The 284,669-nt window shown below is 39.7% G+C and overlaps 19 protein-coding genes and 2 non-coding genes across 38 annotated transcripts in view; 11 read left to right on the top strand and 10 right to left on the bottom strand.

Moving 5' to 3' along the window:
• Positions 1-12,351, bottom strand: part of prkg3 (protein kinase cGMP-dependent 3) — a 13,198-nt gene extending 847 nt beyond the window's left edge. The window contains exons 1-22 of one of the 2 annotated variants that reach the window (XM_086166766.1): positions 12,078-12,351; positions 9,610-9,699; positions 9,333-9,395; positions 9,131-9,257; positions 8,892-9,058; positions 8,648-8,761; positions 7,777-7,882; positions 7,639-7,702; positions 6,537-6,614; positions 6,360-6,448; positions 4,577-4,642; positions 4,346-4,393; positions 4,214-4,258; positions 3,889-4,000; positions 2,810-2,946; positions 2,627-2,716; positions 2,273-2,414; positions 1,944-2,107; positions 1,345-1,461; positions 1,011-1,073; positions 805-880; positions 1-598 (exon numbers count right to left, since the gene is read on the bottom strand). The exon at positions 1-598 is cut by the window's left edge and continues 847 nt beyond it. In XM_086166766.1, coding sequence (XP_086022892.1) covers positions 512-598; positions 805-880; positions 1,011-1,073; positions 1,345-1,461; positions 1,944-2,107; positions 2,273-2,414; positions 2,627-2,716; positions 2,810-2,946; positions 3,889-4,000; positions 4,214-4,258; positions 4,346-4,393; positions 4,577-4,642; positions 6,360-6,448; positions 6,537-6,614; positions 7,639-7,702; positions 7,777-7,882; positions 8,648-8,761; positions 8,892-9,058; positions 9,131-9,257; positions 9,333-9,395; positions 9,610-9,697 — 2,043 coding nt within the window. In that variant the 5' untranslated portion in view covers positions 9,698-9,699; positions 12,078-12,351 and the 3' untranslated portion in view covers positions 1-511. Of the gene's footprint in view, positions 599-804; positions 881-1,010; positions 1,074-1,344; positions 1,462-1,943; positions 2,108-2,272; positions 2,415-2,626; positions 2,717-2,809; positions 2,947-3,888; positions 4,001-4,213; positions 4,259-4,345; positions 4,394-4,576; positions 4,643-6,359; positions 6,449-6,536; positions 6,615-7,638; positions 7,703-7,776; positions 7,883-8,647; positions 8,762-8,891; positions 9,059-9,130; positions 9,396-9,609; positions 9,700-12,077 lie in introns of both variants that reach the window. The other variant, XM_086166765.1, reaches the window with a different exon arrangement.
• A 1,641-nt stretch (positions 12,352-13,992) lies between these two features.
• On the bottom strand, positions 13,993-22,461 carry LOC147222770 (phospholipase ABHD3-like). Of its 2 annotated transcripts, none has more exons than XM_086166769.1 (9): positions 22,315-22,461; positions 20,630-20,790; positions 20,271-20,453; positions 20,079-20,124; positions 18,163-18,275; positions 17,894-18,067; positions 17,765-17,813; positions 17,096-17,261; positions 13,993-15,981 (listed from the first exon to the last, which is right to left on the bottom strand). In XM_086166769.1, the coding sequence occupies exons 1-9, from the start codon at positions 22,327-22,329 to the stop codon at positions 15,785-15,787; spliced, it is 1,104 nt and encodes a 367-aa protein (XP_086022895.1). In that variant the 5' UTR covers positions 22,330-22,461; the 3' UTR covers positions 13,993-15,784. The 2 variants fall into 2 exon arrangements, with proteins under 2 accessions (XP_086022895.1, XP_086022894.1); XM_086166768.1 differs by having other exon boundaries at positions 22,077-22,441.
• Positions 22,462-24,098: 1,637 nt separating this feature from the next.
• Positions 24,099-28,038, bottom strand: ctsbb (cathepsin Bb). The gene is made up of 9 exons (XM_086166770.1): positions 26,792-28,038; positions 26,620-26,705; positions 26,409-26,523; positions 26,155-26,270; positions 25,521-25,606; positions 25,300-25,443; positions 25,099-25,215; positions 24,330-24,458; positions 24,099-24,236 (listed from the first exon to the last, which is right to left on the bottom strand). Exons 1-9 carry the CDS (start codon positions 26,915-26,917, stop codon positions 24,160-24,162), a joined length of 996 nt encoding a protein of 331 aa, XP_086022896.1. The 5' UTR covers positions 26,918-28,038; the 3' UTR covers positions 24,099-24,159.
• A 137-nt stretch (positions 28,039-28,175) lies between these two features.
• fdft1 (farnesyl-diphosphate farnesyltransferase 1) lies at positions 28,176-36,648 on the bottom strand. Its single transcript, XM_086166767.1, has 8 exons — positions 36,417-36,648; positions 34,965-35,062; positions 32,302-32,485; positions 31,728-31,856; positions 31,006-31,197; positions 30,239-30,415; positions 29,691-29,843; positions 28,176-29,589 (listed from the first exon to the last, which is right to left on the bottom strand). Exons 1-8 carry the CDS (start codon positions 36,591-36,593, stop codon positions 29,362-29,364), a joined length of 1,338 nt encoding a protein of 445 aa, XP_086022893.1. The 5' UTR covers positions 36,594-36,648; the 3' UTR covers positions 28,176-29,361.
• A 5,408-nt stretch (positions 36,649-42,056) lies between these two features.
• LOC147222767 (uncharacterized) lies at positions 42,057-44,527 on the top strand. The gene is made up of 3 exons (XM_086167302.1): positions 42,057-42,327; positions 42,455-42,556; positions 43,096-44,527. The coding sequence occupies exons 1-3, from the start codon at positions 42,302-42,304 to the stop codon at positions 44,228-44,230; spliced, it is 1,263 nt and encodes a 420-aa protein (XP_086023428.1). The 5' UTR covers positions 42,057-42,301; the 3' UTR covers positions 44,231-44,527.
• Positions 44,528-44,676: 149 nt separating this feature from the next.
• On the bottom strand, positions 44,677-52,048 carry gata4 (GATA binding protein 4). Its single transcript, XM_086167303.1, has 6 exons — positions 51,280-52,048; positions 47,575-47,741; positions 47,297-47,422; positions 46,784-46,865; positions 46,421-46,557; positions 44,677-45,988 (listed from the first exon to the last, which is right to left on the bottom strand). The coding sequence occupies exons 1-6, from the start codon at positions 51,806-51,808 to the stop codon at positions 45,863-45,865; spliced, it is 1,167 nt and encodes a 388-aa protein (XP_086023429.1). The 5' UTR covers positions 51,809-52,048; the 3' UTR covers positions 44,677-45,862.
• A 17,278-nt stretch (positions 52,049-69,326) lies between these two features.
• On the bottom strand, positions 69,327-69,398 carry trnae-cuc (transfer RNA glutamic acid (anticodon CUC)). The gene has a single exon. It is a non-coding gene; the product is annotated as a tRNA-Glu (tRNA).
• Positions 69,399-69,456: 58 nt separating this feature from the next.
• ncoa7b (nuclear receptor coactivator 7b) lies at positions 69,457-88,558 on the top strand. 5 transcript variants are annotated; one of them, XM_086166804.1, is made up of 17 exons: positions 69,457-69,678; positions 70,583-70,751; positions 74,060-74,211; positions 76,906-76,976; positions 77,096-77,203; positions 77,439-77,540; positions 77,991-78,116; positions 78,800-78,984; positions 79,808-79,929; positions 80,219-80,815; positions 81,578-81,749; positions 82,059-82,206; positions 85,112-85,237; positions 85,347-85,499; positions 86,226-86,321; positions 86,450-86,523; positions 86,732-88,558. In XM_086166804.1, exons 2-17 carry the CDS (start codon positions 70,714-70,716, stop codon positions 86,865-86,867), a joined length of 2,406 nt encoding a protein of 801 aa, XP_086022930.1. In that variant the 5' UTR covers positions 69,457-69,678; positions 70,583-70,713; the 3' UTR covers positions 86,868-88,558. The 5 variants fall into 5 exon arrangements, with proteins under 5 accessions (XP_086022930.1, XP_086022926.1, XP_086022929.1 ...); XM_086166800.1 differs by having other exon boundaries at positions 79,775-79,929; XM_086166803.1 differs by having other exon boundaries at positions 69,641-69,678; positions 70,586-70,751; positions 79,775-79,929.
• A 1,049-nt stretch (positions 88,559-89,607) lies between these two features.
• On the top strand, positions 89,608-94,117 carry LOC147222763 (adenosine 5'-monophosphoramidase HINT3-like). Its single transcript, XM_086166805.1, has 7 exons — positions 89,608-89,718; positions 89,872-89,989; positions 90,757-90,826; positions 92,769-92,895; positions 93,179-93,262; positions 93,351-93,441; positions 93,826-94,117. The coding sequence occupies exons 1-7, from the start codon at positions 89,635-89,637 to the stop codon at positions 93,849-93,851; spliced, it is 600 nt and encodes a 199-aa protein (XP_086022931.1). The 5' UTR covers positions 89,608-89,634; the 3' UTR covers positions 93,852-94,117.
• A 1,916-nt stretch (positions 94,118-96,033) lies between these two features.
• On the top strand, positions 96,034-99,497 carry LOC147222762 (adenosine 5'-monophosphoramidase HINT3-like). Its single transcript, XM_086166806.1, has 5 exons — positions 96,034-96,266; positions 96,331-96,448; positions 97,179-97,248; positions 97,432-97,558; positions 97,641-99,497. The coding sequence occupies exons 1-5, from the start codon at positions 96,180-96,182 to the stop codon at positions 97,686-97,688; spliced, it is 450 nt and encodes a 149-aa protein (XP_086022932.1). The 5' UTR covers positions 96,034-96,179; the 3' UTR covers positions 97,689-99,497.
• Positions 99,498-100,266: 769 nt separating this feature from the next.
• On the top strand, positions 100,267-128,516 carry ppp1r13bb (protein phosphatase 1, regulatory subunit 13Bb). Of its 4 annotated transcripts, none has more exons than XM_086167652.1 (19): positions 100,275-100,609; positions 100,878-101,041; positions 108,262-108,409; positions 109,143-109,262; positions 110,433-110,503; positions 114,548-114,649; positions 116,293-116,467; positions 116,816-117,015; positions 117,152-117,292; positions 117,551-117,743; positions 118,278-118,412; positions 121,863-121,993; positions 122,289-122,739; positions 124,107-124,906; positions 124,996-125,127; positions 125,214-125,347; positions 125,432-125,598; positions 126,099-126,298; positions 126,501-128,516. In XM_086167652.1, the coding sequence occupies exons 2-19, from the start codon at positions 101,033-101,035 to the stop codon at positions 126,540-126,542; spliced, it is 3,351 nt and encodes a 1,116-aa protein (XP_086023778.1). In that variant the 5' UTR covers positions 100,275-100,609; positions 100,878-101,032; the 3' UTR covers positions 126,543-128,516. The 4 variants fall into 4 exon arrangements, with proteins under 4 accessions (XP_086023779.1, XP_086023778.1, XP_086023777.1 ...); XM_086167651.1 differs by having other exon boundaries at positions 117,152-117,316; XM_086167653.1 differs by lacking the exon at positions 118,278-118,412 and having other exon boundaries at positions 100,267-100,609; positions 117,152-117,316.
• A 1,214-nt stretch (positions 128,517-129,730) lies between these two features.
• Positions 129,731-129,803, top strand: trnaf-gaa (transfer RNA phenylalanine (anticodon GAA)). Its single transcript has one exon. It is a non-coding gene; the product is annotated as a tRNA-Phe (tRNA).
• Positions 129,804-131,382: 1,579 nt separating this feature from the next.
• daam1b (dishevelled associated activator of morphogenesis 1b) lies at positions 131,383-177,639 on the top strand. 4 transcript variants are annotated; one of them, XM_086167656.1, is made up of 28 exons: positions 131,388-131,520; positions 145,034-145,280; positions 145,400-145,483; positions 156,876-157,165; positions 160,201-160,290; positions 165,406-165,477; positions 165,612-165,706; positions 165,903-166,236; positions 166,328-166,438; positions 166,563-166,666; positions 167,043-167,109; positions 167,201-167,318; positions 168,660-168,798; positions 169,204-169,262; positions 169,357-169,544; positions 169,632-169,949; positions 170,076-170,183; positions 171,033-171,062; positions 171,348-171,445; positions 171,520-171,604; positions 172,810-172,916; positions 173,613-173,701; positions 173,990-174,158; positions 174,344-174,451; positions 174,596-174,656; positions 174,772-174,903; positions 175,887-176,057; positions 176,949-177,639. In XM_086167656.1, the coding sequence occupies exons 4-28, from the start codon at positions 156,980-156,982 to the stop codon at positions 177,159-177,161; spliced, it is 3,252 nt and encodes a 1,083-aa protein (XP_086023782.1). In that variant the 5' UTR covers positions 131,388-131,520; positions 145,034-145,280; positions 145,400-145,483; positions 156,876-156,979; the 3' UTR covers positions 177,162-177,639. The 4 variants fall into 4 exon arrangements, with proteins under 4 accessions (XP_086023783.1, XP_086023782.1, XP_086023785.1 ...); XM_086167657.1 differs by lacking the exon at positions 145,034-145,280 and having other exon boundaries at positions 131,383-131,520; XM_086167659.1 differs by lacking the exon at positions 171,033-171,062.
• Positions 177,640-177,838: 199 nt separating this feature from the next.
• l3hypdh (trans-L-3-hydroxyproline dehydratase) lies at positions 177,839-181,874 on the bottom strand. Of its 2 annotated transcripts, XM_086167661.1 has the most exons (6): positions 181,836-181,874; positions 180,863-181,359; positions 180,617-180,786; positions 180,206-180,328; positions 179,958-180,095; positions 177,839-179,322 (listed from the first exon to the last, which is right to left on the bottom strand). In XM_086167661.1, exons 2-6 carry the CDS (start codon positions 181,338-181,340, stop codon positions 179,197-179,199), a joined length of 1,035 nt encoding a protein of 344 aa, XP_086023787.1. In that variant the 5' UTR covers positions 181,341-181,359; positions 181,836-181,874; the 3' UTR covers positions 177,839-179,196. The 2 variants fall into 2 exon arrangements, with proteins under 2 accessions (XP_086023787.1, XP_086023786.1); XM_086167660.1 differs by lacking the exon at positions 181,836-181,874 and having other exon boundaries at positions 180,863-181,473.
• A 797-nt stretch (positions 181,875-182,671) lies between these two features.
• Positions 182,672-200,516, bottom strand: LOC147222757 (voltage-gated delayed rectifier potassium channel KCNH5-like). The gene is made up of 12 exons (XM_086167112.1): positions 200,404-200,516; positions 199,380-199,503; positions 197,636-197,742; positions 197,430-197,558; positions 196,078-196,193; positions 195,451-195,843; positions 195,274-195,366; positions 194,580-195,009; positions 189,836-190,035; positions 188,117-188,369; positions 187,410-187,606; positions 182,672-185,497 (listed from the first exon to the last, which is right to left on the bottom strand). The coding sequence occupies exons 1-12, from the start codon at positions 200,474-200,476 to the stop codon at positions 184,349-184,351; spliced, it is 3,264 nt and encodes a 1,087-aa protein (XP_086023238.1). The 5' UTR covers positions 200,477-200,516; the 3' UTR covers positions 182,672-184,348.
• A 1,369-nt stretch (positions 200,517-201,885) lies between these two features.
• LOC147222756 (sphingosine-1-phosphate phosphatase 1-like) lies at positions 201,886-207,900 on the top strand. Its single transcript, XM_086166839.1, has 3 exons — positions 201,886-202,878; positions 205,919-206,008; positions 206,566-207,900. Exons 1-3 carry the CDS (start codon positions 202,204-202,206, stop codon positions 207,115-207,117), a joined length of 1,317 nt encoding a protein of 438 aa, XP_086022965.1. The 5' UTR covers positions 201,886-202,203; the 3' UTR covers positions 207,118-207,900.
• A 2,743-nt stretch (positions 207,901-210,643) lies between these two features.
• On the top strand, positions 210,644-219,461 carry abcd4 (ATP-binding cassette, sub-family D (ALD), member 4). Of its 3 annotated transcripts, none has more exons than XM_086166836.1 (19): positions 210,644-210,933; positions 211,111-211,229; positions 211,524-211,651; positions 213,059-213,198; positions 213,414-213,530; positions 214,302-214,427; positions 214,869-214,919; positions 215,647-215,741; positions 215,837-215,958; positions 216,325-216,416; positions 216,547-216,636; positions 216,827-217,032; positions 217,422-217,513; positions 217,653-217,689; positions 217,850-217,899; positions 218,035-218,087; positions 218,504-218,580; positions 218,730-218,845; positions 219,112-219,461. In XM_086166836.1, exons 1-19 carry the CDS (start codon positions 210,893-210,895, stop codon positions 219,202-219,204), a joined length of 1,845 nt encoding a protein of 614 aa, XP_086022962.1. In that variant the 5' UTR covers positions 210,644-210,892; the 3' UTR covers positions 219,205-219,461. The 3 variants fall into 3 exon arrangements, with proteins under 3 accessions (XP_086022962.1, XP_086022963.1, XP_086022964.1); XM_086166837.1 differs by having other exon boundaries at positions 210,744-210,933; positions 211,524-211,627; XM_086166838.1 differs by lacking the exons at positions 213,059-213,198; positions 213,414-213,530 and having other exon boundaries at positions 210,793-210,933; positions 215,652-215,741.
• On the bottom strand, positions 219,313-229,018 carry LOC147222754 (acetyl-coenzyme A synthetase 2-like, mitochondrial). Its single transcript, XM_086166835.1, has 14 exons — positions 228,664-229,018; positions 227,883-227,979; positions 227,604-227,803; positions 226,855-227,030; positions 226,582-226,734; positions 225,734-225,881; positions 224,894-225,031; positions 224,394-224,486; positions 222,129-222,241; positions 221,449-221,575; positions 221,239-221,366; positions 220,058-220,121; positions 219,805-219,926; positions 219,313-219,728 (listed from the first exon to the last, which is right to left on the bottom strand). Exons 1-14 carry the CDS (start codon positions 228,956-228,958, stop codon positions 219,555-219,557), a joined length of 2,028 nt encoding a protein of 675 aa, XP_086022961.1. The 5' UTR covers positions 228,959-229,018; the 3' UTR covers positions 219,313-219,554.
• A 280-nt stretch (positions 229,019-229,298) lies between these two features.
• On the bottom strand, positions 229,299-236,244 carry LOC147222753 (visual system homeobox 2-like). 2 transcript variants are annotated; one of them, XM_086167130.1, is made up of 5 exons: positions 235,402-236,244; positions 234,861-234,951; positions 234,340-234,463; positions 231,052-231,232; positions 229,299-230,157 (listed from the first exon to the last, which is right to left on the bottom strand). In XM_086167130.1, the coding sequence occupies exons 1-5, from the start codon at positions 235,862-235,864 to the stop codon at positions 229,841-229,843; spliced, it is 1,176 nt and encodes a 391-aa protein (XP_086023256.1). In that variant the 5' UTR covers positions 235,865-236,244; the 3' UTR covers positions 229,299-229,840. The 2 variants fall into 2 exon arrangements, with proteins under 2 accessions (XP_086023256.1, XP_086023258.1); XM_086167132.1 differs by having other exon boundaries at positions 230,017-230,243.
• Positions 236,245-247,679: 11,435 nt separating this feature from the next.
• LOC147222752 (basic leucine zipper transcriptional factor ATF-like) lies at positions 247,680-258,189 on the top strand. Of its 2 annotated transcripts, none has more exons than XM_086167673.1 (3): positions 247,680-247,757; positions 252,605-252,709; positions 256,833-258,189. In XM_086167673.1, the coding sequence occupies exons 1-3, from the start codon at positions 247,698-247,700 to the stop codon at positions 257,037-257,039; spliced, it is 372 nt and encodes a 123-aa protein (XP_086023799.1). In that variant the 5' UTR covers positions 247,680-247,697; the 3' UTR covers positions 257,040-258,189. The 2 variants fall into 2 exon arrangements, with proteins under 2 accessions (XP_086023799.1, XP_086023798.1); XM_086167672.1 differs by lacking the exon at positions 247,680-247,757 and adding an exon at positions 251,559-251,721.
• A 58-nt stretch (positions 258,190-258,247) lies between these two features.
• Positions 258,248-276,909, top strand: flvcr2b (FLVCR choline and putative heme transporter 2b). The gene is made up of 11 exons (XM_086167674.1): positions 258,248-259,252; positions 262,450-262,591; positions 265,419-265,559; positions 266,921-266,988; positions 267,766-267,869; positions 268,759-268,869; positions 270,461-270,566; positions 271,698-271,809; positions 273,089-273,144; positions 274,341-274,490; positions 276,395-276,909. Exons 1-10 carry the CDS (start codon positions 258,701-258,703, stop codon positions 274,419-274,421), a joined length of 1,473 nt encoding a protein of 490 aa, XP_086023800.1. The 5' UTR covers positions 258,248-258,700; the 3' UTR covers positions 274,422-274,490; positions 276,395-276,909.
• The last annotated feature ends 7,760 nt before the right edge of the window (positions 276,910-284,669 follow it).

Here is a 284,669-nt window from a genome sequence, read left to right as displayed (position 1 = left end):
TACTTTAATGGCTTTTGTAATCCATTTGCAACCTTTCTGGCACAGAAAGCAAGTTGATGAATTTGTTTTTGAAAAAAACCTAGTACTAACAATATAAAACACCATGAGGCCTTGAGATAACTTGAATTAAATTCCATATTGATGTGAAATTTGGTTGAAATGTTTGCGTTTTTCTTTGTCAACTTGAACTTGTATCATAAATCTGTGGTGCTGAACAACATGAAAAGCCAAATATAATGGGATTGCCATTAAATTTTGTTACCTTTTAGCACACAAAGCCATCTATAATTTCCAAAATGAGGACAAATGGGTCTTCTTTAGACCAATTTAACATGGATGCAGCAGTCCAAAGATTTGAACATTTTATTTCTGTCAATCTAGGGCATGTTTTTCACCATCTTGCAGTTGTAACTGTTTCAGCTTTCTTAAGGAATCCAAGCGTACTTCTATGATTTCCACTTCTGCGTGGCCCGCTAGTCTCCCGAGGCGGCCGATTCTTCAGTCTTAGAAGTCAGAAGTCACGGTCCCAGCCAGAGAACTCCTCTTCTACTTCGGTGTGGTCGAGTGGGAAACGATCAAAGTTGATGTAGCAGGGACCCTGAAGGAGAAAGAAAACCAAAAAAAAACTAAAGATCCTCTGTCAAACTTGTCATTGCGTATTTGAAAGCCTAGCGTACGTATATTAAAAATGAGAATATAAGCCGACAGTTTCCATTTAAATTGATAATCTATATAAACTATATATACACATGCATACATACTTAAATACAGGCATAAGTACATATAATGCCAGTATTGACTTGCCTTGCGTATGAGCCGGACTGTGGGGGCGTCGAGCTGCCCAACGCGCAGCTTGTGCCAGTTCATGTTGCCAAACCACCTGAAGAAGAAAAAAAAAAAGGGTGAAAAATTATCGACATGGGTCATCTGTTATGAGACTCTTTCGTCGCTGCCGGCTTTACCCTAAGGCTGTATGAGATAAATTTATTCAGTGTATATACCGTAGTTACCTGTGATGCCGGACATCTTTGATACCATGTTTTGTGTTTCCTAACCTCTGTCCCGGCCGAGGCCTGCAAATACACAAACACATTACATGCTGGTTGACATATTTCATCGGGAAAACGTGAGGTTATGATTTTGTGTTTGAAAAAAAGTGACATTGTTTGCTGATTTGTACCATAATTCATGCTGTTCGTTAAGAAATTCAATGGAACTTTAAGGTAATTAAATTTTTCATGGTCTAGTTCATTGTTATTGAATACTATTCTTTGCATTGTGAATAGGTTCTGAATGCACTATTATATTTGAATCCCTGAGAAAAACAGTGAGTATTGCTCTCACCTGCACAGCTTACTAATAATGGATTTTGCTGCTTCAGTCAAGTAAGGAGGGTACTTGAGCACCCCATCCAAAATCTTGGCGTAGATCTTCTGGGGCTCCGAGCTTGAAAAAGGGGGGCTTGCAATATGATCAGACAAACAGAGCTGGATTACCCAAATCCATAAAATGCTGACATTCAAACATTGTAACAGCAATGACAGGCTGCACAGAGTTGTCCTATTTCCATGCTGCCATCTACTGGCTGACATAAAGGACACATTTTGTGTCTCAAAAATACTTCTTTTGCCTTATACCAAAAATAGGCTCTAGTGTTGAATAGAATAGAATAGAATAGAATAGAATAGAATAGAATAGAATAGAATTTCTGAAAGGAAAAGTGCCAGATTTTACTCAGCTTTTTGACTTGCAAGTCAAGGATCCCAGAGGCTTACAAACTATTTTATTTACCACTAACTAGTTTCTAGGAATGTCACTCTTGAGGGCGGCGTCATTTATGATTACATCTCAACAAAGAGTCACAAACAGTCGAGACAGTAAAGGCAGGCGACATGCAATGAAAGTAAATGACGTTATCATCTTATCTCTCGTGTCGTCGATACCTTCCAACCAGTAGCTCATAGATCAGGATGCCAAGTGACCAAAAGTCAACTGCAAAGTCATGTCCTTGGTTTTTAATGATCTCCGGAGCCATGTACTCAGGAGTTCCAACAAATGAATATGTCTTCTCACCCCGCACCAACTCTTTGGCAAAACCAAAGTCCACCTGTCAAATTGGCAATTAAAAGATTGGCAAAAACAAACAAAAAAAAACCAACATATATTTACATGCCACATTTCATTCTCTTCAGTCAGACACTGAAACCCTGATTACCACATTACTTAGGGGAATGCATTTTTTTAAATTATTGAGTGTGTACCAAGGACTCACCAGTTTCACATAACCTCTCACATCCAACATGAGGTTCTCTGGTTTCAGGTCTCTGTACATGATGTTCTTCTTATGGAGATAAGCGTAAGCTTCCACCACACAAGCAGTGCAGAACACGGCGATGTTTTCATCGAAACGCCCCCTGACAGACACAAAGACACATGAGTTTTAGACATGGCAGCCCTCCCTTTCTTCAAACTTTCCGTCATATTTATCATTATTCTCAGCTTCTCTCAAGCACAAAAAAGCTCAGAATTGAACTAACACCCAAAAACAATCATGTATAATATAAAGCGCTGATATTGACACTTGATATACATGTAATATCACATGATTTTGTGGCATTTTCCTCACACTTCTTTGAGTTTTGTCCAGATCTCTCCTCCCCCGCAAAACTCCATGACCATGTATATGTATCGTGTGTCTTTGAAAGCTGCAAAAAGTCTAAAAAAGAAAATAAAAAAAAAGGAAAATGTTGCATGCATCAGTTCTGTGCTTTTGCTCACTCAGTTAAGATAAATGACTTATGAGGGATACCTGACGATGAAGTCACACTGGATGGACTTAAGAATCTTCTTCTCAAACAGCATGTGCTCTTCCTGTCGCTTGGCAACGATATGCCTCTTGCTGACTCGCTTCATGGCATAGTATTTCCCATGGTTCACTGTGGTCATCTTCAAGTGAGAGCAGGAGAAGATAACACTGTGGTCCTTTTATAATTCCCCAATGAAATGTCAGCTGTTTTTATGAACTAAGATTCTCTTTTGAAAAGTCAATGGGGTTTTTTGCTTACATTCAGTTTTCATGAATGAAAACTGAACTGATACATTGGGATGTGTAAATTTCCCTGAACACAGGACATTGTTAAAACATTGATTGTGTGATATCAACATCAGGATGTCAAATCCCAACCATTCAGTGGTCTTGACATTGATATTTTGTTGTTTAAAATTGCCACATCACTTTTCAGTGTCAAAACAAACTTGATTTTTTTTTAAATACAAAATCCGCCCATCAGCGTTCTCACATTAAATTAGAAATTTTAAGATATTGAATTGAAAGCTAATTGTCACTGGTTATTCAGGACAATCACATATGCTACTTTAGTTTGGCTATATTTTGATAAGGATAAGAATAAGAATAAGAACAACTTTATTTATCCCGAAGGAAATTGTTGTGCCAAAGTTTCAAGTGAAACATAACAATAATAGATAATAGTAGGAAGGAGGGAGAATAAGAAACACAACTAAAAATATATAATATTAAAATATATAAAAAGTGTCAAAGTCAAGGCTATAAAGTGTTTTCGCTTGAATATCAGGCAATATACGAATATCAGAACTGTGACTCGGTATTGTCTCTTTAAATCAAACCATGGACAGGATCGAAAACCTTATTGAAAATGCCATGTACAAATTCAAATTCGCAGGTCTTGTTAAGTAGATCAGAATCTGACCCACCAACCACTACTTATCTTGCTACGTCCCTAAATCTTTTCTTTGGTCTTCCTCTAGACCTTCTGCCTGCCAGCTGCAATTCCAAGCATCCGTCTAACAATTTATTCACTATCCCTCCTCTGTTCATGACAAAACCATTTCAGTCTGTATCTGACCCACCAGCTCAACGCGACCAAACCCTCCGACACCAAGCGTGACAGGATCTCCTTGAAAGCGTCCTTCCTGGTACATCACTGGGACCAGGTCCTTGAACCTCAGAGAAGAGCCGGGACTGCAAACAAAGAAGAATCAGCCAGTGACTGGTGTTCCTTAAAAGATCTACAAGAATAGAAGGAGCCTCTTCGATGAGAGGTGAAATGTCTTCAAGGGAATAAAATCAAGTCCAGTTGCCACAAGAAGATTTTGACAAGAATTAGCAATGACCTGGACGACTAAGAACTTCAACAATCTACAAGAACATTTTTTATCCTTCAATGTTGTTTACCTCGACTTGGTTTCTGGTACTTGCACCTCCTGCAGCATTTTTGAGCTGGTTTTAGAATAAAAAAAGAGAAAGGTTAGCCATGCAGAGGACAAAGGGGACAGCAATGAAACGAAAGTGTTTGACAGAACTTACTCATCAAAAAGCTCCAGCTGTTCGATGGGAATTGTCTCTTCAAATACTCTGAGGCAAGAAGAGGAACGTCAATTAAACTTTTTTTCAACAAAAGTTGCAAATAAACATGCGATATCTCGTAACAATATATAACAGGATGAATTTTCTCAATTGCATTCAATCCATCATCAAAACAAACTGATACCCTTGTCCTTTGTGTTAAATCCAAACTCAACATGGAAGCATACATACTCTTTATCGATGGAGAAACAGGTGACAGGGCCATCAGCAGAGCATGTCGCAGTTCTCAAGACCTCACTGCGGAAGATATAACACATTTCCCACTTCATTATAACTATATATCTTCAAACACCTCAGAGGAAAACTTATATTGTAGTTGTGAAACATCAAACCACAGCCTTGCATCTCCTAAATCAGTGATTCCCACATATTTATGTCTTGCTTTGCTGCAACTACAGACATAATGGCGGATGATTTGTTGTCATGCGTAATTCTCTAGATAAGATAAACTTTATTGATCCCCATAGGAGAGATTCTTTTGTCATAGCAGCGTAACAGTTATAGAGTCAAAAATAAATATGAATATAGATATAAATAGACAATTAGAAGATAGAAAATAGCAAAGACATCCATGAATAAATAGACAGCAGGGAGAACAGCAGCAACATCAGGGATTAGAATGGAGAACAGATCGGAACAGTAAGGGTGAAAAATAGACAACCAAAACTAAACGACAATATATATCGAATGACAATAGTTGAAAAAATAAACAAAAATAGGCAGGATGTGTGCAGGCTAGGACCAACTAAGATAAAAAAAAAAGACAGCAGAGTTAGGGCATGATATGTGAATGGGTGAGGTAGGGAATGGGGTAGTGTGTCACGATGTGCTGGGGCGGACTCGAGCAGGGAACCACACTTCGGGACAGAGATGGGTGGAAAGCGCTTTTATTTGGGTGAAGTTGCAGACTGGACTGGACGGTTTGCAGACTGGCCGAGATGCAGACAGAACGGCAGAAGCTGGGCCTTAACAGTTCGGATTGCAGACAGGACGAGTTGCAGACGGGACGAGTACAGGTTGCAGACCGGACGGGACGAGTTGCAGACTGGACGAGACGACTTGCAGACTGAACGGCAGAGGCTGGGCCTCAACAGTACGGGTTGCGGGAGGGAACAGAGGTCACGCCGGCCGTCTGGGCCCAGCCGTGACTCGGGAAGGGAACAGAGGTCACGCCGGCCGTGACTCGGGAAGGGAACAGAGGTCACGCCGGCCGTGACTCGGGAAGGGAACAGAGGTCACGCCGGCCGTGACTCGGGAAGGGAACAGAGGTCACACCGGCCGTGACTCGGGAAGGGAACAGAGGTCACGCCGGCCGTCTGGGCCCGGCCGTGACTCGGGAAGGGAACAGAGGTCACGCCGGCCGTCTGGGCCCGGCCGTGACTCGGGAAGGGAACAGAGGTCACGCCGGCCGTCTGGGCCCGGCCGTGACTCGGGAAGGGAAAGGAGGTCACACCTGGGGTCCGGTCATAGCAGGGGTGAGGTCCGGGTTGGCAAGGGTGGGGTCCGGGTCGTGGCAGGGTCCCACAGTAGTCCATGAAGACCACAATCCCCCGGCGCCAGGCAGAGAGTGCCGCTGCCCTTTATAGGGATCTCGATTAGCGGCATCTACTGCAGCTGGCGCAGATTACAACGGGGATCAGCTGTGAACCCTGACATAGTGAGGTTTTGGTGACACAGATGTACATTAGACTCGTGTGCCGCCCAGACTGGTGTATTACAGTCTATGGACATAATTTATTATACAGATCTACAAAATTCTGGTTACGATGAATAGAACTGAAATCATGTTGTGTTTCAGATTATTGACAAATTTTGATTAGTATCTTGATTATAAACCAAAATGCACTCAAATCTAAAGGTAACTGCCAAATTATACCACTGGAATAAATTACAACAGCAACATCCATGGAAAAGTTTACACGCTGTCATGCATGTGATTTGCCATAGAATTTACCGTATGAGCGCCTGTTCTCCAAAGTGTTCCCCCTTTCCCATCCTCCGAATTTGCTTCTGAAGGCCATTTACATTCTTAGACACTAGGACCTGAGAAGGGGGACAGAATATAGGATACATTAACATTTTAAGAGCCTGAATTCATTTGTTACAGCTGATGAAAATAGCACATTTTTACCTCTCCTTTAAGGATAATATAGAATGTGTTTGCCTCAGCTCCCTCGCGAACTATAATATCTTTATCCTGGTATTTGACCTGAAAAAGAAACATGAGGCACAAAATAAACCATTAATACAGAGGCATGTAAAAAGTATGAAGTTAGTTGGTGTGAGAGAGGAGGGTTTAGAGAATAGGGTTAAATGGAAAAGGTTGATTCGCTGTGGCAATCCCTGAAGGAAAAAGACAAAAGAAGATACTGGCATGTAAAAAAGAAACATTTATTGCCTTTCAGGGTTTATACATCAAAGTATAAGTAGGGGGACATATAAACAAGTACATTTATTCATTTGATAGGCAGTAGTTGTTGCTGAAGGGAGGGCTGGAATTGTGAGTCAGATGATCCAAGAGTCCGAACAAGTGAATGGAAGAAGCTGACACATGTGTGCACGGCCTTCACAGTAAAGAGCTGAAAAACGCGATACCAGCATTGTAAATTGGATGCGTAATTTAACATGAGGCTGGTAAATACTGGAGAGTTTAAGACAATTCATACATGGTAATTTTAACAGGCAAAAACAATAATCAGAATGATTTGAATCAGAATAATGTAACTGAGTTGAAATAGCCAAAATGAATATTTCAACTATGGTTCTTAATTTAGAAACATACCTCACTGGGCAATGCTTGATGGTATGAGTTACCTACCATAATTGATAAGTGACAGAGAGATCATTTTTCTCCAATATTTGTTTAAAAATGGACAACTGGATTGAAATCAGTTGGTTGAAAGAACATTGCAACTGAATATCATGGTCATTTAAATGGCAGGATATGTCATAGTAATTGCTATCAAACAATTTTAGAGGCAGAATATAAAAAGAGATAAACATGGGGTCCAGAGTAGTGCCATGTGGAATGCAAAAATTGGAGATTCCATCAGATGGAACCAAGAAACTTCTGGGTTTCTGCATCCTGATTTAAGACTAGCGCCATCATTTTGTGTCACAACAGGTTTGTCTTGAGTATAAATAGGTTTGAACCATTTTACTTGGAAAACAAAAACTACAGGTAGCTTGCCGCCTGACAGAATGACAATATAGTGGGACATGCTGATACAAACCTCCTCCATTGAGTCAATGATTTTGGACAACTGCACATCATTCAGGTCCTTGAGAGTACGAGACCTGATAAAATACAGAAATACAGCGAATTACAATTACAGACGCAACGATGAAAACAAATTGAAGAGTGAACTCACGTCTTCAAGAAGCCCATCAGCTCCTCACGTTTCTTCTTGGATTTGTTTGTTATAATGGTCCTGTAGGTCTGCCGCTCCATGCACCAAACACGTACATCTGTCTTTGCTGCAAGGTGAAGGATTCAAATATTTAAAGTGTGGTTAATATGAAGATTTCTTATATATGTTGGTTTTTTTTTTCATCAAACGCCTTTACCGTTTTGGCTGAAATGAAGGACACCACAGAACAGAACTAAAATGAAACCAACTCCTGATCGTCCAACAGTCTTAAATGGAGATTCATCAAAAACTTGTATTTCAATATGATCCCAGGTACGTTTTTCCCTATAATTTCTCTATAATTTCCAATGCAGTATCCTTCATAGAGGTGTCTGCCATGTAAACTTTAATAGCAAAGATCAAATTCCAACAATTGCACTCACTCTCACTCAACATTGATAACAGACCTCTTAATAAGTCATTTCACAATGACAGCTAGCAGAGTGTTTCAAGATAAATAGAATAAAATAAAATAAAATGAACATTTCTGATTGAAGTGATCACAATAATACTGATAAATCCCAGATAACCGGTCAAATGTTTTGAAAATAGATTTTGCTCCTCTATGTTCCAATGTTTTCACCATTTTTATTGTATGCAAGAGATTTTTTTTTAGAATGGAGTGTTTTAGAATTAAATTGTTTTTCATGATATAGAATCAACTAATCAAAATTAGACCGTTTCATGAGACTGTGCAGATTTAAACAAAAACTCTGTTTGACTTTCTCATGGTGTCTTTCCAGAAAAAAAAGACAGTAAAATGCATACACAACATACAAAAAGACACATCATTACATCTGTGTGTCGTGGCGTCCAGTGCTCGCAGGCTGACCTCTGACTGTTGCAGTTCGCTTGCAGTTGTACAGGATGGCCAATTCCCCAAAAACATCCCCGCTGGTAAGAGTTCGAAGGTTCCTTCCTGCCTGGGTGACGAAGAGCTCGCCAGCTGAAAAGCGATTTACGGAGAATTTTCCAGCAAAGCCACTTTTGTTTTGTGTTCTACAGGTCAAAATCAAAACACATTTGAACATCAGTTAAATCAAAATGTAATTATCGCACAATGGAAACTGGCTCACCTGCCACTATGTACATGCTATTTCCTTCAGAGCCCTCTTTAATGACCTCTCCTCCGGGACCGTAGTTTGTGGTCACCAAGAGGTCCACCATCATTGCTATTTGCTCATCATCGAGGCGGCTAAGGAAGTCGTTCGTCTGGATGGCCTTGACAATCAGATTCTTCTCACTGGTGATGAAAGAAAGATAGGTTATCTTGTTCTTAAAAACTGAAATTTATCATCACTTAAGCAGAACTAACCTGGCAGTTTTCTTGACTCTGGAACCGGTAATCTCCAGGTTTTCGGGGATCGGTTCAGAGGCTATGACGGCCGCGCGGCTCTTCCTGACCTCTGGGTCAATCTCACTACAGCTCTGGGGGGGAAAATCTAAAACAAAAAAAAAAAGAAGGCTAAATCCAAGCTTTTGCGTTTTATCCGAGCGTTGCCCCAACGGCCCCTTACCAAGATTGTGATATTGGCTCTGCAACTGCTGTACAAGTAGTTCTTTCTCCCGGAGACGTTTTTCTGCAAGCATGAATCCATACATATTTGACATATTTGAGAGACAGATACATATTCTCAGCATTTTGAATGACAGATATGCAATGATGTATCTCATCTACAGCCAAAATTGAATTTGCAACTTCCAATTACACCCATCTGTGCTAATTTATAGCATTATAATGCAGTAACTGCACAGAGGTCATTTCTTTTTGTAAATTATTGTTTTTGCACAAACCAAGGTCTTTGTTTTGCCTCTGCAGCTCCTGGGTGATGATACATTGCTTTTCTAGCTGCTGCCTCAGCTCCTCCAACTGCTTCTCCATGACTGCAGGGGAGGAAGGGGGGAAATGCAAGAAGATAAAGATGAATGAAAGGAAACTATAAAGTGGTTAAACAGACAAGTGCAGTCATGGGTTAAAAATAGGATGGAATAGAGATTCTGTAGAAAAAAAAATTCTCAGAAAGGGCCTGAAAATCAGTAAGTGAAGCGACTCTAATTAAGAAATTAGATTATGTCTGCACACCTTATTAAGGTCAATAACTTGCAAAGAGATTATGTGCAAAAAGTATGGCTGATATAATATCTGACTTGTATTTCGAAGAACAGAAAGTCATACTGTGTTGAGGAAATGTATAAAAATCAAATTATTATAGGCACAGGTCAGATTGAGCTGCAAGAATACTTTTTCAAATATAATATCAATGGCCCCTAAACTATTAATACTGATGATATATCCAGACAGATATAAATTTCGAATGAAATAAAAAATGGATGTTGATGGACATCAACTTTTTAAATGAAGAAATGAAAAAAGTCACAAATATAAATCTAGAGTGCTTTATACGTGTTTTAAAATTTCCAATTTCTTTATTACATCTACCTCATTTGAAATCAAAAATGAGCCTTTAAAAGACTTCCTTAACATTGGAGGCTTCGGTTTCATTATGATAACAAAAGTCAAACGTGAAGAATTTAAGTATGGATTGAGCCATATTTTCCTGTTAAAGCCTTTTCTCCAAGGCAATTAGATTGACTCTATTGCCAGCGCACTGCAGGACCTACTAAATAATACAGACCAGTGGTGAAAAGTCAACAGTGGGCCTCCTGAATGTAGTCACACCCCTGTCATCTTTTACAAAATATCTGTTGTAATTGCATAGAACCCATCAATATAATAAAATACTTGTTTAATAGTCTGGTAGGTGATTGTTTTATCTGATTTTGTATGCCCATGTGCTGCTGTATATCAACATAGCAATAATCAAATTAAAACTGAAAAACAAACACAAGCACTCTGGGCTGTTTGACAATACACAGGGGTCTTTTGAGAATCGATATACTGAGATAATTTCTGTTTTCCATTAAACTGTTTGTATGTTTTAACAGAATGTACACAATAATCAGCACAAACACAAGGGTCCTGCTTATCAGTCCGCTACACACAAATGCATTCTCTCCTGGAAAGCTGGAGCTGAACAAGCTGTTTGCAACGATTACTGCTCCGCATGTGACCCCGCCACCACTCCCTCGCCATGTACATTGAACAGCGACTCATAAAGTCACTGAGAAAGAAGAACAACTAACCACAAAAGAAGAGTATGGATTGGCCCTTTTTTTTGCTACCAGCAAAGAAACAAGGTGATTTTTACCGGGAGGAAGAGCAAATCTAACCATCACCAAAAATGTATTTAATGTTTTTTCCTCGTCCCAATGATAGACAACCAAAAAAAAGGCAGCAATATGACAGTACAGTTCAGAGTTTTAACATACAACACTACCTGTTATTGTGTCGGCAAAACTAATCTTAGCCATCATTAAAATTTTACAAGGACCTAAATTGCTGCTTAAACATTGCACCATATGAGGAAGTCAAATTTTACCCTGAGAATTGAGTTAACTTCCCTAATTAGACAAATACACACACACACACACACACACATACAGAGAGAGAGAGAGAGAGAGAGAGAGCTTTGCGCAAACCAAATTTGTACGCTTTCTAAGAACTCGCACCCATTGAGAAATACAACCAGGACAGGCAGACATGATAACATTTGATTCCTTCTGGGCAACATGTAATGACAGGGAAAATGTCCTGGTTTCACACAATGCCTTCAGCCAGCGGTGGCAGGGGGGTGAGAGTCATTAAACAGGATGCTGCTGTGTGTCTGTTGGTGTGTTTGTGTGATACAAAATGACTGCGGTTTTAGTTTTATCTAATAATAAAAGACATTCTTTTGATGTCCTTTAGAAAGACTGTTTCAATTATCTTTCTCAATATAACTATAGATACAATCAGAAGCTGGTCAGCTGAGAGGGAAAATAGCTTAGAAATAAAGACAGCCTTTGAGTTGTGTTGAAAAGCAAAGCATGAACAAGACATTGATCGTATCACCGCTAAATTGTAAGGCTAAGCGCTTCAGAACGCTCAAAAACTCATTCAAGTGTAAAAAAAAGCATGTATGTGTAAAGAGACACATATGTTTGGTCTGGTGATGTGTGCGCACTTTCCTAGAATTGTAAGTAAACATCATATCACGAGTGTTAAGCTCATAATATATTCATCACAGGGTTTTCCAGTCTCGACAATAACCTGAGAAAATGAGCTGCGTAGTCTGGTGCACAAATTCAGCAGTACAGTCACAAAGCATGGCAAACAGTTGTCAGAGATACCTGTATACAGATAAGGCAAGATTCCCACTCACCTGCAAGGCGTATGTGGATCAGGAGAGATACGACCGTCTGACCAGCCTGTCAAGGCCACATGGGTCACACGACAAGCGGTCCCTTGAAACTGATTGCAGTATCCACTTGAGGTGATGAAGATACTAAGTGCATACAGTCCGCGACCTGCTTGACCCCCCACACACCTGAGGAGACACATGCAATCTCTCCAACATAAATTCTTAATTCTCGGTTTACGTCATGAAGTCTGCTTTCCAGCTTTTGCAATTTTTTACGTGTCCCCTTCTCCCTCTCCTTGTCTCAGTCTTTACTTCTTTTTTTTTTGCGTATCTGTCAATCTCATCTCTGGTGTTTAATCATTAACAGTAAGCTTAAGCTCCTCCCGTAAGGGAGATGGGGGATAGACTAGGGAGAAAATTCAAGTAGGAATCATAAAATTTGCTGTGTTCTGAAGGCTTTTTATTTTATAAACTTTCAGTTAATTTGTGACATAAAAAAGTTCCAAAAACAACATGTAAACAAATCTTTAGAAAATACTCAATACTCAAATGACCTTCTAATAAATCAGAAATTAACCCCAAAACTACCAGAAAACAAAATATCCAAGAATGAATTACAAAAAAGAAACAAACAGACAGCAACAGAGAAATATTTTGGAAAACTTAAACATAATCATATTTAAAACAGCAATGGAACTATATTTCTAATTATGAAAATTATTTTTTAAGTCATTAACACTGCTATATGGCTTGTTTACCTGGCTCTAGCCCTTACAAAAAAATTGTATTTGTAAAAACATTTAACTTATCATAACATAATTTTGCTGATGATGAGTCTCAAAATCTTGGCCGGAGTAAGATTTAAGGAGAATCACACAAACTCCAGCCAAGTGAGCCAACTTAAGACCCTGCTTGCTGGAGCGGGAAAGAGTTCATTTGTTGTCTGTTTTTTCCACAGGGTAAATGCCCCGAGATTTTTTCCGAGCTGCAGTCGTTACCTGTATCTAAATAAGGCTAAAAGGTTAGCATTGTGACAGAGGGCGTGGGCCTTTTTATTGTTCTTAGTTAATTATTGAAGCCCTGTCTGGTTAATCAGCTACATCAATGACCCGGTGAGAGAAGCATGAGCTGGAAATGTGGTGACAGATAATGCAGTACGTATTAAATGTTTTTGTTCAGACTGAAATGCTTATATTCAGTGTATTCAGTATGCTCAGTATATTCAGTGCAGCTCTGCGCAGGGGAATCGAGCAATTGTCCTTGGAACTGAACATTCCTAGTTCCTCTTAGCCTGTCAAAGTGTTGTTTTGAGCAAGACATTGAACTCCTAACTGCTCCCCTGACGCTGTTCTTTAGCTGCCTTCTGCTTGTGGTGCATCCATGATGGGTTAAATGCAGTGGTCAAATTTCACTGATGTTGTGCTCTATGTATAACTGTATGTGACAATAAAGGCATTTCTTCTTCTAATAATTTCTTAAATCCAAGCCAAAAATAGCCAAAGTTTGACCACACCCAAAGAAACCAGACCCTTGGTTAAATGTCCAAATTATTATCTGTCACTGCGTGTTCAGAACAGACATTATTAATATATAAAAGGCTCCATGTCATTCAATAAATAATTTCTCTTAATTTCTTAATCAGTGTTTTCAACTACATTTTCAAGCAACTTCTTGCATCTCATCTCGATTATTCGTGTCAAATGTTTCAAAGTGATGATTATGTCTTGGGTCTTCCTCATGATTGTTACTGGTGGTTTGACATTAATATTGCAATCACAAAAAAAAATAAGGCAGCAATGGATGAATGCAATAAAATTTTTAAAAGTCCCCATAATTTAAAGAAGTAGTCTCATAATGATAAAATTTAGTGTTAAAAATTTAGTGTTAAAAAATGTATTATATCGTATGGAAAATAATTGTCTGTGGACACCAGTGCTGACTCAGACAAGTTTATTATTGCAGAGGACCCATTTTTTCACAAAATTAAAGATACTAAATGACGAACTGAAGTTTCATTTGTATAAACCGAAAGTGCAGTTCTGTCAAATCAAGCATACAATCCATAAACCCATTGCAAACACACGAATGGAGTCACAGGTTAAAAAAAAAATCTGCTTTTCTTCTATAAATCACTTACTGATTTCACAAAAATTAAACTCACTGAAATATGAATATTTTCATAGCCGTACTGCTCAAACAATGTTCAGACAACTCTAACTGCTACCTAAATGGACTCAACCCATGATAAAATGATAGTGATAGCACCTGACTAAATAGTGGTCTTTTTGTGTCTCTGTGCATGTGTGTATTGCACGTGAACTATTGTTAATAAAATCACAGGGTAAAAATCTCAGATACAATTCGAATAATGATAGTTGTTATATAGTGCCTCCTTATCAACATGATCTTTAACCTGTCTTTGAGCTATATATATACACACATCATGATTGAAGTGCGTAGCTGGTTTAAAAATAAGTTGCTTATTTACCTGCTAGCACATAATTTACATCATATATATATATTTACATGTGTATATATATATATGTATGTGTATTTGTGTGTGTGCGTGTATGAGAAACAAATGCAGGGATACTGAGCTTTATACTGACAGACATTTGGATCAAAGCTGATGACATTTTTCACCCAGAACATTCATTTGATGGTTTCCAATTTATGAAGAAAAACTGCAATGAATTATGTTAAAACTCTTAAAAAGAAAAACAACTGTCAAGTAAATCCATTCAGCAAGTTACCTGAAAATCAGCAGGAAAACAAATATCTAATAACAGCAGCACAGAAAAGCTTTAAATAATCAGGAATAAATTAATATTCAGTTAAATTACAATACTGGGGAAATTATGGAATAACTATATGATTTCTCTGGAATATTCTTAGGTACATATGAGTGCGTCATTCAGTTTTTACAAGCCTATAATGACCTACCTGTATTGATGCCAGTGGCACATTCATATATGTGTGGATAAGATGATTAAAACCAATAACAAATCAAGGCTTATCAATAGTAAGGTATTCCATTCGATCCAGTGTGTGATATGCTGAAACACGTGCAAAAAATACAGAATGCTCCAAGGCACCTTACACTTCAATAAAAACAAACCAATACGATAATACCTTTTTGGAAATACATTTTCAGATTAAATCTGCATAAGCTATAATCACTCGCGTCCTTTAGTGGAATGAGTTTTTTTGTTTATTTTCTTGCGCGTAAGACGTGGTTCGGACGGCACCGTTTGCAAAGTGGTATGAAAATCCAGCGCGGCTCAAAGCAGGTGACATTCAATCGACTCACATCTTCGACTTTTTAACTAAGTTACAATATTAGGCATCAGTCGGTCAAGTCCGTGCAGATGTTCATAGCCCCTCTCCAGACTTGTATTCTTTTTTATCGTATCCTAACAGTTTGAGAAGGATGCACAGGCGGTTTGACACTAGAAGACGGTTTTCATGCTCACGGATTATACTTGCTCTCAGTCTTTGGTCCGTGTGATGGGAATCTCCAAATATTGAAGCAGCTCACTTTCTGTGTTATTGAAAGAGAACCTGAGAGGAGACAAAGAGGTAGGTTGACAGTTGTGTTGAGGTGACATGATTTGAACGGCATTTTTGTAACTGTGAAGAGCTCTTTTGTCTCGATGACGCGTCTGCATATTCTTTTTCTTGTTCCACTTTTCTCCTCAATGTTCCAACAAGGTGGGTCCTTGGCTGCTCTACTCCTCTGTGACGCTGCAGGCTTCTCTGATGGCCCCGGGGTGTTCAAAGACGGCTCGGACGAACTGGCCAAACAGTTTCTCCATGTAGCTCTCACCCCGCGGAAACATCCCCTGCAGGAAGGCAATGTGTCCACCGTGGGCCGTTAACAGCAGGGCCACGTTTGGTAGCTCCTGCACTATGGTTAAGGGGAAGGCTGGAAATAAAATAAATAAAATTTAAAAACAAATTGAATCAAATTTAATCTCCAGAGTCTCTGTAGGTATCACATAATGCACTTTTTTAATGCAGCTTTAAACAAATTCAATGCCCATGTCCAGATGCAGATATTATTTATAATGATCATTTATGATTTAAAATCATTTAGACCTGGAATAGCAGTAGCCTTCTGAGGGGCAAAGATTTAATTTTGTGTATAATTATCAATGCGCATTTATATTTATTTTTTATTCATTTACTTTATTTATTATTTATTAATTTTATTGATTAATTTATTTTGTTTCCTTTTGGCTCCAACTCTGGCACTGCAACTGCATGCAACGTCAGAAATCTTGCCATAAGCATTAGCCAATTAAAGGGTACTACTTCTCAATCATCACAATTCATCACACTATTCCTATCAAAATTATTAAATGTTTATATAGCCTAATCAAAAATAAATTTAAAATAATATTTTTTTCCACATCAGGTGTATTTAAATTTCTAACGCCTCTAGACATCGAACTGAATCCTTTTAATGCTATTTAAAGCCTTAATTTTAGCTAAATCTATTTAATAACATCTAATATTTTTTAATGTCTCGTTGAAACCATGATCTAATAACTAATTCCCAGGCCAAAATATGAAATGGAAAATTTGTTTTGTGCATGGAGACTGACAAATACATACTACAGTATTCAAAAGGCCATCTTTAGATGACACACAACCAATATAACCCAGTTAGTCTCACCTATATCTCAGTATAAGCTTAAGTGGCGTTCCTAAATGTAAATGTAATTACATAGTATATATATACACAAATACAGTGGCATATCAGTAATTTCCAAGTAATATTCCATCATTTATCTTGTTTCTTAAAAATTTTTTAGTCGATTTCCGGCTACTGTTTGCTTATCTAATGTTTATCTATTGTCTTTCGCTGCTTAATTTCATTGCTAATTCCACAGTCTTCATGGTTACACGGCTTTGAAAACTATCAAGTGAGGATGCTGAGGAAAAAAAAACAACCATTGGTGAATTAGCAAAATGTCATCACATGTCCAGACTGTACTGTCATCGTAAATGTGTTTTTCTGATTTTCCACTACTGACCGTACTGCGGTGAGAAGGGGTCGTCGGCAGCGTTGAGACACAAGATGGGCACGGTCGTGTTTGGGAGTTTTTTGGCAGGGCTGGCGTCGTGGTAATACTCTGTGCAGGTTTTATAACCAAACATCAGAGATGTGAAGCGTTCGTCAAATTCCCGGATCGTCCGCGCCTTGAGAACAGAAAGGAAATGCACTCAAGTCAATAATTGGGAGTGTTTGCCAATTACATGGCTCATGTACCCTTGTCTAATCCTAATACTTAAATGATTCATTGAGAATATTACACTTTTGTATGGTTTATGTTCCAGGATTGTACTTTGTATTTGAGTATGTGCAGCTCCATATTAAAATATGTTTAAGCTCATGTTGGGCATTCTAGCATTCATACTAGCTCCTCCAGTTGTTTGCTGAATATGAAGGATTTGGGTAAAAAAACTTAGAAAACAAATCTCATTTCCTTTATCATTATCATAATTACAAACTTGAATTTGTTAAAAATATATTGTATGAAGTAAACCAGCAGCTCCGGTTTTCAAAAGGAAGCAAAAGGGAGGAAACTCTGCCTCGGATATCAACGGCTGCCCATTTCAGTCCGCAACTGAAAAAACACAGTGTGACAAACAAAAACTGGGAAGCCGGTTGTAAATGCAAAGAAAAGTAAAAACCGCAGCACCTTCATGACATGATCGACGTCCACTGCTTTCTCCAGAATTTTCCGGTGCCTATAAAAAGCACAGGGGGGGGGGGTCGGCACCTCAGATTTTTTTTTTAAAGCAAAAATACTTCCATTTCACAATCTGACCTGTTGACAGCGTGACACAGGCCTCGAGTGAGGTGTTTGTTGAAGAGCAGGCAGTTCAGCGGTTCCTCCATGGAGGCTGAGGATTTGACAGCATCCCAGGGGACAGAGATGGTAAAACCCGCCACCATGCCTGATTCGGAGCGCTTACGGGCCAAGTAGTTTAACAGTAACATGCTGGGCAGGGGAAATACAAAGAATCCAAAGCTAAGAAAACATGACAACAATTTGACAAAGGTATGTCATCAAAGAGAATGCAGCGAACAACTCACCCCCCCATTGACACACCGGCTCCGAGCACCGGGGCCTCTGGGTAAAGTCCTTTGACATGCTGCACTACACGCTCAAGGTCGGAGGTATCTGCGGCACAGAAGGTGATGGGCGTCTGAGGGAGAGAAGGGAGTGTCATGTTGTGTTGGAACACTGGAGGTTTGATCATTCATGAAAGGTTTTTTTTCTTGGTGTCATCAGATGAGGTCTTTCAATTTCTACATTGGAAGTGCTATACTAAATGAATTCATTCATTACCTATATCACTTATCCTGCACTCAAAGGTCATGGAGGAGCTGGAGCCTATCTCTGCTGCCATTAGAGAGGCAGCGTGCTATATACATCTCCGTATATACAGGACTGTCTCAGAAAATTAGAATATTGTGATAAAGTTCTTTATCTTCTGTAATGCACTTACAAAAACAAAAATGTCATACATTCTGGATTCATTACAAATTGCAACTGAGATATTGCAAGCTTTTTATTATTTTAATATTGCTGATTATGGGTTACATCTTAAAAAAACTCAAAAATCCTATCTCAAAATATTAGAATATCATGAAAAGGTGATTTTTGAGAACTTTATCACAAAATTCAAATTTTCCGAGACAGTCCTGTATAGAGACATAAAACCATTCACCCACTCATTCAAAATTCTGGACAATTTAGGGTCTCCAATGAATCTGCATGTTTTGTGATCATCGGCGGAAACCGGAGAACCTGAAAGAAGCCTACGCAGACAAGGGGAGAACATGCAAACTCCACACAGAAAGGCGGAATCCAACCAAGGGACCATACATGTTTTTTTCAAAGCTCAGTTCTCAGTCACGAGACAGGCTGAACCAGTCCGTCATTCAGTATCTAAACAGCTTGGGGCCAGAGCCTATACAAGCTGTCATCGGGCAGGTCGTGGGGTTCACTCTGGACCGGTCGCCTGTTGGTCACAGAGGTACTACGTCTTTCGGAAGTACCACTCAAACATGACGTTTAACCGAAGAAAAACTATTTTCATGGGTGAATTAATGTATTTGAGTTTTGTCAACGAGGATAACTCTAAACACTGGAATTGGGACTGTAAAGAGAACCTAATTTTCTCTATAATGATACTGACATGGCAATACTGAGAAGCCAACGGAGTAGTAACTCAGCTAAAAAGTCATTAAGGCTTCATATAAACTTGGTTTATTCATTTGATCTTGCCTTTTAATTTATACAGACATTTTTCATGTTTAATTTTATTACATTGCAGTTAAAGTCAAAGTCTGGCAGCAAGTTTTAAACGATTTCATCAGGTTGACTTTTATGTCATCAGATTAGTTTCACTCAAACCCAAATAGACTTAAGACCATATTTCTGCAAAACAAAACGACATTGGTTATTTTGTTACATTTCAAGATAAGGTTATCTTTATAATGAATGGCTATTGTTATAACAGTTTTCAATTTTATAATAAGAATAAAAAAGATGCCTGTTTGAGATAGTTTATGCTTTTTTGAAAAAAGAAAGACTTCCAGTGATGGTGAACTGATGTTGCGCGGCATTACAATATCAGGACGTAAACTGCCACTAAGGGAGAGAATTAATATTTATAAAAGTTGTTGGCTGATTGATGATTCATTGCAAAGCCTTGCTGCAAGCTTAAAAATTACTTCACCACCGAAAAGAAGCCCCTGCTTTGCTGTAAAGCCACAAGAAAAAAACAAATTCCAGGAGAATTCACCATTTTCAGACAATTTCAAAGCAGCTACATCTTTACAAGCAGTAAATATGTTTGAATAAGACTACTGATTCCATCTTGACTATTTTCCCACACCGATGACTGATGGAAATCAATTAAAAAATCATTTGGAAAATTAAAAAAACTCATCAAACTATTCTGAAAGAGCAAAAAGTGGTATAATTTTTTTGCTGGACTTACAAGCAACTCTTCCCCTCCGAACCCCCTGTTGTTGAAGACCACACATCTAGAAAAGAGCAAATCCTTAAAAACAGATTCAGCAACACAAAGACTTCAGTGATAGTGTCAAGTCATTACATAAGAAATTATGTGTAATTAATTAGTAATTAACTATGATATCCTTCTACGCACACTGGGAGAGCGTTTGCTGACCTGTAGCCGTGGCGGGTGGCCTGGCTGATAGCATGGAGAACATACGGCTGCTTGCTGTTTCCTGTGAGGCCCGGGAGGATTAACACGGTGGGCCGAGTGCAAGGGTCCGGGTAGACTGCGCTGGCCTGATTGTCAACCCAGTCCAGAGATATCTGGCCACCATCGACAGTCCGGATGCACTCACTGTGAGATAAAGACGCAGGAAGAGGAGGGAGATGTGAGAGAAAGCAAGACACAGATCGCCGCTCAATTCGACTGGATATTTTGGATCCCAAAATATTCAGAGCGCGCTTTAAAATTACGACCATCAAACTGGGATGTCACGGGGAAAGGAAACAGTATGAAGAGTGTAACTTTACTTGCGGTACGTGACTGGCGGTCTGGACTTAAGGAGGGCACAGACCACGGTTTGAAGTCTGCCCCCCCAACACCAAGGGGTGGGATTGAAGGACTCGGTCACCAGAGGGCAGTGCGTGTAGAGGAACACACGGAAGGCCTCGCTGCAAACCAGGGCGGGTGTCTGGAGGAGGAAGAGGAAGAGGATGAGGAGAGAGAAGAACTTTTCAGTGATCTCAAAAGATTCCCACCAGCGTCTGACAGTATATTTAAAAAGCCTGATGAGGGAGGTGTGAATCTCTAAATCAAGAAACAATGAATTTCAATTTCTTTTGGTTTCGAAAAATTGATGATACAAAGAGAAAACACAATGAATACAAATACAAATACATTACAAACTAAATCAACCCTGTCTTTTTAAATAGTGTCCATTGATCTGAATTTAAAAATGAAAACAATGTTTTCTCATAATTAACTTCATGGCAATGACTGTTGACAGTTAACAGGAAATAACTTTTTTTAAATCACAATGCTTATTGATCTGAAATACAAAAAAAAAAAAAACATGAGAAGAAACAAACAATGGACAATGGAAAGTTATTCTTTGTAAATGTAATATGTTGTCTTTGTCTGTCAAAATATAAATGTAATCCAGTCTTTGTATTAATTTGAATTATTTGTAGTGTATATTCTGTATATTATGACCTCTAACATGTAGTACATTTTAGTATATTAGTATAATTTAATTTGACCTATAATCCTAATCTATTGACTTTAATTGCATTACAAAGCTTTTATAAACTACTAAGTAATATCCTGTGACAACTTTCAACACATAAACAAAATTAAATAATTATTTTTCTCCTCCATTCTTTGACACTACAGCTTACACACTTCCACTGTTGTCACATAAAAAAAATGAAAGCACTTTGAAAATAAAATCAGCATTTATTAAATACACTTCAAGACACCCTTCACGTCACACACTGAGTACACCCCTGACATAAAGAACTTAATATGAGTTAAAGTAATCAAACATCAGTTTTGTAGACTGAAAGTAAAACAAGTTCAATAAAACAAAAAATGTTTGTTTTGTACTAATAATAACAATAATCAGAATCACTTTATTGATCCAAGGGCAAATTGCTTTGGTTGCAGCAGCTCCTACGCAGAAGTGCAAGATAAAATATAAGCGTCATTGTCCATTAAGATAAATAGATAACTAAAAAACTATCCAAATATAAAAGTATATAAAAAATATATTTAATTCCAGGTAATGACACTACACTAACATTAAATATGAGTTATTGAACTAAAGGAATTATTGCACATAATGAGTCCAGCCGACTAACTCATATGCGTCTGACACTCAGAATGAGGAGTCTTACGGTTAAATACCAGAAAATACTAATAATAAAAGAAGAAAAGGGTAATGTAGCAGTGGAGGATGGCCTGGACCGCGGAACTGACCTGGCTCTTGCGGCCCCACAACCAACACAGTGCGGCCGTGAGGGAGCAGATGAGCACCGTGTACGGTCTGGAAACGCATTCCCACAACGGTTCCCAAAGCTCCCGGTGCGCTAGGAGCACGGTGGAGGTCATCGGAGCGACTGCAGTGCGCCAGCCTACCGGCGGAACCGGGCTAGCGACCGCTATACCGACGCAGCGGGGGAGAGACGGCCGACGGTTACCGGCCGGTACAACCTGCCTTCATGAGTATCATCAGCGGATCCTCCGGCTTCCCAGCGATTCGCCGTCTCCGCCTACGACCTCATTTCAGCGGTTTCTTCGGAACGAACAGCCCCTTCCGAGATGACATCGAATATCGTCCGAGCGCCGCCTGCCTCCGGACTACAAATATGGCCGCTAGTGGGCGGTTCTTTGGTGTCTTTAGGAGAATTACCGCCTCCTTTTGGTGGCGGATTTAAACTATTATTCAGCGTCGGGAACCAGCGATAGAAACTTGTTGATGTATGGTGGAGTTGTGGGGTTACATGTGTTCAGCTTGTTGAGAAGAGGGAGGCAATATTTCCTACATTTCCAACCGTTTGGAATTGTGGGGTTACATGTGTTTAGCATGTTGAGTAGAGGGAGGCTACGCTTCCAGCATTTCTAACGGTTTGGAAAAGGGAAAGCTAGCGCAGAGTTTACAATTCGTCGCCCTCTTAAAATAATCGCCGAAGTCTTTTTTTTACAAATATGTTTTTTTTGCCTAAATCATCTCCTCATGATGCTAACCACTTCTGGAAAAATTGCCTACATCGTCAGTTAAACAGATTGTGCCTTTCTACCCCTTTAGTAGAAATTGCCTATGTCAACAGTATGTCAAATAGTTTAGTTTTTTGTGTTGCCTGAAAAATCTGAAAAAATGACTTAGATTATTAATTTAAGCGGGTGACGATTTATGAGGAGGAAAAAAAATGTGCAAATTGGCTGCTACTCAAGTCACTCAAGGAATTAATAAACAGTCCTCTCAAGGAAAACGAAAAGGGGGAACAAAATCCACACTACCTGAAAAGAGGAAGAGAAACATAAACATATCAGCACTCCCCCCCCACAACACAATATTTGGCCTCACAAACCACATAGTTAGGAAACAGCGTTTCCCCTTTATGTGACCACCTTGAACGGTTGTGTGCACCTTTAGTGATACAGTTTAGTGACAACCTAGAACAGCTGCATGACAATATGAGAAACGCAGAAAGGGGAAGTGGGTGCTGTTCGTAACAGGCAAGAACATACCTTTTTTCACTTAAAAAGTATTAAATAGGCCTCCCATGTCACAGCATTGGAAAATGGTCACTATTCCAACTGGGATCTTTTTGAAATTATTATATAAATGTTGTTATAAGTAACACTTTTGGCTCTTAGCAATATGAATGTTATTTGAATGGATGGACAGGTACTCTGAGAAGGTGTATGGCCACTGAAAGTTTTTTAACCTGGACATTCATGTTCCCTCTCCAAAAAGATATATAAATGAAAAGTATAACATAAAAATGAAAAAAAATGTGAAATTTGCATAATAAAATGTATATGAGAAATAATCTCAAATTAATTTTGTTTATGTAATGTTGTGATTTATTCCAATTTGTAAAAAATAAAAAAAAAGGTTGTTTTTTGTTTGTTTGTTTTTTTTAACACACCATAATTTTCATTCTTAAAATTAAATATACTATTTTGAGTGGAGTGGGGGTGCTGGTTGCAGTAAAAAAGCAGTGAACTCCAGTTTAAATGCATGTTGCTTGGCATGCTCTACATTCACATTAACCTCACATCTGCTGTGGTTAATGTTTGTAACAAGCATCTTGAATAATTCATCAGGAGTGAACAAGAGAAGTGTTAACCCCCCTTCTGGAGTGGGTGGTAGAAATGAAGAATGTGAAAGGATGCAGCGTCTACCAAGCAACTCTAAAACATTATAATGTTTATAACTGAAATAAAAAAAACATGCAGCACAGTTCAAATGTTTCAGTTTATTGAATGAAATCACGTGTTTCCAACCTTTAAGAGAGATTAGCACTTCATTCATGCAATGCAAGAATGCTCATTTCTAGTTGAGAGGGATTCCTGCAACCACCTCTGACTCAATGCCACATTCATTATTTCCACGCCTGATCTTGAAAAATCCTTCAGAAAAAAAACAACCAAATTATTTCTTATTGTTATTCATTGCTGTTTTCTATTATAATTATGAGTGAATGTGCCTGTTTTTTGCCATACCTTGATCTCCCCAGTCACTGTTCCAGGAGTTTGCAGCCAGCCAGTAAGGCATCCCCTCCTCTTTTCCCCAACCTAGGATTTTAATGGCATGACCGCCAAGAACTTCCCCTGTCACATGCTGGTACACACCTGAGGCAGCACAATGCAGAAACAAAGACGTGTTTTAAAATGTTTTGCATGGTTAAAAACAAATACTGCTTAAGTTGGAGTAAAATCAATAGACCAAAAACCCAAGTATCTCATTTTGAGTCAAAGTTAATGTTATACACGGTAATGTCAGCAATGTCTTTAACAGAGTTAGGGTTGTTGGGTGTAGTGACAGCATGTAGGACAACAGCTTCTCCAGCAGAAGTCGCAAATTGACCTTCGCAGTGCGGTACTGATTGCTGATACTGGGTACTGCAATGAATTAAATCTCTCACCAATAAACTGTCCTTTTTACCTATATGTTTAAATAGATTTTAATAAATAAAAATTATACAAAAAAAAAAACAATTAGTGGTGGTGTTAATGAGGTGCTACTTCTGTGCATGGCCATGCTTCATTATTTGCTTTCAAAGGGCAAATATTAACCCTTTAAAAATAATGCATACCAAGAAAGAGTTACTATTTTCACTATTGCATGTCACTGTACCATTAACATGTTTTAAAGTTTGCAAACGGTGACATAATGCCTTTTCAATAGGTCTCACCGACTTCTTTTTGTTGTTTTCATGATGGTGTGTATAGGAGAGTGTGTACACAGAGTGTAAATACAGTGTGTTTCCACCTGTCTTGTACAGCAGGAAATCCTCATAAACAGAGAAAGCCGCCTCCACTGGCCCATTCTTGTACAGCTCTGTCATGATCTGCTCCTGTTTAGAGGGGATGCTGTAACTCCGTCGGCCTGAAGAGGGAAACACCAATGATAAGTGGCATTCAAATAAGTCAAGTTAAGATAGTTGGGCTGTCATGAGGAAAGTTTGTGTACCAAAGTGTTTGTCCTTCTGATAAGACAGTGAGTATTCATCAATGCACTTCTCTTCACATTTTGGAGTCTCCTGTGCAGAGTGACATGGAGGAAGACTTCCATTTATATGATGTTCACAAGGAGCGATGGTGTACGGTCGACAACCTGCATGCAGAGGCGTCAATAGGTCAACAGTGTGTTTTTGCAATAACAACAATTTTGACAGCGCACAATCAATTTACCTTCTTTGGAGTCGTACAGGCTTCCAGTTACAAGTCCTCTCTTTGTCCAGAAATCCCAAGCAATTGAAGGAAAACCACCAAAACAGCTGCAGTCACATTATAAAACTCATTTATACCACAAGAAAGATGGGTTACCATGACTTTAGGAATAAGCTCTTACACTAAATGTTTCTTTCAAAACCTGAATTCTAGTATAAAATTGTGAAAGACCAGTGCTGTGTAATATAGAAAAAAAAGTTTTTCCTCAATATTATGATGCCAATTTTTCAATATCAATCAACATCACAATATCTGGGATGGGTTCGAAGATATTAAAACCCCTTATTATATACACTAGCTGTTAAACAAAGTTCGTCTACACCATAACATGCACAGTTTTAGTGAAATGGAAATAAATGTGAAATTTAATTACTCATCATTTTCCCCATGAAGCATTCTGAAAACACTTATCATCGACTGTTGCATGATTGTATAATAAGGTATGTTAAGCAATTGTTGGGTATGCATCAAATAGATTCAGCCCTTCTCATTGTAGGTATTACAGTATGTATTCGGTTAATATCCATATGCAGATTAGATCACAGCTTATTTTCTGGATTTCAAATTTGTTATCTTTAGTTACACTGATACCAACCCCAATCCACATTCATCACAACAGGACAAGAGATCTTCAGCTGAAATTTCCACAGAGACCTTCCCTCCACTGTGAATACAAAATCTGTCAGATATAGCCTCAGCTGCGCCAAAGGCCTGCGTGAAATGAAAATGGGTACAAAAGTAAAACAAGACTGTTATAAAAATGCATTCGACACCTTGAAAGACGAGGATGATTGGATAACAGCTACTTCAGCATTTTGAAGTCTAATGATTAAAACACTCATGGTTTACCCAGCAGGACCCGCAGGAGCCCTGGTCTCGAATCTGCTGGATTGTGGGACAGTCAGGCCACTGCTGACGGGGGTCAAAGCTGTCCGGAAGTGTTACACCTTCAACATTGTGAACCCTGAGAGAGAGATAGAGAGACGACAGCTATTTAGCTTTGCAGGAAAACGCCTGCTGAGTACTACCTGATAGATAACACATTTACACTTAAACTTACACCTGCGGCAGTTTGGGTCCATTTAGTATTGTGCCACATAGTCCCTTTAAATAGCTGTGGTCAACGTTTTGAAAGTTCTCCCCAGCCTGGAGCAATAGCAGAGGAGTTAAATCTTGTTTCTAGCGATGTTTCGTCTACAGAAGAATCAAAAGGACGTTCACGATTTTCTCACCGTCCAAGTGGTATTGGCCTTGTTGATAAAGTTGACCATCTCCGAGGAGAGAGGAGGGAAGCGAGGCTGAGCCCACGCAACACACACTGTCAAAGTAAGGAAGAAGAAGAAGGCCTCGGGTGCCATCCTGCCAAACACGAAATAACCATTGTTCAGCAATTATCATTTCATCACACAGGAACACGTTAGAAATGAATTCAGTTTATATTTCCTTATTTTTTTACAGGCAGTTTACAAGCAAGTATAACTCAACAGTTACATCATTCCGTTGCCTTTACTTAATGGTGACATAGGGACAGTTTTGCAATTCTGTTTAAAGATTGTATTCATGTCATTGAAGTGAAGTTGAACAATAAGAGATAAGGTACACTTATCTAAATTGCTCTGATAGTTTGCAACTTCATTAAAAAGCGCAGGGATATGTCCATTCTTTGAGGCACAAATGATAATTATGATCATAATTACTATTTCAAATCCAAGTATTTTGGCTTAGTATTACATCATACATATTTGATCTATCAAATTCACACAGAAAACAGGTAGTTAAAATAGTCTATATTTGAAATAAAATGAAAAATGCCATTTTAACCTCTATAATTTTTGAGTTAACTTCCTGCTAGATGACAGCCACACACTATTACTTGATGGAATAGAAATCATTTGAAGGTAACGATAAATAAAATACTCACAAACGTCATTAAAACAAAACAGTGACAGGGAGACACGTTGAAAATTACTGTGAGGATTAAGAGACGTAAAACAACCTATTAGATGTTTAATAATAATAATGTTAGTTTACCTGTGTATATTCCACTTCAGTTAACTTAAGACTAAACAGAACACCAGTAGTCTCAGTCAGGTAAGTCAGTCACATGTCAGTTTAATGTTTTGTCATACACACCGTATAACATGTGACATTTAGTGTCAGGCTGAAGGTTAACAGGTGCTCTTAAAAGCTGGCAAAATGAATAGTACTTATTTGACGGTTGCATCACCTTGTGGTTTCAGAGTGCTTTACACTGGATTTCATATACACCCATTTACACCCACCAGTGGTGGCAGGGCTGCTGTGCAAAGCGACAGCAAGACCATCTGGCGCGACTGGATGTCTTGCCCAAGGACACTTTCGGGTCCAACAGTCCAGTTGGATGGCCCAACTGAACCACGGCCAGTTGCTGCTAATAAATATAATTTTTAAACCAGTCATTCATTAATATGCCATTCCGTTATAGCTGAAGTCTTATATATACAAAAATAAAACATATTACATATCGTTGTGAACCTTGAGCCTTTTTCTGACGTCTATTCTAGAATATAGAAAATCACCTTCAGATGATCTAAGCAGGACCCATTAGAATTAACACATCAATAGCAGATTCATCCGTTATTTTTTCAGTTGGCTCTTTATTTGTTCAAATATGTACAAATCAATACTTCCCATTACATAGCAATGTTTGTAGTTCTCCTTTGGTTTTGCTCAAGGTTACAAGGAGCTAGTCTTTCTATTCACCAAAGCTGCATTAAGGACACTTCGCTACCAGTCGTAATATGCCATTTCAGATATCAAATATGTCAGGAATTACATTTGTACAGTCTATTTGTTCTCCCTTAACAAGTCCCTTCCACTAAATCTCCCTTAGATATCTGGTCTTTATTCCTCTAAATCAAATACCAAGAGAAAATCACACAATGACAAAAAGGTGTTAATGCAAAGTGCCACAATGAGCAAAAACTTCCCATGTCGTCTGTTAACAGTTAACACTGTTGAATTAGCTCTTTTAATTAGATGTTTAATTTATAGAGACTTAATTCATAGAAAATCAAGCCAGATTTGATCTTATGTTGGAAGAATGAGAATTAAGATGTCAGCAGAACTTAAAATAAGAAGAAAAAAAAAAAATTCGTTCAGTGACTGAGTTCACCCTCTTGTGCATTTTTCAGAGAACCTGAGAAATTATACAGCGGACCAATCACGCCAGTTGAACAGATTTGATCAACTGTTTATAGATTTATTATCTGAGAATATTTTGAATGGGATTTTGGATGTATTCAAATAAACCCTTATTACAAAAGACAATGAGCACCAGAACTTCTGGATGCAGTTGATAGACATTGCTGACTTTACCAAGGTACTTTATGTGTTACATATCAGACACATAACCTATATCAGAAATTTTTGATTCCGAAGTCTGTCAGTTTCCAGGAATCTTTATTAGTCATCTGATATATTTGACTACAATTAAGAGTTTGCTTAATCCCAAGTAAATAACTATCAGTACAAACATCAAATGATGGGACACCCTGATTCATTTCATGGTTTGTGCTGGTGAAGATAAACACACTGGTGTGTGTAAATAATTTACCAAGATGCAGGATGGATTAACAAAAAAAATCACAAACTCCACTAACAACAGCCTGCAATTGATACCCGGCAGAAAAGGTAAAATGTCTGTTGATTCCGCAACAGCCATAATAAAGTTTATAGGTGCTTCAAGATTCCTGCACAAAGTGAAGAATCAGACCGTTAGTGAAGGGATGAGATGCTCTGCCAAAAATGGTGAAGCTACAGTTTACTGTCCCTGCATGTCACCCGCGCCTTGCGCCTGAGCCACAGTGCTGCTCAGGTACTGCCAGCTGAGAGCGGCGAGGAGCATAGCGGCTGACAGGTACATAGGAGACAGGTGAGAGGTCCTCGTCTGGAGGCTGGAGTGTGACAGCGCAGACTTCTCCTGAATTAGTGCCAGGATGTGCAGAGTCTTGTCACGTGATGGATCAGTGTTTGAGACCTTATGTAAAATCTGGGGGGAGTGGGGGGGGGGGTAAAAATGTTTGATTCTATTAGTGTGTAATAGTGGGAAAACTCAGAAACACACAATAAAAAACACACACACACAAATACCTCCTGGCTGTATTGGCTGATGATTGTCTGCACAGCTCTCATGTTAGTGGCCTCCATCATGAGTGTGACAGCCTGTCCTTTCCTTATTTTTACCACCCCCTGGAAAACCATGGGGTTGTTGTAGCACGTTGATAGTGTAGCTATTGCCATAACCTAGTTATGTAAGAAATACCAACAACAAATGTTTATTAATTCCACTCGCTTCACATTGGCGGTCTGAAAACAAACTGTCATCTTAGTTAGCAGGAAACTATACATTTGCAATGAATTTTACAACATTTTGTGCACAAAAGTAAAATAATCAATCCAAAGATAAATTGTATGCTAGAGATGTAGACTGTGAGAAGTATTTACTTTATATTGCGGCATTATAGTGAGTACTAAATTAACACTGCTTTTTAATTTTTTTTTACATGTATTCTTTAGAAAACATTCAAATATATTGAAAATAAGTATTCGTATTACTGCATTAGCAGGCTAGTTCTAGTTTTTTTTAAACTTTTTGATATCGTCCAAAAGGTATTTTGAAAGCCATGTGAAGCATTTACCTGTGGTATAGCGCAAAAATTAAATACGCTCTGATTGCGCAGGCGAGACAGGTAGGCAATGACATCAGGAACGTGACGTAGAGCATCAGTAACAAGTAGGTTGAGGCAGGACAGAGCCGATTCCAACTTCTCTGGCTGAGCAAAGTCCTCAAGGCGACCTGCGAACTGGCTCCATGCCTGCAACAGGAACAGGTATGTTTTCCATTTACTTAAAAAACTTATGAACAACTCTGGATTTGCAGAGATTTCTCAGAGAAATCAAACATGGTTCTTATCGACAAGTCAAGCCACAACATCTCGAGGATTGTTTGTACTGCATTGGTGAGTGTACTGTGTCACATAGGACTGGAAGAAGCAATGTCCACCAGTTCTATACGGGGATAGCGTAATTTGCTAAATGGTTTGTAATATAACTGCTTGTTTGCTTAAAAAGGGGACCATGTCAAAATGGTCGGTAATGGTGAAATGGTAAAATATAATTGAATGTGTCTGCAAGCTATTTGAATTTTGAATAAAAAATAACTCCTGTTTACAAAATATTAACATGTTCATTCTGAAGAGGCAATATTTAGTTATCAAGCCCTAATACTTTTGCATATCTGAATAAAATACCACAGCCAATGAAATACATACATATTTGATTACATGTTTAAACATGATGTTTCATAATAACTACCTTCACCTCAGGCTATCGCTGTGCGTAACTATGAGCTCCAGCCAAGCACACATAGCAAACACAAATACTTGAACTGAAATATGTTTCCTACCTCCTGTGGCCAGAAGGCACGTCCCTCTTGCGTGTCCTCCAGATAATCTCGGATGATATTGGTCTTCTGGAGAAAGAGTCCCATTGAGTTGGCCAACTCTATGTCCCGGCCCACCTCAGGGTCCTCGAGCTGAGACGCCGAGAACAGGCGGGACAGGCCAATACCAACGAGCCCTGCCACATAGTGGCAATACTGGATAAGCAATACAAACAAGAACAAAATGAGAAATTCCCAATTAACTTATATCATCATCTGAGCCTCTTCTTCTTCTTTTGGCTTTTCCCTTCAGGGGTTGCCACAGTGAATCAACTTTCTGCATCTAACCCTATTCTCTCTCACACCAACTACCTTCATATCCTCTCTCACTACATTCATAAATCTTCTATATCATCATCTATGGTACATTGCATTTATCAATAGCTAATGAATATTCCACATTTACAATAAACTGTTAGCAAACTCTCCCTGTAGGTTCAATCTAGGCTCTAAAATGCTTGTAGGCCAATAATCTGATTAACGCTGATTTAAGCTCCAACTGCAAAATACAAATTGATTTGTGTTTACTTTTTCACTCACAATCACAGTATACTAATGTGTGGTGAAATACTTCTTGTTGCCTTGCTTTATAAACCCATAGGGCTGTCAGACATCAAAATCAGTGCAATTGTCATACAAATCATTGGATTATCATGTGTTTTTAATAACACACGGCAATCACTCACCTGGTCCCACTCCTTCATGGATCCCACTTTTTTCTCCAGGAATTCAGCCATACCCACTCCCATGCGGTGGCAGATGTCCGAGATAACATCTCTGTACTCCTGAGCGAGGTTTCTGAATTCAACAGATATCTGCTTTGCCAAATACATGTTGTTGTCAGTAACTGATTTAGGGTAGGTTTTTTTTTTAATCTAAAAGACTTGTATCAGTCATGCACTCAATATTGTATATGAACATTATCTATCTTTGTGTAATATTGGCCATTTTTATATCCAAACAAACCTTTGAGTTACTGCTGTCAATAAATGAGTTAAACAGCAGCTCAATACATTCCTGAAAACATTTTACGTTTTTGTTTTTTTGTTTTTTTGGTTTAAACAAAATCCAAGAACTAAAATAGTTGATTTAATTCGGAGTTTAATAGGTCAAAAAAATGAATTAATTTTTCTAATGGGGTTTCATTACGTACCCATAAAGTCCAAGACAGTATTGAATAAAGATCTGCAGTGAAAACCTGCAGCCTCCGAATATTGGCACTACCCTTCTTTGAGGATCCTAAACACGGAATCGACTGACCGTGGGAAAATCCTCCAGAACCTTTCGGTCTTTCTCCTGGCTCTCGCTGAAACTCCAGTCATCTTGGTACAGGTAGGTGTGAAAATCGTTCAGCATTGGAACCTTCTTGTCCAGGGAGATACTCATGTCATCCTCCACTGTGTCCAGTGCTCGCAGAACCAGGTAGAAAATGCACACGGCATGCCTGGGTTGTCCGGGGCAGGAAAAAGACACGGATGAGATGTGTTTCAAAATGCTGCACAAAAAACTTTTTATTGGTGAGTATAAAAGATGACTGAAATCTCAATTTATACAAAATGGTTAAAAAAAAACATCCGTGGCTACTAGGTCTTGGAAGATTGTGTTGGCCTAGAGCAGGGGTATCAATTGTATGGCCCGCAGGCCAGTGACGGCTCGCCAGGGGGGCCGATGGAGCCTGTGGAATAAATCTACAATTTGAAAAAAAAATACATAAAAATCATAAACAATTTTTAAAATAAAAATGCAGCTCCTATATTGTCTGCTAGGGGCGCACTATTTTAGTCACTGTTAGCAACATGGCACAACACCATGTGACTCAGAACTTACAGCAGAAGGCCGCAATGCAGCTTCCGGGTCTGTAAATAGCATTTTTACTTATTGTTAATTGTACTGGCATTTCTGTTGGCCCCAACACCTTCATCAGCAAGATGTCATTATCAAAAAAGAGAAAAGTGGATATGGAGTGTAAGGTTTTCCGAGAAAAATGGAGCACTTCTTAATTGTTTATTGAAGTTAATGGGAAATCTGTATGCTTGGTGTGGATGCAGCAAGTTTCAGCTCCGCTATAAGGCTCGCCATGGCTAAAAATACTGAGACGACAGAACTGAGGCATCGTGTTGTTAAAACTGCACTTACTTTTCTTAAATGAATCACATGTTATTCATCATTTATTTTTAAAGGAACAGTTCATTATATTAAAAGATTTCTATAATTTACCTGTTCTCCTTTACACTAAAACAAAATAAAAATTCGGACTCGGGGTGACTTCTAGGTAATTACACTATGATTTTGCTGGCCCAGCCCCCTTGACATCAAATTAGGCCAAATGTGGCCCCTGGACCAAAATGAATATGACACCTGTGGCCTGGAGCATTCCCTTTGAGCAGAGCTGTGTAAAGTGTTTGAAAACAGCTGTCACCTTCTCAGGGTCAGTGTTGACCTAAACAATGGCTTAAATTAGACCGACAGATGGAGTCAGTTTCCTCTCAATTAAAGCTTAAAATAGACATTTTACGCACCTGAATACTAAGGTTAGTAGTGAGGCTACTGACTTTTTTTTTCATTTTAAATCTAGTAATGGAAAACTGATAAGCCTAACAACTGATGTGCTTTCCAATTGGACTTACAAGGTGAGAGGCTACAAAAAATGCAAACGTGAGATTATAATATCATTTTAGATACTGACTATGTTGTTAAGGAAAAAAAATACATGTGAAAAAATGGAATAAATGGCTAGTTCAGCCTTTGTTTTCAAAGGCCTTACACAGGAAGTGCAAAACCTTTCTGTCACAAGACTGGACTGAGAATAATGAAAAATAATTATCATTTTGCAGTGTTTTAGGAGTCCAGTGCAGGCCATACTGTCAATAGACCAACTCTTGCAAGGCTTACACATTAAAAAAATAATAGGGTGTGAGGCCAGTGATGTCGCACACTTAAAAACTGTCACTCGCACAGAAATCATAGGGAAAAATCTAAAGAGTTGAGGGGCAGTCTTGGTAGAGATGCAGCTTGCTTCAGTCATCTCAGCGATTAAGTGTTAGCTGGAAACCTCAAGTTTTACTGCAGTCACAGCTCTGCCTTTTCTTAGTCTTAGGGTTTCCAACAATATCAACATCTTTGACATTATCGCAAGTCTTAGCGCAACATCACTGTAAAGACTGAATCAACAACCAATAGACCTCTACTTCCAACAAAACAGAAAAAGGAAACCTGGTAGATGGTAGAAAAACAATTGCCAGAGCGCTACTGGTGGCAGAGACGCTATTTGTTTGCGATTTGGTGGAGCTGCGGGCAGAACAGCCCAGCTTGTACAATGCTAACTGTCCAACTTACCACAAGTGGAGAAGTAAAAGCGATGATAATAATAGTACATTTTATCTAAGGCATCTTATTAATGTTGCCGTTACTTGACTTTATTTTAATAGAACCTTTGTATTTATTTTATATATTTGTCGGTGTTCATCTACTGTAGTTTGCTATGTTATGCCTCATGCCCTTTGGGAACAACAGTTTCACTGATTCTGATTATTGGACTGAAATTGCAGAGGGTCTGCAAATACCTGGTGAGAAGATAGCATGATGGCAAAAAAATGCTGAAAAAAATCTAGTTCCAGTTTTCTATGAGTCTTTTCAAAATCTTTGCAAAGTCTTCAGATGTGAGACCCACGGTATTTGGTCTGTGTAAAACGACTCTATGACCTAAGATTTTAAAACCTAGTTTTAAGATGTTAGGTGGTGTGAGTATAATTAACACAAGTCTTTTCAAAACCTGTAGTCTTATGACTTCAGTCTTTCGATGTAAACACACAGCATATGGGATAAAGCTGTGTTTTCAAAAGTTTGTGTGTGTCCAAAGAAGGGAGTTAACAGCTCAGGAAAACAGCATGGCTGCAGAGGAGACACACCCCTGCCGTGCTCACCTCAGCTCCCCGTCCAGCGCCTGGATGACCGCTGCGAAGCTGCGGCTGGTCTGGTTCAGATACAGGTAGCACGTCCGCAGGCTATCGCTCATGGACCCCTGGCAGGAGAGACACAGGAAGGTCGTTTGTCGGTAGGAACCCGCTGGTCTGAAGGCGCTGGAAGGCCGGACCGCCTCCTGCAGGCCGCGCTCCCGCAACCTCCGCCCGCCCGGGAGGAGGGAGCTCTGGGTGCGCACGGAGCTCCGCGGCGCCACAGACAGAGAGCGCTTAAACACGGCGAAGGAGATCGGACACTTGCAGCAGGTTCCGGCCATGCGAGGAGGCGCACGACGCGACCGCGGACTACGACGCGGACCTGCGTGCGTCCTCGCCGGCGCAGAGGATTCGGTGCGCGGACATTTCCAAAACGGCGTGTAGAGGACGAGTGGGGTCGGGAGAGGTGATACCGCTTTTGGAAGGGGAAGGAGGAGGAGAGGAAGCGCAACAGGAGGCGTCGCTGATCTCCGAGCAGCTGCCTCGCTGCGAGCGCACGGACGAAGCGCGTACACGGTGTTTGTAGATCTACGGTTACTCCGCCCACCCCTGCAACAGCTGGGTTGCTCCTGCCTTTCCAGCTCTGTTTACGAAACCCACAATCCGAAAACTACACAGCTTCTTCCGGTGTTTCCTTGATCCAACCACATGCATACGCTTTATTTTGTAATTTTTTGTGCATTTATTATAATGACAAAAAAATTGAGCTCGGGCGAACACCGCAAGAAACTGAAAAAATGGGGGGCTTATAAGATCTATATTTATAAAACAGCAAAACAAAATTACCACTATTTACACTTCCAGTTCGTATCAATTCCTTTTCTCGTGATATGAACTCCCATCATGACTTCACCATAAATAGACCAGGGCGGTAATTTGTGCGCTCTGCTGCCCCCTGGTGGTAGACAGGCGGAAGGACAGCAGAATGTAAACAGTCCGATTGGAAAAATCTCCAGCTCCTCATCCTGTGGCACCTGTGGCCAGACCATAATGCCATCTCATGATAGCACACTCTCCAGCTGAACTAATTAAACATCTCTTTATTTAGCGAGGGCCCAAAGGATCTCACAATTGGATGCGATTGATGACCTTGGAAATGACAACATAGTATTATCCACCAAGACTGCCAGGACAAAATATAGTAATAAAGCAATGGAAAATAGATAATTGTATTAAGAAATTCAATATCACGACATTGATAGTTGAAAAAAAATACTGAGAATAAAATTTATTTTCCAAGATGCGTCTCTCCAACGTTGAAATTGTTGGATTATATGTCCGACCTGCGCACAGCATCTCTCCCTGGGGGATGCAGAACTCTCCACAAGCTTCTTACGCAACACAAATCCCGGGTCGAGGCGCCGTCAATCTCCGTTGAAACCGGCGTAGAACCCGGCCGTCTGACGTCGTTTTACTCACATAATCCAATTTCGGCATGACGGCTCTGCAGCATCCCATCTTGAATTTGAGCAGATTGAGAATCTCTTCCGGGTGGCCCAAGGACTTGAGGATGTCCATGGCGCTGCTTCGGGTTTTCTGGAGCTGCTCCCTCGGGCGAACGGGTGTCTCTCGGGCGGGAGAGATGTGTCCCACCATCTCGGTGAGACGCCGAGAAGCAGCGGCGTCATGAGAGAACACGGCTTTGGACCACAAACCCTCGTCAGATCGACTGACGCCTCTGATTGGCCGGTGAGCCATGGGATTAGTGACAGATGTCCAATAACAGGCCGCAGCGTCTGGCGTGATGTCCCGCCCCACCGCACAAACGAGCCTCTGATTGGCTGTTCATCAATTCAACGGCGAAACTGCCCATTTAAATTGTGTAATCCTCCTAGGGTTAGTGATACCTGAGAGCCTCTCACCGGGTCATGTTATTATTGTAGGCTGCAAAAGCTTTTGAAACGCACGGATGAAGTTTTTCTGTTTATTTTGGTTCCCTTTCTCTGATATCTGTATTCATCTTTCAGTACTCTTTAACCTGGACAATCATGCATATATAGAGAAAGGCACTGAGCCCAAAGGAGAAAGCAAAATATACAGAATATGAAAATAGATACAAAAAAACACTTGATGCTGATCACACATTTCAACTAGGAAATTAATTTTATAACCCTCAATAATATATTTATATGTCTCAACCCTAGAACACGAACGTTAAAATAAGTAACACAATCCCTAACGTTGGGTACGTTTTACCCAATACAATAAACTGGATAAAATACAGTTTTCATCAATATTAAGATGGGCCGATGGGTGGAGGGAAACAACCATATAATTAACATCAGTGAGCAGCCTGAAGCTACCCAAGGACCCATAAAACTCAGACAATGAAAAAACAATGAAAATCACATGACAAGAATTGTGTGTGTGAAAATCACCTGACGCTAGTGTTCTAGGGTTAAAAGTAGACTTAAGAAGACCACCTCGCTCAACAAATAAGGCAAACATTATTGTATTTGGGCATATGTTTATTGGATCGATTATCCAAAAACGTATTTGCTACATGAGGTAAATATAAGTGAACCATGGTTTCAGTATATGGTGTTACTCCACTTGTGCCGCAATAACTGCAATTGAACTTTTGATCAGTCCTGTACTATACATTGATCCAGAAGAATTCCTCCTTAAAGAACTGCTTCAAGTCCTAGATGTTTGCAGGTTTCCTCACATGGACTGCTTGCTTTAGGTATTTCCACCACATATCAATAGAAATGAGGTCAGGAACTTGACATGGCCACTCAAGAATATTTATTTTATTCTTCTTTTCGGTACGACTGGAAGTCTGGAACAACTTGCATGCATAGGATTGTTGTCTTACCCAATGACCCGCAGCAATTGAGTGTCAGCTTACATGCAAATATCTTGACATTTAACTTTACAATGCTCAAATATAGTTCAAAAGTCACTCTACCAATGATGGCAAGTTGCCGTGGCCCAAATGCAGCAAAAAAAGCCCAATCCAGAACACTCCCACCACCATGTTTCACAGATGGGATAAGGTTCTTATGTAGAAATGCTGTGTTTGCTTTTCTCAGAATTTAAAGCTTTGCATTGAAGCCAATTTTTTTTTATTTTGGTTTCATCCGTCCACAAAGCATTCTTCCAGTATCCTTTTGGTTTGTCCACATGATCATTATCAAACAAAATAAATAAATTTATAAAATAGAATAAAAACATTTAAAAATGTTTATGGGGGAGAGCACAGCAATCCACATTCTCCACATTCATTATTCTCCAGAGGGTTGACTTATGAAGGTCAATATTTGCCAGTGTGAGAAAGGCCTTCAGTTGCTGAGAAGTTACCCTGGGTTCCTTTGTGCTTTCAGACTATTACCCGCCTTGCTCTTGGGAAATATCTTTGTTGGCTGACCACTTCGGGGTAGGTTAACAGGGATCTTGAATTTCCTCCATTAGTACACATCCTGTCTGACTGTGGACTGGTGGAGCCCAAACTCATAAGAGATGGACAGTTTCCGGCTTTATGAGCATAAACAACTTTTCTGAGATACTTTCCCCTTTTTCCAGCCATGATAGACATTAAATCGGGTCTAACCAACTACAATGCAGACTCAGGGTGGCACGGGCCAGTGTCTCCCTGAGCCAGTCCCAATCCCAGATTAAATGCAGTGGGTTGCATCAGGAAGGGCATAAAACTTTTGCCAAAACCAAATATCTGTAGGGTTCCAGTGGAAATTGGGCTACTGTAGGTCAAAGAGGGAGAAGAGGAAAGGCAAGAGTCTGGGACTGAAAGTAGGGACTTTGAATATCGGGACTATGACAAGAAAATGTAGAGAGTTGGTCGACACAATGTAGAGAAGGAAGGTGAATATACTGTGTGTCCAGGAGACCAGGTGGAAAGATGCTCCGCGGCATTCAATTCAGGACTGCCAGCTTCTAGAACAGCTTTGTCCCTGTAGAATATTGACTGCAGACTCAGTAATATTGAACAATTAACCATATATGTTTACTTGCAATCTGCACATGCGCAGACACTCTTTAGGCAGGCTCATGTCTATTGGTACAAATTGCTATCATCACCTGTGCCCCGCTCTTCAGTAAAAATAACTAAGTGCTACTCTGATATCTCAGGTCGTCTTTTACGCAACACACAACAGTCCCCCTGGCCAGCAAACTGTAAAATGCTTCATTAAGGACAATACTCACTGATTCTGGACATTACTGTAATATTGAGGCATAAATCATTCATATCTATATATTTATTTACCTGTAAATGCATATTTCACTGCTGTTGACATTTTTCTCTTTCTTCATACAACCCACTGCCTTTATCTGACTTGCACTGCAATAAATACAAACTATAAATATATCACTTGCACCTGGCCTACCTGCACTTTATTGTAATTTATATTTGGTAAGCTGATGCCTGTGCACATGAAAACATTCTATACACACCTGCTGCATACAGAATGATAAGAAATTCTGTGTGAGTCAAAGTCTAAGTGTCTAACTCTCACCTTACTATTATTCATTGATCAAAAACAGCAGACTATGATTCTACCATTAAATTATTGGATAATCCCAAGGACTTACTTTTGCTTCAGACAAATGTGTTATCAGATCATTTTTTGTAATAAATACATGGCCAAATCCAATTTTTATTTCACCATTAGCAGAATGTTCTTTATCTAATCTTTGGACTTAGATATCTGATGATGGTACATTCATAGAAAAATTCAATAGTGTTAACTAAGCACCTCTGTGTGTCCAGAAAGATAGATAGATAGATAGATAGATAGATAGATAGATAGATAGATAGATAGATAGATAGATAGATAGATAGATAGATAGATAGATAGATAGATAGATAGATAGATAGATAGATAGATAGATAGATAGATAGATAGATAGATAGATAGATAGATAGATAGATAGCAGCTGTGTGTTAGCGTTGCAGTCTCAGTCTCTGGGGAATTCAAAACACTGTACAAGACCAGAATAGAATCTTTGTCCTCTCACTTCATATTTTTCCCATACTTGTGCTCAAGAGACAAATGGCGAACCATGTATGATATCATGCATTTGTCCTTTAACTGCCTGTAAAATCAATTGGCTGCATTTAATCGTAAGTCATGCTAATATCCATTGTGAAGCTTAAGATCTACATCCAAAGACTTATTTATAATCTGATCAATGGTCTTAATTGAAAGGAAACACAAAAATGTAAGATATAAATGTATTTATTAGTATTCATTAGTTTTTTTCATGCCTGTAAAGAGAAAATGTGTCTGGCTACTCCGTCTTCAAGCAACACTACAGGACAGTGGGCACACACACACACACAAATACACACACACACACACACACACACACACACACACACACACACACACACACACACACACACACACTCAACAAAGTAACAACTCTAATGTAACCCACATAAAGGCCACTAGGGGTACTACACAGGTTGAGTTATTCCAATAGAATGAATGAAGAACGGAAGGAAGCCTACGTGCAGAAATAAGTCTGTTTTATTAAATTATAATTCAGGTAAAATTTGTGTTCGTATGTTAATTTTTGATTAAAAAACATTGGCGATGACAAGGATGGAGAACTCAACAAGAAAGCAAAATAACTGTGACCAGTCAGCTGTGGCTGCAGCACCCCAGAGGAAATAGTAAGTATTACACCCCAACCATAAACAAGCAACCTTTTTGGGAATGCCCTCCACACAAAACAGAGCCAGATAACAATGGCAAGTGTTATTCACTACGCAGCAACAGGAACCAACTCACAAGGGCTGTTTACTATACACCAACAGGAGCCTAGTCACAGGTTATTTACTGCACAGCAAGCAGGAGCCACAGCACAGACCAAACTTAATGTAGAAATAAGAAGCCAGAGAAATAATACCACCTGAGGTGTTTCACAGTGTAGCTGGAGCTACAAGACAGAATAGTGAACACCTGATGACCTACAGATTAACACATAATAAGCATTACTAGGTTGAGGGTTTTCCTGTGCAATAAACTACCGGTGTGACGTCATGCCACATGACTATAAGGCTACCTAAAAATGAAAGGGCCAGCGTTTACTGTAATATTTATAACGTCTAACAATGTTTTTAAGCTTACTTTTAAAGCTTACATTATTCAGTATGGAAATTCTCCAGCATGCACGTTACTGGAATTATCAAACTGAGAGTAAGAAACGTGTACTGGTAATATCAAATCTGCAGAATTTAGAAAAACTTGTATTTTATGGCCTCTGAGATTTCCCCTGAGATAATGCTTGCTACTAAGTCATTTACTCTAAAATGATTCCTGGATCCTGTCTAACATGTTACTCTGCATAACTGTTTTTACAGTCACAGGCTCTCCTTCGCCTCCGCTTGAGTTGAACCCAATTTATCTACAGATGCACTGAATTCTCAAGAAGCATTTGAAAACAGGAATGGTTAGCCTTTGCCAGGTCTTTTCCAAACAAGTTTATCAAAATGCAAATGCACAGTGAGGCAGACACATTGGTAATTTCAACAAAATATGACAAACCTTCAGGTTAAGGGTTTGTATTATCTTGCTTCAGTTGAGCACAGCTTCTGTGTGTTGTTTGCTTTTCATTCAGGCAAGTTGAGTCAGACTGAAATATCAACATTCAGATCAGGTGAGGTCACTCAGCCTTGAAGTCAACTTACACACAGATTGAAGTTGATTTGGCACTCATGAAGTGTTGAAAGTTGTTGATTAGTAATTGAAAATGTCCAGAGAAAAAACTCATCATATGTTGCATTCAATCACCATTATAAGAAACCATATGGACCTTAGTGGTGACTTCAGGGCCATTTGTGCATCAAATTGTAATAATTTTGCTAGAGGACGCAAATCAGGGAATTATACAAAATGTCGACATCAATAGCAATAATGTGTGTGAATTAATAGCTCCATTGATGTGTCAAATAAACTGAATGACTTCACGCATTCACATTGTCATTCTCTCATGCTTTAGTTGCAAGAAGCAGACATGTCAAAACTCCCGACAGACTATGCAGTGCGCTGATCTTCCTCTTTTACCACACTTTTGAGAATTTGCCAAACTGCAAAACAAAGGCTTGGTAAGTTACGCAAGACAGTTGATGATACAAACCATGCGATGAGATACGCATCTCTGGTTACAGAGAGGAGGAGCTGAGCACTAACAGCCATAAAGTCTGAGTTACTTTAGAGGACAACTTGCAAGTTCAGTGGTTAATCCGCCTCTTACAGTTGTGCACCATCACTGTGCCGTCAGGACATGGATTGAGAGAAAGCAGGAGTCACTTTTTGAGTAAATTAATTATTTGAGGGATGAGAAGTCCGGATGAAACTCCCATGTAAGTGAGCTTAGGTGTTACCATGCTGTCTGAATATGCTTTTTCTTTTAAATCAGTGTGACCTCAGAGCCATCGATCAACAACTGAACTCCATTTCTCTCTTTTTTTTTTTTTTTTGTTTGTTTAGGTTGAGCCGCAAACGTCCCCTTGATGAAGGAAATGAAGAAGAGGCTCCGTTGAAATTGAAGAGAGGTTTGTCGACTCTGCTGAACCAGTGTCGGACCGACAGGTCAGGCAATCAGACTGAACTCAGACTGCATGTCAGCAGGAAGGTTATATATTGTCACCTTCTTAAAATAACTGTAATATTTTGATAACAAAGTTTTTTTTGCCTCTGTAAGCTCCTTATTCAACATATGGCTCAGTTTCTGTGTATTCAAAAAAAAAAATGACTTGGCCAATTATTTTTAAGAAGGCAACGATATTTACTCAAAAATAATTAAAAAAATGTCTTTTTAACTATTAATCCTTAATTGTACTGTAACTTTTTTTACCTAAAAATATCCTGTTTAATATATACACTGATAAATACGTGTAACATGTCATTACATTACCCAATATGAATCTAACAGTTTTGTCATACATCAGGATTTGAGTCACACAAAGCAAATCGCCAATTTAGATGAATTTAATCAACCCATAAATGCATACATTCATTGACTGACAACTTCATTTGAACAAGTATTCCTATAATGTTTACCTAAACGGATTAATTCTTGTGTAACTGTCTTTATTTTAGACGTTGTCTGATGTGTTTTATGTGTATAGGGTGCGATGCTTCTGCCCACATGATGGAGAGACCAAATACCTGACTGTCATCAAAAGCCAGGATAAACTACTGTCATCCTGGCCTGACACACACATCTCTGTGAGGAGAGTGTTACAGCACATCACGTTCGGAGCACCCCCCGGGGACACTTTCCTCGAAGAATCGATCAATAAGAGATTTTTGGATTTCCATCGAGACATCTCTGAAGTATACGGTCCTAAAGATAAGCAACACTCGTGGGCGGTATTTGAGAAGCCCGAGGAGATTGTTATGTACGGACCTTATTATCCCAACTACACCACGGGAAAACACAGCGAAGACTTTGTTATTAAACAAACCCAGGAGCTTCTTGATTCAGAGGTTGTCCACAAAGGCTGGAAGGTTTATGTTTTCTCTAGCAATAGCCCCTGCTTGACTAGAAACATTGGGGCATGTATGCTGAACTTGCTTCAAAAGGCTTTGGAATGGTGGAGGCAGTATGGAGTGAAGACTCATATTGGCTATTTGAGATGCTGGGGTTTTAAAGGATCTAAGGAAACTCTTTTCCGGGATATCAACTACACACAAGTGAATAGTATCGAGCAAAGTGAGAACTATTGGAGCTATGCTAAAGGGGCTGAAAAGAGGACTGACATTGCTCCATTATGTGAAAGTCTGTATTTGGCTGTTAAAAACCTCCTGACATGCAGGGACTTGACTTATCATTTGGTGTCCTCAATGCAGGAGCAGGACTGGAAGAATTACTTCAAAAGTATGAGCAGTATCTTCGAAAGCAAACCAACTGATGAGCAAAAAGTCCTGGAGCCTGAGGTGAACAGCATGATCACTGCTGCTAAAGTCCATCTGTCAAAAAAAGCAGAACTTTTTGGGGAACATTTGGAAAAGGGACAGGTATTTGCGCTTCGCCACACTTTCAGCACAGAATCAGACACCGTTCGGGATCAAATTAGACTTGCATTTCAACAGTGTTGGACAGGGATGGTACAGGACAGGTATGCAGATTTCATCAAGGAAAAGCTGACAGAAGATTTTAACCAGTGCAGCGTCCAGATGTTTATTAATGATGTTGTTATGGTCACAAAAGAACATTTACAAATTGGAAGAGTTCGGTTTCCAGAGGATAAGATGCCGTAACAGCCACTGTGCAGAGCGCACTGCTGATGGTGCACGTTATGGCTGAGATCATTTTAGATTAAATTGTTGGGGGCCTCCTGCTCAAGAAAACCATTGGAAAATTATTTTTTGTGATGCCTAGATCTGCTAGGTACTTTCATTTTGAGTTTTTTTTAGAATGTGAAACCAAATCCCATCTAATGTAGGTCTTGAAATGGTAATCTGTGCTTTTATTTGTGCACTCATTGGAATCTATGTAATGGGGAGTCATTCAAAAGAACTCCAGATTGTCAAAATCAGCACTTTCACTAAAAAAAAACATGCTTTACTTTGTATGTTTAAATAAAGTGTTAATTTAAAAAACTGGTCTCCTTTTGCTGATCAAACTGTTTTTGAGGGCTGTCTTTAGGTTTTTTTTCTAACGAAGGGTGCATGTTGCAGGGTTCTGGATCAGTAAGACACACTGATGGCAACTGCTGTTTTTCAGGGGATCTTACAGGAATTAAAAAACTGCAAATATAAGATCAGTTTCAGGAAATCAGAACAACTGTCAAACGAATAACCTACCTTGACAAACAGGGATGAACAATAATTAAAATATTGCATGGCGTCGTCTTTTCTTCTCATCTTTTCTTGACCAGATGCATTCAGAGTTGATTAAGACATCAGGCTATAACCATTATGTCACTTTGCATTACGTCACAGTGGTTCTTCTGAAAAGGTTCCCTTACCAGAGCTGCAGTTGCTTCAGGGGAAATGCATCAGTCGGCTCACTGAAAAGTCAACATACACACGGTGGACCCTCTCTTTATTTTCTGTGTTTTCTCATGATATATTGCTAATGTCTTTTACACTATTATAATGGAATGGAGATGTTACATATATGATCATATATTTGTTATTTTGGTAATTACATGTGGCAACATGCCACATTTTCACGTTGCAACTGTGTTTGCCATAAGTACATTTAAGCAAATACTGTGCCGTTATCAGACAAATACCACCGCGGTCGAGCAAAGTTAATTAATATACGAAATCCGGCTCGGGCGGTATTCGGGGGGTTGCCTTTAATAATAAATAATATCTGCAAAAGTATGTGGAAAAGGTTTGGTTGCAATTCTGCACTTACATCCATAGAGGGAACCGTATGCCAGTTCATTACAAGAACCCCCTCTGTCTTTGCTCTAGTCAAGAGTACAGTGACGCACAATGAAAACACTCTTAAAATGTCTCACTGATGAGGGCTCACTTTTACTATAATCTTCACCACAACCTGCATTTTTACGTGTTTTGGTTTTGCAATATGAAAAAAATCCAAATGAAGAAAGACACATCAATGTTGACTCATGACACTTTGACTAAGTCGGTTAATTACAGTAAATCCCAAGCACTTGGAACTGATGCATGAGCACGGCAGAGCAGGTGAGTGACAAACAGTTCCCCTTTTTGCATATTTTATATATTGACAGTTCCCAGATGGATATATCTCATCACATGGACCACACATCCATCCCAGAGAACTGTAATGAAGCCATCATCTGCACCGCCAGAGGCAGGCTGCCAACAGGAGAACAGAATCCAGACTGAGACCAAACAGTTTCTATGAAACCTTTCAAATCGGCAGTTTTTTTCTGATGCTGAGTGGTTGGTTTTCTAAGCAAGGATTAAATTATTCCATGGCTCTGCTTTTGAACCAGAGGAGCCGCTGTGGCTCCCGGGTGTCATCTTAAGAGGATTGGCACCTGCTTGAGATGTCATATAGGCTGGTAGGGCTGAAATCTGGGGGAAAAAAAAGAAAAATTTAAATTATTGGAAAAATACTTGTTGATAATTGGATGTTGGTAAATCATTCTGGTGATGCTATTTGTACATCAATTGGTTAAAATGTATGTGTTATTCTTCAGTTTAAACTATTAGGTTATGGACTTACTCTGATGTAATTATGTCTCCATCCATTGGGGAATGAAATCAATCACTTCAGATTCATGATATGATTAGTGAATTTGTACCAAATTTCTAATAACATTTTAAAATCTACCCAAGTATTTCTTGTTTTATTCACTGATGTCAAATCATATTCATTCTTTTAGATTTTACTTCAGGACCATATATATATATATATATATATATATATATACATATATATATATATATATATATATATATATAAATTTTTTTTTTTTAATCATTTTTTTTTGTATATATACACACCTGTGTGTGCGTAGTGTGGTGTGTGTACAAGCTTTGGGTCTCTGGTTCTGTCTTTATCTGGCGAGGCTCCTCTGTGCTGACGGGAGCGCGGGGAGTGCTACTTGGTGTCACCGGAGTCCCTTCACTGCCTGGAGTTCCTGAGGTGAACAATACCAATGCTCTTATGCAATGTTTGACAGGCACTTTGTCAAACATACCGTTTCCTGCTGATTGGCTGGGTATGACAGGGAAGGAGCTTGGATTCAATCATTCGGAAGAATTTGGACTTTTGAAATAGGGTTTATTTCTGAGAAATTTCATCTGACAGTACAACAGTGATAATTTATTTGCAAAGGCTCCTAATAATTGGTTTGTAAAACTTACCAGTTTGAGTCTTGTTGAGGTTCTTGGGTTTGCGTTTACGGGTCTGGATCCCCTCTTTCTTCATGGCCAGCGGCCGTGGGACCTGTCAACGCAAAGTAGTTACTCTCATTCAAACAACCGATCTGAGCAGGATGTGTCGAACACAAAGGACACTGAATGTGACCAGAAAACGAATAGGTTTTCATTATCTGTTTTTAACTCATAAGTCCCAAATATCTATAAATGATACAAATTAAACTTTTTTTTTTTTTTACAATTTTCACCATTAAACCTTAAATCTGTGAAATGACTTGGACTTTGTAATGCAATAACCACCAAGTCAGCTTTACTTTAACCATTTCACGTTTAAGGTGTAATTAATTTAAATGGTGGATCTTTTTTTAATGTTGGCACGATGTGAGGCTAAATAAAATTTGTGCAGTCTAAAAACAGATTAGCTTGATATAAAAGAAAAAAAACATAAGCAATACAATGAAGAAAAAGTTGTCCATCTCCCTGGTTTGTCTGTCTTACCCCGTGGAGTTTCATGTAAAGGCCACAGGCGTTGCAAACGGGCTCTCCCTCTGCGTTTCGTCTCCACAGAGTCGTGGTGGTGGTGTGACAGTTGGTGCAGGACAGACCAACCCTCCTGGAGGCAGACTGGATCAGGGAAAAACATGATTCATTCACAAAAACTGAGTTAAATAATGAAAACATGCTCTTCTGAAAGTTAAAAAAAAAAAAAAATTGCAGGTGCCGAACGGTACATTTCCCCCCTGCATTTCATTTGCGCGAAATGTGCTTTCACCCACCAGTCGTCTCTGTGGTTTGATTAGAGGCCTGTTGATGCCGTTCATCTTGTGGTAGAGTCCGCAGGCATTGCACAGATAGTGGCCTGTACCATCCCGCCTCCACAGCGGGGTCGACATCGCCCCGCAGTTCACGCATTCTCTGCCCTCAGCGAAGTCATCGAATATATCTACCGAAGAGAGGAGTCGTCACGATACTGATAGTTGGCATTCCTTAAATATCATACAGAAAAACATTATTCTTAAAGATTGAGTGGGAAGTTTTATGTCAGAGGTCAGGAAATCATCCAAAACATTGGAGCAGAATCTGTTCTAAGCATGTCTGAATACAACTGTCACAATGATATGAAAATTCAAACCTCCCATGTTATTTAAGCCATCTATCGGGTCTATTTTTCCAGCTCTGATCAGATATGAAAATATACTGTAATCTCTTTTCTGTACATTGCAGAGATTAAGCATGCCTGCTGCTAAAAGAAACACGCTCGTGATTTAGAAAGAGACAATTTTCCCACTGGGGTGTCTTATGTTGTTTTCTTCCCTTTGTCGAAGCAAGACTGTGTTTATCAGATGCAGTGGATTTCCACACCGACGGGAGGCGTAGGCCGCTCGGGCCGCCTGTTTGCAAGCCAGGAGGCCCAAACACCAGCAGTTTGGAATCTGTCCTTATCACAGAGCTCTGCGTGAGATAAAGCGCTGGCTGGAAATAGAGGCGTAATAGAGCTCCATCATATTTAAACAGAGAATGTGTGTCTATCACTCACTTTCTGTATCTCTTTATCCCCAAGATAATGCAACATCTAATCTATCTTCGCTCTCGAAGTGACCATTACAGGGAATCTCCCAGGAAAAAAAATAGTGGATGAAACCATCAATCCATGATGTAAACAAGTTTTCTATTTTTTTCATTTACCATGAGGGTGGCTCAAAATATAGCATAAAAACTTAGGTGTCACCTGAGTTTGTGTCCAATGTATTTGTGAGTTATTAGTGATGACAGTAATGTGTTTGCAGGCCACATTCAAGGCTGAGAGCCAAACAGAGACAGTGGGGGAAAGCTATCCTTGAGCCAGGAGAGTGGTTGTAGTCAACACAATGCATCGTTGCAAGACAATACACACACACACACACACACACACACACACACACACACACGCGTGCGCACACACACAAATACTGCCATCTCCTTGTTTACCAAAGTGAACATTAATGCTTTTGCGCTGTATAAATGTCAGTGTGTCTCTTTATCAGGGTTCAGATTAAAAACACACACTTTAACACTTAAGCAGGGTGAAGGTGGAGGCAAAATATCAGCTGTGGGGAAGCATATCTATCTTGCCGCTGTTTAATGGTGTTTTTACCATGTCTAATGAGGCAAAATGCAATTCTATTTAATTCACATGGGATGTATTACATGTAAAAGTTCCACACGAAGACGTTCTTTCAATTTGAAATACTTCAATATGTATTTTAATTATCAGTGTTAATCATATTTTACTCGTTGACAAAAAGGATAGTAAGATCCAATGATAGTAAGATCTTACTCAGGAGGGAACTATTCCATTAAGTTAATGGACGTCAAGCTTACTAAAAACTTTTAAAACATCTTTCATAAAGAGTCTATGAAAACTCTAGGTTATCTTTAATAAACTATTTATCACAAGCAATAAAAAAGATTATGATAAAAAAGATTTATGTGTTATTTACTTATAACACAAGATACCATATGATGGCCAATCTTTTTGTTTATATACTTGATCCACGCTGAAAAGGTTTAATCAATTGTAAATGTAATAGTGCGTGGGGTGTAAATGTTAATTATTAAAAACTTAATATTTCGTACATTTAAAGTTGGGTCTTTGGTTTTAGTTCAGCTAATCATCAATACTTAATCAACGCCAGTATTTTGGGTAACATTTATGTCAGTTGATCCTCGCTTTTCACGTTTTCAGCACGGTATTACAGTGTTTAATCCCTGGAATAATATAGTAATTAAACTATTAAATGATCATTCGCAAATACACATTGCTCATCGATGAAAGTTTGTTTTTGTCTAACAGAAAATAAGTGGTTTGTTCAGAAACTCTCTTGACCTTGATGGGATTTGAAAACAATTAGAGGAGGCCTGTTGAATAGCCATGTTTCTTCAGTTTGTAAAAAGTGTGTGTGTGTGTGTGTGAATGTGTGTGTGTGTGTGTGTGTGTGTGTGTGAGGGAGAGAAAGAGAGAGAGAAAGGCCACTTGTGTGAGCTGAGTGTGATGGAAATCGGAGGAGAGGTCAGATTAGATCAATTCTCTTATCTACATCGTGCTGCTGATCTTTCTCCTTCTTCATCATCTGTTTAGATAATCCTCACATGGTGGGATAAGTCACATGATTATTAATTGGGACTGATTGATTGATTTTAAAATAGGAAAAAAAGGTGATTAAAAAAAACTTGGGTCACATGTCAGAGGGATCAGGACCATGGGGATATGTGAAATGATTAAAACTGATTTTTTTTTTTGATAGATAGATAGATAGATAGATAGATAGATAGATAGATAGATAGATAGATAGATAGATAGATAGATAGATAGATAGATAGATAGATAGATAGATGGATAAAACTTTCCCGTGAATTAATCCATCTATTGTAAAAAAAAATGCTCCCAATTAACTTTAACTTTCGCACTTATGACGGAAAATTAGATTTCAAAACTAAATTTCAACGGTTTTCTTTCTTTTATTCCGGGAATTGAAGAACTGCTCACTAGATTTAATCCGATATCACGTGCAGTCAAACACAGCGCTTAATCCAACAACATCGTAATCTGATCGAATCAATCTAATCGGCGGCAGGAACGAATTCAGTATAATTTATGAAAGGGTGAACTTAATTAGGTCTTCTTAAAGAAATGCATTAAAAGAAATGTCACATTTTTTACTCTAGATTATAACTTCAATGTGGGTTTGGACAACGGAAAGCGCGATAGATTTGAATTCGTGGGATGCATTGAGTTTACGTTTCCAGTGTATGAATGTCGGCGAAGTATTATTGGTCGTTGTGACAAATTGACTTTTAAAACAATGATCTCAATATTTTTGTGTCGTTAACTGTTTTTTGAACTAATTCATCCTCCATCGGAATAACCGTATATCCCCCTGGATTATTTAACGATATTAAATAACATTCGATTCTGTTTGTGGGACTCCTTCAGTTTGTGATTTGATTTAAAGGAAATTGTTCCTCTAATTTTTTACCATAGTTTTAGTAGTAGTAGTTGTAGCAATTTAGATAATAAATGATGATAATAATAACAACAGTAATAAGCAATAGCAGTAGTAGTAATTGTATATGTAAATGATTAATGTGTTTTAATTATTCCATGTATATTTGTATCTTTTTTAAATTCTAATAGTATTTTCAGAGTGCGTCTCTGCGCAATCAAACTAAAATAAAGACACTAAATTAAATAAAATCACTTGCGAGCATGCCGTTTAAAGAATCGGGATTGAAAAAAAGAATGAATAAAAGTAGGACAAACATAACCCTTTTGAGCTGCACATTTCCAAAGAAATTAAGTTTGATTGAACAAAATGAATTTTTTAGATATTTTTCAATATTCAATTCGATTTTATATATTTTTTTCATTTTACAACTCGCCGGTAATGCCAGTGCGGAGACTCGGCCTCCTCGGACGCTCTCTCTCTTTCCCTCTCACCCACCGATGTTGGGGTGCCGGGCGGCGGCTCCCGGCGGGGCCCCGGTCTGGAGACTGTGCAGAACCGGGCTGTCGAAGGGAGACGCCGGCCACGTCCCCCCGACGTTCGGGCTCATGTAGGCCGGGTAGGGGCTGTGGTACGAGCCGCCGAGCACCCGGGCGCCGTAGTGATCCCTCCCGTTGGCCGAGATGTTGAGCGGGCTGGAGTACGAAGTCCCCGTGTCCCTGGACGAGGCCACGCCGGAGGACAGCGGCGGGCTGGCGGAGAAGCTGAAGCGCGGGGACACCGGGGAGTGGGTGTAAGACGGCACCGACTCGGCGCCCGGCTGCGGCGCCCACGCCGAGTGGCTCGACGCGGGCGCGCTCTGCTGGGACGCGCCGGGCGTCTGGAGGTAAGGCAGCGCGGGGATCATCGACGTGACCACCCGGGTCGTCGGCACGTACACCGGAGAAGTCCCCGCCGAGGCGTTGTGCAGAAATCCGGCCTCGTAGGCTGGGGGTCCGTGGTTGGTGGTCATCACGCCTTGGTACATATCCTCTGCGTGGGGCTGCACATCCACGATGGCCGGGCGGAGGCGGTGGGTGAATTTGGATCTGCCGTGGAATAACGCGGGGTTCAGGACATCCGTGGATCCGCCCGGTCACCAGATGGATCGGAGCCGCCGCTCGGTGCGCCGACGACCCGCAACATTTATCAGATTAGAAGTAAAGACCAAGAGAGAAGACAGGAGAGGAGGAGAGGAGGAGTGAAACACAACCCCTGTCACACTCTCTCTCTTTCTCTCTCTCTTTTTCTCTTTCTCTCTCTTTCTTTCTCTCTGATTTGACATTTTGATTCGATCTCTCTCTCTCTCTTACTCTTTCTAATGTGATTTTATTTATTTTCTAAGGATACTGAATTAATCGATTTAGTCTCCACAATCAATCGCAAATGATCAATTATTCGAATGACAGGCTGTTCATTACGTTTCAATCACGTAGTTACTACAATGTTTTGTTTTTTCTTTATTTCATGGAATTAAGTAATTTCAGCAGTCGATAAACATTGTTTTAAGTTGTCGATGAGGTGCAATTGACACAAAGTTCTCCCTGTCTTTTGTTCAAGTAGAGGTTAATAGACAATTCTTTGCGTGAGAAAAATCATTGCCTGTGATTTATTTTGATATAGATTTCATATTCAGCACTGTTTCTTATTTAAATTTCAACATATTGCGTCTTGTCTCATTGAAGAAATCAATAGTTCAATTCAACTCATTCAAGCAATGGTTTTTCTTTTTTATTTTTTTTTTATTTTTTATTTTGATTAGTCACAAAACACAATCTTAAATAATTTTAATCACCCTTTCGCTGATGCGTTGGAGACTCATCCCCAAAAAACTGAACAAATACATCCAAACATCTGCTGTAATGCGTGGCCTTGTCAGCTGCCAGGCTAGAGGTGGGAGAGATAGCTGTCTTGATATAGACAATTTCATGACTGAGACAATAATAATAAGGATAAAAATGATAATTAAGTAACCGTTTTAGTTACGGTTCCCTGCTTGAATAAGGGATCAATTTGATTTTCACCAATTATATTACTGATGTACAATATAATCATCACTTAAGTAAAACAACAAGCCTAGAGAAACATTTGATAAATGTTTGCATATTAAGTGAGTTTACAAAGAGGCATTGATTCAGTATTGATTAGGTCATGGGATGCTTATTCACCACACTACTTTTCCAAAGTGTCACTTCAGGATATATATTTCAAACTCTGTCAGTCTTGCACTGAAGCCATATTTGTTTATCTATCTATATGATGGTACCTCCAATCTCTGTCACCATTAGTAAGATGAAGTGAACAGTTAATAACTTTAGATAAGGACTAAAACATTTTGTCTTAATAAAATGGCTTAGCAGTGATGTACACGATATGCAACCTAATTGGGATTTTTTTAAAATCATAATTTTAGCAGGTTAGTTTATTACCTGTCTCCATCTAAAACTAAATATTGATACCTTGTTGGTCTATTGACAGAGGGAGCATCATACTTTTTGAAATTGTTTGATGAAAATGTATTTATTTTTAATGAGAACACAGTTAGTGAACGATTACTGAAACTAACTTTGATAGCAAAGCTTATTTCTACATCATCTGAAGTTGTTTTATAATTAATAGTACTTTATGATTTACTTGGACTTTTTATGGACTTTCTGGAGAAGGGCTAAGAGTAGCTCTAATGGTGATGGATTGCATGAGACGCAATTCCCCACACATCCGTCCTGAATAAATAAACATTAATGGAAAGGGATAGCGAGTCTTTTTCCTTCCTTTGGGTGGCTGATGCGTCACTGGTCGGAAGTCCCTGGTAGTTGTTGTCTTTACAAGGACAGATTTATACTTGTCATTAGCACTACTCAACATAAACACACGAGGCTGTTTCATTGTGCATCCACTTCCCACTGACAATCACTTGTTGAATAATGTGACTGTGGCGTCCAATAAAGCCCTGTGTGTGTGTGTGTGTGTGTGTTTGTTTGTCTGCATTTATGCATGCGCACGTGTGCGTGCATGCATGTGTTGATAAGTTTTTAAGAAATAAAATAATTAAATGTCTTTTCTCTTGTTTTCACTTTTTCGTTATCGGGTTGAGTTTGACATTAGAAGGTTGTTTTAGAAAGTTTCTTTCTGAAAATTATGAGATTTAGAACTTTTTCCGGAAAGAAATCTAAAATTAAAATACGCATGCATATATTCATGCATCTATCTATCTATCTATCTATCTATCTATCTATCTATCTATCTATCTATCTATCTATCTATCTATCTATCTATCTATCTATCTATCTATCTATCTATCTATCTATCTATCTATCTATCTATCTATCTATCTATCTATCTATCTATCTATCTATCTATCTATCTATCTATCCACCTGGACACACAGAGGTGCTTTGTGAACACTTGAATTATTCTATGAATATGCCATCATCAGATATCTATTATTTTTGAGACAATTTTTGTCCCAGTTATACACTTAGATAGACATGCAGACACACAGACACAGACACACAGAGTGACGCACACACAAACACACACATGTACAAGTCAGAGCAAATAGAGCAATATTGCCTCATTGGAAATGGGGAACTGTCATCAATGTGTAACTGCAGGCTGATAACAAGCACCAGTTACTGGCTAATGATATTAAGGTGTGGGTCTGTTCACCTCAAACCGCACAATGAGGTACCAAAGTCAGAGATGATTTATTCTTTTATGGGTGCCTTTCAACGTGATTGAAGAACATTTGCAGCACCTAATAGTTTATCGGGGGCAAAGAAAATGTCATATTTTTATCCCCGGGAGGATCTTAAGCCTTACGTGTCTAGTACCACAGTATAGGGTGAAGAGTTTATAAAAATATTCGAAAATCTAAAAAAAGTTCATCCTCTTTCTGTTATTGTACTCCACAGTGTGTTTTGATTCGTGTCTTTCCACATGCCGAGCTGTATCACTGACAGTGACAGAGCCCAGACCCACGAAAACTCTCAATTTGTGTATATGTGTGTGTGTACAAATGTAAAAAAAAAAAAAAAGGAAAGAAAACACACACATTTTTTGTAACTGTGTGTGTTCCTTGGGTGTGTTTTCTGTCAGGGTGCATGAATGAGAAGGTGTTGGGTGAGGGATAGAGATAGGGATGCTGGTGGTGTAAGTGGTGGACAGCGCAAGCGTGTGTGTTGCCACGTACACATCAAGTTAGGGTGGAATGTGAAGACCCCATGCTCGGTTTGGAGCAAATAATATATGGATATGAGTTGAAGATGAGGCTGTGGAAGGTGATCCATTGCTATAACTGTTGTATACGTCTGTGTTTTTGTGTCGCCACAACAGGCACCAGGAAAACCGTCCCCGTCTCGGCTGGGTCAACGACTCAATCATTTGGGGTCGGTGACTTACTTTGTCCCCTCTTCCTTCTACACACACACACACATACGCACACACACGTATACACACTCACACACTGATACCCTGTGCTAGACTCCTGGCTCCAGGAAGAAGACTTCAAATGGTGATGCAGGAAAATCCAAGAGGCTAAAAATCACTTCCATGAGGGCCAGCAGACGTCAGGAAAAACATATGCGTCGCTCTGTGGTTTCTCTCTGGCGATTCTTCTTGTATTTTCTTTTTTTTCACAAACTAAGCACAACAGATTGGTTGAAAACAGACCTTTAATCTTCCTCACATCTGCCGAGCTCACCTGTTTGTCTCATCTTATCTCATGAGATTGATCATTGAAGATCTACTCAGGCGATTAGAGTAATGATGAAACAGATCCAATCAATATCACCACTGTTACCGTGAACATTGCCTTTTTTTTCAATTTGCAACTTAATGTTTGATACCTTCACGCAGTTCGAGGTAAACAGAAAACATGTATGCGCCTTTTTTTTTTTATTCATACCTGCCTCCAAATCCTCGGTTAAAAGGAGGAAACTGAGGGCCTTTAGGTGCCATTTGAATATTCTGAAAACCATCTTAAACAGCTAATTTAGATGTGATTGATATTTCTCAAGTTTTTTTTTTATTTTACAATGTTTTTGGTAATCTCCACCAGATTGGTCATTACCCCGAGGAGCCTCTTTTTTTATTTGAGATGGTTGTACCTTGTACAGATTCTAAGGGAAAAGTTCTGTAAAGTTCTGAAAAAGTTCTAAGGGATTTTTTTTTTTTTTTGGGGGGGGGGGGGGGGGGGGGGATTTTGGCCATTTAAAATGTAATTAAAATTTGAGATGTATTTTTCTTTGAAACACTCTCTGTTTTATCCTCAATACAATTTTGATGAATTTTCCTGTACCGGTATGTGTCAATCAGTACAAAATTTAATGTAGCCAAACATACCATCTGATGTCAATAATAATAATAATAATAATAATAATATTTGTTGTTATTGGGAAAAATAAGAATAAGTTGACACAGAACACTAACAGCACCTTTGATATGTCCTTCAAAATATTGTAGTCTTTGGAGTCTCATACTTTTAACTTGGATTTTGCTTTTGAGATGAATTTGCAGCTCTACAATGTTTGACCTATGTCTTAAATTGACATATTGTTGTTCCACTTTTTCTTCTTTTCTTTTCATTTATTCTGACTTGAGCAGGATGATGTCATATGAAATCACATGTGTTAAATAATGAAAATAATCATAAAAGTGCAGCATAAATATTTAATTTAGAATTAGCTGTGACAAATTAGAAGGGATGTCTTTTCTGATTTAGATTTGAAGCGCTAGAGAAGATAAAGAGAAACAACTCACCGTTGCCAATCTCAATACAGGGTATATTTTTTTATCTTGATTCATAAAATTGGACCACATTGTTTTTATTTTTTATTATTCTTTACAGTATACAAAAATATTCTGCACAAACTCTGAGTGTGTGCGCAGTGTGTATGTGTGTGTGTGTGTGCGTGTTTGTGTTATTCTTGTGGATTAGGTGTGTTTGAACAGGTAGGTAAGGGGTAGAAACTCATTCAAAGGAGAGTTGATTTCTGTCTCTCCCTCTCTCTTATAAACTCTCTCCATTTCTCTCTCTCCCTTTCTGTTTCTCTCAAACACACACACATGCACGCACGCACACGCCATTAGCCATGAGTGTGTTTTTGAATAAATTATTAACTCCTCAGTTGCAGGTTTTCCTATGTGACAGACTGAAGTGTTGAACTGGACTCTTGGTTTGTGCTGTTTGAAGAGCAGCGCAAACACGTCGCACAACACTCAATTACAGATGATAAGAATTAAATGATCAAATGTCTTTTGTTCCGGTGGTCTGTTATTTGTAAAACTACTTGACCAACTCATTCACACAAACGTTTGGACATTTCTTTGACACTTGTATGCTAATATTTGAAATTCCACTACTGGGTGTTGCTTCTTCCACCGAAAGAACTGAGAACCCGCCCCCCCCCCCATACAGTTCTTTGAGTGATTTGCAATTATAGCGTCAAGTGTTACTCATGCAAATGTGCACAATTAACCACTGATCTGCCACTGAGCAGCGATACACTGCCTGGTACTCATAGTGAGATTTACCATGGTACTAAAAGTGTGTTCACGCATGCGTGTGCAGCCACAAGTTATAGTGAGTGTATTTTTAGCAGTGTAGACTCAGGGATCCCAGGACCTCTCCCTGCGATAAGCAGTGGCCAAAGTCCGCTCGACAGCAAAGGCCTGAAGAACAAATAAGGAACACACACACTAATGCAAAGCCTGTGTTTAATAGACTAACACATGAAGTTTAGCTGCAGTGTGATGTGGCAGTCTGAGGGAAGGACCTTTGTTTGCATGTGGAGAACCAATTTAGGGGTAAGATGCAGGTTAGGTAAAGGTGAAATGACATCATCAAAACAATGGATTTTGGTGCCTATGAAGAGGTCGTATAGAGTTTAAGTAGAAAGGGTCACAGAAGTGTCACAGTGGCCTAAATGGATCAGGAAGATGCTGTATGGAATGGGGAGGGAGGAGAGAAAGTACGAGAACAATCGGCTAAAGGTTTTTTTTTTCAGAATAATTTGAGTCAGGTGTTTTACAAAGACCGCTGTTGGCTTTTTCTATAGAATGTGGATTCCCAAACAGTCCGAACATTGGAGACACCATTTTTTGCTGGTTCCTAGAAATAAAAGTGTGTTTTATTTTCATAAACTGGGAAAAAGTCTGATATATTCAATACATTAACTGGTACTTGATTCCTTGGATCGTTCTTTAGTTTCTTATACAACAGATAATTCAGAATACAAAAAGGACAACGAGAATAGTACCAAAAAATGTGTAATTTTCCTTTTTATTCATGAAACTGAATACACTCTGGTTATTCTTAATGTTTGTGTCTTTCTGCTCAAGTCAAAAATCGGACATAAAGAAATTGCTGCCGACCAAATTTTACTGTAATATTTATTGTTTTCATAGTTGTGACCTGGAATCTGATTTCTTAATGTGTTGCTATCAGGAAAATATGAATATGAAGCATATTTGATGAAATGATAATTATCAGAAGATCCAGCTAATTATTGTTTTTAGTTACCGCTGCATAGTCATATGGGATAAGATGAGAATCATTGATGGCCACGATAAACATGACAACAACACATTTTGAACCCATTTCCCCACTTTTCATTTGCGCATAGGGATTTTGTAATTTTCAGATCCAAAAAAAAAAGATTTAAAAAGTGCATGTGCACATGAGATATTTATATATTCCACCACCTGTGTGGATATCACGGGTCAAGGTCTAGCGCTAATTTATCTGGAGGTCAGGGGCTGAAATGTTCTACAATAGAAAACAAAAACAATCATGATATAAAAGGACAAAAGATGCCTCAATCCAGTGGCACATGTCCAAAAACAGAAACATTTCAGATCGCCAAAATGATTGGCTAAATTCAAACACATTGATCGAACTGGAAAATGATCAGAGAAGGGGAGGGATAATGTGAAAGCAGGAGAGGGGAGATGCCACCAGACAGGAGGAGCAGTGGAAAACAAAAGAGGCTCCACACTCTGCTTCCCCTTATCTGTCTCAGCGTCTTATCCACCGCCAGCTCTGTTAGTGTAACCCCATTCCCTCCCTCCCTGCTGACCGCTCTCCTTCCACCTCATCCCTCCATCTCCAGTCCCCCTCCCGCTTTCTCTCCCCTGCAGCTTGCAGTGGAGGCTGTTATCAGGACAGGCCTGACGTCAGGGGGCCCGCTGTTGCTGGAGCCGGAGACGGAGGCTGATAGCGTGGCAGAGGCTGCCTCCACACAGGCTGTGGGAACCGTGGACCCAGCCCACCTTAGCACTGCTACCCTGCACGTCTACCAGCGCGCACACACACACACACACACACACACTCTCTCTCTCTCTCTCACACAAACAGTCAGAGGTGAAGATGTGCAATCTATTTGTGAATGTCCGCCGATCTATGTCTTCCTCCTATCTTTCATAAACTTTTTGGATTTTTTTTTCATTCACGAGTTCAGATTTCCATGCATGCACTTTGGAAAACTTTCCCTTTTGAGAAACACTGCAGCCTAAAATAAACACAGGGATCTTTTCCACAGCAGATATAAATTGTGCAGTTAATGAGTTGTTTCTTATCAAAATTCCCAATGAGTGAGCATCTACAGAGATGGTTCTTCTCATTCCCTTCTTTAGAGTAAAAATAGCGCAACTTTGTTTGCCTCTTTTGTCCCAAAGTAGCAGCGTTACTGTCACTGTTTGTTATCACTATTGTCACAGTATTTCAACAGTGAAAGGCTTCCACTCAAACATAAAGTGCAAAGTTCAGAGGAGACCTTCATGCCTCATGAATTACGCTGCTTCTCTCTCATCCAATTTCCAAAGAATGTCGATAATGCCGCATATTAGATATCATTCAGAGACGGTACCTGTCACTTTGGGTGATAATGTAGCTCAGGTTACTTTTTGTGGCACTTGTCAGCCAATGTATCTCCATAAAAAAACAAAAAAAAGTCGACAGCGCATGATGTCAGTGTTGGTTTTAGTCCAAAGAGAGACATATCTCTGCAAAGGAAAAATATTGGAAGTAATTGCTCGAGACTAGGTTAAGGAGACACTTGGCCCCAAGGGAGCAATTGTGAAAATTGTGTATGTGTGTGTGTTGGGTCACCGGGTGCAAGTGTGATGTGTGAGGAGTAAAAAGGCCCACAGCAGATGAAGTTGGCAAGTTTCACATCATTAGTTGCAGGTGCAGCACTCCCCAAACTTGCAAACACACACTCACTGACACTCATGGCCCATGTCATCTAAACCTTGTTAATTATCAGCCCAAAACATCTGCATGTACACTGAAACCTCCTGTCCAGCCATTTACCTCAGCTTTGACGCATATGCAGTAATGGGAGTGTATCAAACCATCAATCTGCCCGTCGCACACATGCATATATTTCCGCGTCTTCCTCTCAGATGTTTTTTGCTGAGGGATCTGTCGGATGGGGAGTGGAGACAGTTATCAGTGTGTTGTCCTCGATAACGGGAAAAAGATTTGTAACGGTTGTGGTCAGTCATGGATGCTTGTGTGTGTGTCTGTGTGCGTGTGTGTGTGCGTGCGTGTGTGTTTGACTAATGCTCTTTCTCCGTCTGACCACTTCCCAGTCAAACGGGTGGGAGGAACAAAAGAGTGGCCTTGACAGAGGGAGAGGAGGGGTGAGACGTAGAGTAAGAATCTATGAAAGAAGGCGACTGTTGTTTTCGGGCGCTCCTCCACGTTTTGCTTGTTATTTTCTCTCAATCTCTTTGTCAGTTTCAGACTCCCTAAACTTCACCAGTGGCCAGAGCATCCTTGGGTGTGACTAACTAACTGAAAAATTAATAAGAGATTAGAAGCAAGGGTGAGCAGGTGAAGAAGGAGAGAAAGAAATACATGAACTTGTGGTCTAACCTTGAAATATTCAAGCCGTATTATAGTATTCTGACCTCCTGCAACTTGAGCATTCAATTTGTCCAAGCTTTTTGGGAGTACTAGGGCCTGATAAGCTTTGTATTTCAATAGGAAGTAAAAAAAATCATATAGGGATAACTGTTTTTTTTTTGTTCATTGTAGAAGAGAAAATCTGAATGATTCATGTAACTAAACTAAATTGATAATTGAAATATGAAATAAGGTAGTGATAAAATCAAATATGATGGTGTAATACCATGATATGAAAAAGAGTCTCACCCTCAAGTGAAACACAAAAACATCTCCTTTAAGCACTTTGCAATTCTAAATTACCATATATTTAATGCTAACATACAATGTCCCCATACATAAGCAAATTTGCAAATTATGAACGGTTGTTTCTAGCTTTCGTCACTATATCAATCTTTAACTCATATATACAATATATGAGTACATTGTTGTGTTTTGCAAACAAGGTAATCAGGTTATTCCTCATCACCTTTGTTATCAACACCAGATCATTGCTATCGCATTTCGACTAATCCACCGCATAGATCTTCCATTGTTTGCAGTCAGCAATCTTTAAGCTCTTGACAGATTTATGTCACATAAATGGAAATTAAATAGTGAAAGAATAAATCAGTAAACACAATAATGAAGCAAAATGACATCCTCTTGTTCTCAAATAGGTGCTTTTCAAATAAAATAGCGGGAGCTAATAATTTAAGTGTATTAATAGTGTAACACTTAAAGTAATAAAAAATCCTTAAAAAGATAGATATTAATCATGTTATTATTTTGACAATTATGATTCCCATGCTCAAGGAGCCATTACCTTCAGATAATTTGCGCTGTCGTTTTTGTGTATTCCCTGGTCATCCAGAGTCCAGGCTGTGCGCACCACTTCATTTGTTAAGAACCCCCTGACCAGTCAGCAGCTCTGCCAGTAGTTCGCCATGCTGAATGTCTTTTTGCGCCCCCCGTGCCCTCTGAGTGACATGATAGTAGCGGGCCTCATTAGTCTTTCTAATTGGTTCCAAGCAACGGTGGTGGTCCGGTCGGTGGTCTGGTGAAAACTGAAGCCCCAGTGAAAACACTGTGCAGACCATCCTACAGATCAGGGCGGTAAATCAGGCCCAAAAAAAGACAACTGTTGATCTAGACTAAACCACCTTATGTCCCTTTTTGCTCAATGTCAATATTTTTCACGCTCATGTCACCATCTATTGCAAGCTTTTATGATTTCTAGACTGGAAAATTTGAGCTTTCATTGTTAAATGTTTCTAGGGGACCTGCTTTCTGTACGAAGCCTTTTTAATCACACAAGGAATTTATTACTATATAAATCGACTCCCTTTTTTAAGTGTTTTGGCTTCCTGTTATGTCAAGTAAACTTTGAGGAGAGAGAAACTTTTCACTTCACAGGGAGGTCTCCTACTCGTAGCCTTTTTGTTTGTATGTTCACCGTTAAACATTAATATTGGCGTAGATTTTTAAATTGTCCATTTTGCTGATATTTGGGGATTTGCATTTGGCGCCTGTGCTCTGCATTGCCAAACAAAGTGTTTCCCGACCACTTTGCGTCTCTTGTAATTGTATGTGTGTCACTGCGTGCACAAGCGTGCATATGTGAATTAGCAAGTGTGTGTGTTTGTGTCTGTGAGCTGTGGTGTCTTTAGCTTACGGGGAATCCATCAAAGCTTATCATTATAAGTAAACATGACAGAGTGGACAAAATGTCTTGTGCGCCGCCAGACCTGCTATCTTACCCCAAGCCATATCTGTGATGATGGACTGATGTGGCGCTGGCTTGGACGAACCAGAGACTGAGTGTGAGAGTAGGAGTGAGTGTTTGTGAGCGTGCATGGACACATGCGCGCAAGAACACACACTTCAAACGGAACACACATCAAGACACTCCAGACACAGTAAGCACACTTAACATGGCCATTAAATCTTTTGACTCTCAATGCAATATTAACTTTACAGTATAAGAGGTTGATTTATCTACATTTTGGTACCTGCAGTAAATCATGGAGATATTAAGATTTGTCTTCAATTTTCTTTCTTTTTTTTTGCCCGGCATATGGTTCTACATGCATGCACAATACTGGCCAGTGTTTTTTTTTTTTTTTCGCTGAAAGCTGTTAGTGTACAGGACAAGCCTATTTTTATGGTACCAGATCATAGGAGAGATTTATAACTTGTGTAAGCAAATTGATAAAGAGCTAAAGAGCTGTAGCCGCTATCAAGCCTTTGGTAAGAGTTTGAATTTAGACTTTTGCTACCTTGACCTGCAAGTTGTCATGTAAGTGGTGATTTGGAACTCAATGTAACTCCTTCTATGGATTTTTAGACTTCTTGTTTTGTTACCCATGTATGCGGTAAGGTTTTTAAGCATTGTGTGTGTCTGTTGAGTTCAGTTTCTCTACTTGTTACAACACCACTGATAAGTAGGGTAAACAACACTATTTGCTCCCCAACCATGGTCATGTGATCAAAAAACACAGATGAAAACATGTGTATATATTGAAGACAGTGATATTCTGTAGAAATCCATCTTTCCCATGGCTATCCAATCAATTTCTGCCTCAATTTGTGGCTGCTGCACGGTTGTGGACATTTTAGGTCGGAGGCCTAAACCCAGACACTGATAACCTTTTGCTTGTGGCTCAGTTCCTGGGTCAAAACTCACGTGCTTCGTTGCCTCTACAGGGCAGACTGACAGTCGGTGTCGTGGCATTGAATGGTACTCATTTCAGAGCTGTTTCCTTCCCCCAGTTATTGTGATACTGTAAAACTAGCTAGGTGTGTGTCTGTGTGTGTGTGTGTGTGTGTATGTGTTTATCTGTGTGTGTGTGTGTGTGTGTGTGTGTGTGTGTGTGTGTGTGTGTGCGCACGCACGCATGAGCACACGCATGTACTCGATTGCAGGGGAGTCATTAACCTCGGTAATCTAGAAGGTGGTCTTTCATTCAGTCTGGACTCCACTTGACCACCAAAGGAGCGACATGGATTTCTGACATGCAACCATTGCAACATCATTATGTTTATGGATGATTACAGCTATAAATATAATACATTACAAATTATAATATAATTGGCAAGGATTACCATAATTTTCAAGCTGTTCCTTTTAAATTTTTGGTGCTCAACAATTTCCTTCAGGATAAATAAAGTTGTTCTCATCTCATCTCATCTAAGTCAAGGGAGAAGGAAGCATCTGAAAGCACTGAAATATAGAATATATTATGAAATATTTTTTGGGCTAGCAATTTACTTAGCTGGACTATACTAAGTCTATTTGAGGAATGTTTTAGAGCGGGGGTCCCCAAACTTTTTCCTGCTAGGGCCAAATAACTTTTCTGTTCTCTGACGGGGGACCAGGCCAGTTTGTCACAAAAAGTGTGACGATCGCAAGGGGTGTCCAAACGTAAACATTGTTTTCCAGAAAGCCACACCTAACCAAAAATTAACCCTTTCTGGGATCTTGACAGGGAAAAAAAAATCAGAAAATAAATAAGAACATTGTTAATGAATAATGTCTTTGTCTCATCTTTTGACAGATAAAACAAACAGCCTTTTCTTTGAAATTAACAAAAAAATAATCGTTTGTCCACTGCAGGTTAAATACTCTGCATTCTGTATCTGTTTTTTGCCATTATTCCGTGTTATTTGAAAGGGGTGTGTCCGGGATTTTTTTTTTTTTGAGGGAGGGGTTTCTGATAAGGCACAGACTGCAAAAGGGTGGAATAGAACGTTACGTTCTATGTATGTACAAGTCACGATTACGTGACTTGTACATGCATTGGAATTGTTCAGGGGCTGAGCAAAATATGGAGACGGGCCGTATCCGGCCCCCGGGCCGTAGTTTGGGGACCAATGTTTTAGACTAAATTGATCAGTAAACGTTTACACAAAGATTTAATGCTACTAATCATGTAGTTCTTCAAGCTATTTCTTTAAAAATGCAAGGTTTAAATTCACTAGCTTTGTCTTGAAAATATATATCACTTTCCTTTATAAAGAGCACTATCTGTTGTAGACATAGCAGTAATAATTGATTTCATGTGTGGCAGTATGGGATTTGTTTGGGCAAACTTTCGATTCTTTAATTTTTTTTTTGTTATGTAAGTTTTAAGTTGTTAATCAATCCTATAAAATGAATGGATGGCTATAAGCATCAAATGGCAGAAATGGCTTACATAACAAGTTTATTTTAATTTTCTGTACTTCTATAAAGACCAGGAGTTATGAAATTGTCGTTGTTAGCAAAGAACAATAATAATAATAAGTGGACCAAATATGTGAAAAAAGAGATCAGCCATCTTCAGTTAACCAAAATGTTAACCATCAGAGGATATTCTATATTTGGAAACTCCCCGTAACTCAGATTGGCAAGCACAGAGGTACAGTGAGAAAGTCTGTTTCAAGTCCAGGGTTTGACAGAGGCTTTTTTGTGTGGAGTTTTAACGTTCTTCCCGTATCTCATGGGTCCTCTCTGGGTCCTGCAGTGTCCTCCCATGGTGCAAAAGCATGCAGAAGGTTAATTAAACACTCTAAATTTTCTGTGGGTCTAGAAACTATCCTAACAAGGACTCAGGAATTCAAATTGTACGGAATTCTGTGTTTGTATGATGAGATACAACAGTTTTTTTGAGCGTTCGCATGTAAAATAGTAAGCTGTTTTAAATTGGGCCATTGATTTCCTGTAACGAGTGATCATTAATTATAAAACTTGAGCAAGTTATATGTATGTGTTTAAACATTTTTTATTATTAATTTGAGCTTACTTTCATTTCAAAGTCTTTAAACTGAAACCATGCTTTTTAAAATGAAACCACTTTTCCAGTGTACACAATGGCTGCTACCAGGCCTGTCTTTCTGTGGCTGCTATGTTTTCCCTGTATTTTCCCAGTAAGTTCTCTGGTTTTCTCTGCAGTCTAAAACAGTGGTGAAGAATGATGACGTGGACCGGCTGCAGCAATTGTCCACCCACTGATAAAATAAAGATTTTTACAAATTCAGAAACACCACCTGGAACCTTGGCTGTGTCTGGTATTAATTTGTTGTTGATGAAGAGAAAAGACAAATATTCATGTAAAAAGTGTACATTGTAAAAAAGAAAGATTAAATTATCATCATTACAAACGTCGACTGCTATTCAAAGATCATACAGATGAATTTCTCACGTTTTCTCTCACCTATTGAACGGCAATAACACCTTATGTCTACATGAGGACTTCCTTCGTGACCCATAAACAACCCTGGGGCAGGTGTTACAATTATTGCAATTTGCACCCATACCACTAGATGCCCTCAAATCCCACAAGCTGATCCTTTCATGCTAACATGCAGTATCAGCAAAAGCAAATACTGTGTGTTTGTTTTGATAGCTACATAAACTACACCTGTTGACGAGATGGGGTAAAAATATGGTCTCAATAAGTCACCAAAAGAACATAATACACAGTGATTTATGCTAAGGTGACAAAATAAAGAATAATCATCCACAGCCCTTTTTCCCATTTGCTCTTTCAGGCATCTGCAAAGCTTTACTTTAATCATTTTAAATCAGGCTTAACTGGTATTGCATGCCCGCATCATCATTAGCTTTGATATTGTCATATTTTGGATCCCATTTAACTTCAAAATGTCTCCAAAAACCAATGATGAAAGGAATTCAGTGTTTACAACTCATGGCAGAGTACAAAAACATCCCACAAGATGAAGTGAATATTGAGGACAGATTCATAATCATTGGTTTCAGTCACTTTAAAAAAAAAAAAAATTCAATTAAAAATCATTCTTAATCTGTGAGAACTGATAGCTACTGAATCCAGTGTTTCATTTAAATAATTGTTGACCTTTAGCCCCATTAATTATGTTTCTTTTCCCTTGAATGAGTTCTTCCGCAACCTTCTGGTAGCATCTTCACAACATCGTGTAAAACAAGAGATAGAAAACTGTCTAAAAAGAAGTATTGTTGCCTTTAGTCCACAAGTTTGCATCATTCCAATGAAGTATGAGTCCTACTGCACTATCAATCATCATTTGTGTGACATATTTGTTTTCACTGTTTAGGTTCTGTGGCTTCCCAGTGCCAGAGTGTTCTTGAAATTATCAGTGCTTGTAGTCTAAGCTAGTAGTCCATGACGTCCGAGCAAAATGATTTTAGATCTCTTCAAGGTCTGAGCACAGTCTACCTACTACAGAAAAGATAGGAGCACGATAGTATCTATATTTACTTTGATCTAACAAAACAACTCAAAATGCAACATACAGACTTGAGATGGTGCTTTCGATTTGGATTTTTTCCATGCTTAAATGTCTCCCTCACATGTCATGGTATCAAGGTAATAAATCTTTTTGTAATTATTTCAAGTCATGAATTAAAGTGGCACAGCTGAAGTGGTTTTCCAATTGGTATATATTTTTTGCAATCAATGAAAAGTACCGATATATTCAAGAACAGGCATCTCCATGGGTAATCTGATGAACGTGTGTGTGTGTGTGTGTGTGTGTGTGTGTGTGAGCGTGTGCGCACATCTGCGTGCATGCGTGTATCTGTGTTTGTTTGTTTTGATTTTAACATGACAAGTGGCATGTGATGTCGCAAGGCACCGAAGTGAGGTCATGATGTCACAAAGTTATTGCACCGGCTACTCCAAAATGCAGCAACGGACAGAAAAAAACTCAAGGTAGGACACTTACATGAGAACAACTTCTGTGACAACAAGAAACAAGAAGCGGGAACAGAGCTCACAGGATACAGACTACTAATGTAATGCAAGTTTTGAACACCAACTAACATACAGCCTCATGAAAGAAGCGGAGGAAATTATCTCAGGGGATAAATCTTGACAGGCAAGAGGAAAAACGTGTTTGTATGTCATTATGAAAGGCCCAACGCAGCAGTGCTGTACAACTGACATGTGATTTCAGTGTCAAGTAGCACAGCCCGAAAAATTTTTGCTCCTGATATCTTCCTGCTGTGCTCCTATTCATTATAAATACCTGAGATTTGACCTTGATTTAAATTTCACAAGGCCGTTATTTACATTGTAATCTTACAAGGCAACATGTGGCCCCCCAAAAAACTTTGGATGTGTAAAAGCAGAGGCGGATAAAACACAAAATACTAACATGTAACTTTGAATAAAAATTTGAGAATTTGGACAGATTCTGCTTTCAAGTGCAGTGAAAACTAAGAGTTTCAGCTGAAAAAAAGTTATGATGGGCAATTAGCTGAACGATTAATTTGATTTCTGGTGACGAAGGACTGTGGAGTTCATTATGCAAATCTTTGACTGCAGTCTCGGTAGAAAAATTTAAACGAACATTGGGATCAAAGGGTGTTAACGTCTTTCCTTTGCCTGACTCACATAGAGATTTTAATGGACATGGAGTGGGAGATGATACCCAGAGCCACGGGTTCCTTGCCAACACAAACCCAGCTTATAACCGAACATAAACCCACAATCCTTTGCTCCAAAAGGGGTAGGGTGAGGAGGGGGTGGAGCGGTTGATGAGAGTCTGAGCAGGCCAGAGGAGGGACATGCCGGCGCCATGGCGATCTCTAAGACATCTTATCTCCTCTCTCACAATGATAGCGCCTGTCAAAATAAATGCCTTGATACATAGGAAGCCAACAACTGGTTAAGTCTCGTCCTGTCCAATCAGAGGGCCTTCCCACCTCGGAGGCCCCTCAAACATAATTGCTCTTTCCCTTTGACAGCTTTGAGTTCAAGCGAGTTTAATTGGCCTACATGTTAGATCGAAAATAAATTGACGTCTATGCAATAATATGGAGTGTAAGGTAAGCGCTGGGTCTCTAAAGTTAAGAAATTATCCAAAATGAATATAAGTTAGTCACTGATCTTAACACATCACACACATGCACACACACATCATTCAGTCTTGAAAGGGGGTCATGTAAGTTTCAGAAAAACCCAAAGCCTATATGATCTCAACTTTCCTGTACGCTGTGTGTTGTAATCTTCTCTTGGATTTCCTTTCAGTTGCTCCCTTCAGTGGTCGCCACAGCGAACCATTAGCCTTCTAACAATATCCTCTGCATCCTTTTCTCTCTAAACCAATTCCATGTCCATTTTCATTACATCCACAAATCTCCTCTTTGTTCTTCTTCTAGGACTCCTACCCAGCAGCTCCAACCCAAGTATCCTTCCAATACATTTCCAATCTCTTCTTGGGTCATGTCAAAACTTCTCAGTCTGGCCTCTCTGACTTTATGCCAAACCATCTAACATGTGCTGTCTCTCTGATGGACTCATTCTTTATCTTTTCAATCCTCCCCATTCCAAAGAGATCCATAACATCTAGGGCTCTGCTACCTTCAGCTTTGCTTCATCTCTTTTCCTCAATGCCACTGTCTCTAAATTATACATTAACTTTGGCTGATGTTGTATATGTAAATATGTTGTAAAATGTCGCCTTCTAGTGACCGCAAGTTGATAATGAGGATCGAGGATAGACACGCCCATACAGCATAAAAGCGATCTGAGTTTAACTTAAGTGTCCGACTCAGATCTCAACCAAAGTAAATATTAAATAAATCGAATTTAAATGATGAAGGTTTAATAATATTTACGTATAGCAAAAGACGTTCCCTGACCGGGAATCGAACCCGGGCCGCGGCGGTGAGAGCGCCGAATCCTAACCACTAGACCACCAGGGACTATGTTTGTAGCATATCACATAGCAAAATATAGCTGTACACTCGTCAGTGTCATATCTTTATTTGTGTTTTGAAATGATTAGACTGTATCTTCCATCAGTTCGAAAATAAACAGCTGTCGTCTAAAATCAGATAAAGAGACGGATAGATAAGATGAACTATCAGACGAACTGATAGCGTCTTCTGAGCTCATGTTTTTACAACACGCAGAGACACAAGAGGGCGTAGATGTTGGGATTCAAGCTTGACGCTTTATTTTCGGGATGAGGATGCTGGCTAGGTATGTGGGGCGATTTTAGCAGAAAAAAACATTTTCATCGATGAATAAGTTCGCCTGAAAATTATTTTTCACTTTAGCGACTTGTGCCGAACTGTAAGCGACAGGAATAGTTCATAAGATAGAGGGCCTGTCTCGGCATGGGTTTATATTGTTGTCTCTACCGGGTTATTGTCTTGTAAACAAAGTGAGCAGCTAGTAGCGTTAGCATCAGCTGGGAGACTGGACCTTGCTCACACCGCCTCCTGCAAGCTGACGGGAGCACGGATTGTTTAACGGGAAGCTGAAGTCGATCTCTATCCGGTCATCGCCGACGGCTTTCTGAAAGCCGTCTTGTACTCCGCTCGGAAATACCGGGCACGCCGGTGCAGACTGAAGAATGTAGCTAGGAGGTGGTAACATCTAGTTTTGTTTTAAAATGTGAATTTTCCACATGTTTTCCCCGTGTGCACATTACGTAAGACTTTAAGTTCACCGGACCAAGCGAGGCTGCCCAAATTTGGGCTTGTATTATCCGAGAAATCGTTTCCTTTCCGTTAATCCCCCGTGTCAGCACAGCTAGCATACATCGTAAGGTTAGCCGTGTCGTCTGGCGTTTACATCACATTTTTCTCAAACTTATCTCTATTAGGGGAGTCTGAACTCTTTTGTAGCATTATGTAACGCAACTAATGTAACGGAAGAAGCACTGACTGTGAGCAGATGCGCTTCCCCTGTTGCAGGATGGTGCATTTTATTATGCTGTTGGTTAGCCTTTGGCAGCTGACATGCTTATTAGAATAGGATGCTTTCAACGCCCTCCACTTAGGCTGATGAGGCTTCAGCATGGGGTTATTGTGCCATTGCAGTGCAGAAATTGTTGTCGACTGAGATAATCCTTTCCTAACCCCCTCGCCTCTTTTCACAGCAGGTCAAGGAAGAAGTGTGACAGCACTGCCTGATCTCCATCGAAATTGTCTGCTGGCTTGGACACATCGTTGTGGGTGGATGTGTGTATGGGTGTGCGAGTTCTTCCTACAGAATTAGGACCCAGGCCTGATGGAAAAGAGAGACAGAAAGCCGGGCTATTTTGCGAGGTATGAATTTGTGTCATTTTCATCTGTATTTAAGGTAATTTAAAGCACAAACTGGATGTTTATCTCCGAATTTGTACGCTTACTCATTTTCTTCCATGCATGTATTTTTTGTCGGTAAATCCCCAAATCACAATTTACAGGTGTCCTCTAGTCGTATGTTCTTTTGTTTCGACAGATTATTTTTTTCAGCTTCATTTCAGTCATGTTAATTGTTTTTGTAATATCTGACACAGTATTATATAAATTTTGGAAAGGAAATGAAAAAAATCTAAATAGTGTGAGTACCAGCGTTCCCATGACATTAGCCACTTTATTTAAACAGCCAGTATTATCACGGTAAAATACTAAATTGTTTGAAAATATCATTTTCCATAAATTAAATAAATTGTCCTGTCCCGAATGATGACATGCAGCAGTGTAAAGTCCAAAGCCTTTGGGATCCAATATTCTTTTATCGAATTACTCTTTAAAATCACAATTTGACTTCAGTTTGGGTTCATGGTTAATTTTGGGCCCCTGCATTCTGCCGTCGAGGTGCAATAACCACTAATGTAATTTACCCTTCTATCAATCTTTGGGCTAATTTTGTTTAGTCACCTTTTTTTATATCGCTGCCGCCCCTGAAATGGTGTCATAAACAAAGGTGAATCGTTTTTAAATCATATCACTGCACCCTCGGTAGAATTGAAAAAGCCCGAGTGAATTGAAAAACGACGATTGACCATTGACCATGCACTTTCATAGATAAGACAAGGGTGATTTGTCACATCAGATGAAAATTGACGGGCTGGGGATGATGCTGACTTTCAAATTTGATTTGTTCAGCATTTTGAAATTTGATACTGGGCTTTGTTTGAGGGAAAAGGGCTTGTCACAGTTACAGTGCGTATAGCTACAAGAGATATCCACGGCATGAGGAAAGAGAAGCCCTCCATCTGAGGTGCTTTCACATCTGCATGATAGATGCAGTAATGACTGCACATGAGTGTTAATGGCAGTGAATATTGACAGAAAAGAAATGTAGTTGTGTAATATTGGCAGGAGTTGTAGAATTTGTCTTCTCTGTTTTCCTTGGTATTCATTTGATTTTGCAATATGCATTTACATTTGACATGATGCAATTAAAATAATGTTTTAAAAAGGGCAGAGAACATATTAATATTTGTGATGAATTATATAATTGTCTTTTTAATACCACTTTGGGCCACACTTTTAGGTAAGATTGTAACACTGGTCAAGCTATAATATTTGTCTTCATGAAGATGCCAGGGCTCCCATAGCTCCACTCAGTCCACTAAAATCACACCTGCTGCCTACATACTGTATGTATGTAGCCCACACATTCCCATCACTGGCTGGAATAAACAACTTTTGTATAATTTTTCATTTCTAGCTCTTTTTTTTCATCATTGGGGTGAGTTTGATGTTCACAAAATAAGAGTTGTTTTAACAGCATGCAAAATTTGTACTAAAAACAGTTAATGGCCTGTCTTGTTGATGTTCTGCTTTGGAGGTACGGGGCTTTCCAGTGGGTGTTATTGAAAAAGGAATTTATTGAGGATTATTCAGTATTTTAGTTTTTGTGACAGGTCTATAATTCATATGCAGTACAGAGCCCTAGAAGCAAATCTCAGTCCAGTGAATCATCAGCTAAAGGTTTCAGTGTGGGGTCGCATTGTGTGGAAACTTGTGATGTTTGGGAAAAATTTGTAACAATTTGCTAGATGATAGAGATTGATTACATGATAATTATGAAAAACTCAGTCAGAGAAGTATGTCAGCTCTTTTATCTTCAGGAGATTTATGGGTGAACACTTCTACTTCTAACAGACAGGAACTAACTGAGAGGTCAGAGGTGTTGCTGTGCACCCAATTTAGTCAATATTGGGATCATCAGCTCTCTGTTTTTGAGTTTTTTTAATAAGCGCTGATATTCTTTATTGTAGTTTTTAAATCCATTGCTGTTTTAAACATTGGTAGTTCATGAAATCATCCTGAGCCTGTATCCATTTACTTATGAGGTTTATATTGCTAGTCTAGTGCCAACTGGCCATTTGTCTTTTTTTCATATAGCCTTGATTGGATTATGTTGGAAACAGTATATAACTGAGATAACCTAATGTGGACTAGCATCATATTTCAGTCACTGTCATCAGAAGGTAGACAATACATTAGGTTTTATGGTGAGCAGAATTGGGGTTTATATCCTGCCACTTGCAAACCTATGCTGCTATGGAAAATGTGTGACAATATCCTGGAAGGAAAGATGTCCTTATCTACCAGCGCAGCTTCAACTTGTCCTAACAAATAGACCAAAGGTCACTGTTGTGTATAAATAGAGCGCACCAATAAGTTACATTTTCATGAGCTCTGTTGTGCTTTACCGCTGTACAAGTATTGGAACGTTATTTTCAAATGTTATTTTGCTCAGGAAGCCTTCCAGTCATTTCTAAGTTAAAGCAAACATCAAGCATCTGCTTTGAATCAAGACCCAAGTTAGAGAAAATGGCTGAGGAGTGGGAAGGGAAGAGTTAAGATGCAGTAGAAAAGGTGGGTTGAAGTATGTGAATCAACCCAGCCTGAAACAGATGGTGGGGTTGAGAATTAGCCTGCAGATTCCTGAGTTCACTAACAAATGTGCACTGCATCAGTGAAGGCAGGACAGTGACCTGAGGCTGCGGGAGAAGCCCGGGCTCTGTCTGTCTGTGCCATATCGACCCTCTTCTGCTTTTTCCATTACAGCACTTGAAAACATAAGATGCTTCTCTCTGGGTTTTTCTTTATCCCTGCTTTGCTTAGGACTGTTCAGGGCAAGGAAATTGCTATCACTTACAACAATTTACAAATCAATATGGCTTTATAGTGGCTTAGTATAGTCATATTTATCGTTAAGTTTTCCTATCAGCATGCATTTTCCATAAATGGAGTGTTAACCTACAGGTCTGCCATGTCATGCCACCTCAGCAGTTTGCTGTTCTGAGCCCCTCAGAGAACCCCAACTTATAAGGTGACCTCATTCTCTGAAGCATAAATGATTAAGCAGCAAAACAAGAGGGGAGGAGAGCCTACCACTGACCCAATAAATTAAGTAGTTAAAAGTCACTTTGGTAACTTAAAGCACACAATTGCTGCAGTTGTGTGGCAGTATTTGCATCAATTGGTATTTTAGCAAGTTTGAGCTACATTCACCCCCTGCTGCTTGCATCCAGTCCATTGATATATTGTTAGTATATAGTTAGATTTGTGACTTGAAAGAACAGTACCACATGTATGTTTGACGAAGTGTACCCGATCTGGCATCCCATCAGGCTGAAGAGGCGGAGACAGCTCAAGCAGAGTCAATCAGAGAAGAATGCAAATGAGCCGGTCCCTACGGTCATCTCCTGTCCAGACATCCCCAACGATAGTGAAGCCAACAAGAAGACAGATCTGCAGAGAATAAAGACCTCGACAGGCTCAGGTAAGGCCTGCATCAAAACCCCATCAACGACTTGGATTACATTCATAAATATGTTGTATTGAAATCATTTGACTTCTAAAAAGGTGAAACAGACAATTAGTCTCCTTAATCAAACTAGTTTCATTTATCAATGAGTTATTCGGTAGGTAAGACCTTAGGATTATTAAAACTATACGTTTCCCTTCAGTCTTTTTAACCCCCCCTCCCCCCCACTTAGTCAAAGAATGTCAAAATCTTTACATTTGAGAACCCGGACAGCAGCCAAATGTAAGATAAGTGTCTGTTTAGTCCAAAGCATTTTTCATTTGTGTGGTATGACTGAAAACCTTTGTCCCCTGGTCGCTTTCTTTCTCTTTTTGATTAATTGATTATCTACCCTCTGGTTAGCAGCACAAATAATCCCTTGTTTTTGAATACATTTGCGGTGAGGGACATTCTTCGTTTTGAACCAAGAAGATGCATAAACGTCACCCCCCTTTTTTAAAATAATCATCAGTTGATCATTTCCTTTTAGCAGCCGGTTGCACAAGGCTTGTGTGTATAAACAGCTGTTAAACAGTAACAACAGAAGTACAGTAATACATTTGAAATTCCAGTTTCTGCATTGACGATTTAAACAAGATCTTCTGTGACCTTCGTCTAGAAAGGTTGCTAGGTGTCATTTGCTGTATTCTGAAAATAACCTGCCTTACTTTGGAACTGATCAATACTTATCGGGTGTTATTTTATGTAGTACAATCATGACTGTAATATTTAGACATGCACACATCTCCAGTTTCCTGTCCCAACAAGACACAAGTGTTTACTTACTTTCAACCAAAAGACAAGGGTTCACAGTGTATTAGCGGTCACAATCCCGTTCAAGTCCACTGAAACGTTCCCAGTGTGCCTTGGGTTGGACACAGAGCAGACACAGCTGGAGCCTGGTAGTCTATTGCTCAGTCATGCTGCTCTGTTTCCATGGAGGAGACTGAAGTGTAATGAGAGGGTCAGGGAGTGGTGCGCTAATAGCTTCTGTGCTCTTGGCAAGAAGAAAAGGCTGACTACTGCAAGGGTCAAACTGTGTGTGTAGTCAAGATAACTGTTTCATTGTGTGTGCAAGACTATTGAGTGTTTAGATAATGATTCAAAAACTTGAATAGAAAAACAAACATAACAATAGAAGTTACTGTTTTGTTGCTTTTCAAAATTGTGATGTATAATTACAAAGACAGTTATTTCACAATGATTGCTGATATCTAGCATTTGGAGATATTTAGCTGATACCGTGATATATTGAAACCTGAATAACTCTCGCTCTCGAAGTCTTCCAAGACTTAACACAACAAGGCAGGTTCTCTTGACTCTCCACCCTATTCAGCCCCCCCGCATCCTCACAGCCTGTCTCAGAAAACAATCTCATAAAAATCCCAGTTAAATCCTACTTGTGTGCGATTTCTCTGTAAGCTGTGTTCCTAGTCTCTTGCTGTCAGGCTCTTGGAAAAATGGCAAAACTATTTTCAATTAAGTTTCTCTTTGAGTTCCATACCATCTGTGGCTGAGGCATGTGTTTGTTGGTTCTCGATGTCTCCAGTCGGGAGTCCGGGAGCCCGGAAACCGTTTTGAACTTTTCACAAGTTACCAATTCTTTTTAAACCGTCTTTCAGACATCATTCAAAGTTATGAACCTGAGGATTGGAATGTTAATAAAAAGTTCTGTCTTTCATTTTATTCAAGGTTAAGGGCGTTTTCCTTTGAATGCTGGGAAAACACCTCAACTTGGTGCGATAAATCCTAATTGTTTGGATCGAAATTTTCTGAACTTGTCACCTCTGAGACAAGTGGTACTCTTCCCTTAAAGCAGGGGTGTCAAACTCATTTTGGTCCGGGGTCCACATACGGGCTAATTTGATGTCAAGGGGGCCGGACCAGTGCAATCATTAATTTTTTTCCTTTGTTTTAGTGTAAAGGAGGCAAACAGGTAAATTATATGAATCTTTATATTTAATTAACGGTTCCTCTAAAAAAAATACATGAACCATTAATATTGAAAATTCATATTATACAAGAATTGATGAAATTAGACCCTAATAATATTGAGTTAGAAAAGAAAATCTTGTCGCTGTGGGAAAATTTGCAACTAGAATTTATTAGAAAACGGATTGGTAGCATGTAATAGGAGGTATAATGTTTACAAGGCTAATGGTGGCTATTCTGGTTATTAAATCAATCCTTTTAATTTTGCCCGTTTTTTTTCATCATTTCATCATTTTTGTGTTTTTTACAGAAATAAGAAAAGAAAAGATCATTTTAACAATGTCACAAGACATTTTTTTCCATCAAAGAAACATGTTCTTTTCAAATTTTGAAGCAAAAAAACAGTGCAAAGTTACATTAATTTTTTCCTTGCCTGTTTTTTTTTCTTTTTTTGAAAGCGCCAGGTGCATATGAGAAAAACGCATGGGCCGCACTAAACACAAAGATTTGATTTCAGGCAGGGGGCCACAAAATATTGTTCCGAGGGCCGCAATTGGCCCGAAGGCTGTGAGTCTGAGACCCCTGCCTTAAAGGCATTTGTCCCTGATGATACTTTTCACAGATGGAGAGACATGCTGTTATTTTCCTAATGTTGTTCACAAATGAAATATTGCTCGTGTTTCTGTTTAGGTTCCTGTTACTTTCTGACTGTGGATTATTTTTTTTACATTTTTCCAGATGATGGCTGTAAAACAAAACATCAGGCAAAAAAGGAGAAGAGGAGGCCTCCAGGGACTGTGGATTACATTGTCAGTAATGAGTATTTAACACTTGTTACATATCTCAATGCTGAGTTTGCACGTCACATGGTATTTCAGCTGTGGATGTGAATTCTGTCCTCAGGGACATAATTGACGTGTTGTTATAGGTGGGACCGAATGACTCCCTCAACAGCATCGCTCTCAAGTTCAACATCACCCCCAACAAACTGGTTCAGCTGAACAAGCTGTTCTCTCAAAGTGTCTACCCTGGTCAGGTGAGAATGATTTCACATCGTGGTTCTTTTTGTGATTTTTGGGGAAGTTGCTCTCTAATAAATTAATGAAAAATAAGATGGAAAAAAAACAAATAATTGTTAAATCAAAATATAAAAAAATTACCAGATTAAATTGAGCATCACAGTTAAAAGTTGCTCAATGTATTGATTTATTGCGCAGCTGTGAGTGTGATTGGAAGACAAGCTGATCTGTGGTCACCCATCCCTTTTACAGAAGCTGTTTGTCCCTGATGTGAGCCTGTCAGAGACAGATTTAAAGTCTGCTGGTTCCTCTGATCCGTGCCTCACAAATGGTTTATCTGAGGAGGCATCGCATGTAAGTAGAAAAAATGGTTCTTCACATCTGATATAAAAATATTGTGAAGGATGAGATTTATTTGTGATTGTAATGTATTTAGGATATTGACTGAATATTTTATCTTGTTCAATAATTGGTCCAATAATTTGAAAAATGTATTTTTATATAATAGAATGTAGATTAATTATGTTTTCTTTCTTGTACAGCATGAACTAGAATAGATTATGCAACTTAATGTCATAATTTGAGGGTAAGAAAGTTAATATTTAAATACAGTTTCAGTTAATGCAACAACAATGTACAGTGTACATTGTTATTTGAAAAGATGAGACACCAGAAGGGTCTCAGGGTGCCGGCCAAAAGAGTAGCATTTAAAAGAAAGTACCAAGAGTCCTACTTATACTTGTTCGTTTAAAAGACGAAAGCAAAAAATATTATGTTTGCAATCTGATTGCATTTATTCCTCAGGATGGCATCCCAAACTGCAGGTCAGCGGGGTCAATCCGGCGTGAACTTTCCCCCAATTCAGAGGATGACAGCCCCGCAACGGTTAAATTCATCAAGATGAGCTGCAAGTACTTCACTGATGGAATGGTGAGAGAAGGCTCTAACAATATTACATTCCCCTACCAATCAAAGTGTCTGAGTTTATTCAGTAGGATTTTTGAATAAACTCTAAGTGACCATAGAAGACTATCGGCCAGAATAAAAGGATAGAAGACTATCGGCCAGAATGAAAGGAAAGGTGTACAAGACAGTGGTGAGACCAGCGATGATGTATGGACTAGAAACTGTTCCAATGACCAAAAGACAGCAGACAGAACTAGAGGTTGCAGAGATGAAGATGTTGAGGTTCTCTTTGGGAGTGACCAGGATGGATAGGATCAGGAATGAGTCTATCAGAGGGACGGCACATGTTCGATGTTTTGGAGAGAAGGTCAGAGAAGCCAGACTGAGATGGTTCGGTCATGTACAGAGAAGAGATAGTGAATATATTGGTAGACGGATGCTGGAAATGGAGCTGCCAGGCAAGAGGTCTCGAGGAAGACCAAAGAGAAGATTTATGGACGTAGTGAGAGAGGATATGAAGGTAGCTGGTGTGAGAGAGGAAGATACAGAGAATAGGGTTAGATGGAGAAGGTTGACTCGCTGTGGCGACCCCTGACGGGAAAAGCCGAAAGAACAAGAAGAAGAAGGAGTTTATTCAGTAGGATTTTTCTCCCATGCATTTTCACTGTGCATCAACTGTTCACTCTGTGACCTTTTTAATCTCCCAGGGTGTGGTGGGAGGCGTGTTGATTGTCACCCCCAACAACATCATGTTTGACCCTCACAAGTCAGACCCCCTGGTCATTGAGCATGGCTGTGAGGAGTACGGTCTTATCTGCCCCATGGAGGAGGTTGTGTCCGTTGCACTGTATGATGACGTGTCACGGATGAAACTCAAAGATGCCCTGCCATCGTAAGACTTTGTCCCACTTTCGTCATTTCCCCTGTTTCGTAATATTCTCTTCCTCCTTCCAGCAGCTTTTAGTCATTGTGCTTTTCAGTTTGTGTTTGCTGTTTTCAATAACACCTTTATAAAAATTTAGATTTTCTTTTTTTGATATCATTAAGATTTAGAAATTTGTGACAATGAACCCGATTTGAAAAGTATTTGATAAGCAAACCATAATAATAGAACGAATGGTGCCAAAAATTCTCTCAAACTAATTCAGATGATGCCTTGTTTAACAGTGAACATGAATTCAAATAGTAATTGATTAAGGAAGTGTTCTTTCTTGACAATTACCTGTGATATGATGCACTTTGGCACAATGTTATAATAAATGAGAAATGCTAAAAGCTTGTGATTTATTTCTTTGCAAAAATAATGCTATATTTCTGTTGGGAAGAACAAACAGCTGACAACTTTAATATGGTGTTTGCTTTTATTCTTTCTCTTGTCAGTTACTTTATATTGCTGGTATGTCAAACTTAGTACTTTGTATTCTTAATCAAATGTTGTAGTACCCCTCGAATATTTTCTTTCTTTTAAAGGTTTTTGGTTTTCACTTCAGTATTGTCTATGTTCAGATTATTTGCTGACATCATATTTGTTTTTAAGTTTGTCGTCATCATGGGCATCCATCATTTATGTTGGACCTTCTTTTTTTTTGTTTTGTTTTCTTTGTCTTTCATTTTCATCCTCATCCATGGCGCTGTGTGTGTGTGTGACAACTTCCCACTCCCCCACCCCCCCGACGCCACAGAGACCTACCCCAGGATCTGTGTCCTGTGTACAGGCCCGGCGAGTGGGAACAGCTGCCGTCAGAACAGGACCTCAACCCCTTCAGCCGCTATGAAACTCTTGAACAAAAACAACCCATTATCTTGGATGACATTGAATCTACTCTCTCCGAAACTGGTAATGTGAGCCTTCTTTGAGACTTTAAGTCACAGCTTCGCCATTAAGTGCAAGAGATTATTTATCTTTTCTATATTGAAGCTATTCTTGTATTGGTTATTTTTCTGAATTGATGAAGTAGCCCAATGCATATATGAGTTTTCTACTGTTATTTCCATTTTCTTTTCCATTTTTTATTTTATTTGTGCTTTCTCACAAGCAAAGCAGTTAGACAATATCATCTGGGACCGTTTTAGATTTCGATTTTAAACAAATCTCTCTTTATACATTCCTCCTCCCAATCGTGCAGAGGGGGAGCAGGCGGAGAAGTCTCCATCAGATGAAGGATTCACGGAGTTGGAACCCACGGTCAATGGGAGCACGGAAGAGGCGGAGGGGACTCCTTTCAAAACACCCAAACCTTTCAGCAGGGATCAACAGGACCTCCGGGGACCGAGCTGCCCCGGCAGGGGAGACTTCCAGAGCAACTCGATGCTGTGTCAAAATAAAGGGAAGCAGGATGATGAAGAGGATGAAGGTTTAGCTCAGAACAGCTCTATTGAAGATGGAGAGTCAATACAATCATCCTCAGAGACTGATAAGCAGGGTAACTTGCCCGTTAATGCCCCGATCCACGGCGTAACTGTAACCAAAGATGTCAAGTCTGAAGGGAAAGAAGAGCTGCTAAATGGTGCTGATGAGGAAACAATCAGCGCACCAGTAGACCAAAACAAGAAGCTAAGTCTGAAGAAGGATCCAGATATATGTGAGGACTCTATTCCTGAGAAGCAAAAGTCGAATCAGCCAGTCGAGGACGGTGAACTAAGCGAGGAGGAGAAACGTAAGAAGAGCTATGAGGCAGAGGTGAAGTCATGGCTGCTGGAGCGGATGCAGGCTCCAATCGAAGGTAGGAAGGCTCATTTTATTTTGCCAGATTTTTTTTATGTCCACTAAATGTTTTATGGATGATCACAGAGGCCTTCATCAGGCTTTCAAAAACTCTTCTTCTTCTTCAAAAAATATCAACTAAATAATTTAGTTAATCAGAACAGAAATATGTTCATTTATTTGGGGAGGATTTTTCAACTGCTGAAATTAGAAAAGCTGACATCTGTGTTACCTGATCCAAGATTTTCTATTCTGCATTATTTAAAAAGTCTCCCAAAACGCTGCAGTTATGAAATCATTGCTGTTGTTTACAGCATCACCATGGTCAGTGACTGACATTTAAGCTGTTTAAGTGTAATTAGTTTGACTGGGATATTACTTTAATAAAGTGAGGAAATGGAAATAAACAATCCTTACAAAATTAATCTGATTTTATAGTTAATATTTATTATATTTATACATAATAGTTATATATTTAGCTTGTATAATAAATGCTTGGCACAGGCCCTCAAGAAAATGATTATTTTGCCATAGGGTTCATCGGTCAAACTTCCAAATCAGATTTACAGCGGTACCACAGGCCAGCATTTCACAGCATAACAGTATTCAACAAATGAAAACTGATAAACGATTAGATCATTTGATTAGCATGTGTGTCTATGTGCATGTGTTTGTTGTGTTTGCCAAATGAAGATACTCACTGATTTTAAATCACTCTTGAGAGTTACCAGTGGGGAGCACCATACTTACTCTTGCTTCTTATTCTTCCCTTCGCGTGTAGACATGCTTTTCTCATCAGAGGAGAAGAGTAAAAACCCACCCATGTTCCTCTGCTTCAAAGTGGGAAAGCCAATGAGGAAGTCCTTTGCCACCGGGATGATGTCGAGTCCCGCGCACTCCTTTGGAGGGCGGGGAAAGCAGCTAGAGTACTGGTTTGCTGTCCCACAAGAAAGGTGAGACGATGACCTGCTGGTAGTATACGGTACATCATTACACACCGTTGCTGTAAACCAAGATTTTATTTGGATCATATTTAAAGTTTTGTGATACACAAATGGTGTTATGCTGAAAACCAACTATCAACCAATAAATGGAGACTTATAAAAACAAACACAATACTATGATAACTTCGGTTCCTCTAATCTTTAGGTGTTTGAAATACACAGGTCACTCGGCAGTTTTGCCTCCAAAGTGTAATCTATGTGAGTCAAATACCTATTGAACAATCTACTATTAGCACATGTGTGTGTGTGTTTTTTTAGGGTGGACCATTTGTACGCGTTTTTCGTCCAGTGGTCTCCCGACGTCTACGGCAAGGACGCACGAGAGCAAGGCTTTGTGGTCGTAGAGAAGGATGAGCTAGACATGATCGACAACTTCTTCAGTGACCCCGCGTCATGCAGTTGGGAGGTGAGTGATCAATACAAATGTAGGTTATTGGGATTGGGACGGTTCAGTTTATGTCACACAAGACTGAGCTGCTCTGACAGCTTAATGTGCCAACGTCAAACTGTCACCTTTTTAAGGTAACGATTATACATGACATGTTAGAGAGGCCACTTAAAGCCTTGTTAATCACTTTAAAAATAAATGTTAATCCCATTGTCATAAACCTTGTTACTAATGCAATACACTTTGGTTTTAGTTCTTCTTTGTCATTTTGTCATGAAAAGATGTATGACTGCGTGGAAAGGGGGTGATCATATTACTTTTCAGAAGAAGGTTTTTTTTATTTCTCAATACCTATTTGGTATACAGTAGTCCCTTGTTTATTTCAGGTATTACATTCTAGAACCAGCCACGAGGACCGAAAATCCACGTAATGACCATATTTTTATTTTATCATTTATATATATATTTTATACCTTTATGACCCTCCCCGCACTCTTACTAACTTTTCCCATGTTCTTTTAAACTTCCTATATAATTCACACAAACACAACACGGCAGATTAACCTTACAAGTAGCAATCGCATGTTGATGTGAAATGGACAAGGCAAGATGTTGAACGCATGCTATGCACAGGAGATAAAGAGAATGATGCTATGGTTGCTGGGCGAACAGAGCCTAGAAAATGCTTATTTTACCATTAAAGTAATTGAAATGAATGTACATTTATACCGCGAAAAAACTGGTATAGCGAAAAATGTGCTTTATAAATTATGTAAGATATGTAAAGATATGTAAAAGTTAAAAATCCACGATACAATGACACTACGATATGGTAAGGGACTACTTTTCTGCAAGATAGGTATCAGAATAACAACAGTAACACTTGGATCAGTCTTAAATACAAGCAGACACTCTGCCAATAGGGTTTGATTTTGCATATAGAATTTGTTTTGTAAGATTCATTTATTTTTAGAAGCACAATGTTAACATTCTTCAATAATCTGCATGACAAATATGATGCAAGGTGATGGCTTAGCCCTTTGCTCTGATTTGCTACTTTGAATTTACCATCTGGACAAAAGTGTGTCGTGCAAATCGAGCTTCTTTGCCTTCATGCTAGCTCACATTATACATCCTCTGGGTAAGCGTGGATGGAGTAAAGCATCCTTAGAGCAGAGAACAACAAAGGTGGGGCGGCATCTGAGTAAAACGCTTACTGTAAGAGCATAGCGGATTGTCTGGTCGGATACGTTTACATTACAAGTCATGATACCTTGATCTGACTCGTTGCCTATGACTGATTTATGTTATTCTTGTTTTCTCTTGTCAGTTAAAGAGACTCTTGTTGCAACATCTGCAATTTGTACTTATTTTCATTTGTAACCCAAGCAAAAAAAAAAACAATTTAAAGGCTGCGTAACAGAGCCAGAAAAAGAATGGAAGGAGCTGAAGCATCTGTGAATTAGCAGATGGCAGCATTTGCAGGGGGAGGTTGATCTGAGCGAAATATGAAAATGTTTTGTTGCTTTTGGAAGCATCTCTTGACCTGTACATAATCCGAGCACCGATCCTCAGCTAGACTTTTGCCATTTTCCCCAGTGTCAACTTTGTAGAGATTTGTTGGTGTGCATCAGTGTAATTAAAATACTTGATTTTGCAGTTTTAATGAAAACAGTAAAGAGAATTTGCTAATTATCCTTGGATGAGATCCATTAGCAAATATATAAGGTAAATTTACATGATTCCTATGTAATTTTAGGCATCTATGTGGGGGAAAAAAAATCTAATTTGGATCACCTGAGCCATGTAGTGCCTTCTGGCAAACACCATGAGGCTTCGATATCACCATTTGTATTTCTTGCGCCATTTGCGTGGACAACATCATGCTGGATGGGGGAATCACAGCTTAAAGATGACCGTGAAGAAGATTTAAGAAGATTTGAGAAGATCCTGGATGCAATGCAAACCACACAGTAACCTCACAGAGGAAGAGGAGGAGCTCATAGTTACTAAAAGGATCATTGCAGGCAGTGGCTGTTATCACATGGCAACCAAGCCCTTAAATGGGGATGCATTGTGATAAAGGATAAAACACTCAGCATCAAGTGCACTGGAATGGTGAAGATGTAACGCTATAAAAATATCAAGAATGAGTGAATATAAGGCCTTCAAGGCCAAGCTCCTTAATAATTTAATAGAGGAGAGGAGGAAAGAAAGAGACCACACAAAGTCTGAACATTCTCAAGAACCAGCGAGTAAATAAAAGGCATGGGAAAAGGCAGGAAAGACTGCAGATGACTAAATGAAATATATCGTATTACCAAGGGTCCAATCGAAGGAAGGCGGGAGGAGTTGTTACTGGTTTATAACAATGTATGGGGAAGATTAGAAAATGCCAGGGTGCTGAAAGGTGGAAATTACTGTTATCATGAAGCAAGCCATGCAGATATAGCCCAGTTGCCTTGATGTCAGACATTTACGAATTAGAAATTGTTTGCAAAGGGGCACCATGCAAAGGTTGATTCAGGAAGGGAAAGAGCACTTTAGACCACTTTAAATCAGAAAAGTTTCAGTAAATAAAGCTGTTGTCATTTCATATAGGGGAGGTATAAAACAATTTAAAGAAAGAAAACATTTCAGATTCAAATTAGGGTCAGAGATGTGAAAACCACGTGTAGTTCATTTGACTCAATTTTTGCAAATTGTGATCAGGAAATGCTCAATGGATGTAAGGGAGGTTGGAACTTTGTAGAATGGGGTGGAAAATGTAGAATAAAAATAAAATGAAGAATAAAAATGTGGCATCATCACTTCTCCTTCAACAAGCATATCAGGACTTGAGAGGTCATGTCCCCTTTCCAATCATGCTCAGTTGATGAAGTCTTTGTTTATCATTATGCTTTTATGCCTGTTTTGCACCCAGATAATTACAATTGACGAAGCAAAGCGGCGGCAGAGTTTTGGTAGCTGTGATGGAGACTTGTCTATGGATGCGTTGCCCATGCTGAGTGATGCCAGTAACCTCTTGCAGGACACACATATTGAAAAGGTATTTCCAAAAACACTGCCCGGCACTATTTTTCACATTTTCACAAGTCAACCCACAACAAACAAAATGTCACCAATTCACCTAATTTAATGAGCCGTCTGCCATCCAGCTCACCTGTCGCCTGCCAGCCCGTGTGCAGGGATACCCCTGGAGGCTGGCCTATAGCACTGTGATGCACGGCACCAGCCTCAAGACGCTTTACAGGAACTTGGCAGATGTGGACTGTCCAGTGCTGCTGGTCATCAAAGATATGGATAACCAGGTAGACTGCAATGATGACGTCCACATTAATGAATTCATGGTGGGCAAAGGGCTGTGGAAATAAACTCAGAAATGTAATTTCCAAAGAAGTAGTGATCTGCTTTCTTAAGATATTTTGATATTAGTAGGTTTGAATATCAGATATTACCTACTCACTGCACTTGCAGTTTATTAAGAGTCATTCTATTGCTCTTCTTTCAAGAGAAAGGTATGGCACCAACATTTGATAGCTTTATGTAAATAATGTGCAAAAAAATTAATATATTACGTCTACTGGTTTTCCAAATGTAACTTAGAAGCAGTTTTCACTCTAAATGTAATTAAGTATAAAATGAATTCTTTACACTATTCTTCAATGTTATATGCTTGGAACAGTATCTTTACAGTGCCATTTTGCAGATTGATCAATTTTAACATAATATTTTTGAGTGCACTATCGATAAAATAATTTTCAAAGTCTGGCTTTTTTTTTCAGTCTCCATCTCCTGTTCAGTGTGACATTTAGGTGATGTTGTTAGATGTCCAAAGTCTCAGTTCCAGAGGGTCTCAATACGAAAAAGAATAGCCCTGCTTTGGGAGATTATAGGAAATAAGAAATAGAACACCTTTAATCCCAAAGGCATTTTCATTATCCTTTTATTCCTAGTGTTCGTAAAAAGGCCAAAAGTGGCCCATTTTCTGAAACAAGAGTACATGCTCTTAGAATTGATTCTGACTTGTATCACAGATATTCGGAGCATTTGCTACTCATCCTTTCCGAGTCAGCGAACACTGCTACGGCACAGGGGAGACGTTCCTCTTCAGCTTCTGTCCTGAAATAAAGGTTTGTGCTGAGATGCGTTTACTGCTCAAACCTAGATGTTTAGAATGACTCCATGGTTGTGAAGAATTAAGCTATAAAGGGTATATGGATATTGTTTTGTTTATTTGTTGTCTTTTTGTCTTCCCAAGGTGTATCGCTGGACAGGGGAGAATTCTTACTTTGTGAAAGGCAATACTGACTCTCTGCAGATGGGAGGAGGAGGGTAAGTTGGAAATACCCATTTTTGTTTCTTGAACACAGCATCAGGGCTCAAGTAAAGGGGGGTTTACGTTACATTTTCAGAGATTTTCAGACCAATGTTATCACATTAACGGGAAAGTGTGGTTTAATTTTGAGAGGGAACAGGCATTCCCGTCAGGCATGTTTTGATCTGGTCTCTCACCCCACCCTGCGGCTTCCCCTTACTGCAGCGGACATCTGGGTTTGTGGCTGGATTCCGAGCTTTACCGAGGCACCACCACCAAATGTGCCACGTTCAACAACCAGCCCCTGTCCACACAGCAGGATTTCACCATCCACAGCTTGGAGGTCTGGACCTTTGAGTAGCTCCGCTGGCTTCAGCTGCTTCTCTGTATTCACTTCCTGCTCCACAACCCCTCAACCCTCAACACCACCAAGTCTTTTATGCACAACTTGGAGGTAAACCTCGCTGCCTAAATTGACACTAGATGTTCTGTGAAAGAAAGTCAAAAGCAGCATTTGTAATTTTTATTTTCAACGGGGGGAAAAAAGGCTTCTCCGGGTCCTCTGTTACTCGTGTAAATGTGTGTTCTGTAACCGCTGGAATCACCATATTGGTTTGTCTGGTTCCTCCTCCCTGTCAAAGGTGGTAATATCCACCACTGCACCATGTTCATTGTCTGCCTTCGATATTCAACAATGTCTCCAGCTTACCCAGCATGCAGACTGCCTTACTGCCATCAGCGCATGACAACAGGGAGAAAGAGGATGTTTTTCTTTTTTGGACTCAGAGGGAGATAGAAGCCAATCTGCTGATTTTTATATTGTCAAGTTTATCCGAACAGAGCTGGTTTTAAGTCTTTCTGAAATATTAAGGATTCCCACAGTGCTGTAGGTTAACAGGTGATGTGATATCTGTATGTTTGAGAATTAACAGGTTAATTATCTGATAACTAGACAGAACAACTTTGAATGTTTGGTGGTTGTTGGTTTGTTTTTTTTTTTTTTTTAATAACGCTCTGAACTTGAAGGAGGAGACATTTTCAGGGAGGATTAAGAGTTAATTATTGTGATCTGTCATCATAGCAACTTCCTATGAAGGCAGGAAACATAATTGTTTACGCACTTCCTCCTAAGTGCTGTCTGGCTCTCTTTATTTGAATTTTAGACTGAATGAATGAGAATCAGAAGAATTTTATGGTTTTGTTTCATCCCTTGTCCCCGTCCAATTCCAAATAACTGTTAAAACCAACATGAGCATTTGTTTTATGACCAAATATGTTTTTTTTTTTTTATCATTTCATATTTGTTGTAATCTTGTCAAATCATTAATATTGTTTTATATTTTTTTATTTTTACATTTTATTTTTTCATTCTGGTTTTATGAACGATGTTTTTTTTATATAGTTGAACTTTTATAGAAATGTTGTGCTTAATGTTGTGTTTGCAAGATCAGAAAGTGAGGCAGAATTTGCTACATTCCTATGTTTTCAAGTTTTAATCCTTACTGTTTAGTGTTACAGACAGATATAATTTTGCACCACAGGATTAATTGGCAGGCCACACTTTTTTCTGGACCTATGTAATTTAGCCTTTCTTACGTATAAAATTGTTACTTGTTGTTGGTTCACCACTGTGAGAGGGAAACTGCCTGTCTGACTACAGGTCAGCCTCTGCATCACTAAAAATGGGTGGAAAAAGGGATAATGTGTAGGTTTGTTGCACTCTGATATACCACTAACTCCAAATTCAAACCCACTAACACGGAAAATAACTTCATATCCTGCGTATCTGGCACAGCCTTGTAGTGCATGAATATGCAGCTCTGCAAATGTTTGACACCATTGTAATACCTGCCGTATTATCATCAGTGCCAGTTAGTGCTTCATGTGAAAATGAGCTTTGCTGTCTTAGCTACTCAGTGTCGTACTGTGAATGCATCTCGAGTATTATTTCTTGTGAATCTGCTGTGTTCTGTGATATCACTATGGATCTATTTATTGTGTTGTTCTTGCAACCACATTTAAACCTAAATAAATGTTAAACAAATACATATATTCAACAGGAATGGCATTCCTTCCGTCCGGTGTTCAATGAATTCAGTTCATTCTGCTGTTTTTCATTCAAAAGTGGGACCAGAATACATCATGTATTTATTTCCAGTTTTGATTTACTTTGCTCAATATTGAAAAAAATCTTTCTGAATATTGCAATCAATAACCTGCCCCTCATCGAGAAAGAGGGATGATACACAATTTACAGTGATGGGAAGTCTGGCAGCCAATCCCCTATCAATCACAACAAATAAAATGGTCAGATCGAGTCGGACCGTCCCTGCCGGCATGTTTAGCAGAGATTATTGCAGACTTAGAAATTCGGCTCTTCTCCTTTGTCATGAAGAGTCGTCATGAAGAGTCGTCTCTTAGTACCTGCTCGTTTGCGAAAACAAATCCCTGACAATCTAGAACCAGAATCAAAATAAAATGTATGTATCCCCGAGAGGCAATTGGAGGAAAACCTAGGTTATACTTGTGTATTATATAGGAACCTAGCATTGGTAAAACATACAAACAACTGATCAGCGTAGCAATATTTTTTGACCAATTCTTCTATTAAACTGGATATAACTGGCCAAGTGAAAACATTCAGTTAAGACATTGTTTTGGATTTAGCAGTGTTGTCTGGAATTGCATGGTCATGGTAAATCACCATCGCCACAACAGAGGAGTAATCTGTAGAATATTGACTGTGGACACAGTAATATTGAATATGTATTCTATGTGTTTACTGGAAATCTGCACATGCGCAGACGTGCTACAGACGGACTCCTGCTTTATGGATACGACTTGCTACTCTCCCCTGTGCCCTACTCTTCAGTAAAATAACTAAGTGCTTCTGGGATCTCCGGTTGTCTTTTACACAACACACAACATAATCGAAACTTTCAAAATAATTTTTGGCAAAGGAATAATACTGAACAAAGTTGTAAAATTTATTTTTTTACTAGTCAACTCTGAAGCCGCCCTCCCTCTGACAAATACACCTGTTTAGGGGAATTGGGGCAAACCCGGAAATGTAAACTGTAACTCGTCTTTCAAGTTTCTGTCTGAACACAAGCGAAAACCGTCTGGCTATGGAGCCTAAGGACAGCGAGGAGTACTGTGTTTTTTGCGCCATTGCGAATGGCTGGGGCGAAGAGGCGCAAGTACTTTCGAGGGTAAGATCAACCGATCGTTCCGTGTGAGGCGGTGGCCGAATCCCGACACCCAAACACGGACATTCTCACAATCGGCTCAAGGGCCTTCTCTTTCGCCTTCTCTCGGTGATGCGTTCAAGTATCTTTTGATGCACAAGTTTCTGTCTCCCCTAGAACGACGAGCTGGTGTGTTTCAGTGACATTTATCCCGCCGCCCCCTGTCACTACCTAGTTGTTCCCCACCAGCACATACACAGCTGCCAGTCCCTGCACACAGGACACATCAGCCTCGGTAGGGCCGCTCCCTCCCCCCCCTTCTTCTCTATCTTTATTCCAACTTGACTTGACTGCAATTCACATTTATCAGATTTCGTGTACATTTGTTTTCCATCAACAGTATTCATTCTCAATTTACTAAGATCCAGCTGCTGTTTTCCCCTTATCCTTATATCAAATCTCATCACAATGAATTGTTAACAACAGGTGTCATCTCGATATATTGAGATATGATTAATAGATTTAGACAACCCTGCAAATGACACAAGATGATAAGTGCGCATTACATACTATAGATGTTTTTTTTTTACAAAATATGGATAATATAACTAGCTTTGATTTAGAAAAACACATTCATCGATGCTCCTACTATTATACCATCACTGCTTGTTATCATACGACTATTACTGCTAATATCATTTTATGTATATTTTCATTGGGCTCATACTATATTATTGCTTGTGTTAATATAATCTTCATAGTTTGGCCCATATTGCTGTTAATAGAATAAGAATAAGAATAAGAAAAACTTTATTTATCCCGAAGGAAATTGTTGTGCCAGAGTTTCAAGTAAAACATAACAATAACAAATAATAGTAGGAAATTGTATAAACAGTAGAAAAAAAAAATAGACCATGTTTCAATGAGTCACTTCAGTCAGTTATACTTTTCTGTTATTCTTTAGGGCACCTATAGACAGATATACTTACAACCTTGTGAGAGCAAGTGTTGTTTTCTTTATTCAAACATGCATGGATTCTAATGGGGTCGAGTCTTTGACAGTTCACAGGATGGCTGAAATGGGGAAGGCGGTGCTGCGAGACCAGGGGATCACAGACATGGAAGACATAAGGTGAAGCAAAAGAAACACTGACTTTCAGCTTGTCATTGTGTCACATTTAAAAAGACGACTGATGTAAGGATCACATTTATGAGCGTTACTCATCTTAAATTTTCACACCAGCATGTGGCAGCAGCATATCTAAGGGAAAGGGAAACGCTGTCTTGCTGTTACTCTTTTAAAGTGGAATATGTTTGATTTTCAGTGACATAGAGAGAAGCTGCACAAATACTAGTGGAGTAAACAAATTAAGACCGTGCAGAAATTTGGGTATTTATCAAACTCAGCTCTAACAATCTCTTCCGCTGAAATCAAAATGTATATCATTTAATGGAACTTGGATTTTTGAGGGAAAAATAATGACTTGAATCTTTTCCACTATAGAAAAAAAAATCCTTTATTGTCTGGTGTTATTTTTTTAGACATCAAGTTTAACCACTTAGCCCCTTTTCGGCTTTTCCCTTCAGGGGTCGCCACCGCGAATCAACCTCTTCTACCCAACCCTATTCTCTGTATCTTCCTGTCTCACACCAACTAACGTCATATCTCTCTCACTATGTCCATAAATCTTCTTTTAGGTCTCCCTCGAGATCTCCTGCCTGGCAGCTCCAATTCCAGCATCTGTCTACCAATATGTTCACTATCCCTCCTCTGGACATGACCCAACCATCTCAGTCTGGCTTCTCTGACCTTCTCTCCATAACATCTAACATGCTGTTCCTCTGATAGATTCATTCCTGATCCTATCCATCCTGGTCACTCCCAAAGAGAACCTTAGCATCTTCATCTCTGCGACCTCCGGCTCTGCCTCCTGTCTTTTCGGCATTGTCACCGTTTCTAGTCCATACAGCATCACTGGTCTCACCACTGCCTTGCACACCTTTCCTTTCATTCTGGCTTATAGCACAGCATAGCACCAGAGTCCTCCTACAAACCACCACCCTATGCTGTCTGGCTACACTCTCCCCTACAACTACTTTGCAGTTACATATCATTTTCAGGTGACCTTGTCTATACAAGATGTAGTCTACCTGTGCGCTCCTACCTCTGCTCTTATAAGTTACCCTATGTTCCTGTCTTTTCTGGAAAAAAGTGTTCACTACAACCATCTCCATCCTTTTTGCAAAGTTTACCACCATCTGTCCCTCTGCGTTCCTATCATGGATACCAAATCTGCCCACAACTTCTTCATAACCTCTATTGCCTGCACCAACATGTCCATTGAAGTCTGCACCAATGACCACTCTCTCATTTCTGGGAATATTCTGCATCACTTCATCTAACTCATTCCAGAACTTCTCCTTCTCTTCAGATTCACATCCCACCTGTGGGGCATAGCCGCTAACAACATTGAGCATCACACCTTCAATTTCCAGTTTCAGACTCACAAGTCTATCTGACATTCTTTTCACCTCGAGGACGTTCCTAACAAACTCCTCCTTCAAGATAACTCCTACTCCATTTCTCTTCTTGTCAGTACCATAATAGTACAACTTAAAGCCTGCTCCTAAGCTTTTAGCCTTACTACCTTTCCACCTGGTCTCCTGGACACACAGTATATCCACCTTCCTTCTCTGCATCATGTCGACCAACTCTCTACCTTTTCAGTCTTAGTCCCAGACTCTTGGCTTTCCTCTTCTCTCTCTGCTTCCAAACAAGCTTTCCTCCTCTCCTTCTTTGACCCACAGTTGCCCAATTTCCACTGGTAACCTGTAGGTCATCGGTACCAATGGCGGTCTTGTTAACCCTGACCTCGACTGATCCAGTATGAGATTATTAGGTTTGATTCGCATGTTTGGTTTAGAAAAAGTTTTACGCCGGATGCTTTTCCTGACGCAACCCTCTGCTATCCGGGCTTGGGACCGGCTCAGGACCGCCCTGAAGCTGCTTTAACAAGTTTAACCATTGACGGGACTTAAATGTTTAAATTTCCTTTGTGTGTTTCCTTCCACAGGATGGGGTTCCACCGACCTCCTTATATTTCTGTGAATCACCTCCACCTTCATGTTCTTGCCCCTGCCAGCAACATATCACCATGCTTCGAATATAAATTCATGCCAGGAAGCATAAGATTTGTTGATGTGAGTATCAAGGCTTTGAAACTGTAAGCTGTTACTTCACTCAGGGGGATACACAAAGCTGTGACTTTTATTTTTTTTTCAAATGAAGTGTTGAAATTCAAACGTTTTCCAATTTTGTTCTGGTTTGTTGATTAATGATATCATGAATATGACATACTATAATATAACCTCAATAATCTCTAAGATTTCTTTGTCTTGTCCGTCACTCCAGCTCGCAGATACAGTAATATGATGAATTTTTTGTTATTATTTATTACTGGATTTATTTATTTTTCTTTTGCAGGAACTATGTCTACGGAGGCAACTTAAAAAAAAAAGTTTCCCCCAACCAGCTGCTTTAGAGGAGGCTGGTTGTGTCAACAATGAGGTCATCCAATTGTTTTCGTATATTTGTCTATAAGTGTGTGCTTATTTTGGTGTGTGAATGGACTGAAGATTTTTATTTGCTGAAACAGGAAAATAATTTATCTATCCATCCATCCATCCCAACCTGGCTACCTCTTACTCCAACTGTTGCCATCAAGGAGGCAGTTAAGGACAATCTAGGTAAAAAAAATAAAGAAACAAAGTTTTTACTTCCGATCGGTCATCACACTGAATTTGCCACAACTCTGAACCCTTGAACCTCACACACAGTACAGTGCAATAAACCCCTATTTTTTTCCACTTTTCACTTTTTTACTTCTTTACTTTTTAATTTTTTTCTTTCCACATATTTATCTATGTCTTCTTCTAGTTGTTATTTATATTTTTTATGTGTATCTTTTTCTAAATATTTTTATCTATTTAATCTGGTCTTATATCTCTCACCCAGCAATGCTGCTATTGTTGTATTGTTGTGCGGTGTCCTGCTTTTCACGGTTGTTTTTGGCTGTTTTAGATTCCACTGAGAGCTTCTATCTCTAAATCCGTCTTCTATCACTTATTCAGGGCCAGATTGCTGGAGCAGCAGCTGAAGCAGTATTTCAACTGTTTTTTTTTTTCAGGAATTGTTGCCCTACTTCACACAAGAGTGTCACATATAAGTTGTGAAAATGGCAGATCTATTCTAACAGACTGTGGGCTTGTGGATTTGCTATTTTTATCAATTGTTACAATAATAAAGGGATGGTATCAGCCATGCAGGGTTTCCACCCTATGGCCTAACCTTACTGATCTTGGGATTATCTATTGCACAAAGATAAAAGTGGTAACAGTGGTATCAATGTTCATTACTCTTAAAAACCCCAAAATAAAAACATTCTTAGTTTGGCGATTGTTGCTTTATTTCTGTGAATTTGCGAAAGTGGAATGAACATACACATGCCCAAAATGTGAGCAATTGATGTATACATTGTGGAAAGTAGATTTAAAAAAAACTTTTTTTAAGCAAAATCTAATTTTATCCACATCACCTTTTCAAAGATGTGATCTGTTTCAGCAGAACAGTGCTGTGTATTTGTTTGTGTATATAGATCAAGAAAGAAAATGTGAAATGAATAACGTTTTTTATTGCAAAGTTTTTCGTATGATATGTTATGGCACATTGATTCACTGGAGAATCTCGGAAAACAAAAAAATGAATATTCATACCTGTGGTTTTGAGTATTTGAACACACAATTTAAACAGATTTGAAGTTCTGAACACAAGTCAGCTAAAAATGCAGAAATATACACTATATGGCCAAAAGTATTAGCTCACCCGTCCAAATAATCATAATCAGGTGTTCCAATCACTTCCATGGCCACAGGTGTATAAAATCAAGCACTTAGGCATGCAGACTGTTCTTACAAACATTTGTGAAAGACTGGGTCGCTCTCACGAGCTCAGTGAATCCCAGTGTGGAACTGTGATAGGATGCCACCAGTGCAACAAATCCAGTCGTGAGATTTCCTCACTCCTAAATATTCCACTGTCAGCTGGATTATAAGAACATGGAAGTGTTTGGGAACGACAGCAACTCAGTCACGAAGTGATCGGCCACGTAAACTGACGGAGCGGGGTCAGCAGATGCTGAGGCGTGTAGTGCGAAGAGGTCACCAACTTTCTGCAGAGTCGATCACTACAGACTTCCAAACTTCATGTGGCCTTCAGATTAGCTCAAGAACAGAACGCAGGAAGCTTCATAGAATGGGTTTCCATGGGCAAGTAGCTGCATCCAAGCCACACATCACCGAGTGCAATGCAAAGCCTCACATGCAGTGGTGTAAAGCACGCCGCAACTGGACTCTAGAGCAGTGGAGTTGCGTCCTCTGGAGTGCCAAATCGTGTTTCTCCATCTGGCAATCTGATGAGCGGTTCTGGGTTTGGTGGTTGGCTGAAAATGGTGCTTGTCTGACTGTGTTGGGCCAAGTGTGAAGTTTGGTGGCGGTGCTTGGGGGGGGATTATGGTGTAGGGTTGTTTTTCAGAACCTGGGCTTGGCCCCTTCGCTCCAGTGAAAGGAACTCTGAAAGCTTCAACATACCATCAATCCATGCTCCCAACTTTGTGGGAACAGTTTGGAGCTGACCTCTTCCTTTTCCAACATGATTGTGCACAAATGTGAGAATGGAAATCATTATGGATTTTTTATTGATGGAAAACATGAAAACTTATGTTGATTCCAAATTGGAAAGGTTTGCTTCTTCAATGGAAAGTGGATTAATGGTGTACTTTCCCATTGGGCTGATTTAAATTAACAAATGAATATCTGTGCTGTCAAGATCCCATGTAGCATTTTCTTTAAGCTAAAATATCAGGGTTTTTTTTGTATCTATGAATACACAATCATTTATGTAGCTGTTATGAAATGAAATATTGCAGTTATGAACATATATACAGATAGATTATTACAATTTACAGTAAGTGGGTGAGATTTTTTTTTTTTTAAGGTTTAAGATTTAAAGCCAACCATTCAGCTCAGAAAAATTCTCAAGAGCTCTCAAGTAGCTCCAAAAATAAAATAATGTCCTGTTTGACCTCCCACATTCATTGATTCAATCACTGACATCAAGTATGAATTCTGTACCAATCTTTGGTGATTAAAAAGGCAAACGGGCCGGAGTTTGCCCAATCCTGCGAGGATCAAGTTTCGGTGCGCATCACAATCCCCGAAGGAATTTTTATTTTTTTGCCCGGAGCTGAAATGGCGTCGCTCGAAGTTCCGAGAACGCCAGAAACGGCAGGACCTCCTCTTATTCCGCTCGATGAGCGACTGAGCGTCCTGTCCGGTCCCGCCCAGCAGGCATTACTTCGGCATCTCCGACGTATTTTCGACACAAACCAAACACTTTTCTGACAGCAACTCAACTTCAGAACTATACGATGGGAACCCCGGACGCCTCGACGGACGAAGACTGTCCTTTCTGTCAAATTGCAAACGGTTCGAGTGACACAGAAATCCTGCGGAGTGTAAGTAAAATATCTTTGTTTACCATTTGGGTAGTTCCGACGTGTTGAAGCTTGTCCCGGATAGGACGAGGAGCTGCTCTGCTTCCGGGATGTGACGCCCGGCGCTGCTCATCACTACCTCGTCATCCCCAAAGCGCACATAAACAACTGCAAAGCTCTTCAAGGGGGCCACATCCCTCTAGGTGAGGGGTTTTGCACGTTTTGAAATGGTTAAAGTTTACATTTACTTCATGCTCAGTCCATGCTCAGATGAGCCGACATTGATTGATTGATTATTGGGAGGGGCCCCGAGGTGTCTCAAGGTTTCGATCGCCCTAAATACCCCCCTCGAAATGAATGAACAGATCAGCAGTTTAAGTGAACTTATTTGTCTTGTTCAGAATGATCAGTCCAACTCGATCTTCTTCTTATTTTGGACCATGCTGTCAAACCATTCGTGACTATTTACCCGGTGATCATTTTAGAATATGTCCAGAAGTCTGTCCAGGGACTAATATGCCCTTTGCCTCAGTTTACATGAAAGCAAATCAATAATTGATTTCAGTCTATACAGATATTTTTTTTTTTTTACAATTGTCTAGTGCTTTCTTGACACAGTGCCGCTGATTTGAACTCTACATATATTATTTAAGATATTTGCACTCACCAAGAAGACATAAATGCGTAATTTAAATTAAAAAAATAACAAATTCTGAACAACTAGTCTGGACAGAGGTAAATGAGGGAATGAAATGTATTACACGCTTACAAGTAAATTCTTTCAAAGAATTTAGTTTCTGCTATGATGGAAGTTAAAAAAATACGGCAGCCGATGCAAACATTCCTGACACATGGTTTCCCACCATCTAAGTAATCTGCATTTATATGAACATGTATTGATATGTATATAATCACTGATTTGTTTCCTCACAGTGGAACGGATGGAAGACATGGGAAGAAGTGTTTTGCAGAAAAACAATGTGAGCGACCTCACCGATGTCAGGTAAATCACCCTACTGTCACCTACCTGAAGACAGTAGGAATGCACATGTTCCTGTTTTTTTGAAGCTATTTTTCTTCTTGTTAACCTAAGCCTGCTCTTGTAATATCAGATGACTTCCAGATATTCTAGGTTTTGAATTGTCAGCAAATTGATCTCTAAAATGTCCATACTCAATTTCTGTAGGATGGGGTTTCACATACCTCCATTTACATCTGTTTCCCATCTTCATCTTCACGCCTTGGCTCCAGCCAGCAAAATGAACATTAGGTCTCAGCTTCGCTACGGGCCACAGTCACACTGGTTTATCACAGTAAGTGTAAGACTGTCAAATACATTAAATCCATTTCTAAGCTCTCGCAGTGAGCACTCTCTCTATGCTCATCCCGTTTCAGGTAGACAAAGTATTGTCTCAGCTGAAGACGAAAGGAAAGGTCAAATGAGGACGAACCATGTCTGAAGGAACCACAGTCAAAGTTCTGCCTCAGATTTAAATCCTACTTGATGCCTTTTTAACTAAATAAGTCAATGCTTTATGAGCTGCTCAATAATTCTGAAATGCAGGAAAGTGTCAAAAAAAAGTATGTATATTTTATTTCAATAGATTGAAGGAGGTATCGCATCTATTCAGGATTATATTTCTTTTTCTTTTAATAAAATGGGGACAATTGCTTTGATCATAATGATGAGGAAAAAAGTGACAGTTGGTGAGGTGAAGTTAAGTTGAATTAAATTATTTCCTTCATGTCACTTTGCAGAAGAATCCAGTCTGAAATATTTGGTGTAAGTTTGATATGGTTTTCTGAAGATGGTGTTTTTCTTTTTGTTCTGTCACTTGAAACCTTGGCTTATTGTGTAATATTTAATTAAACAATGACAAAATACATTGGGGTCATCCCTTAAACAGCTCAATAATATTTATTTCATATTTCCAAGACAATTAATTTTATTGCCAGATCATCACTAGCTGGTTTTTGTTGCCGTTCAAGACATAAAGTGGTAGAAAGTATAGCTACAATGAGGCTAACATGGTTGGTATGCAGTAACAAGCACAACTTAAAAGTTAACATGTTTGTAATAATACTAATAATTAGTTTGTCCCTAAAAACTTAATGATTGTTGTGATATTGGATTTTGCAGTTTGTAAACCTGTTTGTAACAGGTAAGGGCTCACTTTCTTTTCATGTGACAAATGTTATTATCCAAATTTTTATATAGTTCACTGGGACATTAATGAACCTATAAATCACAAGAGTTCACAATGGTATAACATAATCAAGTAACTGGATTTATATATGTATAACTATGATTTTCCATGTGCCCATCCTCCAACTTGTAAATACAGTAATTTCATGCTAGCACTTTACATACTATACAGGAAAACAATTCAAATGATCTTTTTTTTTTTTGTTACTCAAACCTTCAACAATATTTAATTCCACTCGGAGTTGTTCTGCTTTTATTAACTACACTTGAAAACCACTAGATGTCAGTAGTATAACTTAACTGACTGGAGATTCCATTGAAGAAATAAGAAGTAAGCGTTTACAAATTTACAAATATTTTTAATATGAGAAATAGCACACATAGTTGGTAAGTATTTGTATAAGGGTGAAAAAACTGCATGTCTCCATGTGTGGCCCTGTGATAGATATGCTAAACCTTGGCTCTTGCCCAATTTGGACAATGAATAAATGTGATTTACTCTCTTGTGAATGGCAGAAGTCATTCATACATAACATAAGCATCATTTACAGCTACAGATGAAGAGGAAATAATACTTAATACCTTTGGACCTCTAATCTATCCTTGCCATCCTCTTTGGACCACTTTTTGGCCTTGGACAGTCGGAATTACCTCAATTGCAATAAACATTGAAATAAAACAGAAGGGGTTGAAGTGGCTTCTGACCTTTCTGAGATTAATTTGCATTTGTCAGCAAACATTCTGGTAGATACAAGGAAGAAAATACAGAGCCGATGAGAATAAGAAGAGGTTAACACCGGTTACAAAATTGTAAAATCAGTTCAAAGTTGCCTACCACTTGTCAAAGAGAGAAAGCGGGGATATTTGAAAAAAACAAATTCCAATTTTTATGACAGAGACTTAATGCTCCACTTCATGACAACCACAGCACACAGGGGTAGGACACAGTTTAGCACACATCCAGCATCAATGCTCCACTTTTTTTTTAAGTAAACAGAAAATGAATGCATAAGACTGCAGCTCACTGTGTTCAGAAAAATAAACCTGTTGATCACTTTATAAGTATACCCTTTTCAAATGTTTTTCATTCCTTCTCTTGTTATCAGTGAGGACCACTTCATTTGAACCTCACAGCATTTGAAATACTGTGAATTCAAAATGAATATTATTTACTTGTGGACTAATCATCATTCAGTTTGTACTATAGAGCAAAGAGTCAAGTGCATATTTAGCAACTTGTGATGAAAACTAGGTACTGTGATTTTACAGGTTTTATTTTATGCCAAGAATTGTGAACGAATCATTGCAATTACCATGCCTGATAATCCTTACATCGACCTTATTACCTATTGGTGGTTGTTGCAAGGACAATAGACAGTAAAAATTGTTTATTGGGAGGTTATAATAATAAAGGCTGTAGACAAGGTCTGTAAGCACGGTCATTGTTAACAGGGGGATTCTTCAAAACCACATTTGTTCGTCGTTCTTGTATCTTTTATTCCTCTACTGCAGAAGATTGTATGCAGCAAGTACAGCAACTAACTAGGAGCGATAGGACTGCATGGTTGTCCGGTAATGGATCTACGGGTGATCTGCATAAGCGTGAGCCTATCGCGGTTACAAATCACAACGAGTAATCTTCAAAATCGATTTAAGGTGTGAGGCTCTGAGCCGTTTGTGTGAGTTTGAGGGGGAATATTTCCGCCAGGGGTTGATAAACGACCATCCATAACCTCAGCCGGTGACGTTAGATTTTTGACATTCCACGTTGACGTGACACTGAGATGTAGCCCCGCCCCTCCCACCGTCAACAACTATTTGTATTTTCCTCAACTAGCTTTGCTAGCTGGCTAACGGTGGGCCGATACGTTGACTACAAAAATAACACGCACGGCTGTCTGAATTGACATTTATTTATTTTCCCGTCTTTAAATCGTAATTTTTCGATAGCGGTTGTCGATGAGTGACTATATCGAACCGAAGAACCGAAGAGAGCGGAGAATTCGCCACCTTTAGCCGCCTCAGAAAAGAGCTAACAGAAGGACTTGGCGAAAGAACGCGAGCTGGCTGGCTGACAGCTGGTTCCGTAAGCTGCATGCCTTTACAATTAACGTAGCTAAGAATTAGCAAATGGAGCAATGATTCGCCTCTGACATTGGTAAGTATAACTGGAGCGAAATAACTCACCGACTCAAGGCTTTTATAATCTTTAGTTATTTTTTACATGCACGAACGCTGGCTGGCTAACCATCGGGTTGTTTGTAGCAGCAGCTGCACGGAGCCACGCCTGGGCCATTTAAATACCCGTTTTTCGTTTATAGTAACACCGACATTCCGGCGATGACTTTTCTCCCCCATGTCCAAATATGAAGTCGTTAGGGTGTTTTTTTCAGAATCTCACAGTGCTCATCTATTTTATCTTGCAGAGAGGACCGAGGCCCTGTTGGTTGTCACGTTAGTGTAACCGGAGCCCATCATCAACAAGGTGGGTCTGGACTGACTCCACGGCGGTGCCATCGTGGGCGAGCCGGGAGCCTGTTTGCCGATGCACTCCGGAATTTAATCTGCCAAAGCTACCAATATGATGCCGGTAAGTTTACGCTAACGAAGTTTTCCATTCCGGCCATATTTCATATAATGATACGTTTTGATATTAAGTAAGATGTCAACGTGTTAAATTGCCTTATTCCTCTCATTGTGCAGTAACCGGTGTGATATCAATGTGATGAAAGTGGTCAGATGTCATGTAGCAGCACTTGCTCACTATTTATAAAATTCACTTACAAAGTTTTATAACCCATCACTTGTAGTCTACAGTGGATGGGGGCTCCGGTTCACATGTCCTATACCTGGCCATATTATTATATTGGTAAATCTGTTCTGGGTTAGTATCACAACAGATCTGGTGCTCGTGTTAAATACAACACTCACGTTTACCGCTGTCTGTTTGTTCATTGCTGTAGAAGTTTTTCATGATAATTGTTGAACAAAGAGGGGAAGTAATAGATATTGCCTGGCAACATGATGATCATGGCCCGTTGCGTGTGGGGAGGGGTCTTTTTGCTTTTGACTCAAAACATGAAATTTCCCTAAAGGATGAAGATGAAATAAGAGTCTGTAAATTAGCAGTGGTGAACCGATATCATAAGCTGTACTTTGTGGAAATAAAATAGAGCAACTTTACACCCTGCCCTCCCTAGCTACACATTTTGTCTTGAAAATAGGGATTTTCTTTGGGTTTGATAATGTTAAAAGAAGGGTGTAAAATATTTTAACGCTCATCCTTATAGCAGTAGTTGCTGCAGGTTATGATACATTGTAGAAGAAGTAGTACTTAATGCTGTTGTCCCTGTTTATTATTGAAGATGAACATCATTGAAACTGATAGAATGGCAGCCTTAGGCCTCTAATGCTTTGTTCAGGATGGATTGTGGGAAGATGCTTCGAAATCTTTGTGCCTTCAGGGATGAGGACATGTAACTCAGACAAAGGATAAGCTTACTACTGTTTCATTCAAAAGTTATTGTAAATGGATGCCATTTACTTTCAGCCAGTTATCTCCAAGTTATTGTGCATCCGTTAAATACAGTGTCAAGATCATCAGGTGTACAAACTGGCAGAGAAGTTACTGCATATTTCCTGCCACTGTCACAGGATTGACTGTGACGGCAGCTCTGGTGGACGTTTGTACCCTGCGGCACCAACAAGCTATCAGAGTCAAAGAGTCATTCGAGCATGGAGCAGCCCTGCATTTGGTTCTCGCGTGATTCCAACAGCCAATGAGACTTTGGCAGATCTAGGTCTATGTGGCTGCGTCGAGTAATGCTCTGTTGTTAAGGGGAACTTTTGAGCTGAGTAGATTGTCGAGTAGCATTAATCTCACACAGTGGTGCTGGGCAGAGCATGACTTAGAGGAAAAGTAAACAGTGCATCCTATTGTCGTTTTTTCATTTTTGGAAATATGCTTATTTATTATGGCACTGTCTCAGGGGATTTCTGTTCTGGCAATATCATTGAACAAAGTTTTTTAAAAATTCGACTAAGACTACTGTGCTTTTATTCCAAGTCACATGTTGAGTGATAAAAGAGTCAGTTGTTCATTTATTTAACATCTACAACCTGTAAGACGCCGCCCGATTCCTGTTTTTGTGACATTAGAAGAATATATTATTAAACAGGCTTTCTTCATGCTTTCCTGTTACGTAGACTCCTGTCAGTTGGTATTTCTGTTTCTATTTCTTTCATAAAGAAAATACCAAAGGAAATATGAAATGTCTTTTTTCCCCAGTGCTGAAGTAGCTTTGTTTAAAATTCAGGTTGTAACATCTAGCACTTAATATCCACTGATGTTGAAGAACCATGGGAAAAATACAGCTCATTCTTGTTTTTCTCTTTCTGGAAGGTGATACCATTTTACAAAATGTGGAAGGTTTTTTCCCTCATCTTTATGGATGCCACAATGCAATTTTTTCCCTAAATGTGTAATTTATTGCTTGTTTTTGCTGTATTATAGAAAATTATGTATCTACTTGTCAAAATATCAAAAACAACCTTGCCAAGTCAGAATCAGAACATCCGAGTGGATGTTAGTCTTAACAGAGGTATTGCTGTCCTCTTTGTGACTGATCAGCCAAATTATTGAAAGGAAAAACAAAATCATGTCTAAAGATATCAGAACAAGATCATTAATTTAAAAGATGTGCATCTTAAGGCTTTGTACCATTAGTTTGCTTTCTTTGCGGTATAAAAATTGAGGTTTTTGGAATTTGATTAAGCCTTATCCAAGACGTTATCTAAGAGCTACAAGACTAATCAAAATTTCAATTATTGTAATTTGAACTTCCACATACTAAATTCTCATGATGCCTATCAACATGATTATGTGCAAGCAAACATCAGTAGGTATCTTGTTGAAATCTTGTCGTGGCAACTGGAATTGAATTTCTTCACTTGAAGATGTATCACCCCTCATCCGAGAGGCTTTTTCAGTTCAGATAGTAGGTATCGCCTTGGATCTAATACTCAGTGTAGTGCGGTTTACTCAAGCCTCCTTGAGGGTTTGGCAGTCATTGCATAATTTTGACACAAGTGAATTAAGAAATGCATAATGATTATCAAGTCGAAATCATATATTTTCCCTTCGAGTATTATTGACCTTACACCAGAGCTGCCTTGGTTGCTTGGCGTGTAACGTTGTTGTCTTCCCCACTGCAGTGTAATGTGTGAAATTGTGGTGTCCTAGTGTCTTGAATCAGTGCTGGGAAATATTGTGCATTTTGCCTCCAGTTTGTTGTATGCCAAGATTCGAGATCTGTTGGAAAATTTGATATTTTTGTCTTGCATTGGATAGTTTATCATGACGTTTTCTGTTTCTCTCTCATTTAAGTTGTTTTAAGTGACAGTCTATAGGCTTGCGCAGATTTCTCAAGTTTTGCATAATAGGTGGAAGGAGTTGCGAGGGCTATTACTCCAGTTTGTGCCACTTGAATCTCCAGGATTTGACGATTAAGGGCATGAAAAATACACACAAGCAGTATCCTAGATATTTTTCTCAGTAAATTTTTACAATTTTGTGGGTGAATGAGTGATAGGTAAGATTTGTTTAGAAGAAGGGTCTCTTTATCTGACTCTTGCAGTGTTGAGGTCAGTCAAGCATTTCTCTCCCCTGGCACAGTTTAAAGATCAATGCCCCATTTCCACATGTGACCGCTGTAGCATTATGATGAATCAGGCAAGAGAGATGTTATATGTCTCAAGCCATATGCAGAATTATATTCCTGCTCACTTGTCCACATCCTGTTTCTTGATTGTAACCCACCAGCTGGACACAGATGAGGCTGACAGACTCATTAGTAGAGAGTCAGCGGTATTGCGGCCACCAGCACAACACAGGGACACTTTTCCAAAAGAGAGACTTGCCAGCACCCCCCCTCCACTGGTATTCACATCCCTCAGACTCATGCTGTCTCTCTCCCTCGCTCTGTCTGTTTGTTTCTCTCCAACTCTCTCTCCCCCCTCCCTCCTTGAATTACCCATACAGCAAGTGTTCTTTCCTCCCAAGTCTCCTCTGCAGTACTTTCCCAATGCATGCACCGCTGTCAGTTTCAGAGCTCAGCTCAGGATGGCATAACAATTGAGTCCGATGCCTGCAATAGCAGCATAGCAATGATGAAAAGATTTGTGACTATAGTGCTACGTGGCCTTGTCAGTCTCTCCAAGGAGAGCCCCATTTGGGCAAAGGAACATCATCGACCACCAAAGAAGGAAATCAGGAGGAAAAGGAAGGCAGTCAAGAGAGCTAAGAACATGGGCAGACGCAACTTAGTGAGGGCGGTTCGTATCCCTCCAGTGGTTATTCATCTGGATCACTGGAGGCTCTCTTTTTGTCTTTGCTATCATTCTCATGATTTATTTGTTTATGTTGTGGTTAACTTTTGTCCATTTGCATTTTTAAGGTTTCAGACAGTAATCTTCCTAGAGTTGTTTACTGGGTGGTAATGAGTCAAATGTTGAGAAGGTTCTATTTTTAAACTTTGAACTCCTTTGAATCGTATTGATTTAATATTTTTGCCAGCAAACTGACTGAACAGAATGCTGCTTATATTGGGCCTCACCTGTTCATCCTCTCATTAGGCACTCATAAAAAAGGGCTAAGTTATATCATCTACTTATACTTGCAAGTCGTCCTGACGATAATCATTTTCATATCAACAGTTTACTTTCCCTTGAAGCTATACCTTTTTACTTTTCTGCATTAGCTGCAGTTTTTCAGGACAAAAGTACATATTTCCATGTATTTATCCACCTGGTAAATTGTAAATGCTGCAAAACTGGCATTTGCTGCTACACTGCAATATTAATTGGCCAAACTGATTTCCATCCAAAATTTAAGTCAGTTTTAATTGGTCTTGTTTCGTCAAGATTATGTGCTACTTCTGCATGGTGTTTGCAAAGGGCAATACTTTTTGCTTGTATTTGCCAAAATTAGCATTTTACGGTATTTTTTTCAAGATAGAACAATCAGTACAAGAAAGACAATAAAATAATGATATGTCAAAATATGCAGTGCTCACCTTGTCTGCATGGCAATCCTTGGATTAGAATGACAAGGGCATCCTTTCTTCTCTTAGAAACCCGAGTAGTTGCGCTGATGTTTTTGCTGTTGTTATTTTTTGTCATAAGTAGGCAGTCAGGTGTTGACTATCTTTTGACTCTACACTGAATCTTCATCAGCTTGTTAAAGCACTCTAGGAACCCTTCGGGATTAGAAAATTATTATTCATCAATAAGTGTACAAATCATTCTGATAACCACAAGGTACATTCCCTTTTCTTTATTTTAACAGGAATAATTGTTACTTGTGCTAGATTAAATTTGCTCCTAGCGCATCTCTGCATCAGGTCTAAATAATAGCAGCATGAGTGCATTGAATGTGGAATTGTAAAAGGAATACTAATGGATTTGTGAGAGAAAGCTAAAAAGAACAAATGTGTTTGACTTCATTGCAGTTTCATTCTACTCTTGCTATCAAAGGTGAGAGAATATGGACATATTTGCTATATTCAGCTGACAAAAATCAGTAGCTCCAAAGTCAAATATTCATATTGTTGCAGTAAGTCTGCTGCAGAAAATGTCAATGAATCACACAGTCGCATCACTAAAGCACTGAGTCACTTAGAGAGACTCTTTGAGCCATGGTCTATAGCTAGATCAATGACTAAACCTTAATTTTATATGACATTGGCATACTGAAGCACTCTGCATGGCCCCCTTGGGGCAACAGGGTCACCGATGCACTGATGGAAAGTGGAGGTCTCACATTTTACTAAAGTTACTTCAAAAGTGAATGCCTTCGATACAGGTTTGTCATAAGTTTAGATTAGCTGTGAATCCATGGGTGAATTTCTAGAAGGCAGGAGTGAGTAACACAGGTCAAATGATAGTGTAGCTTATGTGTAATTTGTCCGGAGTTATGATGTAATTGTTTGTAATTTGCGATGAGTGTTTTTGTTTTTTGTTCTGTTTCTTTTGTTTTTCAGCTAACTTTTGGCTTTGGGTGGCAACTTAACTCAATCAGGGAGCTTGTGGAGAAAAGGTGTTGAGCAGGTTAAAAAGCTGGATGCCAAAATGGAATGTATTGAGATTTGTGCAATCAATTTGAATATTTATATGTAAGTTCACTGTGGTTTTCAGGTTTTAACCACTTTCCTCAGTGGCCTCTTCGTAGCCTAATTTTCTCTGGTGAGTCAGCAGAATCAGTGCCAGGAAGTCAGCCCCTAATTCCCTACATGTCAGCCCACAGAATAATGTAAAATTCTGTTTGCCACTTAAGAAGAAAAACTTTTGTTGGTTTGTTTGTGTCTTTGGCATAAGAAAAAGAGCACTTGGTGAGGATGTTATCCGCCACTCCTCTCATCCTGCATGTTGGCTGTATTCAACAAAGCAGTTGATTAATCTAATCTTTTTTCACATTTTACAACCTTCAAGTTCAAATGGATTATTACAACATGTGGTATGTCTGTACATGTATGTATTTATCCCCAGTCAGTGCGTACTAAGCAAAGACAGAATCTTCTTAGATATGTTGTATCTACAAGGAACATCCGGATTGTTTTTGTTGTTTTTCTTCATCAGCTTTCTCTTGATTAGACTGATTTCAACCCACTGTGCCTCAGTGTTGTGAGTCAATAAAAAAATAAGTCGGGGGGTCAGTAAGCGGTGTTCTTATTTCAAAAAATGCCATCGCAGTTCAAGATAATGGCTGAATTGAAATGTACAAAAAAACAGCTGTGCCAGTGGACCCACATACAATATATTACCCTGTCTGTGCTTATCTAATGTATTCAGTCTTAACCTTTTTAACACCTATACTACGCAGTAATTATTACTACCTATACATCTTTTCATATTGCTATAGAATATTAAGCCCCTGTATAAAGATAGTGGAGCAAAGTTATTGTTTTAAATTTGCTTATTAATCTTTTCACAACACAGCAGTTCACACCCTGACATAAACTCTTGTAATCTATCACATTTTGTAAATCCTTTCATCGAATGCAAACAAGTGAAGCTATTCTGACTGCTTGCTCATTAATCACTTACTCTGGAGGCATTGTAGCTGTAGACAAACATAGGAAATATGCAACTAGTCCCATATGGAAAAGTCCAAAGAGCACAACGCAAACATGTTGGCTTATCATCATTGTGCTATACAGTCTATTTAGGTTATTATCTCAGTTTTATGCTTTGCCCTTTTACAATCCTCTCTTTGGATTATTGTGCATGCTTTTATACCATCACACATTTGTAAATGTTGATACTTTGAATCACTGCCTCCTCACACTCCTATAGATAAAACATGTCTCCTAAGAACCTAGATAGGGTTGTGTGATATCTATAGTTAACTGCTTTTACTAACGTGAATATGTGGCAGCCTGTGTGGCTATGTCTTACCCTGCAGTTCAAATGGTACACTGTATTTTCAGTGGTGTTATAGGTTCTAACCATAGTAAGCAGCAATATGACAGGCACAGACATGACTGTACCAGTAGTTCATAGCTGCTATAGCCAGCATAATGCAGTGCTATGATTATGTGTGGTATTTTTAAAGACACACAGCTAGAAATTACTTTGAATGCTCATCCACTCTTGTGCATGTCGTGATTTGTTCTGGGAGCTGTGAAAGAATTGGTTCATAAAGACATTTTCCGATGTCGCCTTTGACTTTGTCTTTGACGCTCTGTTATATTTATTGTCCCTTTTCAGTCTCCGTAGTGTCCTGCTAATGATTATAATTGTCTCTCTTTTCAGATGATCTTGACGGTGTACCTCAGTGATGGGGAACAGGCCATGACTGAGGTGCCAATCACTCCTGAGACTACATGCCGCGATGTTGTTGAGTTCTGCAAAGAGCCTGGTGAGAGTGGCTGCCACCTTGCTGAGGTCTGGAGAGGCAACGGTAGGACCTTGTTAATATTCTGCTGTCTATCTGCAAGAAAAAAACAAAACAAAGAACAAACTCATAACTGGAGATGACTGTGAGAGCAGGAAGAAATCTGTGTTATAGTCAAGTAGAATTAACTTGAAAAGGATCTAAATCTCAGGAAGGAATTAAAGGAAGAATCGCCATTCCCATCAACATTTTTCACATGAGAATTGTACAAATTTGTATGTTGGAAGTGGTATGAGAGCTGATACAGTTCACAGCACTGTCACAAAGGATTCCACATGGTCGAAAACGATTTGCTTCCATCACCATCATCCTACAGACACACCCGGTGTTATCAGCATTTTTGCTGAGGGGCCACTCCTGTTGAAAAGAACATCCCAGCCAAGAGCTTTATTAACCCAGGTTATGCAATCGTGTTCGGCTAGTGCCTGACAAAGCAGCTGTCCAACAACACAAACCTCCTAAAACCACTCTGTCTCTATGTTCAGTCTCTGTTTGTCACAAAAAGACAACACTCTTAAAATGCAAAGGGAAAGTTTTACACATCATTTTATGGCCATTCATTCGATTGGGGGAAAAAAATTACCATTAAAGAAAGAACAGCTTTGCATAGGAGCAGAATAGCTCAAACATCGTTCCTTATTTTAAAGATAAATTAGTCCTTTGGTGTAGTTTGAATCAGTTGGAACATAAACTTTAGCATTACACATATGGTCACCTTTTCTCATTGCTGCTCCCGCAGAGCGTGCAATCCCCTTCGAGCACATGATGTATGAGCATCTGCAGAAATGGGGACCTCGGAAACAAGAAGTCAAGTTCTTTCTGCGGCATGAAGATTCACCAACTGAGAACAGCGATCAGGGTAAGTATTTTTGCAGTTTGCTATGGCAAATACCCTCCTTTGTGTGTCATCTTACTGGGTGGAAGGCATGGGCAGGCAATGTTTGGCAATTTGCGACACCTTTTTCTGCTGGCTCCTCTGCAATGAACACAGGTGTTTCTCTTGCTTTCCCTTTTACCCAGTCAATGCTTTGTAATGATTTGGTTTTCTCCTATTTTTTAGCCCTTATGCAGCTTACTCCATTTGATGGTCATACTTACACACTATTTTCTAAAATCCTTGAAACCATAAGCTGCGTGTGGTGTATGAAATACAATTTTTTTTGTCTCTAAATGAAGATAGATTGAAGCTTAATGAAGTCCTGATGGAGCTTGTCCATGGAAGAAATCCTCTTTCCATTTTCTCAAACTCAAAAGTTCAAAGTCAAAATACATTCCTACAACCTCTAAATTTGAAATAGGTTTGTTCAGTCCCCACACATTTATAAGTAGAAAGGGCAGAGAAAATCAAAATGGCAGAAATCTGCTTTGGTTGATTGAATTCAGGTGATATTCATTTGAAACTTGACTTGAAAAGTGTTTACATGCATCAGTTAGTGTTTTACTAAGAGTAAGCGGCTAATATTCTTTCTATCCCTCTGACATCCATCCATCCAGCGTCTGCCGCTTATCTTGCGCTCAGGGTCAGGGGGATGCACCAGCCTATTCCAACTGTCAACGCGGGGTACACCCTGGACTGGTTGCCACATATATATAATTCAGGGCAATTTCCCAAAAATGTTTCCAATTAACCTGCTGCATGTCTTTGGACTGTGGGAGAAAACCATATAATGCAGACCCAGAAAGATTTCCTTTTCAGAATTGAACCAGGGTCCTTCATGCAGTGAGGCTGAAGCACCAACCACTGCGCCACCATGCCAGCCTGCCCCTGACATTTGAATTGTTTAATCTAGTCTCTGTTTTTATGATGGAAAAGTTAGTTATGTGGTTTTAGTCAGCAGTGACTGTTCCAATGCTCAAATCCCACTGTCATGTGCAATCAAATCAGTGATTTTCAAAGTTTTCCTGACAATGATCTTTGTCATCTGCAATCGTGTATGCATCTGTGCAGTTGTGTATGTATCAGTGTGTGTTACCACCTTGCATCTCATTTCTATGCTTGTGACATGAAGGGGCCTGTCTCTTTTTGCAGGGAGTCAGCAGTCTCAGGATCAGACAACTCGCAGAAGTGGAAACACCGGAGAGAAACACAATGAGAATGGGGTGAGATTTCTAAATGTTCATTATGCTGTCTGAATACACACTCAGTAGATTATTGAAATGTCAGTGAACTTTGATGAATATTGATAGCAAAGATATCTTGACAGTCTGTCAGAAAGTCTCAGCATCAGAGAGATGATTTGCAAAGTCCATAATTTAAATTGTTGGTAGAAAGCTTGAGAGGATATTAAGGTAGTTGGGGTGAGAGAGGAGGATACAGAGAATAGGTTTAGATGGAGGAAGTTGATTCGCTGTGGCGACCCCTGAAGGGATAAGCAGAAAGGAGAAGAAAAAGTTGGTAGAAAGCTTGAGGAATATATCTGAAAATGATTTTTTTTTTTTTCAATATCCCTGTGGCGAATAATAATCTGGTGTTTTTATCATACAACTACTCAAATTTCAATCAGTATGATATTTTAAATTATGTTTTGTCTTCAGAATTTTTAGTTCAAGTTTGTTACCAAGCATTAAATAAATGTGTTTGTAGCTAATTGACAAAGTAAGCTGATCTTTCTCGAAATCAAACACTGTTTTTTTTTTTAGTAAATCCCTTTTATAGAAAAAAAACAATATTTTATTTCCATTGCTTTATCATAGTAAATCATTCAATGAGCTGATTTCACATTATTATGTTGACACTTAAAAAAAAAAAAGTTCCGTCTAGACTTATTATCAATGACTCCTGGAGCAAGCCAGTGTTTAATGGTAGCCTCAGTGACACTAGTGTTCCAAGACTTTTGTCCTAAGACACTGCCAGTATGTCCCTGTCAGGTGAACCCATTGTCATGCATTTTGAGGTCCAACTTCTGGATATGTGTGTTTTGTAGATGTGAATATGTTTGATAAAAGCAGCCTCTGGCATGGCATCCACTCGCTTTCTCTCTTTCCTCTCTCTGACCATCTGCCCCAGATTTTACAATAGGAAAGTGTTGCGCTCAAGGAATCGAAACTAATTAAACCTTTAGGGTGAGTGGAAGAGACCAGCACAGCAGGAGATGGAAGGATTGTGGTTTTTGTTTTCAAAAAAAGATGATAGCTGTGCTTCACCAGCGCACTCAGGGGCTGTTCCATTTACAGTATGCCACCAAATATCCAAAACGTGCAATTCAGTTTGTTTTAAAAAAAAACATTATTGAATTTCTTATGTCAATCATCGATTGAAATATGGTGTTTAATCACAGCATGCTATGACAAACGGAAATTAAGGTACTATTTTGTCTGCACTTTTTGTTAATTTAAGAAAACATTATCAGCTGTATGCCTGGATCTGCTTATCCTCCTAAGTATTGACGCTCATTTGTCCAAGTTTCTTCCTAATATCTGATTTGAAGGATTATATCAGTCAGCCTGCTGGATGATATAACAGGCCCTAAGAGGATCATTGCTTCGGCTTTACTACGGGCTGCTGCCCAAACCCCAGGGGCTTTCACTCCACCAAGCAGAGCTGATCATCCTCATAAAGAGCAGCAGTGCCTCTGTCAGTTTTATTTTATTTTCATAGAGCAATTTAAGCATGTACAAGTACCGATTACTTATTAACAGTTTATCAACATGTTTCATCATCGTGCTTTACTTGTCTATTGCATTTTCCTTCATCGTTTCATTTGTTCGCCTGTCATTCATTTAAATGTAGAGAAATATCAGTGCACCTCAGTTTAATTCTCTGCTTTCTTTGTTGCCTCTTTTTATCAGTTAATTTCATGTGTTGAGATAAATCTCAACTCTTCTTTTATTTTGAAAAGGCTTGAAAATATGTGACTGCAACCTGCAGTATTTAAAAGATGCATCCCTTCATCACAAGTGTCTGTGTGACCCACCAGTATGTAAACATTACTAAAGCACACATAGCCTTTTGAAACATCTCGTGCTTCATTAGCATTTGAAAAACTGAAATTGAAAATCAAGATATTGTAGTGCTTTGTTTCTGGGGTTTTCTTGGTAGTGAGATACATGTTCTCCTTAGCTTGTTGTGGTGTTTATTCCTACTTGTGAAAGGCACCTTGCATGGTTGGAAAACTATTTAACAAAAATGTGAAGAGCAAGTCTCATTCAAAAAGCATTTTATATTGTATATGATGAGATACATTCAAAATGACCGACACTTTGCAGCTCCCCTGCCTGCATCAGGGTCATTGCCTGCAGTAGCTGATGGTTATGGTTTTCTACACTCACTATGTGCTACAAAGAAAGGTGACCTAGTATGAATGTATTTTTTTTTTTTTTATGTTCAGCTATGGATTGAAATGGATTTAATTTTTAAATCATTTCTGCCTTCTGCTTTTACCACTCCTCCTCCCTCTCCCTTCCATTAATGCAGCAGTTCTTTGTTTTTGACCAAAAGGTTTATGCATTAGATGAGAGCCATACTTGTCCTTAACTTATCAGTGTTAAGCAACACTGAAAGCAATGAGTCTGAGAGATGTGCTGTTTTGCTCATTTGAAAGTCATATTTCACTTTGGTAAAGTTTTTGTCTTTGCACAAATCCGCCAGCGTGCCTCAATTGTTAATGAAGGAGGCTAGTGTGTGTGTGCGTGCGTGCGTGTGTGCGTGCGTGCGTGCGTGCGTGCGTGCGTGCGTGCGTGCGTGCGTGCGTGCGTGCGTGCGTAGGGGGGTTATCCTACCCTGTCTACCCTGTCTGTGCGACCTTCATATGTCTAAGAAATTGGTAATCATTGTTCTCATATTGGATTTTAAGTCATGCTAATTCATATTATGGCATATCGTTGGGACAATTAATTTGACATTTTCTGTTTTTTTCAGGCCTAATTAAATATATAGCCTTGTTAATATACGTATCTTTAAACATGATCTCATTTTAGCCCCAGTCAGGTATCCACTGAGACGATGATGCATTGCACTAACCCTCATCACTTAGTCTGTTCTTTATCTCCCTTATGGTCAGCTCAGTTAGTAGGGTGTTTCACCATCTCCCTCTTCATCACTGTCTGAGGGTGTGTGTCTCACTCCCTCGGGTGCATTCTCACAGATGCATCTTTCCCTCTGTATATTTGAGTGTGTCTATGTGAACCAGTGGCCTCCCCCACTCTACTCCTCTCTGCCTTGGTTGAGTGACCCTGTCACTCCCCCATCAGTCTTTGGAGTTCCCTAGACTGTATTTAACCAAAAGGCCTGAACAATGCCAGGTAACAAAAAAACAAAAGGAGTCATGCTGGAATTGCAATATCCTTGAGAATGATGAGATGATGGTTGAAATGTGCGTTTTTGTGGCTTCACTTCATAAAAAATTGAAATTTCTCAGTCATTCCCTAAAATATTTATTTCAGAAAAAAAGATAAAATCACAAAAATAGTTCTTTGGTATGTCACATTTAATTAGCCTGAGTTCCTTGCTCAGGATCATATGAAATACCATGTGAAGTAAATAAAATATATTTTAAGCGACAGACATATCTGTGCTGATTCAGTGCTAGACGCCTGGCAGTGTAACACTTAGACATTATTTGGTGTGGACTGCTGCAACCACTAAGCAACTAACCACAATACTTTTGCTGCCTAATTGATTTTCCTGACTTATTTTCTTGAATTATTTCTGCAAATGAGGTTCAGTGCAAGATTTTTCCTCCTTGTCTAAGCTTGTGTTTTTGTCAAGCAACATAGTTTTCATATTGTTTTTTACTTCTTCTAAAGCTGCGGTGAAAACATTTGCATTTATGTACTGTATATTGGTACTTGAATGCCCAGAGACAAAAAGTCAAATGTTATAATGACTATAGCCTTTATTGAACATTTTGCCCTTCAAAACCAAATAATTTTGCTTTATCTCAGGGTGATTTGGGTATTCTCTAGAGGCACCACAGTACATAACTCAGCCCCCTAGAGGTAGACTGTAAGGAACATAAGGACTCAAATTGTAGACCTATTGCTCAAAATTTAGATAGTTTTTTCTTTTCATTAATTAAAATTTAGACTGGGTTTTAAAAGCATCCCACTGGAACATTCATACCCCGTTTTGATTTACATCAGTCATGCATTTAAGAACAGCTATCAGTAGCCAGGCCACAGTGTTTAAATATGTTATGTGTGTAGGTGGGAAATCAACGTGTGGAGCTCACGCTTTCGGAGCTGCAGGAGATGGCCACACGGCAGCAGCAGCAGATCGAGGCTCAGCAGCAGATGCTTGTTGCAAAGGTAGAATATTTTTTGTTTCTAACAGTCTTTTTTTTTCTTCTTAATTGTTTTTCTTCATTTTCTCATTCTGTCTCTCCAAATGTCCCTGGTGTGGTGATATAATTATCTAATAGCAGTAGCATTTAAAAAACATGGCTATTGATTGTGTCATTTTGGTAGCATTTACAAGTTTGTGACATTTTGGAAGGTGCACACCAAGGTCCATCACTGGCGTCAGTGTTATTTTCTAGTTTTTATTTTTGAAATTTAAAAAAACTAAACCACATCCATATTTTTACTGCCTTATAACTAATCAAAATTTTTTTCTCAGGCTGGAGTATAAAACAGACTGTATGCGACAGTGAGGATAATTTTGAATTTTAAGGCTCTTTGAATATATCACCATCACTCATACCAGAATTCAATTTAAGGCTCCAACAGACATAAATTTCACCATTGTTGCGATGGGACTGAGTATACTTTGTTAGATATCTTCCACTTTATGTACCTTTCAATGTAATATCAGTCAAAAAGAAATGTATTTTCAAAAGCCGTGTAAAGTAACAGGTTCTGCATGGTGTGCATTGTGTGCTTAAAATGAAGTTTGCATTGCCAGTAGTCCTGTTTGAAAGTTCTTCTGTTTATGAGAGAAAGGGCTACTGTTGAACCAAAGAGTCCCACCATGACCCAAAACACAGACAAGTGTTATATAACAAGTGAAATGGGACACAGTATGAGTCATGATTCTGGGATTGTCCAGTCTGTGGCTGATACTTCATTCACAGTACAGGAATACACACAAAGACACAGCAGAGTTCTGAAAGCCTATTTGATAACTGAAGTTACTACTTTTCCTAACCAGTAAAAGGTTGATATTGTTATATTATTTGTTGGTGAGTAAGAAGACTTCATTAATCAGCCAACATTTATTTTTATTTTATTCTAAGTACTATGATTCTTGTTTGTCTATTCATTTCTGTATTTCCTCTTGTAATTATGGATGGACTATGAGAACTTTCCAAGCAAAACTCTTCATAGTCCATCTACTTGGTCACTTTGTGTGTTTTTGATAAATTACCACAGTCTTACCAAAACATTTATGGTTTACTGATCTGTCTGGCAAAATGATGCATACTGTATAATCTCAGATAGAGAGACTGCCTATTTGCTTAGTTGTGATATATCAAAAGTAGGCCCTCTTGAAGCCCTGCAGTCATTTTGGAACTTGCACCTGTCACTTCCTATTTTAGCACCGTAAGTGGAGCAGTTCTCCGTTGGATCAAGAGATGTAGTCATCTGACCCTTTCTTAAGCCTTCAGACTGTCTTGATACAGCATAGCAATCTTTTTGTGCTAACAGTCAGATTTATCCACTTTCAGGGATTTTCTACCACATGGATCTATAGCTGTGTGAGCAGCACTGTGATGCCTTGGCGGTTTTGCATCCATGCTGTGAATTGACCACCACTTCAGACCAAAATAGACAACAGCAGAAAAAATGTTTCTCCCTTTTGTAGAGAATGCATGGACTTTAATACATTTTTCATCAACTTGTTAGTCACCTTCTGTTCAAGTATATTTATTTTCAGACTTGGATAAGCAGGTCTTGAATGACTCCGGTAAAAATATTTTACAAAATTTAAATGTCTGTCAAAATCTTTGAAGGAGCAACGTTTGCGCTACTTAAAGCAACAAGAGCGGCGTCAGCAGCAGACCATTTCCGAGAGTGAGAAACTACAGAGGCTGAAGGAACGAGTTGAGAGCCAGGAGGCAAAGCTCAAGAAAATTCGCGCAATGAGAGGCCAGGTGGACTACAGCAAGGTCATCAATGGCAACCTGTGTAGGTTTAATAATATATTCTGCATTTTTTTCCTACTGCTTCCCCCCCTACTTTTGAAACACTTCTGCTGTTATGAGAATGTGTGAATTATACGGAAAATAGTTTCATACATACTATATTTTATCTTTTAATATCTCAACAAAAGTTATGTTACATCTCAGAAATCTTGAAGTTGACTTTCCGAGATTAATGCATCTTTTATCTAAACTTTGTCTTGGAAAATTTAGAATCCAGCATAAAATGTAATTAGGGTTGCGTTCCCAGCATTATTCAACCATGGAACACTTTCATTTTAGTTGAGTGCGATTCTGAATGAGGTGATGTGCTATTTTCATTCTTTGTACTCAGCGGCAGAGATTGAACAAGTTAGCGGCCTGTTCCAAGAGAAGCAGGCTGAGCTGCAGGCAGCAGTCCTGAGAGTGGAGCAGCTCAGCTTGCAGCTTGAGGACCTGCGGAGGGGAAAGCTCAATGGCATACAGACAGCCCTGGGTGGCCAAGTGACTGGTACTGCAGCTTTAGAACTCCGCAAACTCTACCAGGAGCTTCAGGTATCGCAAAGTAGATCAAAACCAGTGCGAGTGTGTTTTCACCATTTTCAACTGTGAGCACAATAAGGAAAGTCAATTAAATTTATCACTGATCCAGTAAATTATACCTGCATGCCTTCACCTTTGTCATCCTTAGATCCGGAACAAATTAAACCAGGAGCAAAACAGCAAGTTACAGCAACAGAAGGAGCTTCTGAACAAGCGTAACATGGAAGTGACGTTAATGGACAAGCGGATCAGTGAGCTGCGGGAGCGCCTCTACAAGAAAAAAGCTGAGGCACGTCAAAAAGAGAACCTCCCTGTAAGACTAGAAGCGCTTAACTTACCTCTTTATTACAGCTCTTTCATTGTAATGCTTTATTGAATAAGTAACTCACAAAATTCAAGATCAAGGAAAAGACAAAACCTATAATACTTACTGCTTTTCAAATACTGTCAGAATGTGTAAGTACTTTAATGTATATCCCCGGGAATGTTTTGTTTTTGTTGTTTTATTTTCATCGATTTAACATGGTTAACATTTATACTCTTATAGCTCAACAGAGCCAATGGGCCTCCTTCACCACAACCAGCCCCCGGGACTCTAGGCCGTGTGGCTGCTGTCGGGCCTTATATCCAAGTTCCTGTGCCAGGCCGACAAGAAGGGGGCTACACTATACCCCCTGAACCTCTCAAGCCACAAACTCTGGGTGTCAATAACCAGACGAACCAAGGTCGCACAAAGTCAGGTGAGTAAATGTCATAAAATGTTGTGTGTCTTTTATCTCTGGAAATGCAACGAAAGAGAAATGTCTGAAAGATTTAAGGTTTAAGTCTATCAAAATGGTAATCAGTGAAGTGTTTTGATCCTCTATTTTCAGGTCCAAGGATTTTTCTTTCTCTTGGTACATTTAATCAAGAAGGCAGTTACCAAAATGGACATAAAGTAGAAAAAGAGCATAAGTAGATGCAACTCAGAGTTGTTTTGATATGTTCACCCAGAGGCAAGAGTCTTACACCATTACACATTTAACTCATCTTGCATGAACAGCTTGAGACAGAAATTCTCTCATGGGTCCTTACCGTTATGCTGTTTCCTTCCAATCTGACTTCTCCGTTAATTTTCCACTTGGACCTGATGTCTGTAATTTCTTTTCCCTTCCTCTCTAACCTCACTTTCTTCCTTGTATGTGTTCACTGTGATTCCCTCCCTCTTCTCTCATTTGTCTATGCTGTCGTATCTCTGTAATGTTTCTGTTTTACTGGGTGTGGGCTGGGGTCAGTGTTTCCCGGGGCAGATGTGCGAAAGCCTCCCGGCCCTTGGAAGGTGTCTGATTTAGACATCGTTGTGGACCCGGTACCCCCGTCCCTTCCAGAATCACACCCCGGAGCCTCCACTTGCGCTGATGGCACGTCTCGTGAGTGCACAGTGCTGCATAAGCAGTGGAGTGGCACCTTCTGAACCTTCTCTCACAATTACAGCACAGGATTTTGGCCATGCACTGAAACAGTAACTTCCACATGAGATCCACATTTTACCCAATTCAGTCATATTATCTTAATTACTCAAACTCTTCACTCACAACTATGATTGGATGGTGACTTAAGATTTCCAGTTTTGGGTACTGATAGAACTGTCTATCTATGTTTCTGTATGTCAGAGTCTCATTTGTTTTAAAGGCAGACAGTTTTCGAATCAGCAAAAATTAATGGCAGATAAGTTGTTATAAGTTGATAAGTTGAGCCAGCTTTCTGCAAACCCAATAGTTCCCACAAGAAGCCAAAGTTCATGCACAAGTGGATGAGGTGGACAGAGGTTATAGAAAATGGACTGGTTGTGCTTTGGCAACAACCAATTTGTCCATATATTGGCTTTGAAACACAACTAATGATCACAGGAGAAAGTTTCTCAAGATGCTTTTGTCATTCTCCTGCTTTGTCTGGTACTGGCTATGATTTTTATTTCACTATGATATAACTGCTATTCAGTTTATATCAACACAGGATCAATATTAATTTGGGACATAAATATAAACCGTCTTCATAAGAGCTGGAAGTTTGGTTTGGTAGATACTTTTGTAAGGGAGTTGTGTGTGTATACACTATACCCAAACATTGGTCTGGTTCTAATTAAGTTTGGCACTTAATTTGTGTACTCCGGGAATAAGCTTTGTGTATCTACTAATGATAAACATTCCCTTAATGGAACTTTAAGCAATAGCACCCATGCAATGAGTCTTTATGCGTTAGGGATTGTGATCATTTGTACCCAGTGCACATTAAGGATATTTTGATTTCAATTATAAATTTGCAGGCTGTAATTTTGTAATGCTGTTGAATTGAACTATGGTATTGTTTGGTGTGAGTAGTCTTTCAATCCTATTCTAGTGGTTAGCATAGTAATTTGAATTATTTGTACAGAATTTCCGATTTTAAAATGTGGAAGTGGTAAGAATTCAATTCACATAATTGAAAGAAATAAAAGTCAGTCTCTTGTCAGACCACAGCCTCAACCTCACCTCGCATTAGAATGTCAGGGGCCATTAGCCAATTGTTTAGTAAAACAATTGATGACTGACTGAGGATTTCCTTCTATGTATCTTTGCCACTAGCAAGAAGATATCTGAAAGATTTTTAAACTACCAGTATGTCCTCTGTAGGTGTATTAATGACATCAGAGTAGTTTGCTGTCCTCCTCAAACACTTTGCTGCCATCTGCAGAAGTTGGACACTCTTACACTAAGTTGACATCATGCCACAGATGAAGCAGTGCTGATCCTGTATGCTCTTGTAGACTTCTGAGAAGGTTCAGTGCACTGCGTGCCTCATAGACTCACTCATGCAAAGCATTCCAAAGTGGGCTTTGTTCTAATTTTGTCACATCCCCAGCTTGCCTGACTAGAAAAATTCACACCATTTTCTCCAAGCCATGAGACACGCTTTAAGTCACTTTTCTTGACAGGACATTGTACTTGTGCATGATAAAGTATGATTAGATTCAGTTAGAGAGTGTCTATTTACGACCCAGGTTATTAATGAACTGTCCATTTAAACTACTCTTGTGTCTATGTGGAGATGAAATATGTTTAGGCAATAAAAGGATCTTCTAGACATCTAAAACTAAAACTTTTTTTCATTTCAAGAAAAGCCAAGTATTTTTAAAGCAGACTTATTTATATGCTATCTGTGTTCGTAATGAATTTAACGAACTGTAGATAATTAGAAAATAATTTGAGATTCAAAGTACTTATCGTCATATGTGTAGTTTGGGAACCTGTTTCTCTGTATAGTGAAATACTTATTTACTGTCCACAGTGAAGGCTGATAGTAAGTTAAAAAAAAAGGAACCAACAATTAATAATATGCATATTATTGCAATGAGATTTGAAATATTGAATGAGGCATATGTTGTCTTATCAGAAGCCAGTCCACTTATTTTATCATGCCTATTATATTGAAAGACATAAGAAAAGTCATTTACAAAATTTTACATTGTGTCTGTTTTTCACCATTGTTATTTCCTTCCTATGTTTGCTCTATTGCATTATTTTATCAATCACATTATTTTGACTTTGTTTTCATTTTTATGGGGAATTCACTTTCATCACATTAGTTACCTGCTGTCTATTCCTACCTTACAGTAGCTGAAAGTTTAGTTACTAGAAGTAACTAAATAAAAACACTAAAAGACTAAAAGCAAGCACAATAGAAACATACTAATAAAGATTCATTTATTGTCATCAGTGCTGTGAAATAAAGGCTCAGGATTTTTGTCCTATTGATCAGTGGTTGCACTGTAAATTACATTTGTGTTTGTCTACTTCAAGGAGTGACAACCAGCAGAATCCAGTCTTTGTACTAGATCATAAATGCACGTGTTTCACATCTCATGAGTTAACGTTGAAGATCGTAGAAATTGGAGGCAGAATAATTTGAATGAAATCTAACCACCAACTGACCACAAAGATTTCTTGTGGTTCACTGAAAAGTCAGTAGCTGACTTGTATAAATTGTAAGACGCGTGTATGGAAATGCTCTTACCTGAAGGTTTCTATTGCTCGTGTCTGACCTCCTTCTACCTCCTTTCACTGTGACTGGAGGCTGTAGGAAGTTGTTTCTTCTGATTTTCAGAAAATAAATGAAAGTCTTCAGTTTTCGAAATTGAAATGAGAGCTAGGCCTCTGGTTGATAGGATAGGCTTCTTAAAATCCTGAACTAAATCCTCCATCTAATAACGGTTCTGGTCAAAATGGTACTTTGTATGTATATTGTCATTAATGCTCCCATTTTTGAAAATTTTAATGCCTCAGTATTGACTGTATAAAATATCTGAATGTAGTTACCATATCTGCATGTTTTTTACTCCGTATGAGCAGCAGAAAGTGACTCAATTTGATGCTTAAAATTGTATTCAGATCAATGACAGAAACAAAATTGTCATCTGTCATTTTTACCTCCATTAATGTTTTCTGTCACGAGTTTCTTTCTTTTTGTTTTGTTTTTCAACTCAGCGTAATTTGCAAATAAAAAATTAAAATACAGAGAATGTTCTAGCTCCTGACTACCCTTGAAATTGTCAGCTCACTATTACAGCACCTCTGGATCAAAATCCTAGATACAACTGCAATTGGGCTGCTGCCAGCATACCATATTGGAAGCTTAAAAATTGTCAAAAAAAACTGTGGTAACGCCCTTTTTTTTTTTTTTACATACAGTGGTCATTGATCAGTATCACATAAACATTGTAACATATGACATACCATTTAGACCATGACCTATTGGACAATTCTTTGTAACTACCCTGTAATGCGCAGCATGTACATGGTTGTTGTTTTTGAACACAATTAACTCTGTGTTGTTTGCCATAGCTGACACTGGTTGGCCTGCTGTAGGCAAGACCAGCACAACTCTCAAGCCACCTGAAAGAAGAGATTCAGGGTCTGATAGCCAGGGCAAGACGCCCCCTTCAGGCTCCCCTATCACTCCAAATACAGAGAAGGTCAGTTTTCTTTTCTTTAATTTCTTATTGTTTTAACAAAAATGAGTGTTGGAGTTTTATAAATATAACACCCTTCAACAATTATTACCTCCTGGTGAAACATCACAGCTATAGAGGACTATTTGTTCAAGCACATGAAGCCGGTTATTAATCTTTTGGTTGTGAGTAATATTTCTTTGTGTCTGTAGTAGCTTCTCTCAACTAACTTTTTATAGCAAGAAATCAATGTTTTGTTTATTCTTTTCAGCAATCTTATTTAACTGTTGAATTTGTGTGCGTTACTTTTTTTCAATAGGTTCTCGACTCCAAAATGGCCCTCTCATCCCCTGCGACGTCAAAGCCACAACCTCCTCCATATGGGTCCCACCTTACCTCAGCAAGCTCAGCCAGCTCTTTAGAGCGTCGTAAAGATGCGCCACTTCCTCGCCCACTTCCAAACCCAACACCTCCAGCTTGGCCCCGTTCCCATCCCTCCACAGGGTCATCATCCCAGCAGATTCAGCAGCGTATCTCTGTACCCCCGAGCCCCACTTTCCAGCCAAATGCACCCGTCTTTCCTCCTGGTATGAGCGAGCGATTGGATCCCCCACCAGCTGTAGCAGTACGCCCCTTTATTCCAGACCGAGGATCACGGCCTCAGTCCCCTCGCAAGGGCCCGGCTACCATGAACTCCAGTTCCATCTATCACATGTATCTTCAGCAGGCAGCACCAAAGACACAGCCACCCAAGCCTGCTCTAAAAGCAGGTAAGAGATGCTCAGAATGGGAAAAATGTGACTGGGTAATTGTAATAGGATTATTTTTATGTGACAGAATTATTAGTCATGCTGTATCTGACCAGATCCAATATTTTTTCATTTGAGTATGACATAAATAAGAAAAAAAAGGTTATTTTGCCCTGGAGCTTTTTGTAAAGGTCACAGCTTGTGGTATTTACCATATCTCAAATATGTCAGTTATTGCCAAAACTAATTCTTATTGGATGCTCTATTTCACAATGACCCCTGGAGGAAGTGTAAGGAGTATTCATTCACACACAAACAAGATCAGCAGACTTATTACTAAGTGAAAGGCCAGTTCAAATTTAAGAGGACACAATAGAATTTAGGTCTCTGCCAAAGCTTGTGTGAATAAATATAATTTCCTTATTTGTCAGAGTCCACAGCCCCTCTATTGGTGTTAGTCCCCATTATTTGTTATATTGCATTTTATAGATGTTGAAGTCTATTTTTAAATTACTCTCTATAAGAAAAGTAGTTGAAATTGATTATCTTTAATAATAATCACATAACAAAGAAACAAAACTTTATCATAGGGGGTCCATCTTCAATTTATCAGTTCATTCATAGTAGGGGGCGTTGCTTATTGATGCTGGTTTTTATCTGGCCTAAAAGAGCCAAACATACAATGGAGAATTTTGTAGATTTCTTTGAGTTCTTGCTCTCTTGACATAAAATACTTGCTATCTCCATCATGGATACTTGAGAAACTCCCCTTCAGTGAAAGGCTTGCTGGCTTTTGCTAATTTGAATGCCAGTACATAACTTGTCTTTGTGCTGGATTCTTGGATGGAAGTTGTTCAGGTTAAGGTGTTTTGCTGAGCTTGCAAGTTAGCTATCAACCTATGAGTGATAGTTGACAGTTTGTTGGCATAATTAGGATGCTTGGTGGAAAAGAGATAGCTGATGTTGTATTCCTTTAAAATTGCAATGGTTTCTTGGCAAATAAGACATCAAAGGCCTTTGACTGAACTTCAGTAAAAAAGTATTTGGGTGTCCATTCCTTATGAAACACAAAGCACTCACTGTCGACTTTTCTTTGACATTACCGCAGGTGGATACTGAGCAGTATAAGAGTCACTGTGCCTAATGCGCCACCTGGTAGTGAAATGCCTGTCATTACAAATTAAAGTCAAATGAATGCAATCATTCTCATCAAGTATGAATTCTGTACCAATCTTTTGTGGCCTGGATTAAAAAGACCAATGGGCCGTTGTGGCCTGCGGGCCGTAGTTTGCCTATCCCTGTTCTGAAGTTACTGTGATTTTTGGTTCAGTCCAGTTGTCCGAGTTCTCATGTCCCAACATTCAACTCTTCTCATTGTGTATCTCCAGTATACGGGAAGCCAGTCCTCCCCTCCAGCTCTACGCCTCCTTCGCCTCTGCCTTTCATGCAGTCTGGAGGGGCTTTCCCATTGCTCCAAGGTCCACCTGTCGGGGAGGATATATTGGATGGTGATTTGGATGATCACGAGGGCTTCCAGCACTTGGAGCCTTCAGCTCCCCCTCCCAGTGTTGAGAACATACCACGACCACTCAGCCCGACTAAGTTGACACCCATGGTACACTCTCCTCTGCGCTACCAAAGTGATGCTGACCTTGAAGTGCTCCGTAAAAAGCTTGCTAATGCACCAAGACCTTTAAAGAAACGAAGCTCGATCACAGAACCAGAGGGACCCAGTGGACCGAATATTCAAAAACTGCTCTACCAGAGGTTCAACACTCTAGCAGGGGGTATTGAAGGAAATGGAGTTAGTGGATCAGCAGGTGGAAACGGTCCAGGTAATGGAACACCATTTTATCAGCCAGCCAATCCTCCTGGTTATCTGGCAGGAGACTCAGCTGCTGACACAGACAACGGCAACCTCCCCTCTGAGACACCACCAACCGGGGTCGTGGAGGTGGGCTCTGAGGCTTTACCTCCAACCTTTGATGCTAATGACAACCAGCCGCTGCCTTTGCAACCAGAGGGGCTTGCGGACCCGGCTGAAGTTGAAGGACCAGAGGATGATGATGACGACGAAGATGATGACGACAATAATAACAACGTTGGAAGCTGCGAGGCTTTGCTGCCCAGCCCTGTGCCAGAGGTCAGCACTCCGGAGGAGAGTGGCACGGTGCAAACACAGCCCTCGGTGAGTCACACACAGGATTCATGTCTTTCAAGAATGACCTTTTACAGTGTTTTCAGTTACAAACAAAATTTTCCTCTTTATTTGAGAAGCGTACAAATTTGAAGAAACCAGACTCTGAGCGTACAGGCCACGGCTTTAGGGTGAAGTTCAACCCTCTTGCTCTCTTGCTGGATGCTTCATTGGAGGGCGAGTTTGACTTGGTCCAGAGAATAATTTACGAGGTATAGTCCAGTATTCATAAACTTTGATTTTTTTTTTTTTACATTAAAATAAGAAAGATAATATATCTCTTGATTCTTTATTCCAGGTGGAGAACCCTAGCACCCCAAACGATGAGGGCATAACACCCCTGCATAATGCTGTGTGTGCAGGACATCACCATATAGTCAAGTTCTTGCTAGATTTTGGTGTGAATGTTAATGCAGCAGACAGTGATGGATGGTTAGTGCAAGCTCTCCAATAAGTATTGCATTCCAAAGATTGAGTGTGCTCAATCCTGAATTATATCTGTATTTATTTGAATAGGACTCCACTTCACTGTGCTGCCTCCTGCAACAGTGTGCACCTTTGCAAGTTGCTGGTTGAGTCTGGCGCTGCCATCTTTGCCAGCACCATTAGTGATGTGGAGACAGCTGCTGATAAGTGTGAGGAAATGGAAGAAGGCTACATCCAGTGCTCCCAGTTCCTATATGGTAAATGTTTTGATTTTTTTTATTAAAATGTGAAGCAGTGTGAGTCCTCAAGTTTCCTGAATACCAAACATGATTAATTGTGCTACAATTTCATTTCACATTTTTCAAACCTGCCAATGGTGCTTTCGCACACAACAATAATACTATGCAGCCAGAACATTACTTTTTGTAACCTTTTGGCATCTAAATATGGGCAAAACTCATCATCACTGAGAGATCACACATTTCAGAAAGAATAAGTTACTGTAGGTTGCACAGATATATTAGAAAACCAATGTCACTACATCATGTTTTTTCTTGACTCTGCTGTGAAATTATTTGGATGCAGAATAATTACCAATGACTCTTGAGCGTTCATGTTGCTTATCTTCAGCATCATACTACTTGCCACAAATTATAGTATGCTGTTGGTTTTTGAATCCATTCACTTGACAGGGAAAAGGCATATAGTTGTTTATTGTTGAAATAAGAATTGATTCTAATATGATTTTTTTGTGTAGGTGTGCAGGAAAAGTTGGGGGTAATGAACAAGGGGACGGTATATGCTCTGTGGGATTATGAAGCCCAGAATCAGGATGAGCTGTCCTTCAGCGAGGGCGACGCCATTACCATTCTGAGGCGACAGGACGACAGTGAAACAGAGTGGTGGTGGGCGCAGCTTGAAGACAATGAGGGTTACGTGCCCAGAAACCTTCTAGGGGTAATAACAAACATTGCCATTTATCCACAATTCATTGTTTGGCTAATGACTAAGCTTTAAAAGATGGAATTTTACACAAATAGTAACAATCCAAAGAAACATGACAGGTCAATGTCAAGTAAATACTAGCAATTTTCTTCTGGTCAAACATAAGGAATCTAAAGATTTTTCTCTGTTTTTTTCCATTTTAATCCCTTAATAGCTGTATCCCCGGATCAAGCCTCGTCAGCGCTCCCTGGCATAACATCCCACTCTGTTGATCCTAGGCTAAACAGCTGGACACATGTGAACCAAGAGCAGAGAACAAAAGAGCCTGGTGCGCTACCCATGTCCCGGTGGCCATGTACTCCCCTGGCCTTGTGTTTCTCACAGAAACCCTTTCTCTGAAGCAGTGGGCATCGAGTTCAAACACACACAGATGCGTACATTGACACACACCTCGAAACACAACCAACTCCAAATGCGAAAAATCTCTTCAAACACTCCATCCCGATCCATCCCTTTTAAACTGCTTGTCTGTCATTACCGTAACTTGATTTACCCCTATTCAATGTCAGCTCTGTAAAACATTAACTTGAATACACTAACCCTTGTCTCAGTATTTCTTGGACACTTTATCAACAATCTGCATCCCCTAATGTGGTCAGTGGTGGCATTAGTTTACACGATTGTATGTAGTAACTTGAAATTTATCTCTAAGTGAGATATTACTGATTATTTGTCAGTGAAATATTATTTCATTCAAAAACCTTTTTTATGCCGACTTCATTCCCTTTCACAAAGAAATACACGGCGCTCTAGCGAGAGTTAGTCCATATTTTTTGTTTGATTTCACCGTAGTTTTAAATTAGTATAGTTATGAAAAAATGTTATTCTATTACTGTGAAATACCAAGCAGAATTGTCGACGAGTGTGATAATCAATCGATAAAGAGCTAAATCCTCAGTATTATTTGCACAGCCCATCAGAACAAACCCAGTGTACACTAGAAAAATGAATATAGAATCTATATTCATCTTTTCTACTGTGAATTTGTCAGTCTAATTATAGATTAGACTGTCAAATTCACAATTTATCTTAAATAACATTTATCACAGGGCTTTCGTCAATAACCTCTGTCCAAAAAGCTAAATCTAAAAGGTAAGAGCCTTGTGGGCAAGTGTTGAGATTAATTAGCTTTAAACACTTCAAAATGTTGCCATTTAGTTTTTAAAAACCATGTACTGCTGATTTGAATAATTAAAAGGCATTAATATTTTTGTAAACCTATTCTCTAAATGAATAGCTCATATATAATGCATAGAAATTAATTTTAAAATATGTTGCTGTGTCTTGGTGATTTGGAGACCGTGTGTGTCTACACCATCAGACAAGTATACATATTTTTGAAAGGTAAGCAATCTCTGTTTTAAGAAGTCCTGTTAAAATATGTTTATTCATCTCATGGAGTTTTCTTTCCAATACAAGTGGTGGTTGTGAGTCTCACCGTAAAAGACAAGTGCTGATGGTGGCTTGGAATCTAGTTAATACTAAATGATATCCATACACTAAATCATCAGGAAAACCATTTTTAATCATCTATACAACACCCCTCCCTAACACACGTCACAGAAACACATTCAGCAGTTTAATCTCTATATTCCAAAATTGCAACTTTCCCTTTCTCCCAGCAATTTTATCAACCTCAAATCACCAAACACTGCAGTCATTCAGCTCGGCTGACATACACTCTGCTGAAAATACTATCTCAGGACCACCTTGGCGCTGCTCTCACTGTCCCACTACTAAAGTAGTGATCTTTTTGGGTTTTTTTTTCTCTTAACAAATATAATTTTCACTCGAGCGAAAAACCAAGCAAAAACAGACATTGAGAACCACATGAATAATGGGCATATATTATTGAAAGAAATTGAAAGTGACAGCATAAGAATAAATAAGCCCCCCTTTGCTTCATGTCCAGGTTTCATTGATACAGTCCATGTGCAGTGCATGTGATCCGTATCACATTATTGAACATCTGAAGTCCATCGATGTGTTTTGAACCTTGAGTGATTTGAGTATTATGCAAGTGTTCAAGTAGCTCAGGCTTCATCACGGACTGTACATAGTGTGAGGAGATGTGTTATGTCTTTTGCTTCATGGACAAGTGGGCCTTCTGTAAAAAATGCTGTACTGACACAATTCTGTAAATGTGAACAATAAAACAGAAGCTCTGGAATTACTTGAATTTTTTTGCATCATATCAGCAAAAAGTCAGCTAAACTGAGAAAGGATTTATACCCTTTATGTGGAGAATAACAATGAACATCATATTATTACTTGGACCTTTACAACCTGTCTACCTGCTGCTACTGCCTGTTTCTGTAACATTTCTCTTTTTTAAGTCCCAGTGGAAAATGGCTGGACAGTGGACAGGTTGGTTGAAAAAAGGGAATGCATAAAATATTAAAAAGAAGGGGTTGGCCAATTCCATTATATAAAAGAGGAATTGATAGAAAATGATGAATGAAAAGATATGATTAATAGATACACTTAGAGGTGTTTTTCAGACTTCAAATTGCACATAAACAATATGAATGTCTACACCCACATATTTGTCCTGTAGAACATTATTTTCAAATAATGGGATGCTGATATGACTCGTTTGCATTAATTTGCCCCGATTTATTAGAAAGTGAATAATGATTGAAAATTTCAAATAAATAAATAAATAAATAAATAGTAAAATAAAGAACAGAAAAAAACAACAAAAAAAAACTTTAAATTCATAAGAATGCAGGAAGTCAGTTTATTTTCTCCCGTAAATCTGGCAAGCCTTATTTAGCGGAATCCACTGGACTTCAATAATGCTGAAATTCTCCCAAATGACCACTAGATGTCGCCCTTTAACCAAATATATGGTTACACAGTTAATTTGGTTGAGAACGTGAATGAATGCGCCATCATGGATGACACGACCCTGTCTACTCGAACCACCGTGACACCGATGTATCCACGGGACACGCCGGTTCATCGACACATGGGTATTAAAATCTTGCATTATTATTTCGGAAAATACTGCGCGTCGGTTCGATCTGCGAAGTGCTGAAGACTAAAGTAGAACCTAAAAAAAAAAAAAAAGACCCCTGCTGCTGAAGCCCCTCCCGTCGATAGTCTGACCAGCTTGCGTGGAAAAAAGCAGTCCGTCCACTGGGACAGGAAGGGGGAGGAGGGGTGGGAGGGAGAGGGGCGAAAAAAAATGGGTATAAAAAAAGCCCAACTAAACGGACACGTCCGCTGATCTACCAACAGCGATACTGGATAACATATGGCCTCCACATTCCAGGGCAGAAGACGAGAAAGGCGGAGTGCCCCCTTCTGCAAAGCCGAGGCCTTCCTCATGCCAAATCTTAGGACGAGTATCCGATTCGATGCATTTAGCGTGTCTTTCAAGCCGAAATAGCTCAGTTGGGAGAGCGTTAGACTGAAGATCTAAAGGTCACTGGTTCGATCCCGGGTTTCGGCAGGGCCATGTTGTGCGGGTTGGGTCCGCATAGCTGCTGGAAGTTTTCTTCCCAATGTTCTTCTGCACATCCCACTAACAACATGGTGGTCTGCAAACACCAAGAGAACATCCGCCTCCTTTAGACGAAGCATGAAATGTGCTGAATGTCACCGGTAGAGCGTGTATCTTCCTTTCTTTTCCTCAAAGAAGCATTGCTAATTCGATTGCCGTGCCTTTTTGGTCTGTTTCATAAATAGTTTGTGAAAAAAAAAAGCTGGGAATCATTCCTCTGGAAGCAATGTAACATTTCTAAATGCATCTCCTCAACGGATTTTAAAAAAGTCACACTAAAGGTGTTTATGTCCAAAAATCGTTTGGACACATCCCACGTAGACATGTTACATACATTGATGTGTTGAGCCGGTGCCCGAATACACTCATACAGTAGGAAGAGAGCATCTGGCATCACCATGGTAACCGCTAAGTTAAGCCTCTGTGATGATTTGGATCAGCAATGTAGAATGCTTCCCAGATGCTTGTGGTGTTTACCAAACACAATGCTGAGATTTCCGTCAGTCTTACTTCTATTTTGGCCCGTGTTATTGTTTCATCGTGTGCCATCAGATGTCAAACCCGCAACTTGTTTGGTTTATTTTAATTTCTTTCCCACAAATCTACGGAGCAGGCATGGAGTTCAAAGAGTAACATGTCACTGCTGGTAAACACAAGTGAATTAACATTCATTACGGCTGTTTTCCAAATGTAAGAACCCGGTATTGTCTATACTGAGTAAGTGGAAAGAATGTGAGACATTCCAATTACTTTATGAGCTAAATCATTGTTTATCTGTCTTTTTATTACAACTGCAGATATTGGTAGGAGTGGCCGCTTGTCCAGCATCAACTATGATCATTTTTCTCCAGATTTGGCATTGTAGCTCACTGACAGGCCTGAAGCATCACTTTTTGTTGGCTTACTCAGCATGACGGGAATGAGGTGAGCCCAGTAAGTTGAGACAACCTTTATCACCCCCACCCCTTACGCTCACTGCAGAGTGTGGATCTTTCTCTTGGACCACAAATTTGACAGGATCTTGGAGGGATTATCTAAATAATGGTTGACATCCCGAGGGGGCACCAAGTGATCAAAAAGGAAGGAAAAAAAGGCTTGAAAATCTGAAACTGGTTTCAGAAAATTAAGTAATTACATTGACAAACAAATACATTATCAGATGATGAGGAAAAAAAAATTAAAATAATAAAAATATATATGAAAATCTGAATTTCTCATGATTATAATGGTGTATTTCGTGGAGGAGACACTTCGAGGATGTGAGACCAGTCAGAGACCTCTTGTGGTCATCAAAACCTATGCACTTTTTAGCTATTAACAAACGGCATGAAACAAGATTTTTTTTTTTCAAGAATAGTGCTTATGAATTAACTTGATAAAAAAACAAATTGTCATTGCTTTGGATGCAGAACTCCTTTATTAGCTATTAAAATAGGCCACTAGTGCAGCCAAAGGTAGTGGTGAGGTGCGCATGCGCAGTAGGCATCGGGGCTAAATCGATGACATCACGGGCAGTCCGGACCAACCAGTCGGTGGAATCATCTCGCTGCCTCCTGGACTGTGTGCCTCTTCTTTTTTGTTGTTTTTGTTGTTGCCATACTTTATTTCTGCTATACCCGATGAACTCGTGGACGCGGTTAACAAGAAAAATGCGCCAGGGGACGAGGTGAGGAGCGCCGCGGTTTTCCCACAAACTCCGGTCGGTTGAAAGAAACTCCGCGCCTGTAACTCACACCGGGTCGCTAGGCTTCGTTGTTAGTGTGAGCTCAGTGCCGGTGTGGCCCGTCAGTCAACGCAACAGCCATCATTAACGAAAACCGAAGTTTGTGTGTGTGTGTGTGTGTGTGTGTGTGTGTGTGTGTGTGTGTGTGTGTGTGTGTGTGTGTGTGTGTGTGTGTGTGTGTGTGTGTGTGTGTGTGTGTTCGTTCGTTCGTTCGTTCGTTCGTGCGTGTGTTTGCGTGCGCGTGCGTTTCTCTTATGAATCCGTCGAGCTGCTTCTTCTTCAGAAAAAGCTTTGTTGAAAGGAGGGAGTGGTTGACATTTGCATCTGTTTTGCAAAATGTTTGGGTTTTGGCTCGGAGAAACTTCACCGAACATTGACCCGCACCGCGACGGCTAACTTCAACATAGTCCCCCGGCGAAAAGCCTCCCAAGTCCGGGCTGCTTTGGGAGGCCGATGGACTGAAAGTCAGTAAGCTATAGGTTTCCAGTCGGAGGCTATCAAACAAAACAAAATCTAAAATCTTTTTTTTTTGTCAAATCGTGCCACTCGACTCGACCAGTTTTGACGAGAGAATCCCATGTGGTTGTTAGTAACATGCAGAAGTTATCCATAACTGGGTTTGATGGTTTAGTTTTACCATGTGGTACCGTATATTGAAAGGAAGAAAGAAAAGAGAATGATAACATGGCATCCAGTTCTCAAGTTTTCTCGAAAATCATAAGAAAAACAAGAGGTTGAAGCCAAAACTTGGTGTATCCAAACACACGTTTGTTATGACTTGAGTTGTTATTTGAATTGTAAATGGATGAGAATAAAGTGGCTGCCGATTTTAGCGATACTCTTATATGCTACTGTCATTTTCCATGCCCTTATCCTAGATTCACAATCGAGTTCCTATATATTGATCTACCCTCAAGATCAGTCCGATAATTATCACTTTGTTCTGCGGAAAACAACCTGCGAGGCTTCTGAATGTAATTTTACTGTGCAACTTCGCTGGGAAAGTGTATGACTGATTGCTGGAAGCCTATCAGCTGCAGGACACTCAGAGACCACAACACACATTATCACTGAATAATCATTGTGAACTTATTTTTTCGAGTCAGGTGGTTATCTGAAAAAAATTCCGTTCCGAATAATGAAAAGGCTCTAAATCACTGAGGTCTGAATGGGTGGCCTTGTGGCAGGGCTTACTTTATTGTGATCTGCACACATGTTTTCACTGTAAACATAGCAGAGGTGTCTGTGATCGACCATGCTGTTGTTTTGTTCCACAGCATTGGGATTTAGCTGTTTACAAAACAGCATTTGCAGGGCCCAAAAGGTTGAATGTTGTCCCTTTTTTTGTACAGGTGCACGTTGATAGCAGACAGTTCATATGGAAATTGCACATTTTTCTCATTGTGCCATTCAACTTTCCACCAACGTCAATATTCTGTTTTTACTTGCCTGCTATGTACAATTACAATTGCTACAAGTACGTGATGTAAAGGTTGACAGCAAATGAAAAGTGGCGTGTTACTGTTTTAAAGCTCTGCTCGTTGGATACGATCATCTTTAGAATCCACAAGTACTGTTAGGAGACTTTTTTCCCTCTGTGTAAGCATTGCCTTTAGCTATGGCAACAGCGGTCATGAATTTGTTGGCACCGGTTGTTTGTTATTTCAAGCAATACTTTTGTTGTCATACACCACCTTATTCTGTTCTGCGGTTAGAAACAGTACCTGGAAAAAAAGATGACCATCACCTTAGTTTGCCCTGGTGGAGGAATGGTACATAACATCTCAGTACAAACTACTGTAGGCTTCCTGTTTTTTTCTCCTTTAGTAGCCTTTCTAGTTCTATTTTTCCTCATTTGCTATATATGACAATGATATGTATACGTAACAGAAAATGAGATGACATGATAACAGTTTTTCTGAAATCATGAAAAGTCAGGGTTACTAATAGTCCATGAACAGTGGCTGTATAATTTGAGCCTGAATATATTTTCTCTGCTCGCACACTTCCAAGGGTCCCTAATGGTTTAATGAATTGAGTGATAAATTTACCAGGAGTGTCTGTGCAGTTCAGGGGGATGGAGATTGGGGCAGGATATCTAATTCTAATTTATTTTCAATGGGGGATGCCATTGAGTATTGACAGTAACACAGCTGAGCCTCTGAGGTGGCCATACATCAGCTTGGTCCCAGGCTGGGATGGTAGCATTAGTGCAGAGAGGCAGGTGTTGAACCCCAGCAGTGTGGGATTGGCTTTCCAAATGGTCTCAAGTGTCACATTAACTGGGTTCTGTAGCATCCTGGATTTAATTTATGCGCAAAAGAGATACAGAGAATATCACTGTGGGTCAAACTTTTTTGGTTTCTATTTTTGTGATATAGACATAGACTTTTTTTGAATGGAAATATTGGAGGTTTGTCCTCAAAATTCTTGGATAACTGTGTAAATACATATTCAAATGACCCAAAATAATGAAAATACCAAGATAAGATTAGACAAGAGACAAACAATAATTCCTTTTTTTTAACATTATTTAGTTTTGCTTTTATAATTCAGTCAATATATGGCAACAAAAATATCTAGAATTATTTATGTTTGAATAGTCACACTCATTAGGTAATATTTAGAGAAAATGTCAGTGATTTTGCAAACCATCGAGAATTCTGTGTATTTGCTCAAGTCAAGGGGACTGCTTCTTCCCGCTGATGTAATGATTTTGATCTCTCCCATATTTAATTTCTGGGATTACTAACAAACAAAGATTCCTTTCTCTGTGTATTATTCACAAACTGTGCCAGTGTGGATTTTCCATATTAAGCCAGTCTCAAATATCCCTAGATTGTTTGAGCAAGTTCTTCCATGTCATTGTTTTTTTCTTGTGGTGTCTTCATGTCCTCAGATCTGGCTCTCTCTGTATGTTCTCTGGTGGATCCTGTGGGATAAACTGGGGAGCAGCCTCACTCTGCTGGCCTGCCACAACAATAGGCCTGTGTGGCTGTTAGAATGTGCCATTCATTTTGCAGTGTGCTTCACTTGGGCCAGACAATGGCTTCATTAAGCATCACTTCTCTGCCGAGGCCAGGTCCATCACCATGGAATCCCAGCAAGGCCACACCCTGCCCCCAGTCTGGACCCACTGTGCACTTGTCCCCAGTGTTGCGACAGCTGGGGTCAGGCTGGTGTGAGCCACACCCAAGATCCAACCTCATGTTTTCAGAATGTTTCTGGTTAATATACCAGAAAATACAGATTGTACTATGTGCAAAGGTTAAGTAAATAACCCATGGCTCACCTATCCTCTAACACCGACTTTGATTTCACTCAGCCAAGAATAATTGAGCTTTTGGAAAAACACTGTGGAAAAGAGCTTTGGTGTTAAAAGAGATGCATCAACTTACCTCAAAAACCACCTCTAACAACACAATAATTTATCGTATTTTTCATGAACCCCCCCCCAAAAGTTTATATTTAACCAAGTAAAATCCATTAATCTTAAGGTAAACAGGTCATGAGGGCACAGTTCAGGGTATGAGTGGTTCACCCTCTGTATGTCAGTTTCCTGAAGGGACACCTTGAATTATAGCTCTTGATGTGGTAATTTATTCTCCTTTAACCTTGTGTTTTGGTGTTATGAGACTAGACACAACAAATATTCTCTCTCTCACAGCCTCCTTATTTCAAAGTGCCGGGTTTAGATAACGTTCCCTGGAAACGGTTCTTCTATTTTTCTATTGTTTCAGTCCTATCACCACCTTATAGGTTAAGATACAGTTTGTAATTATCCACAGCCTGTCCCATCCTTATGCCTCTGACTCTTGACCCCTCTGATTGTTTGGAGTTTAAAGGGCATTGCACTCTGTCTCTAGCTCAGCCCCTCACTGGTGACAGATTTTTAATTGATAGGCTTTAAGCTGACAGTTCTGAGACTTTTTGGCGAGATATGGAACCTTCCCAGTAAGGCATGTACCCACTGTAGGATAGTTTTTGAGCAATAATAAGTGCACCACATCAGCTACATGATTCTAACTCTGTGTTGACCTTTGAATTCCAGAAGCCAATGCCAATAATAGGTAGTTCATGTTGGAAGTTGTTATTTATGCCAATAATAGGTAGTTCATGTTGGAAGTTGTTCTTTTTATGTCCCAATTAGAGGGGGTTGTATCCAAAGAGCTACATATTGCTGAATAGACATAGACGTAGTGCAAATCTTAACATGCTGAAAACAAAACATCCACACACCCACCGAAACCAACCCCACCTTGAGGTGTGTTGAAGTTTTTCCAGGTCCAGTCCCATCCCTGAGTTTGCAATGCAGATGTTTCTCCACAGAGTGGGCTCCCTGCAGAGAAACATGCCTTGAACTGCACCGTTATGGTTCTAAAACTAGAACTAGGTGACCTATGAAATTATTTTTGGGCCAATCTGAACTTGTAGCATTGGCAGCTGGGTACAAGCTGCACTACTTCTGATTCCTGCAGATATTTGGCAAAGTGTTTTCGAGCATATGTCAGGTTGTGAAACATACCAAATTGTTTTAAAAACATCGTAAAGACACACAACGTATACCTAGAAGACGCTGGTTTTTATTTAATTTGATTCTGTAAACCATTTCACAACAACTATTGTCACTATTTTGGGATCCCAGCTTAATTTGATGATGTGCAAAAAGTTAAAAGTTTAATACTTTGTAAAAGAACAGAGCCACCCATGCTTTTATTAATTAAAGTGCTAAGTAAAGGTAATAGTACACACTTTTATGTCTACCAAGTGTTGCCAGCCTAATTTGGCTGTGTTAGGCCAAGAACGGAAGTCATGTAAACAAATGTTGTGGGCGTGGTGCAATAACAGAGAAACTAAGGATGACCTGGGAGGAGTATTTTGTTGTGTGTCATTGGCTTCATTATAATAACTGAAATTCTTGTTTTGTTCTCATTGTTTGATCCTAACACTAAAAACAGCTTGATATGGCCACTGTTTGACATGGTTTTAACACAGGGGGTGCTGGTGTTACATTTGCTCATTAGTCTCAGCTGCCAATAGGCGATTCATTACATCGGAATCGAAAAGGTCCTAAAATTAATTTCTTGTTCCTGCAATAAATAATTCATTCACCAAGGCAATTCCTCCTGGAGTTTATAGAAGTACTTAAAAGTTCTCGTTTTAAAGTAATCCCAAGTATGGCAAATAATTGAAACATTTTTACTTTGTTTCACACTGAAGTATTTCTATCAACTTTTCTACTGAGTTTGTAAATTTTAATTGATTGCTCAATGGCTGGAGTTATTGGCCGTCCACCAAGTGTTAAAGTAATTGGTACCTTTTTAGAGATATGTGAGGGGAAATCTCAGATTCCAATGACAGCGAGAATTAAAATTAATTACTTTTATGCCTCAGTCACAAGATATGAAAAGAGTGCAGCCATGTTGTGGTTTGAACAAAGGGAGCATGTGGGTCCTGTCCTCTGCATGTGTGTGGTGGGGGTGTGGGGATCCCATAACCAAGATGTTGGTTTGGAAGGCAAGGAGGAGGGTTTTATGGGCCAAATAGGATTCATGTTTCAATCCTTGCACGCTTCAATCCCTCTTTGTCACATTATTAATGTTAATTCCCTGAGAGGGGATCCTGGAAATGAGGACTTTATGAGGACTGTATTAAGTGAAACCCCCATCTTGATTTTTTTGATTTGATATTTAGCCAAGAACCTCCAGCTGGTTGCTGGGTATCATTTAGTCTGGCAGGATATTTTGTGTGCTCATCTGTTCAGACCGTGAGTAGTAAAGAGTTCACTCATCGAAAATGGATGATAACAATATATCAGAGTAAACCTGCTCATTCTACTATAACTTCAACATTTCAGGTGATTAAATAGACCTTAAAGATGTCCCACATGTACATGTGCTAACCTGAAAGAAAAACAGAATTATGAAAATCAGTCAGACTGCCTGGGTAATGTAAAGTTGTTACGTGTTTGACTCCGATAAAACCATCATTCAGTCAATTTGCAAATTTGAAAATATTTATTTTGCCAAAGCATACTGATTCAAACTATATGCCAGACATCCTCTTTGATCGGTTTATTTTAAGCAGGTCAGATGCCAACTTACGTCTCCCTCACACACAAATCAAAGTATGTAACAGGCCTCGAAACAGCAGACACATATCAGTTTCAGCAGCAGACTGTGCCAGAGCACGGCATGCTTTATCCTGCTCTTAAAATGCCGCCCCACCTTCTAGAAAGCACCCTCAAGTTCTGACAAGTTGTTGAGCAGAAGCAAGGACAAAAAACATGTTTAGGCTAAAGCTCTGATTTTATTTTCATTCATGAAGTTGTATAACTATAAGATAAAAAAAACAGGAAACATGGATTCTCTCTGGTCTTGATATTCAATAGTGTGAGGAAGGATTAAGAGTCAAGAAACATTTAATTTGTTGGGAGCGATCATGGGTGAAGTTAACTTGCTTTACAAATCCGAGTGCCTTTATTCATGATAATCCTCTATATAATATATGGAAATGAATACATGCTTTGGTTCAGCCATCTCTTTCTGCAGCAATGTCTTTGTGTGTCTTTTAACCATGGTAATGTTATTTATGTTAACTGAGTTCAGGTCGTTAGAGTTGTAATTTCAGTCATGCACATTCTTATTGAATTTATATAATTTGTTTGAATAAAGGTACCTTGTTTCTCATTCCGTTCAATCGTACTCATTGTTAATTCTTCCCAGTCTCAGTAACTGACTGTCAAAAGACACTACCTGGTTTCAGCCATTATTTTCTTTATACTGACATGGCTTCCAAAGCCTCCTGCATTTGTTTGTCAGATTCATCCTCTCGTCAAAGAGAATGTCGAGCTTCTCTTTGCAGGGTTGCAGTATTCCGTTATGAGCAGGTTCCCACAGTTTAACATATCTGTATGATAACATTACTGGAGAGAATGTGTTGAAACAGCCATGCATCAAACAAAACCAGCTGCGTCAACAGCGAAGTAGTCCACAGGCATTATTGTGTTACGGCTCGTTGTGGTATCGCCCTGCTTCCATTGTCCTTTTTGTCTCCCAGTTATGCCATTTGTTAGACTTTTACGAGTGGCCTGCATTAAGAAGGGCCTCTTTTTACATCTTGTTATATGAAAAAAAAAAAATCAGTGACAGTCTGACAGTTATTGATAAATAGGTCAAGTAAAAGTGTGTACCAGAGGACTTCCACTGAAGTTTTGGGATGCTTGGTACGCTGTTGTTTGTGTCCTCATCATGTGGAGCTATAGCTCGGATGCCGCAGGGCAGAGGCTGTCAGACAAATCCTGTTTTAAACAGCAGGTGTTCTTGTTAACATACCACCACATCCTTTTCTGATTTTTTTTTTCTCTCCCCCCCCCCCCCCCCCTTCACCTAATTATCTATTTATTTATTTATTTATTTCAGAGCACCATACAGCTCTTGGTTGGGTTTCCCAGCTACCGATGACTGCTTTTGTATTTAGTTTACGCTCATCTAGTTTCAGGGTGGCTGTCTCTGCTGAGATTATGGCACGCTGTTAGATAAGCAGCTTGTAATTTGGCCACCCAGCCATACAAGATGGCTGTGTTCTATGTGCCAGTTTGGGTTCACTGTAGACTTTGTCTCCATGTCAGCCAGTCATGCATCCTGCTGGCAAAATGCCAGACTCGCATTCAAGTTGGCAGTCAAAGTTGAGCCCGGGACCTCAGATCTTTTTGCTAGTCTGGTGAACTCATTTTCAGTGTGTCCTCGCATGACGATAGCTGACTGGCATGTTGTCTTCACCTTCCGAGCGGACTGAACGCTGATTGGATTATGTTGGATTACCATTACCATTACCATTGATGTTTTGTTTGTTTATGTGCTACTTCCATTCTAATATAGAGTGCATTACGCTGCCTCTCCCTCATCTCTGCCCTGGAAAACCTTTACCACAGATTTCATAGTGCAGTGGGCTTGGCCTACATCTGGAGGGATCAACAAGTTAAGCCACAGTCTTTCAACCCGCAAATTCTGTCAATCCGTTACAAGCACGTTCTCTGCGGATGCATCCTTTTGCCTGTTTGAGAAGCTCTTTTATCTTTGTGACCTAATATCTTGAGATTTTGAGTGAAAATTTAGATTTACAATTTGTCTGTAAGTCATGAAAATAATATAGTATAAATATTGCTCTATACTGAGTATTTTTGTTGGTCTCTATTTTTTTTTTTTTCAATTCCTTGATGATTTTACTTCAGATTTTGGTAATATTCGATAAGCAAGGCACAGGGTTCATTGTAGAAATTGTTTTAAATTCTAGTTTTACCATGACAGCCATACAAGATTATTTGTACTAGTTTTTAAAAACAATATCTTCAATGTCCCTTATACCCTATTTATTGGATTCAGTGGATTAATTTCGATCAAGGTGTGGCTGGAGGGCTCAGTAATGGTGTGTGGATGAAGAGGCTAAATTTGGGCAAAAAATGTATTTTTAAGTCTAAAGTCAGAAGTGGTTAAGCTTAACTTGAGATTCCTTTTCATGGTTGTTGCTGGTCCGTTGTGTACAACTAAGTTTATGAGATGACGAAAGTTGTGTGCCTCTCCTGGGATGGACTATTCCACTTGGTAATTAGAAGCTTTCCAGAGGGTGGGTAGACCAATAGGACCCTTTTGAATGCTGGCATTTAATTTTTGTGATAGTTAGGGGTCTCTAACATGGGAAGGGCTGCATCGGTGGAATTTGTGGACATGGCTCCACCCTGGAAGAAACATATGTACGATGGAGGCCTGTAGCCTCCCACCACATAATACGAGCCATAATATAACATTACCCCCTTCACACATTCCTTAGCAGCGAGTGGAGCCTCTCTTTTTTATCTCTAGCCTGTCAGTTATGATTCAGCTGAGAATATGCTTATTTTTAGTGTGTTGTAGAATTTATTTTCTGTCCCCTTTCACTAACCCATCACACTGAGATACTTTTGTCAACTTCATGCCTTTTCTTGACACTTATTTTTCCACCATGTATCAGTTTTGACAGACCATGCTGGTTATACTGTATTGTAAGAAAACATGTCACTGTATAAGCAGAGAAATGTGGTCAACAAGCTTGTAATCACAGCTGAACTTTTCAGGGTCAGCTACAGTCTGCAGCCAATCGGATTTGACTCTGTTCATGTAAAGCAAAGTCATTCCCAATCTTCCACTGCATTCTTTGCTTTTACATTAACATTTCGTTCCCTGAAAGCTGGATGGGTGGTTAGGTCAACATATGACATTAAATCCTAAGGAAAAGCAAAGTAAAAGTACTTTCTTTTTAAAGAAAAAAAGCTAAAGGAAAAGAAAACATATTTCAAGCCCAGGTGTCTAAATGAAGAGGTCAGAATGCATTAGGTCACTAATATATAACTGTTCTTAATGTCAGTGTATCAGTGTAATGCCAGTGGGTCAACATCATCAGTTGTATTGGTGAAACTAAAAATCAAACTCAGAGATTGGACATCCAATCTATGTAATCATGGAGTTCTCTCGCGGTCACTGTTTTTTTTTTGTTTACCTGTATTACTGTCATGTTACAAAGGTATGAACCATTCCTCCTTTCGAAGAGAGATTTCAATGGAAATTAAGTGCAATTAAACTGCCTGAAAATATATGACAGGAAATCAAAATTTAGTTCATGTCATATAATGTTGAGTAAATGGAACATTTTTCTGTTTCATTTACCTGGTAATATTGCAGCCACCAAAACATCAGTCCTGGGCTTTTATTGAAAGGGATGGTCTGTTCCACCAGAACAGAAGCCCTCCATGGGAACCAGACCTGTCTGTTATTCCAGCTGCATGACATTCTTTTCAGAGGCAGCTGCCCAGGACTCTACAGCTTCCAATGTTATCCATTCACGAGTAAACCGGTGCGGCTCTTCAATGATGTCCGTAGCACCGGTTCTGAAGAGATAAACTCTTTCGCAGCATTCCTTGAAGCAACAGTCTCACCTCTAAAATGGAAATGTTAGTGTTTGTTATGCTGGATCACCATTGATATATAACAGTGGAGCAGTACAAAAATGTTAGCTACAGGCAACTTAACACCCAGACATCTTCTGACTGAACTTGTAATAACCTTCCTAATCATGTAACAACATCAATGACCTCCAAGAACATTTATTTTAAGTAGTCAGTTTGTGGTCTGGGAATGGCAATTTGTGATGATTTCTCACAGCTATTATTTGTGTTCTAATGGAGTGAAAAGTGTTGTATGAAAACCGGGAACGGTGTGGCACAGGAGGTAGGGCCATTGTCGTTGGAACTGAACATTCCTGGTTCAATTCTTTGCTCTTCCTATCATGCTGAAGTGTTGTTGAGTAAGACACTGAACCCCTAACTGCTTCCCTGGCGCTGGTGGATGGCAGCCTACTGCTCATGGTTCATCCGTGATGGGTTAACTCCAAAGAATGAATTTCCTCACAGGGATCAATAAAGGATAAATTATTATGAGGCTTGGTGTCGTGGTGGTGACTTGCAATATGAACTCACATGTAAACTTAAGTGACATTCCATTGTTAATCCATAGGGTTCAATATGATGTCGGTCAACCCTTTGCAGCCATTCCAGCTTCAACAAGCCTGTCCAAAAGGTTCAGGAGAGTGTTTATGGAAATTTTTGACCATTCTTCCAGAAGCACATTTGTAAGGTCACACACTAATGTTGTATGAGACGGCCTGGCTCTCAGTCTCCGCTCTAATTCATCCCAAAGGTGTTCTGACGGGTTGAGGTCGGGACACTGTGCAGGCCAGTCAAGTTCATCCACACCAGACTCTGTCATCTATGTCTTTATGGAGTTTGTTTCGTGCACTAGTGCTGTCATTTTGGAAAAGGAAGGGGCCAGCTCCAAACTCTTTCCACAAAGTTGGAAGGATGGAATTGTCCAAAATGTCTTTGTATACTGAAGCTTTCAGAGTTCCTTTCACTGGAACTGAAGGGCTAAGTCCGGCTCTTGAAAAACAGTCCCACACTGTAATCTTCCCCCTCCACCAAATTTCAGACCTGGCCCAATGCAGTCAGACAAGTACCGTTCTTCAGGCAACCGCCAAACCCAAACTCGTCCAACAGATTGCCAGATGGAGAAGCGCGATTCGTCACACCGGAGAACGCGTCTCCTCTGCTCTAGAGTCCAGTGGCAAAGTGCTTTACACCACTGCATGCTGCGCTTTGCATTGCACCTGGTGATGTGTAGCTTGGATGCAGCTACTCGCCCATGGAAACCCATGCTGTGAAGCTTTCTGCGCACTGTCCTTGAGCTAATCTGAAGGCCACATGAAGTTTAGAGGTCTGTAGCGAATGACTCTGCAGAAAGTTGGCGACCTCTTCGCACTATGCACCCCAGCATCCGCTCCGTCAGTTTACGTGGCCGCCTAGGTGCTTGATTTTATACACCTGTGGCCATGGAAATGATTCGAACACCTGATTCCAAGTATTTGGATGGGTTCACAAATGCTTTTGGCCATAAAGTGTATCTTAGTTTGTCTAAAATTGGAGAAAAGTTTTTCGCTCAATGCCGCCATTTTTGTTTACAATGTTGTCTGGGTAGTGATGTCATGAGGTTGCACTCTGCTCCATCCCATTCATTTTACCCTAAGGTGCTAAAAACATGTCATCTGAGCAACCCCTCCAATTCAAACACAAGAGAGATGTGAGTGAGGAGGGTAACGTTTAAGACAGAAGTCACAATGAGTTTCAAAAGAAGATGAACAAAGACGCGAAAAGGCATGATTCGGCCAAAGTCGCTGGTGTGGTGTGCATGTGGCAACGGCATTGTTATGGTAATAGGGAGAGCGTCTGTTGTAAGTCGCTCCCCTTTTGGCATCGGCTGTTTACTGTAGACTAACAGACCGCTGTGTTGACTGACTGGGTGACTTGTCGTCCGCTTCCTCTGTGACCGTACTGGCGCCCGGCCTTTCGTCATCAAAGGCTACTTTTGCAGTAGCAGGTCATTCACATCCTCACAGGAGAACATTTAGCGTCTCCTGCCTGTGGCGTTTTTTTCAAGCGGGCTTTGTTACTTTCCCAAGGACCTTTTTTGTACTTTTGAAAGAAAACTAAAGGCACGGTGTTTGGCCTTAGTTTCTGCATATTTAGCGTGTTTAAAACTAGCAGCACCTCTGAGGTCTTTCAGCAGCCTAGGTTGGTTCAATGCATTAAATGCATCCGGAGAGAAGTAGTGAGAACACAGCTGCGGGTCCGTAGGAAGTTCTGTACGTCCACAAGCAGTTTCCACTCCTTTCATTTCTTCTTGTCCCTTGGAAAACTCTGTAGACTAGCATCACTCCCTTTGTTTCCCACGGACTGGAAATTGCAGCCAAAAGCAGCACAATGTGGCATTATTATGGTATATACTGTACAGAGTGAAAATTAACGTTAGTGGAAAGCCAAAGTTAACACAATGCAACCTTTCTATGTCATTAACCCAGCGGGCATTGGGCTAGTAAAACAGTGGCTGCTCTCAGAGGTTAAACTGTGTTATATATTGTGATTTTAAGAACAACAATTCCTCATGCTTTTTTAACACATTCTAGAATGAGACAAAGATTAAAGTATATTAATGCCTATTAGTCCTCTCAGGTGTGGTTCCCTTTAAGAAAAGTTTGACCCTGAAAATATTTCATTTCATGTGCTAAAGCCAGATAATCTATTAGGGTTCTACATATTAATTAATTAGAAATAAGGCATAATTCATCGATGAATCAAGCACCGCAGCTTTGTTTTTAATAGGCTGCACATATGGTGAATCTTTTGTGTTCACATAATCCTTAAGCATAAAATTGCTTCCAATTTACCTCCTTGGTAACATGTGAAATATTGTTGTGCTGGAAATACCTACTGTGACATAGTGAGAAAGTATTTCATGAGTATCCGACAGAGGAAGCCACTTTTTCCTTGCAATGTTTTTGGGGAAAATGCACTATGTTGTATTTAAGGAATGTTTATTGATGCTGGCAGGGAGTAACTAATTAGCTGGGTTATGTTATCAATTATGTGGGAGATCCGCAGCTTGTTTAGATTAAAATACTTTGAATATTTTATGCATTTCTTGGGGGCTGAATTGTGCAGTATTAGTTTAGCCGAAGGTGTTTTATTGCATCTTTGGAGGGTGTGAGGATTTGAGGATGTAGGACTTGCTTTCTTTTCAAATTAAGTGTTTCCAAATTAATGTTTTCATTCACTTAGTCACACTTTCATAGTGTCGCTTTCACACCAGACAGGATTCACACCTTATCTCCTCTTTCCTCTTTCTGCTCCCCAAACGAACCTAAAGAAGTTGCCCAAAGGCGGGGGGTTTGGGGATTGGAGGTGGGAGGCCGTTAGGGGGGGCAAGTACGCAGGGGTTCTGCCCAGCTCAGCTGCATCCTATTAGAACGAGTGTTGAAAAGGGGTGTGGTCTGGAGCCAATAACATCTGTTCCTGTCCCCTCTTTCCCTGCAGCCCTCTGCAGAGAAAGCCAGAGAGAAGGAGACTAGAGAGGGAGTGGATATGCTGAGATGAAGTTCTTTCCGGTCAGCGGGCTGTTTGCAGAATCTCAGGCAGCAGCTCATGGTGTATGTTCAGCTGATTCCATCCATTGCCCTCCCCCCCGCCGTCAGAGTGCAAACTGCCTCTATATTACTCCCAGCCTCCAACCCTCTGTTTTGATGTTCCTCCCGGCTGATTTTGACAGTCTCTGCATTACAAGGTGCTTATTAGCCACTCCAGCCTCAGACAGAGGAACTCAGACCTGAGCAAATCGCATACCTTGTACGGGAAATGCACCGTTGTGGGCTGTGTGTAAGCATCGTTTTTTTCTGTCGACAGTGCAGAAAACTGGATGCTGCAGTGATCTGAGGATATAAAGGGAATGCTGAGAGCAGATCGTGGACGTGCTCATTTCTCAACTGGGTAAGATTTGATGTGTATTATTATCAGTTTGTCATATTAGCATAGGGCAGAGGGGTGCTGAGGATGAGGATGAGGGTAGCTATCTGCTGATTGGAATTTGTGTGGACTGCATGTGACCGGTAGATGGTCTGAGGCTATCGCTCCATGAGGGAGTCGGGCTACCACTCCACTTTATCATTCTTAAGGATTGAAGCCGGATTCCCCCTCACCAAGACATAACTGATTGTGTCATATCTTTTTAATTAATGGGTGTCAGAGTGGAAAAATTGTGTTGCCGTAGTAACAAGGGGGGAGGGGAGGATGACAGGGTGCTTCGACCAGGCCCCAGAGGCTGATTTCATGGTAAGAGAGTTGTCCTCTGTATGTGGGGAATGCCCCATAATGACAAGGCTGGTCTGTAGATAGGGTGAGGTGTTGGTAGAAATATGTGTTGCTACGCAGACAGGCTATGGGCTGGTGCCTCCCACCCAGCCTCTGTTTGTGGTCCAGAAAACGGAGCCCATTATCGGTGTCAAGTGTGTGAGAGAAAGAGAAGATGGCATACCTTCCATAATGGAGAAGGAGTGTAGATAATCAGGTCAGTGAAATGGAAAGTCACCTTGAGCAAAGAGAGGTCTGCTCATTCTATGGACTAATTTCCTGCCACCGTGCAGCCTCCTCAGGTTCCACGTTTGCTCCTCTGTTTTCTCTTGGCAACCTATGACACATAAATACTATGCAGACCGTTGTACTATAAAGGGCTAAAAGCTAGTCTTTGTATTTCAGCAGGCGTTATGCTTGTGCAAAGTGACTGCAAGCTAGATTTTTACCCTGTAATCCTTAATGGTCCTGTTATTTGTTTTTGTCCGAGTTAAAGAGAAAATCCTATTTTCTCCCCTCTAAACATCCAGAGCAGATTAAAAAGGAGGGTAATGTGCGGTGGAAGGGGCTTACATTAAACCAAGCACCCACCCACCCAGTGCACACCGGTCACCCGCCACGGTGGTTACCATAGCAACTGAGGAGGAAAGGATTTTTAAAGGGCGCAGTCTGAGATTACAACTCTCCACATGCCCATAACCGTTGAGCTGATGGTCGTTTTTTATTTGTCAGAAATAAATTTGTCATTAATTATGACACATGCAGAAGTAAAGCTCATATGCTATAGTAATGTGGACAGTTCCTTCATTCTGATCGATAAAGAGTGACTATTTTTGGTTCAATATCTTCAATCATTCAAATTCTACACCCCTTGAATAAATCAGTGTGCTTGATATTTTTGTTCTAATCTGCCATAAGACACTGCTTCTGGGTCACTCACTGCCGATGTGATGCAGACCTGCTATTAACTATTTATTTAATGTTTGAAGAAGAAGATGACACTGATCTGATGGTACTGTAGCTTCTGTTTCCCTGATCTCATTTAATCACTATAGCCCCATTGCTTTTTTTAACAGTAAGACTCGCATATTAACAATATCCTACTATTATGAATGCACATATTGTACCATATTGCTTAATTTCTTGATTGCTGTGGATTAGGATTTTTCTCATTTTAGCTAGAATGATGTGGAATTGCCTTTTTACACTGAAAATTCTTTCTGTCAGATGTTTTCTTATCTGCTGGTGAGATTTGGTGCCAAGGTTTCTCATGGGAGTACTTAGCCATTTAGAATACCTTCAGATGTTTCCCTTCCTATAGAGTTTTTATAATGACCACAATCATAATACATCACAATCAGCCCCTTTTACTCTAATGCCCTATACAGATATTAGTGTAAGCAGCTGGGTAATATTTGATTGGAGTATCAGTGAGTGCTGCCTGTTTCTATAGAAGGCAAAACAGCCTATCAATATTGCGCCCCCCCCCCCCCCCACACACACACACACACACACACACTGCCACAACTGTCATTCATACATAAGGCATCCTTATGTAAATGATTCACTATTCTGATACCTTTTTCCTGTTTGCAAATCAGCCCCAGTGAGCTTCATTATGAGCAAAAAGGGTTAAATCCATTAATTCTGTGTTGGACTAATTCATATATTTATTTTTCTCAAAAGTGGCCCCTCTGTCTAGTGTCTAAATTGAATGTTGTTATGGATGTACAAAGCAGCTTTGCAGTGGTTGCAACCAGACCGTATTGTCATTTATTGTTTTTAACAATTTGACATTGTTTTTAGCACTCCTGCTAAGATTCAACTTCTCCGTTCACTTGCCAAGTAGCTTCCATGTCATTTTACAATTTTCTAAATTCAGATGTTACAGCTGACTCATTGTTCAGCTATGTCTGATTTCTCAAATTCCATTCCCTAATCTGATTGTCAGTGATGAGGAAAAAGATTATGGCAAGCTACAAACATCCACCAGTATCGTTTTTTGGTTTTACATGGCCTTTCCCACTGACATATGACAAGTGCCTGACTGTAAAGATAAATTTTTCATAACACACTCAATTTCCCTAACTCCAGTTTTCGGAGAAAGCAAACCTATTTCACTTTTTGTGCTTTTTGAAGATAGTTCACATAGAGAGCAACCAAAAGATTCAAGAAATTAAATGAAGGATACCCAACCATATGATGTGTTATTTGATTTGTATCTGGATCACATTCATCATCAACAGGTTTGGCTATAACAGTCAGCATCTATGTTGTCATTTAACAACCCTCTTGCTCTGGTTTTCAACAGTCTGAAGTATTCCATATCAGGCCATTCTTATTCAATGTAGTCTTATTAAGTTTAACTATAATTTTTCTTTTGCGTAAATGTTTGTAACCATCATCAACAAGACAATCTGAAATGACTGTACTCAACCCAGAGCAGAGACATTGTGCTCTGTTTGCTCTACGTTGCCCTGAGCCTAACCTCCACTTGATGGTTTGACCTGAGGAACAATGCTATCATGTTTGGACTAGGGGGTTGGAGTCTTGTCCGCAGAACCAGTTTGACAGCCAAGCCTGTGGAAAGAGCAGCCTTTTAACCTGCTTTTTAATCTCTGTCCTCACTTTTCAGTTGCACACTCTCACAAACAGGAACACTGATATTTGTTTATATATTTATTCATTCATGTCATTTAGTTGAAGGAAGAATTTGAAAAAGTGAATTCCAATGAATTATTTTAAGGGGTACTAGAGTGGTTGATGAAATTAGATTTCGTTTTTTTTTTTTGGCTAATTTTCAAGCCATTTAAATTGTATTTCATGCGGCATTAAAACCTCGGTTTGTTTTTTGATTTGGATAATCCAAGAAGTGTGATGGGTCAAACGTATACTTTATTGTTCCGGACAAAATACACTATTGTACTTTGAGTTGTCAGTGTTGAAGCAAATATATGTTAAATGCCTTTCTGTAAGGATATGGAATACATCACTTGATTCACATGTGATTTGATCTTAGAATTCATCACATTTATTGACAAACCTATGTCTTATCAGTACAGGGGTCTGCCGATCCATTCTTGAATAATACTGTGCCCCGTGCCCCTCTAAACAAACCATGTCAGTCATTGAAATGATTATTATTTGTCAAGCAGTTTTGTTGTGTGGAATGACGATAGTAACCAGATCAGCTTGCTTTTATCACAGCTCTATCTTTCCTGCACTTCTAGTCAGCTCATCATTTTGAAAAGGGCCTCGGGCAGAGATTCACATGCTGGTCCCGTAGGCCATCCAGTCATAACACAGTAGGTCTGTCAGTAATCATGTATCCTGATGAAGTGTGTTAGTGTAAGGAGGAAGGAAGCAGAAAACAATTAGATAATATTTACTCACCATGAACAACAGTATCCCCATCCTCTGTTATGCGGTGTCCAGTGTACACAATCATATTAGTATCCGGCTCTGTGTTATGCTACGCTACAATCAAGGATGCTATTTTTATCTTGCTTGTGTTTTGCCTATTTGGTTATTAACTAGAACAAACTGATGAAATGTAGTAGCCATCACTGTTCCCTTGAACTCGGGAAAATATCTTCAGATTGCTTGATTTGTGAAGCCAACATGTCAGACCTTCATCTTGATAAAGAGGAAAAAATTGCAATGAATCCCTGAGAAGCTGCAATGAGACATTTAAAATCCCCAATATTCCCATTTGTTTGCATTTTCAATAATTTGAAAGTGAATACTGTTTCATCTTTATAAAGCAACACAGCAAGCAGTAGTTTTAATCACCTTTTCAAATTGTACAATGTTTTTTGTATTGATTTGGCCGTGGTATGATAGAGGTGCAGGTCCTAAAGAACTCACTGAAAAGCTCAGAGTCCGGCTTATAGCTCAAAATGAGTTAGATCATTCTTATTACTTTACCTTTTACAGTTGGACTTCCTTAGCCTTCTGACAAGTGTTTTAACATTTCTGCTGTTAGTGGAACTGCTTCATTTGCCTGTTTCTGTGCTGGTATTCCCCGCTCTGTGCTCTGTATGTTAATCCAGTAATCCGAGAGCCACTCCAGCTCTACTTGCGCAGACATGTGACATTAGTGCTCAAGAGGCAATGCCTTTTTCATCTCCTGACACACTGTCCTGTAATGTAAACGCACATGAGCACATAGTCACCTCAGCAGGGAAGACCCACTGGTGTTTGATGATCAAACTAACAATCATTTGATGGCTCTATCGATTAAGTGGCAGTTGCAAAGAAGTGATAGATATTAATTTTCTCTGAACCTGCCATTTTGGTTCTCCATCACAACACTGTTACTCGTGTGTTCAAGTCTCTGTGTAATTACTTGTTGAGTAATTACGGTGCCATTAAGTAATTGGATGAGCGAGAGCTATGGGTTAAATTCAGCTGTGAAATACAATTAGGCACCCATGGTCTTTTTTTGCTCATCCAGAGGAACTGAAATTATGTTGAACATATATAATATGTTCACTGTAAAAATAATTACAATAATAATAATAATAATAATAATAATAATAAATTAAAGCTCTAAATGATTTCGTCATCAATCAGTACTTAGTAGCATTAGCTGTGACTACATTCAACATTTTTGTTTTAAGTTTAGCAATGTTTTATTGAGTAATTTGTATTGCTGTATTATTTTTACTTGTTTAGATATTCGGACTTTTTGTGGTTTTGACCACATGCTGCTATTGTGAAAGTCAAGCAAGCATCCAGTGTCCAAATACTGGTTTGCTGGGTGGCTTTCAGCAGAGCAGCCCTAAACTGAGACAGTCTATTTTGATTTAGAAAAAAGAAAAGAAAAAAACATGACTGGCCTTTTGTTTTTGCTGTCTAAATTGATCCAAAATAAACCATTACGGCGGTGCACAACAATCCTGGGGGTGTTCAATCCATAAGGCACAGATGCAGATACAACAGCACTTCCAGAACTTAACGAAATCTGTTTTTCAACAGCACTTGCAAATCTTGTTTTATGCTCTTTACTACATGCAGTCTGAGCACGATAACAAATGAATTATAAGTATGATGAAGGAGCAAAACTATGCAATGCTCGAAGTCCAAGATAGAACAAGACCCACCACCCCAAATGGTAAAATTGAAGAACTTGTACCTGAAAATGGGGAAGGGCTTCTGTTACCTGGTATTAGTTTAAAAACTGAAAGATCTAAGAGGGTATTTAGCAAAATATACCACAGACTGTCTGTGATCAGATCAAAAATGTTGGTTGTATTCAAACCATACTGTATTTCTGATCATACTGTATTTTTTTTCTTTGTAATAAACTGATGGAAATTGCTAAAACTATATCATGGGTTTACTGTGCATTGAAAATAGTGCTGTGATTTGATCATCAAATTGCAAGTATGATCCATCCTAAATTGCTCAAGAAGAGTACATTTTCGGTGCACTAAATGCTCCCCTTATGAGCCTCTAGCTCCAGGTCAGACCTCAGAATGACCTCAGAATGAGGAGTTAATGTGCCCTCAAGGACATTTCAAAAATGACAATTATTGCTAATTATAAACTGAAAACCAAAAGAGTCAGAAAACTTTCAAACTATATCTCTTCAGTGCCAAATGCCAGAAAACCATTTTGCCACATTAGAAACGAAGAAACTCTAGCTCTGTCTCCCTTCAACAGTCTTTAATGCTGCAGATGAATTAGGCAACTGCAGCAGCTTTAGGTATTTAAGTACACCTCATGTGTAGAAACTTCTGAGAGACAACTGGCTTAGAAAAAAGTATTTCACACAAGTTTTCAGGACACCTCTGATCACTCTGATCTCTTTCCAAATTTAAATTCTTGTCTGCAAGAGCACACTTGCCTAGTAGCATTATCTCCAGGTTGTCCGAGACGAGGCCTGACCAACCTGCGGTTCCTGAGCCGCATGTGGCTCTTATGTTAATGTCGAACTTCGTGCTTGTGTGTTGGTTTTTTTTTTACAGTATGTGTAAAATGTTACCTCTAAGCTGTGCACTTCTCCAGCATTCTCCGCTAACAGCAAAAAGACCCACACAAACGCAAAAATCGACATGACCGTAAGAGTTGCGGGTTGGCCTGGCCTGGCCTAGACATTATGCAAGGTCACTGTAGTTCATGATGGTAATTATTTCATTACACAAAACCCAATCTTATGTATCTTTTAAATGTTTCTGAGTACAAATTCTATGCAGAAACTGTTTGACCATTCCAAGTAGCAAAAGGATAAATAATACAACATTATTTCTACTTTACTTTTAGTGAAGTATGTAATGATTAACTCTTTACTTTTTTCAGGCTATAACATTTCAGCATTTCCTCCAATGCAGTTTCTCTGGCTTTATCTACTTTGATGTGATTACCTGACCAAAAATTGACTTGAAAATTAACTCACCTTATAGAACGTCAAAGTGCATGACTTTAATTACCTTTCAGCTCAGTTATTAATGTCATCAAATGTATAAAATAGAAAAGGGGTGAAAATCAACAGCATGGAGACAACTGGAGGAAAAGCGTTGCATCAACTTCATTCCTCTTTGCAAATGTTTCATAACGGGAGTGACTTTGTTAAGCATAAGTTGCTCATCTGCCTTTTCTCTGATCGGCCTGACAGTTTGGTAGGTTTTGTGGGGAAGTCTTAGGCAGGCACCATGTTCAAGCTCAGGCTCACTTTACAAACACTGGGGTTCTTTTTACTCTTTGGCCTCATGCCAGGTCATTCGCCAAACCACATGGTTGAGACAACAGCTAGGCTATCTAGGGATAGAAATCTCCTGCAGACAAAGAGAGAAGTGTTTGTTTGAATACGAGTGGGTGGGTTGAATTATGATGTATATGAATGAAGTAAAGGAATCTGTAAGCAGTGGCCGAAAAGAGTCTCAGTGTTACTTCAGAGCCAGCCAGAAAGGACTTTTCAGTATTTTTCTTGATTTAAAGTGCAACTATTACCTTGCATTATTATTTTACGAGGTGTAAGCATTTTACATATACCTCTACAATGACGATTGTTGTTAACATCGATTCATTCCGCTTTTACTTTCTTGCACTGCTTATAGATTTTTTTTCCCCATTTATTTATTCTTTTTGTTTGTAGTACAATCACTCACCCGTAGGTGACTGGAAAACTTCAGTTGTATGGATGTGGTGTTTTTCAGGGTCAGCTGGCTATGAGAGGAATGTCCTCTTGTTCTAACAGGTCTCGGTAATGTTGTATGGAACCTTGACCATCTGACAGACAACCTCTGGGGGCTAGTGTCTGTACAATCTCACATACGCTAACAATTAAAGCACAAACACATTCTTCATAGGACCATAGTTTTCGTGCTTAACCATTTAATAACGCCAATCTATTAGTCTATCTTAACTGATCATTTAAAATATTTTTCCCTGTTACGAAGAGTCTCCTCCTGTCGCCAAAACACCACATCAGATTCTATTAGAAGTAGCTGAAGATCTAATAGACAGGAAAGGTTCTGGTATTCCCGTTAGCTGTTCCCCCCCCAAACACTGCAGCTCTAACATTAATTAAATGGCCTCCACTTATACGGTGATTTCATCACCTTTCATCATCGCCATTTCGAAGCACTTTACTGTGGATTACATTCACACACACTCTTACGCACCAGTGGCGGCAGAGCTGCTATGCAAGGTAGACCAGACTATCTGGAGCAACTGAGGGTTCAATGTCTTGCCCAAGGACACTTCAGCATGCAGACAGGAAGAGCTGAGAATTTAACCATCAACCACAACTTATTGTACCTAACATTGCCAGAGAGACAAAGAAGACTGATTTTTGACACAAGCTGTTAAAAAAGTCAGTCACTGATATTTATGTTATAAACCATTTTTTTTTGTTCTCCATCGACCGGCCCTCAGATAGCTGATGCTCGAAGCTCAATTTCAGACGCCTCTTGGTAAAATACTAACAGTATTACAAACCCAACATATCTAACGCGTTTTGTTTACTTTCACTATTGGCAATACATTTTCAAAGCAACATCTAGATCAGCATCTTTAAACTGCCATCCACTGGTGCCACTGGAGGATTTCACAGGGTAGCGAATTGAAATTTTTCAGAGCTTTCGTCTTATTCCTTAAGTGTCATAAAAGAAAATAGGTGGAGAAACCCCTGACACACATTCTCACGATGCCTGAGCATTAAACACTCAGATTTTTGTTTCCCCTCTGAAACGTCTTTGTACTTATGTATCCATTGCCACACCATGGCACTCCAACTGGTCGCTACAGCTGGATGGTGACTAGCAGTGTCCCACTCTGGATCAGGAGTTTATATAAAGTTTACAGCTTGCTTCAGCTAATGGAAAAGATGGGCAGATTTGTGGACTAATATGGTCAAAAGCCCCTTTGAAATACTTCTTCCCGTCATGCAAGAATAGATGGTGAGTGTGAAGCCAAGCAGCTGCCGCTGAGGCTTCTAGTAGTCTAGTTGGAAAACTCACGGATTTGTCAAAATAAATACACTATTCTAACTTTAGTGTGTTCGTTAAGAGTGAACTGCTATGTTTACCCCATGTGTGGCCTTTTGGCCTTCAGCCCTGGTCTTTGTTCTATACTGTTATATTTTATACTGCGCATTCTATATTTACCTGAAAATTCCCTTTATTTATAATAGTGATGGCTATACTCATACAGTTACAGATCGCTATTGTTGGTTTTAGCTGACCGATATAACAACATTTTTGGTGCCTGGTAAAACATGGTTTTTTTTGTTTTTTTTTCTTATGTGTTTAACCCCTGATTAAATGACTTTTGCACAAATTCCTTGTAAGCACACTTGTCCTTTTGACAATCTATAAAATTATTAAAATTGTATCTTTGTGCCTTTCTCTCATTAGGAGGGTAGTGCAGAACAAATATGTCTTTCAGGGCTTATACTAAAACTACAATGAATTTTAATGAGCTTTTCAGGAAATATTAAAAAGTTGTCTGCTGCTCCATGCTGTGTTTCAAACTGGAAAAGTACAGCGGCTGAAGGAAACACAGATGAACCAAAAAAGTGACTAAAATGGGACAGTGATGACATCAGTCTTTTTTTAGGTAGACCGCAAAACTGTCTTTTTATAATTCCACTCTATGTAGACAAAATTTCAATAAAACTCATGTCTTTCCCTTCTGGAAGAGGCAACCCAACCCACTAAGCCGAGTGACCCACAGTTTGTGATTACAGCTCAGGAAGTGACCTGACCAGGTTAAATTTAGGGACTTAGTCTATCCAGATCCTCTGAAATAATTTGGGAATGTCAGTGTTCACCAAGCAAAAAGCATACAGAAATCCCTGCAGGTCATAGCAGCCGCTGTGGTTGTGATTGTTGGCATCACACCATGCGGCGCAGCATTGAGGGAAGCAGTAGGGCTGTGTTTGTGACATGCTGACGGCAGTGTCTTTGCGGATATCTGGACACCATGTCTTTATTTACCAGACAGAAGAGAGGTCTTGTGCTCTTTACTCCATCATTCCTGTTTGGAGTCAAGCCAGCACTTCTGGGAGCATACACTCCAGCTGTCTCTGTTACTATATGTGTTTGCTTGCTAAAACCAATAGTTTGTTACCAAAGTATCCATTCTTTTTTCCTTTTTCTGACCTCTAAAGACCATATAGTACCTCTTTTTTTTTAACTTCACAATGTGTTATGTTACAGCTTTGGCAACAAGTATTCAGTGATTAACTGTAACTAGAGAAATAGATGTTCTACATGCAGCATAATCTGGTCTCTGGTCATCCTCTGCTCTGAGGAGATTGCATAAAGATTGTAAAATACCCTTAAGCATCTGGAATTCTACTTAGAGGGCAGCTCTTTGGAATTCTGCGGATCTTCACCTGGCAGAGCAAAACTGTCTGTATTGTTTTCAACCCTTTTCAACGACGCGCTGTTCATTTGTTGATGGCTGTTCATTTATGACAACCGATCTCTATGAAATTCAGGCACGTAGACAAGGAGATTGATTGCCGCATGTGAAGCAAAAGTTACCCAAATGTACTGCAATGCCTACAAAGTCAGTTATTCTGAAAGGGAAAATTTGGTGGTGGAGATAATCAGGATAATTAAGGGAATTTACTCTGTAATTATTTGAGTAACAGATGCCTTACACACCTTTCTAATGGGCACTCTTAGGGATTACAGGAAATCCTGCTTTTGATTTCTTTCGTTTTTTGTTTTGTTTTTAAATCCATGGCGACCATTGCAGTCTCCACAACAACAAAAGGCCCTACATACCTCTCAATGACCATTGAAAGCATACACCTGTAATTATTACTCGCTAGGTCTTGAGAGAAGCCTGCTTAGTTGGAAGAAAGGCATGATGAAAATGTATGAAAATACTAATCCGAGTAAATTGTGGTCTTCATTTCAAACCAAATGGGGCAGAGTTATTGGTTTAAAGAGTGTTTTAAAGAGTATAATTAGGTGTTTCATTTAATTCTTCAAGTGAACATTGCAAATTTTTATTCAACACTGTCAGTTCCTACAATATTAACTGGTTCCCTGGCCAGATTACATTTTAAATTGGCTAACCTCAATTTATACTTGTTTCATTCCTTGTTTCTAGGACAAAAATCAATTCTATTGATCAGTCTGTTTTTATTGTTTGTTTATTTGTTTGTGTATAGGTGTTGCTGTGTGCTCCCTAGTTCCATTGCTGTCTTCTTCTGTTTATTCTACTGAAGTGCAAAACGTATATTATGTGTTGTCCTCGCTAAATTAAGCGCCCAGGGTGTTTAGTTGCAGTCTGGTAGAGGGATGCTTACAGATGGTTTGTACAGTCACACCATTACAGAAAGGGGTTAGAGGGGTCAAATGAAGCCCACTTATCATTCATAAATAAATAACGATGCAAGCTATCTTGTTTTTGGAATTTTTGAGTGGAGTTTGGCTTTTAACAAAGACATACCTATGTTACACAATTTAATCTTGAAAGCAGAACTCTGTTATTGATTTGTCAGTGAGGGGAAAAAAAAACTGCTCTTGTGATTGATTGACTGAACTTACTGTGTCCCTTTTTCTTGCAGCACTCTCTGACGGAGGCCAAACTCAGAGGTGGAGGAGGCTGTAAAGAGGCCCTGTCAGAGCCTCCCACCCTCCTTACCTTAACAGCCCGAACCATCAGATAGCCATGGCTCCTCGAAAGCGTGCTGGCGGCGGCCGCGGTGGCCTCTCGTTCATCTTCTGTTGTTTTAACAGCAGTGATCACCCGGAGATCACCTACAGGCTCCGGGAAGACTTTGCCCTGCAGGCCATGGAGCCGGCACTGCCGATGCCTGGATATGATGAACTGGACAGCATGTTCTCTGAGTTGGTGGTAAGAGACTATGTTGCTTTTTTGCTCTGGAAATTTTGATTATTGTTCACATCTCCCATATATCTTTTTTTTTTCAAGTTAAAAGAAAATACAAACACGAAACCACCTGTCAAGGTTTAGCAGTACCCAATTTCAGCACCTCTAAATCCCTCTCATATACTAATGCAGAATACAATTTAACACTAGTTGTTCCCCCAGTTTAGATTACCTTAAATGATTCCCAAATTAAAAAATAAATATATCTATAAATTATTTGTAAGCTTGAAGGACTTCGCTCAATGGGGCTCAATATTTAAAAGGAAACATAGGTTTCATTTTATAATGGCGAACTGTGCTTCCTTTTGGATGTGAAGAACACTGAGCATTAAACACTCAGGATTCTGTCGAAACATTTTCGAAAAAATGAAAACTGTAATAAAGCTATGCTTCATGTTTAAAAGTGCAGCGCTATCCTCTTACTGAGGAAAACCTCTGTTTATTCAACCTTTTATCAAATAATGTTTTTGAGGGGCCATCTGTTGAAGTAAATGTGATACAGTTGAAATAGTGAAGCAGTCATTAAGTATGAAATTAATAATCCGTATTTATCTTGTAATCTCTTGCATGTTTTTGCCTCTGCACATACAGGTGTGTATGAGTACATTAACTCATGTTCACAGTAGAATGTGCAAAGTATATGGGCCTGTCTCTTTTTTCATGTGCTGAAATTTGGTTTCAGCTATGAATTTTATATAGTTTATAGCAACAAACTAGTTCTTTGCATTTTTGATTCAATTCAATTTTGAGCAGAATATTACAATTAAGTTGTCAGTTTCACCTTAGCTGTAAGGGACAAATGGCCACGCCATAAGATGATTAAAATAAGACAGTGCTTTTTAAAATGGAAAATGGATCACAATATTCAGTCATTTAGATCATGTTTGTCAGTCTGCATGAAAGAAAATACAAAAATGGGTTTAATTTTGTTTTAATTTTGAGTTTAGCAGACAGAATCAAGAAGAAAAGAAATCAAGAAACAAAGAACTGGTACATATTAAAAGGGAAAAGGCAAAAGTTCAAGACCCCAATTTTTCCCCTTCAGTATTTGTTAAATATATGACGAGTTTATCAAAGTATGACTAAACACCTCATCGACAGACCACTACAATCATAGGCCACCACCATGTTGCAAGAACATTTGCTATTTAAACAATGTGGGAGTTTTGTGTGAAAACTACAACAATTTTGGTCTGGAACTAGCAATTACAGTTAGAGTTAGAGTGGTTTTTATGTCAGGTGGAAGTAGGTCTTCCGGTCTCACTTGGCTTTTTATCCATTTATTTTTGTGTTTTCATTAGCAGAGCAAGCTATTTCTGCAGTATGTAATCTAACTTCTTTGTTTACAATGACTGTTCTACTCAGGCATTCAAAAAGAATGTCACTTCCTCTGAGTTTAGATGATTTTGTGAGTAATGGGGCCAGGCTGCTTTTTTCTCCCTGTCTTATTGTCACCTCTAATTTGTGGCCCTCTCTTCTCTTCGCTCTTCGCTGTCCCATTTTCTTCTCCCATGGTTGCCACAGTAATCTAAGCATGACATTTTTGCACATCAATAGACCTCATTCAGCTTCTGTTAATGTCGAGGCCTGCTCCATCTGCTAATTGCTTGTTTTTGGCTACAACTCATTATGAAGACATAATCAAGTAAGTTAAGTGTGACAACAAGGAGGTTTTCAGAATCTTTGTTTACCGGGAAGGACCATGTGCTTTTCTTTCAAACCCGCGTGTGTTTGTATATAATCAGAGGCAGTTTGCTGGAAAAAAGGACTCTTGTTTTGGCCACTGAACATACAATTTACAAGAACAAGTTTCTCTGACGGTGCAAGACAGTGTAAAGCTTGTTCATTCTGTTGTCAGTGATGAAGTTGATTTCATACACAGTCAAGGCAAAAGTTTTATACTCAATGTAGCATAAAAATCTGATGCTCCAATTGGTCTGAAGAGTCAATAAAACATACTGTCGAACTGGCTGACCTTTGCTCAATCAGCATTTAATACTGTCTGTGGATCTTATTTGGCATTCAATCAATAATCCACATTACCGATTAGGACATTTGATAATTGCACATATTGATTTTATTGACAGGGCTTAATGGCTTTTGCAAAGAACTGCCCTAAAGAAAAATCCTGTCAGCCATTAATCCATCCGTGGAACAGAGCTCTTTTATTACTTTTCCTTTTTTTGTGTTAATGGAAGATAGGAAAATCTAAACCATTGTTTTGAATTTGACTTCTTACGTTGTTTCTAGAATGTAAATAGCTTAATTTTTTCTTGTTTCCCTGCCAATTTCGTTCATATGATGCTCATTTTTGGGTTGTCGTTTCAAGGTTGGAGTGACGCCAATGAAAACAGCAATTTCCCACATGTTCAGTGGCTGGTCTTACCGATTTCTATAAGTCATAGAACCAGGATCAAAATGTTCTTTTAATTGTGCCATTTTCGGCCTTCTCATTTAGTATTTGATACAATAGCCGACCTAAATTGTGGTTTTTATGTGCTTGAGCTGTGAATGAACATTACACGTTTAATTTTTCCAAACTACATTTACATTTGCCTCAAATGTTCAAAAGCTCTCAAAGTCAGACATCACCCTTTTGTGTGCCTCCGTAAAATATCTGTTATACATTGACGCATGTTGATTCCAGATGTTTGTTACCACATGTCGAGCAGACAGGCCACGCCTTATCTCTTACCCATTACTCATGTGTCTGAAGCATGAGAGACATCTGATTTGATGCACTCACTGAATTTATGAGTCCTGCTGGGAACGAAACACACACTGACCTAGAGGTCAACATGTTTTCAAATTAATTAATGAAGATGTTTTTCACATAGGTAGGATTATACAGTGGTTTGCTACTCTGTAAGCCATCATTTTGGATCTTATCTGGCTGTCATCAATAAACAACCACAGGCATGATGAAGAATTCTCCTTCTTCCCTTGAGCCTCATCCTCCCTAACAAATCTTAATTGTGTTATTTTCTTGTTCAATGCAGGATGAGCTCGACCTCACAGAGAAACACAGGGAAGCCATGTTCGCATTGCCTGCAGAGAAAAAATGGCAGATCTACTGCAGCAAAAAGAAGGTAAACATCTCTTGTCTGTCATCTAAGGAGCAGATTGTGTCAGAAGCCACATCAATCATGCTTGCTGCCAAATGCTGCTGGATATCATCTGCTGTTGTCCCAGCTGCCCACACTCCCTTTCCTCATTGATTTGTTTCTACCCTGTACCGGTGTTTTCTGAAACACTAACCCCCAAGCTTTCCTCACAGAGTTCTTGTGTCTAGAGCAAGTCTTGGTGTGATTATGACATTTGCATATCTGTCAAGTAGAATTGATATTTTCACATATTTTGTCTCATCTATGTTTAAATTATTATGAGATGAAAATACACCAATTTAGGTAGGACACATAATGGTACCCTTGAATAATTTTAGTAAAATTAAAATATCACAAGGTTTGACCTGCTATGATTGTTATACGGGTCAAGAAAATCATCTAGTGGGTGGCTAAGGTGTAACTAATGTCCATTGAGTAGATTTGTCCAAGGAATAATTGATTTACTTATACTCCATCCAAGACCATCTCATTGATTTTTAAGTGTTAGTCTCCTACATTATTTAAAGAACAGAGGTAGGTCTGAAAAAGATTCTGCTGGTAAATGCAGTTTTTTGTTATCTTGTTCTGTGATGTTTATAGGCTTTTCAAAGCCTGACGTCAAGGTAGCAGAGACGTCCCTCTCCCTCATTCCTCTGCGATGGTTGAATCATGCACTCATTGCATGCACACTGCAATGGAAGTGTTCAAAAACACATACATTTGGATATAGCGATTCCTGTTTTGATGATTATTTTTTGTTTATGGCTAAGATAAGCTATTTCTCTCATATTTTTTGGGGGGGGGGGATTTATGGAAATCCTCTCGTGATTCTTGATTTCCCACCTTTCTTTTGGGCTTTTCAGACATAGAATTATCGGTGTCAAAAAAAGATTGCTGAACTCTGATTAAGACGAAATACCTAATCCTCACATTTTTAGTAGAGGATTATTAGTAGCACAGGAAGACACATATTTCTGAAAGTAGCAAGCAGTAAATTTATTTTGAAATAGCTGCATTGTATATATTCAGTTTTATCTACAGCAGTCTTCTAGAACGTGAATATAAAAGAAATATATTTATTGATATGTGACCTAGTCTAGGAAATTCCTAGATTCTGTCGTCATTTACCAACTACACTAGATAATGACTTATCATCAGGAATATATCATTAAGTTCTGTAAGATGTCAAACAGATGTTAAGTTTTAGTTTGAAATGAAAATCTGGTTGACATTAACATCCAAAATAACATTATCGCAAGAGGAAAATGTCATGTTGTGTTTACATTTATATGTCTTTTCTAAGTCTTTTGGAAAAAAATTGTTATGGATTTAACAATAACAATGTCAGATTGGCAGTTTAGTCATGGGGTTGGCATCAGGCTTTATGACATTGACTTCACAACCCACATTGGAAGATTAACACCTAATGACATCTAAATTGATATATACACATAATAAGCTACATATAACGCAAGGTGTAAACATTGCCTTGCAATACACTGGGAGACTATTCCACTTCGCAACCCTCTATGGAACGTTCAATAACATCTATGAGGCAGTGTGTTATTTATATCTTTTAATCATTTCCAGCTCAGTCCGATGTGATCCCTGATTTCAAAACCAGAATTGCTTGGCAGATATGAGTATTTCGTAAACATGCAGTATTTACTTTTCAATAGCACACCTGTCTCATCAAAACATTCACTATACCATAATATACACCGCCAGTGTTTGACAGTGTCATATTACATTGTCTTGTCTTTATGGTGAGAGGACTGTCTGCTCTTTCTCCTTTCCTGTGAAAGAAAACACAAACGCCGGTTCTCATTTACTACATGAGTCAAGCTTCCCGACTACCTCTGAACGTGACCCTCACATTTTTTTTTTGTCTGTAGTGTTTTTTCAAGGCCATGTGTATGAGTATGTAGGATATCCTGCCTGGACTAATAGGCAGACAGGTCATGCAATTTTATAAATCTTGCACTCCGTCCTCTAATAAACTTGTGGTGTATTAGGATCTTGTTAGAATGTTTGTGCACCAAACATTTGATAATGTAAAGTAAAGAAAATATATTTCAACCTTAATTACAATAAAAAACTTGTGTTTAGTATCGGTAAGTGGTTAATTTTTGGACTGTGTAGAAGAACATTACTTCTTACTATAGATATTTATTATAGATGTAGATTATAGACCATAGATAGATCATTAATGTTTTCTTGTTTTATAGACTTTCATGCTTTCTTATGTCAAACAAATGCCAAATAACACATTTCCCTGACCATGTAAGGAGCTGATTTTGTTTTTTTTTTATTAAGAATCAAGCTTTAATCAAGCTTTGAAATGGATCAAGCTTAGAAGTGAATGGGGGAATGTTCTCTGCACGTGTATAAATACCCTTTTGTAACCGTTATCGGGGCTCTTCTCCTTCTCCCTCTGTCATCAGAGGTAGTGGGCAGCAGAAAGCCCAAAGCTTCGTAATAAAACTAATTGAAAGACAAACACTTCATTTCTACGGGACTGACCTCACTGAAATGTCCACCGCAACTGCAAATAATATGAAGCCTGCTGTTAATTCAGTAGATGTTGCTTTGCACACGTTGCTAGTTCTATATTGTGTCGTACTTGGTGTGTCTGTCTGAAACTCACAAAACAACCTCCTCCAAGGGTTATACATTGGCAGGTTTACTTCCCTATAATTAAAGTAAATTAGATCAACGTATTAAAAAATCATGGTCTTCATTGCGGTTTTGTAATTCATAGCTACTGAAGGTTGAGTGATTAAAATGATAGACAGAAGGTGATGGTAACCTGATGTTTCGTTACAAATCCCGGATTGAGTTCAAGCAGCCAAATCTTTAGATCCCAAATTTCCCACAATGTCATCTGATGCAACTTCTGAGATTAAACTAGATTAGTCTTGCAGTACAAGGCCTCTAGAAAGTTAAGGGTATTTAATTACTAATGACTGTGTCAAGCAGTTGTAACTAAACTACACCCTTTAGTGGGGAACACACCCAACAGGAAGCTATGTATCCCCTATTTAAAAATCATGTAATCATTTTGATAATATCTCCATTTTATCAACTACTCCATTTCCGACTAGTCTGATTCACAAAAGCAGGACAAATGTTTTAGTCTATTTGCAAAAAAGCCTCAGACTGACTTGTGAGTCTAAGGTTTGTTGGACTCCTCATATAAATCAACATTGTGAAGGTTAGTTTCTGAGGCTTCACAAATCAGTGCTGTTTCTACAGCCTGTGTGTCACTTGCTTTATTGAAGTGTACTCTCATCTTAGTATTAATGAATACGGCATCCTGTAGTTGCACTCTGGGATGAGTGTTATCTTATCCACTTGCAGCCAGGAGCAACAAGGTGGTGGAAATCAAAAACAATGTGTCCCAGTTAGTGGCTTCATTAGGGAAAGTCTGGAGCCAATAGAAACCTCATGACATTTTTAATCGCTCCGCTCAGCTTAAAGTGATCAGGCTGGAATGTGTCAATGTCTGTGTTAATGTTTTGATGGATAAAACTGTGGGTGGTGGCTGGGTTGAGACAGCATTATTGCTAAGTCAGCAACAACCTCTGGTCCAGGCTCAGACAGATAAAACTCATTATCTAAGCGCAGAGAGGAAGGCTGGGTGTGCGAAGAAGAGAAGCAAAGGAAGCATGAAGTCATCCAAAACAAACAGAAAGGCTGCCCTTCCACAGGTGCAGTTTTTGTATGCGAGTCTGTGCGGTTAAAAGGGAAGGTGTGGTTTGTCGGGCTCAGTGCTCATGAGTGACGAGTGCTGATTTTTGTGCCAATGGGCTTTCAGCAAACAGATTCTCTAGAATCTGGGCAAGGCTGTGAGGAGATAAGTCTGTAAATGAAGCAGGGCTTTATCTGTTTGGTTTGGCCCGGCACCTGAATATATGAAATCATCATCTACTTCTGTTTTCTTGTCAACAGTGTCCATCATCTGTCATGATGCAGATTTACTGATCAGGTTGCACACAGTGATTTGGCACTTGGTTTTAAGCATAATTAAAAAAAAAGGCTTCCTCTGAAGAACATCCCTAATTTCTCAGATTTGAAGCAGGCCATCCCCCTACCCTAACTGAGACTGATCCCTGTACCTCTGTGCCTCTTTCCTTGTCGGTTTTTGATCTGGCCTCCATTTTTCAAAATGCGGACCCCCCTTTTCTCCCATAAGGACCTGAAATGAAGACCTTTCAGTGTCTGAAAAGTGCTGACCTCCGAGTCGAAAGACGAACTTCTAAATATACAAAGGGAAGCAGTCATAAGTCTATATTCGGTCCACTAATTGACTGATCCTCTTCCAGCACCCGGCTGGTCAAGTTGGCAGCGGTGTGGAATCGAACTGGCGGGTCAGTCCCTCCTGTTACTGCGCTATCCTTTCAGAGAAGCCAAAGCCTGCAGTTTCTCCTGAAGCAGCCAAGTCTCGGCAGGCTGCTTTATTAACTGACGCCCAATTAGTTTCTGATGGTCACAGCTCACTTGTGCTTAATGGAGCAGGAGTTAAATTGAAAGCCGGGAGCCTTTTATGTACAAGCCAAGTTCAGGGTCAAGTCATTTTCCCCTCAGTGTTTTCCCTCGGTTAGAGAATTAAATCATCTCAGCAATGACTGGCATTTTTTTTAACTTGTAATTCAAATGCAGTTGTCAGGAGATTTATCTCAACAGAAGTCAGGGCATGTCCTTAATCCACAGTTTTAACATTCATTTGCTAATCTCGGGAGGTCTCTTTCTCAAGCAGCTGTTATTTCCTTTTGACTGGAATACCCACTTTTCACTGAAACTGGGCTGGTTATTTGTGTCGCCCTACTTTGAGGTCTTGCCTCAGTTTGTACTGACTTTCTGTGCTTTGGTTTTTGTCTCGTGCTTTTTTTGTGCAAAGCATGACATTTGTCATAGATGTTTTTTTTTTTTTTTTCCTCTTATTTATTTCATTTATCTTTAACAACATGAGTATTCTAATGTCTCACAGGGTCACATTTTCAGTCTCAAAGAGTATTTAATGATAAGATCATCTAGTTAAGTTATCCTTTGGTCATTCTTCTCATTGTTTGTAACATCGTCATTTATTTTGTCTTTTAGGAACAAGAAGAGAACAAAAGTGCAACTAGTTGGCCAGAGTATTACATTGATCAGCTCAATTCAATGGCTGCTGTAAGTAATAATTTGATCTTAAACGATATCAGCAAACACGATATGTCAGTTATGTTACTTTTTAAACAAAGTAAAATACAAAACCAAAAACCAGGTTTTCTTGACTGTAATTTTGTTTTCTATTTTGTGATCAGAGAAAGACGCTTCTTGCTTTGGAGAAGGAAGATGAGGAAGAGAGAAACAAAACCATAGAGAGCTTAAAAACTGCTCTGAGGACTCAACCAATGAGGTTAGCAGAAATCTAGCTATATATATGATTTTTAACAACATGAATCTGCAAAAAAATTGGAAATAAAATGTCCATGCCCCCAAAAAATGATCACTTACTAATTTTCTAATGTGTCAACTACATTTACTGAGAAACTAATGTACACTTTGGTATCAGATTGTGAAGATGTTTTTTTCTGTGCTGTCTCCTTTGTCAGATTCGTGACTCGCTTCATCGACTTAGATGGCTTGACGTGTATCCTAAACTTCTTAAAAAACATGGACTACGAGACCACAGAGTCACAGATTCACACATCTCTGATCGGCTGCATTAAGGCTCTAATGAACAACTCGCAGGGCCGTGCCCACGTCCTCTCTCATTCAGAGAGCATCAACATCATCGCCCAGAGCCTGGCCACCGAAAACATCAAAACGAAGGTGGCTGTGCTGGAGATCATGGGCGCCGTGTGTCTGGTGCCAGGAGGGCACAAAAAAATCCTGGAAGCCATGCTTCACTATCAACGCTTTTCTTCCGAGAGGACTCGCTTTCAGGTTAATGGCTCTCAGCCCAGGTGATCGATGAAGCAATTTAAAAGCTAAATTGAAAAGATATTTAACACTTGTAATGACTTGCCCCGAACAGACCCTTATAAACGATCTGGACCGAAGTACGGGACGATACAGAGATGAGGTCAACCTGAAAACGGCCATCATGTCCTTTATAAACGCAGTGCTGAGTCAAGGCGCTGGAGAGGTGACTTACGACAAAAATAGTTTTCATGCTTTCTTTCTCACAAGGTCATTGTTTCACATCTCGGCAGTTTCAGCAGATACACAACCATCTTTTCTAATGTACTGTTATATCCTCTTAAATTCAGGCAAGTTTGGAATTTCGTATCCACCTAAGATATGAGTTTCTCATGCTGGGAATCCAACCCGTGATTGATAAACTGCGCTCTCATGAAAATGCCACGTTAGACAGGTGAGATGGGGCCAAGCAGACGTCTCAATGCAAAGTGTCATTCTTGCTATGGACATATATTTCTTTCTTCAGAGGGTTTGTTCTTGTTAAATATCATTTTTTGTAAAAGAGCCTAGTCATATCCATATGGCCAGGGGTAAAATTACAATCACCTAACTTTGGCCTAAATTGCCCAAAATTTCAATTGATTTACACAACAGAGATGATTCTTATAATACTCAAATATTGTAGCTAAATATTACATGTCATGTGAATACCTTCAGTTCTGATAGCATGAAGGGACTTATTTCATGATTTTCAGAGATCTTAAAATACAAGCAGCCTAGATGTTGTATAATTATGCACCTTAACTCAGTCTCCTGTCTGACTCTTTCAGGCATTTAGACTACTTTGAGATGCTACGGAATGAGGATGAGCTGGCTTTGTCAAAACGTTTTGAGTCGGTAAGCAAATAAATAAAAGCAGCGCTTTTTCTTGACATGTGGATTTCACATTTTAGGATTTACTGAGAAGGTATGCTTCTTGTTTTTTCAGGTTCACATAGACACCAAAAGTGCCAGCCAGGTTTTTGATCTCATCCGCAAGAAAATGAACCACACCGACGCATTCCCGCACTTTATGTCTGTCCTGCATCACTGTCTCCTCATGCCACGTAGGTTGTTGGACACATCACTAACAGGATTCAGACTTTTTTTTTTTAAATGAAAATAAAAGATGTTGAATTACAGTGATTAGAACATATCAGCGCAGTAAAACCATGTCTAAACATTAAATCAATCCACTATGGTTTTTGGGCCAGAAGACTAAGTTTATTGACCCTGTCCTAATTACATTTGATAACTGCATTCTGTGTATAATTGTCTCCCACTCTGGTTTTCTAATCAAATTTCATAAGACATCAAAGACATTGATTATCATTCTGTTTGTAACTATTTTTGTAAAGAATGCACATAAATCAAATTCCAGCATCTGTAGCCATTTTCTTTTATAGCAACTTCCACCTCCCAAGTGAAAGTTATTTGTTTTATTTAACAACCTCGTCAAATGGAATGAATACTTTCACCTAATTCATATGGTTGCATTCAAGATGCTGATAAACTGCAGTTTTGTCATGGCAATTTGTCATGCCACAATTATTATATGATGAATTTGAAATTTCCTCATATTCCAAGCCATCAATAACAGGATCATTGCCAACTGAAACACTGGTGTATCAGCCTCTCCCCAAGGATTTTAGGCCAAATAAGGAGGCTATGGTTAATATGATGTCTGATCCATCTGTGATAAAATATATAATCTTACTCTCTTGGGCTCATCAGTGTCACTTTAGAAAATGCCTTGACATATGAAACAGCCACTGTGGAGCCAACTTCAGTCTGTATTTTTCAAAAATGAATGTAGATGCTAATACTGTAGAGATGATTTCTCTACACTTCAGTCTCGTGGAGCGCTGTTCTGAATGCTTCATATTTAAATTAAGAATTCTGAATGCTTCTGGGCGTTCCGAACTAAACGCTTTAGACGCTCCTTTGTGCACACGGCCATCAGACCGTATAACCGCAGTCTGGACAGCGCACAACTCTGACCGGAGGTGCATCTGTGCTACCACAACCTCACTACTTCACCCATTCATTCATGTGTCATGCCCTAACTCTGATGTCTTTTTTTATCCTGTCGGTTTCAGCCCACACTTCCTGCCTATTTTTGTTTATTTATTTGATTCTTATCATTGCGATTCTCTGTTTATGCTGTCATTAACTTTTGGTTGTCTACTTTACCCCTTACTGGCTTCTTTGATGTTGCTGCTGTGTTTCTCTCTGCTGTCTATTTGTTGTGGAGATCTTTGTTTTTTTCTAATTGTCTTTCTATATCTATACTCATATTTATTTGACACTTACAATCAGTTATGCTGCTATGACAAAAGAATTTCCCCTATGGGGATCAATAAAGTTTATCTTTTCTAATCTCATATTATCTTTCTCTGTCCCTTCAGACAAGCGAAGTGGTAACACAGTGCAGTACTGGCTACTGCTGGACCGTATTGTCCAACAGATGGTCTTGCAGAATGACAAAGGTCATGACCCCGACGTCACACCACTGGAGAACTTTAACGTGAAGAATGTTGTCCGCATGTAAGCGTCTTATACCTACCAGTTTTATGAGCAGGGAGGAGTGATGATTTCTTAAAAGCAGTTTCTCTCTTTGGTAGAAACAAAGGCCATCTCAGTTTCACAAAACAAAATTAGTTTGTATTGAGTGTGATGAAGAATAGGGCCAGTTCTATTCAATTGCTAAAGAAAGGCTTCTGAATTCAGCAGCTGCATTGTGAGGTCTTGCACAAGCATTTCAAATAAACTAAACGTGACACAAAGTCACTATTTTTTTTTTTCCAGGGGAATTTAAAAAGTGTAAAATAATGCACCACAGTATTGACTGTTAAAAAGAAATGGATCACAGTTTGAAGATAGCTAATAATGTAAAATCCAAACTTAATTTGTATTAATACTGACTGCAATTATTTTTGTTCTCCTTTTCAGGCTGGTAAATGAAAACGAGGTCAAACAGTGGAAAGAGCAGGCAGAGAAAATGCGAAAAGGTACAGATGATTTGTTGACTTTTGCTATACATCCTAATTAAATACATCACATGAGGAGCATGGTGCAATGATCTGACTGAACTTCACATCCCAGAGCATCACGAGCTACAACAGAGGTTTGAGAAGAAGGAGCGTGAATGTGATGCCAAGACGCAGGAGAAGGAGGATATGATGCAGACCCTCAATAAGATGAAAGAAAAGCTGGAGAAGGAAAGCACAGAGCACAAGAATGTGAAACAGCAAGTGACTGAGCTCACTTCCCGACTACATGAACTCAGCACTGTATGTCCTTTACAGTGTTCACTTCATCCAGACATGTTGTTTTAAAGGCTATGAACCACGATGGTTTTATCCTCTCTCATCCCGCAGAGACAGGCTGCTGTTGTTCCAGGTGGCCCACCGCTTGCTCCCGGCCCCCCTGGCGGCCCCCTGCCTCCGCCACCCATGCCAGGTTTTGCAGGTCTGTGCCCTCCTCCTCCTCCTCCACCTCCTCCAGGGGGCATGATGCCTCCTCCTCCTCCACCGCCGCCCCCTCCTCCTGGGGGTCCTCCTCGGCCTCCTGGATGCCCACCTATTGGAGGCATTCCTCCACCTCCCGGAGCTCCCCTTGGACCATCCCTGAAGAAGAAGAATGTTCCCCAGCCATCCAACCCACTGAAATCCTTCAACTGGTCCAAGTTAGCTGAGGTAAGAACGTCAACAGGTCAGAACAAAAGCCTCACCTCTGTGTTTCGATGCAGATATGATGAGTATGTATTTTCCCTGCAATGGGGGAATAGACTCTAAATATAAAATATCTTATTCCCTCTATAGAATAAACTGGATGGAACTGTTTGGATGGAGGTGGATGATGCCAGGGTTTTCAAAATCCTGGATCTTGAGGATATTGAAAAGACCTTCTCAGCCTATCAGAGACAGCAGGTGCTGATCCTGTTCATTCCACCTCTCTGTCCAGTGCTATGGATATGGTGGGAGGGAGGGTTGACTAAGAGGGGTCAGCTGGACTGAGTTTTTGGAGTCCACCTTGACGTTTCTTCTGTTTTGTAGCGTCTGAGCTCCTATGCGTAAAATAGAAAAAGAGGAAAGAAGGGAAGGGTTGATATCCTAACTAAAAGAAAAAGACAACAATTATCAGTCAAAAAAATGAAAAGGAGAAACTTTTATTTTGTCGTTTTTTTTGTTTTTTTTTGTTTTGTAGTTCATTGGATAGCATTCAAGCTTCTGACATGCCTTGCTATTTATGAATGCAATGCTTGTTTTGTGCTTTGCTTTTGATTGTGTTTCAACCAGTGTGAATAGGAAATGCATGAGTGAACTGCTTAGAACTGTTATTTTCCTCTTTTGGCTTCCTTTTTTCAAACCGTGCGGTTTGTAGATGATCTTGATCAGTAGCTTACACAGAAGAGTCGCTCTAGTTCTCTGTAAAAGGTCATTATCGATACTCAAACACAGGCTTTGACATATTCCAGGTCGTTAATGGTAATCTGTAATAATCGGTTCGAAAAACCAGCGAGTAAACACTCAACTGACTGATTTACTATGTGCACAGCATGTGAAGTATGTGAAGTATGTATTTAGCAACAAGCATGGCCACACCACTGAAGGACCACTTATGTTTCACCGCTGCTCACTTCATTACTCATGGATCCATTGATATGTGCTGAATGAGCTTTGATTCATTTGCTGTTTGTTTTATGGGCTGCAATCACATAACTGCTTTACTTATTCTAATGAATGCTTACATCTTCCCTGCTTCCTGATGCATTTTAGGACTTCTTTATGATCAATAACAGCAAACAGGTGAGTGCACTTACAATAGTATCTAGACATTTTTTAACCATGGATTAAATTAATTTATCTTTATACGTGATTGTCCTGTTGTATTCTCAGTTTACTTCATTCGTGTACTCTTGTGTTTAGTGTCATGCTTGTACTCATTTGAGAACCTTTCCTGTGTGACTGATTGATCTGACCTTCTGGAATGTATTTTCACGAATGTGTGGGACGTTAAATCAATTATCACTGTTTTATGTTTGTGGGTAACCAGCAGTAAGTAAGACTACCCCTTTTCTGACCCCCTTGCAGAAAGAGGCAGAGGATGAAACCCTGAGTTCCAAAAAGGTCAAGGAGCTGTCTGTTATCGATGGCCGTCGAGCACAAAACTGCAACATTCTTCTTTCACGGTACATGGACCACATCTTAACAGGAAAATGGATTTGTGGAAACCTGTATCTATAATTGGTTTTGTTTGTCATAGGCTCAAGCTTTCAAATGATGAAATTAAGAGAGCCATTCTAACCATGGATGAACAGGAGGACCTTCCTAAAGACATGCTGGAACAGGTAGGTCCAAATCCAAGTAGCAATTGAAATTGGCATTCGAAGATGCTTGGGTTTAAAGATGATGCTCTTCTGAACCGGAAGGTCTCTCAGACCCCTCTTCCCCAGCCACATATTGTCACATTCAGTCTGGTTTTTGTAAAGAAGGAAAGAGATGGTTGAATTCACCATTAAGTTTAAGTAGGAGAAATCATAAACCCCTAAAATTTGAGGGAAACAAAAAAACAGAATGCCTTATTAACAAATGCCATGTTGTTGAAGAGTTTTCTTAACTGACTGAATGGAAGATAGATACCCTTCCTTTAGAATTTTGAGGATAATGATTCTGAAGGAGGAAAGTTACCTCAATGGAGGTCAGTGACAGCGCTTGTAAATTATAATTCCCACTTCAATAGCTTACTAGTCAGTGCTGTGATACCTTTCCCCTAGATACACGCTACATCAAGGATGTGGGGAGAGAGCTGGTTATTTCACCTGAAAAACCAGCTGCATGTGCTGAATGTTAGGGTTTTAAGGAGGATTCTCAGGATAATCCCGCTGTTTACATTCCATGCTTTTTCCACGGACCCTATCAGTTTCAGTGCACGCATGTACTTTTATCAAGTGATAATGCAGTGTGTGACGCCATGTTTGGAAGAAATGGGCCATTTTGTATTAACTGGCACTGAATTAACGTGACCATATATCCAGACAACTATAAATATACCTTACTTTGTCTTATAAATTAGAATGTAATGTAAAGTTTACCCACACTGCTGCTCAGCGGCTTGTCTGCATGTTGTTCTGATCTTCCGTCTCACAGTTGTCCAAATGTTAAACATCTGCACAGTTTGACATTTTAATAGCTTTGATGACCGGCTTTGTAATGGCACTCTGCCACCGAAAGGACATCTTTCTGAAGTTAAATTGACTTCTGTCAGATGTTGGTTCTATAAAAAACTTTTAGTCAGTCTCCAGAATGACTTTAGCAGTATCTGAATATCTGGCCATCTAACTGATTAGGATGATTGGATGTAATTCATTTCATATTCACTGAGTGTCCTGCACTTGGCTCTGTAGTTGTTATTCTGCTCTGAATTTTGTGATCCCTAATTTAACTTGAATGGCAAATTTTATTACAATTATCAAAGAAAAACTAATTTACATGAAAAGCTGCCATCATTACCCGTCGTGTGCCAGCAACTAACTCAGCTTTTGTTGTGCATCAGTTGCTGAAATTTGTCCCAGAGAAGAGTGACGTGGACCTCCTGGAGGAGCACAAACACGAGCTCGACAGAATGGCAAAACCTGACCGCTTCCTCTACGAGATGAGCAGGTACTAAACTCTCTGTGAAAACTCTGGTCAAATATAAAAGGTGGCTGTCTCACGTCAGCAGCATTCTGCAGATTAGGTCTGGGGAAAAAACAATCGCCATTGTGTTTTCCTAGTCAGAGCTGATGATTGAAACAACACATCGATTTTCCACCTACTGTGGGAACAATGGCTGCCGCTGTGAATCACTTTCTAAATTGTGTTTGTTTGGGAAAACGATAACACAAATTCTGTTATCAAATTACGGACTGTTTTTATAGCAAAGTCTGACAGGATAAACGAAGCAAGGAGAACCCATCATGGTACTGCCACAAAAGACCAGAAACTGGAGTGGTGTGGTGTAAAAGTCAGATATGCCAGAGGAATCTCTAATTCTTCCTTTTGAACAGCCTCCTTTATTTTGAAACATTCATCCTTCTTGCCGTCATTGAGAAAAACTCAACGTGCAGATGTAGTTGTTCTATTCATTAGCTGAGTCACTTGTTCTTAAGTTGGAAAAAATAAACCTGTCAATAATACGCCTCATTGTTGAGACAGAAACATTGGCCAGTGTTCCAGGAAGCTTGTTTTATTTTGGTCAAGAACCATATCCTCCACTGTGGCTCTTCTCTACATTTGTGGATTTCCCTGTTTATAATTTAATAATAGTTTTGACTATTTTGGTTCCTCTCTGATCTGCCTTTTCCAATATCCGTCCAGAATAAACCACTACCAGCAGCGGCTGCAGTCTTTGTACTTCAAAAAGAAGTTTGCGGAGAGGATCGCTGAGATCAAACCCAAAGTTGAAGGTGGGAAAAGTCACACACAAAAGTGCTGTTAATACAAACACGATTTCAAAGAAGAGCATACATTTTGACATCTGGAAAAAATCTGTCAAGCAAGGGCAGTATTCCTTTTAAAGCATCTCTGCAGCTTTTATTACCAATCAGAATATTTTATATTCATGCCGTATATTTGTCAGGGTTAAATAACAGACTTTGACCTGCCATTGTTTTTGGTAGCGTGACTGTCATTAAAAAGTCAGGTACCCTCAATCCACTTGAAAGCTTAATCTCTGTCCGGTTGTAACCACTCAGCTCTAACAAGGGCATCTAAGGAGGTTCTACACAGCAGAAACCTGAAGCAGCTACTGGAGGTGGTGCTCGCTTTTGGAAACTACATGAACAAGGGTCAAAGGGGAAATGCATACGGCTTCAAGGTGTCTTCCTTAAACAAGATTGCTGACACCAAATCTAGTATTGACAAGTAAGAACACCTATTGGTTTTACTTATATACATATTTCGATCTGTTTTTGATTTTGATGTTAAAAGTCCCATCTGGAGCTGAAAATGTCGGTTCCAAGAAAACGCATGAAAAAAAAACCATCTTGTCCGCACATTCACCGCCTCGAAACTCGAGCTCAAGCACCTTTCATCTGTTGCGTTTTCAGAAACATCACTCTCCTACACTACCTAATCACCATTCTGGAAAAGAAATACCCCAAAGTACTAATGTTCCAAGATGACCTTCAGAGCATCTCTGAGGCAGCCAAAGTCAAGTAGGTGGCACTAGTTTGCTCTTCATTTATGTGGAGATTAGAAACAAGAAAATGACCTGTTGCATAATTTATAAAGTATTCATTTAGTACCCTGTTACTTAGGCCTAAATTGAAACTATTTTCAAAAATACTCTTGCATTTCAGTATGATCGAGCTGGAAAAAGACATTTGCAATCTGCGAAGTGGCTTAAAACACGTTGAGAGCGTGAGTGAAAATGATAACTGCGATTATTTTTGCAACAACCCGACTGATTTCTTCAGTTCTTCTTCAATTTTTTTTTTTTTCTCACATTTCCCCCCCTCCGGATTGTTATTCACAGGAACTAGACTACCAGAAGAAGCGGCCACAGGAGCTGGGAGACAAGTTTGTGTCTGTAGTGAGTCAGTTCATCACTGTGGCCAGTTTCAGCTTCTCTGACGTGGAGGACTCTCTAAGTGAGGCCAAAGAGCTGGTAAGTCAGACCGGCCAAAGACACAGACGCTGAAGCCTTGCATTCCGTTCCCTATGAGATCAGCTGTTTCTAAGTGGCTTTATTGACCTCAGTCACCCTCCTGGGAGAGCTAACAGCTGGAAGAAAATGTTTCTGCGTCCTATGACTGCGCCGCTATCTCCATCTTCGTCCTCTGTTCCCTGCCATGTGTGCTAAAGTGAAAACGGCTTCGGGATTTTGCGCCATGGCGTCACTAAAGCTAAAGTAGAACCAAAACCAAAGAAATTAGTTCCCTTGAACCGTCGAGAGTTCAAACCTGAGAACGTTCACCTTTCGGCAAGAGAGTCGGACACCCTGATGTTTGATTTATATGCATCTGTCCACATTTATTAGAGTAGGCAGGAAGTTTATATCTCAAGCGTATTTTTCCCACCATTGTGTGTTGTATCAACCCAAGTGGAGGTGGTCACATGGCAACGATTAGTACCTGTAAATCATTTACGGCACCCTGCAGTTAAATATTGGTGCCGGGTTCTCATGATTGGGAACCCTGCTGACCCTCTGAGTAGCTCCTTGCATCTGGTTTCTATAATAGTTACTGCAGGTGAAGAATATATAACATCATTTTTTTAAGCTGTGATGGTCACCGCAAGGTAAGTCCTCAATCGTCATTACAGACGAGCAGTTAAACGAGGGTGTCCAATGGGTTCGTTTGAAGCCTTTTTTTCCCCCTCACATCTGGATAGGTTTCTTTTTTTACTCACTGTGAAAAATACTCAACCAACAGGTTTCCTTAATGTGGGCTCTGGCCCCAGTATCCAACCCGAGCTATAATCAGTGGCTGGTCAAATCTGGGTTAATATGGTCTTCAAAGCTCGACTACTGAAACCCTGCTCTGATTTCAAAGAGCCCAGACCTAATGAGTCGCCTGTAAACTGGCGTAAAACCTGCTTCCAATGTGCTCGGTGTAAACCTTAATTCTGTGTGTCTCATCACTCCCACAGTTCCAGTCAGCAATAAAGCACTTCGGTGAGGATGCCAGCAAGATGCAGCCAGATGAGTTCTTTGGCATCTTCGACCAGTTCTTGCAGTCCTTCAGTGAGGCTCAACAGGAGAACGAGAATATGCGAAAACGCAAGGAAGAGGAGGAGCGCAGGGCCAAAATGGAAGCACAGGTACATAATTGTTCCCCTGCATGAGACTTGTTTCACCACCGGATTCCAACTTTCATTATAAATAACGAAATCATGTTGTAAGCATTGCAAATTCAGGATTAATGTTATTAACTCAAATCAGATGTGACTTGAAAAAAAGCACACAAGGCCTCCTAGTGCCCCCTAGGGGCTAAAATTGTTCACTCTTACAAATCGTAATTTGAGATCCATTGACAATACGTCAAGAAACCATTTTAATCTTTTAGGGGTTCCCACTTGCTGTGGAATAATTGGGGGGGGGGGGGGGGGGGTGTAGAGCACTTTTCCAGTTTTGGAAAACAAATACATGGATCACAGAAAAAGCTTGATGTCCTGGACAACCAGTATTAAATGATAGAAAGTTTTACATGCAAGGAGCAATAAATTCCCTGCAAATTAGATAAAAAAATATCCATGTTAGTAAGGAAAAACCACCTACACCTTTGCAGGTAGTTAAAGTGTTTTAAAAAAAAAAATCTGCAATTTGGAAAGAAATTTTGAAAAAAATATGGTTTAAAATAAAAAAGGTACCTGTTAGTGTAGGTTTAGGTAGCAACAAATATCAAGAAGTCACTTTAACGTCACAGGGAACGTAATAGCCTATTTTATTTAAAGAACAAGGAGGATCTTAGAAATCACTCTGTCAGATCAGCTTCTAGTGTGTGTGTGTGTGTGTGTGTGTGCGTTATGGCCGTGGACACACACACGCTCATGAAACCAAAGTATCTGCTGTTAATTTACAAACCACAGTCTGAGGGAAATATTGAGCAGGAGCAAGCCATCACTTAGTATTGCCCGCCGCTTGTCACTGTTACTGTCTGGCTTCTGGAGATGATCTCCTCCTGAAGCGTCAATCATTCTCTCTGTCACCAGCTAAAAGAACAGAGGGAGAAAGAGAGGAAGGCTCGGAAAGCGAAGGCAAACGGAGAGGAAGACGGCGGCGAGTTTGACGACCTGGTGTCGGCTCTGCGATCTGGTGAGGTCTTCGACAAGGACTTGTCCAAGATGAAGCGCAACCGCAAGCGCATCAACAACCAGAACACGGACTCCGGCAGAGAGCGGCCAGTCACCAAGCTCAACTTCTAAAAGGCGGTTGAGGTGATCGGCTCTTTGGTTTGTTTTCTGGGTCAAACTGACACGCAGATTCCTCAGTACCTCCTCTATTCCCACCCGGCTTGACTTGATAGGAATTGGCCCGGCACCAACGCTGGAGGCCCACACACATGGACACACACAGATACACCCAAACACACACACACCCACGGCACGGCACACCGACAATTTCCACGTCTCAACCTTTGGATGTTAAAAATGGAGCAAAAGCCAAAAGACGTTAATGGCCAAATCAGACAAATAGTGAGTTTGGTCGGATGAAGTGTTTTCAGGACAGGAGGGATGTCCTGCTGAGAGGTGGACTCACAGTTGTGTGCTGTTTTTTTTTTTTTTTTGTACGTCAGAATCTATGCACATGGTGAAATGTGCAGCTTGACTCCTTCAGGGCTTGATGCTCAATCCAAACAGGAAGAAAATTCCATTAAAAAAAAAAAAAATACAAAAGAAAAAACACGGGGCCATTTTGTACAGAGCGCTTTCATACATCTGAAGGGGTTGTTCTCAAACACCTGAATTGTACCAAGTGATGCTTTTCGGATGAACGACTGAATCTGAACTTCAAGCTGTCTTGTTGCAGTCAGAACCATCCCAGGACTGAGATGCACAGGTTTTCACTGCAACCATCACAGCTGGGAAGCAGAAGGGTTTTCTGTTTTTGTTTTGTTTTGTTTTTTTTTTTCTATTCAACATTATATATGAGCAGCATTTATATATCCAATCACTGTATCTTTTATTCAAAGGTTTTCCTGTTAAGAGCTGGCCTTAACTGTTGATTTATTTGTTGAGTCGGTACTCTCCAGGCCTGGGCCTAGTCTGCAAATTTCTCAACAAGTGTGGACACTAATGTCAGATTACATATATCTATATTTTAAGTTGCGTGCTTGTTACACATGCACATATAAAGTCATAATAACTATGCTAAATGCGATTAAAACACTACACAATCAAGGCAATACTTGTGTTCCTCCCCTCTGGCAAGAGTACCCAGCTACAAGGTTTTGGTAGACGGATGAAATTATTCTTCTACGCTGGTTGAATTTTCATTGCAAAAGAAAACAGTAATACATATTTTGAACTCTTCCTGCTCCACATGTTATATTTTCACCCTTGAAAAAAACATGTGAGACCAGGAAACATGAAAAAGCTGCATCAATTCAGCTTGCATCTGATACTTGCATATTTTTTTTTATAATTTAAGTATTGCCTTCAATTGTTGATGACCTGACAATAATAAATAAGAGAAAAAAATGCCTGTTTTTTTTTTTCTAGTCAATACATATCAAATGCAGAAACTGTTTAGAACTAAGGGAAAAAAAATGAAGTTACACCTCCATCTTGTGGCTTCTTAATGCCACTGACTTGGACTCAAGTGTTAAAATTAAGCTTTTTAAAACCATGTTCATGTATGACAAACGACAAAAGCTTGTTTTGTAAATGCTTACGTTGCAGATGAGCCAAAAGGAATATCAGTGTATTGTTTATTTCACCCGAATTGGTAAATAATTCAGTAATATATTTATTTTATATGGTGAAAATTGTTTGCAGAAACTGACAGGCCCACAAGTTTATTATAAGTGTGCACACTTTCTGAAGACATCAGGTGTTTGGAGCATGAATTTGTATCCAACGTCACTCTGCCATTAACATCTATACATTTGTCTTTCATCAGCTGCTGGCCTGACTGTAGACCTGATTATTTAACATCCATTGTCTGCTGCTTATCCTGCACTCAGTCACTGCGGATGCTGGAGTCTTAGCTGTCATGGGCTGAGAGGCGGGGTACGACTAGTCGCCGGTCTATTGCAGGGCTACATATACAGACATACAACATTCACTCATTCATTCAGGGCAATTTTCCCAATTTTTTCCAAGTTTCCTGCTGCACTGGTGAACCCCGAGGACACCCACGCAGACACTGTGAGAACATGCAAACTCCACACTGAAAGGTCCTCCTTGTCGAAATCAAACCAGGATCCTTCGTGCCGAACCGCTAAACACCGCACCGTCGTTATTTCAGCAGGAAGCCGCGTGTTAGCTCATCTTCAGCTTCTTGCACAAAACTTGAGACTCCGGTGTAAAAAGCTCTGCCTGCGACTTCCACTATAACCGCCCTGAAGTCTCCACACTTGGTTTCCTGAACAAAGACAGAAAATTGACATTGAATTTCAGGAATCAGACTCATCAAATCTAAATCCTTCGATTGTACAGACCTATTTAAAAAGTCTGATCTGACTTAACTAAGAAAGCATAGATTCTCATATTGGAATGCATCATGATTAATATTGGCCTTGGTACCTTTTGTTCTACCAGAGTGCACTGGGCTTGTTGCCATAATAGTCCATTATCAGTCTGTTGCTGTTACTAAACTTATTCTACAACAGCTCCTCTCCAGATTCTTACAACAAGAAGCCGGCTATAGCTGACATTTTCAACTATTTTATTTCCACTCAAAGTGGAATCCAAGGGCAACTTTTTAAAAAACAAAACTGTTTGCAATGTTATGCCACACTCCTGCATAACATTGCAAACCGGATTGAACAGCTTATTTCTGGACTGATTTAAGAGTGGCTGTAAAAAAAAAAAAAAAAAAAAACAAGCGTCAAATAAGGGACGTGTTTGTGATTGTAAATTTTCCCTGACCTTTGGTAAATCTCAGCAGGTGACCGTGACATGAGAACCTGAACCCTTTAGCACGTTCTCTTCTTTATCAGGTGATTTGATTTACATTACAGCGTTAAAATCCCAATTGGAGGAAAGAAAGGCAGATACCTCAACTGCTTTCCCCGTGAACTGAGATCCAGTGGCTCCACTCTGAAACGTCCTTGACTGGTTCAACCGGATGAGACCTTTGTGGTACTGAAGGGCAACTCGGGCCGTAACACCAGAGCCAGTAGGGCTTCGGTCCACCTCACAGTTTAATATCAATGCATAGAAAACATTAAACATGAGCTGGCACTACTTAACAAGGCTTACACTTTGATTTAATTTCTTAGATGGATTGCGATAAAACAAACTACCTGAGCTTCTGCAAACACACAGATGTTGGCAGAGGCTTCAGAGGAATAGTTGTCTCTTCCGTCAGTGAGAATGGTGCCGTACAGGAAAGCCAGGTCATCACTGACTGGATGACGCAACTTTACCTTGGAGAGAAAAAAAAAAAAAAAAAAATCACAACCAAGTCCCAGCAGCAAAATCGTGATACAGTTTTCATCTTTAACTCCATTCAGGAAACTTCATTTTAAAATCTGTTACCTCTTTGTGTTGACAAAAACCTTGACAAAGCTTTTAACTCAAATATCTTTAATGTACTTGTACTTGTCTGTGTGTTATTTCAACAAACTTATGTGTGTACAATCAGTCTCAATGGGAAGCAGCAGCAGCCCAGCTGCACAGAGAAGCTGCGATCCCCAACGACACAGACTTCTAACCTGTGCTTTGACTGCTTCGGTCACTGCTGTGGCTGCATCAACCAGATCTCGTGTCTTGGATTTGGTCACGTCCATCCCGAACCTCTGAGCGTCTACGAAGGCATAGAAGGCGCCGCCATAGCTGATATCGACCGTCACCTTGCCAAACCCTTCCACGGTCACCAGTACATCTGGAGAAATATCGGCACTACAGTTAATACAGCAGGATCACTGGTACCAGTCGACCGAGCAAGATGATTGATGTACCTGTGGCAAATGCAAATGCTGGCACGCTGAGAAACCTCACTCTTCCCGTTTTACCGTCCGAATACTCAACGAAAGCCTTCACAAGACCACAGGGACAATGTATGTTCACCGCCGTCTCTGGTGACTTTGGCTCTTTCACCAGTTTGTAATCTATGGCATAGCGTCCGAGAGCAATGACGGCGTGCCCACACATGGTGCTGTAGCCCTCGTTGTGCATGAAGAGCACCCCGAGGTCCGCCTGCGGGATCTCGCTGGCCACGATGAGGGCGCCGTACATGTCGTAGTGGCCCCTCGGCTCAAACATCAACACCCTCCTGAGGTGGTCAAGATGTTCCCGGACATAGCGGCGCTTGTGGAGAACGGTGTCACCTTTGACCTCTGGGTAGCCCCCTGTAATGATCCGCAAAGGCTCTCCACCGGTGTGCATGTCAACGACGGAGAGGGTCTCTCCATCATGGGGCGGAAGCTGCTTTTCCATCCTGTGCTGCTTTGAAAAACTAACACAAACCAAACAGCCATTCTTCTTATCACACAAATTGATTGTATAAACCATTTTTTCAATGCATTTAGACCAGTGAATCCCACTTTTCTCAAATCCTTTGGTGCTTTTAAACCCGTTTTAGTTATTTTTGACTACTGTTCGGTTAAAAACTTAATTTCTGATATTTCCTATCCTTTTTTAAATCACATTTTCACCTATTTATATTCCGCATTCTCTATTAACACATTATGACTATCTTAATAATGTCAGTCATAATAAAGTGTAGCTGCAGTGCTTTTCTCCAGCAACAAGTATTTGTTGTATTATGCTCTAGACTGAAAACAAACATTCAAAGGAGAGTCACAATGATGAAGTTCATGCTTAGTGGAATTTGCTTACTAATTTACACAGAACACCTTTACAGCAACACAACAGTGCAAATGTGGCGAACAAAACATGTTTGGAAAAGTGTATAAGAAGTTTTAGTTTTACCTGCTGGTGCGTGCAGATTTTTTCTTCTTGGAGTGAAACTTCTTCTTCTGCCTTTGGAACCTGAAGCCAGCAGCGCGCTGGCGCCCCCTGCTGGACAGGAGTGCACGCAAGCGACTCCGACACTATACAGTGTTTGATTTCCTCAAAGTAGTTCTTTTCAGTACTGCAAAGTATGTCATATTAAAGTGCACCTTCTATTGTAGAGACTGTGGATTTATGTTTTGGTTTTGCACCCTCAGGGTGTGACTGTTCTGACCTGGTGGCGCATTAAACACCTCATTGCTGTAACCTTCAGTTTTCATGACAGATCAATATTCTAGCTTCAACTAGTTTTGTTTGTCTAAATGTTAGTGTTTAACTAAATATAATCAGCAGTTTTTAGTTCATGACTAAAATGTCTTTGTATGGGCTGCTTGCAAGCTCAGTTAAATTGAGTATTTTGCATGAGGGGTGTTATGCCCGACTGCCAAATGCAAAATTATGTGTCTTGCAAGTTGCAGCTGTTAGGGTGAAGGTCTCAGAGGCTCAGTCAGTCTGACTCTCAGACAGAGATAACGCCACCATGTCATAATATTGGTTTTGTTTTAAGACTGAACACCAACAAGTTTCCATATTTGTGTTATAAACCAGTCCGACCATTTCAACTTATTGCTGCTTTAAAAAACCAAATATTCACACCTTGTAAATCCACATTTTTACACTCAGATATTTTTGCATTGTAAAACAGAAAGGACTCAACAACAGATGGTGAGCAGGCATCATTTTTCATTATTAATTTCAGTGCAGACACTTGGTTGCATGCAAGGTTTAGTTATTTTTAACAGATGCACCGAATCATCAAGCAGCAACATGCTTACATCCTTTATGTTCATACTCCGGTGATTCACAGTCACACAGGGAAAACAGAAACAACCCTTTTTTAAAAAAAAAAAAAAACGTTCATTCAACCCCTATCATCTAATGTGAAAAATTGAATGGTGCAGTGGAATGTATGCTAAAAGAGTGATAGCCATTCATATTTTAATACCCACTGTCGGCCCTCTGATATGTGGCATTCGGATCTCTTATATAAAAAATATACCTGAGCAAATTTTTGTGCTTTGACTCATTCAGTTTTGAATACTGGGTTTGAACAACTAATTTACAGCTAATGGGAAATACACTTTGTCATTAATAATATGGGGCCAGTATTTCATTCATGCATATAGGAGCAAACATACTTTTACATGTCATGACCACATAGAGCAGTAACTTACATACTCTAGTTATTTTGTATTTCATGAATTATTGCTAATTTGGCTGGTTTAACATGGGGAAACTCGTGTTTTCCAAGTGAACAATGGCTGTGTTTGAGTTGCACAACATGAGGCCTTCTTAAAACGTGGTGTGAGACATCTTTCAAACTCAGCCGTAAAAGTCAGAAATATTAAACTTCATGAAAGTGATGCAACAGCCAATCAAAAAGCCTTTAGCGGTTCCGATGATTTGTCAAACTTGTGTCGATGTAACCGTGTCATTGACGGTAGTTGGTCCTCAACCCTTAACAGGATAAGCTTCACCTCATTTTTACAAGATTGGCAAAGCTCAGTATTTTTTCTTTATAATACAAAAAAAATCCATACACCTAACTCAGGTGACCAAACTCATGAGCTCAACGAGGACAGACTTCTTATTAATATAACTAACTCCTACACACAAAAATATGCTACTAATTCTGTTTCAATGCATGATACTTTGATAATCGATTGCTTTAAGTTACGGGTGAATTAAACAAAAATGCTTTTCGTGCAAAAGGGAACCTGTTGAACAAGTGTAAATCTGGTCGCACCTTTAACGTTCACATTATAAAAACAAACGCAAAGAGATGATGCTGCCTCATCAAAATATCTCTGGGTTTAACAATGTAAGGCACGCTTATAACAACCTGAACACTGAAGATAAGCATCATCACTGACGCCGACGTTGAACCGATACTGAAAATACAAAGAGAGCGAATAGAAAACGTCACAGAGTTCTTGCTCATTCTAGGACTGTGCAGCTGGTATCCAGATCAGTGTGAGAATGACCGACAACTGTTTTAAGCTGTAGTTAGAGAGGCTGAATCTTTGCAATTTCATTCCAAACAGACATAGATAAAATACCGGTCGTCTCTGAAGATGATGGAAAAGCTCTACCATGTATTTATTGACACTCCAATCAGGCTTAGGTTTCAACAGAAGCCCTCATCAGCATCTCATTGGTCATACCCGTAACATAATTTATGTTATATGCTTGCAAGAGTCCATTTTGATTACTATCAGCTCACAGCTCATTTCAGATGTTGTCTGTGTTCTACACAGAACCCCGTAAACTCAAGACGACAGAATATATTCCCTGGGTGTAGCGTGGGTTAAAATGAGAGGGATCTTTGCATGCAGTCAAGTGTGATTTCTTTGGCAGGCCAGAGCGCAGCTGGGGATGAAAACCAGCCCTGGATTCATCATTTTTCACCTATGCATGTAGTTGGATTGAATTCAAAAGGGTCCATCATCTGTTTTGGGTGTGACAGGCTTGGAGGCCGGGACAGAATCTTGAATTTTAACTCGTGCTTTTGGAGAGGAAGTGGGCGGCAGCGAGAGTCTTCTCTTCAGGGAAAGCAACCTGAGGATCTCGCTGACCTGAGACTCCAGGACGGAGAGTCGGCCGCTCAGGATCTGAATGTCCCCCTTGAGCTCCAATTTGGCCTCATATAACGTCGTGTGAAGGAGCGCTTGTTCAGACAGCGGCTGTACAAAGGAGTGTTTGAGCGACACTTCGGGGTCCGTCACCAGACTCTGCTCGAAAGGGTTTCTCTCCATTGGACTTTTTTCCATAGGGCTTCGCTCAAATGAGTTCCTCGAGTCACCAGCACGGTCAATGCGCAGATCGCTCTTTGTAATTCCGCTGTCACAGGAGTCCGTCTTGTGCAGGGCGCTTGTTTCTTCGCCCGCATCTCCCGCCACGTTTCCACTCTCCGCGCTCCTCGTCTCTCCGCTCTCCTCCGGTTCCTGATTCTTCTGCTCCGAGGGCTGAGACTCTTTGGACCATTCCTCCAACTTCTGTGGCTGCTTTTCTTGCTCGACGGTTGGAGGCAGGGGTGCAGCGGATGTGTTTCTCCTAAACTTCGCCCACCCCCTGGCGCCTCCTCGGCTGGTAACGCCACCCCCAGCGACCTCTACACCTGCGCAACTTCCCTGTCCAGGGCTGTTGACCCTCAAACTCAGCTGATTCTCCGTACGAGTTCTTGACCGTGTGTTCCCAGCCTCTGGCGTGCAGCCGTCCTCGGACTTCTCGCTGTGGACTTGCGAGCCCTCCGTCGCGGCATCCGCACTGAGTCCGCTGCCGGCACTTCCGCCCCCCGTGCAGGGTGCATTGCTCTGCACGGAGGACTCGTACTCCTGCTGCGGAGGAGATACAGCCTGACACGGTGTGTAAGAGTCTGTGTGCAGGTGGTGCTGTGGCTCCACCTGCACACAGTTATGATCAAAGTAACAATGAGCATCTCCAGGTGTCTGAGTGTCTCTCTGCAGTCTGAACCTCTGGAACAGCTTGCGGACTGGGTGATCCTCAGGGATGGTGAGCGTTACCTCGTTCCTCTGGCGCTCCCTCTCCCTCTTCACGTCAGCAATTTTTCTGAAGACTACCTGCAAGGAGGACGCTCCGTGAGAATAGTGATGAGGGGTAAATACTGTGGTTCAGACATCAATGTCAGACCTTTCCAAAACCAAGTCAAAATTTTATCCCTATAAAACTATTCCCACACTTTTCTGCCCCCACTGATCAACTTGCAATGCCCCCTTAATCCTCAGGGCTTTGGTACAAAAAACACTAAAAAGCCTTTCCAACCACATTCAGATATTTTTTCTGGGATTTTTCTGAACCTGATTCGAGTGATACGCACCGGGAACAGGGAGACAAAATGCAAGCAATGCAAAGTGCTGAAGGTGAAACCAACGGTAAAGTGGCCAAAGCTGGATTCACAAATAAAACAAGAGGTGACTTTTGTGAAAACACAATGGCGTGCAAAGAATTGAACTGCACATTCTTATCCAGTCGAATGGAACAAACATATAAGATGCAGCTTTAAGGCAAGGATAAGCATCTGGAGCTGCTATGTATGTTGAAATATTAAAGACCTGTAGCAGCAATGCACAAAGGGAGCATGTTAATGGGGCAATAACACAGAAATGAAGTTCCCGGCTGTCAGTTTCTGAATTCCCTGGGAGGGAAAAGAATGAAAATGTTAGTCTAACTTTCAAACTACTTGCCCCGTTTTCTATCCAAACAACGTCCCAGTGGGAGGGCCTTTTCATTCTAGAACATCCAGAGTGTGTGTTTGCTTCTATATATTTTTTGACTTTAACACACCAACTGCCCCTGTTTTCCCACGCGATGAGGTATCACATGACATTAGGGGTTTGAGAATCTTTCTTCAAACATGTATTACATACTCTCTGGTTTAAATTATCAAAAGCCAGAGGTTATTTTGTGTCCAAGTCACAAGTTTGGGTATCCTGAGTTCTTGGTGCTTTTATGGTCAAGTATAATCACAGAAGCTGCGATAGTCTTTGCCTTCTTTCTGCAATATTAATGGAGAATTACATACAACCCGTAGCTTTGATGGGGGAAAGTAGTGTTGAACACATTTCAAATCACGTTCATGGAAAGAGACTAATTTATGTGATTTTGCAATAGCGGTATTTCTATTTCATTAATCGCTGTACATTTGCAATTCAAGCCCGCCCCACAGTAAAAAGAGTTGAGTCGCAGGCATGAAGCTTCTTTAATGCTGTACACATTAATAATAGATTGCTTTATTTTTATTGAACTTTTCAAGTAAAAGCTATGAATTTTTTAACCGTGCAGTCACAGATTGACTTGATTCTGACCTGTACTTAGCGCCGCTTTGCTGTTGTGTAAATGTATTTTCTAATAAGCACTGTCTTTGATTAAGACAACTAACAAAATCAAACATGTAATTCAAAATCCAGAATACTTGCAAACTTTAGATGAACAGTATAATTAATCTTGAGGGGTACTATAATAAATATTAATAAATGCAAGACATGCTTACATCATTAAACTGCATATTTCATCGCGTACCATAAAAAAAAAAAAAAACTTCTGTCTTAATTTAACTGTTCAACACACAGAGCACAACATTCCCCTATGTACCTAAATGACTTTCAAGAGAATTGCAAATTCATGTTCTGGTTACGCCACAGGAGCAGAGAAAAATGAGAAATAAAAAGAAATAGGCCGGAGATGCCGTCAAACAAGAATCCTGCTTTGTTTGTGAGATGGATTTATTTGTTATTGTTTTTTTTACTTTGTTACTCTTCTGACATTTGGAAAGCTAGGGCACTTTCAGAAACGTACAACTTTTAAATATTGAAACAGAGAGAAATGAGCCTTGTGTCTAACCTATCACTGAACCACCAATTGATATATGCAAATATTAATAGCAGACCCACTCATTTAACTTGGCAAGTTAAAAATAGAAATAAGAAAAAGAAATCAAAAGGAGTTTGAATAAAAAGTCTCTGTCATTATTACCCGTTTTCGTAGATTGCAGGTGAGGATGAGATTTCGGGAAAAGGAGTTTGCGAATGCCGTGTAAAACTCCAACACCCTCATCAGAGCGTCTCTTCGGATCACGTGCAAATCGCAGTAAGTCAGAGCGCGAACATTTGCACAGGCGCGAGCCATAGTGGACTCTTTCCAGAACACGTCTCCAAACACGTCTCCTTTACCTGCAAGGACAGAAAAATCTTTCACTTTTCTTGTAGTTTGTTTAATAGGAAAAAAAAAGGGAAAAAAATGTTTGGTTACATTCTTTTTAATTTAGCACAGAAATAATCTACTCATCAGGAGACACAAATTACACAAGTACACACCCATAAAGTTTGGTGTCTTCAGCTGGTCTGCATGATATCACATGAAGGTTCAGGGAGCAAAATAAGTACATAAGTATATAAGAGAAAAATGTTTTTGCACTGAAAGGGCCATCTTTCTTATTCATTTATTCAACTATTTCTATATATTTCTGTTGTGCTACACTTGTTGTTTTAGAGATACACTTGTGTATTTTTATATTTGTTTCCTACATGGAGATCGCAAGAGTAGCGTGATATTAATATTACTGTAGAATAGACCCTGGGTCAGAAGGGGCCCTTTGGTCTTTGCTCCAGTTTTTCCAAGTATCTGTGCCAGCAGATAAGAAGTTGGCCCCGTCTATTTTTCCCAGCGTCTTGTTGGCTCACCTAGTATTGCAATGACCTCATCATCCTGGATGACTTCTAGTGAACCTGAGACGACAAAGCAGAGGGTGTCAACGCTCTCGCCGATATGGAAGATGAGGTCTCCGGGTGCACAATGAGTGGTCTGAAACTCAACAGCTAGTGAGCGCAGACAGCCGTCGCTGGCCAGGCGAAACGCAGGGTGGTCGTTGAACACCTGTCTGTTCAGGTGGACGCAGATATCTGCACGCATGTCTTTGGGACAGATTGAAAGAACCTGGTGGAGAGAGCGAGATTTACGAATCAGTAGGTTATTATCTGTTTACACCAACGAAGGTTACCGCAATTCACAGAAGCTTCACTGCACATGAATTGTGACCGATATTGAAACTAAACTAAAATTCAATTCAATTCAATTCAATTAATCCATCCAATCATCCATCTTCTTAATATGCACTCAGAGGTGTGGGGGATGCTGGAGGCTATCCCACCTGTCGTCATGAGAGAGGCGGGGTACACCCTGGATTGGTCACCAAACAATGGCAGGGCCAGATATATAGAAAGATAACCATTCACTCACTCACTCACTCTGGGCAATTTTTCCCCAAATAACCTTGAGAACCCGGAAGAAACCCACACAGACTCGGGGAGAATATGCAAACTAACTTGCGCCAACCACTGCGCCACCGTGCCACCCTAAATGAAAAAAGAACCAGGAAATTATTCCATACCGGTCATCCTATCTAATCCAGGTCTGACTCTTAGAGATTTAAATGTCATCGTATTATTGGTATTATCGCTTCCTAACTCTGCGGGTTAGAACACTAACCATCTGTACCTTTACCAGCGGAAACCAGATGAACTGTCTCTCACTTGCATGAAGGTGCACTGTTTCGTCATATTTCTAAGAATGCAATAGAAAATAAAATGCCAGTTCTATTACTATTATGTTAAGTTGTTTTATCTATTTTTATGTGTTAATTTCTCATAGAGCATCATTACTGACAGTGTATAAAAAAAATCAAAGCACAATCAACATTTTACATGGGATTAAAGGTGAATAAAATAAAACCTCAAGGCATTGGTGAGGAATGAGAGACACAACTAAGAAAGTGTGTAAAGGTAATAATGCGTGAATACTTTACACATCAGTATCTAAATTCCCTATGATTAGGGCACTTAATCTACCTATGAACTACAGTGAAGGTCAATTATCGTGGAAAAAAAAATCACTTTCCAGAGGAAAGGTGCAATGAACTGTAAATAAACAGTCATGGTAACAGCTCAGTTGTCTGCTGTGACCTTTGAGTCTCACCATTGCATCAACTGCCACGTCCTGCTGTCAGACACACCCATGTGTTTTTATGATCTTGTTGCACAGGATAATATTTTTATATTTCCATAGTCAGTAACTCAGCAGTGCTGGTCTTTATATGACTATTTTTAAAAATCCTTTTTTTTTTATAAATTTTTTTATTAAATGCTATTATTCTATGAATATTCATAGACAGGGTTATTATTGTCCATCCATCCATCCATCCATGACCTCCCGCTTATCCTGCACTCAGGGTCGCGGGGGATGCAGGAGCCTATCCGAGAGGCCGGATGCACGCTGGACTTGTTACCAGTCAATTGCAAAAATGTAATACTTGGTTGCCAACAGTTGAATTCATCATCGGTGGTTTACAATTTGATTAAAAAGAATGTGAAATTTTAGAGGATAATAATAATCTAATAACATACCTTGTCAGTGTCGATGCCCTTCGACATGGCCCAGGTGGAGACGATGAAGTCCATGACTCTCTCACTGAGGCCTTTAGGAACTTGATAGAGCTTGAGGAAGTCACGCACGTTGTTCAGCATCTCATGGTAGCGGTTAGTGTTGGTGTACATCTGCTGGAAGATGGTGGTCACGTTTCCGAAGATGGTGGCGTAGAGCAGTGCTAAAAGAAAGGAGGCGGTGAAAAGTCAGGAAGAACGATTTACAAACATGATGAAAGACTTTTATAATTTCCCTGAAGCTTTTAATGCATTCAGTAAGTAACAGAGAGTGAATAATATATCATCTATATATCGTTTTAGTGCCTCAGAAGTAGTCTTTTTTTTTTTATGGATCATTTGTCCTTTAACAGAGTGCTAATCTGTTAAACTTTTCAAAATATACATGCTAACAATTCTGCGATAGGCACATGCTCCGAACCCTGATAGGAATGAATGCCGAAATGCAGAGGTTGCTTAATAAACATTTTTAGTGGTATGTAAGTAAAATATAAATAGCTGCTTTGTCCAAGTTGGTTTTAAAAAAACATGTAGTTATATTTTATTTATTTCCTTTTTAGCTATAGTATTGTATTCTGGAGCAAGAGATTGTGTATACGTACGAGTGGAATCATCTTAAATGCACATCAATATTGGGTTGTATAATTACTACTGTCTGAATGAGCAGATGATCAACTGTTTTCAGATAAGATGTGAGCAATTTAATTGCAGTGCAATTTAATCTACAGATTTTGTCAGGCAACTTATTTCATCGCTCATACTCTAACCAATAACAAAAACCATTAGGGTCGCCAATACGTTTCTTGGAAAAAGTTCATACAAATGATGGCGAATGGAACCTTTAGAATATCATTCATAATGCAGAACTCCTCTAAGTGTCCTGTGTTCAGGCTGCTTCAGTGACCTCAAAGAGTCAGTCAGGATCTCTAATTGTGAGGGTTCACCCACTCAAGGGGAAATAGTCGTCTCCAGTCGCCTGAGCGCAATCATAGAGGTTAAGATGCATATCTAACGTGATGGCTCATTGTGCCTTTAGTACACTGCAGCCTTTAGGCAAAAGCTCCCCTTCTTCTATTGCTCCCTCCCCTCGCATAATTACTGTATCTGTAGCATGAGATTTATTGGTGGTAATTGAATCCCATTCTTCTGAGCGACTGAGCGATTCTTGCAACTGAAATGCCACCAAAGTAATGGGCGTTTATTTGCCCAAGCACAATCCTTAAATCACAGCCGTCGTTTTGTGTTTGCATCACCGTTACCATTGCATCACTTTACATGCTGTTTTAGAGGAGTGGGCCAAAGGTTAGCGAGACGGCGGGTCGTGACGGAGGAACATCAGAGGATGACAGTGGGAGCACAGACACGGGGGGAGGCTCTTACTGTAACTGCAGTGATGAAAATAAAATGGCTGCAGTGGTAAAAATAGAAACATCTATTTTAGTAAACAGGCCCCCCAATGAGTTAATGTGAGTTGTTGGTTTAAATGTCTATCAATGCAACATCACATGGAAATCTATTATATCATCTTCATACACTGGTCTGTCTTTCTAATTTTTGCAACAATTTCCATCAAAATTTGAGGCAACAATAAATTCATCCCAGTTGATCCGCTGGATTTCAACTGATCAACTGCATTTGCGAAGAGAAGTAGTCAGGGATTAACAAATTCAATCATGAATGTAGAGCTGTTGAAATTACACAAGTTTTCTTTTTTCTTTTCATCAATTGTGCTTGAAATTAGTTTTGTTTTCTTTTTCCCATTTATTTATATATTTTTCCAGCTTTTCCAGCAAAATAATACTAAAAAAAAGGCTTCTCTATCTACGGCAGTTTTCACAATCTGTAAAGCATTAGGGAAATATGATAATTCTATGAAAAAACATCATTAAGATTTACAGGTCCTTTAAATATCACAAAATGAAGAACAAGGAAAAAGGAAGGTGTTAAATTATTATTTTCTTTGTATTTGCAAGTAAACGTAATCAGAAAGCAATGTTCTTTTGTTAGCGGGTAGCGATGGCCCGCCTGCAGTCAGACTCTCCAAGAGCAGGCTGTGACAAGCGCCAACCGTGTCACTTTTCATTATCCACAAATGTGAGGACTAAACTCAAGCGCCATGACTGCAGCTAAACAGGATTTAGTATACGAACAGTCGAGTCTCTGCATTACCTAACTGTTAAGTGTGAGCAGAGATTCAGGAATAAGACATTTGTTTGGTCTGTAAGATGAGAATTGCAGCTAAAATAAGAGATTTACTGTGCAAACATGATAATTTGAAAAAGAAATTCTACACTTGAAAAGGGTTCCATGCTGATGCAATTATTATAGACTCACAATTATAGTTTCACAAGTAAAACTACTGTGAGGGAGGACTATACTGTTGACCTTCAGGAACAATGAATGCTGTAAAAAGACTGGGCAAAGAAAACATGCCTATTGGACCAGCTAAAGCAGATTACTATTTCTTTTTCAAAAAAAAAAATCTGCAGCTTTATGTCCTACTTGGAAGTGCTCGAAAAGGAGGAGTTACAGAGTCCCCACTGCTGGAATTCTCTTGTTGTAATTGTACTTCACTGAACTGCTTATTCATACTTAATGTGCACATTTGCCGCAATATTTAATGTGCTTTTATAGGAAGAACTTTGGAAGTCTTTGTCTCTGCAATTTGCCTCTCATACATATATAGTTATCTTCATCTTGCCGAGACATATTTGCAGCATTGGAATTTTGCATTTTATAGTTCATTTAATCTAATCAGCATGCAGTCATCTTGATCTCATACTTACATGTATTCACATTAACCTTGAATCAGACTTTAATCTGTGAAGATGGTCCTTGACCTGTACAATTATACCACTCAGTGTGTTGCTTCACTGACAGCTGTTAGCCAGAAGCGCCATGGAGCATATTATTGTGTTTAGCATGCAAGCAAATGCATCCAGATTGTTCCAGCCACCGTAATGTTCCACTGACAAATGAATGCATGAATGAAAACATGATTTATATAATACATTTTTAACCAATGGGATTATTACTTCTACAGCTACTATTATTACTGTAGGGAGTCACGAATGTTGTGGTTTATGTGAATGCTTGTTTTCTGTATGAGTGTGGTCTGGGGTGCAATGAACGATGAAATCTGTGTTTTTTTTTTACCTGGAATTGAGCGGGAACAGTTAGTTGTATTGCAGGCTTTTGTGGCGTGGCTGTGACCAAAAACAGCTATTGCACATGAAACAGAAGTTTTACTGTCACCTGGGTGTTTCTCTGGGTGTTTCAAGGACTAAAACGCTACATTACTATTCGAAGATTTAAAAGAGAAATGGAAATGGAGAAATTAACCATTAACCTGTATTAATGAGTCTTTAACGACAGAGCTTCATTGTAAAAGAGACGAGCGATTAAACTTTTTATGGTATTTTCCCGGTGACTGGTATACTGATGCTTTCATTTGGGGAAGTTTATGAATAGTGAGATAACTCTACTGCCATTATATTCTATTAATTAATCATAAGTTATTGCACACCAATGGAAAAATATATTCTAACAAGTAGTTTACATAATATGCTGCCAGATAAACACATCTTGATGGAGGCAATAACATACTATCTGCCTAGTGTCCTGTCAAGGACAAATGACTACCAATACAAATGCATTTTTTACAATGATTGTTAATGAATTTTGTTATGATTTTGTTATGTTGGAAACTGGCTAGATGCAGCAGTTCCAGTGTTGAATAACTCTGGCCTCAACACTTTCATTTCACTCCAATCCAAGGTAAAATAATTATTTGAGGCACAGTACGAGTGATGGGTGTATATTGTCGTACATTCATATTTCACTCAGGGGAAAACATGCTTTCCTTTGAAATCCTTCCCCAACTTTCATTGACAATTGGCTTTCATGAGCCGCTAAAGCAACTGTGAGGCTGCTGCTCCTTTGTCCTCGCCTCCAGCCAATCTGACTGTCAAGGACAACACTGAGGGAGACTGATTTATGCTGCTTTGAAAAGCATAAACATGATCTTCACGGTCTTTAACTTCATAAAAGGTCCACCCGGGCTTGATACATTTTGGCCAAATGTTCCAACTTCAGCAAGATCAGAGGCCTTATGTCTGCGATGTCAGGAAAGATAATATTTTTACATATGATGTGCCTGATATACAAAAAAAAAGAATATCTATATATATATATATATATATATATATATATATATATATATATATATATATAGAGAGAGAGAGAGAGAGAGAGAGAGAGAGAGAGAGAGATCATATATCAAGAAAGAAATAATACTTTTTTTCTCTTTTAACTTTTATTGATGTCAGAAAGTTTGATACCTGGCACTGGTACAGTGCAGAGCTCATTAACTTGGAAAAATGGTAGAAATGCAATCCGTGACTGAACAGTAAAACAATTGGCAATCATTAGGCTATTCTCTGGTAACTGCTGTGGCGGGAGGAATTATATTTTTAGACTGTCTATCTTTCCAAAATAACGTTTCAGGGAGCACTGTTTAGTATATTTTTTATAATTAGTGGAGGTCTCTGCTTAGATTCAAGGATGAACTGAGTAGTGGTTAATAAAAGGAAGTTGTAACAGAAAAACACAAGATTAGTGAAGATTACGCATTGATATTTTGATCATATTTTCGAGAAAATACGAATGACATAAGGATGTACTGGCAAAGTAAATAAAAAATACTTACAGCCCACCATCATCATAGCCACTGAGAAGATCTTCTCACCATCCGTGGTTGGAGCAATGTTACCAAATCCAATGGTAGTGAGACTGGTCATAGTGAAGTAAAGAGATGAGATGTACAGTGTGTCCTTGTTGGGACCACCTTCCCACTGGCCTGTGCCACTACTGTTATAGCGGTAAGGAGTTCCAATACTCAAGGCTAGCTGGTAAAGCCAGCTGTCTGTCTTCAGGGTGTTGGTGACTTCATCGATCACCTCGTAGTCCCCGATGCTGTACCAGATGCAGGCGAGCCAGTGAGCGACGAGGCCGAAGACGCACACCAGGAGAACCAGCACGGCCGCTCCGTATTCCAAATAGTGGTCCAGCTTCCTGGCTACTCGGCCTAAACGGAGCAGGCGAATGACTTTTAGGGAACTGAACAGGCTGCTGAGACCCTGCATAGAGAGAGACCAATAGTCAAAAAAGAGATTTACTCATGATTGTGACTGTCCTCGATTCTTATAATTCTAGAATGCCATAATTTCTCTTGTGATAGCAAACAATAGGCAGTTTGAAAAAGCTGTTGTTTTATAATAAGAAAGCCACAATTTTAATTATAAGAAAGTCTAAGGATATTACACCTGTGTGACGATTTTATCAGTTAACATAAGACATTCAGATTTGGATTTAAAAAGTGTGTCAGGAACATGCTTTCTTACTGGCAGAACAGAGTCCTCCATCCTCGTGCTGTTCTTGTGGAAAACCGAAGACTCGCGAAGATGACTCGCTGGAGAGGAAGATGCGACGGCATCCTGCACAGGAATAGCGAGATCATTTTAGTGACAGGTCACCACGCGAAAAAGACCTGCCAATCTATCCGAGGATCACAAGCTCACCTCATCTACATTTTCAAAGGCATTAATGATGTCGTAGGGCAGACAAGAAAGCAGGTCAATGACGAACCACGTCTTCATATAATTCATCCGTATTAGCTTGGCGTCTGAAATGACCTCTCCATTGGGACCCACAAAAGTGGTGTGAAAATTCAGCACAATGTCAATCAGAAAGATGACATCCACAATGCTGTCAAGCACAAGCCAAGCCAGGTTGTTCTGCTTGGTCTTAAATGAGACGTTATAGGGCACCATGATGGCGGTGTAGAAGGTGAGAATGAGAATGACCCAGTCCCAGGTAGTCTTGAAAGTGCAATAGTGAAGGATGATGTGCGGCGGGGTTTTGGGGGCTTCTTGCTTGTACTGTGGGAGGATGTCTGATCCAAGCTGGAGAGCCTTTAAAGAAGGGGCACGGACACAAACAACATAAGTGAAGCTCAGAAGACCCCTCATTTAGTTTTCCAACTGCAGCGGAAAATATCTGAGGACGTCAAATCCACGTGGAGATTTATATAAACTCCAGGCTGCTTATGATCATGTTTTGTATTTCAAATACTAGATTATCTGTTGTCTGTTTTTGCCTTTTAAGAATTCTCTCAAGTATTTGGAAATTGTCTGGATCCGGCCCACCTCTGCCAGTCTGGACGGCTTATGGCTGACCTCAGTCTTGCTCAGTGGCGCTAACTGCTGCACAAGGTTACGATTGTTGGTCAGTGCCCGAGTCAGCCTGGCAAACTTGGTCCATCCTGACCAGAGACAAAGGCAGGATTTTATTATTTGTGCGGTACAGCATGGAAATTTCAAAATATGTGAAATGTTGAAATGGTAAAATCTATTGAAAATAAACAACAGACTTTACAACATCAGTAAAATGTAAAATGGTTTATCTGTGGCAAGATAAGGAGGGTTTCATTACTTTATATTTCTAGAATTATAATTATAATTCTAAATATTATTTATCATTTTAGTGTTTAAAAATCACTCAGTTCCATTAAAATACAAAAAAACAGCCAACAGTACAATAAGATTTAGCCTACTAAATGTGTTTACCTGTGCATGTCAATATTTTACAGTTAATTTTTCACATGTTGGCATTAAGCATAAACCTGTTGTGTGTGTGTGTGTGTATGTGTGTGTGTGTGTGTGTGTGTGTGTGTGTGTGTGTGTGTGTGTGTGTGTGTGTGTATGTGTGTGATATATGTATAAGGTACACTAAATCCCCAGGTACAAGGAACTGCAGACCAAGAGACACTGATGTTCAGTGACCCGCATGGCAAACACCTGGAAAGCTGTTTGCTGCAACCCAAGAAAAATATCCATATTGTAATATTGTCTCCATAGCATCAAGTCGGACAAAATAGCGTGAACAAGGGTTATTCTTTTTCTTCAGTGAGCGCCTGAAGGAAGAGATCATTTGCCGCTGCAATCTGGCATAGTGGCAAGTAAAAGAGCAGAATTACTGGCAAAAGAAGCAGTGAAACATATGATTATTAAAGCTCGAGAGGGAAGAAAGGTATATCATAAATGACAGCAATGGAGTGGTGCCATGAAACTGAGTCATTTGCACTCAGTCTAGAGCAGAGCAGTAATACAGAGAAGTTGAGCAAATGACAAAGAGCAAGTAATGAACAAAAGTTAAGACTGGGTATAATAATCTCTATGACTGGATATTACAAAACATAATGCGACAGGTCTTTGTGATGTATTACTGAAGCATGTATGGTGGGTCATTATCAAAAACAGAAAATATATACATAGACGACAGGCCATGATACGTGTGCGACCTACAGCAGTTGGTGCGGAGGGGGTGAAATGTATATGTATAACAATACATGGCTCTTAAAAGCAATAAGCAGTGAAAGACAGTGGCCCTTCAAGTTGATCCACTATACAACCTCACGGTTCCAGAAGAAAATGATTGTTCATGAGGTAGTGGGGGCTGTGAGGATCAAGACCTTGGGGTTTGGGTGAAATTTGCTCACCTTTCGTTGATTCATCCTCAATGGGCTGCTTGAAAAGTGTAATGTCGCGGAAGGTACAGAGGAACAGGACAACCTTATTGTTTTCATTTCTGATTGGGGCGACCTGCATGTAGAGCCAAATAGGTGTTCCTGGAGGAAACAATTGATATTAACTGAAAAACAACAACTTTTGCTTAAGCAAAATTGGACTCTCAAGTCAAACTTACTACTTTTGCTGTAGAGTAGCACCTCGTAGAAGCTGGACTGATAGTTGTCAAAAGTTTGCCTGATTTTTTCAATTGTCTTCCTATCGGTCAGGTCACCATACATGAAACTGAATGAGAAAGAGAGGAGGAAATAAGTACAGAAAAAAGAAAAGCAGAATCTTCGTTTTTCCACTAGTGTGTTATGGGACAGACTTGTGGTAAGATGTTTGTGCCAGGAAATACAAGACATGGTACAGGAATTTTAGATTTTAATCCTCTCTTTGGATGAGATAATACATATTGGCCTCCATTATAATATTATTCATTCAGTCAGTCAGTCATTCATATATTTGTTCCCTTTAGTGCTTCTCCTGCACACGTGGTGCCCGGAGGCTGGAGCCGTTTCCAGCTGACATTGGTGTGACAAGGGGTTCACTCTGCACCGCTCGCTAGGAAGTGATTGTGTGTCACACATAGAGACACACAACCATTTCATTCACAACTACATAAGAGTCTGCAGTTAAACTAACGCAATTCTTTGGACTGTCAGAGACTGAGAACCCGGAGGGAACACACGCGTACTTAGGCAACACAGGGAGTATCATAATAATAACAATTTTCCTTTATATACATAGCTTAACAAAAAATGCTATAGGGCGCTGTCATATCATGTCAAATTCCTGTGTACATTGTACATTTGGCAATAAAGAGATTCTGATTCTAACATTTATTCATAATAATATTATATAGTTGAGTTGTTTTGGCATTGAAATTAGTTATATTTTGATATTTGTTTTTACTATCTACATATAGAAACACGGCATTGTCTGTTAAACCATCACTGTTTTGGTTGCTGTTTTTAATTAGGCTCATTTTGCTTAGCATATCAGCAAAAAGTATTTATGAAGCAGCGAGACATTACTTGAAGCTCTCCAGGAGATTAGCATTTTTTGAAAAAGGAACAATGAGAAATTACCTCCAAAAATGGGGCTTTATATGCTTATCAGATAATTCATTTGTCTTACATATCTAAACATTACTTAAGATAGGATAGACTTTATTGATCCCCATAGGGTAAATTCCTTTGTCACAACAGCATAAGAGTATTAATGTAAAAAAATAAAAATAAATAAATAAATATGAATATAAATACCAATAAATAGACAGCAGCAACAACAACAACAATAACACCATTAACAAGATCAGGGATACTAATGACCAACAGAAAGCGAGAAAAATAAACAACCAGAATCAAATGACAATATAAATAGAGTGACGATAGCAATGACAAGAATAAAATTAATAAACAAAAATGGGCAGGAAGTGCGCGGGCTGGGACCAACAAGGATAAGAAAGACTGCAGAGTTTGGGCATGACATATCCAAACTCTGGACGGGTGAGGTAGTAAATGGGGTGAGGTAGAGAGATTGTGGGAGCAGCACAGGTGCACCTCAGGGCGGTCAGAGTTGTGTGCTGTCCAGGCTGCTGTAAAACAGCAGTCTGGTATTTGTTATGCATAATGCCATTAAAAAGGAGACTTCTGAATCATGTAATGATGATTTTCTACCATATTGCCTCACCCTATGCTGCACTGTTGTCGGCATAAAATTAATGAGAAAAAATATTTGCCTTTTAGAATCAATAAGGGGCTGCTTTCTGTATTTTTTTATGCGAAAAGCCTTTAAAAATAAACTTCAATGTATTTCCTATATCTACAGAACAACACAGTGTACCGTCATGGGTACACTAAACGGGAATGCCTTACTTGCAGGTGCTGCTCCGATGCATGACTTCAGCTCGGTGGTAGCCTGACAGCTTACAGAAACCATCGTTGCTGTAAACAACGGGCCAATCCACAATCTGTGCATTCCCCAACAAGAAACTGGTTTCTGAAATGCAACATCACTGAGTTAGACTTTGCGCAAGCTGTTGGTTCAATTCCAATAATTTCTGATATGTTTCTTTCACATTAATGCAGCTATTGTGAACCAGACAAATCTTCAATTACATTCATGTATTACATTATCTTGTACATACATGTGTGTTTTTAGGACACATTTTACAAATAGAAATATGCATAACTGAAATAACACCAACAATAAACATTCAGATGTTTTTGATGAAGATGCGGCAATCAGTGTTGGTAAAATGCTTGTGTCTGTGCCTAATGTTAAACAAATATTAATGAGGAGCAGCAAACTTTTCTAGCTCACAGCAGCCCAGAGGAAAGCAAGGATTCAGTAATCAGAAATTTACAGAATTATCTTGAAATGTTCTTTTTGTAAAACTTAAGGCCACTCAGGTGTTTATCTTCTCCTCAGCAATGAATGTTGTAAAACATCTTTTGGTTGCTCTCATCCAACTGCCAAACCTTACCAGACCAGCAGTAAGTTTTCAGTAAGATAATTGAAGGTATAATGTGATTAAACACTAGCTACATACAACATGATGACATCAATAAATCACAAAACAAGCAAAAAGTAGGACAAAATTAATATATTCATGAATGAAAAAACACTTGTATATTACAATATTGCCTGTAATATAAGATAGTTTGAGTATTGTAATATAAACAAATATTCTGAGGTTTTCTGCAAATAATTCAGACATGATTACAAATAAATTACATAAAGGAAAAAAATCTGTATTACATAGGCATTGGCTTTTTCTGCTTCAAAACTGCATTTACCTACAGAATGATTCGAGCACGCATATTGTTGTATGCACTGTATATAAACTTATATCTCAGCCATCCCTCAGTTCTTGTTTTACTTTGAGAGGAAACTCACCGCTGGAGCGCCGGATGATGTTCTCCAGGAAGGTGTTCTGCGGAGCCACCAGTCCCCTCTTGCCTCCATGCATGGTGGAGGATTCAGGACGGAGACTCTGCGCCGCTCGTTGGTCCTGCTGCTCCTCCGACCCCTCGGTGATGTCTGGGAGGATGGGCGCACTGATGGAGCGCTGGTGGCACTGATAAGTCGGAGGGGGGGGGGACAACAGCCCTATCCGGTTCCCTGTTTGAGAGAAAATAAAAGACTATTTCCTCACAGTTGAAATAAATGAGTCGACTAACCGGAGATGGTTTTGGTTTTGAATTGGATCAAAACCATTTATAGCCACCTGAAACACAGTGTTTTGATTGGCTGATTGATTCAACACACGTTATGCGATTGGCTCGTTTATTGATGATACTTGAATTGATGGTAATTAAATCTAAAGCATTTATTTCGAAAAAAAGAATAATTCACTCCACTTCCGGTTTAATCAGCTCTGTTGTTGGTCTATTGTTAACATGTGCGAATCTACTTTCGTTCTGTTTGTGTTACTGCTTTTTTTTGTTTCTCATTTGGCTTTTCGGTGACAGAAAATAAATAGTGTAATAAATCATTTAAAACTAATTGATGATTTTTTGAAACGTGCTTTAAATAACTTTTGTAGAATATTGACTGTGGACACAGTTAAATTGAATATGTATCCTATATGTTTACTGGAAATCTGCACATGATAATACAGTTATTTGTACACAATATTTCATTGTTTAGATATGTCATATTACATGCTACCATCAAACAAGTATGGAGCAAGTTTAACACTGTGCTACTATTAAGATGATGAAAATGTGTTCGTTGTTAGAGGTTCCAACCAAGGAAAGGGGGTGTAGAATATTGACTGTGGACACAGTAATATTGAATATGTATCCTATATGCTTACTGAAAATCTGCACATGCGCAGATGGGCTGTTAGCGGTCTCATGCCCATGGGTACGAATAGCTACTTTCCCCTGTGCCCGGCTCTTTACTAAAGTACATAAGTGCTATTCGTATCTCCGGTCGTCTTTTACTCAACACACAACAACTTTGTCAGCCCAAAAGCAACAAATTACCGAGATTTCCAACATGAACGAGCCTCTGCCCATTAAAAAAGCGTGTCAAAGCCATGAATGATAAATAAAAATGTGACTTAAGCGGACTAAGAGGCTTTTATTGTTGCTGTTCAAGTCATTTCAAATAAGAGAAACACTATTTTGGTTATTAGACAGCCACAGCCACGGGTCATTGCAGGACATTAGTTTTAAATATATTTTTAAAAAAGCCAACAGGCCGAACTGAAATCTTCTATCTATTGGTCCCCGTCGGTTTTGGCTGTAACGGTTATTTTGTCCGCCTACAGCGCCTTGCACGCGTATGTCCAGCAGAGGGCGCTAAGTGGTAATATTTAGCCATGTAAAAAACAGTCACGAAGAAGAAGAAAAACCAAGCGTACTTAGAGGAGAAGAAGACGGCGGCTGAAAGCAGAAATGACGGCCGTGTCTGACGCAGTTGGTTGACTTCGAACGTAATGGTTAACTGTCACGGACTTTGGAAGCCGCCGTTTGATTCTCCTCGCCGGAGTACAAGGTCGGTGTTTTGAAAACGTGGGCAGCTGAAAAGTGTAACCGCTCCGCGCCGTTAGCTTCGGGTCTCCGTTATTCTGACTGGCGAAGGAGAGTGCGGTGAGCGCTGGTCCGAATATCCGCTCCGAGAACATGAACTCCTGTTTTACGACGGAATAGCGTGTAATTCAAAGTAACATTTCCTAAATTTGCTGTTATGGCGACCGACTTTGTCAGGGGGGTTGCACAGATGTGCAATTACCTCCAGGACCCACGACTCGTAGCGAGGTTCCAGCGGTTGTGCGGCGTTCAGGGGACATTCTCGGAGAAACCCGCCAAATCGGACAGCGGAGTGCCGGAGCCGGACTTGACCGGGCTGAGGAGGAGGGTCCAGCCAGCGGAGCAGATCTCGGGCGGCGAGGTCATGAACGGGTCCGTCGGGGATGCGGCTGCTCCGCATGTTAATGGGATGCAGGGAGACGCGACCGGCGGGCCCGAGGGTCCATCTGACGCCGCCAGAGCCAAACCTCTCCGGAGAAACTCCCTGACCGGAGACGTGGGTCAGGAGTTCCTGATTCACAACAAGTTTCTGTTCTACCTTTTCACGTTCGGGACGGAGCTGGGCAACGAGATGTTCTTCATCATCTTCTTCCCTTTCCTCTACTGGAACATCGACGCCTTGGTGAGCCGCAAGCTCATCGTTGTCTGGGCCTGGAACTTGTTCGTGGGACAGTCCACCAAAGACATGGTCCGCTGGTCCCGACCTGCCTCCCCTCCCGTGGTGAAGGTGGAGGTCTTTTACAACTCCGAGTACAGCATGCCCTCAACTCACGCCATGACCGGGACCGCCATCCCCTTTTGTCTGTTCATGCTCTCCTATGGACGATGGCAGGTGAGTGTGTTGGGAAACTCACCTTTGAGATTCACAGATGGATGTGAGCAAAGATCTCAGAAATGAAAGAAGTGCTCCCGCTATCCCTCGTCACTCTTTTTTTGATGATGAATAACATTCTGCTGCTGTAGTGGTACAATCATTGTTTTGATTATTGCCAAAATGACTGATCAAGCTGCTGATATCATAAAATGCACATAAAAACACCTGAGATTGTGTTTGCTGAAAATAATACAATTTTTCAAAATATTCCTTTTCCATCATGAAAAAAAGATAACACATCAAACCCTACTTGAAGTAACTGCTGAGATCAGTTTGTTTGTAGCTTCAGTTTAAAGTTTAATGCCCAAACTTTGCCATTGGGCACTCAGTCCTCAGTAGATTGTGTTGCCACATTGTTCGTGATTTAATATACACACAACACCCAGGCATGTGACTTATGATGTGGCTCAATGCGGCATGTCCACCCGGCGCCCTCAGTGTCAGTCAGTCTGCATCATGAATGAAAACACTAAGACTACCTTTAAATCCCTGTAAATCCCTGCTGCCCAGTTTCATTGGAAACACAGCAGCTCAATCTGAGTGAGGGAGGGGGGGCTTGGAAGTGGAGATGAAGCCTTCAGCTCCCAAGTTTCAGATAAAACAAAGGGACATGGATTTATTGTAAACTGCATAGAACTTTGATCCAGTAAAGTTTTGTAAACGTAACAAAGCCTCATTGTTCCATATTGTTGGGGATCATGGTAGCATTAAGTTAATGTATTATTTGGACAAATACCATTTGATTTTAAAAATTGTAAATATGAAAGACAAAATCTACAGGGAAACTCCAGGGTGTCATCGTTTAAATCTACAAAAAACAAGGTGGACAGTTTGTCTCAAAATGATTTCCCAAATGGCAAATGAAATGACTTGATTTATATTAGAGGAATGATGCAGTTCATCATGTGACATGTGGTCTTTCATAAAAGCAGATACCAAAATTTATTTTGAATACCTTTGCTTTGTATGTAGTCCTCGACACAGCAAGACAGACTCCAGACCAGTGAAACCTGTTCACCTACTGATAGTACTGCTATGTTAGGATTTTCAACAAAGATTGAGCAATACAATTCCATATCATACCTTTAACTCAAATTCTGATTGAATTTATGATCCAAGTACTGAGATGTTTTTATTGGGTGGGGGGAGGCAACAGTTGGAACTTGGTTCAGTGGACTCTGCCCATTTTTCCATGACAAAATCAGCCTGCTAATCTTTAAGACAAGCATGAACACGATCTTTCCTCTTCTGATAGATTTAACAGCTTCCAGATGTATATTTTCTTGTTAATCAATTAACATGAATCTGTGTGTATGCGCATGTGTCAAGGGCAACGTAGGTAAGGAGAAGCTGTTGTTACAGAGTGAGGCACATAGACAGAGGGGCTCTCTCATGCACTGGGGAGCATGGGACAGAGTTGTGATGTCATCAGGGGAGCTATAAAAAAAAGATCCAGAGAAGTTCATCTGTATTGTCTCTGCTGGCATATGGTGAACAAGCAACCTGGGAAATTCAGGTAGTGTTTGATGTCGTAGGGGGTGATGTTGAGGGTGAGGTGCGTGAGGAATCCTCATACATTTTTACGTTTTTGATTTTGTTCAATTACAGTGTGAGAACAGATGATCGGGACCTAGTAGTCCGGCTCATCACATTGGGCCTTAGGACTGTCATTTTACCTGGTCATGAGTTTGCAAGCAGAAATGATACACCATCTGAAAGCAACTGTCAATAAATTGCTGCTTTGTTCGAAACTAACTAGAAAATACAAGTTTTCACATTTGACAGAAGGCTTATACATGTTCAGATATGAGGATCAGTTTTTGGCTACTGTGTGCAACTGCATCAATAGAAATATAAGTCCTTTTAAAATTGAAGTGCAGTAAAAGAAATTTTGCAGACTTCAAAACACAAACATACACCCTCTACCCTCTACCACTATAACATTTATTCCACACACATCAGAAATCTGTTAGAAATGGTCTCACCATCCACTTCTTTGTTCCAATCCACCGGTTGTGGACCACAGTTAATAAAGTGCTAATGTATATACAGTAGATATAAATAACGCACCTAAACTAAAGAAGAACGTATCACTGGCAATGTAGCCCTTACAGAAACTGTATCTCTCTGGATGATAACTGGTATTGGATAGCATAAAGAGCTATCATAACATTTTGACTAATTGATATATTTTGAAAAAATTAAAGGGTTTAACAAGTTCATCTTGTCAAAAGGATTGATATCAGCAGCCAGAAGCTGAGACAGAAGAGAAATCACAAAGAAATTAATGAGGTGTGACTGGACCATCAAAGAAAACAAAAGTATCACCACCGTAAAGGACATGCATACACGAGTTCAGACATAAATACAGGTAGCTAGCTGAACGGAATTGAACTCCGTCTTAGTTATCATCAAGTTCCCTCCAGTTTCATGAGTTTGTAGGTTGAGAAACTGGCACTATTAAGAGAAATAGCTTTAGTATCCTTTTCAATGATAAAACACGAGTACTAAGTAATTACCAGGTCAAAAATAGGTTTAGATTAACCCGAGACTCAATGAAAAGGCTAATGTTTATGTGGTGTAATTTTCATATTTTCATTAAAGTACATCACAATGTTTTTTTTTTGGGTTTTTTTTTGTTTGTTTTTGGCCTTTTCTTGCATGGTGCTCTTGAGAATTCATAGCTAATTTTAGGGAGTTGTTTGTAGCAAACCTTTTGGGTGTTCCTATTGTCCTCACAGCACTGCTGTTGTTCAGGAAGTATACTTCCTGTTTTGAAAGTCTGTTGTTCACCCTGAGGAGCTCATTTGCTTTACAAATTTAATCTTTGCACTCTTTCGCCCTAAATTTTTGTTTTTTGTTGTTTTTGAAAGTCTTAATTTATGAAATGGGTTTTACACTTTTCTTAAGTAGCATGGAAAGTGCAGGGAAAACATAAAACATCCATTGAATACACAGTTAAAAGCAATGTTCTTAAAACTCTCTCTCTCTCCCATAGTACCCTTTTCTGTTTGGGTTGAGTGTGGCTCTCAGCTGGAGCGTCTTGGTCTGTGTAAGCAGAGTCTACATGGGAATGCATTCTGTCCTGGTAAGCATATTTAATCAATAGTACTAGCAAATGAATAGCGTCTCACTGAAATATGAAACAAATCAAGAATGTAAAGTAATGCTTGTCCGTGTGGACTCGCCGCCCCCAACAGTTACTTGTCTTTTCTGGTCCCACTCAGCTCACTAAGGTCTGGCAACTATATTAATTTGAACCTCTTGTATCATAGATTATGCAGAATCAAATGAAGCTTTTACAATTTTTAATGGCAGCAATAACTCCCAATTAAAGCTCAAAAGAGTATAATATAAGAATGATTTTATTTTAGTATGATTAATGATATTGAACTGTTTATATTATCATCATCCCAACAACAGTCCCTGTTTGGTAAAGAGAACTTTGGTTGGACAAGTCTTTGCCAATTCATGTTTTATTTTCCCCGTTTTTCATTCTTAGCTAAAACTCATGTTGATTTCAAACTCGTGAAAAACTGAGTGCCATCATATTCCCCTGTAAAAATCAGCAAAGTTAAAAGTGTATTATAAAAGCATTTTGTTGTAAGTATTCCTGAATCACAATCATGCTTGTGTCTGTTGCAGGAAGTGATCACTGGCTTTTTGTACAGCATCCTCATTCTTGCTGTCTTCCACCAAATTTTGGACGGGATCGACACCTTCTACATGACAGACCACTATGCTCCAGTCGTGATCATTGTTTCACATGTGAGCTTTGGACTTGTGGCGTTCTCCCTGGATTCCTGGAGCACTTCTCGGGGGGATACAGCTCAGGCCCTGGGCACCGGGGTCGGGGCTGCTTTGGGGACCTATGTGAACTATCAGCTGGGACTGCTTGTTGATCCTCCGCTGTCCTCTTTGCCTCTAACTTTGCCACCGATCACCGTGGGATTGGTGATTTGCTCACTGCTGCGCTTCTTTGTAGGAGTCGCTGTGCTTCTTGTTACAAGAATGGTTATGAAAGCAGTGACTATCCCCTTTTTATGTCGACTGTTTAGGCTACCCTCTGACGATGTGCGACAGGCAAGGCAGCACATGGAAGTGGAGTTGCCATATCGTTATATTGTCTACAGTGTTGTAGGTTTTAGTTGCATCTGCGTGGTGCCTCTCTTCTTTAAGGTCTTAAACCTTGTGTGAGTGTTGTTTGCGAACAGCTAACAGATACATACGTCAGCTGCTCTACATGCCTCTTGTTCTGACACAGGTTAAAGGCTCTAATTCTGTATGACAAAAACTAAATTAAATGATAAGTCTGGAGATAATTATATTTTTGTTATACTTTCCCTTGAAAACAAAACTTCTAATGAACTTAGCCAGCCAGTTGCATGGGCAGCGTAGACCTGATGTAGTTTACCATCCATTTCATGGACCTCTATATCTGACTTGGAACTTTTAAACACACATTACAGCACATTGCAGACGCATTTTCAGTAACAGTCCCACATGTTTTTTTTTTCTGCTGTGCATACACTTCCTGTTGAAAATAGTATCCATTAAATGCATATTTACCTGTGTGACTTTAAAATGACTCATGTTCAAGGATTTTTCTTTTTTGATATTTACAAGCACTTTTATAAATGTTCACATCCACTGCAAGAGCTATATATGAGAGGGATGTCAGAAAGTGCTCAGAGAAAAATGCAATCCTTATTGATTTTGATCTTTCATGTGAGTTCTGCCAAAATCAAGACTATAGATATCCATCTTTCTTACCATCCTGCGACATCAGTATGGTCACCACTACTAAGTATTAAATGGACTAGACTTAACAGTGGCAAAAGCTGTTGGGTGTACTGTATTCTTTCTTGTATCCATAATGAGAAATCTACTGCTCATTTCCATCCTTTCTTTAAGATTTACAAGATTGTCGTATAGGTGGATTTTTTTCATCTGAATAATAAAAGTATATGAATCAGTAAAGTATCAGGTGTTATTTGTTGTTTGGATACAAATCAGTCCCTAAATGTGAATCTAATTTTGGTATTTAGAAATCATCGATATCAGGATCACATGCTTCTTATTTCATCTCAGTAACTTGTGACTTATCTGCTGGCCTGAAGTGTCATTATTTTTTTGGTTTTACTTCCTGTTTGAGTATGTCTTGTCAGAGAAAAGTGGCAAATGTTTTTTTTCTTCCTCGGTGGATGTTAGTTACAGTCTGAAATGACCTAAAAAATATGAAATAAAGGTTACAGTATTTTACCATGTGACCTTTGAAATAAATATTTATATTATTCTGCAAAGTCTATTAAAGTTGGTCATGTCAGTGTTATTACAAACAATTATATCTAATCTTGTCAAATCCTGTTGTGGCAACTGGACTAGTTTTTTTCAAATGAGAGGTTTCATCTCTCATCCGAGAGGCTTCTTCAGATCGACTAGTCTGTGGGGAGTTTCTGGTATATACTGTAACAGCTGGGATTGGCACTGGGCATTAGTCCACGTTCAGATTCTGTTTTGTAACTGAGTGAGTTGTTTTGCACAAATTGGCGGCACAGGCCAGCATCTCCCTGAGCCAGACTCTTGGGGGCATGGGCCAGTGTTTCCCTGAGCCAATCCCCAGCCCAGATATATGCAGAGGGTTACGTCAGGAGGGGCATCTGGCATAAAACTTTTGCCAAAAACAAATATGCAAATCAAACCAAACAATCTCATACCGGATTGGTTGAGGCCCGGGTTAACAAGGACCGCCAAGGACCGAAGTTCTGGGATGAGTTCGATGAAGTGATGCAGAATATCCCCAGAAATGAGAGAATGGTAATTGGTGCAGACTTGAATGGGCATGTGGGTGCAGGCAATAGAGGTTACGAAGAAGTTGTGGGCATATTTGGTATCCAGGATAGGAACGCAGAGGGACAAGTGCTGGTAGACTTTCCAAAAAGGATGGAAATGGCTGTAGTGAACACTTTTTTTACAGAAAAGACAAGAATATAGGGTAAATTATAAGAGCTGAGGTAGGCGCACACAAGTAGACTACATCCAGATGGGGTCACCTGAAAAGATTAGAGACTGGAAAAGTAGTGGTATTAGGTGTTTGTTAAAAACCCTTCCGAGTTTTTTTGAAATAGCAGCAATGTAGGGTATTGCAATGCCCTTACATTTGTCTGTCTTCCTCCAGTTGTGCTTTCTTCTGGTGGTTTCTGTTTCAGCAAATGCCCAATTGGCCACGAGATTTTAGAACTTTCCTAACATGTTGGACCTCTGTTTTTCTACTTATGGCAGTTACTGGAATGTTTTCAGCCTGATGTTGGAGTTCTGATGACACTTTCTTTGTGTTCAAGGGGGTGGTGAGAGTCAAACAACAAGTATTGATCACTGTGCATCTGTTTCTAATTGATCTTTATGTCCAAGCTGTTCAATATATACCTCACAGTCCAGAAAAGGCAGTTTGTCATCAGTGAATTTGATGATGGTGTCAGCCATGCCTTAAAAGCTTCCACCTCTTGATTTTTTTATTTTAACCCATATGTCATCCAAATACCTGAACCTAAGTAGGAGGTGTTGGAATGCTCTGCAATCCACCTATCCATGTTTCTGTCTGTAGAAATATCCATTGTATTGGAGATAGGTGGTTTGTAGGCAGAGGTCCTGACTCCAGAAAAAAACAAGTCCAGCTGCCACAACAAGATAAACCATGACTTGGATGACGAGGAGCTTTCATAGTCATAGATTCAATCTATGTAGCCCAAGCATTACATAGGACTGTGACAAGTTTGTTCCAACTAGGAGAAACTTCTGTTTGTGGTAGACTGTCTCTGTCCTGATAAGCTCTGTTGACACTCCCTGAAAGCAATCACTTTTTCCTTCAACAGGAGCATATATTACGAATGGACATAATTCTTCCTTCTATTTTTTACGATAAAAAATAAAAAATGTATTAAAATTCAAGCTGTTCTGACTGTAATTTCACTGATTCTCATTGACTACTTGACTTCTATAACATGGTGAAGCAAGCTGATTGCATTGATTTATCATCAAAGCATCTTTTAAAACTCAATCCTGTTTCATCAGTGTGCTTCCAGAATTATCAGGGTCCTCCTTGTAACATTTAAAGCAGATGCACACCCAAAATAGTGAATGTATTGTTCAAGGAAGTAGTTTTAAATGCCAGAGTTCTTTTTTATTATTTTCTGCAAGGACGATATTAATGTTTAAAGTTTCCTTCCATCTAACACTGTGCATTTTCTCTTGATCCCTGATTTGAGTATTTACGCTTCACTGTGTTGGATGATTGATTGAAAGAGTTTGAATGAAAGGCTGTTTTCACAATCACTGATCAAATTGTTGAGCTTTTTGTGTGCTCACCGAAAATCTGATTTTGAAGAAGACAAGCCCCAAAAACGATATGTTGGCTCACAATTCATTTGAAAGTTGGGCTTGAGCACTTTTGTCTTAACTTGTTCAGTGATGTTTTTTAATTATTTTTTAAACACATTTACATTTTCAGGCATTTTTGATAAGGGGGAATGCATGGCAGTTTAAATATAGTAATTATGTCTGTGCCAAACAAAGGCAGACGAAAATCAAGTTATTTATCGTTAAGTTTGTTTTTTTTTATTTTGCCTTGTTTCAATATATACATCCAATGTAAATCGAACGTGTACTTTTATTTTGAAATGCCGCTCGACCGGCTAAACCCGGAAGTCCCGCTTCCATGCAAACCAGGAAAACATAATACAGATGGAGAGTCGGAAAGACGAGCTCACACGGTGTCTGAATTTGGAGCTAAGAAAAATAAGTTAGGGTTTCAGTGAGTAGTATAGACAGGGTAGCCTTTACGTGAATTTTATATTCAGTTTCTGCTAACACTTACAGCTGTAACAGCTAGCTAGTCTATGTCCGACGTCGTAACTAATCACCTGATATTAGAATCAACAAAGCGCATGTCGGTTCCGAACTACCTTCTTTGTCGATGCCTCGTTTCGGAACATCAAATGTCAGGAGGACACAAAGGTAAGAATTATTGTCATTGTCTCTCGCAATCCAAAACTTTGAATGTCGTTTCACACAGACTAAAGGTATAAGCAATAAATGTCGGTCTTAGTTTGAAGTTTCAGTTAAAGCTGACAAACAATTCGATCAGTGTGTAACGTTCTGGGTAACTTAATGTTGAACTGTGTGCACAACCAGACCAAGATTGGACTGGAGATTTGTTCAAAGGTTATACAACATCCAGAGGGTCCTCTTCCCATCATGGTCCAGTCAAAGTGTCCTCATGTTTGCCACGCTCCTCGGCGTCACTCTGACAGGTAATCATGGTAGAGGAGAAGTCTGAGGGCAAAAATTAGGCATGAGGTAAATGGCCATTATGAATATGAAAGCTACAAGATGACAGCTCGATCAAACCAATTCATCAACCACATCCCATCCTGGATTTTGCCATGAGTGGCTAGAAAAGTTATACTCCAAGAGGACTGTTGAATTGCCTGCTGACCTTTACCTGGATGTGTTGCTTAATTTGCTGCGCTTTTTTTTTTTTTTTTTACAAGTTTCCATTACAGCCAATGAAGCACTAACACATCTTTATTCCATTTCACCATCAGAGCAGCTGATCATTTACCAAGTGGGAGTCCTTCCCAGCCGCTTCTACAATGTGCTGGCAGACAAAGATTACTCCTCTTTCAAGGGTCTGGTGGCGACTGCGATGGTGCTCATTTTACTCAACTCCACGGTGCGCTGCTATATCATTAGAATTAGCTCTATTGAAGCCAATCTTTTTGTTTGAATGTAGTGTAATATAAAGCCTTAAAACCAGTTTTGATGTGAGGTTGATATTTCAGCTTTTTCAGACAGGAAACACATCAGCCTGAGAAGCAAATGTACTCATCATAATTCACATTATAACTTGAAACTAGATTTTCAGACAATCTTGAAATACTATTAATCATCAAAACATTTTCTCCAAATTCTTACATTTTAAATTATATCAAATAAGTGACAGAAAATAAAACATTATTGTCCCTTCAAAACTATTCAGTAATCAACACAGCAGCTCTTTCTTTTTTGGACTGCCTTGAACCTCCATCCCTCGATTTGGTAAGTTTCTTGATTAGTCCCCACTGACCGTTTACCCAAACAGGAACCACACCCTCTCAACAGCCTGTCACAGAGGCTTATTGAGTTCATTCTAATCTGATTTCAGTCAAATGAGGTAGTTTGCTGGCTTAAATTTATGAAAAAAGCTCATGGCCATCTTGAATACTGCCGACTGTCTCATAATGGCCACTTATGAAAAAAAAAAGAATCAGACATTAAAAAATTGGCAGTGAGTTTGTAAGTTGATTTTCCATCTGCCTCCAGCATGAAAGTGTCCTGCCACTTCATTCTTCATCATAGCAACCCATCCATCTTCGATGGCCCATGACCAACACACATCCCATCCATCTGGGCCTTCCAGTCACCACCATTTGTCTGCCCTTAAAATGTTTGAAAATATCACCATCAAATTCTTCATACATTTTTTAAAATTATTTTGCTGTTGTTTCCTCTCACTATGTTTTTAGCAAACCTCTTCACTCGATCACTGTTTGCTGGGGATTGTGATTTTCATGTCTCATCTCAATAATTTACCCATTTCATTCATTTTCCATGATTATGAAATACATTTACAATTTTTAACCATCCCATCTAAATCAAGTCTCTTTATATCATATTTAGGAATAACGTTCCCCATGTTGGATAAATGAAAAAAAAAAATTAATCAGTCAAAATTTTCACGAAAGCAGTCAAATAAATGTACAGAGGAAACCACTGATTTGTGCATAACTGACTTATTAAAGGTACTTATTTCGAACCCAAGTCAAAAATGCATTTAAATAGCTTTTTTCTTATCATGTGGGTGCACAACTATCAGTGAAAACATTCACTCTTTCCTGTACTTAATTGTTTTATTACTGACATACTGACCCGATGCATTGCTCATACCTTTTGTGTTGAAGTGTGGCAGCAATTATCTACTTTTTGGATGGATGTGGCTAGAGGACCACTTATGCTCTGATGTGTCAGGCTGCACTAATAAAAATAGAAACATCATACTTGTCTAACATTCTGTTTCTCTTGTGCTCTTTTTCTTTCCCAGTTAAAAAGCATTGACCAGTACATTTGCAATCAGATGTATGTCAACTGGAGAAAGATTCTTACTGAGAGCCTTCATGGGGCTTACTTCCAGGGCAGAGTCTATTACACACTCAATGTACTCAGAGAGGACATAGATAACCCGTAAGACTTCTTTGTTTACTATCTGTCTGTTTGTTTTAAAATGCAGGCCCTGATATAATTTCTACCGTAATGGGATTAGCATGGAATTAGACTCCATGCTTTTTAAAGGTTGCATATTTTTCATTTATCTATTTGAATATCACAGTGGGATTATAAATGGTAACACATTTGGTCATGGTGTTGTTTTCTTCATTTGTTCAATGTCTGACTTGAAGAGACCAGCGAATCAGTCAGGATGCAGAAAGGCTGTGTAAGCAGATGAGCACCATGGCCAGTCGCTTGATTGTCTCCCCATTCACACTGGCTTATTACACTTACCACTGCTTTTACAGGTGGGTTTGGAGAACATCTCATACATTTCTGTAAATTATAAACAAAAAAAATGCTCGTATGATTGTTGATTTGGGGCTCAACGATATGGGGAGAAAAGCAATATCATGACAATCATCCTGCTTTCATTACAGTAAGAATGTCACTTGTATACATAATACAAACTTATAAAACAATCGTTTTCACGAGTAGTCGTACTTATTTTAGAGTTCATTCTGTCTAATTTAATCTTCTGCCAAAATGTCAGCAATTTGCAAATAAGTTTTAGGCATTTTAAATTTTTTGGAAAATTAAGTGCTAGTTCTACGTTAAGGTGTTGCCAATTCTGGGTCACAAGATTTTCTGTGATGAGTGAAAATTTAGTAATTTTGCATTGAAAACCTGAAAAATTCCCCATTATGGAAATATTTTAAAAAGGTATATATATATATGTGTGTGTGTGTGTGTGTGTGTGTGCGTGTGTGTGCGCGTGTGCGTGTGTGTTTTTGGCCAGATTAAAATTGTATATGCCGAAATTCAATGCAGCCTCATACACCGTAAAGATTTCCTCATTCTCAACATTCAGTGATGAAATTCTTTTATGTTAGATATAAAAGCTACTTTTCCGAGGAGGCTTCTATAATCATGAAGCTACGAGCTTAGAAAATCAGATGACAGAATAACTTTGGCAAAGGATCCATAGGTTTAAAGATTTCTTTTCCATCATGTGTAACAGATTGAGCTGTAATTCCGTTTGAAATGTGTTGGTCAAACAAAGTTCACTTGCTTTGCAGCACTGGATGGATCGGCCCTGTCAGTATCTTTGGCTACTTTGTTATTGGGACACTTGCCAATAAAATTCTCATGGGGCCGATTGTATCGACTCTGTTTGAGCAAGAAAAGCTGGAGGGAGACTTCAGGTATGTTCAATATATATACAAAGTGAGTCACCCACACCAGTGTCTGTGTAAATAAGAATTTGTACTGACAAACAAGATGAGCTGAAGGGACTTTAATGAGCAGTCAGCATGTGTTTTCGCAGAACTTTTCTCTGAAGGAGAATGATTTCAGGAAGCTTGCAATGATTGTTGATAAGAAAAACAGTTCTTTGTTAAGAGGATGCATCTGTAGACATTGGCCAAGTGCCTTTCCCCATTTAGGAAGCGAAACAGGAAATCAAATGTATCAGCAGTGAAAGCCTGTTTCTGAGGGGTAATTGTATTTACCCTCAAGTTGAAACAATTATGTATTTTATAACAGGGAACACAGTGGACAATCAAGCTTTTCATTTTTGGTTGAAATTGCATTGTGGACAGTGAAATCACATTCTCTCAAGAAGAATGATTATTTTGTGATTATAGATTCAAGCACATGCAGATCCGTGTCAACGCAGAGTCTGCAGCTTTTTACAGGTGAGTCACAAGCTGGTGATATCTCTGGGTGAGGGGTGGATTGTACTACATAAATGAAATCAATTGTCAGAAAACTATTAATCATCTGACATCCGGATACCTGCTTTGGTATGTAAATTTACACAACACAAATTAACATGAGTTTTGTGCCAGTAAAATGAGAATTGTTTTGTTTTCCCTTGTATTTAAATGGTTATAAAAGACTTGAGATGCTACTTTCAGCAGCCGATTCCAGACCATGATATACAAGGAATCTCTCAAGGTCCAAATTCATTGACACTTTACTGATCATATCCTTACTAGTAGCTCTTAATTTCTTTTTTATTTTGTCTCTTTAACTTGTAAAGTCTTGCACAGTCAAGACTCTTAATAGCCTTAGCCTTTTTAACCAGAAATTGATATCTGTTTAGATGTAAAATCATATTAAAAATTTTGGATAGAATAAAAAAAATCCATAATAACACTGAAGCTAGATGATATCCTTTAGATTTTGATGTACTGCCGTGGCCCTATGGTTTAGCATTTGTTTTCTGGTTTATTTCATGCGTATTTTAACACTGCCAGGGTTTTCCGCAAATAAAAAAAATTTACCAGATGTATTTGACACTCTATAGCACAACAAGTGCTGTTAGTTTCTTTCTTTCTTTCTTTTCCCTTTTGTTTTTGAAAGAAATATAACACCTTGCCCAGTGTAAATAGTCCCCACAGAAAACATCTATGTGTGTAGAGCAGGTAAAGTGGAACACATGAGGACCAATCGACGACTGCAAGCTCTGCTCCAAACTCAGTGGAGTCTGATAAACAAAGAGCTCTGGCTTTACAGTAAGAACACAATAAACAGACACACTCTCATACTTATACTCAATGTTCAAACCAATTACATGTATAGATTTAACCAACAATCTCTTCTCTCTCAGTCGGGGTGAACACCTTTGACTACCTTGGTGGTTTCCTCAGTTACATTATAATTGCCATCCCAATCTTCAGTGGCGTGTATGATGGTCTTTCTCCCGGCGAGCTCAGCGCACTCATCAGCAGGGTAAACACTATGCTGTGCTTTATTTTTATTCCTTTAATCTAAAACAGGATGAAACAGTCTATTATTGTCATTCTTGGGGTTTCACCACTTGGTGGCACCAAATGTTTTCTTTTCGGAGACACAGCAGCTCCTCTCCACCCATGCTGTTTTCAGTTGTCTGCCGTTAGCCAAGAATCTTACATCTAAGTGTCTCACTATGCCTTTATAACCACATGGATCAAGCATGTTCAAATGCCACGACAACTGTTATGCACTCCTGTTGTTTTACTTCCATGCTATTCACCAACGTGCCTTTTGTTGTCAGTGTCTGCTTATAATGATCTTTTCTTCCTTGCTGTGACTCTACTTTTCCTTGTTCATATTCAGAATGCCTTTGTGTGCATCTATTTGATAAATGGCTTCACGCAGCTAATAGACCTGTCAACCACTCTGTCAGATGTAGCTGGATACACCCACAGGTATTGCACAGCATACCTAAATTCACCTCACTAAGGACTGATGATGACAATAGCAGCATTCATGCATACTGTCCCCATCTCTTGACACTGTGTGTGTGTGTGTGCGTGCATGCATGTGTGTTTTGGTCAGGATTGGAGAGCTGAGGGAGGTGATGGATGACATCTTACGCACACAGTGTGACTACGATCCAGCATCAGGGGAAAGCTATGACTTTGACAGGTGTGTGTGAGCACTTTCACTTTAATATCCGTTGGGGAAAAAAGTATACTAGAGGTGATTGGGGGTTCAGGCTTCATTCGGAGAGATGGCTTTCATAACTGGGATTAAATTTAAATTGTATGGGAATAGGAAAGACGAAAAATGAAGAAATCATGACACAAATGTTCTTTCATTTTGTCTCCTCACACAGTGACTTCAATGTTCACGGAGGCCCATTGGACACCGCCTTCATACTAGATCATCTTTCATTCAAATCTCCTGATTCGGATCAGCTGCTTGTGGAGGATCTGAGTCTGACAATCAGTCAGGGCAAACATCTACTGGTGGTGGGGAACACAGGAACTGGCAAAACATCTCTCCTGAGAGTCCTCAACAGACTGTGGGAGGCAAAGAGTGGTGAGAGAGCTGGAAGGCAGAGGATGTTGTCTGAGAGTTAAAATTAACACAGATGATGGGAGGACTTTTAAAATTCATAACAGAGACAAATATTTGAAGTAAACAGGAGAAATGTAAGTCCCAGAATTTAATAAGCTGTTTGATTTGTGACACTATATGTTTTTTTTATTTTAGTTTCTGGATTAAATTATATTATTTAACACTTTGTAGGACTGTTCAATGCTCCTACTATCTAATGAAGAGAAAATATATTTTCTTAATTTGCTGCTTGATGCATTGGTACAGGCCTTTGAGACATGTCCGACAAACAATGCTCACAAGATGTTTAAAAGAAAAGTTTCACATGCCCGTATCTTTGCAACTATCAATCTTATATTTGTACTTGTCAGGTTTTGTCCAAATGACGACATGCTTTGGCCCCAGAGGAACCCTTTTCCTGCCACAGAGGCCTTATCTGACTGACGGCACGCTGCGTGAACAGGTCTTTCTCCCCTGTCATGGTGATTCAATGAAAAGCATGCAAAATAAAAATAAGTACAAGCTAGATATAAACTGGCTAACTTGTGTCTTGTAAAATGAAAGCCTGAATGGTGGTTCACTGTGGATCTACTCTCCCACAGGTGATCTACCCACTGAAGGATATTTACCCTGCATCAGGTAGGTCTCCCTGTATCCAAACATTCATTAAGAAAAAATGAAGCTCAACATTTTAAAGTGTTTCTTATTGAAGGTTTTTTATTAAAAATTATTTGGACATTTTGTATTGTGTGTCAAGTCGGCCTCAGAATTGAGTGAGAGTTTTTTTTCTTTTTTTCAGGCTCAGTGGATGATGATAGAATCGTGCAGTTCCTGGAGTTAGCAGGGGTGGTGAGTTTTTTTCCCCCCACAATTTACCTATTATAATAAGGTAAAGTCCTTAACTGTTTATTCAGTTTAAGGACCAATAAATTTGTACTTATTTATTTTGCATTTGAATAACTGCTGATCTAAATGTCACCTTAGTCTAGTCTCCTGAAACGGACGGGGGGTCTGGATGAAAACGTTGACTGGAATTGGTGAGATCAACTGTGAAAACAAGTGAATTTCTTGAGTGTGTCAGGGTTCATGTGCTCATAAAAATGCCACAGGACTTGTGGAATTTTAAAAACCTCATTTAAAAAAGCAGACATTGAATTTACCATGAAAATACTCTTCACATGTTGCTGCATGTTATTGTTTGTGCTTTGGAATAACAATTTAGAATCTACTTAGTGATTTTTATTTTTAATTTTTTTCCATGTAGTTAAATTAATGCGTACTTTATATCCAGCCATGTATGTCATTGGATCAAATGAACCAGGTAAATGCTCAACAATAATTTGCAGGTTTCTTTTTGGGTGTAGTCAGGAAAATGTGTCTTGAAGAAAACCATAGACTTATTTTTTCCTGTGCCATGAAGTGATTCTGCATCTGAACCAGTATTTCTCTGCAGGTACGATGTTTTGTCCCCTGGTGAAATGCAGCGTCTCTGCTTTGCACGACTTTTCTACCTGCAGCCAAAATATGCTGGTGTGTAACTCAGTATTCCCAACAGTTTTTTCATCCATTACAAATTTTAAAACTCAGGAGATGCATCATGTTTTATGTCCTCCCGCCGATGGGGGGAAAAAAAGCCATCATCTTTAAACTGGTAACCTCTGTTTCAAATTTGTTCACAGTTTTGGATGAGGCCACAAGTGCTTTGACTGAAGAGGTGGAGGCACAGTTGTACCGAACGTGCAAAAAGCTGGGCATGACTTTGATCAGTGTGGGACACCGTAGCAGCCTGGAGAAGGTTCGGAGAAACTGTACCTCCCTTATCAGCAGTTAAAACCATTGTTCATTTCAGTTGCCTCGACTCAACAAAAACATTCAGATCGTGAAATGATTGAGATATTTGAATATGGGAAATCCATTCTTTAAAAAAAAAATGCATTGTCGGTTCTTGCCCAGCCCTACAAAATGCCAAAACCTCGATCGAACTTTAGACAGTGTTTCTAAGCTGCATGAAACATATGTAATCCTGAGAAGGTATTGATAACATCTTTCTATGATTTCTAGCACCACGATGTCCAGTTGAAACTCTGCGGTGGAGGTCGATGGGAGATAACCAAGTTAAAAGGAGGGAATGGGAACCTTGTAGAAGCCATTTGACTAAAACGTAATCCCTCTGACAGCCGAAATTGGGAGTAGAAAACACCCCTTTGAACTCTTTATGATGGTTTGAAAAACTCCACTACAAATGAAGAAAAGACACTTGAGATTCATTAAGATTTTTATTGTGTTTACATGTTTTAAATGATCAGTAAATTGACATTTGTAATAATCTGTATCACAAGGTTAATGTCCTTTACTTCTTTTTAACTTCTATTAAATATATGTACAAAGTAAAAAACATGAAAAATAAAAAATATTAATGTTATTTGGCCCTTAAAATTGTTTTCATACACAAATCTATCTATCTAAAGTAATTATGATGATTCCTCTGATCAGGTTTCAGAGATTCATGGTTTTTCTTTGCCGAACAGTTCACTGTGACCTTTGATGATTTCTTGAATAACTGAAGGATCATCCAGTGAGCTCAGGTCACCCAGGTTGCTCAAGTTGCCCTCCACCACCTTCCGTAGCACCCGACGCATGATCTTACCTGAGCGTGTCTTTGGAAGACGCTGGACTACCTTTGAGAATGAATGGAAAACTTCACTTTAGTCTTATGTTTTGGTGTTTGCAATTCTGACTGGAATTTGTTGTTACCTGGATAGAGTCGGGACAGGCATATTTGGCGATTTTTAAAGAGACTTTGTCTTTTACGTCCGAGAACAGGTCTGTCCTTTGGAGATCCGCATCCTTTTTTAGCACCAAAAATGCATATATACCTGACATTGTGGAGGAAAAAAACTAACTTTTGCCACATTCTTCGCTCAAACCCCATATTTAACATCCTTCAATGTGATGTTTGAGAACCACATTTTCGGACTTACAATACAGTGAGAGATTTCATGCTCACCTTGACCTTTGACATCATGTGGGAACCCTATAACAGCAGATTCAGCCACTGCAGAACATTGATTCTATAACAGAAATCACAGTCAGGACAAGAGACATTCTTTGTAGTTAGGTTACTATTTTTAAGCAATTGCAATTTGAAACAAAAAGAATTAGAAGTGTTTAAATTTGTTTTTCTTCATATGTATATATATATATATATATAATAACTTTGCTTGTTCTCTATTTCTAATTATCCACTACATTATTTTATAACAATGTCATGCACATAATTATGTGCTTTAATTTTGCAGGCTTTAATGCAGCATTAAAACAAGGTCTCTTAACATATTTATGTTATTTGTAAAACACTCATTTGTATTGAATCCTCTTTTTCCCTTCTTTCAATATGGCCTTAAGTTTAGGAGCCTTTATTTATTTATTTTTATAATTATTATTTAGATTGATTATAAATGTAACTGTGTTTTTTTATGTAGTAGTAGGAGATTGCATTGCCATTGGAGGAGGGCTGTGAGGAAGCTGCAGAAAGGAAAAAAGCCCAATAACAGCAACTTGTTCAGGACTGTTGGGATAAGGGGTGAACAACAAGGCTGATAACTGTGGAATTGGGATCTTGAGGATTCCCAGCCCAATCTGTGTGGAGTTAAGGGACAAAGGTTGGATTGAGAGGCCACTTGAGGAGAGCAGCAGTTAGCAGGCTGGGGAAAGCGTCTGAGAGAGAGTCTCTTGTTGTTCTCTGGCATAAGAGAGGGCAAAAGCTGGAAGCCTGGCGATGAGGGAAAGTGACCTGGCCTCCTAACTGGAAGGTGTTGTGGTTAGGTTAGAGACCACTAGATGACCTCTCCTCCAGGCCAAGGCCTCACCCATTAGAAATGCCGGAGATTTGGCATCGCAGATGTATTAAACCGCTGACAATTTATTATTATTAAGTATTTTTCTATTGTATGTATGTTTCCTTTACTGCTCAGTGTTATCACATTCATTTTATTTTTGTTCAATCGTTCTGTCATGATCATTTAGAATACATTTTGAATATTTAATTCCTTACTATTTCTTACTATGTCTGTTCCCCTTTTTGTTCTTTTTTATGCGTCAATACTGACTGAAGGTTTTTTTTTTTCATCTTTAAGTTGTCCATCTTTGAATGCCACTTTTCAAGAACAAACTAATTGTTGCTCTTACGACTACATCTTCTATCTCTGCCGTCCCAATCCTATGTCCGCTGACGTTGATGACATCATCAAGGCGACCAGTGATCTGATAATATCCCTCCTTGGAACGATGGGCACCATCACCAGTGAAGAAGTAGCCTGTGAGCACAGGGGTTACTGGAGTTACAGTCTTTATAGTTAGAGAAATAGACAATTTGTTCTTGAAAACATCAAACTCTACCTGGATAAGGCTGGCAATAAGTCTCAATAAATCTTTGATGGTTGTTATGAATAGTTCGGGCCATCCCAGGCCAGGCCTGGGCGATACACAGGGGTCCTGATGTGTCGTTGGAGGTTTCCAAATTCCCCTGCAGAAAAGCCGAAAAATGACTTAAACAACTCAATTTTGCAACATAAATTAATATGAATACAAGACAACAATAGCAATACAGCAAACAAGAATTTAGTTTGTAATGTGATTGAAATAGTCACACTAACATAAGGATCAGTAGTATAAAGACTTGATACAAAAGAAAAATTAGGACAGTTGCAGTGTTGTAAATACATCAGTAACCCTATTAATATTGTGTGTGTATGTGTGTGTTGCGAGGGAGGAAGAGGGATCAGTAGAGAGACAGAACTCCAACTGTCTGCACAATCTGTGCATTGTAAGAGTAAAAGCAACGGCAATAGCCATAAAGCAGAAAAGCAGATTTTGAATAGGGCGCTTTGCACGCAGAGAGTGCAACTGGCAGGTGGGGGCAGGGTGGGGTATCAAAAGTGACACAGCTGGTGACTCTTTTGTAATCCTAATCTGGTCCTCTATCCAGGCAGTTCCCAGCCATCCGATGTTTTCATGGGCTGCACTGAACCCACACTCACACACACACACACACACACCCATGCGGATAAGCACCACACCTCGCTGTTCATAAGCACTGGTTTAATGCCAAAGAAAGGTCTCATAGCCATTCCTGGGACAATCTCTGCACCCGGGTCTGATGGCCTGGGAGCGATGCAGATACCACCTGTCTCTGAAAACACACACCAGAACAAGGCTGATTATGAGGCGGGTGTCTTTCAGTATTGTCAATGAACAGGATGAAAAAACAGCAGTGTTTTAACCTTATTTTCTGTTTATTTTTGCACTTTCTTTAACTGCTATATTATTTCCTCAATTTTTGTTTCCACTACATCTTGTAGCAACTGCATCGCTGACGATTTAAAATGCAAAGTTGTACATCAGAAGGTTTTGATGAAATTGAAGCCACACTAAGTTAAAGCTGGTCAGTTAGTTTGAACCTTAGGACTCTGACAATATTAATGGCAAAATGGCTGAAGCGTCAGTTACAAAGTCATACACAACAATAAAAATGAAACCTGAAAAGCCTAAAAACTGTCGATAGGTGTTTTTCAAGTCAGAAAATTTCTTCTTGAAGTACAACAGTGAGTTTAGTCGGCTGATATTTTTAAAGTCTCTAATTGCCTGCCACTGAGTTTTTATGATAAAACTACGAAGATAATCTGGGCTGATCATCGGCGCAATGCGCTTTCATTATGGCTTTCATTTGAAAAAAAAAAAATATTAATCTTATTTTAATCAATTGAATTGAAATCTGACAAAAACTTTGGGTCGCCGCCCGCATCCTCTCACCTCTCCTGTCCTGTATGATCCAACTGAGAGGCCATATGACAGCAGCGGATCAAAATCTCTCATTTTTATCTGTGAACAGGCTACTTGCTCCCAGATCAACCAAATGGCAATTATGAATAATGCCACTTAACTCTAATTGGAAACACTGGTCCAGGGAAATAACATCACAACATAATCCTTTTTACTGAAGTAGGGTATTTGGGTTATATCTGTGTCTGTAATTCTTAAGCTTCTAATGTGCTGATGTTTAATCATTGTCAATTAATTATAGTTGCCATTTGTATGGTAATTATAAGAGATTTGCTCCATTTTGTCATCACTCAATCTAATTTGGACAGACTGAGGCTGAAACACATAGTGTCACTAAGGTCGCGTGTTCATCTGTTAAATCAGTTTTATTGGCAAAATCAGATAATTTCAAACATGCTGTCATTAAGTTATCATTATAAATGAATGTTAATACTTGCTTTGTTGTTTTTTCGTCTATTTAAGGGTGCTGGATATTTTTTGTGCAGCACTTTTGTTGTGTGCTTGGTGAGAGTCCTTGCCCCGAAATCACACAAGCCAACAGGGAAGTCAAGTTGCATCTTGGACCTGCCGTACAGAGGTGAGCCGGGGTCTTATCAGAAATGCATTTGCTGACGTCTTAACATTACACTGAGAAGCAGTAGATAACAGTCTTGTTTACTACATTCAATGTCATTTTCACTCTCCTTTGAACTCTAAGGCAATCTCCAAAACCAAACATAATCATAACTATTTTTTAATTGTTAAAACTGCTAGTCAGCAAATGATACGACAGAGGCTCAATAACAAAACTAAAAAGACAGAGTCCATAGACAAAACCTTTTCCTTGTCTAACTGTTTTTAGCACACTTCTGCATTCAGGACTGTTTTAAAAAGATGCATACAAGACAAAACGGAGAACTACCAATTTCTCACAATGTCTTGCTGTTACAGTTTCAGCTGGAAAAATTCAGAAGTGGACCTGTTTACTTTCTACATGAGTTCCTACGCTCTTACTAAAGTCAGACAACATCTGCTTAGCTTTTGAAGTCTGCTGGGGATAAAACTATTTCCTTCTCTTAACATGTATCTGTGTGCTTTTGTGAGTAAGAGAAGGAGTGGTAGAGAAAAGCAGTATATACTCAGTCATATTGTTTCTGCACACAACTACATTTACCATTTTTTGTAACTTTTGGAAGAGATAGCTGCTCTACCCCTTTAAGGCTGACTTCCCTGCTGGCTGTCGAATGTAGACGTGGCCAAGTTCAAGAAGAAACATTTGACCTTTTTCAACCTCTGCCAGGATTGTGATTGTGCTGCTATTTAGTTTGTCCATCCGCTTAGTGGTTATTTATGTGTTTCATTCTTCTTTTTTTCCAAGCACTATCAGTTCATGGTTAGAGCTTAATGTCTCAACTCCAGGATGATGTTGCAAAGAGATGATCTATTTCATATTTAGTCAGGCTATAGATTCTCTAACTTGAAATAATTTACTGGAGAACTTCATGTGTTGTATCCATAGTAACCTGTTTGCCACCAGGTGTCCACGATAGGACATCGTCCCTCTCCAACCACTCTGTGGTACCACTCCCACGCTTCGGTATTGATGGGCTCGCCAACTGTGGAAATATAAAGCTCCTGTAAGACTTTTTCTTATCGTTCCCTTTTACTCACGGGATTCAAATATTTCCGCAGTGAGGCGTCTGTTGTAGGGGATGCAACACATCCCCTACAACGCAAGCAAAGTGAAAGTAAACATGTCAGAATCATGATGAGACACAGGCATCAGAGTCCTGCAGAAACATTATTTGGCATGCATCTTTAGTTCCTAGGAAGGGAAACTGTGTCAAAGGGGAACCTCAGCGAAAAACTGCCTTGAGTAACATTACGACATCACATGTGGTTTAGCTCATGGCAGCCCCTGAGTGATGCCAGATGGGTATAAGAGGTTAGAATATTTTAAAAAAAGGCTGCATTTGTGAATTTTCTTGCAATATGGGAAATGTTACCGTTGTGTTTGTCATACCAGAGCCCAGAGTTTTGAGGGTGGAGCGGTCGTATTTATGCACCCACTGGTCTCCATGCTTCAACAGCAGGCGGATTGCAGTCGGAGCCCCATAAAACTGATTGATCTTAAGTCTCTGTACCGTCTCCCAATACCTGCCTGCGAACAACAGAACACATTCAAAGGAATTATGTATAGAATTCTAGGATGTTAGTAACAATAAAACAGAATCCGGCGTCAAAACTTTGTTTGTCCTTGTAATTCGAAAGCATATTCTGCTTGTCAAGGTGAGTGTGCTGACCTGTGTGCGCATTCTTTAACTCATAATTATAGCCTGGCCTGTGGCCTTACTAAAGCTCAACAGTTATTCTCAGACTACGGTACAAGCATGCAGGATTGCAGGAAAGAGACAGGAGTAATGATTGAGTGGACCAAAAAAAACTCATAAAAACCTCCATGAAAACCAGAGTGGTCATGATATATTATGATTCGTAAATATTGCCACATAAAGATGCATCATTTATTAAAAACCCTGGATAGAACGACAAAAAACATAAATATTTGATTTCCTTTTCTGGCCCTTAGCTGTGAGCAAGGAGGTGACTTCCGGTACCTAACGATATGCCATAACTAAAGAAAATGCCAAATATACACTAAAACAAAAAAATAGCAATTCACTTTCAGAAAATAAAAGTTGTTTTCTAATGATATCCTGATATAATCCACAAACCTTAGGTGGTTTCTATCCTACTTTTGTGATACCAAGTAGTGCATCATGCTTTTGCATTCCCATCAAATTGAACTTAAAGCTTTCCGAAATTGACCGGCGTGACAATGAGGAGCAGATTCTGCTGACGGTACCTGGATCAGGATAAACAGGACTGCTTTCAAACAGGACTGTGGTGGCCCCGTTGGCCAGGGGTCCATATACAATGTAGCTGTGTCCTGTTATCCAGCCGATATCTGCCACACAGCCGAACACATCTCCATCATGGTAGTCAAAAACATACTAGTTTAAAGAACATGGGATAAGTCAATAAAACTGGGTCAACTTAAGATGCAGAGGATGAAGTATTTTTGATACCTTTTAAACACCTAAAACATTTTAATATTTACCTAACTGCAATACCATGAACCTTAGAGTAAATAAACAAATACACTACTGCTAAAATCAGAATTGCAGAGGGTGAGGGTAAGGGTGAGATTTCTCCCACTGATGCTTGACCAGAATAGCCTGGCCACCAGACAAATTTCCCCAGCTCAAATTTCATATAACTCCGTCCAACCAAATGCCCCTTCCTATTCAATCTAATTTACGCTGAGTTCAGGACGTAACGCTTTGCTGGAAAGTCTATGACAGCCTACTTTAAACACAGGGTGCCTGCTGAGCTGGGTCGTACCTTGCCAGTTGATTCATTTTGAGAGATAGAAATTAAGGCTGCACCCAAGTGCAAAATATGTTTGCTTCACTTGTGATAACCTTTAGTGAGCAACACATGTTGTTAGTCACAAACAACATATGACTCAAGCGGCCCGTCTCTCTGGCTGGCTGGTGTTCGGAAAGAACTGAGACCTAACACAATTGCTCCGGAAATCAGTTTTAGTAATGCCTGAGTGCGGATTAGGGATCAAATTTTGTCCGTCAAAGGGATGACTCGGGGTGAAAATCTATTTAAAGATTACTAGGCCTTATATAATAGTGGTATTACCCTGTGTGTGAGTGCAGCGTACAGCAGGTATCCAGCCTGAGTGTGGACAAGTCCTTTGGCCTTCCCCGTGCTTCCCGATGTATAAAGAAGGAACAAAGGGTCTTCACTGTCCATGGGAGCTGGTTCACACACCACATCCTCCTTCTGCATCTCCTGCAGCACAGAGGTATTCTTTATTAGCAACTAAAAGACACTCTCTGATGAGAATTGTTTCTTAACTTCCACTTGGCAGGAGACAGTTCAGCCGTATGCCAAGTGAAGGAATTCCCTCACCTCCTCCAATGCGATGTCCCATTCTCTCATGATCACCGGGGATTCTGTTCTCATTGCAACAAACACTCGCCGCACCGTCGGACACTCCCGGACGGCCGCGTCCACTGTGTCCTTCAGCTCGATGAGCTTTCCCGCTCTAACGCCTTGGTTGACGGTGATGACGGTGCTGGATTGGGCTGCATGTGCGATGAATACAAAAATCAACAAACCTACCACGGTGTCACTTATGCAACTGTGCCATCAAAATGATTTCTCGTTAAGAATTGAAGTGCTAGCTGTAGTTTTTCTTTAGTGACTTATTCCGTATAAGTTATCATTTGAAGTGATTGATTTTCATGTATCAAGAAATATTTGCATTGTATGCACGTCAACTTATGCATGCAAGTAAAAACAGCTGTAGCTCAGCTAATCCTTGCCGTAAAGTTATCACACACAGCAAGCAGCAAAGCAAACCGTTTTGGAATAATATCCCGATTAGATAAGTTTGCAGCTATTTAACATTTGCTAGTTACAGTTTTTCCAAAACAACTTTATCAATGATTGATCAGCTTCAATTAAGTTTCTCTAATATTCATCCAGGCTGAGGTTTGAAAGTACCAAAATTTACATTTAAAACCAAAATGTTGTAATTAATCATTTAACACAGTGTGCAGAAGTGATTTTAAAAGCAGTCCTACAGAGACAACACACAAGCACAGACAAACATGTACACACTTTATATTTCAAAAAGGCCGGTCACAATGAATTACCATCTCTTATGCGCTCAGCAAGAGCTTCAGCACTGAAACCTGCGAAAACCACATTGTGCACGGCACCGATACGGGCACAGGCCAACATGGATACCACTGCCAAAGGGCAAGGAGGCATGTAGATGGTGACACAGTCTCCCTTCTTCAAGCCATGTCGCCGTAGCAGGTTGCCAAGGCGACACGTCATCTCCAGTAACTGCCTGTGGAAGAATATCTATGAATTATGCTTGTCCACCTAAATGGATGATCATTTACTGTAACTACATCTAACCTACAGACCTGTAGGTCACTTTGACCTCCGACCCCGGTTCATCTTTTTCCCAAATGAGTGCCACCCTGTCAGGACAGGCGTGCGCATGGCGGTCCAGGCAGTTCACTAGACAGAAGCCAAAAGACCACAAAATCACACACACTGTTTGAATATTGTTACTCCAGTTAAAGCTCTCCCTTTGCCGATAGCTATAAGTGTCAATCAGGCACGTTTTACATTTTTATTCAAGGACTCATGACTTCATATATAGAAGGTGATAAGGATATCATCAAATAAGTCACTACCTTATTAAACAAGTGGATACTCACTGACAACTGAATTGTTAGGTAAATGTCATCATTTTTCTGATCAATAATAATCACAATCATAATAATAATAAAATAATGATAATAAAAGTAATAATAGTAATTATGATAATAATAATAATAGTGATGATAATAATAATAATAATAATAATAATAATAATAATAATGCATTTTGTTTGGGGGCGCCTTTCTTGACACTAATCAATGGTAGTATGTTGGAGTGATGAGACATTTTAGTTACTTGGACAACCATGCCTTTAGTTGCTTTATATTAATTGTTTTTTCTAAATTGTATTATTCTTATTATTTCTTTAATAGACAAACAGAGACCACATCGGCACACTCATGTTTCTGATTATACTTACAAATATGCATTATAACTACATCATAACTGTATCGATGATCTGTTTTTGGAAGAAAAATGCAACAGTCTTATGTAAAAGACTGGATTGCAGATCCCTTTTCTCCCCCCCCCCGGACTTACCGGACACGTTCAGCCTCCCCCCCTCGAACCAGCGAATCTTTCCCCGCTTTAGGTCGCAGTCCCGGGCGGTGTGGAAAGGGCTGATCCAGCTCAGCCTCCGGCGCGCCACCGCCGTCCAGAAGCGCTCACCGTCGGAGATGGAGAACTCCTGCAGGCCCGCCAGATCCGTGACCCCGGCGAAGCTCGCCGCCTCCGGCATGAACGCCGCAACGTTGCAGCTCCTCGTACCCGCGAAACGGAGGTACGGAGGGAGGACGTGGCGGCGGAGGAAGTTTATGGCTGCAGAAGACAACATGAGGAAAGTGGAAGAGCGAGCGGCGCCTGTCTGGAATTCAAAACCAAGTTTGTGGAGAAGTGCGTAAGGGTTTGGGGAGGAAGTGTGGGGGGGGGGGGTTTAAAGGGCGGTGCGCTTGAGCCGACACTTTCGACTCTGCAGGAGCTGCAGGGAAGGGGGGGGGGTTGCTTGCAGTTTTTTTTTTATTTTTTTTTTTTAAGCAGACAAAAATAAAAAAAAAAAGGGTATACATATCTGTCATCTTTAATCGGGCTGCAGTTACATTTATACACAGACGAACACTGGATAACTGGTGTCACATCATATTAGACATTCTTTGCACATATTTACATTTCACAAAGTCTAAGAGCTAAGCCTGGAGTGGGATGGGGGGTTGGGGGGGGGTCGCTCCTTCCCCTTTCACGAGCGAGTGTTCGGGATTTTGGTTTGCAGAAAGGGGGGGGGGGTGAAATTGGCCTCTAAAGGTAGGTCAGAGGTCACACTCAGTGCAGAATGGGGGGCTCCAGAGGAAGAGACGAAGCCTGTCTTGGGGATGGACTCCTTTCAAATGCAACACAAAGCCCAAACCCCCACCTCATAAAAACAGAAAAAAAATATGGTTGCATTCGTTATCTCTCATGTTCAGCTGCTTATCACGTTAGATTGCAAACCGTACAGTTGTGGAGTTGACGATTTATCATAACAAACTTTGCCAAATATGTGTTGGGTGTAACTGTGAAGGAGTTTTGGTTCGATAAAGACGTCCGTCCAAGAGTGTTGAAGCGGAACCAACCAAGTTCAAAGAGGTTATAGTGTCACTTCGTCTGAAATGTTCTTTTTATTTGTGACCGCGTCGATCCAATTCACAACACAAGTTCGGGAGATGCTTTTCCCCGTCCATTTTTAGTCGCTCTTCTCCGCCTCTGCTGTTTTACCCTCCGTCGCCCTCTGTTCCTCTGCCTCCTCCTTGTGTGTTTTGCGGGCGTTCGTTCTGTCCGAAACTGTCTCGAGCATCTTGGCGTTGTGTTCCTGTGCCTTCGCCCGCAGCGCGGCGATGCTGTTCTCCCTCAGTTCATCTCTAGTGATGGGGGCGTCGTTTGTTCGTTGCTCCTCCTTCAGCCCCGCGTCCGCCGGCCTCTCTTGTGGGGTTGGGGGAGTCATCTCGCAGCTGGGTTGCTCGGGAGACTTGTGGGAGTTTTCAATTGACTTCTTGTGCATACCTGAAGGGAAGGGAATTTTTATTTGAGTTGGAGCTTGGAGATGGAGAACTCTGTGTGTTTCGGGTGTCTGAATCCTACCTGCCAACCTGCATGTACAAAATGTATTCGCGTTAACGGCAACGTCTGACATTGAAACACTTCCAAAAAGACTGAAGATGATGACCAATGCATACATTCAAAAGGACTTCACTTGATAGATTTAACCTAATCAATTGACAGGGCGGAGGCCAGGAGATCAAGTCTAATCTGTCATAATGAAGTGGGATTATGGCGGCATTGACTGCTACTGTTTTATTGACAACGTAATGCTTATATTACCTCCTACCAGCCCGGCTTTACCTCGGAGAGGAGGTTTTAATCCGGATTCTTAAAAAAATAATGATATCGAAAGAAAGCGCGTAAGTAGACCTGTAGTTATTTCATATATGAAATATATATTGCATAGAAATAAATATATTAATATATAATAAAAGGAGGCTCAGATTACATGTGTGCCAAGTTGCATAAAAATTTAAATCCGATCAATCTAGATGTAAAAGTGAGGGATTCGGCATTTAAGGGATTATTACAATGCCTAATGAACTTTACTTATCTGATTAGTGGACTTTAGGGTGTCAAAGACTGCGCATTTCAATGTTTTGGGAGCAACAAGACTCCAGTTTGATAAGTTTTTCAAGTATATTTGTCAATAAGATAGAATTATTGTCAAAATGATCTCATACTAACATGACTTTAACAATGACGGACCACTAACGAAACGTCCCGTTAAGTCAGAATGACAGGGTGCTAGTTATTGGTATTCAGGCATTATTCACAGCTACAAACAAACAAGTCTAACTGCCATTTGTTTTTGACTTCATAAATACAACATTTATTTCCAACATCTTTGCTTACCTAATAGCCAGGGGGCATAGGAGTCTGTGATTCCCTCCTTGGCTGACTTGAGGATGGACTCAGGCAGAGGGATTGAGTGGCGAACCATGGCTCCATACAGTCCGTACTCTGCCATCACACTGCTGCGACCCCAGCATTTTTCCCTTTTCCTCCATTTTGCCCTCCGGTTCTGAAACCACACCTGGCAATGAGAGGCATATCATGAGTCAAAAATCACTGATTGTCCTGATTGGAATCTGTTCTCTTCCTCCTTGATTTTTCTCTCAAACCTAACATCTGCCAAGTCTAGTTTTTGCCCAGGAGTCTTCTGGTTAAGTAAAGATGGTGGGAATTTAGGGAAATTTGCATCACGATTGGTAAGGTGAGGGTTCCAAATCATGAGGGAGATCTCCGCTTTGGAGAGGTTTACATGTACAATGTTGGCAAAGCTTTTGAGACGGAAGGGCCATTTGTCAGTACGCATGCTATGCACCGATGACAAACAGCCCTTCAAGTGAAACGCCAAAATAGTGTTTTGACTGATTGAACTGAGGGGACTGCACCCAAACAGCATCGGGTGAAGTCTCCTCAGCTGATAGGTCTGCGTATGCTAAAAATGCATTGATAAGGAGAGATACATTCAACCACAGAGTTCAAAGTTACACCTTCACATCCATAAATGCAATTTGGAAAGGCACTTTGTTATGGGCTGCTGGCTCGTAGAGAATATTAGCAGGCTGGTTCCGCTGAACAGAGTAACACCTGGTCAAATTGAATTTTTCCTCGCCAGTGTCACCAAGTGTCTGCGCACTGGGAATTGATTGGTCTCTGTCTAGACATGAAAATGAGCCCTGTGTTATGAACGGACTCTTTATGAGTGAAACTGAAGAATTAAAGAGCGTCAACATTCAGATTACTGACATTTAGTGCCGCTCCAGGCAGTGATAGTGCCATGCATTTATTCTGTACATTAACACACCATCACAACCTGTGTGCTGTTAATTGCAGCCTCTGAAATCTAGAACCCACCTTGATAAACTGATTGAAAACAATTCAACACACACACACACACACACACACACACACACACACACACACACACACACACTTGCGCACATTTCATCATTTTTGAGTGAAATGTTGTACATGCAGCTTGATGTTCCTTCTCATATTAATGAATAAATAAATTAAACAAGACCCAGGGTTTAATTTTAAAAACTTATTTTGTCAAAGCATTGAAATGTGCATCCCCAAACAACCTCGAATGGATTTAACATTTTCCCCATACTTCAGCTTTTATCCTTTCTTAATATTTAAACAGATGGACAAAGTGTCGATGTCTGTTAAAGAATGCTAAACTACTCAAATGAAAATTACAAATTCAGCACAGAATATTTTCATACCGTCTTTAATACAGTTGCATCTCCTGTGTCTGTCAACATATGTGTAGATATTAGAATAAACAATTTAGCATCAGTAATTTGTGTCTTGTTTTGCACTCCCATGATTGGTCTCACTATGAATTATCACATAGATCAATGGGTTATTAATGAGTTATTGGTAGTTTTAGGGAAAAAAAATAATTGCAAAAGCTTGCATGTTTCATGCATTAATAACAGTGGGGGGGGGGTGATTTGTTACATTAGTAAATGATTTTAATTTCTTCCTTCTGAATAATCAGCAATTATTCTTCTGTGATAATTTTCATGGATAAAATACATTCCAGGCTTTTTATATAAGATCAAAAGTCAATTGAAATGAACAGAAAATACAAGTTTTATATGAAGACACGTGTTTATAAAATTCAAGGGAATTTGAAAATTTATAATTTCAAAGAGCTATAAAGACTGCTTTTTGTTTGTGGTGAAGGTTAATAACAACGTCATCACTCTTTCAGTTGGTAGTTCAAGTAGAGGAATGTGTTTTATCAATATTACCTTTTTTTGACTGTTTCAAGTGGTCAAGTTTAAGATTTTAATTTTTATTATATTTATCAATTTATTAAGTCTCTATTATCTTCTTTGACACACACTTTACATTGGTCCCAATGCAATGATTGTATAACATGAGAATGTGAGCAACATGTGTGAGCACAGACCCTGAAATCTGTTGCTTAATTTTTCAATTTTTCTTCATTGCTTCATCTGAGGAAGTTATTTTCTATTGTGTGTGTGTGTGTGTGTGTGTGTGTGTGTGTGTGTGTGTGTGTGTGTGTGTGTGTGTGCGCGCGCGCACGCGCACGTGTGTGTGTGTGGTGTATGAGGAATGCCTGTGCATTATTCTCCTTTTGGCTCTTCAAGTGCCTAAATTGATTTCCACCAAGCCAGACCTTGTAATAGCCCCAGCAAGCTTGTGAATATGGATGAGGAGAACGAGCAACATAAAATGGCTCTGGAGGTGGGATGAGATTGTAGAGAATGGTGGAGCGCGCGCGCACGTGTGTGTGTGTGTGTGGGACTGTGTGTGAACGTGTATATGTGTGCGTGTGCGTACGGCCTACATGGGATTAAAAACGATCAAAGCGCGAGAACCTGGAAAAGCTATTCAGGTAGATCTGATGATAACCTCCATCTCATAAAAAGATGGGCCTCAGATGAGCAATCATGCTTTTGACAGCGGTGTGTGTGCACCTCAGAAGTGCGTATGTGTCTGTGTGAGTATGTGTGTGTGTGTGTGTGTGAGTGCGTGCAATGCTTCCTGTGAGAGTTGACCCCGAGGGCGTAGAGGCTGATTGAAAAATAAGTTAATTTCCAGGCTCGATTGATGGGAGACAGGCGCTCAAATATCACGGGAAATTAAAATGCTGGTAGGAGCCAAGCAGAGGCCCTGGCTCGCCCGCTGACCTGCGCTAATTAATTTCAGTGTAGTTATCATTTCATCACTGGGCTGTGGCCTGCTCCTTCACGGGGAAGGATATGAAAAGTTATTTTCATTGAACTAATTCCACTTTTGGCTACTAAGGTTAAGCGGGAACGCCTCTGAAGATGATGCATTATTATTATTATTATTGTTATTATTATTATTATTATTATTATTATTATTATTATTATTATTATCATTATTATTATCAAATGTATTATTATTATTATTATTATTGTTATTATTAAATGTACTATTATTATTATTATTGCTGTTCTTAATTGTTGTTTTTAATTATTATTTTCATATCACCGCCATCATAACTATAATTACCATTGCCATCATTGTTATTATTATTAGTGTTATTATTAAATTAAGAATATCCAATACATCATTATTACTGGGATGGATCTGTTCTGCTCAGTGCTCAGAGGCCCACGGACACTTTACCTGTATTCTGTCCTCCGGTAGCTCAGTTTTCATTGAGAGCATCTCTCTGGCGTACACGTCCGGATAGTGTGCTTCATTGAAGGCTTTCTCCAGCTCCTCCAGCTGATAGGAGGTGAAAATGGTTCTGTAGAGAGAAATCAGAAGAGATTAGGGGATGAGGAATTAGGATTTCTGGATTTTTTTTTTTTGTGTCTTACAGATAGACAAATAAGAAAACATTTAAATGTCCAGGAATTACAATTCCCTTAGCTTTGCAGACAATTGCAGTAGCACAATTTTATTGTCTTTAAAATAATAATAGATAGCGATTTAAATAGACATTATGATATATTATATTTATTTTCACTATGCTTGAAAAGGCCTTTACTATTAGTAACATAAATTAGAACAATCGCTCATTTTGTAAGGACAGCGTTTTTTTTTACATACAGTGACAATTAGATAAAAAAGACAGAAAAAGGCCAAATAATGAAAAATACCTAAAACAGAGTGTTTAAAAAGATTAGTCCCGTTTGCTTTACCTGTGTCGTCTTTTCTTTCTTTTCTTGCTCTGACTCAGAGACGATTTAGAGAATTTCTTGTCGCCGGAGGAGAGGCTCATATCATCAGAATCTGTGAGGAGGCATCCCGGAACAATGGGTTTGTCAAAAAAATTCAATAAGTCTTTCACAAATATGAATAGTCACAATATGAGACATTACTGTGTAATACAGAGAACGAGTTATAACGGTGATTTCTGATCGTATAATATTTCGACCTTATAGCTGCACACCGATTTTCTCAAGATTGGAATAAAATAGTCAAGACAAAAACGTGGAAAATGTAGTGCGTGCAAAAAAATGTCGATGCTGCCAAACTAAAAATAAAAATCAAGCGAAATATGTATATATTTTTCAAAAAGACATAAAACGCATCTCTTTGGCTCGTTATTATAATCCGTCTACTTTTTATTTCTCCTGCCGCAAAGAACGATCTCCTCACTATTCGCGCACAATAATATAATATATGCAAGTGTCATTTGATTTTCACCAAAGTGTCAGGTTTTATTTGAAAAACGCTCACCCGAGCTGGCGGAGTTGTGCGCGTCCATCTGCGCGTCCATGTGCGCGGCTCTGTGCAGCGGCTGCAGGTGCACATTCTGCGCCTCCGACAGCACCTCCAGGAAGGCCGGCTGCCCGTAGAACGAGTGTATTCCCTCCGGCCCCAGCAGACCCACGCCGACCCCCAGCGCGCCGTGGCCGAGGGCCGACCTGGCGGCCAGGACGTGAGCCCGGTGCGGCAGGGCCTCCAACGGCCTCCTGGGCGCAGCCGGCGGCTCCTTATTGAGGCCGAGAAGCTCCTGAATCCCGAAGCCGGTGCGTCGGTGCGCAGTGGGGGGCATCTTCCAGGCCGGGGGCTGCTGCTGCTGTTGCTGCTGCTGTTGCTGGTGCTGCTGCGGGGGTCCCCCGTGGGATGCGACGTTCATGGGCGCGGATTTCTGCTTGTTCTCGGTGTCGGAAAGTACAACTCCATCCTTCCCGGTCATGACGGCGGGTGTTTCACTCTTTGTTTTTACAATGCTTAAATGATAAACAACAAAATAAAATCGCAGGACTCCCAGGTGCAGGGAGGAGTGATGCTCCTCGTTATCTGACTGCTCCCTCCTCTCTCCCCCCTCCGGGTTTTATCCTGCGGGGCCGCCGGCAGCAGCCAATCAGAACACGGCTCAGACTCCACGCTCAAGTTTCCACCAGACCCTATTTATGTTTATCCTGTAATTTCTGGCGAATAAATAGGACCCCCTCCCCCCCCACACACACACATAATAAACCACGCTTCTCCGAATGAATTCCAGTTTGACAAATGAAAATAAAAAAAATAAAAAAAATGTATTAATTGTTCCCTCTTCCGCTTCATTACCTCTCAAATCCCACTCTCTCCTCTTTGCTGTCAACCTGTTGACGATGAAATGACAAACAAAATATAAGCCCCGTAAAAGGGAGGTGTTTTGACTTTCTCTTCCCCGCGTCTCTGATCAGCCTGGGAAAATATCCCCTGAACCGACCGCGGATCTGAGGCGTTTGCTGGTCCGTTCCCGCCTTCGGCTCGAACGGGTGAGGCGTTCGAGGCCCCGCAGCCCCCGCGTTTGACTCCGTTACATTGATTCCTATGGAAAGGTGATGCAATTAGATGGAAACCCTTTATTGCGCAATCGACGCCAGTTATCACAATATTGAAAAGTCGTCAACAAGTATTCAACGATAATAGCAACCATTTCTATCACTTTAGAATATAAGTAATTAAATATGCTAATCGGAAAAAATTGAAACTACATCATAAAATGTAAATTACCCAAGTTGATTAATCCGATTGTCCCAAATTCCCATTAGCCAATTTCCCCGATTAGTTAATTATTCAGTTCCGTTACCATCAAACCGATTGATCCGTTAGATTACGCGTTTTATCCCCAACGTCCCATAAAACTCACCCACCTGATTTGCATATTCTAATTACGTTTACGCGCTAAACCTTTTTTGTCTTTTGGTCCGCTGTCTGTGCATCTGTTGATATGTTATTAAGCTCCTTTTTATTCTTTGATGGACCACGTGACTTAAAAAAAAAAACTACAACGTCCCAGTTGAGGGTATTTAGGACGCAGCGGTGGGGGACGTTGGCACCCAGTGCGCAGGCGCGGGAGGCCGGCTCGATTTAACTTCCGTGGTGAGGATGCGGGGCTTCGCAGGTGTGCGGGACACCTGGCGTGTGGGCGAGGGGCACGCACCTTTTCGTCTATCAAGGCGTGAATCGGGAAATTCAAGGTCACTGAATTGTGAAATGAAGTAAAGACCCGTCTCCCCCCCTCCTCCCCAACCCACACACACACCCTGACCCCGCCTCCCGCCACCACCGCCGCCATTATTCAACTACAGTACTTTCAATCGCACGCAGATAATTGGCGCCACACTCTTGGGACATCTGGAGACACGATCACGCGGAGACGGCGGCAGGTTGACACACACACACACACACACACACACACACACACACACACACACACACACACACACACACGCGGCACCATCAGCGGGACATGTGGTGATGAATAAGTAAACACAGAGATGGCTCCTGTGGGAGCGCTGGCTGCCAGAGACCCCCGCGAACCCACCTCAGATGAAATGATAGTGGGTAATCTGATCCTCAGATGTGATCTGTGGATCGTGTCGTTTAATCCAACCCTCCCCAACACCCCCACACTTTTTTTTTTAATATATTGTTATCATCATTATTACTTGTTACTGCGCGTCGGGTTGCTTGGTGTCACACAGGCCTTTCAGGAGTGTGAGAGGATGAGATCGATACACGTACTATCTAATCTTAGACCAACGATATGAGAGCTTGAGGGTTATTGTGATGAGGAAAAAAACATGCAATTCAGAAGAAAAATATCCAGAGGCAAAGACAGGCATGTGGATGAGGACAGAGATATTCGCCGCCTCACAGAATTCTTTGTGATGTCTCCCTGCATGGGGGATCAATACTCAATCATAGGTTATGTTAATGAGGTTTATGTATTACAAGAGTGACGCGAGTGACGTCACTCTCACAAAATGCTCTTTTCTCTGCACCGAAAACAACAAACAAGTGCAACAAATAACTGATCCATCTCACTACTCCAAACCTAATGTAATTTGAACACAAAGGAAAATTCAAATTCTTGTCACCATCTAGGATGAACCTGCAGGTTGAATTTGTTGAAGGTAAAACAAATGCATCAATATATATGCATAATTTATTCAGAGTTTGTTTGTAGATTTTTCTGTGGTTCTGTCAATCAAATCAACCTTTTTTGGTTAGTTTTGTTTTGTTTTAACTGGCATTTAGAGTGCATGAAATAATCGACTCTACACTGAAACGGCAGCTGAGCAAGTCAAAAATGAAATATTAAAGCGCGGCTGAGAAACTTAAATATATCATCACCTTCCTAAAATAATTGCCCAATTCATTTTATGACCAAAAGGATTTTTTTTTATCGACGACGTCAACGCCTCATTTAACATATGGCTCAGTTTTGAGCCATATGACTAAATGACTTAGGTGCTCAAATCAAGAGGGAAGGGTATCTGAGTATTCAAATTTCTTTTGATCACAATGCAGTATTGCTGATGAAATAACATTTGGCTGTTGTTCTGTTCCTGAAGGCCCAGGTGGAATGACTGTCATGGACGTGACTCAGATAGTGTGTAAAGCAGCACGATGAAATGAAATACATTTAAGATAGAAACCAGGATGCTTTTCAGTATCGCAGAAACTGCACATAAGCATTTTTTGAGCAAGTGCATTAACCGATGCTTGTCACCACTTAGCTCAAATCCTAGTTTTTGAGCCAAAATATTTCTTACTGCGGGTGCTGCGCAGAGTTTGTGAACCGTGCTCGGCTCTCTCCGTCTGATCTACCCTCGTCTTTGTTCGAGGGTCCAGAAATGGCTCTTCTAATCTAGCTAATTGCCGTTTCCCAGAGTTTGGCATTTGAGAAGAGGAGCTGGGTCACCAAACAGCCGTTGATCAAAACATCCTATTAAGGCACAGAAACAAAGGGTTCTCACAATGTGCCACTGGTGATTCAACAGTTTGCTTTGTGGGCACAAAGCATTAATTAGGGCAATAACTTCATGCTATTGCCGTTCTGTAGTCTCCATTTCTGTATGAGTGCATCTATTTGTGCTCCGAAAGTTTTCGCGGAGACCGGCTCGCTGGTTGTGCCACATTCCCCTGTTGCATGTGCAGATGTGTTATTGGCGTAATGAGGAAAATGCTTTTGTGGAAGAGGACCCCCCCCACCCCACCGAAAACCAAAACTTTCTTGACCAAATAATATTCCTCATTGTGGTCCCCGCATAATTGGAATTGACATAATTACTTGGGCCCATTTCTTGCCTAATTAGCACGCTCCCACAGTGGACAGGGACTAGCGGTTCGGCAAGAGAAGAGAATCGGACAGGCATGGCAGTGGCAACACAAAAAGGGGCCCCCGGTTTCAGTGTAATTAGGTGAGACAATGCCCCTGACTGTTTTGAGCCATGGCAGTGGCTCGGAGTTGGGGCCGAGCAGGCAAGCGGACGCCCCGTGAGTTACATCTCCCCGAGACCCTAATAAGCCCCTAATTGTCTTTTTTGATTCACATGGGCAGCCTATTCCTGGCCTCCTGCAGCGAGCCACGGCCTTGTCCTGCAGAAAGGGAGAAATTTGAGTTGACTCACTCGAGACCTTTAATGTTTGCCCCCCAAACTCCAGACAACTTGTGTTAACATCCTGTGACAGCGTCCCAAACCCAGGGCTTGGCAACATATTGAAAGCAGGGACACTGTTCTCAGACAGCAGTTATTGTCTGCTCTCACAGCTGCCAAATGAGAAACCTGCAGGTCTTTAAGACGTGAAGGTCTGGAGCGATAGAGAGTGATTATTACCAGAATGCTGTTTTCCAAAAGATATTGGTCAATACCTCAATCAATGGTAATTTTATATGTTTATTTGTTTATGTGACTGTTCTTGTCCATCAGATTAGATGCTTCAGGGGCATTTTTATTTTTGTTTTGTCTGCTGCGTCTCGATAATAGACATTTTCTTACTGCCTGATTAAAACACAATCCTGGGTTGAGTGTCATCTCACCAGATGACGACCCGAGTCTTTGCGGTGCCAAGGTGTCCCTCTGATGGAGAATAACAACATTACCTGATTCAGAATATTTAGGAAATGCTATAAATGATATAACAATACAAAGCTGATATGACAAATGTGTCACAGTTGTCACAACAGCTGTTGATTGCAGTCTGTGTAAAATACATTAAGAACATCACAATTATGTTCATTTTCTCTGATGTCTGCCAACTCCTGGGCAAACTATTCGCCTTGTTTGCTGCCAGATTCTCCTCTGGTTAATCAATCTGACTACACAACGCTCAGTTTGGGTTTTTAGAAGATCCCAGGCGTTTAAATGGCAGTGAAATCAGAACGAATGGTAACATCCTTAGAGAAAGAAAAAAAAAATATGCACGAAAATGTATGTTTCATATCACACTGAACAAATTCAATTGATTTTGAAATCCTTGAAAATTAAACACTCATTTATGTGCTTAATTAAATATTCCCCCGAAACCTTAAAGACTATTTTTGGGTAATTTTTTTATGCACAATGAAATATATATCAGCCTTTTCATTTGGAACCCATTTCCTGCGTATTACTTGTCTGATGCTGGTATTAATCGCTTTGTCATATTCACTTTCATTTTCCCTGGAGCAGCTACCAAAGTCTTAAACCACTAACAGATGGACTCACCAGGCCACATTTCAACACTGTAGGATGAGCTTGTTCAACTGCACATACACACACACATACACACACACACACACACACACACACACACACACACACACGCACACACACACACACACTGACTCTTGCACACATGCGCCCACTCATGCGCTGCTCCAGCCCATCCCCAGACATCCTGCATATGTCTGAGGCCACGTCTAATGGCAGGTGGTTCTTGGAGGGCTTAATATTTCATAATTCGCTCTCTCTCACATCCCCTGCGGTCAGGACCTTATGGCTCAGGAGAATGTCAATTCAATGTGTCCTCACTTCTTTAATTAGCTGTCAGTTAGTGCAAATGAATCAACTCTTCGCCTAATTAAGCAATGCCACCAGGCAGCTCCCTCGTACGGGCCATTGTGTGAGCAGCATGAGAAAACCACAGCTAGCAAACTTGTTTTGGATCAGAAGTGCAACATAACGATCGCGCTGACACACTGTGTGAGCAGGGAGCCTTGTGTGCATGTGTGTGTGTATTCGTGTATATGTGTGTGTGTGTGTGTGTGTGTGTGTTTGTGTGTGTGTGTGTGTGTATGCGTGCACGTGCGGACGTCTACCGTTATGAGGACCGCAATTTTAATGCGGTGTCAAAAAAAGAAAAAGATATTTAAGAAACTCAAATTTATGGCCATGTGAGGTCACCTATCATGCCAGAGCGAGCCAGACTGTGCAGATATAATTTACTTCACCACTTAATGAATCTTTTGATTTTTAATGGGTAAAAAACTACATTATATGTTGCTCTACTTTAAAACCCTTATACACTTTAATACACTTTTACAGGCATAGACACTTTTCGACTTAAATGGCCACAAACACACTCTAGGATGAGGACTTATCTCTGGATTGAGGCTTTGAAAGGGTCTAAATCTTCTTATCCGTCAAATATCGGAGTGTTACATTTATGATTCAAATCCTTCAGAATCAACATCAGCTTGTCTTTTACAAGAGACACGACCTCATCAGGTTAACACACTAATCTGGCAGCTGCCATGACAGATTTGTCAAAAATGTGCAAGAAGAACTTGACAAAACTGTTCACAAAACATTGTAGTATGTGCAAAGGTTTCGAGGTGCTTGATAGTCAATATTTAACCAATATTGATAGACTTTATTTAATTTTTTCTAGCCTACCCCGACCATTTTATCACGCCAGCTCTTTTGGTAACCCAGATTAGGAAGCGGATATACAAAACACAATACTTATGTATGCACACAATCACAGCTGGTAAAAATTAAAAATACAACATACAATATACCATGTTACGGCAGATGATATATTTTAAATTTTCAATTTATTTAGGGGTGAATGTACAGCACAAACTGACACCACTTACCAACTAGTCTTCAGCAAAGCTTGTCCCTGGAAGGCCTAGCATCTTTAATTTAGTTCTGTAGTCCTTAATGTCCTCCTGTCCGGTCTTTTAATTGCTAAATTATTGATGATCATTAGAGGTTTGGTTGTTGTAGATGTTGTGTACCTCATTACCCTGAGCTCTCCAACGGCTTCTCATTTTAAAAGGGGTATCACGTAAGAAGAGAAAATCCGAGCGCTGTGCCAAAGAGCCCCACTCTTGAAAAACTGAATCCAAAACAACGAAGATTTAAATGTCCGAAAACCACATTAAAAATTGTGACTCGCTGGCTAAATTTATGAATTTCTAGCCGCGGTTGTAATTATGCCCAAGCAAGAGAAATCTCTGGTTACAGAGAAAATGTGTTGAAAGGCTTACTTGAGTCATTAAACAGAGTGGTGACAATCTCCTTCATTAATTGTCTTCCTGTCTGTCTCGCTGGATAAATAAAGCCGGCCTCAGGAGTACATGAAGGGTTTTACTTTCACTTTTTTAAAGCACACAGATATATTATGTTAAACACCTCAGTCCTCATCCGTAGCTGAGTTAACTACACTTCACTTACATCAGTAGTTACACTTTATGAAATCAGCATTCCGCGTCACGTCACATGCACGTGACCGAAGCATTCTCCTCCCACGTGTAGCCTTCGTCTCCAGGAAATGATTTTTACAATGCAAACCGCATACAGTACTTCATTTACAGTCGGAGCAGAAACACAATCTCTGCAAACATCTGTTCACTCCTGACTCGAGACCCGGACTTGTTTTATGTTACGATCACAGTCTGTTCATCAAGGAGATTTTTAGAATATCTGGGCCACGTTAGATTTAAATGTAGCAGCCCTCAGCATGTTGCTTGCAATACAAATGAGTTTAGAGGTCACTGAATTAGACCTTTACACGTTTCTCTTTGGCATCATGTCCGCTAAGAACATGCAACATGAAAGTGCAACGTCTTATTTCTTTAATACATCTTGCATTTGACTTTAGTAAAACACATGCTGTTAAATGTGTTGTAATTAATGGTATTGGTTAAATCTCGTAAACATATATGCCTGGTGTGTCCCTATATGTTCAAATGTTGCCGTTAATAATAACAATGTTGCAATATCCTAATGTGGAGAATATCCACAACTATGTCCTGTCGTGGAGAAAATGGTTGCAAATATGTTGTAATTTTATATGAAGCATTAATCTTGTCTATTACAAAAAAATCTTACGGTTGTTATTAAGGCTTTCGGAAGATAATTAGTTAGTATATGCTTGGGTCATTACTAACTCTGCCAGGGATGTTGTCTTTGTCTTCTGTATTGCAGTTTGTCTTCTGTTCCCCAGCTTATGATTGCTCCGGAATAAAGAACTTTTCTCAGGGGAAATGGAAATAATAATGATGATGAACAATTTATTTGTCTTCATTTGACTTTTAAAGTTGACCAAGTGATTTCCTTTTTTTTTTTTACTACTGCTATTTCTGAATCTTAAAAAAACATCACAATGCTTATATTTTTTTCAATCTTAAAAAAACTCAGATAAAATTCTGTGAATAAATGAAGATGAATTTGCATTAACCTCAACATCTATATTTGCAGGGCTGATGCTTCATTTCATCCATCTGTGAGGCTTTTGTAGTGAAGAGACAAAACTAATTTCAAACCATGTGAGCGGTTCAACCACTCGGCATCCATTCCTTTTTTAACAGTCACTCTGGACCACTAAAGGGTGTAATTGTTATTTAATAGATTAAAGATTCATCCTTCCTGTCCAGTTCCCCAGAGGGCTGGATGACAGCAGCACTGTGTTCACACAACTAAACGCCCCTCATCACACACACGCGTCAACGCTCATTTGACAGCAGTGTTTGTGCTTTAAATTCAATTACCCACTTATTGATAGTTCTCTGGGGTGCTAAAGAAGTGGACCTGGAGCTGCTGGAGTTGCGGATGATTTCCCAGGAGGCCTCGGGCTCCTCTGCACATCTCCAGCTGGATCTATTTCATGGCTTTCCTCATCAGCACCCGACGCAGATGGAGCAAAAGCAGCCGTCATAGACCTGCACACACCAGTGCACGCACACGTGTGTGTGTGTTGGCGTGTGCCGGTACACACACACATACACACTACACACATACACACACACAAGTAATAAATAGAAAAAAAATTGAGTGAAATCATGATCATGATGATCATGATGTTAAAAATGTTATGCTCTATTTAGAAGATCCAGGTCTTTATATTAGTTCTTCTTTAACCTTATTTTCCGTGTCTTTATGATTCTTGAGTTAATCAACTGTTTCAATAATCAAATTGCTTAAATGATGCAGTCTTCAACCTCCTCCCTTTGTAAGTTAGACTGCTGCAGATTATTTTCTTGTTTCAGCCTCACTATCCCATTATTAAATTTACAAATTTATTGAAGGAGGTATTTAAAACATTCAGCACTTCAAACCTCAGAGAGTGAAATTAATTGATTTATTGTGAGTTCTGCTAATTCCTCCTATATCCCACGACAGGGATCAAGAGGCTTTTTGATTTACTTTGACATGTATGAGAATGTGTATTTTCATCCTCATATGGCAACTAATAAAGATTGGAGGTGGACTTTCCCTTGACCACCTGATAGTTTGTTGATGAAAAATGAAGAAAGCCTGTTCATAAAATCTGACGGTGCATTGATTCGTGACTCGATTGATTTTCTAATTTTAATAAGATAAAATATAACCTGCAACAAAAAAACAAATAAATACATGTATGCAGTGTTACTCCATTGTTACTTTACTAAAGTAAATCCATATTCTAAATTGTCAACAAACATTTACCAGCCAATATGTGTCATCCATTAGCACCTGTTATGTTAACACTCTAAATGTGTTCTCAGAGCAACAAGTAGTGTCCTACAGATTAGCCACGCGTCTCCAGGTCCCCCGGGGCCTCTGGGGCCCCAGAGGAACACTTGGCTTGCTGCTGGCCTCGTTCCTCGCTAATTACAGCGCTCATCTCTGCTCTTCCATCAGATGCTGCCGCTCTGATGACAACCTGCTACAGTTTGGTACTCGCAGCTGGGGCTGCCGGCTGCACGCAAATACCCGTGGGTAAAAAAGAGAATAATGAGTGTGTGTGTGTTGGGGAGGGGAGTGAGGGGTGGATAAAGCACAACATATTTATTCACACCATCGAGGGATGATTTTTTTTTTTGTAGCGGTCACATAGGTATATCTCATCTTGTATTTGGCGCATAAGATTCTTTGGTAGAGAAGAACGTTTAAGAAAATAAAGCGTTATAAAATGAGATGAAGCTGAATGTCCTCTGATGTAACAGGGTCAGAATACAGTTTTACACGTCCCTCAGGATGACACCGAATCGATGAGCTCTATACGCGGGGTACTCGGTGTGATTGCAGTGGCTGTTCATTAGCAGGGACCTCAGCTTTAATGACCTGCAAAATTTGTCGGCCGTAAATCTCCAGGCTCCACCCAGGTTTGCTGCCCTGTCTCATCAAAAGGGGGTTTGAAGAATGAAGCCAGTGTGATGAAAAAGAGAATTAGATTTATCTGCTTCAACCTCCTCCTTCTCCTCAACACATCAGGACGATCTCGCAGGCAGAGAAAGATGATGAGTGGGACCCCGGCCCGGACACACCCATGCATGTGATGGAGCCACTGCAAGTGTTCGAGCTGCTAATGGCCCCTCGATTTGTGACCAGGGTGTCTTTTCTGTCGGCAAGTGAAACGGGCGTCTTTATGCCTATGGAATGGGGAGTTAATGGGCATGAGGGGCTTCATCGACTAAGGATCATATTGCTCGGTATGATGAGAACCTGTTGGAAAGAAGGATTCAGATCAGCGTGAACTCCTGCTCTGAAATATGTAAATATGAAAAAAAAAGTCCCATGGCTGCTATACAGTTTTAAATGATTGGATTGATACTTAATTAAAAAAGAATGAATCCTCTCAGCACTAGTGGAAAACAATCTTGAGAGAAGGAGATGTGTAGGTGTCTCTGTATAATCAATCAAATGGGCTAAACCTTTTTTTTCAAATTAATCTATATAAGACTTCTAAAATATTTAACCAGATGTGCGATACCGTCACCATGTCTCGCTCTTTTCACCACCTGAAATGAAATAGAGCAAGGACATGGTTAAAACCTTAAAGATGACTATTTTTAAAACATGCTTAAAGATAGATGTGGATGGACCTGGTTGAAATTTGAATTTCTTATGGATCTTTTTGTGTTTGTCTGTAAAAGTGACACCAGAGAAAATGACCTATCTAACACTTGTATATGTGTATGTGTCCAGAAAAGCAAGTATACAGAACGCTTCATTTTCTTCTCAGAATTCCATAGGTGATCTTATCATTTCAACTCCCAAATTCTGATATTCATTATTTGAATTACAGCCTTATAAGTATATCAACTTTTCATGATGTGAGCCAATATTAGACTTTTGAGATATACACAATTAGGTAAGGCCTCAACATCAGGATACAAAAAAAATAAAACATTGCGATTATTTTTTATGTTCGAGACATTTACATTTTTGTGTGACAAATCCTTCCTGAAAGAACTTTAAGTGGACACAAAATTGTCCAGATGTATGGCTCAACATAGGCTGTAATCCTAATATCATGATATACCTTTATTTAACCAGGAAGTCTCACTGATATCACAAATCTCAATATCAGGAAGTGAGACACGGAATATTTTGTTCAAAATTCAGCTGCTGAAACTGATCGTAAACTGATTTTCATTGCATTATTAATAATCATTTGGCCAAAATCCGTTGCCTATCAAATATACAAATGTTAAGGTCTACATGATTTGACATGTCATAGCATGTTAGCATTAAATTAAGGGTTCTTTTTTTTTATATCAACCTGACTGAAATTTCCAGCACAGCTGTACCCCAGTTCTCTGTTTGATCATAATTGTGTCCTTTTTTTTTTAGACATTTAGACGCCGTCTTTAGGATGTTAAATTAACACCTGTCCATCAATAAAATCCTTTGACGAAACCAGGTTACGGTAGGGTTTGGGAAACGCTCAAATATATTACACGTCAGCTCGAGGTCCTGATCTTCAAATGAACTAATTGTTTTGTACGACAGTTGGATGATGTCATCGTCTGACCGGCGAGTGACGAGCCATGGAGGGTGAAGACTTGTTACTTGGTCCGATTCACTCTGACCTTTTTGTTTTCTTCAGTTCCAGGTCAAGAAATTTGGGTCAGAGAACAATGCAGTCTCTCTGTTAGAACGTAGCGGGGTGCAGAAACCCTTCACATGCTCCCCTCCGACCCTTTGCCCAAGTCTTCACATCCAGACCCTCCGTGTAACATCACACTTCTGGAGATCTATTGTGCATAATTTTTTTTTATGGAAGGCCAGACCTGATTTTTTACCCTGCTATGATAACATTGTGAACATATGACAGAAAAGGAACAAAATAACTGAACTAATTAAATCAACTGAACTGTTTTAACAGAAGAACAGCCAAAGTCACTCCAGATATTGTTATGTGTTATGTGTATATTGTTATGTGTAAATTGTTGTTGTTCAGTGTTGCATGCATTTATAATTGTGTGCCACGGAAAAGTAATTTTCTAATTGTTTTTTATTATTTTTGTTGTTTGACACCTCGGCTGAGTTGTAAGCATGAGCAGAATCCAAAGTTCGGTGAGCGTTTTGTCACATGACGCATGGGTGTCAGTAGAGGTGAGTTTATTACTTTTCTTTTTGGCTTTTCCCTTCAGGCGTCGCCACAGCGACATAACCTCCGTCAAACCCTATTCTCTGTATCCTCCTCTCTCACACCGACTAACTTCAAAACTTCTCACACTACATCCATCAATTTTCTCTTTGGTCTTCCTCTAGACCTCCTGCCTCCTCCATCTACTATTATATTCACTATCCCTCCTCACACAGGGGTCCCAGGCTAGCGGGACGGGGGCCAATTGCGGCCGTCGGAACAATATTTTGTGGCCCCCTGCCTGAAATCAAACCAAATCAAATACAACAAAATACACAAAGAACTGAGAAGACAGAACTGAGGCATAGTGTTGTAGAAATTGCACTAACTTTTCTTCAGGTTGTTTGTCATGTATTTTTAAAGGAGCAGCTCATTACATATTAAGATTTTTTATAACTACCTGTTCTCCTTTACACTGAAACGAAGGAAAAATTTGGACTTAGTGTTTTCTACTTTTTTTTTATTCTATTTACTTCTTCTCCTACTATTATTTTGTATTATTTGTTATGTTTTACTTGAAACTCTGGCGCAACAATTTACTTTGGGATGAATAAAGTTGTTCTTATTCTTACTTCTAGGCAATTACGCAATGATTTTACCTTGACATCAAATTAGGCCGGTTGTGGCTCCCGGACCAAAATGAGTTTGACACCCCTGATCTAACATGTGCAGGTGAGGTGTCTTTTGAAAACGAAGATCGGCCTCCATCCCTGCGGCTGCAGTTCTCCTTCTCGCCGCAGGGTGTCGTGTGTAGATCCAAGTGCGGAAACGTCACGCCGCAAAAGTCAAAATCTCTATTAGAGTTTGTCGCCTGAGACCGGACGATCGACTGTGTCCGCACTAAGATCGGTACCGAATCGGAGCAGATCGGACTCCCCGTGTCAATCGTTAGTGGGATCGCACCCGAAAATAGACGCCGCGGTTCAGTCCGAGCAAAACGGCGTATCCTGTCAGCTGATCGCAACCGAGTGACGTCACATGCTAGTCATTTACGGCTGCCCTCCGTTCACGGCACCACCAAGCAGCAGCGCGGTAAGAGCGCCCCCTACTGGCCTCAAGCGGTATTGTATTGAGCCGACTTGTCCTGTTCGATATCAGTTTCAAGGTGTTTTTTTTTTTTTTAACATTTACCAGTCTTTCTACTGCCTTTCAGAGTATTAGATAATTACAGTTAAAATGTCATCAACTTATATCACGTGTGTTCTCAATAATATGGAAAAAGAACACAAATAGATCATACTGAGACTACTGTTTCACTACATATTTTATGATACATCTGGATAAAAATGAAGACACGAAGACTTGAAGTAATGTTGTGTCAGCGCTCTAATCTCTAAAGGTTAAAGCACAGGAGTTCATCAACCACAAATTACATCGTTATATTATTCTACAGTGACTCATAACTGCCCACCTTGCAGAGCTTAATATTTACCGCCTATGTGTTCAGTAGTGCTGATAATGACATTATGTGTAATAATGTCATAGTTCTTGTCACTTTATCCTCAGCATATCAAACTTGGTCATATCTATACATATTTAGATTTTTTAATTTGGATTATTTAACTGCGTTCCTCTTTTTCACATGTTCTATGAGAAGCGGCGGATCATTCAAACAGCTCCTTTGAACAGTGCACATTACACACAGCTACAGAAAAGGAGAGAATGATATTAACTGATGAATCAAAGATATATATGCAAAATGATCAAGGTCTTCATTTTATTCGGTAAAAGCTAGCTATCTGTAAGAACGTCTTTAATACCGATAATTCACTGTCGTCTGGAATAGATGGGACAGATATGTTTTACTGAATAATACTGAAGAAAAAATGACATATTTACATTAAGCGATTGCAAATGCAGCGGTCCGTTTTGCCTTGCCAAGCCTATTGTGCAAAGCTAATTTCTTGACATATAGCCATTACAAGGTTATTTAAGGTTTCAAGATATCAAGCTGCATTAAGTCAAATCAAATTATTTCCAGCCCTCAGTGTTCCTCCTGTTTTGTTTCTGTCCTTGTTAAATTAGCATTTGACTAATCAGCTTTCCTCTCTTTTCTTTTTACAGTCTCAGCTTTTTTGGACAGCTTTAAAGGCCAAGTATTAGAAACGTCTGCCCCTGCCCAACTCTTCAAAATTCCTGTGATGGTAGAACATGTTTTTGTGTGGGAGGGCTGTTCTGTCAAGCAAAGCTGCTTTGGTCTCAATTTGTTTGTTTCTTTCTTTTTTTTTTCTCATAAGAAAATCTTGTTCTCTAAGCGCCAAAAGCTTATCTCGTAATAGGAGCAAACAAGAAAATATTTAAATGGCACCAGAGCTTTACAGTCATCGCCTACTTATTCCATCACTGTATTGAAGCAGCAGCTTGTGTCACACATGAGAATTTTTTTTTTTTTCACTGGGGTTGGTCTTGAGCAGGTTTCCAGTATGTCTCTACCGCTGTGCTAACTTCGAGTTGCCCACACTGTGAAATCCTTACTCAATAACCTGAAACTTTCCAGGTGGGTTTTGGGGAACCCCTTTAACATTTCTCATTGCCTAAACTTCTGACATTTTCTCATTTTGTTGCACCTGGTGCATAATGAGCGGGGGAGTCGGGGTTAAGTTGTGGAAATCACCACCAAACATGTGTCAACATTCGCAAGTCGGTCATCCATGCGGACTTCTGGAATGTGGCGTCCCCTGAGAATTGGGTCGAAACGTGATGTTGTAAGCGGCGTCTAAAAAAAGAGGAAGGGTATCTCCAACTCTGTCAAACACAAACACACACAATTGTGTGTGTGCGAACCGATGGATCTCGGGCGGATCTAGGGTAGCGTGTCTGATGAGTCCTGATTCTGTAAAGACAAGTATTGCGTTGGTCACAAGTCATACACTGTGCCTCCACGTCCCGAACAAATCTTTGATAAATGTAAGGCGATGGCAACTTTTTAATGCCATCAGAGAAATAAACGGACAAAGCAATCGGGGAAACTAAGTTGATTCACTTTCTCGCATTTAACGGCAATTGCAGTATACAGCTTTACATTTAGGACTTAATCTTTGAGGGTGCGAGTGAAGCTGAGATGAGATGAGATGAGAACAACTTTATTTATCCCGAAGGAAATTGTTGTGCCAGAGTTTCAAGTAAAAAACATAACAGTAATAGATAATAGTAGAAAGGAGGAAGAATAAGAATACAATGAAATAAGAATTGTCTTAACTGTTAACTGCAACTACAAAGATTGAAGATTCCCTGCGGCTGAGGGAAGAGGAATTAAAAAGTCTGATAGCCTCAGGTAGGAAAGACCTCCTGTGGCGAAGCTGCAAGCTGCAAGTTATCGGTAAAAAAAGGGAAGGAAAGCTTTTTTTTTTCTCATTTATTTTTCCTATTGACCGAAGTCTGTGACTCAAGCCCGCAAACCTGTTGAATAATATAGTGTTATTATTATCAGTCGCCTTCAAATCTTGTCAGTTCTTTGTTCTGAGTCCCGGGACGTTTTTTCAGGTGAAAGTTACAAAATGTTATTGGACTCTTGACAAACCGTGCATTGTAGACAAGTAGATAATTAGACAGTTGACAGACCTCTGTATGTAATGTCACAGTTTGTGTGTCAGGAGGGGGTGGGAGAGAGATAAAGAGAGCGAGAGAAAGACTGCATTGAGATGCATGTGAAATAGAGGGAGGAGTGTCAGAGAGGGAAAAGAAAAGAGGGAAGAGACTGCTCATGAAGAGGTATACCAAATTCATGTACACAGGCGGGCTTTCTCTCTCGCTCTCTCTCTCTCTCTCTCTCACACATACACAACCGCACACACAAACACGCTTAGCAGAAGGAAAAACAAAGCAGAAGTGGACAGAGTAACACGGTTTCAGTCAGCGTGGTTGGCTATGGCTCAGGGTTCTAACAGCAGTGACACCGTTTACAAGACCCCATCCCCTGGATGCCGTCCGGTAAGTGCCCACATCCGTTTGAACTCTTAACTCTTGACTGCTTCCTTATTTTTTAAAATTTTGCTATCATCAACTTTATCATTGAAGCATCGTGGACTTAGAAGCCGTCGTCTTACCGACAAGATCCATGGTTGTGTTTTCGTGTTTTGCCTTCATTTGGTGGCATTTATCAAAGCTGATCGGAGAGGCTGTCTTTGCTGGCAGATTTCACAGTTTCTCAGTGTCTCCCATGCACACATGGGCTGTCTGACTCGCTCCAAGTGTAGGCTTTTTTTGTGACAATGCTGCTAAATCACTTGTCCCTCTTGTGACAGATCCTTTGTCTTTGCAAGTCCTTAAACTGTGAATGAGTGAATGAACAGTTGCCAGGGACAGATTGTGTGTTAAATTGCAGTTCGTGTGTGTGTGTGTGTATGAGAATCTGTGACCTCACATGGCTCTTCCTCACGAACAAACTGTTGCTCCTTTTTGAATTGAAAAAAATAAAAAAAATGATAATTAATTTTTTTTATAGAAATGATACAGTCTGGGTGTTGCGGTGTCTTCTGGACCCAGTTCCAGCTGCATCCCTCGCTGACACTTTGAAACGTGCCAGATTATAAACCGATTATCTCTCTGGTGTTCAACTGATTTTAACAGTTTTGAGATGGATTAGTTATTACGATACCAAGGAAATCGAGTGTTCAGGACATGAAACAGGGTGTGTGGTGTACCTCACCAATAACGTGGCAACTCCCTGACCCAGCCCAATAGGTGAAATGTAGACCCCACCTTCCATGAAACTGCCATTGACATTAAATTTCCCCCCGCAAGAAGGCATAGGTATTCGCTTGCCCACTTGAACCAGGACCCGCATGAACTCTGCAAATGTGTGCTGTTTTAGAGCTCCACTGACGACGAGAAGAAGGTGATGCGGAGGGAGAAGAACAGGATTGCCGCGCAGAAAAGTAGGATGAGACAAACCCAAAAAGCAGACAGCCTGCACTTGGTAAGAAGATCACGAATTCACACTCGGTCTGTGCAGAAACCGCCTCACAGAGAAGATCATGTGAAAACACATAAAGTAACCAGTTTAATTTAATCCAATTTGGAATAGCTCCCCCTTTTTTTTTTTTTTGCTAAATAGCTGTTTAAAAATCAGATGTCAATAGTATCGCAGGCACACTCTTGTCAGATATGAGCCAGCACCGGTCGGTGAGTCCTAAAATTTTGAGTAATAAAGTGTATAATGGTGTCAGCCTCTGAGATGATTAATCAAAATTGCCATATGGATGAAGCAGACGTGACGAGGTTTGCGAAGTTTGTAAAGCCTCTGAGCTATTTTTAAACTGGATTTCTCAAAATCCAACTAAGAAAGACGAAGGGATTTTTTTCTATATGTCCCCTACAGCATTTTTTTATGAGGTGGAGCACACCATATTTACAAGACTCTACCTGACCATGTGGTGATGTGTCATGGCTTCTGCTGTGCACACTTGGCTGCTCAGAGTTCTGAAGAAGCCTCAGGAATAAATTAGCATGTGTGGGCATCGGTCCCTCTCACAGCAGAATCCACGACCAGAGATGGCAGAGCTGAATATGATAAGAGAAAGTACACTTCAGCTTTGTTTATCTCTCCCATTCTGGTTTCTGGCTACTGGTTGAAATTTTTGGACAGTAATCAATCCAAACAAAGAGGCGGCAACACTTTTCTTCCTTTTTCTAACGCTGTACATCACCGGGGTCTTATATTGTCAGGGGGGAGTAGACTGAATGCAGCATTAGCAGCCGTTTTGACAGCTCTTGTCAGGGTACACACTGTCGTTATCAGTAGTTTATAGTCTTAGTACAGTGAGCATGCCTAGAACCCTGGTGTGCCATGTACCAGCACACAGGGTTTAGTTTTGACACAATGTAAAACAGGAACATCAAAAAACTTGATCAGTCAGCCTGTGGTTCGTCTGTTATTATACGTTAAAACGGTTGCTGTGAAACTGTGACCGAACTTGGGATCCTCTAATTCAATCTTCCAGTTCCTTAGATTTGCTTGGATCATGTCCTTACAGTTTGAATTTTTAGTAAGACATGAACCATCTCAGGCCGAATCTAATGTTTTTTTCTTCTCTTCTATTATCAAATCCAGCATGTGTTGTCTTTTGCTGAGCCATGACTATAAAATCAATATGGCCGCTGGCACTGATCTGAGGGTGAAATAGTACTGTGGTTGACCTAAGGTTTTTCTGCAGAATCAGAATCTCATATGTAGGACGCAATTCATAGGAAAGTGGCTCACCGCAAACGGCGCGAATGGAAAATAATGGGGCGGCATGGCTCAGGTGGTCGCCTTGGAAACAGAGTTCCCGGTTCGATTCTTGAGAGCAAGACCAAGATGCTGAAACCCTAACTGCTGCTCAGTGGTCGCCTGCCGCTCATGGTTCATCCATGGTGGGTTACAATCAGATGATTCCTAAATCTAGCAGGGAATTAATAAAGTATTCAAAAATGGAAATAGGGTCCAAAGTTTCTGTAGTAACCTGCGCTAGTTGGTTTACAATCTTACGTTACTCTAGAAAGCAAAACCCCTTTCTTCAGCTTATCTTGATAGTTCCACTTATCTTTAAACGTATGATTTAAACCACAGCGACACCTTGATGTCCCTTAATCAGGCTTCAAAAGTGCCACACTATTTCTCCCACGTCCGCGCAGCACGTCCGCGCAGCACGTCCCCGCAGCGCTGTCACGCAGGCTCTGACAGCACTTCTTTCCCGTGCATTAAAAAAAAATTAATTTATACATCAAACTTCAAACTTCTTATCAGCGCGAGTGCTTACGGATGAAATGAAGCCCACACGGAATCAGACAAAAATCCAGAGTAACACAGACCACGGTTTGTGGTTTGACATCGTCACTGAAGATAAACAGGAAGATGTATTTTCCCTCTTTAAAACCACGCGTGTTTTCTCTTTCTACGGTAGTATTTTTGTTCTTTGTAAGTGAGTTCAGAATTTTGATAACGTGGGCAGCGGAGGAGAAATGTCAGTCACTTCTTGTAAAGTGCGGATAGCAGTGGGCTGTATTTGGCTAAATGACGCAAATGCTGGGGTTTACCCAAGGCTGCTCTGACAGGAAGGACTATCAAATCATTGGAGTAATCTTTTGGCCCTAACGTGATGACCTTTTAACAAACCTGATGGAATTGTCCCCCGCTGTTCACCACAACAAAAGCAAAAAACAAGGTCAGCAACCTCTTTCCCTTCTTTTGCTGATCACACCGTCATTTCAAAGAGATTACTTAAAGAGACAAATTTTGACATGATTTTAAAAGGTCACAGTGGTGGAAAAAAACAAAAAGAAAACATGTGTTGATATATAAAGTAGCTTATTGCAGGTAGATATCAGGAAAAAAAAAATTATATATATTCATGCGCTGAATGTAAAATAACAACTGCAGAATCTTTATGCATTTTCAAGTATTGTGTAATCTGGGGGGATGGGGGGGGGCTATCAAGTTTTTTTTTTCTTGGATTGAACTATTGGAATCAATTTTGCCGAATGAGAATTCGGCTCCAAGAAATCTAATAATGTAATAACAGAGGTCCTTTTTTTGAGCAAGATCAAGGTCCTATTTTGGGCATTTTTATGCCACGCTGCGCAATATCTCCACCAAGCATGCCTATTGACCAATTCTGTACATCTTGTGATTGTCCAACAATGAAAGTTTCATTTTTTTAATCAATTTTGAGATTGCGTTGCCATCAACACGAAGTGGTAGACGTGTAGTGTTTCTCAATATAACTGCAGAGAAGAAATTAAAAACTTTAAGAATTCGTAAAATAGAAGGCTGAATGTAGCATGAAACACTTTACGGTTACAGCAACTCTGATATCACACACACTGGCCTGGGAATTCCAGCCAATCAGTGGGAGTCATGGATGGTTGGTGATGTGCTCACTATATCGTGGGATGTTAAAACCAACATTGGAGGGTTTTTCTTCATATGAATGTAAAGGGTCCCAAAAAAATGACACAATCATAGTGGAAGGGTTTATGGTCGAGATTCCCTGTGACTGAGTAAATAAGAAACAGGTCACTAAGAGCCTTCGAGATTCCTAGATAACGACGGGAAAATGTTAATTTTGATTCCAGTCATTCGACCCCAATCTTCACAACAGTGATGATAGATGGAATTATATGTCCTATTTTGGAATATTGTACAAAAAAAAAAAGGAAAGAATGGGAATGGTATTTTTCAAAGCACCGTGTGAAAGTTTCAGGTTGAAAGAAAAACTGAGCATGAACTTTGTCACCAGAGACAGAGAGGTTTTGTTTTTTCGGCCGAAAAAGCGTCAGTGAATATTCTTCCGTCATCCTTTCCATTTGCCTTGAAAAATTTGATTGAAATTGAGAAAATATATATGAAGAAATTACAGATCAGACTGGTGTTCAGGATCTGGCAGTTCTTTTCAGACTCACATGATTTCTTTTTTTGTCAAAGAAATGAAATAATTAGTTTATGGGCATTTTTTGATCTTGATTCAATCTCCATGTCAAGGAGTTCTCATTGCCTCCGAACAACCAAACGCGTTCAGAATTTGTTTCTTTAATTGTCGATGTAATTACAATTTGAATTTCAATTGGTTCTTAGTTCTCCAGGTCACAGTCAGTCGGCGTGGATTGTGATTAAATGGCCTGAGACGTTTTGTGACATTTCGTATCAGATGCTCTTCCATTAAAAAAAAACAGCAATATACAGTATAGCTCTCGGAAAAATAAAAAGTGCTGTGACGTTCATATTGGATGAAAAGAGAGATATCACTTAATAATAATGTGAGAATTTTATTTGAAAAGTTCACAAAATCATTTGTATCAACGTGAATTTGACAAGCTCTTTTTATTTCGGTGCGAAAATGCCGAGTTTTTCCTCATTATAAAATTTTCATCTGTTTTTTGGCGGCGGTAAGAAGATTCCACAACAGAACTACGAAACAGGATGCTTTAGCGCGGACTATTTCTACATCACATTCAAATCATCTAGCATCCACGTGACATATGTGCATGTAACGCTGAGGGGACGATCACTGTGTTCTCTATAATATCGCCTCTAAAAAAATCCTATGTGCGTCTCTTTCCAGGAGAGCGAGAACCTGGAGAAGGAAAATGCCGCCCTGAGGAAGGAGGTGAAGCAGCTGACGGAGGAAGCGAAGTACCTGTCGTCCGTGCTGAGCAGCCACGAGCCGCTGTGCACCAGCCTGAACCCTCAGACACCTGAGCTCCTCTACCCTCCTCATCACAGCAGCTACCACCACCAGCACATCACCGTCCCACACTACCAGCACTGACCGTCCAGCTGCCGACGACTGACCTCAATGGATTGCGAGTGACTGGACTAAACCGATAAAACTTTGCCGAAAACTCAGAGAGCGACAGGCGAGGCCAAACAATGACAGCGTGGGATCCAAACTGTAACACGCAGCTATTTATTTTGCTTCTGCTCATTTATTCGCTTTGATTTGATTATACCAGTGATCTGTGCGTGAGCTTAAATGCACGAGTAGAATTATGAACCAGTCCATGTTTACATTGGGAGAAATAACCAACCTACTGTGACTGCTTATTTTCGAGTGTCATCTTCATCACACCCGGCATGTCTTGAGTTTCTTGTGTTTTTTTTGAGTGTGTGAATGTAGAAAGACGCTCAGGAGATTTTTACAGATTTGATTGCTGACAAACCGAATGTAAAGTCAAGGCTTTGAGTTACCAAAGTTCAAAGAATGTGATGGTATTTAAGCACGGACATTTCAATTGTCCCGACACCGGAACTGATGACGATACTGACATGTAAGACGACAAAGCAGAAATATTTATTAAATGTGATGCCTTTTAGATGACCTTTCTTAAGGGGGTTTCTTTTTTTCCCCCCCTTTGTTAAGAATGTAAGGGTGTGGTGAGAGGTGATATATCATAGGAGTCTCTAGGTGGCACTATTCACCAGAATAGCTGGTAAATTTCAGTTTTCAAAGATTTCAAAACTTTTCAAAAGCTGGTTGTTTGGCTTGGAATAAGATCACAAGTAGGCTCTGGGACAATGACTTTCTTAAAAACAGCAATTTAATGCATCCCAAGTGATTCCGTTCTCATAACAGCCACAAGTTAACTTGTCTGTTTTTGAAGATTATAATTAGTTTTAACTTTTATTATTTATCTAAAACACATCTATCCCCCCCTCTAAAAATTCACCTAATTATTTCAGAAAGATTCGGGTGTTTTTGTGTGTGGGGGTTCTTAAAAATGATAAAACAAATAAATTAATACATATTTCTAAAATTTGGTCCATTAACTATGAACAACAAAATCCCTGAAAGAATCCCCCCCCAGATATTCCTCGGAAATGAGTAAACAAGTGAAAGGTGAGCAGAGACGTGAGTGACACACCAATGAGTAGTTTATTTGACTTTATTTATTGGAACTTTGAAGGGAATTGTAGCGTTAAAGACCCCTAGTGGGCAGAATTTGAGATCGCGTCTTCTTCTTCTTTTTTTTTTTTTCCAGCGCGCAAACGCTGCTTGTAGATCCGGGTGGAGGGTCAGCGGCTCCGCGCTACGACTCATGTGACACTCGGCAAAGTTGACCGGAAAAAAAGGGGAAAAAAAAAAAAGTCCCGGTAAAGTTTATTTTAACACCGACGCCGATTCGATCTTATTAATCGGAGGAAAATGAAGGTATTAAGAACCGGAAAGTGAAGACAGGAAAAAAAAAAAGATTTAAAGCTTTTTTGGATCACATAAGAATTAAACATCTCGTTGATACATGGGATTATAGGGGAAAGGTGTGACTTGGAACTTGTTTTGGTTTTCAACCGAGCGGGATTTTTTTATTTGAAAAAGACAAAAAGAAAAAGCCCGATTTGCGCTCAAGTTTGCGGGCGACCGAGTGGCGAGTCCTCACCCCTTCTCCCCCGCCCCCCCGCGCTCCATGAAGATACTTCGGCGGCCGGTTTAACATGACCGAGGACGGAACGCCGAGAGAAACCAAGGCGAACGAGGATCCGGAGGTCGGCGCCAAGCCGCTGTCCGGGGATGACAACCGGAAAGACGGCGGCGAAACGCCGCGACCCACCCGCCTCTACAAGCGGCGCTGGATGATCGTCCTCCTCTTCAGCTCTTACTCGCTTTGCAACTCCTACCAATGGATCCAGTACGGCATCATCGGCAATATTTTCATGAAGTTTTACGGCGTGGACACTTTCACCATAGACTGGATGTCCATGATCTACATGCTGACTTACATCCCGTTCGTCTTCCCGGTCACTTGGCTGCTGGACAGGAAGGGTCTCCGGGTGATCGCCATCGTGGCCACCGCGCTCAATTGCGCCGGGACGTGGATGAAGGTGGCCAGCGCCAAACCTCACCTGTTCGCGGTCACTTTCGTGGGTCAGTTCTCGTGTTCGTTCGCACAGGTGTTCATCCTGGGGATGCCGTCGAGGATCGCCTCCGTTTGGTTCGGCTCGGAGGAAGTGTCCACCGCCTGCTCCATCGGCGTGTTCGGTAACCAGGTAAAGCTGACCGGGACGGGAGGGGAGGGGAAGGGAAGGGGGGCGACGAGTTTGGAGGGGTTACTCTATCACTTATTTAGTGTTTAGTTTATCAAAGTTCCACTAAACCCATCTCAACTTGGATCCCCGCATGTCCTTTTTGGCACCGTTTGCGTAATTATGCACGGTAAGGGTGACCGCAGTTCAGTATTCAGTATTGTTTCAGTGACAGAGAATGAATGGGAGTAAAACAGTAAACCATCCACCCTTGAGGAAATATGTATTTTTTTTATAGCTAAACTAACAACTACTTCCGAATCCAAAAAAAAAGTAGCCTAAGGGAGTTAACATTCTTTGTCTTTTGGAAGAAAATAAACATCAAGTTGAATCAAATGCACAGCTTTTGGTTGCATGGATCGATTTCTAACGATTTCAGACAAGGATTGGCTCATTGGATCTACTTCCTCTCTAAACTTCCGACTTCGACTTGTGGTATCAGAAGTTATTTCATATCAGGATCTTCATTATGTTTTTACAGTTGTGTGTAATAACCATAAAAAATGGGCACGTTCATGGAGAATTGCATGGAGTGTGTGTGTATCTACGTGTTAGTGGGTGTGATGTTTTTCCACACAGTAACCCTGCAGGAATAAGCTGAGGAATCTATCAAAATTTAAATAAAGTTTGCCGTTCTGTCAAGAGTGATTCATTTAAAAGTACACAAGATCGATATTTTCTTGTGTTTACAAGTACTGCGTATAATTCTTTGGACGCTATTCATTTCGGACGTCCGTTGGGATCTTAATCTTTTGGAGACTTTATATTTCGTTATTTTATCATGTAATTGTACAACACATTGCTTATACGACTGGTCATCTTCCCCCTCGCACTCCTAAATCACCCAATCAGGACATGATGATTGACAGGTTTCCTTTTTCTCTTATGCCACTGTTTATGGCAGTAACTTCATTTGAAGCGATAAGTGGACGGGACCCGATGCCGGAGGGTTTTATTGCAAAGACGATAATGTTTGACTAACAGGGGAGGCAAACAAGCAAACCAAAAAAAGAGATTATTGTCCTCTGGCACTGTTTTTGCAGTAACTCGGTCAAAGAAACATTAACCTCACTCACAGGCGTCGATGGGATTCCTCAAACCTCCTCGCATTCAGATGAGATCATTTAAACATGCTTTTTTTGGGTTAAAATTTAACTTTGATACAGTTTGTTGGAGGACATCTTATTTTTTTCTAACAATAAGCCAAGAGGTGATGTAAAGGCAGTGCCGGTAGTTGGAGTTATTGGAAAATTGATGTATTAGCATCACATGACCGAAGTGGATCTAATGAATAAGCGGCCATGTGGTGTCCAGGCTCAGTGCCATCACTTGGGCCGAGGACGCTGGCCTGTGCTACGACTCTACTCCTCTTGTCTCTCTCTTTCGTTGCTATCTTTTTGTTTTTAGCACGCGGTTTAAGCGCTGGACGGCAAACTGTTGGGACGCTGTGAAATCTAAAGACCTCTCACCTTCCCGGGATTTGCGGCTGAGATGCAACAAAACAATACCTTGAAAGGCAAACATGCAAATGCAGAAATCGTGGGAAAGAAAAGGCTACAAGCCCGAGCTGCAAAGACTCTCGCTCCGGGCCTCGCCTCGCTGCAGTGGAGCCCGGGGCCCGTAGGCAGAGCCATATCCATTGGTTCCCACTTAGATATTGAGGCTTTACATGGGGACCGATCAGAGCTGGTCCCAGCAGCAGAGATCAAGCTGTACCACCGACGCTGGTTCATGCTGTTTCTCTTCAGCGCCGTCTCGGCCAGCAATGCCTTCATGTGGCTCCAGTACGGAATTATTAGCAACATATTCATGCGTTTCTACAACATTGACTCTCTGGCCATTGACTGGCTGTCCATGATCTACCTTCTCACCTACGTTCCTCTTATTCTTCCGGTTTTGTGGCTGCTGGACAACAGGGGCATCCGGGACATCGTCCTCGTGGGCTCTGCCTTCAATTGCATCGGCGCTTGGATAAAAATTGGCAGCACAAGACCCAATCTATTCCCGATCACCTTTTTTGGCCAGTTTGTGTGCTCTGTGGCCACCGTGTTCGTCCTGGGGATTCCGTCGTATATTGCCTCAGTGTGGTTTGGAGAAAAAGAAGTTTCCACCGCCTGTTCGATTGGAGTGCTCGGAAATCAGGTTTGGTAGAAAACAAGGGTCTGTGTAGTCAGATGTGCTGTCTGTGTGTTTTCTAATGAAGAGTTGCGTGCCAGCATCGCACAGGGATGTTAGTGCGAAAGTGTGCGAGTCCTGTGAAAATGACCTCTTTGCTGACATCTTGTCATGTTTTTTTTGACAGTTTAATTAAAAGAAAGAACTTGAACGTTTTTCAACTATATTTCCAACATTTACTTTATTATATGTATTCTAAACAAAGGATGAGCAGGTGAAGATGAATGGATGGATGGATATTCTAAATATCTATGTTTCAGTCCACATACTCATGTATTGACATTTTACAAGTATCATATTTTTCATGCTTTAGACAGTTTTTATAAATTTATCTTTCTATATCTTTCGTTTTATCTTTTATCAAAGCCAGGTCCTGGTTCATGACTTTTTTTGTTTTATGGCAATAGTATTAAATGGTGTTTAATACTATTGCTATATATGTTGACGTTTGTCCGCACAGGACATATTCATGGAGTGTGGGAAAGTTGAAAGCCTGTTTGGAAAATTTCCCAGCATTGACTGGTGTGACTGATAATTGCTGTTGGAAACAAGCAAACATTCAAAAACAGGTCTTTTAAATATTTAGTTGGGATTTAAATTTCTATTTGTCAAATATATTCTTTCTTTTTTTTTAGTTTTGAAAGCAATGTGGACAGGTTTAATTCAAACCTGACTTCAAGTTGTGTAACATTTCATTATTGGTAGTTATTAAATTAATTCCTCTTTCAATAAATTTAAAAGTAAGCAATTAGCCATCTCATGCACACCTTGTGGTCCCTTTCCGGAAAACTGTTCCCACAGTACATGGAGGCTGAGCCTTATTGATTATCAGTAGCTGCAATTGAGTTAAAAATAGGGCTTTTCTATTTTTAACCCAACATGATTCTGTAGTACTTGGAAAGCCCAGACCCGTGGACTGGTGTGTTAACTTGTGAACAGCCTTCTTATGTGTAATTTGTCTCCCATGCGTGTGGCCTTTCTCCCAGCTGGGTATTGCCATCGGGTTCCTCGTGCCTCCGATCCTGGTGCCTAATGTGGATGACATGGATGAGCTGGCTCACCACATCAGCATTATGTTCTACATCACAGCAGGAGTGGCCACCTTACTCTTCATCCTCGTTGTCTTCGGTAAGATGTCAAGCTCTCACACTTCCCGAAAATAGGCCTTCATCTTCTTCTTGTGTTCCTGCAGTTCTATTCACCAATCATCTGAGAAGTAAAACATCTCCTGCAAAATTAACATTTTGAGGAAGTGTTCCAGCGATTTTCATTCAGAGAATTGTTTTGGTAGACCGTAATTCAAATTTTGTGCTATTTCCATTAATTGCTTGTAATTATTCAGTTTAACTATGACTCTGTTGTCAACTTTTTTCACTAGATAATTCTTAGCTAAATTAGATTTGGCTAATTACCTTAGGTTTTTTTTTTGAGAGCCTTAAATACGACTTTCAAAAAAAAAAAAGGCTTGAAATATTGTGATCCTTATTCACTCCCAGCTCCACTTTTGTTGGTTTAGGTTTCTTAAAGTCTGATAAACCAAAACTTAGAAAGAAAATCTCTCTTTAAAGCCACATAACCTGGGGGAATCGAGAGCGATATTTATTTGTTGCAGATTGAATAATCAATGTGATCAAAAATTGCATCAAAATGATGGCTGCACTGTAGCAGCAGGGGCTTTTTGAGGGAATAAAGAAATGAAGGGAGGAATGAAAGCTGATAAGCAAGTGAAATGAAATCGAAAAGCACTTTGTTGCTTCAAGCCACTGCAGAGTCTCTATCTCATACTCTGGGGTTCTCAATGTGTCATGAAGGCCCTTTTTCCCTCACTGTCCTTATATATTCAAATTACATGACGGTGGTCTTCGCTTACACCCGCCTCTCTCTCTGAACAAGAAGCCCCATTCAGGGGAGACAAGGACAGTGCTGAGGTGCCTGTTCCTACCAACACAAAACGTTTTGATTGAAAGATACTTCTATAGTGTGAGAAAGGTCAGGTAGATCTCAGGAGCGGGCCTACAGTGTAAGAGCGCTTTGAAAATTGTGAAACTACGTTTTTTTTTTTTTTTTTTTGCGTGAGGTGTAGAAAGAGACACTCTGCCGGCGGCATAGTTGAATGTCTGCTATTACATGGATGTGAAAGTAACATGTGAGCTGAGCGTTTGAAGAAACTTCCTTATTGGTGTGTTCACTTTTTGCCTGGCACCACTGCATTTTTCGTGTCTTGCGCACAATTGAATTAGTTGTGCGGATAAAAACCTTTTATCATGCTTGATAGGAGCGATATGTCACAGAAAGACAAAGGAGTCCTGAAGAGCAAAAAGAGTAAGAAAGTGTGGTGTGCGCATGTGAGTATTCAGCATTCAGACACAATGGATGCTTGTGTAGGGACGCCGTAGTAGCACCATGCACAACATTCAGACCGATTAAACGCTTACTGTTCCTAGCGTTGAACGCGGTCCCTGCTGAATGCGGTCAACCACGAAATGCAAACCTCGGCTCATTCTTCACGAAACAAACCATCGGCTCAATTAATGCAGTGATTCCTCACCGTCCGTATAGTCCCACAATGAGAGAATTTTTAGCAAAACAAAGATCCGTCTATTAGCCACCCCCCCCTTTCCACACTCGCACAAAAAGGCCTATCCAAATATTTAATGAGAGTATTGTCAGTTAAAGAATGTAGCTTGTTTTTAATGTATTGATGATGAAAGTAGACTAGTGCTGTAACCCTAGTGGTCCTTTATTTTATTTTTATTTTTTTTGTTCTTTGCCAACATCTTAAACATCACTAATGTCAATCTCTTTATGTTAATTTCTTCAATACTTTTTATCAAGATTTTCTAGCTAATTTCAGCGTAAAATATTTTCGTATTTATATACACCAAAATTTCTCCTTATGTCATAGTTTTAGGTAATTTTCTGGTAATATCTGTGAATTATTTTAATTCTTTTATCATAGTTTGTTATGGTTAAATTTTTTTCTTTTTCTTTTTTTTTTCATATTACAACCAACCTTTTTAGGACCCAGGCCATCATTTTGACAACCAATGATTTTCCTGTAAACAAGTTATATTATTTTGGAAGTACAGGTGTCTCAAATGTGTAGCAGATAAGTTGTAAATTTCCCCCAACTTAGTCATCGATGTAGATGCCCCCTTTGCTCTGGTCACATTTGACAGGTCCCAGAATTTTTATTTATTTTTTCTTCACAAGACTTAATTTTTCCTCCATGTTCATGCTAAGACTTGTATAGCTTGTACCTACTTACTCCCATGTGATGGCTCATACCAGTTGGCCGCAGCATTAGCTATTACATGACACATCTACTCTCGAACACAGTACACCCTCACACACACGCACACACACATGCAAGATGCCGTGTGTGCGGGTTCTCCTGCTGGCTGAGCCATCTGTGGCACTGCAACATGCTCATGAGTCAACAGGGGAGAAAAACTCCCCAGATTCAGAGGTCCTTGGTCTCACTGCAAAGAAAGAGGTGACAGAATTAACACTAAAGATGACTAGGAAGCTGCTCAGCATTACGACATAACATGATATGGTTGGATGAATTAGAGGATTCACTGTAGGTGTTAGTGAAGGTTGACTAACTCTAAATTTCCCCAAACACTACCTTACTGAACATCCATTTTCACATTGACATCCACTGCTCGACTGGCTGTAAAAAATGGGCATTACTTCGGTGGGATTAGTGCGGGCCGGTTACTGTACACAAACCTTCAGTTCGGACAGGGGTCAGAGGTGAGGACGCTCCGCTCTTCTCCGGGAAAGGTCAGAGACCTTCTGAAATGTGACCCCGCGGGCAAAAAAAAAACAGCTGACTGTCAGCTGGTGACACACAATTCTGGAAAACAAGAATTTCTCCATCATGTACTGCATGTTGAGTTGTGTCTGGACTTGTTTCGCCATATCTGATTTTGATGTCTCCTTATGTTAGTGTTCCAGGAACGTCCCAAACTTCCTCCCACTCAGGCCCAGGCTACAGCACGTAGCATCCCACCAGAGCAGTACTCCTACACAGCCTCCATTTGCAGGCTTTTCCACAACAAGCCCTTCATTCTCCTCATCATTACATATGGTATGGCAATGCCGTTCTCTGCTATGGCTACAAGGAGGGAGTATTGTGTGTTACATGTATGGTTCCATCAAAAATTAGTCTGTAATATAAAGATTGTTAAGTATTTCTAATGAGATTTGATCCTTTTTCATGATTCCTTATTAATCAGATCATACTTATGTAATAGTATTATTTTATTACATAAATTGCGAGGTAGTTGAAACAAAGCGAACAACGGTTGTACTTGTCAGTAGATATCACAGAAAGACTATCTGCCAAAATAAATGAGTGATCCACATAGTCAGTAACTGCTTTTTCAGTCGGTAACCCACCGAATGTTTTTCCATGAACCCTCCGACACCACCTATCTTTAAAGTGTAACAAAGTTTGTCTTATCTGTGGATCTAAAAGAAGCATGGTTATGTTAGTTATTTTACACCCTGAATAAAATGAGATAGGGGGCTGTGTCCTGGAGGGGTTCAAAGTTTGTTTATAGTCCATCAATGTTTAACAAATGCATTCAATTCATGCAAAGCAAAGGTCCCACTGTTTTTTTATAGAGAGGAGGACTGCTTTTAAAGGGACACCCTTTAAGAGCAGTGTGCAGGACTTTCACCTTCCTTGAACTTTTAACACAAGTTGATGTGACATAATTCCTGCTTCTATTATTAGGGAAGGTGCACACGCACGTGTGTGTGTGTGTGTGTTTGCCCTCGGAAGCTCGATAAATATTCAGGCCTGAAAACTCCACCTGTTCCTCCCAATCTGCAGCTCATTCCTCTTATGTAGATTTCAACTATTGTATGCTTAATGTATCAAAAGTAAAAGTACTCATTTTGTGGACAGTTATTTATTTGGCTGAACCTTTAAGGGAAACAATTTTTTATCAAAAAAATAGGTGAAATAACAAATATAGTTTTGGATATTGTAATTATATATTAAGTAGAAGCAGCAACTTGTGTTTCATGTTCGCTAATGTCCCATTGAAAATTCTATTTATTGAGTAAATTGATTTAATTCATTATTTGAACAGTGCTGGCTTTTTTTCCCCCCTCAAGTTATGCAACACTGGAGTATACTGAACTTTAGACAGAGGAAATTATTTTTGATAAGAATCAGGATGATGTTATTCAATAAAAGCTTTCTCTGGAAGATCTACCAGGAAGGTCAGCTGATTGGTCAGGTTTTTATCGCAGATTGTTTTATTGAATGGATACAGATGTAAATAAAAGAGTAGTCTCATACACACAACAGAAATATGACATTTCTCACATTTTTACTGTCATTTTAAGATAGTTTCCTTACACAGGTTAAGACATTGTCCCATCCTGTGATTTGTGTTGTGCAGACTTTAGCTAACCATGTATCCATTACCGTCTTAGGGCTGAATGTGGGTTGCTTCTACGCTGTTGGCACCTTGCTGAACCGAATGATCATCGAGCATTACCCTGTGAGTCTGGCCCATTGAAGTGTTTTGGATGCAGTAACAGTATAAGTCAGCAAAGACGTTATAGTTCTTGTATGGATATGTTGCCAAATAGATGATCAAACCGATGTGTTACTGGTAGATTTCCACCAACAATCATTTAGAACTGAGTTGTGGCTAACCTGAATGGTCAGAGAATCCAATGAAGACTTTTCTTAGAGTACATTTGATTAAAAACTTTTAAAATATATCTCCTCCATCTGGATATTAAATGAAAGTAGTCATTATCTTAACCATGACAAGTATGATTTTATCCATGATGATTTGGACACTGAAATGGTTGAAAAAAAAAAATTCATATGGATACAACCGATGGGAATGGTATGTGTGTGTGTGCTCGTGTGTGTGTGTGTAAAACATAGAAACACCTCAACTAAATTTCACAAATGTAAACCTTCAGTAAAGGTTACATATTCTGTTGATTTAAAAATTAATCTAACAGTCAATTGTTAGTTTTTGCACTTGGTTATGTTTGATTTGCAGATTCACACATTTTGGGCTTTTTCAGTTGGGAAGAGGAGATATTATTGGTTTTAGGTTTTAATGCATTAATGTTGAAAGTACTTATTTAAATTAAATTGAAGTACTTTTCTATGGCTAATAATGTATATGTGAGAGAGAATCCTCAAGTTCCAGTCAATATTTTAAATGAGATGACTTTTTTTTTGTGTTATTAAATGTAAAACCTTGCTCATAACCTCCCTTGGATTACTTTGTGCTTTGTCATGCATGGTCACTCAGGGAGAAGAGGTGAATGCCGGGAGGATTGGACTTACCATCGTCATCGCCGGCATGGTCGGATCCCTAATCTGTGGGGTTTGGTTGGACAAAACCAAAACGTACAAGTAAGGAGTGAGAGAAAGTGTCAAGAGTTCATTCAGTCGAATCAAAGACCAGTTCTAATAGAGACTTTTTAACAAACCCGTTCATCACTGCTTTGAGAAACTTTGACAATGGTTATACATTTTAATGGCGGTTCACTAAAAGTCAGAATTTTAACTGGTATGGGATTAACTATTGAAATGATAGTTTCCATGCCTAGAAAGACTAGACTCCATGCGGTTCAGTCAGTTCACACTGTGCAATATAACTGCAAACCTGCTTTACATGTGAGGATAAAATCAGATTTCACACACAGCTGCACAGACCCAACTGTTACGTTCCAGTCACCTCTCTGCTCTTCCTGCTGTTGATCTTGTTTGGTGTTTGGGCGCCAGCTGTGGGGACTCTGTGTCTATTTATCCAGGTGCAGCAGCAGTCCGTGAGAAGACAGCGCTTTTGTGACCTTTTGTATTAATTCCTCTCGGGTGCCTCGGGGGGGAGGGGTGGGGGTGATCCCACACATCAGGTCCGGCTTTTTGGTGGCAATCTGTGTGCGTACTCAGGGAAATGGATGGATCTTGTAAAGACATAAGCCAGGGTGAAAACCCTCAGACCATATCTAACTAGCCCAAAAAAATAGGAATAAACGCTGAACTTTTTGACAAGTTTAATTCGAACTTTGCAATTTGCATCTAGCGTTCGCCCAAATTGTCTTTAACAGAGAGCACAAGTATCCAGCCATGATTTTCCTGTAGATAGACTCCTATTATTCACATGAGATTCGACAAGTCAGATTGCACGCAGCGGATCGACCCGACCGGCGCCGTCTCGGTGATTGTAACTTGGAACTGACCTCATTAATGATGTTCGAGATGTTTTGCGTCACAGAACGACTGCCACTGTGTTTCTCAGGCAGACCACGCTTGCCGTGTACTTCATGTCCCTGGTAGGGATGATCGTCTACGCCGCTACCCTCAGCCTCGGACACCTCTGGGTGGTCTTCATCACCGCTGGAGCTCTTGGGTATTCTTATACATGTTACTAATGGGATAATTTTAAAGTTTTTTTTTTCATAATGTGCGTTGCACTGGATGTTTTAAACCAGATTTCTGGTATTAATCCTTTATTTGAAAATGTTTGACAGCAAATTTGACCTCTGCTTTGCACATAACTCATTACATCGCTAATGTAAAGACAGATAGTATCTTCTGATAGTGACTGATGTGCATAATTTGACACCTACCTAGTTACTCTTCCCTGCCTTTTTTCTGTTAATATATTTCCTGATGTGCTCGTTTTCTGTTGACATTGGCGTCAATAATTTACAGCAGTTTCTATTCAGCTGTAACTTTTGGCTTTGTGTGATACATATTTGTGGACAGTTATAAATTAGGATACTTTACCTTTTATTTACAGTCAAGCTTGTTTCATCTCTACTATGTTATGCAATTGCAGAGGGTGAAGTATTATTTTGTTATTTTTCAATGCTTGTGAATTCTATATGCCAACATGACTTTTATGTCTTCTCTGATATTATTATTGCTATGGTATATTCGTATACGGTTACAAGTAAATAACGCTGACATTTCATACATTCAAAGTAGAAAAGTGTTTTGTTGATATTTTGAAGTCTCTGAAAGTTTTTTATTCATTTGCCTGGTGAAACACCTCCTAGGAAACCCGTAGAGTTTGTCACACAAGCTTGTGGGATGTTTCTATTTGCTTGAGCTTGCTGGAATCTTCAGTATACAGCTGATTAAAAAAGAACAACAAAAAGACTTGTTTAGGTTTTCACCTAATCTAACTGACAGTTTTATTTTAGTATTTAAGACTCATTTGGCTTGCTCCATATATTTTGGATTCTGAATAAACTTTTCATAAGAATATAGTTGATAGCTATTCCATAATCTAAAAGCTTGATGGGTTTTTAAGAGTGAAGTAAAAGCAAGAACATACATACACATATCAATATTTATGAACTTATATTATGCTGATTTGTTTATCTTACCAACAATGCCCTTGTCAGACAACTCCCCTTCCTGAGGCACCTGTCATGACAGCTTTCAAATCCCATTGTTAACCAGCTTTTCTGTTAAACATGGGCACCTTTAAATGTTAAAATGAATAGTCAATTCAGACTCAGAAGCTATTATGAGCTTATGATATCTAAGAGCCGTCGTCCTGGGAACCAAACACGCCTGGCTCGATGCTTACGGCCTTCCCAGCCTGTTGAAGTGTTGTTGAGCAAGACACTGAACCCCTCACTGCTTTCCAGTCGCTACTCAGTAGCTGCCTTCTGCTCATGGTTCGTGCATGACAGGTTAAAATAAATTGGTAAAATTTCGCTGAAGTTGTGCTCTATATAAAACTGAATGTGACAACCTTTCTTTCTTTATTACAATGAAGAGTCATAACTGAACAATCACAGTCACAACAATAACATACACAGAATCCAAGTTATAATTTGCATTTTTATATCAAATGAAAATGGTACATTTTGTCCGGAAATTGCAAAAAAGATTACTGAGTTGTTTAGTATTCAGGTGTGTGTTACATACGTGTTATTGGATTTTGTATTCTAAACTATGCTGTCTGTTGTCTGCTCCCCCTCCAGGTTCTTCATGACAGGATATTTACCCCTAGGCTTTGAGTTTGCAGTGGAGCTGACCTATCCTGAGTCAGAAGGAACCTCCTCCGGTCTTCTCAACTGCTCAGCACAGGTAATGTGTGTAGTTTTACCAGTCAGACAGGAAAGGGGCATTTGTTGGGTTGTTCCTATATGCATGGTTGGCATACAAGACTATTCTCATGACCTTTTTATGAGCAGTTCATGCAAAATGATTGGTATCTTCCAAACTAGATGCTGTTGTCTTTACATGAAAATGCACAATATAGATTTTCAATTTTTTACATATTTTTCATTCTGATATAGTGTTTATTTAGCTATCGTGACAGCTTTACCCCTGCCCATTTAGTTCCAGGCAGTGGTTGGCAATTTGCTGCAATTTTAATGTCTGAGGCAATATTTGGTCAGGTAGGATCATTTCAATACCCGTTGAAGCCCGCTGGTTGGTGGATTTTTAGAGGTGATACCAAAACTGAGGAGTGAAATACTGTCCAACGTATGAATTAGATATCTTAATTACATTCAAACACTGTCATGATAGAGATTCTCTAACTTAATGTTTATGGGAATTTAATATGATGAACTTTCACTTCAGTTCAAGATGAAAATCATGTTGCAGTGTTGTCCAGATTTCCATATTTGGATATTTGGAAGATGCCGATTTATGGTTTGCCAGGATCACTTTAAAATAATGTAAAGATAGTTGTTGTCAGTGTTCTGATCAATTTTTGGAGAAAAGAAATGGGTAGAGAAACGGGTCAGTCTACTTCCTTCCACTGACTTGGTAATAGCTAAACTATATCAGAGAATGAGTTGATACAGACTGAATTGAATGTTTGATACACTCACATAATATCAGATAATAATAAAGAATTTTTAGTTTTAATTTGAAGTAGTGAAACTAAGGGTAAAATGTCAAGCAAAAGTGTTAAACTCTCCTTACTCTCTCATGCTCAAGGGGTTTTATTTTCTCCAAATTATTATGTCCTTATTCGAGCATTGTAGTGTTTATAGTTTTCTTTTTTTTTGTTGGAAGTGGACATAATTCAGCCTTTCTTTGTTATGGACACATGAGAGCATAAACTGTGTGAAATGAATTAGAACTGCGTGAGTTTATATCTCGAGTAATCACCCTGTCCAGCTACTGTCTCGCTCATTCTGTCATCCAAATGTGTTCTGTGTGTGTTGCACCTAAACACTCCCATGTCACACTGTATATTCACAGGTATTTGGGATCATATTCACAATTTGTCAGGGGAAGATAATCGATCACTTCGGCACCCTGGCTGGAAACATCTTCCTGTGTGTCTTTCTTCTTATTGGCACAATAATGACAGGTGAGTCGTCGGCACCATCAGAGGGGCTTATGGAATCACCATGCGCTTCACAAAAAGTCACTCTTTTTCCACTTTTAAAAATTCATGAATACCCCTGTTGTGAAATTGAAAAGCCTCCAGCAAGGCAAGAATATTGTGCTGTTCTCAACAGACGTAGAGATTTTTTTTAATTTTTTTTAATCTTTTTTAAAGATTAAAAAAGCAGCATCAGATTCCAGCAGTGACCCATTTGTTGCCTATTAACGGGGTTTATGTCGAGTTTTGAATCTCAGTTGGCACCTTTCAGAAAATCTACACTTGAATAACAGAGAAAACTGCACAGTAGCAGTCTGATGGTATCAAAGGTGAAACTTCACCCCCGGCCCCCTCCATGTTGAAGTAGGTTGTTTTGTGCGGTCTATTGAGAGACTTATGAGAAATATGTAACTTTTTAAACTTCATTATCTAGTGATTTGGTGAACTTTTAACGCAGTTAAAAAAACACATGAGCTTTTTTAAGGAGACCTTTCTACCCTCAGAGGTCAGAAGGCCAAGTGTGTGTTTCTTGATTAGTGATAAATGAATTTTTCTAGGTGAAGCCAGTAAAATGCACAAAACAGGGCGTACTGTCTAATCGTAAAGTTTACGGTCGTAAAGGTTACAATTTTGCAAAAGTCATTGACCTTTGATGCTCATTTCTGACGATCACAAGAGAACTCCCCTTCGATCCCCCCTCTTCTCTCTCACACACACACACACACACACACACACACACACACACACTCACACACACAAACACACACATGTTGTGTGTGTATGAAAAAAATCAACACAACCAAAGTGGCCTCAAATACACAATAAAAAAACCTGAGCCCTAAACTGATTTCTACTCCTCCAGTATTATGGCAGATGACACGAAAAATATCTCAAAAAGGTTACAAAACAGTGATATTTCTTTCTTTCTGTGTTGGCATTGAGGGCATATTTTGCATCTGCATAGTGTGGTGTTTCAAAAGGTGTTGGGCTGTTTGACAAGTCAGACCTAGCTAATCCTCCTCTTATGTTTTCCCCCAAGCAAAAATGTTTCATATTTTGATAAAGCCTGTACTTTACAACAGTGACTCCACCTACTGCCTTGCCAAGTGTATTACACATTTCTTTGCTTTTTCATACCAGAAGATCAATTGAGTGGCAGAATCTGGTTGATTGACAGCAGGGAGGTTTAACCTGAAATACAAGTTTTTCTGTCAGCGTCTAATATTATTGTTTCAATATGTCTTTTGCCTTCATTTCCCCGCAGGTTTAATAAAGTCTGACCTGCGCAGACAAAAGGCAAACCTCTTGGCCAAAGCAGAAGTAAGTGCTCTGTTGAACTAAAATCGGTGCCATATTTTTTGTTTTTTGTTTGGGAATTACCATTTACTGAGGAAGAAACATGGTGGTGGTTTTGTATTTGCTTGACAATCATGTGGTCAAAGTCACAAGTTGTTTTTTTTTTTTTTTTTTTCTTTCTTTCTCTACTTCTACAGAAATAACTCTTTGCTCTCAGACCTAATGTTTCTCTTGTTATCATTTTGCCTAAATGTCAGAAATAATTTTCTACTGCACATTCTTGCATAGACTGATCACTTTCGCTCTCTCATGCCTGCCTATTTTTTTTAAATATATATTTCAGTGTATCTGCTTGACTCTTTAAATAAGCAGCAATGTTGGTGCTTAAATGTAATAAATTTGTACATAATATATAATATGTATTCGAGGGACATTCAGTTTTGCAGGAAGCTTTGATGGCTTGATACCCCCAGTCACATGAGAAGATAGATGTCTCCTCTCTTCCCTGCAACAGCGCTAACAATAGAGATCCCTTTCCTGCTATTTACTTTAGCACAATGCTTAAAAGCCTGTAGGATTAGTGGCCTTTTTCTGTCAAATAAACATCGCGGCACCCTTGACTCCTGCATTTACAGAGCTCTAGTTTAATCGTGTGAAATTATGACACCCTGTTGTTATTTGGCTGGACACTGCAATAGGTTTATTTACTTACACAAATTAATAAACAATAAACATGTTCATGCAAGACAAAAAGCAAAGACTTTTAAAGCTTTGCATGAATTTCTGAATTTTCTGAACGTTATATTATTCACAGTCAATTGTTACGTTATTTTCTATAGTGTTTCTTTAGGGCGGCGATTCTTTCTCTATAGGAGGTAGAGCAATCGTTCACTTGACTGGGTATTCATGGGGGTTAATAAAGGATAAATTATTAATGTAGCTTATTGTTTATTCTGCTTACTTGCAAAGGGGTGGGGGGGCAAATTTCCGCCAAATTTGGCAAGAATTTTAAGTGATTCATTGCTCTTCTATTTTTATATCCATACTTTCCTTATCCTATAGCAATGAATTGAATTCATAATATCAATATGTCCTACCAAGCCTCTGCTAAATTGCTTTTATGTATGATTTTGAGGTTAATGCATCATTTCTACAAATCTTGCTGGAGTGAATGAGTGATGAATGAATGAAACCAAAATGATCAGTAGCTATTGTTTTAGGCCGAGGAACAGAATTTGGGACAAGACTACGGAGCCACAGCCTTAATCGCCAACCCACCGCCTCCTCCTCCCCAGTCTTGATCATAAACCTTTTCACCCTTCCAAAACAAAATCTCCTCAAATCTTTGCCCGACACCCAGACGCTCAAAGGTAGGCAATCAGCACACACTGCGCAAAATCAGCCTCTCATCTTCATCGAACCTACCTCTTCCTCTCCTGATCTTAGTGCCTTCAGCCACAGTGTCTTTTGTTGCACGAAAGAACAATTTAGTACTGTATGAAAAATTCCTTCATATTTGCCAGGTACAAAATCAAAACTGAGTATGCTCTTGCTATAAGCCAATACTTATTAATAATACACATTCAGGATATGCACATAAATAACTCAATAACGTATGTATTTTAAATCTCTATACTCTGAATCTGTTTGCCATAACAAAGTTCAGGGTTGTTATTAATTCTTTAACAAATTAGCCACCATTTCAATCAGGACCAGTTCCACAGATGAGGCCTCTTTTTATATAAACAGTTTACTTTTTCCTCTGTCTTTTAAAAGTCATCCTTATATTTACTGCTAAAAGTGTTTGAGATGCACCGGTATATAAGCATCTTGCAAAGCACAAAATAGATGATGAATATGGTTATCAAATATTGTTCAAAGTGTTATTTCAAAACTATGTCCCAGGCAAACCACTCGCATGTTTGGCTTTTGATACGCCAATATTTTGGCTGAGCTGCATGTTTGTTTGTTTTCTCAATGTACGTGAGAAGGAATTCTAATAAGGAGTGACTAACACGCCTGGACATTACTATTATCATCCAACACATGCATGCAAATGTCGACTGAACAAACATCACGCACACTTTGAACTGTGGCATGTGAGAGATGTGAAAGATGGATAAAAAGAAAAACGACCCCATAAACCAACTACAGATCGTGTCAAATAAATGAAAATACCATTAAATGAAAACAAGTTTTTTTCCACCTCCGGCAGCGTATCATCGCATAAAGATGAAGGCAGGCAGAAAAGATCACTTAATCAGCTGCTGAATCCTTTTATTATAGAGTCGTTTGATCTCCGGCAACGTGTGATCTGTGTCGGCATTGCATTTTTATATGGAATTGCTTTCTGCAGAGTAAGAGCAGCGCAGTGTCCAGCAATGACATAAACGTGTCAGGTTTTACAGGGATCGGCCCGGCAGCAGAGATTAATTACCAGCAAGATGATATCTGGCGAGTTAAAACCAAAAGAAGTGTGTGGTCCCGGGATCAGAATCAGTCCCTTCTGTCCTTTTTTAAGCAGCGCTGTTGATTTCATTCCATCATGGGAAAAAAAATAAATTTTCACAGATTTTTTTTTTTTTTTTTCTAAATACCAGTATATTGTGTTGCACCAAAACTGTGATGTACATCTTTTACAGCCCCTAAAAATGCCTGGTGTAGTTGATGTTGCTTGGTGATCTACCAATGTCAATACACTACTTTCTGCCATAGCTGTTAAAGTATAAATACTAATAAGACCACAAACTATAAATTGAGCAAAATTAATAATTTAATCCCACTTTCAATGTGTTTAAGCGTTTAAAATACAATAAAAAAGACACAGCATCATTGGCACTGACTTCTTCAACTTTTAGTACGTAATTCACCAGGACAATCATGAATGTCTCTAATTTGCAGATACTTTTTTCCAAACTTCCCACTAATTTATTTCTGATTGTGAATACATTTCTTTCCACCTTTCATTAGAAGTAGAAAAAAAACAACTTTTTTTTTTCAGATAATGATTCATGTCAGGGTGTTTGGCAACATTCGTATTACTATTTTTTTAATTAGAACTTTAAGGGGAAAAAAAAGGACCATTAATCAGCATACACGGATAGACTTCCCAGATTTATTTTTTGATTGAATGCAGTGCTCATGTGCTCAGTCTAGATTTTCTCTGAAACTCATTTGTGTGATCCACATCAGAAGTTACTAAGGTTGAGGAGGGTGTTCTTTAGTTTGCATTGTTTCGCAAGCAGTTGATTAACATGCCTCTTCTGACTGTTAGGGACCATCCGACTGCCAGACCAGGAGTGTGTCTGTTCATCCGCTTGTCACAGAAGCCAGGTTTTAGGCACTTACAAACAAACTAATATAAAAGCTTTGACAGTGACTGCAAGTTGCTCGTTCCAGTGTAACATACTCACTAATACTATGCAATCATGAACACTGAAAATCAGTTCTCTCTCAGAGGAGTTTGGTATATGATTTTCTTTTCTTTGTAAAATGAGTAAATAAATACATCTAAATTATACTGCTTTATTTAATCTGACATGTAATGCACAATTTTAATATTTTTGTTTTTCAAAGCTTGAAAGTGAAGGTGCAACCTCAGATATTTTGTAATGTTGTGTAAAGATGAAATGTTAAGAATGTAATAAATCTGTGTTCGATCAGTGCGTCAGCTACTACTACTACAACTATAATACCTTCAGTATTGGATGGATACAATGTTTGGTTCAAGTATATATTTGAACAATGGAACCCATTTTGTCACTGTGCCTTTTGTATTATGTTACCAAATTAAGTACAAGCTATTTTAAATTGAAATTTTGTTTAAACAGCTGCAAGGTGGCTGCAAGGGAGGAATGAGATATTTTTATATGGAATTTGTAACAAGGAGAACATTTGCCTGTTTAACATAAAATTAAAACCTCTTATTTTTGTTTCTCTGCTTCATTTTGTGTCTTACGTTGCTTTTTGAATTAAAATTCCTTTTCTCAACGCTCTGTATGATAAGATTTACATTGAGGTGGTTCATCACCAGGACAGTGGCAACTGTGGAGGAATAAAGTCGAGTCATACAAAATGTGAAAGAATGAAAGAATGGGAAAATTCATCGGTGGAGGTGCGACTGCATCATTGATCAGATACGAGCCCCTTCTTGTTTGCAATGGTGATGGAAAGGCTGATAGAAGAGGCTAGACAGGAATCACTGTGGAATATGATGTTTGCAGATGACATTGTGATCTCCAGTGACAGCAGGTAGAGGGAAATCCAAGAGACAGAGGTATGTTTTAGAGAGGAGAGGAATGCACATTAACCACAGCTAGACAGAATATGTGTGTGTGAATGAGAGGCACCCAAGTGGAGATATGGAAGGTTGAGGGTTTTAATTACTCAGGGTCAACAGTCCAGAACAATGGAGAGTGGGAAAGATGTGAGGAAATATGTGAAGGCAGGTTGGAACGGTTGGAGAAATGTTTCAGATGAGATAAGCCAGATTGAAAGGTAAAGTGCACAAAACAGTGGTGGGCCAGTGGTGCTGTGTGGTTTAGAGCAGGGGTGTCAAACTCAAAATTCAAAACTGGGACAAAGTCGCAGGCCAACATTGATATTTATTGAAAAAAATCTTCCTCCAGATATAACAAAGAGCCTTTTCATATGGACCCAAACAAGTTTTGCTTAAAAACTAAATACGGAACAAGCATAGCTTAATACTATAGAATATATAATTAATATTGCACACATGCAAAATCCTGTTTTCTACCTAAGTAGCAGGGTGCCAGTATTAGCATAAGGTTGCTCTGACTACTGAGCGTATACGGGTCCTTTTGTGATTTTCGTGCCAAAACACCAGCAGAAAATTCTGGGATTTGTAGAATTAGCGGTACATGTACTGTAGACTATGGCATGGCTTTGCGGGTCAAATTTGGCCCGCGGGCCGGAGTTTGACGCCTATGATTTCGAGACAGTGGCATTGAGGAAAAGAGAGTAGAGCAGGAGGTAACAGAGATGAAGATGTCGAGGTTCTCTTTGGAAATGACGAGGATGGATAGGACCGGGAATGAGTCCATTAGAAGCTCAGCACATGTTAAGATGTTTTGCAGATAAAGGCAGAAAGCCTGCTCTGGTTTAGACATGTACATAGGATGGCTATTGAATATATTGGAAGAAGGAACCTGACGTTGGAACCTCCAGGCAAGAGGCCTAGAGGAAGACCAAAGAGGAGATTTATTGGAGGGAGGGAGGACGTGAAGTTTGTTGGTGTGACAGAAGAGATGATTTGTTGTGGTGAACCCTGAATGCAAGAGCTGAAAGGAAAAGACGAGTTCATCTCCAGGACAAGTCAAGGATGCATCAGAAGCTGCACTGAAGGAAAATAACTGAAATCAATAGAATATTCCAGAAAATCAGATGAACTCGTGTCGTAAATTTTGTCAAGTTCAACGCCTCTAGGATCAGTAAGATTGCATTTCTCAATTTTGACCACACGGTGGTGACGACGTAACACAGAATGTGGGGTGTCCTTGCTAGTGGACAAGAAGGCCCTGGTACATCCGGACACACTAGAGTTTGAATTTTCTTTCTTGCAAATGTATCCTCTTCATTTTCTTTCAGTGCTCTTTTCAAACGGTTATTGGACGCTGGGGTAGATAAATGGCCCCATGAACATCTCAGCGGCTTGAAGAGATAAAGTTCCTGCGAGCGGTTATGAGATCATCCTGAGAGCAGGCCAGGACTCTGTTCCCATTTGACTGATCTGTGATGATCTCATTGTTTTCTAGTTAGCTAATGACCAATCCTTGGCATTAGTTGGTTGTTAAAGTTTCAATTGTTTCCTGGTACTACAGGTTCATCGATACATCAGGCTAATACTGCATTAGAAGTTTCCAGCATTCACGGAATCTAAGTCTAGATAATTTCTTCAGTTCACAAGAGATACAGAGAAAAGAAAAAAATAGACACAGGTTGGATTTAAAGACACTTACTGGTATTTTAGGAACTCAACATCCAAATAAGGGGAACTTTTTGTGTTGTAGTCAAGAATATGTTTGCCACAGAGCAGAGCAGCTCCTTTTTTTAGAGAGTTTTATTCACGTGGAATATGTGAAGAAGCTCTGGAGGGGACGGAGATGAGCAGGGTGTGACCTCAAGCTCACTTGGGAAACTCCTGATGACATGCCCACCCACAAGTAGAGGTGGATGCTTCAATAAGACTCCTTGTGTGCTTTGCTTGGAAGAACTTACTGCACACGTTCACTCCCATGCCTCGTGCCAGTTTTAACAATTTTGCTTTTGTACCGGTACTAGGTTGGCTCCTTTTAAATACCATAAAACGTGACAAATGTGTCTCTCAAAGAGACAACAAAGATGACCTTTTGGAAGTTATGGGACGGTTCTTAAGGAGTCGAGACAGAAATAAATCAGCGACTCCTCCTTTTCGTATGTGACCTGGGAATGAGTCAGAGATGCAGCTTGAGAAAATCATCAACGTCTGTGTTATTGATAGAGGTGAGAAATATAGGCCGAAAACCTGAGAAAAAAATTGGCTGGGGAATCTTGAAGAATGCCCACTCGGTGTTTTGTGATTTGCTCAAAATGCACTGACAGGGGTTTTCTCTTAAGAGTGTCAGGTGGGAGGTCTGCCTCGAGGGGGTGAACAAGACCAAACACAAACAATGCTGGAACGTTATGATCTTTCAAAGTTATTCTTTGAAAATTTAGATTCAGAAATGGTGAATGTAGATCTATGTGAAAGGCTAAAAATGCACCTGTTGACGTTTGAGTCACCCAGCATGTATCTGGAAGAAGCCCAGCTTGGTCAGGATGCACGTTGAGGGGTTTGACCAACAAGCTTTTGGAGTTGCCAGTTTGTGACCATATAATTATACTTTATACTTTATAGCGAGTCCCCCGTGTCATTGCCTTCCAGTTTGAACTCAGAAAGCTTATTATTTTATAGTTATTGCAGCAGTCTCATTCCTCATCCATATCTTTTTTATTATCTTCATTTCTGTTGGATCATTACAGTTGTCATACCAAGAATATGCCGCACTCTTGGTTTGTTGTTTTTATATGCAGCAGGTGGACTCAACGTTCTCAGTACAGAGGGAACATTGGCCGACTGTTTTAAGTTGGTTTCCGTTTTTCATAAATATTGCTTTTCAGCCAGGATATGAAAAAAGGCTGAATATATGAGACCTTGGACCAAGAGATTGATTTTAACTATTAAAATGGTCAAATATATTGACTATCAACTTGACCTTTGAGGTAGACGTTTTTCTCTTTTTGAAAATATTCAGCTTGACTTTCTTAAATTTGCTTAAACTTTGCTTATCTAAGAATTTCTTACACGACCTCTATTACTCAATAATACAACATACATCAAAATATATTACTGTTCCCCCGCAACACTTCCCCTGCAAAAATGTGTGAAAATGTTGCAGTAATTCTATGACAGATTACCATATGATGGGCAGCAAATTACCTCATTCCCATCGCCCGAAAAGCCAAAATGACAGAACGCTGACCTGTGTTTGATCGTGGTATTATGATTTATGCTGCAATGCCGTTGAGGGCAGAGTGCGTCATTGCTCCAAGTGTGGCTGATCCTATCTGCCTGCTGGCGTTTCACAGATATTATCAACCATCCACTTCACAATCCTTCATACCCGCAAACCAAAAACCTAAAATGCAAACCTAGAATTACAACCTTCAGTTTGTCCTTGAGAAGTTGGAGGACATATTTTTTTTTCCCTGCTATATCCATTCACACAAGTTGATCAAACTGATTTGATAAAGAAACAACAGCGGTTAATTAAGGAGCGGATAAAGCCATTGAATCACTTTGAATTATGAATCGGTTTGGAGAAATGTGGGAGGAGCAGGGGGAGGCAGGGTCCTGTGTTTGGACTGTCAGTTTAAACAACAGCTGAGATTGATGATGCCAGCCACATTAAAGAGTCAGTAGTAAAGAGGGAGCTGCGTGCAACTCTTAGCTGAAACACATGAGCATGAAAGGGAGAAATAGATTAAAGCTTGGTCATCACACAGAAATGAGAAAAGCTGAAGTGCCAAAAAGTGAGAAGGTCTTGCTGACATGGAAGATCTAAGAAGAAGCTGGGGTGCAGTTAAGGGCTTGGACGAGGGGAGGAGATGAAAGTACTGCAGGGCCTGAAAGTGAAATACTACCGAGTGTGGAAAAGACAACCGTGCACTGTTCTCACAGCAAGACACGCACTTCCTGCCGGCCCATTCTTGCGAATGAATTCACTTGGAGATGGAGTCGTGCTCGGTACCTGTGTAATCCTCCCTCTGAAAAGAAGGCAAAGGCATGCCTAATTTTTTTGGCGGCATGAAAAAAGCTAAAGTGTGATAATCGTCCTTGAAAATATAATAAAAACAATTCGAATTTAATATGTTTTGCCAGCAAAGGGAGGATTTAATTTTTTTTTCTTGTACAACAGTTATATAATGTCTCATTTATATAGCATCTTATATATAGTGCTACTTGGTTGTCTTGCATGCCCATCTAATACAATGTGTACATTTTATTTAATGTATGTATTTTATTTCCTTTTTTTGTCAAATTGTGATTTTTCATCACTCGGATCATTTAAACATGACCTCCCAGCTGACCTCCTTTGACCAGCTATCTGTTCCCTTAGGGGGTGATTTGAAAGTAAAAAAAACTGAAAATGGGTTTGATCCAGCACACTGTATATCTTTCATCTGTTATTTATTGAATATACAAAGATTCAGTTACATTAAATCACAATCAAGTATTTCATGTAGGTTAACTTCAGAACTAAGAACTTCTTCATATATGTGTGTATTTATGTTTGTGTGTGTGGCCTCCCCCCCAGTTGTTAGGTAATAATGGCTTGAAATACCAAACACCGAAAACTGTATATGTTTAGTGTCCGGATGTGTGCACAGAAAAACAGACAGAAATGCAAAGTTTGTATTCAGCACGTTTGTTAATTGTGGTTGAGTGATCCCTGTATTTAAAAGATACTGCATTTGGAGCAATATAAACATACCGAAAAAAATCTAGGCGTAAACAGGCACATATATGAAATGGCTCAAGCCCCTTGCCATGAATTCGTGACCTGACCCTTGAAACTAAAATAACTGGCTATCTCTGCAATGAGATCAGATGAAGCACAGATTCTTTCCCTATATTGATATCGATGTCTGCGCTCGTGCCATCATTTTAATACACAACATTCTTTTTTATCTTCTATCAGCTGCATATTTACATCTGTTCTTTCACTCCACAGTTATGTTTATAATGACAAGACATTTTCACTACTTCATTCCCTTAAGTGAGTCCTTTCACTGGCTAGCTTTTTGGGAGATAAGTTGTCTGTGCGTGTGAGGTCGAGTTGGATGGACGTTTATGTGTGGGTGTATGTTATCGAGCTGGCTGTGTTTGTAGCATTAAAATGCAGCAACAGACTGAAGTAAAGCATATGAATAATTGATACTGTATTGTCAATAATCGCAAGCATTCACTGACAGGTGCATCAAAGGGACGTTCTTTCAGCTCTATAAGGTATATTTCCCAAATCTATATGACGTCAACAAAGGAAAAGTTCACTTTTATATGTACTCAAAGTGAAAAGAGCAGCCCTGAAGAAGAATGGAGCTTTTAGGCAATGTTGATGGAACCACTGAAACACTCAAATAAAGAAAAAATACCTGAAAATAAGCAAGGGTATAATAAGGAATTGGCAAACAGATTATTTTGTATTGAAAAGCCAGAATAGTAGTGCATTGTCGGATTTCCTATCAAAATGTCAATCATTGCGTCAAACCTCTCCCCCATTCCAAATAAAATAAAGGCACAAGTTTTTTAGGCCTTTGGCTGCAGGCCAGTTAACGGTTATGAAACTGTTTGGCCTTTAATAGCCAAAATGCAGACATCTCTCAACTAATCCTGAAAAACAAAAGAGCGCTATGGTCGTATCCCACTGGAATTTCTCCAGTTTTGCAAGGACAATATAACTTCATAAATGCAGACTCTCCTCGTCAAAACTTCTCGAAACCAGCAAAAGTCAAACCGTCTCGTTAAAAGTCTGTTAACATTCTCAAAATTACAACAGCTTCATCTCATGGTGAGTTTCATGTGGTTAACCACGATTGTAGTGTGAGCACTTAGTGTGCCACGCCAATGCTTGCCTTGAAATCTCTGTCACACCAAAAGGGCGTCAGGTCATGCGTTGTGGCTGTGTTGATTAGCTACCGCAGTTTGAGGCCTAATTTCTTCCACTAAACTCGAAGGCGTATGTGTTGTTTCTCATTTTATTGTTCATGGGAAAAATGTCTCAGCTGGTAAAAATGGAAAAATCACTCAATTTTCCTCCACTACCGAGCTACCGTTTTGGCTTTTAGAGTGCTTACGCGGCCATTCAAAGACTGGATGTCCATTAAATGGTTTATGTTTTGTGGTGTATGTGGAGGTAAAGGTGCTAGCAGATGCTGTCAGAGACACGCTGTAATAAGCAGCAGCAGCAGCAGGACATATGGAACATTTTTCTACTGTATAGCACACGCTTAATGACAAGCAAAGTATTCATGCAATAGTTGAGGGAAAAAAAAAGCCCGAAACCAAACTAAAAGTGCGAAGGAGCTCGGCTCTGCTCACAGACGAGGTTTCTCTCGACCTTGGGTTTCAAAGCTGGCGGGCGGATCAGAGCACAGAAGGTTTGTGAGCCTTGGCACGGACACACAGCGCCAGCCTTTGAGGACCCAGATTAACCTGCATAAACAAACACACACAACTGTGCTTGAATTGCATGAATGGACGTTTCATCACCGCTTGCTACATTTCTTTGATTGACACACCCTGTTGCAACTCCATGATGCAATTGTAAAACACATGTTGAATAATCACTTGCAGAGAAGGTGTGGATATATCGTGCACTTCGGTGAAAACTCCCCTAAATTACCCACGCCATTTTCATGTTTACTTTTTTGATTTTTCTCAATTTTCAGTTGGGTTTGTCAGCAGCTTCCCTTAAACATCAGTTAAAACTGGCCCAGTGCTTTTTTGATACGGTGAAATTACCTCAAGATTAGGTTTAATTTGAACATCGTTTGTGAGCGAGTGTTTGTGGGTTGCGAGGTAAAACCCCCCCATGGTGGGCGGTCATGTGAAAGCGACACAGGACTTGTGTTTGTACACAGGGAACCCCGGCAGCTCAGTAAAAAGAGCTTTATTATTTAGGTTTCTGCCAAGCAGAGATCACGGTGGAAAATACACAGGATTCCTGGCGCCAAGTCCCTTGCTCTCGGAAAATTTGTTCCCACAAGTGTTCAAGTTTGGGCCTGGATTTAATCACCCACTGTAGCATTTGTCTTTTGTCTTAAAAAAACGAACCTAAAATCCATCTACATTAATACCATCATCAATCCCTCTGTTAGCATAAAGCAAACAACTATCCTTTTCGTTTTTTGGCCCGATTTCAGACATGACTAGTATCTTTTGATAGAGGAAACTGTCAAAATATCACTTGATTAATAATATACATGTTCACAAACTTCATGGTGGAAGT

The sequence above is a fragment of the Fistularia commersonii genome, chromosome 20 (assembly GCF_037954325.1).
Source record: "Fistularia commersonii isolate RoL2024-O1a breed Wild chromosome 20, RoL_Fcom_v1.0, whole genome shotgun sequence".
NCBI lineage: Eukaryota > Metazoa > Chordata > Actinopteri > Syngnathiformes > Fistulariidae > Fistularia > Fistularia commersonii.
Note: the sequence above shows the minus strand (reverse complement) of the source record. Positions and strands in the feature narration are given on the sequence as shown.

Coding starts and splice junctions, on each gene's coding strand:
- LOC147222770 (XM_086166768.1), bottom strand. CDS start 22,208: ATGACCTCCACCGTGCTCCTAGCGCACCGGGAGCTTTGGGAACCGTTG. Junction 17,262..17,764: donor ACGTCGATCATGTCATGAAG/GTGCTGCGGTTT, acceptor TCTGTTCTCAAG/GCGCGGACGATCCGGGAATT. Junction 15,982..17,095: donor CCCCTTCTCACCGCAGTACG/GTCAGTAGTGGA, acceptor TTTTATTTCCAG/CCTTCCCCTTAACCATAGTG.
- ctsbb (XM_086166770.1), bottom strand. CDS start 26,917: ATGGCACCCGAGGCCTTCTTCTTCTTCCTTACTTTGACAGTGTGTGTT. Junction 26,524..26,619: donor GGACCCAAACTGCCGCAGGT/GTAAGTTTAAGT, acceptor TCTCTCTCTCAG/GGTTCACAATGTTGAAGGTG. Junction 25,444..25,520: donor CCTGTACGACTCCAAAGAAG/GTAAATTGATTG, acceptor CTCTGCATGCAG/GTTGTCGACCGTACACCATC.
- fdft1 (XM_086166767.1), bottom strand. CDS start 36,593: ATGGTGGGACACATCTCTCCCGCCCGAGAGACACCCGTTCGCCCGAGG. Junction 35,063..36,416: donor TCATGCCGAAATTGGATTAT/GTGAGTAAAACG, acceptor CTCTCCTGCCAG/GGGTCCATGAGCGATAGCCT. Junction 31,198..31,727: donor CCATGAAGGAGTGGGACCAG/GTGAGTGATTGC, acceptor TTGCTTATCCAG/TATTGCCACTATGTGGCAGG.
- LOC147222767 (XM_086167302.1), top strand. CDS start 42,302: ATGAGAAGTCCGGATGAAACTCCCAT. Junction 42,328..42,454: donor AGTCCGGATGAAACTCCCAT/GTAAGTGAGCTT, acceptor TTGTTTGTTTAG/GTTGAGCCGCAAACGTCCCC. Junction 42,557..43,095: donor AACCAGTGTCGGACCGACAG/GTCAGGCAATCA, acceptor TTATGTGTATAG/GGTGCGATGCTTCTGCCCAC.
- gata4 (XM_086167303.1), bottom strand. CDS start 51,808: ATGTACCAAGGCGTGATGACCACCAACCACGGACCCCCAGCCTACGAG. Junction 46,866..47,296: donor TTTACATGAAACTCCACGGG/GTAAGACAGACA, acceptor TTGCGTTGACAG/GTCCCACGGCCGCTGGCCAT. Junction 46,558..46,783: donor CCTCAACAAGACTCAAACTG/GTAAGTTTTACA, acceptor TGTTCACCTCAG/GAACTCCAGGCAGTGAAGGG.
- ncoa7b (XM_086166800.1), top strand. CDS start 70,714: ATGGAAAAGAGAGACAGAAAGCCGGGCTATTTTGCGAG. Junction 78,985..79,774: donor CTCAAAGATGCCCTGCCATC/GTAAGACTTTGT, acceptor CCGACGCCACAG/AGACCTACCCCAGGATCTGT. Junction 82,207..85,111: donor CCGCGTCATGCAGTTGGGAG/GTGAGTGATCAA, acceptor TTTTGCACCCAG/ATAATTACAATTGACGAAGC.
- LOC147222763 (XM_086166805.1), top strand. CDS start 89,635: ATGGAGCCTAAGGACAGCGAGGAGTACTGTGTTTTTTGCGCCATTGCG. Junction 89,719..89,871: donor AGGCGCAAGTACTTTCGAGG/GTAAGATCAACC, acceptor TGTCTCCCCTAG/AACGACGAGCTGGTGTGTTT. Junction 90,827..92,768: donor ACAGACATGGAAGACATAAG/GTGAAGCAAAAG, acceptor TTCCTTCCACAG/GATGGGGTTCCACCGACCTC.
- LOC147222762 (XM_086166806.1), top strand. CDS start 96,180: ATGGGAACCCCGGACGCCTCGACGGACGAAGACTGTCCTTTCTGTCAA. Junction 96,267..96,330: donor ACACAGAAATCCTGCGGAGT/GTAAGTAAAATA, acceptor TGTCCCGGATAG/GACGAGGAGCTGCTCTGCTT. Junction 97,249..97,431: donor AGCGACCTCACCGATGTCAG/GTAAATCACCCT, acceptor CAATTTCTGTAG/GATGGGGTTTCACATACCTC.
- ppp1r13bb (XM_086167651.1), top strand. Junction 117,744..118,277: donor CCAAGGTCGCACAAAGTCAG/GTGAGTAAATGT, acceptor GGCTGGGGTCAG/TGTTTCCCGGGGCAGATGTG. Junction 125,599..126,098: donor GTGCTCCCAGTTCCTATATG/GTAAATGTTTTG, acceptor TTTTTTGTGTAG/GTGTGCAGGAAAAGTTGGGG.
- daam1b (XM_086167657.1), top strand. CDS start 156,980: ATGGCTCCTCGAAAGCGTGCTGGCGGCGGCCGCGGTGGCCTCTCGTTC. Junction 166,439..166,562: donor TGAGTCAAGGCGCTGGAGAG/GTGACTTACGAC, acceptor TCTTAAATTCAG/GCAAGTTTGGAATTTCGTAT. Junction 174,657..174,771: donor GCTTAAAACACGTTGAGAGC/GTGAGTGAAAAT, acceptor TGTTATTCACAG/GAACTAGACTACCAGAAGAA.
- l3hypdh (XM_086167660.1), bottom strand. CDS start 181,415: ATGGTTTATACAATCAATTTGTGTGATAAGAAGAATGGCTGTTTGGTT. Junction 180,787..180,862: donor AGCATTTGCATTTGCCACAG/GTACATCAATCA, acceptor ATATTTCTCCAG/ATGTACTGGTGACCGTGGAA. Junction 179,323..179,957: donor TCACGGGGAAAGCAGTTGAG/GTATCTGCCTTT, acceptor GTCTTTGTTCAG/GAAACCAAGTGTGGAGACTT.
- LOC147222757 (XM_086167112.1), bottom strand. CDS start 200,476: ATGCATGGAGGCAAGAGGGGACTGGTGGCTCCGCAGAACACCTTCCTG. Junction 195,844..196,077: donor AGCCGTCCAGACTGGCAGAG/GTGGGCCGGATC, acceptor CCTTCTTTAAAG/GCTCTCCAGCTTGGATCAGA. Junction 195,367..195,450: donor CCTTTGAAAATGTAGATGAG/GTGAGCTTGTGA, acceptor ATTCCTGTGCAG/GATGCCGTCGCATCTTCCTC.
- LOC147222756 (XM_086166839.1), top strand. CDS start 202,204: ATGGCGACCGACTTTGTCAGGGGGGTTGCACAGATGTGCAATTACCTC. Junction 202,879..205,918: donor TCTCCTATGGACGATGGCAG/GTGAGTGTGTTG, acceptor TCTCTCCCATAG/TACCCTTTTCTGTTTGGGTT. Junction 206,009..206,565: donor TGGGAATGCATTCTGTCCTG/GTAAGCATATTT, acceptor TGTCTGTTGCAG/GAAGTGATCACTGGCTTTTT.
- abcd4 (XM_086166836.1), top strand. CDS start 210,893: ATGCCTCGTTTCGGAACATCAAATGTCAGGAGGACACAAAG. Junction 216,637..216,826: donor GAAAGCTATGACTTTGACAG/GTGTGTGTGAGC, acceptor CTCCTCACACAG/TGACTTCAATGTTCACGGAG. Junction 218,846..219,111: donor ACCGTAGCAGCCTGGAGAAG/GTTCGGAGAAAC, acceptor TATGATTTCTAG/CACCACGATGTCCAGTTGAA.
- LOC147222754 (XM_086166835.1), bottom strand. CDS start 228,958: ATGTTGTCTTCTGCAGCCATAAACTTCCTCCGCCGCCACGTCCTCCCT. Junction 226,735..226,854: donor GGGACATCGCATTGGAGGAG/GTGAGGGAATTC, acceptor TCTGTGCTGCAG/GAGATGCAGAAGGAGGATGT. Junction 219,729..219,804: donor CCTGTCCCGACTCTATCCAG/GTAACAACAAAT, acceptor TCATTCTCAAAG/GTAGTCCAGCGTCTTCCAAA.
- LOC147222753 (XM_086167130.1), bottom strand. CDS start 235,864: ATGACCGGGAAGGATGGAGTTGTACTTTCCGACACCGAGAACAAGCAG. Junction 234,952..235,401: donor GCACAACTCCGCCAGCTCGG/GTGAGCGTTTTT, acceptor GCCTCCTCACAG/ATTCTGATGATATGAGCCTC. Junction 234,464..234,860: donor AGAAAGAAAAGACGACACAG/GTAAAGCAAACG, acceptor TTCTCTCTACAG/AACCATTTTCACCTCCTATC.
- LOC147222752 (XM_086167672.1), top strand. CDS start 251,659: ATGGCTCAGGGTTCTAACAGCAGTGACACCGTTTACAAGACCCCATCC. Junction 251,722..252,604: donor CATCCCCTGGATGCCGTCCG/GTAAGTGCCCAC, acceptor GTGCTGTTTTAG/AGCTCCACTGACGACGAGAA. Junction 252,710..256,832: donor AAGCAGACAGCCTGCACTTG/GTAAGAAGATCA, acceptor GTCTCTTTCCAG/GAGAGCGAGAACCTGGAGAA.
- flvcr2b (XM_086167674.1), top strand. CDS start 258,701: ATGACCGAGGACGGAACGCCGAGAGAAACCAAGGCGAACGAGGATCCG. Junction 270,567..271,697: donor TTCTCAACTGCTCAGCACAG/GTAATGTGTGTA, acceptor GTATATTCACAG/GTATTTGGGATCATATTCAC. Junction 273,145..274,340: donor ACCTCTTGGCCAAAGCAGAA/GTAAGTGCTCTG, acceptor CTATTGTTTTAG/GCCGAGGAACAGAATTTGGG.